Raw genomic sequence first — 209,204 nt, forward strand, 5'->3', positions numbered from 1 at the left:
TTAGTTTTTTGAATGTTTGGTAAAACTCCCCTGTGAAGCCGTCTGGTCCAGAGCTTTAGTTTGCTGGGAGTTTTGTTTTATTACTGCTTCAATTTCATCGGTAGTTATAGGCCTATTCAGGTTTTCTGCTTCTTCCTGATTGAGTTTTGGAAGATTGTATTTTTCTAGGAGCATGTCCATTTCGTCTAGGTTGTCCAGTTTGTTGGAATAGAGTTGTTCGTAGTATTTTTTTTACAATCCTTTGTATGTCTATGGAGTCGGTTGTTACTTCTCCTCTTTCATTTCTGATTTTGTTTATTTGAGTCCTCTCTGTTTCTTGATGAGCCTGGCTAGAGGTTCATCAATCTTGTTTATCCTTTCAAAGAACCAGCTCTTGGTTCTATTGATCTTTTGTATTGTTTTGTTTTTGTTTTTGGTCTCTATGTCATTTATTTCCGCTCTGATCCTTATTACTTCCATCCTTCTTCTTACTCTGGGCTTTTCTTGTTGCTCTCTTTCTAGTTCTTTAAGTTGTAAGGTTAGATATCTTATTACCAGTTTTTGTTGTTTTTGGAGGTAGGCCTGTAGTGCTATAAACTTCCCTCTCAGGACTGCTTTCATTGTGTCCCATAGATTTTGGATTGTTGTTTTTCATTTTTTTTTTTATTCCAAAATGTTTTTTCATTTCTTCTTTGATCTCTTTGGTAAGCCATTCATTGTTTAATAGCATGCTATTTAGTCTCCATGTGTTTGATTGTTTTTTATTGTTTTTATTATAATTGATTTCTAAATTTATGCCATTGTGATCTGAGAAGATGCTTGATATGATTTAAATCTCCTTGAATTTGTAGAGACTTAACCTGTGTCCTAATATGTGGTCTATCTTTGAAAATGTCCCATGTGCACTTGAGAAGAATGCATATTCCATAGCTTTGGGGTGGAATGTTCTGAAGATGTCAATTAATTCCATCTGAACTAGTGAGTCATTTAGGATTGCTGTTTCTTTGCTGATTTTTTGTCTAGAGGATTTATCCAGTGGTGTTAATTGAGTATTAAAGTCCCCTACTATGATTATATTGCTGTCAATCTCCCCCTTGATATCTCCCATAAGTTTTTTTATGTATTTGGGTGCTCCTGTATTGGATGCATATATGTTTACAAGAGTTATAACTCTTGTTGAATTGATCCCTTTAATATTATGAAGTGGCCTTTCTTACCTCTAATTATGGCCTTCACTTTGAGGTTGATTTTGTCAGACATAAGTATTGCTACTCCAGCTTGTTTTCATTTCCATTTGCCTGAATTTTTTTTTCCATTCCTTTACTTTCAGTCTGTGTGAGTCCTTTGTTCTAAGGTGGGTCTCTTGTAGACAGCATATAAATGGGTCATGTTTTCTTTTCCATTCAGCTACCCTATGTCTTTTGATTGGAGCATTTAATCCACTTACGTTTGAGGTTATTATTGATAGGTACTTGTTTGTTGCCAGTTTTATTCTTTTTTTTTTTTAAATATATTTTATTGATTTTTTACAGAGAGGAAGGGAGAGAGATAGAGAGAGTTAGAAACATCGATGAGAGAGAAACATCGATCAGCTGCCTCCTGCACATCTCCTATTGGGGATGTGCCCGCAACCCAGGTACATGCCCTTGACCGGAATCGAACCTGGGACCTTTCAGTCCGCAGGCCGACGCTCTATCCACTGAGCCAAACCGGTTTCGGCAACCCAGTTTTATTCTTTATGCCTATGTTCCTTCCTCCCTTTCTATTTCTTCTTTTTACAACAGTCCCTTTAACATTTCTTGCATTACTGGCTTGGTGGTAATGAACTCCCTTGGCCTTTTTTGTCTGCAAAGCTCCTGATTTCCCCTTCAATTTTGAATGACAGCCTTGCTGGATAGAGTATTCTTGGATTCAGTCCCTTTCTTTGCATCACTTTGTATATTTCATTCCATTCCCTTCTGGCCTGATGTGTTTCTGTTGAGAAATCAGTTGAGAGTCTAATGTGCCGGGAGCCGGTCCATCCTTGCTGTTTCAAGGGACCTGGCATATATGCCATACTGTTCTTAATATGTTTGCTCACCTTCTTGGCACTATGTGTTTTAACCAAGGTCACCTCTCTGAGAAAGGTTGTTTCCCCAGGTAGGGATTTTCCCCTGAAGTGAGGGAGGGAATAAAACCCCTTAACTAAGTGCCAGGCGGGTAATTAATCACTTTAACTACGAACAATCATGCTTAAGCTACATAATCTTTACTCCCTGGAATGGAGATAAGAAACGCCCTAACCTTTGGAATAGAGATTGATAGGATTGGAATCAACTGGTATAAATACAGATGTAACAAGACAACAGGACACAGAACCTAGACACAGAACCTACACAGAACCTAGAGACAGAACCTAGCTAGAGAACATGGCAAAAGATCCTGGACAGAAACTGACCACAGAAGCTAGAGACAGAACCTAGCGAGAGAACATGGCAAAAGATCCTGGACAGAAACTGGCCACAAAACCTAGAGACAGAACCTGGCTACAGAACCTGGATAGAACATGGCAAGAGAACCTGACTAGAACCTGGTGACAGAACCTGGCTGGAGAACCTAGCAAGAGAACATGGACACAGAACCTGGCTGGAGATCCTGACCAGAACTTGGCTAGAGATCCTGGCTAGGCTGCTGATCAACTGAATGCTGTCTCTGTGTCATTCCTTCTTCGCCGACTCCGTCCACATCTTTGGGGACCCCTGGACCTGCTGGGGTTGGACCCCAGCACTAATGGGAGATCCCTTGTAGGCAACTTCCTTTTTCTCTCTGGCAGCCTTTAAGATTCTTACTTTGTCATTGATGTTTGCCAGTTTAATTATGATGTGTCTTAGTGTAGGTCTTTTTGGGTTCATCTTATTTTGGACTCTGTGTGCTTCTTGGACTTCTGTGACTTTTTTCTTCCCAAAGTCAGAGAAGTTTTCTGTCATTATTTCTTCAAATAGGTTTTCCATTCCTTGCTCAGCTTCCTCTCCTTCTGGCACCCCTATTATGCAGATGTTGTTTCATTTTGTGTTTTCCCAAAGTTCCCTTAGACTCTCCTCTTGCTTTTTAAGTTTGTTTTCCAGTTGCTGCTCTGCTTGAGTGTCTTTTTCTACCTTGTCTTCTAACTCACTGATTCAGTCCTCAGCTTCTTCTAGTCTAGTGTTGAAACCTTCCATTGTGTTCTTTATTGCAACTTTGTCATTCTTCATTTCCTCATATGGTGAATTTCTCATCCAGCCTTTTGAGCATCCATATTACCATTACTCTGAATTTTTTCTCTAATTGCTTGCCTCCATTTCATTTATTTCCTTTTCTGGTTATTCCTCCTTTTCTTTCATGTGGGGGTTGTCTCCCTATTTTTGCTATTCCTTTGTGATTATTCCTATGTATTAGATCAAACTGCCATGCCACCGAGATTTTTTGGATTTGTCTTATGTAGTAGATGTTTTGTGGAACCCAGTGGTATAGTCTCTCAGGTCTTCTGGGTTGGGTATTCTAGGGATGCACCCTACTTGAGATATTTGGGTTCTCTTGATGTAGTTGGGTCTTGAATGTTATTGTCTCATTCATAGATGCAGTCTCCTCCTAGGGTGTCTGGTTATGCAGAGAATTTGGAAAGAGAAAAGAGAGCAAAAATGATAGAGAGAAAATATAACAAGAAAATAAAATAAAAAATATGGGAAGAAAACACAACAAAACAAACAATTAAACCAAAAAGTGCAAACAAAAGACCCCAAAAAAAAGGGGCGGGAGAGAATCTGTAGAGCTTAAATACAGAAAATAAGGTTAAGAAATTGAATGAATAAGGGAAGGACCACAGTTTAGTATAGAGGAGGGAGAAAAAGAATGAATGGATAAGAAGAAAAATTAAGACAACAAGATGGCAGCATAGGTAAACACCTGTACTCATCACCTCTCACAACCACATCAAAATTACAACTAAAATACAGAACAACCATCATCCAGAACCACTGGAAAGCTGGCTGAATGGAAGTCCTACTAGAGAAGTAAAGAACTCACATTGAGACTGGTAGGAGGTGCAGAGGCACAGAATGGGATGGTCTGGCACCCACATGTACTGCTTTTTTCATAGGGATGGAGATCATCTCTGCAGAGGCTGCCAGGAGGAGCAAGGGGTCCCAGCCCAGGGTCCCAGAGCAGGGAAAAGAAGTCCCTATGGGCAGTAAGAACTACTGTTTGTGAAAACCAGTGTGGACTGGGGCTCAGTGACAGAGAGGCTGATGGAGACCCAGCTTTTCCCCTGAAAAGGCCAGCACCAAAAACTGAACTTACAAGGTCCCGCTTCCTCTGAGCTCCAGCACCAGAGCAAGGCTTTGGGGAACACAGACACGTACGAGGAGGAACTGGATTTTCTAGCATTGGGGCAGGAACTCAGGGGCGGCTTTCTCCCAGATGGAGGTGCCCGCAGGGAGAGCACTGTTCCTATACTGGGACCTCCCCAGTTGCAGGGCTGACTGGCAGCCATTTCTGTTTGCTCTGCCCTGGTGATTCCCTAAGACCCCCACCTCATCCAATTTACAACCCCACCCAAGCTGTGTGCAGCAGCTTTTGCATATGAATGGCCTGTCCTTGCTCAGGCTGAAACCTCTCAAGTTGTAGCTGGGTCAGGGAGCCCCAAACCTATCAATAAAAGGCCCAAGACCTGACACCAGCACCAACCTGCCTTGCTTCATAGCTGGGCCTCATCTCGGCACTTCTAAACACAAAACAAAGAGGAGGAATCTGAAGATCTCTCTGTAGCTCCTGCTGGGTGGCCCCAGGCAATGGCTGGCTTTGCACCTCCTTAGATACCCAAGAGCCAGTATACCTAGTGGTCAGTGTCAGACCATACCAGATTACAATTCTACACATCCATAAGCGACACACTCAAGGGGCAGACTCAGTGAGCACCAAAGCCCCACTGAACCAAGTCCTGCTCCATACGGGTGTCTCCTGCACAGCAGCTCTCCCACTGTAGTCGCACCTGGTCCTCATAGCCAATTGGCTGGAGGTGAATTCCTCCCTATGACACCAACAGCAATCAAAACTCAACTACAACAAGACTGCTCACAGCCCACAAAGGGATGCACCTGGAGCTCCCAGCTCAGGTGACTGTGGAGGCTGAGCCACTGGGCCCTGTAGAATACCTACTACACAAAGCCACTCAACCAACTCTAGAAAACAACAGCTCTACCCAATACATAGAAACAAACACAGGGAAGCAGCCAAAATATGGAGACAAAGAAACATGTCACAAATTAAAGAAATAAAAGAAAGCAAACTACTGATAGAGTTCAAAACCATGATAATAAGATTACTCAAGAAACTTCTAGAAACCTCCCAAAAATGGAAAAGAACCAGTCAGAAATTAAGCACACACTGACTGAAATAAAGAATAATATACAGGGATTCAAAGTAGAGTAGAGGATTCTGAGAATCAAATCAACAATTTGAATATGAGGAAGCAAAAAACACCCAAATAGAAGAGAAAAAAGAAAAAAGAATCCAAAATATGAAGATAGTGTAAGGAGCCTCTGGGACAACTTCAAGTGTACCAACATATGCATTATGGGGGTTCCAAAAGAAGAGAGAGAGCAAGATCTTGAAAACCTATTTGAAGAAATAATGACAAAAATTCCCCTACCTGGTGAAAGAAATAGACTTATAAGTCTAGGAAGCACAGAGAGTTCCAAACAAGAGGAACCCAAAGCAGAACACACCAAGACACATAATTAAAATGCCAAGGGCTAAAGACAAAGAGAGAATCTTAAAAGCAGCAAGAAAAAAGCAGTTAGTTACCTACAAGGGAGTACCCATACTTTGTCAGCTGATTTCTCAACAGAAACTATGCAAGCCAGAAGGAAGTGGCAAGAAATATTCAAAGTAATGAATAGCAAGGACCAACAACCAAGGTCACTCTACCCAGCAAGCTCTCATTCAGAATTGAAGGTCAGATAAAGAGCTTCACAGACAAGAAAAAGCTAAAGGAGTTCACCACCACCAAGCCAGTATTATATGAAATGTTGAAGGGTATCCTTAAAAAGAGGAAGAATAAGAAAAAGAAAAAGATTTTAAAAAATATGAACAACAAGCCCTAGCCAGTTTTGCTCAGTGGATAGAGCGTTGGCCTGCAGACTGAAGGGTCCCGGGTTAAATTCCAGTCAAGGCACATGCCCAGGTTTCGGGCTCAATCCTCAGTAGGGAGCTTGCAGGAGGCAGCCAATCGATGATTCTCTCTCATCATTGATGTTTCTCTCTCGCTCTTCCTCTCCCTTCCTCTCTGAAATCAATAAAAATATGTTAAAAAATATATGAACAACAAAATGTCAACAAACACATACATATCAACAATTGAATCTAAAAATCTAAATAAATGAATAAGAAATCTAATGACCAGAATAAACTGGTGAATAAAATAGAATCAGAGGCATGGAAATGGAACAGACTGATGATTCTCAGAGGGAAGGGAGTGGGAGCGGGAAGAGATAAAACAAAGATCTTATATGCAAATATGCATTACCTATGGACACAGACAATAGGGTGGTGAAGGCTTGGGACAGGGAAGGAACCAGATGGATGAGGGAAATGGGGGAAAAAAGAGGGACATCTGTAATAATCTCAACAATACTAGGTGTACTGGTTAATAATGCAGATTTTGTAATCAAAGAAAACACAATAATTTCAAGAGAAACATCAAAACTGCTTTATTCAAAGTAATGTCCATTGCTAGCTACACATTTCTCCTGTCTTTCAGGTAATTTGTGGATACTGTCCCAATAGAACTTTTTTTGTTTTGAGGCAAACCATTCAGAGACCCAATTTTCCACTTCTTCGTACGTTTTGAAGTGCTGCTCAGAACGTGCATGTGCCATCGGTCGGGACAAGTGGTAATCTGAAGGAACAATGTCTGGTGAATACAGCGGGTGGGTTAATACTTCCCAGGCAAGATCTTTTAACATGTCTTTAACTGGTTTTGAAGTGTATGATGGTGCATTATCATGAAGCAAAATTACTTTGCTGTGTCTTCTGGCACATTCTGGTCATTTCACGATTAAAGCATCGCTCAAATTGATTATTTGTTGTTGGTAGCGATCAGTATTAATGGTTTCACCTGATTTTAGAAGCTCATAATACACCACACCTTCCTGATCCCACCAAACGCAGAGCATTGTCTTCTTTCCGAAGCGATTTGGCCTTGCAGTCAATGTTGATGGTTGACCTGGATCAACCCATGGTTTTGTGCGTTTGGGATTCTCAACATAAATCCACTTTTCATCGCCAGTCACAATTTGATGCAAAAAAGACTTTCTTTCATGCCGTGAAGCAACATTTTACTGATAACTTTTTGGTTTTCCATTTGTCTTCTCATTCAGTTGATGTGGCACCCACTTTCCTTCCTTTAAAATCTTTCCCATAAGTGATCAGAAATTGTTTGCTGAGCAACGTTTAATCTTTCTGCAAGTTGGTTTTGAGTTTGACACGCATCTTCATCCAATGATGCTTATAATTGTTGGTCTTCAAACTTTTTCAGTTGACCTAGACGTTCTTTGTCTTTCACATCGAAATCATCACTTTTAAAGCATTTAAACCAGTGTTCACAAGTATCTTGAGATGGAGCATGTTCACCATAAGCTTCCTGAAGTATATGATAACTTTTTCTTCAAAATAAAGTAATGAATTAAAACTTCCCACAAATGCTCTTTTTTTGGCACGAAATTTGACATTTTTAAGTGCAAAAATATCTATGATGTTAACACCTTCAGCAAATTTGACATATGAAGTTTTGAAGCTTGCTGTCAATACAACAAAATAGCATATATATATCAAATCGCATCTATATCATCACATGTGTAACTCCATCTATTGAAAAAATCCACATTATTAACTGGTACACCTAATAAAGATTTTTTAAAAGAAAAAAAATCAAAATAAAGAATTTATTTATTTATTTATTTATTTATTGAAAAGGAGAATAGAGGAGAGAGCAGATAGGCCTGAATTTAGGAAGTGAAACTAATTAAAAAATTAGAAAAAAAGAGCAAGAGAACCGATACCAGTTTGGCTCAGTGGATAGAGCGTTGGCTTGCGGACTGAAGGGTCCCGGGTTCGGTTCCGATCAGGGGCGTGTACCTGGGTTGCGGGCACATCCCCAGTGGGAGATGTGCAGGAGGCAGCTGATCGATGTTTCTAACTCTCTATCTCTCTCCCTTCCTCTCTGTAAAAAAACAATAAAATATATTTTTTTAAAAAAGAGCAAGAGAGGTGAGGGGGAAAAATTGAGTAGCAAAGAAAAAGAGAAGGGGAAATGGAGTAGGAGCAGGGAGGAGGAAATTTTATATATGAATAAGCCAACAGAGATTACAGTATTAATAACACATCAATAAAGCAAATAAAGATTAATTTTTAACAAGAGGTAAAAAAGAAAGGAAAGAGATAAGCTAATCAGGGAAAGGAGAAGAAACCAGGATGAAAAAAGGTGGAAAAAGAAAAAAGAAAAGAAAAGAATAATAAAAAAGTCAAAAATGTTTTAAATAAAAAAATAATAATAAAAACTTTTTTTTAAATAAAAAAATAAAAGTGAAGTGTTGTTTGCTTCAGCTGCGTTTTCATGCCCCATGGGGACTGGTTTAGGACCCCGCTCTTCTGTTCTGCTGCCAGTTCTGGGCTTCCTGTTGGGCAGTTAGGTGCTGACCACTGGCGCACCGTCTTTGGCATCCAGCACCTTTGGCATCCAGCACGGTGTTCAAGCTCCGAGCGATCCGCCCTCCTCTGCTTGTGTCTGTCCCCACCCGCCTTGGCTGCAAGCAGGCAGGACCCATCTGCCCGCTTTGTCTGTCTGCCAGCTGTCAGTCATAATTACTCAAGTGTCCGTTTCTGACAGCGCTTGAGGTGAGGGTGGTGCTGTTTCGCTTTCCAGGAATCAGATTGATGCTTTTTCCCTGACCGAGAGCTACTCCTCCGTGAGTGGCCCAAGATATTACTCTGGCCTTGGCTGGTCAGAGACCCTTGTGTGGAGACCAGTGGGCTTGGCTGGCCACCTGGAGTTTTATCAGTCCGTTCCCGGACTAGTGGGCGGGCCAGCCCTTCTTCCAACCCGTCCCTGGGGGCTCTTCGGGCTCTTCAGAGCCTGCTTCTTGGTAAAGCTCAGCATGCAGGCAGGAGGGGCAGGCTGTACTATCTTCCTTGAGGCTACTGGGAGGGGCTGGCTCTTCAGGAGAGAAATGGCCGCTGCAGCTGGGAGGGTTATGAATGTCCCAATGCTGACTCCTCCTCACGTCTTCCGCCCTGCTTCTCTCCACAGCCTCTCTTCAGGCTCCACAAGTCTGTGCCTCTCCCTGCTCCGCAGCCTTGGGTGAGTTCTTGCAACCGAGAAGTCCTATGCTCTGGGTTTAGCGAATAAAAGCAAAGACAAAACAAAAGCAAAACAACCCGCAGAAACTGCAGGCTTCTGTCCCGCGGATCGCGCGCTTGGCCGCTGTTCAGGAGGCCTGTTGGGCTCAGCCTCCCGAGGCTGTGGTTTGGTTCCCTGGGCGCCAGCAGCCCTGTGGCGTTTCCTTTTCTCAGTTGCGTGTTACACCTTGGTGCCAAGGGACCGGCTTTGGTGCGGTGCAGCTTCCACCTCACCCTCTCCCGCCCAGATCCCTGTTCCTACCATTCTCCAGGCACCCTCTACCTTTCCTTGTTGATAATTGTCTCCTCAGCTGTGTCTAATTTATTAATTCTGGGCGGATGTTCTCTGATTTAGTTGCTTTTCCAGTCTGGCCCCAGGACGATGTTGTAGTAAAATATAGAAATGTTTAAAAATGCCTAAAAAATGTTAAAAAGGTTTGAGTTAACTGTCCTGAAACCTAAAGTGTGATATTAAGGACACATTCCCCACTGCCCTGAAGTGTGTGTACCCCACAGATAAGGATTTGAACTTCAATTACTGACTCAGAGTGACTTGCTAAGATAACCATATTTGTGAGTGATGTACTCTCCCTGGATACCCACATGTAGCCCCTTGCCCTGTTTAAGATTAACATGTGTGCATTGACATAATTCATTAATAGACCTGAACTGCTGCGGGTACGAACAGGCTTTAAAAATGGGTCCTGACCAGCCAGCAGTGCTCGCCTGTCGGACAAAGCCACAGTGGCAGGGGCCAAGGCAGAGGCGGTTAGGGGTGATCAGGCCAGCAGGGGAGGGCGGTTAGGGGCTATCAGGCAGGCAGGCAGAGGGGTTAGCAGGGGTGGGCAAACTTTTTGACTTGAGGACCACAATGGGTTCTTAAGCTGGACCGGAAGGCCGGAACAAAAGCATGGATGGAGTGTTTGTGTGAACTAATATAAATTCAAAGTAAACATCATTGCATAAAAGGGTACGGTCTTTTTTTTTTTAGTTTTATTCATTTCAAACGGGCCAGATCCGGCCCGCGGGCCGTAGTTTGCCCATGGCTGGGTTAGGGGCAATCAGGCAGGCAGGCAGGTGAGCAGTTAGGAGCCAGCAGTCCCGGATTGCAAGGGATCAGGCCTAAACCGGCAGTCGGACATCCCCCGAGGGGTCCCGGATTGGAGAGAGTGCAGGCCGGTCTGAGGGACCCCCCCGCCCCCCCCCACACACCCATGCACGAATTTTGTGCAACGGGCCCCTAGTTATACTATATTACTAAAAAGACATAATCACAGAAAGTAAAAGGACAAACCTTCCCATTTATACAAAAAAAAAAAGGTTCAGAGTTTTGTGTGTGTTATTTTAGCCCCCTGCCCACCCCCCCAGTGGAAAGGAGACAGGAGCTGCGGGGGCTCCTCACAGTAGAAGTCTGTCCTCTCTCCTCATGCAGAGGCGGTCCCTGCAGATGTGTGTTTCTCTGTGCTCCTCACTGATTTCACCTCTACTTCTTGGAATCACAACAGATCCAGGAAAGCTCTCACCCATAATCTGGGTTCCTTGTTCCTTTGCAAGAGTTTTTTATTCTAAACCTCAGAGCATGCTTTTTGTCTTACAGCCATTTGCTCTACCAGCTCCATGGTCCCTGCACGCTTATCTCCACTTCTTCTTTGTAGTGGATCCCCATGTCCTCTGCCGCCTCCCTACCTCATTCTGCCGTTCAGACTTTAAGCTGCTCCTTAGTCTATCAGGGGTGGGGAACCTTTTTCCTACCAAGAGCCATTTGGATATTTATAACGTCATTCAGGGGCCATACAAAATTACCAACTAAAAATGAGCTGGTCTATTTGGTCAAACACGTAATTAACTCACCCCTCATGCCCCGGAGGGCCAGGCTGACGACCCTGGACGACCGTCAGCGTTTCTGTTTCCGGTTCACTTGTTGCTCTGAGGAGGTTTCAGAGGTGGGGCAGCGGCCTTAGTCCTCATCTGAAGCCCGAGGACTTCTCACACGTTGCCAGCCCCCCCCACCCCCCCCACCCCCGTCCCCCACCCCCACATGGGTCTGTGGGTCCAAGGCACCTGCCAAGGCCAGGAGCTCTGGCGAGGGTTTATGTTTGTTTCTTCCAGAGGCTGCAGAAACGTCACCAGAATGGCCGGAATTTATGCTAATTTTGTGGATGTTTTGAAAACCAAATTTTAATCCCAAACCTTCTCAAATCTTAAACTGTCTTATGCTAAGCAAAACAAGCCAGTCGGAGAAAGATAAATATCACATGATCTCACTCATATGTGGGATATAATGATCAACATAATTTGATGAACAAGAATAGACCCAGAGACAAATGGCAGGAGCGTTGGGGGGTTAGAGAGCAACCAAAGGACTTGCATGCACAGACATTAGCATAACCAATGGACACAGACACTGGGGTGGTGGGGGCTTCCCCGGGGTGGGAATGGCTGGGGGGGGTGTCAATTGGGGAAAAATGAGAGAGATGTAAAACTGTAGACAAAAAAAAAAAAAAAAGAAGCTGTCATAGTCCATCTGGGTTGCTACGAAAGAGAAATGCCGTGGCCTGGTGTCATATCAATAAGAGAAGTGTGTTCCTCGCAGCCTGGGGGCTGGGAGTCTGGGATTAGGAGGCCTACACATCCAGGGACTGGAGGGCCGCTTTCTGGCTCATAGCCGGCATCTGTCACCGTCCTCAGAGGTTTGGGGGGCAGGGGTCCTCTCATAGGGGCACTAATCCCACTCGGGAGACGTTTGCCCTCCGGCCCTAATTACCTCCCAAAGGCCCCACCTCCTAATACCATCACCTTGGGGGTTAAGTTTCAACATGAGTTGGGGGAGGGGAACATAAATATTTAGTCCATAGCAGAGGCCTGGGGACTTTTTCACCCGGGGGAGCCTTTTTCTCCCTCACTCAGAGCCGGCGGTGAAGCTCCCTCGGGAGGAGAGTGTTGTCTGGTGAGCCTTCTACTAGGGGCACAGTCCACCAGGGCCCGGCTCAGTGTGCCTGTCCCTATTCCCCGCCTCACTTCTGTCACAAGTCAGTGAAACTCCGCAACCTCGCTCCATGGACCGATGGTAGGACCCGCCCTGGTGGCTAAAGCACTAGATCTGGAGCCCCCTGGCCCCCCCACCCCCCGCCCCGGTCCCTTCACTCAGGGCCTTTGCATTTATCTCTTCCGACCGTGGCCAGGCTGCCACAGGTCTGTGCATGCAGCGCAGGTGCTGGGCCTGCCGCCTAGCCTGGGCCCGGAGCTGCCACATCGCCGGCAGCCGATGAAACGGACATGAGCAGAGCAGGAGAGCCGACTGCCTGGTGCCTGTGTACTTATCCAACAGATACTTTTGAACTTCTGTCCTGTGCAGACATGGTGCCAAGTTCCCCTGGAGCGGTCAGGCATCCTCTACGCCGGAACTGGCTTGATCCTCCCCTTCGCAGTGATCCTGTTTCCCTCTGCACCTGCCGCACTTGCTCACCTTTCACCCTTTTCTCTGTGGGCCTGGGGTCTCATGAGTTTAACTTACGTGGATTCAATCTCAGTTCTTCCTAATAAACATCTGTGTCTGTCAGCTATAGCTGTGCATCAAAGTGCACCAACACTTAGTGCTTTAAAGCAACACTCACTTTGTCACCGTGATTCTGTGGGCCGGGAATTTGAGCAGGGCCAGGCCCTGCCGCATGGTGTCACCTGGGGCAGCTCACTAGGGTGAGCTACTGAGCAGGGTTAGGAATGACTGTTTCTCTTTAAGCTCTTGTAATGTGAAGGAAAACCCCTATTCTGTAAAACTACTGTTTGGAATTCTCTGCTATTCTTTGGACGGCCTCTTATTCTGAAAAAGCAACTTTGCTTTCTAGCCTGCTTGAATAGTGGGGGAGATAAACTTAGCTCTCTGACCTTGGAGGCCAGAGACTAGATACATCCAATGCCATGCCAGGTGCATTTTTTAATTGGATGGAACTGTATAGTTTTCAAGGCCGCCGCCAGCAAGCACACAAAGGGCTGGCTCTTCTATAAAAAGGGAAGTTCTGCTTGTAGCTGTGCTTAGATTTGGATGCATTTTCCTGAGCCCGCCGCGGTGAATAAAGTGTAACTCCAAACTCTCAGCACGCTGTTTGGTTCTGGTCCGGTTTTTCTGTAACAGTAACACTGTCGAATGGCTGCCACAATCCCTAAAATAAACACAAACATGCTAACCCTGGCTGGGCTCTGTACCTGCACCAGCTGTCCTCTGTGTTTGGGGAAAAAAAACATGCTTAAGGAAATGCAAAGATATTGTCCATTCTACGATGAGGAGACTAAGGCTGGTCCAAAACATTTCCTTTCTTTAAGAAAAGAAAACGGTATTTTAGGTAGCCTCTAGATTGGAACACTAAGCTAGTCCCTTCTCTTGACCCTGTCCCCACCACACCCAGCTGCTGCCTGGAGTTCTCATTCAGGCTGGGTCTTTGTAAAACCAAAGCATCAGCACAGATGTAAGTGCCACAACACAGAAACCAGTGTCAAGGGCTGCACAGCCCTCCCGGCTGGCTCAGCCCTGGCCCAGCAGGTTGTTTCAGGAGACGCCTGGAGCTCAGACAGGAGGTTCCTGTGTCGCTGGGGCTGCGAGCCGCAGCTCCGAGTTAGCCCTCCTCTGCTGGCTGTAGCCTGGCCTGCTCGCGGCCACAGGCCGGGTGTTGGTGGGATGATGCATGAGACAGTGCACAAAGCCCCTGGCGCATCGCTGCACCTGGTAGGTGTTGGGGGCAGGCCCGCCTGCAGACAGCTGGCGTGTCCACTCACTGTATCCACCAGCGCGGAGCAGGGAACGAGGCCCAGGAGGCTGTCCCCACCCGGCACTGCCCCCTGCGAGGGCTGCTCCTCCTCCTGCCCGGGAGGCTGTGCAGCCAGGGGTCGGCCCTGTATGTACATCCCGGCCAAGTCCTCCCACAGGTGGGGGTTCGGCTGCAATGCGTTGTCCCATGTGATGTGTAGAAGCGACCCACGTGCCACACGGTGTGCCGTTCACTGCGGGGAGGCTCGAGGTAAACCTGTTTTACTTCTTTTTCACTTCGCGCTGCCTTGAACGAGCCAGGAGCCAGCTGTTCACGCGAACGAGTCCTCTGGCCCAGACCCGGCCCCAGAGCCGAGCATCGGCTCCCGGGGAACCCAGCCCCGCGCCGCGGGCATGTGGCGCGCCGAGGGTGGTGCGGGGCTGGAGCTCCCCGCAGGCGTCCGCGGGCGGGAGGCGCCGGAGGAAGCTGCTGCCGACCGCCGTGCCGCTTCCCGGTGCCATTTCGCTACGTCGCTGGCTCCGAAAGCCTCAGAACGGATGCGTCAGGACCCGCGACGGCTGAGCCTGAGCCCCGGCGACCCGAGGCTGCAGCGCGGGCTCTGTCTTCTGCAGTTTAGTCGCCAGCGTGACTGGCCGCTCCTCCCCGCGCGGCCTGGTCGGGGTGCTGGTCGGGGAGCTGATTGGGGTGCTGGTCGGGGTGCTGGTCGGGGAGCTGATTGGGGTGCTGGTCGGGGTGCTGGTTGGGGTGCTGGTCGGGGTGTTGGTCGGGGCGCTAGTCGGGGTGCTGGTCGGGGGGCTGGTCGGGGCGCTAGTCGGGGCGCTGGTCGGGGGGGGGCTGATCAGGGTGCTGGTCGGGATGCTGATCGTGGTGCTGGTCGGGGGGCTGGTCAGGGTGCTGGTCGGGGTGCTGGTCGGGGTGCTGGTCGGGGTGCTGGTCGGGGTGCGTGCAAGGGCAGCCAGTCCCTGCGTTGCTGTCTCTCTCCCACGCTCCCTCAGAACCTATAGGAAATGCCCTCCCGTGAGGATAAAGAGTCAAAAGCTTTACAGTGAAGCGGTTTAGTGAACAATAATGGTCGCCTCGGCCTCCCCGCTGCCCTCGGGCCGGCCCCAGAGGCGCCCGCCAGCGCCCCGCCGCTCCTGGTTTTCCGGGAGCCTGTCTCCGGCTGCTCGGACCCGGTGCCGTCCCTGCCGCGCGGACCCGGTGCCCGCGAGGTGCCGATCCGCCCCGCGCGTCCCTGCTGGCGCCCTGCTCCCAACCGCGCTCTTCCTTAGAACTTCAAACAGCTTCTTCCTCGCTATACGAAGTCAGTATTTTAGAAACTGGTTTAGATAAAAATAAGTTATTTTAAACCACTTCCATCAAACCTGAGCGAGGCCGCCTCCTGCCCTCAGCCCAGCCTGGGCGGAGCGGGCGGCGGGAGGACGTGCGGACGCTCCCGGCTGCCGGCGACCCTCCCCGGCGGCCGGCGGGCTCTGCTGCCCCGGAGTCAGACAGACGCGGCTCTCCCGGGTTCCTTGCGGGGCGGGGCGGGGCGCCGGGGCCTGGAGCTGGGGGCGGGGCGGGGCGTGGAGCGGGGGGCGGGGCGGGTCGTGGAGCTGGGGGGCGGGGCGGGGCGTGGAGCGGGGGGCGGGGCGGGGGCGCGGCGGGACGGGGCGCATTGCTCCGGGAGAAGCAGGCATCCCTCCCTCCCTGACACCGAGGCAGGGGAGCGGCGGGCGGACGATCTCGGCGGTGCCCTCCAGCCTCCGTGCAGTCACCCACCGCTTTCCAAATAGCACCCGAGGGCACCGACCTCAGCCTTGTGCCAACATGAGTTTCATGCTGCAATCATCCTCCCAAAAAGCATGATGCATTTTTTGGAACTGTTACAGTTTTGTGACAAGGGGAGTAAAAAGCGATTTTTCTGGAAAGTCGTAACTTCATTCAGCTCATGCCCATTTCAGAGCTCGTTTCCCATGTCTGAATTCTTTGCAGGGGTTGTGGGAGACACCCCCCCCGCCCCCCAGTGAAAATTCGGATACTTCAGTTCTCAGAAAAGTACACACTTCCAACTGCCATCACAGTATCACTGAAGAGCCAAAGGGGCAGTTTTAAAAGCTCCGGCCTGGCCCCGCCCCCGCCGGCCTGGCTCCGCCCCCTCCGACCTGGCCCCGCCCTCGCCGACTTGGCCCCGCCCCCGCTGGCCTGGCCCCGCCCCTGTTGGCTAACTCCGCCCTCGATAGCCTGGCTCCGCCTTCGCTGCCTCGGTCAGAGACTGGGCTCCTGCTTCCCGCAAATGGTGGCGAAGTTCTCATCGCAGCTTTGCTCAGAGTTACTTTGAGTTATAACCTGTTCCTTAAACTTTGGAAATTGACCCTATTCTCAATAGTACTGACTCTTTCCCAGGGTAGTTTGAGGATCAAGATATACAGTAAAAATTCTAAGAACCACTTCCAGCTTTGCATTGGTCTATTCCTATGATGCTTGGTGAAATGCACATACCTGTTAACCCCTCCAGAACTCTGCTTTTTCCTCACCTGAGGGTATGTTTATTGATTGATTGATTGATTGATTGATTGATTGATTGATGGAGAGAGAGAGAGAGAGAGAGAGAGAGAGAGAGAGAGAGAGAAATCTAAGTATGTACCCTGACTGGAAATCAACCCGCAGCTTTTGTTGTTGTTGTTAATCCTCACCTGAGGATATTTTTCCATTGATTTTTAGAGAGAGTGGTACAGAGGGGGAGAGACAGAGAGAGAGAGAGACATTGAGTGAGAAAGACACATTGATTGGTTGCCTCCTGCATGCGCCCTGATTGGGGCGGGGTGGGAGCCTGCAACGGAGGCATTGAACCCGGGACCCTTCACTCGGAGGGCCCACGCCCTGTCCACTGAGGGAAGCTGGGCAGGGAGGACACTCCACCTAACAGCCACCCTGCAGGGCGAGACTCATATTACAGGTGACATGTTAATTACATTCACGCCTGCCTCTGTCAATAACTAATGACAATCTGCTCCCAGAGAGGCCAGTGAGAGGTTGTCACAGCTCAGTGGGGTTTGCTGCCACACCGCTGGCTGTACCCGGGTGAGCATCAGGCACAGCCACCCTGTGCAGGCAGCTGCTACGTAGAAATGCTAATAGCACCAACTTTTGTCTATTCATTTGATTTTCTGACCTTTTAAATTTTTTAATACATATGAACGGAATAAATGTATTCTCACTTAAGTGAAATCCAAATCAATACAGACTGAACAAAGTTCACCTTAACATCTCCCTTTGTCTTTCCCCACTAATAGGGAATCTTCAAGAGCTTTCCCGTCTGTGCACTCACAAGTACATGTATGTAATATAAATATGCACTCTAGCTGATTATGACACACTGTGCAAGTTACTACACATCTTAATCGCCCTCCACGCACAGCTCTGCAGAATATTCATACTCACACTTGTACAGTGCACGTGTTTTCCCACAAGTTGATGTCTAGGCATAAAATTTCTGGGTCAAGAGACACCATTAAGTTGATGTCTAATAAGGCTGTAACAATTTACACTCACACCCACAGTGTGCCCTGGCCCCACATCCTTACACATTGCTATCAACCTTTTAAGCTTTCGTGCTGTATGAAAAATTACTGTGGGTCATTAATTGTAATAATACTGATCGGTGCCTACTGTGTGTCAGGTGATGTTCCGTTACTACTGAAACTTACTGTAATGAAAGAGAGGGTCCTGCCTTCATGGGGTGTCATGCTAGTCAGGGAAAGATGATACACAGATAAATAATCCTATATAATAAAGAGCTAATATGCTAATTAGACTTGACAGCAGGACAACCTTCTGGAACGACCAGTGGGTGGGGGGTGATCGATGGGGGGCGGGGTCCACCTGCAGAGGGTGGCAGCCGCCGGGGCCCCTGGGGCCGAGCCCCTGGCACGGATTTCATGCATTGGGCCTCTAGTGAACATATAATGTCTGGTAAGGAGGTGGTGAGAAGGAATTGGATGGGGATGATGGATGAACTCAATGCAAAGAGCATGGGAGGGTCACAATCATTCCAAGTTTGGAGCTCAGTGAAAGCCAATGAGCTACGAGAGCCTGATGGGTAAGTCCAGGCTGTGGGTGGCAGGGACCCAGGGCTCCCTGTGGACATGTCGAGTTGGAGAGGCCTGTTAGACATGGGGGGTGGGGTGGGGGACAGGGACAGGCACCTGGATTGCACACAGATGACACCCAAAGCCATGCGTTTGGAAGACCACTTTGGAGTGAGGGAGCCTGAGGCGGCCACGCCTGAGACGAGGCCTCGGGGAGCTTTGCGCACGGGCCGGAGTGGTTTTTGTCCCAGTGTGTGTCTCACTTGGTTGTGAGGTATTCACATTTTTATATATTGCTAGAGTCAACTCGCTATTTTATTTACTATTTCACATCTAAATCACAAAAGATTGGATTATAATTTTCTTTTTTATAATGTCCTTACCAGGTTTCAATATGATATACAAACTGATCCCACAAAATGGTTTGGCTGGGAAGTGGTTCCCTTTTTCTGTCCCCTTAAAGAGTTTGCGTAGGACTGTTTTTATTGTTCTTAAAATGGAAAAGTCACCAGTAAAGGTAAATGGGCCTAGTATTTTCTTTATAGGAAGGTTTATTATTATTATTATTATTATTATTATTATTATTATTGTTTTAAACATATTTTTATTGATTTCAGAGAGTAAAGGAGAGGGAGATAGAAACATCAATGATGAGAGAGAATCATTGATCAGCTGCCTCCTGCACGCCCCCTACTTGGGATCAAGCCTGCAACCCGGGCTTGAGCCCTTGACCAGAATCGAACCTGGGGCCCTTCATTCTGCAGGCTAACACTCTATCCACTGAGCCAAACTGGCAAGGGCAGGGGCGGTTTATTATTTTTAACAGATTTATGGAGGTATAATTGATATGCAATAAATTACATATATTTAAATGTTCAGTTTTATGTTTTGACATGGGTATAACAAATGAAACATCACCACAAGCGAGTATATTTTACCCCCAAAAGTTTTCTCATGACCCTTTGAATCCCTCCTTCCTGCAGTTCCCACCCACTACAAATCCACATAACCATTATGTGTATTGCATTTGTTTTGGTGAAGTGTCTGTTGAAATCTTTTGCCCATTTGTTATAGAGTTGTTTATTTTCTTATTATTGAGCTTTGAGAGTTCTTTATATATTCTGGATACAAGTACTTTTCCTGATAGACTTGCACATACTTCCTCCTAGTCTGTGGTTTGTGTGTTCATTCTTTGAGCAGTGTCTTTCTAAGAACAGAAGTTCTTAATTTTGATATAGTCCTGTTTATCAATATATTTATCATTAGAATTCTGGAAATTATATTGCTTTAAATATTTGAGGTCATATTATTAGATGAAAACAATGTTTTAATATTTTTATCTTCCTGGTGAATTGACCATTTTATCATTAGGAAATGAAAGCGTAATGTTTATGCCCGGCCGGTGTGGCTCAGTGGTTGAGCATTGACCGATGAACCAGGAGATCACAGTTCGATTCCTGGTCAGGGCACATGCCCGGGTTGTGGGCTTGATGCAGGAGGCAGCTGGTCAATGATTCTCTCTCATAATTGATGTTTCTATCTCTCACCCTCTCCTTCTCTCTCTGAATCAATAAAAAAAATTTTTTTAAAAAGAAAGTAAAATGTTTATGATTCATAATACTTTTTGCCTGTAAGTTTCTCTGTTATTTTTTTCAGGACAGAAGTGGTTGTGTGAGAGGCAGGCTCTTCCTTTTCACCTCAGGCCAAATAATGCCTCATCCTGAGAGTTCTTTTTTTTTCCAATGCTTTTTTAAGTTTTTTTCAGCATTTTAATTATTTTCAGCAGGATAGTAGGTCTGCCTTTTTTTGCTGGTTCTTTGCTTTTTGATTTTTGTTAACCTGTCTTTTGATTTGTAACAAATTCTCTATGGTTTTGTTTGGATTTTCTTTGTAGACAGTTTCAGGCGTTCCTTAGTCCTTCCCAGCTTTTATGTCTGTAATTGTCTTGTTTCATCATGCTACTAGAGCCTGATGTTAACTAGAAGGACTAATATTGGGAAATCTTGTTTTGTCCCCAACTTTAACTCAAACGCTTCTAGGAATTTTACTATTAAGAATAATTTCTGGCCCTAACCGGTTTGGCTCAGTGGGTAGAGCGTCGGCCTGCGGACTGAAGGGTCCCAGGTTCGATTCTGGTCAAGGGCACGTACCTTGGTTGTGGGCGCATCCCCGGGGGGGGGGGGGTGTGTGTGCAGGAGGCAGCTGATCGATGCTTCTCTCTCATCAATGTTTCTAACTCTTTATCCCTCTCCCTTCCTCTTTGTAAAAAATAAAAAATCAATAAACTATATTAAAAAAAAAAAAAGAATTTCTGGCCCAGCTGATGTGCTCAGTGGTTGAGCATTGACCTATGAACCAAGAGGTTTACTGGTTGATTCCAGGTCAGGGCACATGCCCTGGCTGCAGGCTCAATCCCCAGTAGGGGGCATGTAGGAGGCAACTGGTCGGTTCTCTCATCATTGATGTTTCTATCTCTCACTCCCTCTCCCTTCCTCTCTCTCTAAAATAAAAATTTTTTTAAAAAAAGTAATTTCTGTAGATTTTTACTAGATACCTTTAGCTGTTTCAAGGAAGTTCCTATCCATTTCTACCTTGCTGAAAGGCGTTTTTCTTTAATATTGTTGAATTTGTTTTACTATTATTAATGTCAAATATTCAAATAAAAGATCTCAGCTAATATTTTTAATATTTCAATATTATTTGAATTGAATGCTTTTTGTGCATCCATTGAGGAGATACCATGTTTTCCTCCTAGAATAAAGGAATAATTAATAGAATAAATTAATGTGTGGTGGGTTACTAGTAGTTACTGATTTTTAAAAATGTTTTTATTGATATTAAAGAGGAAGAGAGAGACATTGATGTGAGAGAGTAACATTGATACGTTGCCTCCCATACTCACTGAGACCCAGGATGGAACCCAAAAGCTGGGCACATGCCTGACCAGGAATCAACTGGTGGTGACCTTTTGGTGCACAGGTCAGTGCTCAACCACCAGCCACACCAGCCAGGGCTAGTTACTGATTTTTCTCATGTTAATTTACCATTGCATTCCCATGATACATCCAATTTGGACATCTTGTATTCTCTTTTTATAAATTGCTGCACCCAATTTGCTGACATTTTAAAGGAATTTAGTGTCTATGTGTGAGTGGAATAACCCTGCAATTTTCTTTTTCTTGTTATCCTTGTCTTAGTTTGTAGCCATTGTATACAGACTTCAGACATGAGACACACGTCTCCCTCTTTTTCAATGCTCTAGAAGAGTTTATATGATTGGAATTATTTCTTGAAAATTTAGTGGAAGTAACTTTCAAAACCATTAACTTTGTGTTATGTTAGAGAAATTTTTTCAATACGGATTGTTTTCCATTTCATTTTGTTTCAGTCTTTAATCCACTTTATTTTTCCAGTAAATTCATTTATCAAATTCATTAGCATGTATTTATTCAGGTATTCAGCTAATGTCTTTTGAGCTGTCGCCGTACTCACATATTCTTAATTTTAAAAATTGTACTTTATTCCCTCCTTCTTAGTCAGTGCCCCCAAAGTTAGATTATCTTGACCAAAGAATCAATTTTTTGCCAAATTATTTTGTTTAGCTTTTTTCTACTTATCAAAGGTTTATTCTGTAATCTACCTTTAAAATGGAGTTTGTATTTTAGAATTTTGTCACTTTGGTATTCAAATATAAACATTTAAGGTTAAACATTTCTCCTTAGGTATTTTGCTATATCCCATGATTTTTGACACATTTTACTTTTATCATTTAGTTGTAATTCTTAAAAAAATTCCATTATAATTTATATATATATATATATATATATATATATATATATATATATATATATATATATATAATGTATTGATTTCAGAGAGGGAGAGAGCTAGATAGAAACATCAATGATGAGAGAGAACCATCGATTGGCTGCCTCCTGTATGTTCCCTACTAGGGGGGAGGGGGGAATTGAGCCCGCAACCTGGGCATGTACCCTTGGCCAGAATCGAACCTGGGACTCTTTAGTCCGCAGGCCGATGCTCTATCCACTGAACAAAACTGGCTAGGGCCCATTATAATTTCTTTAACCCATGAATTACCGAGAGATGTGTTTTAAAATTTCTAAACATAATGGAATTTTTCATCTAACTTTTGTTATTGTCTTTTAATTGTTGTGCTGGTTTTTCTCAGTGGATAGAGCATCAGCCCACAATATGCAGGATCCCAGGCTTGATTCCAAGGGCATGTACCTCATTTGCAGGCTCAATCCCGGCCCTGGCTGGGGCTCGAACAAGAGACAGCCAATCATCGACGTGTCTCATGTCCATTTCTCTCTCTCACTCCTACTCCTCTCCCTTCCAGTCTCTAAAAATCAATGGGAGAAAAATATATCTCACTCTTCTTGTGAGAATAAAAACAAAATGCATAAATTGTAACCATTTTCACCTTTGACTAGTTTTGCCTGTTCTACAGTTTTTATCAGCTGATTCATGTTGTGAGTTTTTACTTGGCTTCTTCCACTCAGCATTGAGATCTGTCCACACTGCTGTCTGAGAGCCCATTCCAGTTACTGCAAAGTAGTCGTCTACTGCATAAATGTGTCACAATTTGTTTAGCCATTGCCTGTTGGTGGATACTTGGGTTGTTTCCAGTGTCTGGCTGCTGTTAATGGCTATAAACAATTTTTCACAAGTTTTTCTGTTGAATGTTTTAGTTTCTCCTAGGTAAAATGGAAATGTAAACTAAACTCAACGAACTCAGCAATATGAAAGGCATTCTTCCAAGGGTCCAAAATAGCCAAGGTAGTCTGTTGTTTAGAACATTTAAAATACCCAAGGGAGTGAAAACAGAACTGTTTGCTAAAAGCTACCATTTGCCATTTACCATTCTAAGTCGGGAACCCCATGCTAATGCCTCACAGGCAGTTTTACTTGACCTTCACAACCCAAGGTCACACCACATACTATTTCCATTGTCTAGTGAGTAAACAGGGTAACAATTCAGGAATTGGCTCAGTCAATAGGATAAACAGTACTAATACTTGAAGTGTATGTATGTGAGTTAGGTCTTTCTATACTCATAGCTTGCACCCTTAAACATGGCTCTACACTGTTAACATAAGAGGAGAGCAGACAGCAACTCCCAGGAGAGGCCCTCCAACCCAGGTTTGAGGTTAAAGAGGCGAGCAGAGGTTGAGGACTCCACTTGTAAAAATGCAGGAAACTAAGGGCTGACAACTAAGAGACTGAAAAAAAACTAAAAAGCAGTTATAAAAACTCAAAAAGAAAAGTGATAGATCCTCCCTTCCCCCAACTGGTGGGCGGAGTATGACGTAACCTGCAGCCCGGAAATACCTGAGTGACTAACCAGGTACCTTGTATGGACTAGACATTGGACCACCGATCCACACCTGCCAAATACCCTAAGCCTTGTCCTATATGGACCATGCAGTGAGCCACCAATCAGCGTGCGCCGAGTACACTCAGCCCCGACCCCTTCCCATTCCGCCCCTCAGAAGGCGTGCCCACCCCTGCACGTGCTGCTGTCCTCCCCTTGCCAGACAGCCCGGCAGGTCCTTCTCCTCTAATAAAGCCTGTAGTCCTGGTTTTCGGCCTCTGTCTGATTTTTCAAAAAGTATTGGGTCATATTCAGAGGCAAAAAGACTAAAGCAACTTAATAAGCACACTTACCCAACTACACAATCAGAAAACGACTGTACCAAATGCAGCCGAGTTGCTCGGAGTTAGCGTTATAGCCAGGTGAGTACTGTGAAAAGCAGGGAGGGGAACGTAACGCTTAGCAAACACTGGCGGTACAATTTTTGTGTGTAAGTTGAAAATGTGGAACTCAAGTGAGACATTAGGCAGCAACATCAAGTCCGTGAGACTTCTTCCTCCAAAACAGTTCAATAGATTTATGTTAAAGACAACGTGTGTATTGAAAGTAGCAATTTTATTTGAGTTAAAATTATTTACAAAAAACCCAAAGACATACTTCATGAAACTGGTACAAACTATTTTTTTCCTGCCGTTGGCTTTTGCTCCAAAGATCACAGCTGAGAAATACTGTATAAAATAAGATTGGATTCAGAAAAGTACTCTACTGTTCTAATTTCCAACTGGTAGTATTTACAGAGATATTTACAATGGAAAAAAAGGTTACTTTAAAACTTTAATTTGTAAGTCAGCCTCAAGTACCCTAAAATGCAGAGTTCTCTGAGGGTTAAACACACAAATGCGCTGCAGCTGGTGAGGTGATGTCTCCCTCACCCCCCACCAAAATCTGCATCTATCAGTGCTTGACAATTAGCTATTATTTAAATAACAAAACAAAAAACTGTTAAACACCGAGGTAAATCAATTCTCAAATGATTACCAGTGTAACAGAAAAATGTAGTTCGCCCTGATTGTTCTCATCCCAATGTTTTGTATTTCTTACCACCTGCCAGTCAGCTTTTACCAAAAATCTGTTCCTTTTCCTAAATCAATGATTAATAAATATCAATGTATTTTAAAATAATTAAACAAAATATATCTAATTCCATTTTCTGGGTATCATTTCCTGATATGCCTTTAAAATAGTTTGCTAAGCTAGCTTCTGTACTCAGGGCAAGTACAACCTGTCTTTCCCAAGTTACACTGGCGTACTACGCTCTCCAAAGGTGATGGGCGGGGTCGGGGGAGGTAGGAGGGAGAAAACAATTTGCCCGGAACCAGTTACTTCCTTATAGATTTCCCAACAATCTGCATTATCAAAAATAGGAAGACATTAGAAGGCAGCCACTGCATTAAAAACATTACAGCTGGCACTGATACAAGAGCCCCGATTTGTCACTTTATACAAGGAAATAACAAAGTCTAAATGAGTAAATATTAGACTTTTCGCTATTTTCCCCAGTACACACCAAACTAATATTTTTATGGCTTCAAGTTTTACAAATCCAATGAAGAAACATATGACTACCTGAAAGGTATTTAAAAATATGAATGAAATAGATCTCTAAAAGCCTGTATTCAGGCCTGATCAATTAAAGAAAAAATGTATAACCGGTGGTCTGAACAATAATACAAGAAAAATTTGCAGTGTTGTGAAATTAAATGTGTGTTTTGTGTGTTCCATGACTGCTTTCCAAACAACACACTGCTCTGTGAAGTAAGAATCTAAATGGAAAAAAGGGTCTTTTCTACACCAGCAATTTAAGGCTTTGCGTTTATGCATTTGATCCTGTCACTCTATAGAAGAATATACACGTTATCTGGAAACATGAATTCCACATTGGTGTTTTAGCTTCTTATATTTACTGTACTGAGCATTAGAAAATATATCTAGAGAGTCCTCCCTCAAAACTTAATGTTTCAGGAGCCTCCCCAAACATGAAGCGTAAACTGCCCTGGGTTGTCAATTTTGCTTCAGCCTTTAACAGGGCGCATCATCTTAGATAACAGTCCCTTCAACTGTTAACTTGTTTTCTTGCGTCTATAGTTATGACTCACTATAGTATCATAATGAACATGGTCACGGTCTGAAAAGTGAAAAATAGTTTGACAACCTAAATCAAATCAAGAATAAAAAGTATGCTATTCATCCCTTGTGTCTTTGGATTCCATCTAATTTTAAATATAGACAGTAGTTCAGGGAACAACAAGAAAAATTTCACAAAATTATTAAAAGCTTTATTTACGATTGGAATCATTCAACAAAAAAAGCAAAAGCAAATGAGCCTGAAAAGGAACTACGCTGTTGTCTAGAATGTCCTCAGAACATTCGATGCCTCAGTAGCTAAGCTGCCTCTGCACCTGGCTGGCATGACAACAGTGGCTCAACATACACAGCAGTTGCACTAACAGCAGCACAAATTTCCCCCTAAATCTTGCCCAGAGTGAAGCAAGAGAATGAGGGGAGAGTATAAACTCTGCCAAAGTAAGTGTACTTAAATACTGCATGGAATTAACAGCCTGAACCTTTTCCCTCATTTTTGATAGTTGCAGATTGATGTAGTAACTGTCATTTAGCAAATGCAGAATGCATGACGAAGAAATCAGGAGGCCTTAGAAATCCAAACGTGAATGATACTGATGAATGTTCTTGGTATTCTTCAAGGACGTCTTTCATGACTTCTCTAAGACCAGCTCCAGCATGGCCGAGCACCCGCAGCAGAGGTAAGCAGCTAGCAATGTTCCAAGTACTCAATCACTCTAGAGATAGACTTCTGGCCTGTGGTTCCAACAGCACACTGAAGGGGGGGAGGTGGGATGGGGAGAGAGGAAGCAATAGTTAATAGTTCACAAATTTGAGAAGTATTAGATTAAAGCATAAATTCTTTAGCTTTACTAACCTGAACACTGTGAATCAAAACACACTGAGACTACATTATGGCTTTGATAATACAGCTATCAATATATTTGGCCATTATAACAATTATCTTCAATAAAGCACACTTATTAAAAGAAGATTCCTTTTGCCCTGGTTGGGTTGCCCAGTTGGTTGGAGCATTGTCCCATATACCAAAAGGTTTGATTCCAGTCAGGGCACACACCCAGGATTCGGGCCTGACCCTAGTCGGGGGCCTGCAGGAGGCAGACCCTCCATCTTTCTCATCTCATCGATGTTTCTCTCTCCCTACCCCTCTCCTTTCCTCCCTCTCTTAAATCAATAAAAACAGCAAAAAAATAATAAAGAAGATCCAGTTTTCTTTCCATTCACTTTGGCTATAGAATTTTTAGTTCTACTGTCATTAATGTATCATATACATATATTTAAAACCACAAAAGCTGCACTGGAAGCTACTTACAGTAAGATTCATAAAGTTCAGGAATTTTTTGAGCATCTCTGTCATTATTGAAAAGTCCCCTTCAGGCAGATACTCCCGCACAGTGGTCACATTGATCTGAGGAAACATCAGAGAAATACTGGTCAGCCCTGGTCAGTGTGGCTCAATTGGTTGAGCATCATCCCATGCACTGTAACACTGCCAGTTCGATCCCAGTCAAGGTGCGTATGGAGGCAACTGATTAGTTTCTCTCTCCCCCACCCCCACTCTCTGACATCAGTAAAAACATATTAAAACATATATATACTAATATATATGTATGTGTGTGTGTGTGTATGTATGTCAGGTGGTAGAAAACACGAGCTTGCACCTTGCACTGTGTTGATGGTTATGGGGCACACTGTGTTCCAAACCTTTACAGTTCAAGGGTCCTTGAACTCCTTGGTTAATATGCCATTTCCTCTCTTTCCTCGCTCAACAGTGCTTGCATGTGTGTGTTCCCATTCCCTATCCCATCCTAGCCACAGAAAGAAAGGAAAAAGGCAAAGCTGGCAAAGGCTACAAAAGAACTTTATGTGCGCATATTTACTTTCGTAACTGCACAGAAAAATGCTTAAAACAACTAAACGTGCTGTTGATAGTGCTTGCTTGTGTGTGTGTGTTGAGGGGGCGGGGAGAGTGCTAGGAGAGGAGGAAGGAGTGCAGATTTAAAATGTTCTACTTCATGAACACCAACAATAAATAGGGTGGTGAAGGCTTGGGGCGGGAGACAGGGGCAGCCTAGAAGAGATCAATGGGGAGGAAGAGGGAACTTATGTAATACTTTTAACAATAAAGATTAAAAAACAATGTTACACTTCAAAATGTACTCAGAGCTGCTTATGGAATAAAAAAAAAAGATCAAAGAAAATTCCTCGCTCTAGCTGGTTTGGCTCAGTGGATAGAGGATCAGCCTGTGGATTGAAGGGTCCCAGGTTTGATTCTGGTCAAGGGCACATGCCAGAGTTGTGGGATCGATCCCCAGTGTGGGGCATGCAGGAAGCAGCCAATCAGTGATTTTCTCTCATCATTTATGTTTCTATCTATCTCCCCCCCTCCCTTCCGCTCTGAAATCAATAATAATAATATATTAAAAAGAAAAAAAAATTCCTCATGTTCCACAGCTGAATTCAACGAATTATGTAGGCTAAGAATTAAGTAGATCTTCCAAAAAGGCACCTAGCATAATCTATGCAAAGGAGCATGTCAGAAGCCAGGGAAGATTAAGGCATCTCCTTCCTCCCTTTATTGTTAGCAAGAGGGAGTCCAACTACTTAGAAACCAATCTGTTAGGGAACATGTACGACCTGCTTTACAAACTGCTGTCTTTCATCTTTGGCTCTCTGGGCAGCACCATGGAGGCTGCATGAACAAGCGTCTCATGAAAGGCAGCAAAAAAAGGAGCCGAGAAGGAAGTGCCCAATCTACTCCCTAAGACGGGCCAGTGTGACCGGAAAGCACCAGCTCTGTTCAATGTAAGAGATACTGGGAAACACTAGTCACGAGAACTCAAGGAACCAAAAACCGCATCTGATGTCTCAAGGGCCGTGGTTTTGAAGGGAGCCCAGCTGATCTGTAGGAGAACGAAGTTGCATTTAGAAAATGCGAGCGAATTACTGAAGATGTTCTGGGCAAAAACTGCCTAACTTCCATGGCGTGCATCTGACCCAAGACAAAGTGGGCTCCATGGCCAAAAAGACACGGCAGACCACGACTGAAGCTCATGTTGAAGTCAACATGCCGATGGTGGTTTGCTTGTCTGTTCTGTGGTTTTACTAAACAGTGCAACCACCAGATTCAGAAGACCTCTTAGGCTCAGCATCAGCAGGTCCGCCAAACCCAGAAGGTGATGGAAATCATGACCCGAGAGATGCAGACAAATGACTTGAAAGAAGTGGTCAATAAACTGATTCCAGAACCCATTGGAAAACGCACGGGAAAGGCTTGCCAAGCTATTCACCCGCTCCACGATGTCTTCGTTAGAAAAGTCAAATGCTGAAGAAGCCCACCTTTGAACTGGGACAACTCATGGAGATTCATGGTGAAGGTCTCAGTTCTAGAAAAGCTACAGGTGCTAAAGGTGAACAAGCTGATGGATTTGAGTCCCCAGTCCAAGAACCCGTTTAAAATTCAGACTTTTAAGGACTACAAATAAAACATTTTATTTGTGGGGAAAAAACTGTTCTATTTCAATATGTCTTTGAAATGCTTTAAATGTTCGTAAAGAACAAAAGAAAACGCTCTTCTTAAATGGTTCACCTGTAACAAACACACACAAAAGACACGCTGTCCTGAGGACGGGGATGGGGGGGGGGGGGGCAGTGCAGGGCAGGAGCGCTTCTGGTTTGAGTTTTGTGATGGGACAAGGAAGGAGAACTACAGTTACTTTCTTTTAGGAAATGTGTCACCAGTCCCCTCTCCCTTTTTAAAAATTCTTCTGTCCAGGTACTTTTGAAATTATTAAGCAGCAAAATAATGGCACTAAAACAGTTTCAGAAAAGATCTAAAATAACGTTGTTAAAACAGCTGTATGCTAAGATATGCATATCAACTGCCATATTCTCTGTGAACCTCCCACCAAAAGCCACCATAGGTCCCCAGCACTAAGCTAAAGCACTTAAGAGATTTTACAAAACATTTATAAAATATACTGAAGTTGAAAGCATAAGGGTTGGGGTTACAATAAAGCTGGATTTAAAAATGTCTCCAACCCATTTCTAGGGCAGAGGCATGGCAGTACAGCAGTGGGAAGAGCCAGGCAGCAGTTACATAAAGGAAAGGTGTGCGCAGCAAGGCCTCTCTGGGAAACTTACAAAGTACCCAAGGGTATGACATCTGGGGTCTTGTCGCAGTAAAGAGAGTCATAATTCCTTACATGATGTGAGCCAAGGAAGATTGGTAAGAGGAGTTATGTGATCAAATATGCTCTTAAGGAAGTTAGCTATGGTGGCAGTGTGCAAGATTTCAGAAACGGAGAGAGTCCAGAGAGCAAGGAGACTGACCACTGCGTGCGCTGGATATCTGGTGGGCAATGGACAGTGACACCAAGTCTCCTGGGCTTCCTCTGCATGAGGCCCTTCATAAACCAGCATCTCCCATTTGCAACTACCTGCCTTCTTGTCTCTCTCCCACCTACACATGGGGCAGCCAACCAATTTCCTTCACATTTGAGCTAGCTTTTTTGGTTAATCATAAAGATCCCCTAGGCAACATCTGTCTCTATGAATTCATAAAATTCCCCACAATGCAGACACTCTTTAGAGATGAGAGAGAAAACAAATAGGAAAGATGTTTCAAGATAAACCACACAGGGTAATAAGTTAATTTCAAGAACCATTATTTAAGAAAGAACATGACTAAAACTAGGGTGTTTAACAGAACACCCTAAAATTTACATAGTATGTTCCCCTGCTTTTTTGAGATCCGCCTCCCCTTTGTTGGAAGGGCTGAGCTGAAGAGTCACAGAAAGGGAATAAAGATCTGGCAGGGTCTCCAGAGCCATGATGAGCCATTTGCTCTTGATCCTAAAAGCAGATGTGCCAGGAAGGGCCACGAATGACGGCATGGGCTAGCGTGCTTTAGATCAGGGCTGGACTGCAACATAAACATGGAGAGACAGACAGAAAGATTCAGAAAAATACACAGGACTTAAGACACATGGCCATGGTGGGGGTGGGGGATGGAAGGCAATACAGAAAGCTCGATAGTAAAGATGACAAAGTGTCTGTGGGTGGACAGACCCACAGCACGAATGCCTCTCCTAATTAAGCCCTTCACACGATCACTGACAGTCTAACCTTCCCGTCTCAGAAAAGAGACGCTAACCTTCCCACTACACCACAGACCTCCACTCTTTCTTGGCTCCTGATCACCCTTTCATTTGAAAACTGGGCTCTTCTGCTGGTCCCTATCCTTAAAAAACAAACAAACTGCCGGGCTGGTGTGGCTCGGTGACTGGTCACGGCATATGCCCAGGTTGTGGCATCCCCAGTAGGAGGCGTGCAGGAGGCAGCTGATCAAAGATTCGCTCTCATCATTGATGTTTCTCTCTCTCTCCCTTTCCCTTCCTCTCTGAAATCAATAAAAATATATTTAAAAAACAACAACCTCCATGTGTCCCCCATCTAAAAGCAGACTGTCCCAAAGGCCAGAACCACCCACTTCTGTGCTCTCTCAGCACAGAACTGTCTGGACATTCATACTTCTTATAGCTAGATTATAATGATCTAAATCTCACATAGTAGCCCCATTTACCTGGCCAATGAGTAGTTCAAACAAAAGCATGTGGGCCAATACTGGCCAAGATGAGGGGAAGTCTACTTGGTGCAGTGGGTGTGAAGGGGTTCTAGAGGGGAAAAAAGCATTGCTCTTAAAAGAAGAAATATACAGGAAGAGGCCACCTTTACCTGCTCGGTACAGCTAGAGTTGGCACAGGGCCATGAGGGGAGCTGGCAAAAGAACGACAACATACAGAGGACAGTAGAGTCTAAAGACAGAAATTAGCCAAGTCCTTGGTATCACTGAGGCCAGGCTCTTCCACCTTGAGCCAGCTAAACACGGGTTTTATATTACGCTCTCTTTTACTTCAACCAGTTATGTGAATCGATTCACCATCCATTAGTCAAGAATGTTCTCATTAATCAATGTACTATTACTTGGAATCTACCTTTAAAAATTAATCAAATATTCAAAATAGTCACAGGAATGTAAAGTTCAGAATAGGGCCCTAGCCAGTTTGGCTCAGTGGATAAAGCCTCATCGGCCTGTGACTGAAGCGTCCCAGGTCCAATTCGGTCAAGGGCACGTATCCCCGACCCCAGTCAGGTTGCATGTAGGAGGCAACCAATCAATGTATCTCTCTCACATAGATGTTTCTCCTTCTCTGTCTCTCCCCCTCCCTTCTACAATCTCTCTTTCTCTCAAAAAAAAAAAAAAAAAAAAAGAAAAAAAGAAAAGGAAAAATATCCTCGCATGAGGATTAACTAAAAATAAAAAATAAAGTATAGAAGAGGGAATGCGGTTAATAATATTGAATAACTCTGTACAGTAGCAGCTGGCCACTGGAAATATTGGAACACTGTGTCAAGTATATGATCATCTAACCATGCTGTGCACCTGAACCAATCTATATATATAAAAGCCTAAGCAACTGAACGACCAGTAGACCAGTCACTATGACGTGCACTGACCACCAGGGGACAGACGCTCAATGCACAGGATCGGGCTCCCTCCTGTTTGGATCGGGCCTGCGGGAATCAGGTTGAAACTGGCTATCCGACATCCCCTGAGGGGGTCCTGGATTGTGAGACCCCATCGGTGCACAAATCTGTGCATTGGGCCCCTGGGACAATATAATTGCAAAATAACATTTTTAAAAAGTTCACCACATATTTGAAAGTTTTAACATGAGGGGGGAAAACAGAGTAACATATAAGTTAATTAAATAATGGTATGAAGCTGCCACAATGGAATCTTTTCAATACACATAAAACAGTGAACTCTTACTTACAGGACTCTCCTGGCAGAGACAACCAAGAAGCAGTGCTGTGTACGAGGCCACAATGCAATCCTCCATGTGTTTGCCAGCATGCTGAAGGGCTACGAATAAACAAAACACTGTAACAGTGTATCAAAAAATAAAACCCCACGAATCCAACAACTCTGTTAGTTATCTTTTCTTCAAAACTATTAAACACTGATAAATGATGCTAGAAAAATGGGATATCCACAATTAACAAAAAATAGTAACTCAAATGGAAGATAATATAAGAGCTAAAGCCATAAAACTCTTAAAAGAAAACAGACTAGTCCTGACCAATATGGGTCAGTGGTTGCAGTGTCGTCCAATACACTGAAAGGTCACAGGTTCGATTCCTGGTTAGGGCACATACCCAGTTTGAGGATTCCATCCTCGGACAGGGTGCATACAGGAGGCAACCAATAGCTGTCTCTCTCTCTCCCTAAAAATCAATTAAAAACATATCTTCAGGTAAGGATTAAACTCAAACAAACAAAAACCACAGACTAAATCTTTGTGACATTAGGTTAGGAAACGGTTTCTTCAACACTAAAACCACAAATGATAAAATAAAAAAATAGGTACTTTTGTATTTCAAGTTACCATATACCATCAAGAAAGTGAAAAGACAACCCTCAGAATATATCTGCAAATCATATACCTGTGATCAGGGTCAGGTATCCAGAATAAATAAAGAATGTGTGCAGCAAAAAGACAAACTGATTTAAAACATGGGCATTTGACCCTAGCCGGTTTGGCTCAGTGGATAGAGCATCAGCCTGCGGAATGAAAAGTCCCAGGTTTTCCGGTCAAGGGCACATGTCTGAGTTGCAGGCTCAATCCCCAGTGGCGGGGGGGGGGGGGGCCCAACAACAACGCATGCAGGAGGCAGCCAATTAATGATTCTCTCTCATCATTGATGTTTCTCTCTCCTTCCCTCTCCCTTCCTCTCTGAAATCAATAAAAATGTATTTAAAAACAAAACAAAAAAACAAAAGAACACAGGCATTTGGATAGATATTTCCCCAAAGATATGTAAATAACCATTAAGCATGTGAAAAGATGCTCAATACCATTTCTTAACTAGGGAAGTGCAAATCAAGTGACATACACCTTCACTCCCACTCGAATTGCTAAAATAAGAGACACATAACTCTAAGAAAATGAAACCCTTACATGCTGCTGGTAGGAAATTAAAATGGTGCAGCCACTTTGGAAAACCATTTGGCAGTTCCTTAAAATGTTAAACATAGAATTAACAAATAATCTAGCAATTCCACACTTGGGTACATACCCCCAAAAATTGAAAATATATATGTTCACACAAAAACTTGTACATGAATATTAGTAGCAGCATTATTTGTAACAACCAAAGATAGACACAAACCCAACTGTCCATCAGCTGACAACTAGATAGACAGAACCTGGCTGGAGAACCTGGAGAAAACCTCGCTATGCTGATCAACTGAATGCTCTCTCCATGTCATTCCTTCTTCGCCGACTCCGACCACACCTTTGGGAACCCCTGGACCTGCTGGGGTTGGACCCCATCAAATGGCACCCGAAAGGTACCCCTTAGGTAAGCCCCCCCCCCCCCCCGGGATGGATAGGACTCCACCATAGGAAGAGGGTGGGTAGTCTTCACCGACTCCGTCCACACCTTTGGGAACCCCTGGAACAGGATTCCCCTAGGTAAGCCCCCCCCCCCATTGAGAACCCCCACACTCGGGATGGATAGGACTCCACCAGGGTGCTGCAAACCCCCCTATAGAGGATAAGTAGGGTAAGAAGGTGGATAGTACAGAACTTAGATTGAGAAGATGTGCCATACTGAGTCCAAAGAAAGAAGACTCCATATTGATCTTTTAACACATATGCTTGCTAGCAGAGGAGTTAAGGTTACTCCCAGTCAGACGGAACGTTTTATACAAGAAGTATGTCCATGCTTTTCTGAGGAAGGAAAGGTCAATGTAAAGGCATGGGAGAAGGCAGGCCCAAGGAACCTTATCCTTAACCCCACTGCAGCCTTTCCACCCTGGGAAAGTACAGGACTGGCAAGCTCTCCCTAGGGTGATAGTTCAGGACTCAGGTAATAGCGGAAAGTGCCAATCCCACTCTTAAAATGGATACAAGAGAGCATTTGGGGTTTTTCTTTTTAATGCCTGTTTGGGATTGAGTAAATGCATTTTACTTAGTTTTAACACATCAAAGTTAGCTCTTGACACAAAAAGAAAAACTGACAATTGCATCAATATAAACCTTTTCTATAAAAACAAAAAAGGAAGAGAAGAATGTTGTATGTTAAATATTTTTAAAAAATACAATGCAGAGGGTTGTACAGCAGCCAAAAGGCATCGGGCCTCCTGTACAATAGCCTCTGCCGACTCAGTCTGGTAGGAGGGTGCACAAACCAGACAGGCATTTTACCAGATCTGGTGATGATGTGGGGAAGAGGTTGTGTTTTGTATCTTTCCAGAAGGAGCAGCCTCTGCCTCCCTCCTAGGGACCGTCACCCCTGGGAGGCCGAGTTCGCACACCTGACCAGTGCCCATCTGCAGCAGAAGTGCAGCCCTGAGCTGGAACCACCTGTCCATTGGGAGGATCACATGTGCCTCCTTTTTGTCTGTCCATATGTCCCAGCTTTGCCCCACATCTCCTTTCCTTTTTCTTTTTCTTTTCTTTTTTTAAATCTGACTACTTGTTTGCTGGTTCTTTGGCTTTTCTCCTTCTCTCCTGAACACAGCCTTTTCTAGAATCTCCCTACCCTACTGTTCCAGGAAGGGCACCTACCTTTTTTGCCGTGACTGGGGGCGTCTGGTATATGCCCCATACGTGGAGTTGTCTTGTGCCAAGAGCCTGACATCCTGGGCTGAGAAAGCCCTGTCCCGGGACTACATGCTGACAGGCCGTTCCTCCCTTGTCCTGTACTGGCCCCTCCTGCCCTTGTGTCAAGAGGGACCCTCTTCTTACAGTCCATTCGCAGGCGAGGGGAGCCCAAGGCAGGTGCTGGGCGTGGAGGCCATGGGGGCATAGGCTACCAAGGAGACAGAACTGAACCTCTTGCAGGGGGGCGCTGCCCCTCCCTCATTCGCACACCTCACATCACCCTGTTTGGCCCCAGAGGATGGCTGGTTAGCCAGAGACAGGTAAGATTCCTCAGGGAAGGAACAACCTAAGACAGGCACAGTCTCAGAGGGGCCATCAGGAGACAACTTGGGGGTCAACAGAGGTGGGGCACAGACCCTCACCCCCCCAACTTTGCAGAGGCCGGAACCCTCACCCCTTCTGAGGGAGGTCTCCTGCCCCCATGGCTGCTTCGCTTCCCACGCCCAGCTCAGATCGGGACCCAGGTAAAGACAGAGACCGGCTGACAGCAGCTGCCCTCTCACTACAACAGGACTTGTTTCCCATTTCTACCTTGGACAACAAGGGAAGGGGCAGCTGAAGGAAAGGGTTGTGTCAGGATGTTGCCTTCTTACCGTTATTCTCCCTCTTTTTTCTAAACACTTCCATGCCTTGTAGTTCTTTTGCTTTCTCTTCTTTTTCTCTCTACTACCCTCCATCTCTGCCTCCTCCTCCTCCCCAGTATCTTCCATATTGGCCGACCCAGAGGGCACAGCTGACTCCTCCCCGGACGCCCACACCACCATCAAGCGCAGCCCTGATGGACCCTTTGATCCAGCCGTTCAACGCGCTGACACTTCGGGAAGCCCATCACCAATGACGCCGCCTGCTAGCCAGATCAACAAGTACAACCAAACCCCTGACTTAAGGACAGCTGAAATCCCTTGACTGAAGAAGCCAGCAACCTTCTACAGGAACAAGGCTCCTTGTGCACTCCGTCCACTATGTTTATAGCTATGCTCGCTATCATTGCTTGTCAGTCTTCTTCCGAGTCTTAACCCAATCCGAGATGTGGCCGCTGATTTACACGCGCTATCATTTAAAAAATAAAAAAGGGGGAATTTGCTGGAAGCCAGTCCATCCTTGCTGCTTGACACAGTCGCTGCAGGGAAGAAACATCTGCACAGCATATGTTTCAAGGGACCTGGCGTATATGGCATACTGTTCTTAATATGTTTGCTCCCCTTCTTGGCGCTATGTGTTTTAATCAAGGTCACCTCTCCGAGAAAGGTTGTTTCCTCAAGTAGGGATTTTTCCCTGAAGTTAGGGAGGGAATAAAACCCCTTAACTAAGTGCCAGGTGGGTAGTTAATCACTTTAACTAGAACAATCACACTTAAGCTACATAATCTTTATGCCCTGGAATGGAGATAAGAAACGCCCTAACCTTTGGAATAGAAATTGATAGGATTAAAATCAACTGGTATAAATACAGATGTAACAAGTCAATAACACACAGAACCTGGCTAGAGATCCTGGATAGAACTTGGCTGGAGAACCTGGAGAGAACCTCGCTATGCTGATCAACTGAACATTCTCTCAGTGTCATTCCTTCTTCGCCAACTCCGTCCACACCTTTGGGAACCCCTGGACCTGCTGGGGCTGGACCCCAGCAATAAATGTGTATAAATATTCTAATAAAATGCAATTCTCTATTTATTTTTACAAAAAGTTAATAAAACTAAAGAATATTCAGAGAAAAAAAAACCTGACAACTAGATAAACAAAATGTGGTATATACATACAATGAAATATTATTTGTCTATAAAAATGAATTAGGGCCCTAGCAGGTTTGGCTCAGTGAATGCAGTGTCAGCCTGGGGACTGAAAGGTCCCAGGTTCGATTCCGGTCAAGGGCACATATCTAGGTTGCAGGCTCAATTGCTGGCCCTGGTCAAGGTGCATGTGGGAGAGGCAACCAATCGCTCTGTCTCTCACATCAATTTTCTCTCTCTCTGTCCTTCCCATCCCTTCCACTCTCTCTAAAAATCAATGGAAAAATATGCTCAGGTGCAGGATGAATGAATGAATACAAAAATAAAAATGAATTAAGTACTGGCACATGCTATGACATGGATGACCACTAAAACATGCTAAGTGGAAGAAACCAGTAACAAAGGGCCATTTTGTATGATTCCATTCATATGAAATGTCCAGAATAGGCAAATCCAGAGACAAAAATAGATTAATAATTTCCAGTGGCTATGGAGTGGAGAGTAAGGGGTAACTGCTGTTTGTAGGTATGGGATTTCTTGGCGGGGGTGGGGAGGTGATGAAAATGTTCTGAAGTTAGACCATGATGATGCCTACACAACCTTGTGAATATATTGAAAGCTAATCAATTGTTTACTTTAAAAGGTTGAATTTACCTTGTTATGGGGCTAACTTATATCCCCCTCCCAATTTATATGTTGACCTCGGGATACGACTGCACTTGGAAACAGGGTGTTTAGTTTAAACGTAGCTAATTTAAATGAGGTCATTAGGGTGGGCCCATCTAATATGACTACTGTCCACATAAGGAGAAATAAGAAAAAAGCATACACAGAGGGAAGATCAGAAAGACACAGGGAGACATTGATCATCTAAAAACCAGAAAAGAGGCCTCAGAAGGCACCCTGATCTTGGGCTTCAGCCTTCAGAACTGTGAGGAAATAAATCCTGTTGTTTAAGCCACCGAGTTTATGTTACTTTGTTATGGCAGCCCTCACAAGCAAGTATTTATCCCAAATAAAGCAATTATTTAAAAAGACTGCTAAGTGCCTATCTGGTTTGGCTCAGTGGATAGTGTCGGTCTGCGGACTGAAGGGTCCCGGGTTCGATTCCGGTCAAGGGCACATGCCGGGGCTATGGGCTCGATCCCCAATCAATGATTCTCTTTCATCTCTGATGTTTCTATCTCCCTCTCCCTTCCTCTCTGAAATCAATAAAAATATATTTAAAAAAATAATAAATAAATAAAAAGACTGCTAAGCAATAAAAAATGTTATGCCAAAGGAAACATCAAAATTAGTAAATGAGAAAATAAAACAGATTTCTTACAATATCAGAACTAACAACATTAGATTTGGAGAGCATGGCAAAAGAGAGAGAGTAGACTCAGAACCAAACACTGCTGGTGCTTGCTTCCTAGCTGGGTGAAGATGAACATATTACTTAAATTTTGTAACTTGAGTGACATGAAATAACAAGTGGCTATTTTGCAGAATTTGCATGAATCAAGTATCACAGTTCCTGACAACATTAGATAATGTTTGATTAGTGAAGCCATTACCTTCAGTATATTCCTTACTGTGTTTGCCACCAACTACGTATACCATTTGAGAATGATAACTGTAATTTATGACAACAGACCTCAGTACATAAAGGGAGAATGATAAAAGAATCTCAAAGTTTCAAAACTAAAAACTGTTAGGGGCCACATTGTTCAGCTGCTTCTCTTTACAGAGAAGTAAGGCTGGCCCCGGAAGGAAAGGCAACTTTCCTCACTGCCAGCGTGCCAACAAACTCCTGTGAGCACTGAGACAGCAAAGCTGTGTGCACTGAACTAGAGAGGCCACGAAGTAGATTAAATAAAAGATCATGACAACACATGAATTAAAAGTATGTTCTGGAGAAAAAATAAGCCATCATTGAATTTTCCATGTGAATACACTCAAAATAAATGTACCTTTATTGAGGTCAAGTTCTTCCTCTTCCTCCTCCTTCTTATGTCTCTCTTCTGCACCATCGGTCTTTTCTGTTGATACCCACTGTATTTCTCCACTTGTTTCTTGCCACTCTCCACTCTTATCATGCTGAGTGGTGGGAGTATCTTTGATCAATTCATCTGTTTTACTTTCTGCCAACTGGGCTGCTCGCTCTCTCTCAAGGAATAGCTGACAAAAATTATTTTTTAAGAGATTAAAAAAGAGACCACCAACCGACATGTATGTAGCCAAATATAAAGTTCTATTTGTTTTTAAACATCACTAATCCTGAGAAGCAAGTTGTATGATAAAAAGGTTAAGTATCAATAAAAGCCTTTGTTTGGTTATCCTTGCTCTACATCTTATGAAGGCCAAACTGAAAGTATAAATGATGTTGGTATTCAAAAAGTGTATACTAATGATGCAGGCAGGCATTCTGTTTCTAAGAATGAAAATCTCAGTACTTCCTTTAATTTGGATAATACTGACAAAAAAATTAAAGTAAAAAAGCTATAACTTGAATAATTAAAACCAAACAGTCCCAGCCGGTTTGGCTCAGTGGACAGAGAGTCAGCCTATGAACTGGAAGGGTCCCAGGTTCAATTCTGGTCAAGGGCACATGCCCAGATGGTGGGCTCCATCCCCAGTAGGGGGCATGCAGGAGGCAGCTGATCAATGATTCTCTCTCATCATTGATGTTTCTCTCTCTCCCTCCCTCCGTCCCTCTTCCTTCCTCTCTGAACTCAATAAAAATGTTTAAAAAACAATATAAAACAAAACCCCAAGCAGAATGGATGAATTAACTGAGAAGAAGAACACTGAATAAAACTACATAATACTAGGTAAAACACCATGGCTTCTTTAAAAGAATACAAAAAGCAGTAAAAAGTAAAACGTTTCAGAGAAAAGCTCAGAGCTGGAACTCAACTAATCATTAAAAATGAAATGCAACTGTCAATGGGAGTACACAGTGAAAACTCTAAGTCAAAAAGAGAATAATACCCTGAACCTCCTTGCCCTCACTTACTTGATCTTCCCTGTGTGGGTACAGTGCTGAACATGCAGAGAGCATTGAACATACTGGCATGATTTGGGAAAAACCCAAAGTTACTAAAGACAACTACCTGATAATCAAATGCCAAGTAGACCTCAGAGATTTGCTTAGTGTACAAAGAGTGGCCTATAAAATTTAATGCCTTAAAAAATAAAATTCAGGTTTTATATAAAGCAGCATTTCTTAAAACTGGTTCAAGGATCCCCAAGGCCCTTTCAGGGAGTCCATGAGGTCAATGACATTAAGAGGTCAAGTGACTTCTCTCATTCTCTCTGAATATACAGTAGAGTTTTACAGAATGCACAGGTCCTGTACTTATATTGCTGCTCTAGTGCCTAATGGGATGGGTGCCCATGTTTCACAATTTTCTTAGTTTTGATTTCTAAATCAGTAAGTTTGGAAAGATAGAGCACATATAAACAAAATATCTTTAATTTTTAAGAGTATAAAGATCAAAATGTTTGAGATGAGAATGATGGGCTCCTAACTGCAATTCAGGAAAAGATCAAGTTGTTGTGGATTACTTTTGAGGACACAGTTCAAACATTATTAGTTTCAGATAGGCCAAAAGAATTAACAGGTTAGCAAAGCCTTCAGAAACAATGAAAAGGATGGTTTATTATCACTTCTGCATATATGTAAACTATCATTTAAGGAAATGACAAAGGCAGCTAGGAATTTATGAGACTGGAAAAAAATTAAAATTGTAATGTCCACCGTGGTCAAGAAACGAGAACTCATACAGATTTTTTGGGGGGAGATATAAATGGAAGGGAGAGAGAGTGTGTGTTTTGAGTGGGGTGAGTTGGAGATATCAATTTTAAATATTCATATTTTAACACAATTCCTACACCAGGAAATCACTCCACAGACATACTCTGATGAGCATGACCCGATATTTAGGTACATACAGTCCTGGGCGCAGATCAGACCAGGAAGTACTGGAGGACTGACACTGGATGAGGTGGGGCTGAAGGCTGATTCCTAATTTGTGATTAATATTCTATTTTTGACTCATAAACAAATATGCCTTGCTTATGCTTTTTACTGACAATCCTTAAGGAGTGCTTACAACTGCTGTGAAGACAGTCAGCAGAGTAAGAGTCAGTGAGGGTATTCATTCTGACACAGTGGACCTCTCACTGAACTGGTGAGAATGAGAGAAAAGTGGAAGGGTGGGGAGGAAAAGGAAAGGAGGGGAGGGGAGACAAGACAGAGAGAAGTGCAACTGATAAGGAAATTGGACAGATGCAACCGACTGAAGGTGTTTAAGTTGTTGCTTACCTGCACTAAAGCCTGAACGGCATGAACTTGTCCAGCTATCCTTAAACTATCATCTCCTTCTCCACTGCAGAAGGAAGAATCGAAAGAACATGACGTTTCCATGTTGACAAGACAGTGCCGATTCCGAGCACTATATTCTACTAAATTTATCAGTAGACCTAGGCCCTACAAAAATCAAAACATGCATATTACCACAGGTGAGAATTAAAAGCAAATGAACACAATATACGTAACTTTTCCTGGTAACTAGAAACCTAATCCATGTCCTACCATCTACAAAATAGTTAAAAACTAATCCTATCTAATAAAAGAGAAAAATGGTAATTGGCGTACGACCGATACCTTTTTCATTGGCTAATCAGCGAGATATGCAAATTAACTGCTAACTAAGATGGCAGTTAACCGCCAAAAAAGATGGCGGCTAATTTGCATATTGCAGGCAGGATGGTACAGCGCCATCAGAGAGCGGGTTGGGGGTGTGAGTGCCAGCAGTCGCCCCAGACCCAATTCCGCCGGCAGACCCGGACGCGGCCGGCGGGGCGGCTGCGGTGTCCGCCCACACTCACGCCCTCAACCCGCGTTGGGGGCGTGCGTGCAGGCGGTCCCCCAGGACCCGATCCCGCCAGCTGACCTGGACACGGGCTGGCGGGGCAACTCGCCCCCAACCTGCTCTCCCGCCCAGCAGGGGACCCTCATTTCCCCCCATCACTGGTTCTGCCCCCAGCCCAGGCCGATCCTGCGATTGGAGGGTGATGGGGGTCAACGCCTGAGGGCTCCCAGTATGTGAGAGGGGGCAGGCTGGGCTGAAGGACACTCCCCCCCCCCCCACACCCAGTGCACGAATTTCGTGCACCGGGCCCCTAGTATGTAAGATAATGGTCTTCCCCAAAAATGGTTTCACCACTTTAAAAAAACAAAAATCCTCACCTGAGGATGTTTTTCCATTTACTTTAAAGTTGAAGGGAGGGAGGGAGAAACATGGATATGAGAGACACACGGACTGTTTGCCTCACACACACGCCCCGACTGGGGCTGAAGATTAAACCCGCAACCCAGGTAAGTGCACTTGACCGGGAATCGAACCCCCGAGCCTTTGGTGTGGGGGCAGACACTCTAACCACTGACCCACATCGGCCAGGGCTGATTTCACTTTTTAAAAATCTCCACTTTTAATTCTTATATTTATTATTTGTACATAGGGCCCTTCACAGCTCTTTTGTACAATAAGATCATGTTTATAAGGAATCTATTGAAACCCGCAATATCTATATACATATAAAAGCCTAAGCAACTGGTCACTATGATGCACACTGACCACCAGGAGGCAGACGCTCAACGCAGGAGCTGCGCCCTGTGGTCAGCGTGCTCTCGCCTCTGTGGCAGTGCTACTGAGTGGCAGCAGCAGGCCCAGTGGTGCTGGGATGAACAGGAGCGGTGCCCAGGCTTGGGCTCCTCCCCAGCTGCCTGCCACTTCCTGCACTGCTACATCCCCTGAGGGGTCCCGGATTGCGAGGGTGCAGGCCAGGCTGAGGGATCCCACTGGTGCACGAATCCGTGCACTGAGCCTCTAGTATCAAATAATTGGTTCTAACTACAAAACTAAGATGAAGTTTTCATTATCAACCAAGCACATAATCAACCAACTACTCATTTCTGAAACAGTTGCTTCGACTCACCAGCACTCTAATATCAAATCTCTGCTCCTGAGGTAGGTACTTTGGAACCTGAAGCACACAGTTCATCGCTGTGCTGATCAAGCCGTCTTGTTCTCCTGTTTTGGTGCTGCCCCACTCTAAAACAGAAAACAGAGTGTGAAAGTGTTACTGGTTCTTCTTTATGATACCAACAACCAATATACATTAACAAGGATATTAAGTTAGAAATGTATAGCTATTTCTTTTTTGAAACACACTAACTGTAATATTCCCAAGCCAAGATTCCAGGCTGGTTCTAAAATTATCAACTCCTAAAAGCAGTTAAATTTACTAGTATATATGAATAAGTGAATTACATGATGGCAATTTTAAAAAAATCACTATATCAAGAAAAGAAGAAACAAGGGAGTAACTTATTTTTATATGTAAATAAACAACCTTTCAGTGAGAATCTATGTAACACACATTACTCACCATTGTCGTTAGTTAAATTGAGCAGCACCCCAATAATGGCCCGCATGCAGTCTTCCACTGCTTTGCCCACATGGTTAGTGACATTCTGCTGAGGCAGAGGCTTGAGATCAGGCAAGCATATACTGTTCTCAGCACGGTTATACTGCTGAATCAATTCTTCACAATGTTGCAATGCTCTTGAGAGAAAACAAAATGTAGACTATTATTCTAAACAAAAATAGTTAAATTAAAAACTTCTTACCTGGGCCTTAATGTTTCAAAATCTGTCATACATGCTGCCATATTAACTTACTTTTCTATTCCCTAAGTTAACTATTCAATTATGTACCAAGTATGTCTGGTGTCACAATAGCTGCTACATTTGATTTATTTTGGGAAAATCTGATAATTTAAATTTTTCTAGGCCAAGTTAAATCATAAACTATACATAAGTTTGTATCTCTATTACTTAACAGTTGTCCCCCATTTTACCATTCTAACACAAATGACTATAACCCTTCTCTAAACAAGCTAAAGTTTTAAGAGTTAACACTAGACACTTCTGAATTTCACTCAGATGTTTTTTTAATGCATACTCTTAGGTAGAGAATATTATTTATATTAATACTGCACAATAAAATGACCTTATATAGATGGGTATTAACTAATAAATATTAGTGCAAATGACAGGTCATTAAATTGATGTGTCTCCTGGCAGAATCAAGGTATCAGCTGTAGCCAAGGATTCTCAAGATGCTACCCAAAACAACAAGTGCATGTAATGCTTACGAAGGTATAATATTTATGAGTGCTCTCTTTAAATCACCAAGTCCATTAAAAAAAAAGTCTATGATGAGAGATGATGTAAGCTGCCAGCTGATATTCCATGCATCATATATCACACAAAACCCTTGAAGAAAACTACTGTATCTGTTCCCCCACAGATGCCCTTTGGGTAGGAAGGTGTTCCTCACGCCTCGTCTAAAATAATGTCTTATGTGGATGTTTAGGGATGTTCGCCAGAACTGCTATCCAGTGGTTCTCAACCTCTGGCCCTTTAAATACAGTTCCTCATGTTGTGACCCAACCATAAAATTATTTTCGTTGCTACTTCATAACTGTAATGTTGCTACTGTTATGAATCATAATGTAAATATCTGATATGCAGGATGGTGTTAGGCGACCCCTGTGAAAGGGTCATTTGACCACCAAAGGGGTCGCGACCCACAGGTTGAGAACCACTGTGCTATGCTGTTACTGTTTACTCAACTGCCTTAAGTAGTACTGAGCTAAATCACAGTTTAAACTGAGAGTTGGGTGGAGCAAAGTAAGGTAAATTATTTAATCTTTCAATATGTTATCCCTACATTTATCAGGGTTTTACAGAAGAGTTTAAAAAGCCAGATGAGTGATCTTTCACAAATACCCAACTCTGACCTCTACCTCTACTTCTAAGACATTTGACACAAAGTTCCTAATTACAACAAAAGAGCTAAAACCTGTCCTTGTCAGGAGTCATGAAACATACAAGAGACATTTTAAAAATAACAGATTTAACTTGCAAAAAGACTCCCCCCTTGTAAGGAGGGTATAACAGAGTAAAAAAAACTAGAATACATGCCTTAATGGTATGAAGTGTGATACAAAATTTACAAAATACAAGAGAGATGAAGAAGAAATTTACAGATTAAGAAAATCGATTAGAAACTAGACACTACGAGAAATTTGAGAATACTGGAAATTAAGTATTGACTGGACATATAATACTAAGCAGTTAATAATTTATGGGGTCTGAAAATAATAATGTGGCTATATTTTAAAGAGTCCTTTTGTATATATTTAAAGTATTTATGAATGAAATGATAAATTTGTGCTTTGCTTCAAGATAATCTAGAAGGGGGAATGAGAGGGTTACACATGGAAACAAGACTGGCCAGGATTGATGATGACTCAATCTGAATGATATGTACATCAAGGTTTATTATATTATTTTGTCTCCTTTTGTCAAGTATGAAATTCTCCCGAATAAGAGGTTAAAAACAGATAAACTTGAGTCAGGTAGTAAATGGGCCTTTGATACTATACTAAGGACTTTGAATACACATGCAAAACCAGTAAGGAACCACAGAGATTTGCAGTTTGGGATTATTTTTACAAAGCAGATTATATATATTTAAATATATTTTTATTGATTTCAGAGAGGATGGGAGAGGGAGAGGGAGATAGAAACATCAATGATGAGAGAGAATCATTGATCAGCAGCCTCCTGCACACCCCCTACTGGGGATCAACCCACAACCCAGGAAGGTGCCCTTGACTGGAATCGAACCCCAGGACCCTTCAATCTGCAGGCCAATGCTCTGTCCACTGAACTAAACCAGCCAGGGCCAAAGCAGAGATCTGAGGATGTTAACCCCCTGTGGTGTTGTATTAGACAGGCTAGGATATCAAGAGTTAGGACAGAGAGCAGGAAGAGGCTGCTGCACTGGGGTGACAGTATTAGCCTAATGCAGTGACAGCAAACCTTTTGAGCTCGGCGTGTCAGCATTTTGAAAAACCCTAACTTAACTCTGGTGCCGTGTCACATATAGAAATTTTTTTATATTTGCAACCATAGTAAAACAAAGACTTATATTTTTGATATTTATTTTATATATTTAAATGCCATTTAACAAAGAAAAATCAACCAAAAAAATGAGTTCGTGTGTCAGAAGTGTCATAGGTTCGCCATCACTGGCCTAATGTCATGAATTCGGGCTGAGAGTGTGTGGAATGGGGGAAGGAGCTACATACAGATCTGGGGGGAAGGTAAAAACAAAAGGGAAGAGGAGGGATAGTGATGTTTATTCATAATAAAAATAAGGCTAAGCCGTAACCGGTTTGGCTCAGTGGATAGAGTGTTGGCCTGCAGACTGAAAGGTCCCAGGTTCGATTCCGGTCAGGGGCATGTGCCTTGGTTGTGGGCACATATATAACTTTTTAAAAATTAATATTATTGTTGAAAGTATTACAGATACCCCCTTTTTTCCTCTATTGACTCCCCTTCTTCCTCTCCTCTATATTAACTCCTTTAATATATATTGTTCATAATATATATAAAATACAAGAGACATTTAAAAATCATTTTTAAAATTTAGAAATATATTTTATACATATTAATATACATTTTAAATGTTATAATTTAACATACATCGTGTATGTTATTTTTTTATTATAACAACAACCTTGAGTAAGTAGATACAATTATTAGCCCCCCTCTGAAGAACTTGTAGCAAGTAAAAAGCTGGGATCCACACTCCAGTCACTCTGGCTCCAGAATCTGCACTCCTAACTTTTACTATACTGTACTGCTTCTGGTACACAGAATTTGACAGACAGTGTTTTATGGACGAAGATGATACAACAGTATTTTCTTTAAGTCAACCTAATGCTTTAAATAAAAAGTATGATATTTCAGAAAAACTTACTTAGCTGATGAAACAATGAGTTGTGAATCTTTATATGCTATCAAGTAGCTTTGATTCTCTGGATTATGCACTGTTACCTAAAAGGAAAAAATCTGAAATGATTGTGGCAATCCATAACTTCAGTCATTCACACACAACACACTTATAACTAGTGCTCTAACAGACAAAGATGAGAAAATCCAGCCCTTGTCATGTAAGGGAATAACAACTCACATGTTCCTGCTTTAAATAATAAAGCTATCACTTTATTACAAAATTAAAACATTACTGTTACACTGCTTGCTCATAATTAATGTATTCTGTGTTATACATTCACTGTAATGAATTACCAAGCACGTTGAATGTCAGAAAAGAGCAGTCTCTAACTTATACACAAACTAATCAAGTTCTTAAATGGATTCATTTAGAATAAAAAAAAAATATACAGGAGTGGACAAAAGTAGGATTACAGTTGTGAGTACACAAAATAGTTTATTCTTATATTATTATTTATTAGTTGTATTCTTTCCATACAAACAACTGTAAACCTAGTTTTGCCCATCTCTGTATATATCTGTTTATCAAATGTACTTGAAGTACTCTAGAACAGAGAAAGAACAATTTCAACTATGCCAAAATTTTTTTTAAAGATTTTATTTATTGACTAGAGGCCCAGTGCACAGATTTATGCACCAGTGGGGTCCCTCGGCCTGGCCTGTGGGGATCAGTGGACCTCCGTGCCGCCGCAGCCCAGCCTTACCCGCCAGCTCATTGGGCTCCAGCCCACTGTCCACCTCGATCCCGCACAGCACAAAGTAGTGCGTGAAGCGGCAGGTGGCCAGGGAGGAGCCCGAGCCCAGGCTGGGCACTGTGCCACCCCTGCTCATCCCGTACCCGCTGCATGCCTCTACTGCCACAGCTCGGGCGTGCAGGGGGAGTGTCTGTGGGAGAGGCTCGCACCGCTGCAACTGCGCTCGCCAGCAGTGAGCACAGGAGTTTGGTGCCCATCAGTCAGCGGAGCGGCGCTCCCACTGTGGGAGTACACTGATCACCAGGGGGCAACTCCTGCATTGAGCGTCTGCCCCCCTGGTGGTCAGTGCATGTCATAGCAACCGTTGTTTAGGCTTTTATATATATGGATGGAGGGGGGGGGGGGAGGAAGAGAAACACTGATTTGTTATTCCACTTATTTATGCACTCATTGGTCATTCTTGCATGTGCCTTGACTTGACCAGAGATCAAACCTAAAACCTTGGTGTATCAGGATGGTGCTCCAACAACTGAACTATCTGGTCAGGGTCAAAAAGTTTTAACTACACTAGATTATTTCCCGGCATATGGTTCAAAAAGAACCTGGCTACTCCAATCTGATTAATACACAATCTATGCATCCTAAACTTCACTGGCAGCATAATATCTCTGAACTGGGTTAAGTTATTCATTAAAGGCAAAGAACAAATATACTTATTATGGCACACAGTTCAATAGTACCATTTTTCAACACCAAATATTAAGAAAATCCTTATTAATTAAAAACAAACAAACACCTGACTGCTTTTTACTATCATTTTCCCTAAACAAGTTAACATAAAGGGTGTCCCAAAACAATGTGTACACACTAATAGCTGATAGTTCAACTTTGAAAATGAAATGTATTTTAACAAACACGGCCTTTATAATTATTCAAAGTGTGTGAATACAGTTTTTTGGACACCCTATATGTAAGTAGAATTCCACATTAAGGAAAGAACAATAACATTTGGCAATATAAAGAAAACTGACATGCAAGGTTTTGTATGGAGCAGCAATATACATATTCTTAAAAGACTAAACTGCTCATTTAACTTGTTCATTAACATTGGTTGCTCAAAGAATGCATCACAATTACAATTTGGACTTTTTAAAAAGTGAAACTCTAGAGACACACAATATATATTACTTGGCAGTCTCATACAGTCACAATTAAGATTAAATAATTTTATCCAAACAGTTGTCTATACTTACACTTTCTAGAACTCGTAAACATCTCTCTGCTCCCCATAATGAGGCTACTAGTTTCTCTTCATCCTCATCTCTACTGAGATGATCCACACATTCTTTCACTAGGAAAAAAGACATGGATGTGTACCAATTAGCACATCTCAGCACCTCAGTACCTGCCCCCTTGACGAACATTAAAAGCCAACTGTGCACATGCTGTAGATATGCTGGAACCTCTCTGACATCAATTATTCTAAGTTTTATACTATGAGATGTTGAAATGTATGAGACTCTAATTTACTGTAATTATTTCCTTTCCATTACTTCCCAATTACTTTCCATTACTTTGAAAGCATTAATGGCATTTCCTATGAGATTTACAAAATCTACTAAAAGAACAGATCTTTTCAAGTGATAAAATTTTCGAAATATGTAAATAAAATATTTTTTCATGCTTTTAAATATATAAAAATGCTACGTGTGTATGTATCATACCTTTATCTACAATATGATCCAGACCACCCAAAAGCCGGAGTTCTTCTTTAAACCAGTCTCCTGCTCGTTTAGAAGTAAGGGATAGTAACGTCTCCATAGCTAAATGCCCAGTCTAAAAATCAGAAGTACCATTAATGAATCTTTACTCTTAACAATGATTCTGAGGCAACACTTCCAGAGGTTTTCTTTAGAAAAGTTCACTGCATGCCACCAGCCCATAAAGTTCACTGTATTATTATTCTTTTTTAAAAATTTTTTATTGATGAGAGAGAGAGAAAGGGAGGATAGAAAGAAACATCTATCCTTGATCTCCCAAATGCAACAGACCAGGGACCAAACCACAACTTGGCCGTGTGCCCTGACAGGGAACGGAACCAGGGTCCTTTCAATGTATGGACAATGCTCGACCACTGAGTCAGATTGGCCAGGGCCATAGTATTATTTATAATGTAGTAAGTGCTTTTATAAGTAAAACTGAAGTGATTTTAATTTTTATCTAAATAGTCTATCAGTTGAAGAAATGGTTATAATCATTGGTTTCCTTTCATGGAAGTATAGTCTCATTTATCAGTTTAATGAAATAGATACTGGGGTTATTTCCAAGGTATAGATGCTCAACAGTGGGATAGTTGAATTAAAGGGTGCCTGTACTTTAACTGCCAATCAATATATGTCAGGTTAATTTACCACAAAGGCTAAAACAAGTAACACTCTAGGACAGTGATGGCGAACCTATGATGCGTGTCAGAGGTGACACGCGAACTCATTTTTTTGGTTGATTTTTCTTTGTTAAATGGCATTTAAATATATAAAATAAATATCAAAAATATAAGTGTTTGTTTTACTATGGTTACAAATACCGAAAAATTTCTATATGTGACACGGCACCAGAGTTAAGTTAGGGTTTTTCAAAATGCTGACACGCCGGGCTCAAAAGGTTCGCAGTCACTGATCTAGGAGCAAAGTGTGGGCGTGTCAGTTGTTCTGAATCCTCAAAAGCTTATCACTTTAAATTTTTTTCCTGAGGGTAAAAAATTGTATCTTATTGCTTTGGTTTATATTGTTCTAATTACAGTAAACTTCAGCATCTTTTCTCCTGTCAATTCTTCTTTCCTTATTTACCTGCTAGGTTGCTTATCTTTTGCTTATTGCTATATATATTTTCTTATTTATTAGTGTTTCAGATTTACCAGACTTAAACTTTATACTGCAGGGTTAGCAGCTTGGATACATATTGTGTGGCTACCATGACAAAACTATATATGGGACCACCACTAAAGGAAGCACAGAACAGTAAGTCATATTTACAACAAGACAAGTTTTTCTTTATCTTTATTTGCCTTTAATTATTATTTTTCTTTTCTATCATATTTCATTCTAAAAGCATATAGTTATCCCCCCACCAAAAAGCAGTCTGATTCTTGTTGCAATAGGAACTTCAGCATAACAAAAGAAATGGTTTAATTAGCAAAGCTAGAAAGACCTGGTTTTCTTCCCAAACCTTCTTTCCTTTGTAATTTGCAAGTTTACAGTAAATCCTCCTGACCAATTTGGAACTGAATATAAATTGGGTATTTAAAAATGCAAAAAACACATCTTACCATCAAATCTCAGTATTACAGATTTAGAAGAGATCTAGAACATTTTAGTCTAATTTCTAACAAAGCTAATGTCAAGGTGAAAATATTGAACTGAATTCAATGCTACAAAAACAGACCCCCCCCACCCCCCACCCCCCAGTCTAAGTCCTTGAAAGAATAATTTAATGAGGTTGGTTCTGGTATATTAGGCTCATGAGTCACATAGTGAATCTGGAGCCTAATGAGACTTTCTTTCTTAGGAAGAAAGGGGACAGTAATTTGATGTTAATATGGCAAAAGCTGGTAAGTTTTTATGCTAAAAAGGGACTTTATCATTTACTTCTATTGGCATAAAAAGGATTGTGGATATTTTAAGCTATTTTCAATATATTATATGCTAGCATTTTAACACAGCCTACACAATCCAAACATTTACTTGAAAACTGAAATAGTCCCCATAAGTTAAAGCGCAGCCAAATCATTAACCAGAATATTATATTCAGCTACTGTTAGCTCTGTTATTTAAATTATACCTGAAAACACTATAATATTAATATTTTAAATTATCTTTCCAGGGCACATCAGGAGTGGCAGTATATTTTGAGGAAGAAATTAAGCAATTAATAAAACAAAACTTATGCATAGGGGGACAGTCAATGTACAAACAATGTCTACTTAAGATTTAAAACGAACAGATATTAAGAGAGAAACAAAGACATTCTAAAATTAGCAACTCTGTTCAGATTTTAATCATGTGAGTAAACTACTTAACACAATATAAAAAAATTATTATGCTGGTATTTACCACCCTAATAAATTCAACAAACCATGGAGGAAATTCAATAAACAAGTTTATCATGTTATTTAATACCAAATACCTGGAAAGAATTTAATATTGAACAATATGGGAGCTATAACAAACACATAAAGGTATGCAGCAAATAAAAATTATAAGCTCAAATTTATTCTTTATATAATTAAAAGTTTGTATATATTATAAAATATGAAAAAATAAATAAAAATTACGAATACATTTTACAAGTTGTATAAAAATAGTTTGGCAAGGTAGAGGGATTGTTTATCCACTACTGAGCATAAAACAATTTTTTGTCTAACTTTAATACATGAAAGTACTATTTAGTAGTACATGTCAATTTTGTATCCTGCCTTTTAATGTTAATTTGCTTTCCCTTCTCAACCCCACTTTATTCAAATTCCATACTCTACCCTTCACCAAATAGAGCAATATCCCTAAGTCACAGCTGGCTAGCTCAACAATTTTTGAGGCCATTGCTGCAGTCTTCAGTTTAGTAAACAGTTGGAAAAAAACACTGTCTATGTAGATTTGATGTTGGAAATGCCTGAAAGCCAAGTTACATATAAACAAATAACTTTATTTTTTCAAAATGACAAGGCGAATCATTTTCTATTGACCTGGTAATCTGGAGGAGTATTATTGATTATACAAGTGAAAAAGACAGATTAAAAAAAAACTGGAATTAACCAAAAACAACAGTCATTTTAAACTTGGAGAATCGTGTTGAGCATAAGGGTAGCAGTTAATGGGACACCCTGACACACTCTACAACGAGTGAATGCTCACTGAAAATGACCTTGCAGCCCTAGCCCGTTTGGCTCGGCGTCCGCCTGGGGACCAAAGGGTCCCGGGTTTGATTCCAGTCAAGGGCACGTACCTTGGCTGCAAGCTCCGGGACTCCCCGGCACGGGCCCTGGTGAGGGTTTGTGCAGGAGGCAACCAAGCGATGTGTTTCTCTTACATTGATGTTTCTCTTTCGTCATTCCCTCTCTCTTCCACTCTCCCTAAAAATCAATGAAAAAATATCCTCGGGTGAGAATTAACAACAAAAAATAATAATAAAAAAAATAAAGGAAAACATTAAAAAAAAGAAAAAGAAAAAAGAAAGTGACCTTGCAAAAGTCTCTTAATTCTTATTGCCAAAACCCACAGAGAATAAGAATTCAAATCCCTAATAGCTTAAAAGTAACTTCTTTATTTTTATTTATTTTTTTAAATTAAATCTTTATTGTTCAGAGAAGTAACTTCTACATTAAAAAAAATAAAATCAAGAGAAAAGAATGAATGTGCTGGGGGGCAGGAGTGGGTGGGGAGAGGTCAATGGGGAAAAAAGGAGACAACATATGTAATTTTAACAATAAAGAATTTTTTAAAAGAGAGAGAAAAGAATTAGGCAAAATGCAATAAAAATTTTACCGGCCAAAAAAACTAAATATAGATGGGATAGCTTAGGAATTTCAGGCAGGGAACAGAATTATGCTCAGAACTAAACCTTCGGAAACTCTGCTGTCTTATAAACCAGGAGGCTAAATGATTTGTCCAAAGTCACACACTTGTTGCGACTAAAAACTTTCTGGAAGTAATTTTCATTTTATAATGAAAAGAAGGAAGGAACCCACCGTTATATTTTCTAGATCAAGATGCTTGTTGTGTACAGTTTCACAGAGCCTTCGAATTTTTTCCTTGATTTTGTTCATGTCTTTTTCATTCAGTAGCTTAGCTGAAGAAGCATCTTGTTCCAGTTCTAGAAGTCGAATCATTAGGTCTAGACTAGCTCTATCAAGATCCATGTTCAAACGATCTCTACTCAATATGTACATGAGGGCAGCTGTACAAAGGGACAGATTCTTCAATGGACAAAAAAATAAAAAAATAAAAAATAAATTATGTAATCAATTAGTGGCAATTTCAAGGAAATAAGACTATTTTGACATTTATTCACATGGTGGAAATCTTGAAAGTGTTTTACTCATTGAAAACCCCACCCCTTAAAATATTCTACAGAAATGAGAATTAAATAAAGTACTATTGCATGAAGTTGTGCTTTCTGAAGACCTCCCTATATGAATGCTCCAAAACAAGAATATAAGTGAAAATACATATTTCTTTGGCTATTCCATGTTTAATAAGAAGTTTACAGTACATTTTTTTCAGCTCTATGTAATACTATTTTACAGTACACTTCACTATCATTCTTTAAGATTAAGTAGATAAAGTCAAATTTCAAGAAACAAATTTCAATAAATAAAATCAATAATCTGTGCCCAGTGGCTCAGTGGTTGAGCATAAACCCATGAACCAAAGAGGTCACCAGTTCAATTCCCGGTCAGGGCACATGCCCGGGGTTTTGAGCTCAATCCTTAGTTGGGGCCCTGTAGGAGGAAGTCATCGATGTTTCTCTCTCATCAATGTTTCTATTTACTTCTTGCCCTTCCCCTCTCTCTAAAAGTCAATAAAAACATTTTTTAAAGTCAATGTGTATTTTAAAATCTGTACCAGAAACTTAGCTATGTTTTTCTGTAAAATAAACACAACCGCATTTGTGTCAATATATAAAACTAAAATGCCCAAATAAACACATTTAGACTCATTTCTTTAAAATAAACCAATTAGGTCTGGCTGAACCAAGTATTTAAAAATAAAATTATGTGTTCTCAAAATCATTCAAATCAGGTAGCTGGCACACTTCGCTTATAATAGGTACTAAAACCTATAAGTAATGAAAGGGATATAGTTTAGGTCAGCATTATTTCAACATATAAGATATATTGTATTACACTTATTTCAATGCATAGAAGCACAATTAACTATGTAAACATTTAAACTTTAAATCCCCCAAAATAAAGAGATTTCAGACTAAGTGACTAATTAAATGCTTACACAGAAAATTAATTTTGGAAATTAGGATGACACAGTATAGGCTTTGGGAGTCCAATGCCCCCAAGAACACATATTAATGGCTTGGTCCTCTTATCTATATCTATATCTATCTATCTATCTATCTCTATATATCTATATATCTATATATATATATATATATACACACATATATATATATATATATAAAAAACCCTAATATGCAAATAGATCAAATGGCAGAACCGGCTGCTATGACATGCACTGACCACGAGGCAGCGCGCGCGGAGCATGGCGGGCATTGGCCGCGGCAGGATGGTGGAGCAGGTGAGCAGGGGCGCCAGACCAAAGCAGGGCGCCGGTCACTGTCATCAGGGTGAGCCTTTGGTGGTTACTGAAAATTCTTTGCTCCTGTGCGTCAGGGTCCCACCTGGCGCTTGCACCTGCTGCTGGCGCTGGCCCCGCTTGCACCAGCGGTGGCCCCACTTGCTCCAGCTGCCGGCACCACTGGCGCTGGCGTCAGCAGGTGCAAGCGGTGGCTGTCGGCCCTGATCGCCCCTGAGGACTTCTCCATCTCCCCCTACTCCTGAGGGGGGATTGGGGCAGCAGTCACTGCTTGCACCCGCTGCTGGCGCCAGCCCCAATAGCTCTGCACTGTCAGTGGGTGTGAGCGGGGTTGGTGCTGTCAGTGTGTGGGAGCAGTGGTGGCAGGAGCCGGGCTGCTGGCAGACAGGGGACCAGGGACTACGGCGGGAGGAGCCAGGCGGGGGTGCAGAGAATGGGCCGAGACCCGCCCCAGTGCCCACTGCAACCTAGAGGCCCACAGTTCCTTTCAAGGTGAACAAATTCGTGCACAGGGCCCCTAGTAACTGCATAACAAAACAAATTAACAGTCTCTTCTCTTCTCCCTCATTCTATATCTGCTACAACTTGGTAATGAAGTTTTCCTCACAGAGGGATAAGTACAATGCTTTCAGTTTCGGAAGACTCAGAGTGTCACCCCTATTCTGCATTTAAAACATAATTTCCCTGAACAAAAAATATAATAAAGTCATCTCAAAATACCACTATAATAATTAGCAATGACTATTTTTTAACTTCAAAAATGTTAAACCTGACTTTTATCACATATTTTTAAGAGGAAACGTCAAAGTCAAAATGAAAATGAGAAATTCTTTTTCATAATAAGCTATGTTCTAATTCAACATCCAGACAAAATGCTCTTTAAAAAAGTTCATATCCTTTTTTGTCATGCTACTGATATCAAAGATTAATAAAAGATTTTTTTTCTAGTACTTTCTGGTTAGAGGAAATCAATGCTTATAGAACTAAATACAGTGGAACCTTGGTTTTCAAACTTAATTCGTTCCAGAAGGCTGTTTGAAAAGAGATTTGTTTGAAAACCAAATCATTTTTTTATTAGAAATAATGTAAATTGAATTAATCCATTCCAGACCCCCAAATGATTCCCTGCTTTAACCTTTCTTATATACAGTGCATGTCTAATGTACTGTTTAATTTATAAACACATCTTTTTTTTTAATCCTCAGACCTGAGGATAATTTTCCCATTGATTTTTAGAGAGAGTGGAAGAGAGAGGGAAAGACAGAAAGAAATATCGGTGTGAGAGAAGCACATCAATTGGTTTCCTCCTGTACAAGCCCCAGCAGTACTTGCTCTTGACCGGAATCGAACCTGGGACCCTTCAGTCTGCACTGAGCAAAACTGGCTAGGGCAACACTTCTTTTCTTAAATTTATCGAACCACCTTAAATGAATCACTTTTAGCATTTGGTCCAGGGATGTCTTTCAGGTTTGCATGAATCTTTGCTTGTTTATATATCACTGCCAAAATGGTTACTACTGGCTAACTGCTTTACATTTATCTAAATCAACAAGTTTTTTTACTTCAATTGTCTGTGATCATTGTTTCTTTTGCACCGTTAGTAATATCAGGAATCTTGATGGTCTCTTTATGTTTTAAAATTGTGCTGATCACTGGTTTGATTTTGCCAGCAACAAAAGTGTCTCTTTGTTGCCTGAGAGACGTTTTTTGTCATGCTGCAGTAGCAGCCTGAAAGGATTGTCAGGTGGAAAACCAAAGTTTGGTTGACAACTGAGACATTTTTTCTGTAAACAACTTGGCGGAGAACTGAATTGTTTGACATGGGGGTATCCAGTATGTTATAACTGAATAATGTGATGTTTTTGTTAATCCTTACGTGAGGATATTTTACCCCCATTAATTCTTAGAGAGAGTGGAAGGGGGGTGGGGGGGGGGGGAGAGAAACATCAATGTGAGAGAGACATCCATTGGTAGCCTCCCACATGCATCTGGGGCTCAGGATGCAACCAAGGTACATGCCCTTGACCAGAATCGAGTCTGCGACCTTCCAGTGTTGGTGGGCCAACACTCTACCCACTGAGAAAAGCAGGCGAGGGCCTGAATAATGTGTAAACAATATAAAATGAGCAGAGGAAAAAATGTCCTGAGAAAATAATCTTAAATGATTAAGCAGAAACTTCTAGCATGAAGCTCTATATTTAGCAAATAAAACTCAATCCACATATAGGAAATACTTATCTCTGAATATACATAAAGATATTTGTCAATAACCAACAGACTAGAATTTTTAAATAGTGCTTCTCAAACCCAGAAACTTAAAAATACCTGATGGTGCTGGGAATCATCCAAGGTTTTAAAGACCATTGCTACCATTCCGTGTGCTCTCAGGTGCATTCGAAAACTGGGCATGGCGCATTTAGTAGCCAAGCTAATAACACTAGAAGAAAATAGACTAGTTAGGAAGACTAAAAATAGCTAGTGCATTAGTATTTTGTTCATACAGTACCAAAACAAGGGCATGGGGTAGGATGTCAAAGCTTTGCCTGTACAGATCACAATATAAAAAGCATGAGCAAACCAGATTATTAAAAATTTACTAATATATATGTGATTAGGTATGTTACATTAAACGATATAAATAACAAATGATCATCTTTAGTTTATTTCTTATAGTACTTACTACCATGAAAAGCAAAAAGTCTCAGTTCCTCTTCATAATGCCTCTAATACATGTATTTTATATTTGATTGAATATATTCTGATTGACTGAATAATTCAATCAAATCAAGATATTCAATCCTATATAATAAAAGTGTAGTATGCAAATTGTCCCCTCGACCAGGAGTTGTCCAAGAGTTTGACCAGGGGGCGGGGCTGGCCAGGGGAAGGGAGGGAGGCCCCAGTGGTGGCAGGCGGCTGGGGGAAGGAAGGGAGTATCTGGCTGGTGGCTGGCAGCCAACAGCGGCTAGGGACCCTACCAGTGCACAAATTTTGTGCACTGGGCCTCTAGTCTATACTAATAAAAGGGTAGTATGCTAATTAGACTAGATAGACCAGATGTCTCCTGGACATCCTTCCTGACAAAGCCGGGATCTGGGTGAAGCCACTCAGGGTCCCGGGCACCTGGCCCGGACGAAGCCACCCGGAGGTCCCAGCGCTGCAGCCCCTTCCGCAGAGGCAGCCACAGAGGCAGCAGCAATGACCTGGTCCCACGCCTCTGCAGAGGTGAGGGGTACAGGGAGCAGCACGATCCCAGAGCCTCCACAGAGGCTGGATGGGGTGTGACCATGGTGCCTCAACCTCCCACACCCCCTCCCCCAGACGGCCTGGCCCCAGATTGCCCTCCCCAACCAGTGGGCAGGACCAGCGCTAAGAAGCAGCGAGCCCGGTTTCTGGTTGAGCCACACTCTCCCCCATCCCTGCCCGTGCTCAGCCAGAAGCCAGGCTCACAGCTGGTGAGCACAGTGGAGGTGGCATGAGCCTCTCCTGCCTCCGCAGCAGGTGGGCAGTAAGGAGCAAGGGGTCCTGGACTGCGAGAGCCCCAGACTGCGAGAGGGATGTCTGAGTTCCAACTGACGCCCGATCCCTGGGGGGTCCTGGACTGTGAGGGCACAGGCCGGGCTAAGCACCCCCCACCCTGCACGAATTCCATGCACCAGGCCTCTAGTCTGTCTATATAAAAGCCTAAGTGACCACTGCAACCCAATGGACAACCAAACAGGCTGCATGGGGCGACCAGGCTGGCAGGGGGGTTAGTGAGAGGTGACCAAACGACTGAGCAGCAGGCTGCGTGGGGCAACCAGGCCAGCGGGGGGGGGGGGGGGGGGGGGTGTGAGGGAGGAGGGGAAGTGAGTGGCGATCAGGCCAGCAGGCAGAGGCAGTTAGGGGTGATCAGGCTGGCAAGGGGGGCAGTTAGGGGCGATCAGGCAGGCAGGCAGGTGAGCGGTTAGGAGCCATTGGTCCAGGACTGTGAGAGGGATGTCCGATTGCCGGTTTAGGCCCGATCCCTGGGATCGGGCCTAAACTGACAGTTGGACATCCCCCGAGGGGTCCCGGATTGGAGAGGGTGCAGGCTGGGCTGAGCCCCCCCCCCCCAACCATGCATGAATTTCGTGCACCGGGCGTCTAGTATATATAAAAAAGCTGAAGTGACTGCTCCGGTCGCTATGACACGCACTGACCACCAGGGGCAGACACAACGCAGGAGCTGTCCCCTGGTGGTCAGTGTGCTCACACAGCGGAAGCGCCACTCAGCTGACAGGCGCCAGACACTGGGCTCATGGTTGGCAAGTGCAGCTGCGGTGGCGCGTGCCTCTCCCGCCTCCACGGCAGTGCTACCAAGAGGTGGCAGGCGCAGCAGGAGCGGTGTGGCGCTTGGCCCAGGTTCAGGGCTCCGCCCTGGCTGCCTGCCACTTCTCGTAATACTACATCCCCCGAGGGGTCCTGGGTTGTGAGAGGGCACAGACCAGGTTGAGGGACCCCCACAGGTGCATGAATCCATACGCTGGGCCTCTAGTATAATATGTAGAAGATTATCCAAATTAAAACATGCTTAATTTATCAAATTTACTACTTGAATGTTTAAAATATTGGGCTGTAGAAGAACTCAGGGATTCTTTAGCATAACACTTCAAGAATCTGGAAACTGAAGCCTAGATTATGCTAAAAGGATATAAACATCCAACTTCCCTTCCTCCGTAGAATAAAATCCCTTATAAGAAATCAATCACATTTTAACATATTATAACTGACTATAAACTATATCCATGGTAACAAAATCACAAATGTTTAGCTCTATCCATCTGAAAAACTTTAATGAGCTATATAGCATGCATATAATTATCAAATGTGAAAATAAGAGCTTACCTAAGGCAACGTGTGTTTAGAGGCTGAGTGCTCTTTAAGCCACTTAACAAATACTCAATGTCATCAGTGAACTCTTGATTTTCACCAAATTCCACCACATCATTGAAGTGCTTCACGTGCTGAACAACAGTATATAACTGCCAAGAAAATAAGTCCATCTCTTTTACAACTATGAACTGGTATATACAGTTAAATCTATAGGCTTGCTGTACTGTACTGTACTTCAAAGTGTATAAAATAATTTATTACATGGCCACTGAAAGTTGCTTTTAAAACACTGGTAGCACTAGGACTAGATAAGTTTGTGACTCAAAGCTGTGGCTATCAGTGCACTGTATTTGTTCAAGACACTGAAATGCTCAATGTTAAACACAACAACTATCCATGCATAGAAAAACTATAAGACTGCTTACTTCTTTGTCTTCTTTTCTGCATTTTAGTGCGGTAACTATATCTTGGTAGGGCTGAGTAGGTATTGTCACAGTTTTTATCACTTTGGGTGGTGGTGCAGGAGCCTTAAAAACTCCATCATCTTTTTGATTTGGTTCCTTTGAAGACAGCCTCACCTATTAAAAAGGGTATTAAGTTAGTTATTCTAAAAAAATATATACATACAAACAGTAACATGTCCTCTACCTAGCAAATTTAGTTTAAGAAAAAAAAAGATGGGTGATAAGGGACATGAAAGGTCATAAGGTACATTTAAAAATCCCATTTACGCCCTGACCCGTTTGGCTCAGTGGATAGAGCGTTGGCCTGCGGACTCAGGGGTCCTGGGTTCGATTCCAGTCAAGGGCATGTACCTTGGTTGCAGGCACATACCCAGTGGGGAGTGTGCAGGAGGCAGCTCATTGATGTTTCTCTCTCATCGATGTTTCTAACTCTCTATCTCTCTCCCTTCCTCTCTGTAAAAAACCAATAAAATATATTAAAAAAAAAATTCCATTTACTACTAGGTAAAATTAATATGTTTTACTTACAAAAGAACCACTCAGGAATTCCTGCTGTTCTTCCTTAAACTTACATTTCACACAATCTGCTATCTGTCTCTAGGACTATTAGAAGGAATAAAGAACCAAAATTCCATATATAAATAGCATTGATAAGAAGCTAGGGATGGAATAGAAAAACTACAACAGATAGATAAAAGAATTTTTAAAGTACAGAAAGCTGTACTTTAGGGTAGAATAGCCAAAATAAGAGCACAGCATATAATTACTAATATGTACAATGATGATTTTATACTAGTAAAAGAAGTTTAATGTATTCAACTTAAGAAGAGAGGGAGCTAATTATGTATATAATAAAAGCCTAAGCGGCCGTTAAGGCAGAATGACCGGTCGCTATGATGTGCACTGACCACCAGGGGGCAGACGCTCAGTGCAGGAGCTGCCCCCTGGTGGTCAGTGTGCTCCCACAGGGAGAGCGTCGTTCAGCCAGAAGCCGGGCTCATGGCTGGTGAGTGCAGCTGCCATGGCAGGAGCCTCTCCCGACTCCTTGGCAGCAGGAGCAGCGGGCTGGAGATGAGTGTGAGCAGTGTGGTGCCCAGCTCCGATTTGGGCTCCTCCCTGGCCGCCTGCCACTGGCACACTACTACGTCCCCTGAGGGGTCCAGGACTGCAAGAGGGCTCAAGGCCAGGCTGAGGAACCGCGCCCCCACCGCCCCACCAGTGCACAAATTTCGTGCACTGGGCCTCTAGTACATTATATTTTAGAAAGATCTCTATGGCTAACTTTTGTTGTTACAAAGAACTCATTCCTTAAAAACAAAAAAGAACTCACCAATTCAGTGGTTCTCAACCTTCTGGCCCTTTAATACAGTTCCTCATGTTGTGACCCAACCATAAAATTATTTTTGTTGCTACTTCATAACTGTACTGTTGCTACTGTTATGAATTGTAATGTAAATATCTGATATGCAGGATGGTCTTAGGCGACCCCTGTGAAAGGGTCGTTCGACCGCCAAAGGGGTTGTGACCCACAGGTTGAGAACCACTGCACTAATTGATAGCTCCAGATGACTGAGGAGTTACCGTTATCTAGAACAGCCATGCCCCACCTGAGCATCTCTAAAATCCTGATGCCCTCCCTGTGACATATAATTCTTATTATTCAAAAAGTGAACTCCTATTCTCATGGAGGAAGCCTAAAAGGCCATTAACTTGGTAAAAACAAGCTTCCAAAGAACATAGCATCCACGAAAGAGAAAAATAAAGAAAAGAACGAAAGGATAGTTGAAGTACTGAGGAAGATATCACAAAGAAATTGTTAAATAATAATATGAAGTGATATGAAAAAAATAGCAAGTTTCAAAACATATAATAGAGAACTGAAATACATAAATATGTCACAATATATATTTATATACTGTATATGAGGCCCCTAGAACCATAAGAAATGCGAAAAATTCACTGTTAATAACTCATTCTCGAATTGCCCCCCTTAAAAATCAAATTGCCCCTCTGTTGGGAACCACTGATCCAGAAATATTGTTTTTCAAATGCGTTCTGAATTGAATTACTGGAATGCAGGAAAAAGTTCGCTAAAAAGTGAATTAACCACTCAAAGCCACTTTATCATCTATGTAGGATGTAATTTATAACACAAGTCTAAATACAAATTTCAAATACAGACTAATTTGCCCTTTAAAACTGAACACTATCCTATCCTATCCAATAAAAGCCTAATATGCAAATTGTCCCCTCGACCGAAAGTTCGACCAGGAGTTCGACCGCTCCCTATGATGTGTGCTGACCACCAGGGGGCGGCACAAAACATGGCAGGCATCAGCAACGTGGCAGTGGCAGTGGGTAGCAGTGGAGGCACTGCCAGCCCTGATGGGACTCAATGAGAGCAGGACTGTGGCAGGATGGTGGAGCAGGTAAGTGGGCGGAGCCAGGCCAACGAGGGTGCAAGCAGGGCCCAATTGCCCTACCGATCACCCCGCAGACAGTGACCAGTGGCAACAGGGCCGCCACCCAGCTCCCAGGCGCTGAGGGAGCAGGGCAGTGGCCCAATGACTCAGGCGGAGGGGGGTGCGCAGGGGCCGGGGGGCCCAGGTGCTGCCCAGTGCCCAGAGGTCAGCTGGGACCTGCCCTTCCACACCCGACGCTCGCGCTTTGATCACCGGCCAGGCCTAGGGACCATACCTGTGCACGAATTTCGTGCACTGGGCCTCTAGTAATTCCATAAAATGTGGGTCAGGAGTAAAAGAAAATTTTAAGGCTTTTTATTTAAAACCTAGTACAGTGATGGCGAACCTATGACACGTGTGTCAGAGGTGACACGTGAACTCATTTTTTGGGTTGATTTTTCTTTATTAAATGGCATTTAAATATATAAAATAAGTATCTAAAATATAAGTCTTTGTTTTACTATGGTTGCAAATATCAAAAAATTTCTATATGTGACATGGCACCAGAGTTAAGTTAGGGATTTTCAAAATGCTGACACGCCGAGCTCAAAAGGTTTGCCATCACTGACCTAGTAGGACCAGAATTTCTGTAATCCCATCAACGATCCTCACTTTTCCAATGAATTAAACTAAGTTTTTATTAGGAAGCCACTAAATTTTAGTTAAGAAGTCCAAAATAAACTGGTAAAGAGGAAAGTCAGAGACATCCAAATTATGAAATAAAGATAGCAAAACAAACATGAAACTAAAAAGTACAGTTCACTTACTGTAACACTCTGAGGTTTTACTACTGGTGGCCCAGGTAGTTCTTCTGAGTCTGGATGGTTCCAATGTCTGGCATTATACACAGCTTTTGTAGGAGACTACAGAAATGAGAAAAAGATCAACTGTTTCCATATTTTGCATCCTTATGAAATTGTCTCATTTCATAAAATAAAAATCATAATAAATAATTTAAATGCATAAACATATACCCTAGACCAGTGGTCAGCAAACTCATTAGTCAACAGAGCCAAATATCAACAGTCAAACGATTGAAATTTCTTTTGAGAGCCAAATTTTTTAAACTTAAACTATATAGGTAGGTACATTGTTATTAATTTAATTAGGGTGCACCTAAGCTGGCCTTTGCTAAAAACGTCCTCAATCTGATTGAGGTACATTTGCTGAGGTTGACCCCTTCCAACTCTCCCATCCACACTCGTCTTGTATACTTGTTTCGTCTATCTCCTTTCGTTCATCCTCTCTATATGTCCAAACCATCTCAACATACCTTTCTCAATCCTCAATACTACATCTTCTTTCACTCCACAATGTTCCCTATATGTGTGCGCCCACACGTGGTATTTTGTGGAAGAGCCACACTCAAGGGGCCAAAGAGCCGCATGTGGCTTGTGAGCCACGGTTTGCTGACCACTGCCCTAGACCAGTGATTGCCAACCTTTTGGACCTCACGGACCACCAGTGGTCTGCGGACCATTGGTTGGCGACCACTGCCCTAGACAGAGCAGATAAACAGTATCTAGCTCATATTCCCACCATGTAGCCATGTCCATGGCAGACACAGAGTCACTGGGACATTCTCTATGAAATTGATAATCAGTGCTCTAGTCTAGAGGACAACTATTAACAACCAGGAGAAGAAAGTAAACCTCTTGCCAGGCCTGTACTAACTTACTAATCAATATAATTAATTCAATATGTTCTTTATTCCTCATGCTACTGATCCATGCCCCACATTCTTCCAACCATGGAAATCGGGCAGCACAAGTGATAAAGGCCCATATTCATTTAAGTGAAACTGTCAGGGTCAGATCAGTACCATCATTCAAAAGTTTTCAAATGTTATAAAGGTAAATATTGTACATATGCCTCATGTTACAAAACATAGTGGGGTCTAAAGCAATAGTATGTAATAACATCCATGATTTCTGCAGCAAAATGTATACATATTTACATTAAGTAGGATACTGCCCCAACTCAATTTAGGGTAGTTTACTGGCAAATCAATTTACTGTAAAAAATGAAAAAAAAAACTTTCAGTTTAACACTCGTTATTTCAGAATTGAGAATAAAGGATTGTGAACCTGTATAATCAAATCCATAGGATAAAACCTGTATAAAATGAACGTAGCAATTCTTCTAAAGGAGACTGATTACACAAAGACCAATGTTTTATCTGTCCTTTACAAATGACGTTAAATTTTGTTCTTTAACCTTCAAAAAATGGCTTTAATCTCATTAGAGATTCTAAGTGTGATAATTTACATATTTTCAGTACTAATACAAAAAAAAATAAGAGTACAAGAGGAGAAACATACTTCAAGATTGGCCAAAAATCTACATAAAAAAATTACCCATTTTCCCTTACAAACTGCAATGAACTAACATAATTGGAATTAAGCATCATACAAAGTTATCTTTTTATACAAATACTAGTGGCCTGGTGCACAAAATTTGTGCACGGGGGAGGGTGTGTTCCTCAGCCTGGCCTGCACCCTCTCCAATTTGGGAACCCTCGAAGGATGTCCTACTGCCAGTTTACAGGGATCAGGCCTAAACCAGCAGTCGGACATCCCTCTTGCAATCCGGGACTGCTGGCTCCTAATGCTCACCTGCCTGCCTGCCTGCCTGATTGCCTCTAACCACTCTACCTGCCGGCCTGCTCACCCCCAGCTGTCCCCCCCGCCCCCCGCTGCCAGCCTGCTTGCCTCCAAATGCCCCCCCGCCAGCCTGATCACCCCAAACTGCCCCCCTTGCTGGCCTGCTAGCCCCTACCTTCCCTCCCCACTGGCCTGCTCATCCCCAACTGTCCTGATCACCTCTAACTGACCCCCACTGATGGCCTGCTTGCTCCCAACAGGCCCCCCTGCTGGTCTGCTTACCCCCAACGGCCCCACCCCCCACCAGCCTAATCACCCACAACTGCCCTCCCATCTTGGCCTCTAACCACTTCTACCTCGGCCCCACCACCATGGCTTTGTCCAGAACAACTGGAAGGTCTCCTGGAAGGTCTCCCAGTCTAATTAGCACATTACTCTTTTATTAGTATAGATATATTTGTCTGTAAATATGATTATGATTGCAGATATGAGTAGGGCCAGTTAAAATTTTATAGAATGGGCCTTTTATTACCGATGGTTTGCCATGTATGCATTTTTTTCTAAAGAAGTAAAAATAACTTTAAAAAAATGTTTCAGGAAGACTTTGGAGAAATTTACAGTATCTGCTTTTTTTTCCAAGAAAGTTGTCACTTTTATGCCAGAGTAGAATTATTTGTATGCTTTGTACGTCAGCGTTGGGCCACTGTGACTGGGGGGCACTTAGCTTGACTTGAGAGTAATTATCTTGCTCACTGGCTGGGAGGGAGGGTGTGTGGCAGAGGAGATAAATACTCGGTTCTGGATTTTTCATAGATTGCTGACTTTCTGGATTGATTACTCCTTTTATTGATGTCCATCTTTTATTGACGGACATCTACCCTGGGAGAGAAATGAGATGAAACTCTCTTTCTTTTCATTTTTCATAAAAAGCATTTGAATTCCTAAGGTGTGATAAGGCCACCCAGCTATCCACAGTCAAGGTACACATTTTCATGGAGGATGTTCCCACTCTTCAATAAATTTTTTTTCTTTTAATTTAAACTTTCTTCTATAACTGTTTTCTTGTTACTTAAAAGCTAGTTTTTTTGAAACTACTTCCAAAGCTTTTTAAGCTGTATATGTCCTTGGAATGAATCCTATCTAATAATAGAGAAACATGGTAATTAACCATAACTTCACTACCCTTCCCATTGGCTAATCAGTGAGATATGCAAATTAACTGCCAACCAAGATGGCGGCTGACAGCCAGGCAGCTGAAGCAAACAGGAGGCTTGCTTGCTCCAGTGATGGAGGAAGCCAACGTTCCCCGCCTGCCTCTGCCAGTCTCTGAACTTGCACTCTAAGAAACAATGTTGCAATTATAGAAGCTAAACAAACCCCAGAAACCTGCTTTCAGCCGTCAGAGCTGGAGCGAGCAGGACTGCAACAGTGTTACAATTATAGAACCCAAACAAACCCAGATACCTGCTTTCAGCAGCCGAGGTCTCAGAGCTGGAGCCGAGCCTCAGAGCTAAAGCCAGCTCTCGGCTCCAGTGACAGCCATAGAAGGTAAATAAATCCCAGAATAAAAAAAATTAAAAAAAAAAGGAGAGGTTGGGAGCTTGTCACCCACCAGCCTGAAAACGGCCCTCAGCCCCTCACCCAGACTGGCCAGGCACCCCAGTGGGGACCCCCACCCTGAAGGGGGTGTGACCTGCTGCAAACAGCCATCATCCCCTCACCCAGGCTGGCCAGGCACCCAAGCAGGACCCCCACCCTGATCCGGGACACCCTTCAGGGTAAACCAGCCAGCCCCCACCTGTGCACCAGGCCTCTATCCTATATAGTAAAAGGGTAATATGCAAACTGACCCTAACAGCAGAAAGACTGGGAATGACTGGTCACTATGACACACACTGACCACCAGGGGGCAGACTCTCAATGCAGGAGCTGCCCTCTGGTGGTCAGGTCGCTCTCACATGGGAGGAGCTCTGCTCAGCCACAAGCCAGGCTGATGGCTGCCAGTACAGCAGTGGTGGTGGAAGCCTCTCCTGCCTCCTCAGCAGCGCTAAGGATGTCTGACTGCAGTTTAGGCCTGCTCCACGCTGGCAAGTGGACATCCACCGAGGGCTGCCGGGCTGCCAGAGGGATGTCTGCCATCTTAGGCCCAATCCCCCGGGGAGCGGGCCTAAGCCAGCAGGTGGTCATCCCCTGAGGGGCCCAGACTGCGAGAGGGCACAGGCTGGGCTGAGGGACCTCCTCCTTCCCCTCCCCCCAGTGCACAAATTTTTGTGCACCGGGCCTCTAGTTTATAAATAAGAATTGAGCCCGGCCGGTGTGACTCAGTGGTTTAGCATCGACCTATGAACCAGGAAGTCACAGTTTGATTCCAGGTCAGGCCATATGCCCGGGTTGTGGGCTTGATCCCCAGTACGGGGTGTGTAGGAGGCAGCCGATCAATGATTCTCTCTCATCATTGATGTTTCTATCTCTCTCCCTCTCCCTTCCTCTCTGAATCAGTAAGAATATATTTTAAAGAGAGAGAGAGAGAGAGAGAGAGAGAGAGAAAGAGAGAGAGAGAGAGAGAGAGAGAGAGAGAGGAGAATATATGTTTGTAAATAAGAAAACATGTATTTGATGCTCTTAAAAAGTCTTATTTTCTTTCATTAAAACTTGTGCAGTATAGGGAACTCCATAGATTCTCTTAATTTGAAGGAAGTTAGAGGGAAAGATATTAATTCAGAGTTCCTTGGGAAAATGTCACTTATATATTTTTTTATGTTTATTTTTTTTTTAAATCAAAAACTGAAATATTTTCTATTTAGAAAATATATTTGGATCTAAATATCTTCTATAATTTTAACCCTAAAATATCAATTTAAATATTTTAAAAATGGTTGGGATGTTTTTGTGTTTTTTTTTTAAAATAAGTTAGGTTACTGGAGTTCTACATGTTACTGGATCACCTGGGGTTATTTTCTGATTGGAAAATTAAGAATCATAGTCAGAGGGGAGGACATGAGAATTTTTAAAGAACATATTCAATTTACTTTAGAAGCCGAACCTCTCTTATCATGTGACTTGTTTTGTATGTTTGTTAAACTATATTATCACATAAGCGTTGCTGCTATTGGGACAAACAGTGACAGTTGATTCGGGTCATTTGAATGTCCACTGTCTGTTTTAATTTGTATGTTCGTTTTGACACTGTCATATGCTCAAACTTCAGTGGAAGTCATGAGAACCTATTTTTTTTTGCCTGCTCCCTCCTTTACGTTGGAAATACTCTTTTTTACTCAGAGGGACCTTAACTTTGATGTAAGGGATTGTTTCCATTACCAACTTTTTTCTTCCTTGCCAAGTAAGGGAGTTGTTGTGAACTCTTCAGTGATGCCTTCCCCAGAATATTTGCAGATGTGGTTGGGAAGTCATTTCATCCCCGACCTTTGCATGTCAGGTGCTGGGGCCGGGGTGCTGCCTTGCCTGTGCCTGGCTCTCCAATCCCAATGCGGCTCTATCTCCCTCCGATCGCCATGCGATCACGGGGCTGCAAGCAAGGCAGCACCTTCATGGCTCTTGCCTGCTGCCTGGGTTTCCGATCACTGTTCTTCCGCCCTTCCCCTTTGGCCTCCCATCATTGTGCCTACATATGCAAATTAACCGCCATCTTTGTTGGCAGTTAATCGCCATCTTTGTTGGCAGTTAATTTGCATATCGCCCTAATTAGCCAATGGGAAGCGTAGAGGAGGTACGGTTAATTACCCTTTTTGTCTTTTATTAGGATCTTCAAAATAATCATGTTATAACATCAAGATTGCAGTGTAAATTACACAAGAACTGTTTGCTTTTAAGTGATTTTTTTTTGAGAGAGAGAGAGAAAGAGGAAAGGAGAGGATCATCTGCTGCCTCCTACATGTCCCTTATGGAGAACTGAGCCTGCAATCTGGATGCGTACCATGACTGGGAAGCAAGTCGGCAACCTTTCAGTGCACAGGACAATGCCCAACCAACTGAGCCACACCAGCCAGGGCAAGAACTGGTTTTAAAAGATAAAGTTTAAATTGATTCATATATTAAATGTATTAGAAAATCTTAATGCTAAAAGAAATTCTACTGTGAAACTTACATGAAGTAGAAAGCCTCTCATTTATAAACAGACCTGTTATTCTTACATAACACGTTTGTATAAAGTGATGATGCATTAGTAACCTAAAGTCATTATGTACTCACACAATGACTTAACACATTGTTTGCGGTTAGTTTTTATTGCGCGCTAACAGGTGGCGCGGGCCATTTTTGCTAATTTTTTGTGCAAATGGCAAAGTTCAGTAAAATTACGATAACTTTAGTTTACGTATTTATACGTTACCCGCATTCTACCGCTAGTCTATAAAAAACGTATTAATACGTGTCCCGCGTTCTACTACACTGGTAGAATGTATAAATACGTAAAACGTGTAAACACGTTTCCCGCATACAATGTGTTAATTAGGCCTCTTGAGGCACAACAACATAGGCACTCAAGCATCCACCATATAATCTATATGCTACTAGTTGATAGATCCCTCATTTAAACAACCTCTAATACACAAAACACTGACCTGTGGAAAGAATAGGTACCTCAAAGCTCAAGAACTTTATTTCTTTTTAAAACTCATTGATTTCATCCGGGCCAGGTGGCTCGTTAGTATGAGTGCTGTCCTGAGCACCAAAAAGGTTGCAGGCTCAATCACTGGTTGGGGCACATATGGAAGGCAACTGATCGATGTTTCCCTCACATTGATGTTTCTCTTTCTCTCTCCCTTCCGCTCTCTCTAAAAATCAATAAAAATATATTTTTTAAATGAATGAATGAAATGAATGAATGAGTGAAAGGTTATCTGGTTTCAGAGGTAACAAAATAGCAGGTCAGGTCAAAATTCTAAATTAAATTGACACCCTCCTAGTTAAGTGTAAGTGGCAACACACTGAACAGTTAACAAAGTAGACTTAGGAACCATATGGTCTGGATTAAAAGCCAGATAAATAGTAAGCTCTACTACTACTTATCACTCAACATTTTTCTCATCTCTAAAATGTGGTTAATAATAGTACCTACTGCAATGAGTTGTTGTGAAGATTAAATAAATATATGTAAGATACTCAGAAGAGTGCCTGAAACAATGTGTTATATAAGTATTAATTATTATTGATAATAATAATGATAGTTATTATGTAATCATGAGCAATTCCATCTGAGTCCAGCATTTTCATAAGAATATTAGGATATAATGGTCTACCCACCTAATAGACTGCAATAAACAAATGTAGTAACTGACATGAAAACACTTTGTTAACATTTATAAAAAAGCAGACTGGGATACATTGATCTAACTCAGCCATGGGCAAACTACGGCCCGCGGGCCAGATTCGGCCCATTTGAAATGAATAAAACTAAAAAAAAAAAAAAAAAAAAGACCGTACCCTTTTATGTAATGATGTTTACTTGAATTTATATTAGTTCACACAAACACTCCATCCATGCTTTTGTTCCGGCCCTCCGGTCCAGTTTAAGAACCCATTGTGGCCCTCGAGTCAAAAAGTTTGCCCACCCCTGATCTAACTCATCTCAAAAGTCCTTGAATAATATCCCTGAAGGATATAAATGCAAAATCCTCAACTAGAGAAACAAATTCAAGAATACATTAAAAGGTTCATACTGCTTTTTATTCAAAACAGTACTGTACATACTAGCAAAAGCAATTCGATAAGAAAAAGAAATAAAAGGCATCCAAAATAGAAAGAAATAAAAGGTTCTCTATTCACAGATGACATGATTTTATATGTAGAAAACTCTAAAGATTACACATATAAAAAAATAACTTTTAGAACTAATAAATATATTCAGTAAAGTTGTATAATACAAAGTCAAGATACAAAAATCAGGTGCATTTCTAATACAACTAACAAAAAACAATCAAAAAGATAAAATGAAATAAATCCCACTATAGTAGCATCAAAAATAAAAAATATGTAGGAATAAACTTAACCAAACAAGGCCAAAGATCAGTATACTGACACCTACAAAATACTGTTGAAAAGAAACTAAAGACACAAATAAAAGGAAAGATATCCCAGATTGGAAGACAATATTGTTCAAATGTCCATACTACCCAAAGTAATCTACAGATTCTATGTATTCTTACCAATGGTATTTTTTTTACAGTAATAAGAAAAACAAATTTAAAATTCATATGGAACCACAAGCAACCTTAAATAGCCAAAACAGTCTTGAAAAAACAAAAAACTTAGAGGACTCACATTTCCTGATTTCAAAATGTATCACAAAGCTACAATAATCAAAATAGTAGGGTACTGAGAGAAAGATAGATATAAAGACTAATGAAACAGGATTGAGAGCCCAGAATCTACAGGTATATGGTCAAAAGATCTTCATCAAGGGAGCCAAAACAACACACTGGGGACAGTCCCTTCAACAAATGGTGCTGGGAAACTGGATTATATAAAAATCAACTCAAAATGGATTAAAGATTTACACATAAGATCTAAAACTGTAAAACTCCTAGAGAAAACGCAAGAAAAGATACAGAATAACTTCCTAGACATGACACCAAAAGCCCAAGCAACATAAGCAAACATAGAAAAGTAGGACTACATCAAACTAAAAGGCTTCTTCTGCACAGCAAAGAAAACAATTAAAAGTGTGAAGAGGCATCCCAGCCAGTGTGGCTCAATGGTTGAGCATCAACCCAGGAACCAAGATTCCTGGTCAGAGTACACACCGGGTTTGCGGGCTTGATCCCCAGTGGGGGGCATGCAGGAGGCAGCTAATTGATGATGCTTCTCTCATCAATGTTTCTATCCCTTTCCCTTCCTCTCACTCTAACAATCAATAAAACATTTTTTTAAGAGGCAACCTACAGAATAGGAGAAAATACTTGCAGGTGATAATATCTGCTAAGTGTTTACTATTGAAAATAGTTGACCCTAAGGGGACATCTATAATACTCGCAACAATAAAGATAAAATTTTTAAAAACATGTTTTTATTGATTTCAGAGAGAAAGGGAGAGGGAGTGAGGTAGAAACTTCAATGATGAGAGAGAATCATCAACTGGCTGCCTCCAGCATGCCCTCCAATGGAGCTTGAGCCCGCAACCTGGGCATGTGCCCTGACTGGGAATCGAACTGTGGCCTCCTGATTATAGGTCAATGCTCAATCACTGAGCTACACCAGCTGGGCATACAGATAAATTTTTTAAGCCCTAGCCAGTGTGGCTTAGCGAACAGAGCCTCAGACTGCAGGCTGAAGAGTCCTGGATTCAATTCTGGTCAAGGGCACATGCCCAGGTTGTGGGCTCAGTCCCCAGTAGGGGGGCAGGCAGGAGGTAGCGAATCAATGATTCTCTCTCATCACTGATGTTTCTCTCTCTCTCTCCCTTCCTCTATGAAATCAATGAAAATATATTTAAAGATAAACTTTTAAAAAAGAAAACATAGTTGACCCTTAAACCATGTGGGTTTGAACTGCACAGATGTTAATACATGATGTTTTCCAATAAACACAGTTTGCCCTTCATATCTGAGGGTATTGCATTTGCAGATCCAGCCAATAGCAGATTCAACCTATGGTGGATAAAAAAAACCCAGTATTTTTGGATTCCCACCTGCAGATCAAAATATTGTCTTCAATTTGCAGTTAGCTGAATCCACAGATGCAAAGTACTGACTGTAGTTTTTTTGGAATTAAAAGTTACACACGGATTTCTGACTGGGGGATAAAGGGGTGCAGTCAGCACTCCGAACTCCCACACTGATCAAGGGTCAACTATAAAAGGAACTCTTACAATTCAACAGCAAAACAAACAAACAAGAAATGGGCAACGAACTTAAATTTCTCCAAAGAAGACATACAAAGGGCCAGTAAGGAATATGAAAAGATGCTCAACATCATTAGTCATTAAGAAAAATGCAAATCTGAATCACAATGAGTTATCACATCACACCCATTAAGATAGCCACTGTCAAAAGAACAGGAAAAAAAGTGGTGGCAGACAAATTGGAACCGTTTCCTTAAACAGTGTTAGTGGGAATTTATTTTTTATTTTTTATTTATGGATGAATGACATTCTATTATCCACTTGGACTTTGGATTATCAGAGCTGTTCCTGGCTCCAATCTTGAACCCACACTTTTTAAAAATATATATATATATATTTTTATTGATTTCAAGAGAGAAAGGGAGAGGAAGAGAGAGATAGAAACATCAATGATGAGAGAGAATCATTGATCGGCTGTCTCCTGCATGCCCCCCTCCCCCCCCCCCGCCACGGGGAATTGAACCCGCAACCCGGGCATGTGCCCTTCACCGGAATCAAAGCTGGGATCCCTCAGTCCGCAGACAGACACTCTATCTACTGAACCAAACAGGGTAGGGCTGTTAGTGGGAATATAAGGTGTAGCATTTTGGAACACAGTATAGAGACACCAAAAAATTTAAAAACAGAACTACCACATGATCCTGAAATCCCACTTTGGGGTATTTAGACAAAAGAATTGAAATCAGGATCTTCAAGAAATACATGCACTCCCATGTTCAATGCAGCATTTAATCACGACAGCCAAGAAGCGGAAACAACCTAACTGGCCATCAAAAGATGAATGAATAAAGAAAATGTTAGATACATCCATACACCAGAATATTTTTTATATATATATATTTTATTGATTTTTCACAGAGAGGAAGGGAGAGAGATAGAGTCAGAAACATCGATGAGAGAGAATCATTGATCAGCTGCCTTCTGCACATCTCCTACTGGGGATGTGCCCGCAACCCAGGTACATGCCCTTGACCGGGATCGAGCCTGGGACCTTTCAGTCCGCAGGCCGACGCTCTTATCCACTGAGCCAAACCGGTTTCAGCCATACGCCAGAATATTATTCAACCATAAAATAGAAGGAAATACTATCACATGCAACAATATGTATGAGCCCTGTGAACCCGGGGGAGGGAAGGGTGTGTGGGAAAACACCTACGGCTAACTGGGCTCAAATAAAAAATCAGAAGCCGCCCTAGCCAGTTTGGCTCAGCAGATAGTGTCAGCCTGTGGACCAAAGGGTCCCGAGTTCTGGTCAAAGGTTGCAGGCTCCTCCCTGGGCCGGGCCCTGGTCCAGGCGCTTGCAGGAAGCAACCAATCAATGTGTTTCTCTCTCATCGATGTTTCCCCTCTCTCTTACACTCTCCCTAAAAGACAACGGAAAAAATATCCTCGGGTGAGGATTAAAAAATAAATAAATAAATACATTAGGAGGCTAAACAGCCCATTTCTGCACAAGGGCCTCGCATGCAAATTGCACTTTGTGGGGAAGCCTCTGTGCTAACCTGCCTGCCCCTACACTGAACTGCCTGCAGTTTCTGTCATCTGAGCCAGTCCTTAAATGGTTTTCTGCAATCCTATTTCAACCAATAGGATTGGGGCTTTCCTCATTCAATCAGCTGCATAGCTCTGACAAATCAGCGTGGCTCTATTGGACCAATCAAACTGTAACCTTATTTGCTGAGGGTGGACCAGCCAGGAACCAGGGGTGGGAACTTCGGTCCATATAAGCCAACTCTCTTCCGGCTGGGGAAGCACATTCTCCACTGAAGACTGAAGGCTATAAGACACTAAAAATGAAAACCTCTCCCACTGGAGCATGGTCACAGAGCAGAGCAGCCTAGCTGAAAAAGGGCCTGGCACCAGGACTGCCTGGCCAGGGAGCAACCTCATAGCCATGCTGTTTTCACAGCAGCTCTGCATCACAACTGAGCTGTTCCACAGCAGTGCTATATCACTGTTTGCACTGAATACAGCTTCCTTCACCTCACCCCAAATTGGGGATTCCTGCTGGCACTGAATTGGTGCCAACTACCATCATTTAACACCCTTAGGATGTTGTGCTAATTAAGCCAGTCTCAGAGGGACTAATACTGCATTTCCATTTATGTAAACTATCTAAAGTTGTCGAATTCATTAAAACAGAAAGAATGGTGGTTGGCAAGGGCTGGTGGGAGGAAGAAATGGGGTGTTGCTGTTCAATGGGTATAGAGTTTGTTATGCAAGATGAAAAAGTTCTAGAGGTCTGTTGTACAACATTGTGCTCACAGCTAATAATACTTGTATGGTATATTATAAGTTTCTTAAGAGGGCAGATCCATGTTACGGTTTTAACCACAATGAAAAATTTTTCAAAAAGTCCTTGAAAACTAGCTATGTAAAGAATAACAGAAAGTTATATTAAAAGGACACATTTACCCCCTGGTGTGGCACAGTTGTTGAGCGTTGACCTATGAACCAGGAGGTCACATGCCCAGGTTTCAGGTTCAATTCTTAATATGGGGCGTACAGAAGGCATCAGATTGATGATTCTCAATCATCACTGATGTCTCTCTCTCTCCCTTCCTCTCTAAAATCAATAAAAAGATATATATATATATATTTTTAAAGGGCTTATTATAGGGTTTACTATAGGAAGGGGGAGGAGATGGATACATCCTACTTTCTAAAAATTAGTGAGATAAACAACATCTGAATGTGGTTATTACGCACTGGGGGAGAGGAACCAAAGTGCATGACAATGACTGAGTTTGAGCTCTTCACATGATTCCAAAATGATATAATTCACATGCACTGAAATGATTTGTATCTGAAAATTACACACTGTATCACATGCAAATGTCACTCAGTAAAAGTGACTGTGTACAGTATCTGGAAAAAAAAATAGCAACCAACTTTTCATGGAAAATGAAAGTCATCCTTACCATACCATTTAGCAACCTAGCTAAGTTTTATCTGGATCATTCTGATTGCACCACCAGGCTCATCTTTAATCTTGTTAATTTTATTCTGGCTTGTGAAGCAGACATGTCATATTAACCAGATTCCTTAACTTTTCTCTGTTAAAATATTTGTGAACTGTTTATTCTGCAATCTATATGAGAAGACTATTTAGAATAAATTAAGTAGAAAGCTCTTTAGAAATACTCTAAGATTGAAATCATTTTAATGCAGTTCAGTTCTAGTTATCGTAAACATACTATTCTTTACTATTCAATCATCCAGGGCATGACAAACTAAGAACCTCAAATGTAACACACTATTACAGTGAAAGCAAAAATATGCCAAAGACAGACCTATGAAAGAATCATATATTCATGAGTGAGAATCCAGTTTCTATCAAGGTAATGGATAAACATCTGTTCTTACAATTATAATGCCAAGGTTATGGTTAAACAGAATGGTGTGTTGAATCACAATTTTAAAGCAGAGGAAAGAAAAATTCCTTCATGAAAAGCTAAGAAGAAATGACAATATTATGCTATCCTTCATTAAACTGGTTCCCAAAAGGGGAAAAATTAGAATAACTGCTTTTAAGTTATATGAACTTTTTAAATAGTACCAAATAGATTTCTGAGTTTTCAAAGAATACTATGTATTAAATGAGGTAAAATACAGTAAGCTGATCAGAATTTATCCAGCCTGCTCTGGCTGGATGGTTCAGCTGGTTGGAACATTGTCTGCACACCAAAAAGTTGCAGGTTTAATGGGAGGCAGCCGATAAATGTTTCTCTCTCATACTGATATTTCTCTCTCTCCTTTCCCACCTCCCCTCCCTCTCTCTCAAATCAGTAAACATATGCTCCAGTGAAGATTAAAAGAAAAATTCATCCAGCTGTTCCCACTCAAGAATATCAGAACAGAACCACACCCTCACCAGTAATCTAATCAGTACGCTCTAAACCAGCCGTGGGCAAACTACGCCCGCGGGCTTGATCCGGCCCGTTTGAAATGAATAAAACTAAAAAGAAAAAAGACCGTACCCTTTTATGTAATGATGTTTACTTTGAATTTATATTAGTTCACACAAACACTCCATCCATGGTTTTGTTCCGGCCCTCCAGTCCAGTTTAAGAACCCATTGTGGCCCACGAGTCAAAAAGTTTGCCCATCCCTGCCTAAACTAAGTAAGTTCTGCCAAAACCAAGAGATGCAATGCACAAGTGTGTATAGTGTGTGAGTGTGTGGATGTGTGGGGCAGAGGGGTACTCTGACGGCAATTCAAACAGGAAAATCTGGATTTGGCCTTTTAAGAAATTGTTAAGTATATATATTTTTAAAGATGAGTATTAGAAGCTGAGGAAATTTGAGGGAGAAAGGTTTATAAAGATTAGGTAGGATACCTTTTAGCTCTTTAGAACTTTTAAGCATAACATATAATCTCAAATTGTTCTAAACTATGATAAACTTAAAATAAAATTTCATAATTTGTTCAGTATTCAGAGGATTAAATTGTTTGAGGGAAAACTGCAGATATTTCTAAAGTAAAACCAAGAATGACTGCACTGCTTTACAATTAGACATTAGGGTTATGTTAATACAGAGCATTATTGAACAGAATATAATACACAGGTACAAAGGAGTAGAGCTGAAAAATGTCTTTCCTGCCTGATTCACTTAAGTTCCACAGATAAACTGTTTAAAGGTACAGCTGCTGTTTTTATGAGAAAACTGTCAACTCATACCTGCCTGAAGAACAACACATATTACTACTCAGTTGTGAGTACAACTTCAAAAATGTAATTGGTAGTGAAAGTTTTATAAAAGCAAGCCATTATCACATCAGAGTATCACTCTGAAATAGAATCATATCTAATAAAAGACAAAAAGGGTAATTAACATATTGTATGTGGGAAACGTATTTATACGTTTTACATTGACTGGTAGTAGAGCGCGGGACACGTATTTTATAGACGCAGGATACGTTTTTTATAGACCAGCGGTAGAATGCGGTTAACGTATAAATACGTAAACTAAAGTTATCGTAATTTTACTGAACGTTGCCATTTGCGCAAAAAATTAGCAAAAATGGTCCACGCCACCTGTTAGTGCGCGATAAAAACTACCCGCAAACAATGTGTTAACCGTACCTCCGCTACGCTTCCCATTGGTTAATCAGCGAGATATGCAAATTAACTGCCAACAAAGATGGCGGCCGGCAGCCACGCAGCTGAAGCGAGCAGGAGGTTTGCTTGCTCCAGTGGTGGAGGAAGCCAAGGTTCCCCGCCTGCGGTGGCCCAGCTCTGAGCTCCAAAAGCAACAGCTCCAAAAGCAACAAAGTTTCAATTATAGAAGCTAAACAAACCCCAGATACCTGCTTTCAGCCAGCCGAGGCCTCAGAGCTGGGAGCGCCAGTGACGACAACAGAGTTTCAATTATAGAAGGTAAATAAATCCCAGAATAAAAAAAAAAAAGAAAGAAAAAAAGGAGAGGCTGGGAGCTTCAGTCGCAGGCCAGCCTGAAAACAGCCCTCAGCCCTTCATCCAGACTGGCCTGGCACCCCAGTGGGGACCCCCACCCTGAAGGGGGTGTGACCAGCTGCAAACAGCCATTATCCCCTCACCCAGGCTGGCCAGGCACCCAAGCAGGACCCCCACCCTGATCCGGGACACCCTTCAGGGTAAACCAGCCAGCCCCCACCCGTGCACCAGGCCTCTATCCTATATAGTAAAAGGGTAATATGCAAACTGACCCTAACAGCAGAAAGACTGGGAATGGCTGGTCACTATGACACACACTGACCACCAGGGGGCAGATGCTCAATGCAGGAGCTGCCCTCTGGTGGTCAGGTCGCTCTCACATGGGAGGAGCTCTGCTCAGCCACAAGCCAAGCTTATGGCTGCCAGTACAGGGGTGGTGGTGGGAGCCTCTCCTGCCTCCTCAGCAGCACTAAGGATGTCCAACTGCAGCTAAGGTCTGCTCCCTGCTGGCAAGTGGACATCCCCCGAGGGCTGCCGGGCTGCCAGATTGCCATCTTAGGCCCAATCCCCTGGGGAGCAGGCCTAAGCCAGCAGGGGGCCATCCCCCAAGGGGTCCCAGACTGCGAGGGGGCACAGGCCGGGCTGAGGGGGACCACCGCCCCCAGTGCACAAATTTTTGTGCACCGGGCCTCAAGTATAAACATAAACACTTAACTTCCAGGTAACAAAAAAATTTACTTTGTGAAATACAACTTAGCTTTTAATTCAACTAGAGGCCCAGTGCATGGATTCATGCACCAGTAGGGTCCCTCGGCTATGCCTGCAGGGATTGGGCCAAAACCTGTAGTCCGACATCCCATGAGGGGTCCCAGATCGCAAGAGGGCGCAGGCCAGGCCTAGGGGCCCCACCAGTGCACAAATCTGTGCGTCGGGACTCTAGTATGCATAGAAGATCTTTGGTTAATCTCTTCCAGCCGCCCCCCCCCCCCCCCGTTCCTTCTGAGATTCATCAGTCTGCTCCATGTTTCCATGCTGTGCGTTAAGCGTCTGCCCTCTGGTGGTCAGTGTGCGTCATAGCTACTGGTAGAATGGTCGCTTAGGCTTTTATATATATAGATTATAAAAGATATTAGAATAAGCCATGATGAAAATTATCAGCTGAAAAGGGTGTCAGCATTTTACAATTAAAAATACCACTAAATACTAGCATATAATAAACCAGTTATATTGGGAAGATGACTAACATACTTAGAAATATGAAAAGAGAAACTGTAAACACATTGAGACACCTGTGGTTAACACTAGATTGCCCAAGGAAGTCATTTTGACTGCTTTTTAATTTCAATTAGAAAAACAATTATGTATATAAGGACACAATGTCTTAGAATTTTGTGACTTTTTGTACAACATATAAATGCGTTAATTAACAATTGTAGTTACCTCCCCCCTCCTTCATTTCCGGTATATATATATATATATGTGTGTTATACCTATATTGCCCAAAAGCAGTCATTTTGACTGCTTGGGGGAAATTTTAAATAATCAAATGACTCTTATTATTGAATTGAGTAAATTTCTTATATGACCAGTTCGGCTCTGTATTGAAATAACAGTTTTCATTTTTTTTCTGATTACCGTCACACGATAACATACAAGTACATGATAAATTGTCGATACGTGATAAGTTTCAGTTACTCAATAAGCTAAACTAGTACTTGTTATTCAAATCTTTATGCAGTGATACTTGTTCTAATAAGTTGTTTATTTTATTTCTTTTGCACCCTAAATTCATGAAAGAAATGTTGAATAGAAGTGAGTTATTGGAAAAGCTAAGGAACATAAGTGAAGAGTGCTCTGATATTATTCTTTCACAATGCAGTTATTTTGACTGCTTTTGGGCAATATAGGTATATACTAAGTTCCAGTCTTTCTAGTGTTAAAGAATATTCATTTTCCTTTAAGAATATTTAACTGGACACATGCTTGTCCCAATTTTCCAACATCTCTTGCTGTTTGGGTACATGTCTAAGTTATAGTCAATGATGTATGAACAGAAGTGAGGTAACCTTCTGGCTCCTGGCCTTCTAGATTGCCTCCCCCTTTTCATTCCTTTTATGTTTATAAATACTCTGGAAATGGTAGACCACCACACAGAGGAAGCTGGTTCCCAACAATACATAACTTGCAAATAGTCCAGAGATAAACACCTAAAAACTGGTTAAGCCAGAGAAAAACGACCTATTTAAAAACTAATTTGAAATTTCTTTTACAGCAACTGAACCAAATCTTAACCATCTTAGAACAATTTCCCATTGAAATTAGGACCAAATAATAGGGATGTGCTGATTATACAAAATTCTGCCAACACTGAATTTGTATACAGCAGATCCTCTATTAACATCATCATTATAACATTGATAATATGTCTATATCAATTAACCTATGGTAAAATTGGTTGTTATACGTCTTTTCACTTAAAGTGGAAGAATCTATTAATGATGTTAAGTGAAGACTTAGGGTACATAACCTATACACATATAATCTTAAGGAGAAACAATTTAAAGGATATAACAACATGCAAGAGAATGGAGAAACTAAGGGAAAAAATACAGTCTAAGCCAGTGATGGCGGACCTTTTGAGCTCGGCGCGTCAGCATTTTGAAAAACCCTAACTTAACTCTGGTGCTGTGTCACATAGAGAAATTTTTTGATATTTGCAACCATAGTAAAACAAAGACTTATATTTTTGATATTTATTTTATATATTTAAATGCCATTTAACAAAGAAAAATCAAACAAGAAAAATGAGTTCACGTGTCACCTCTGACACGCGTGTCATAGGTTTGCCAACACTGGTCTAAGCCAACTTTTTAAAAAACTGTAAATATACATACTCTAATAAAACCAAAGAGAGTGATTTCCAAGAGTTATTACTTAAGAGTGCAGAAGAGCATGAGGGAAAATGAGAACATTCATACTAATTTTTATAAAAAGAAACAAAGAGGATAAAGCAGAAAACAATGAAGTTGATTTAGGGGTGGATGATGAACTGGAATATATCTTAGTGAAATGACCCTTCACTGAATGTACCTTTTTGTATAGTTTTGACTTTTGGAAGCATATTAATGTTGTACATATTAAAAAAAATAAATCAATTAAGAATGGAAGGGGGGGAACTAAAGCTGAAAGCAACCAGAACAAATAAACCTACTCATAATTCAAATGAGTAATAAACACAATGAAGGGAAGACAAAAAAAGACAAACCAAGAGGCAGGCAGATAACTAATCTAAGTAACTATGAACACAGTATGTGACTTTGGAGCCTCAGTCAGGGGCATGGTTGAAATGTGGCATGTGTAGGATTGCAAAAAAATCTTGAATACATTAAATGTATTTATTGTAGAGAAACAGACCAAGAAGTTCTGTAACTATTTTAAATGTATGATAGGTTTGAGTAAATGTGTTCATGTTGCTAGGAGTCAGGGTTAAGAGAGAAGGCAAGAAAGAACCCTGTGGTGATGGATTAATATTGGAGATGGTGTGAATTCATGATTTCTGGAACAAAGATGTACATAAGCAGGAATCTATATGCATACGTGACTATATGTGAATGCACATGTTTCCGACCGCCATCTGCTAAATGGGCCAAGGAGCAATGAGTACATCTAAAGCCCAGAACTTGATCTCTACTACCATATCCCACTAAATGGAACCAAGACTTCTCAGAGAATAGGCCTGATTCCAAGGTTGGAGCATAACAGGTATAAGATGAACCTGGAACATTGTATTATGCCCAAAAAAGTAATTAAATGGTCATATAATAATGAAGGCATATCACAGGGATGAAGCAACCAGTTTGAACAGGCCCCACTAGCAAAACAAAGAAAAATTTAACTCCAAAATAACTAATGAATTATGAACCTTAAAAAACATAACAAAACAGGGACTCATGAGTTCATATTAATAGAAAAAATAATAAATAAATGGGTGAAGGGTAGTGGGCTCGTGAGTATAGCAGTGCTGAGAACTGATGAATATAGAAGGAAAGTGAGAGATGGAAAATAATTATTTTGCATGCAGGATAGTGAACAATAAAACAGGAAATATATACTAAATCCACAGCCCCAATACAGAAGGGTTGTGGATTCAATTCCCCAGTCATATAACTAGGTTGCAGGTTCAATTCCTGCCCCAGTCAGGGCACTTTTGGGAGGCAACCAATTAATGTGTCTCTCTCACATTGATGTTTTTCTGTGTCTCTCTCTTTCTCCCTCCCACCTACTCTCTCTAAAAATCAATGGGAAAAATATCCTCAGGTGAGGATTAACAAGAGAGAGAGACAGGTTAACAGCTAAATGGAACACCTCACTTTAGACTGAATCCTGTATCAGAGAAAAGAAATGCTAAAGGACATGTTAAGTTTACTGAAGTTAATTACTGTGATGGGAACATGTAATTGGACTAGAAAATACACAGTGTATTTAGGGTTAAAAAATTATGATATTTATAACTTACCAGTAAATATTCAGAAAAAAATACAAAGCACATAAACACAGAGAAAAATAACATGAAAAAGCAAATGTTAAGATAATCAGGGTAAGAGACAACAAATAACAAGCGCTGGCAGGAACCCTCATATAGTTAGTGGGATTATAACCCAGCGCTGCCATTATGAAGATTCCTCAAAATAGTATGAAGATTCCTCAAACATTAAATAGAAAACTACTGGCCCTGGCTGGTGTGGCTCAATTGGTTGAGTGTCTTCCCATGCACCAAGAGGTCACCAGTTCCATTCCTGGTCGGGTACATGCCTGGGTTGCCGGCTTGATCTCTGGTAAGGAGTATGTAAGAGGCAGTTGATCAATGTTTCTCTCACATTAATGTTTTTATTCTTTTTGCTCCTTCTCCCTTCCTCTCTAAAAATCAATAAAAACATATTTTTAAAAATAAAGAAAACACAGTGCTGAGGCTGATGGCAAATGTCTGTTAAATAAAAACCGAACAGCCGTACAATCCAGAAATTTCACTTCTGGGTATAATTTAAACTATAACTTATAAAGATATATGCCCTCTGCCCTGGCTGGTTTGGCTCAGCAGATGGAGCACTGGCCTGCGGACTGAAGGGTCCCGGGTTTGATTCCCGTCAAGGGCACATGTCCAGGTTGCAGGCTCGATCCCCAGCGGGGTGTGTGCAGGAGGCGCTGATCAATGATTCTCTCATCATTGATATTTCTCTTTCTCCCTCTCTGAAATCAATAAAAATACATATATTTTTAAAAATATGTGCTATATATATGTAAAATGTGTGTGTGTGTGTGTATATAATAGAATATTATTCAACAATAAAAAAGAATGAAATCTTGCCGTTTGTGATAACATGGATGGAGCTAGAGAGTATTACATTAAGTGAAATAAGTGAGACAAGAGGAAGAGAACGACCATATGACTTTATTTATATGTGAAATCTAAAATACAAAACAAATGAACAAAATGAAACAGAAATAAGCTCGTAGATACAGAGAACAAACTGATGGTTAGGGGAGAAGATGGGCAGAAGAGGGAAAGATGATTAAGTACAAACTTCCAGTTATAAGTCACAGGGATGTAATCTACTGCATAAGGAATAGTTATTAACTTCAAAATAACTACATATGGTGGCAAATGGTTACTAGACTTACTGCGGTGATCACAAGGTATGTAAATGTTTAATCACTATGTTGTAGACCTGAAACTAACATAATATTGTATGTCAACTGTAATTCAAAATAAAATTAAAAAAAATAATCAGTGTAAGAAGTGTTCTTTGTACTATTTTATTTTTGGAACTCTTCTATAATTTTGATATATTTCCAAAATAACTTTTTTAACATTTTAAATCATTTCCAAATAAAAAATCTTTTTAAAAATTTAAGTTCTCTCAAAAAGACTTGTAAAAGAGAATAAGTCATTTATTATTCCATCAGTTAATATAGTTTTAATTTCCATGAAGCAAGTAGATCAAATGCAGACAAGAGTAAAAGAAATTAAGAAATCAAAAAGTAATAAAAGATGAATATAACCTTTATACAGGCAAATTTACAAAGTGGGAAGGGATAAAGATATCCTTTCATTTATATTCTGACATTAAATATTGTTAATTAAATAACCCATCACTAACAAATTAATTTTTAATAGCAATACTTCCTTTTTTGAGGTACAGAAAAACATTGAAATATAACCCATACTTAGCCCAAGGATAGTAACAAGTTTTGTGTGTTTTTTTTGTTAATCCTCATGGGAGGATTTTTTTCCCATTGATTTTGAGGAGTGGAAGGGAAGGGGGGAGAGAGAGAAATATCGATGTGAAAGAGAAGCATTGATTGGTTGCCTCCCGTACATGTCCAACTGGGGCCTGTGGATCGAGAATGCAGCCCAGGTACATGCCCTTGACCAGGAATCAAACCCAAGACCCTTCAGTGCACAAGCCAACACTCTAACCATTGAATTCACTGGCCAGGGCAAGAGTTTTCTATTTTTAACTAGTGACCTGACCCGGTGCACGAATTCATGCACATTGAAAGTAAGTTAATTAGAAGAATTATTTTAATATCACTATTCGCCCTTTCTCTATAAGAGAAGTGTCAATCAAATTCACGATCGACAATGACAGATAGAAACACACGTGTGCGATTGGCGCCAGCAAGAGCTTTATATGTACCATGAATGCATGGGTCAACTTAGACTTTTACAGAATATATAGAATAAACTTGCTTAATTAGACCTGCTTTCTGATTTAGCTAAACTTCTTCCAGCCCAGTGAAGCACCCCAACTTCTCTTTCAGGTAATTGTTAGCAACACAGCAGTATATATCAACATGAAGCAGATAATTATTGTAGATCACGCATGGAAAATAAAGGGTAAAATATTTAACTGCAGGAGTGTTTGACTATATTCTGCACAGTGAGAAAACCTGAAGTCATTTTCAAGGTCCACCATTTCTTACTTCTTTTCAGTCGGGTCAAGTTTCTAAGCTTTCTAAAGCTCAATTTTCCGGCTAATTAAAAGAAAATAGGATTCCACCGAGTCTCCTATCTACCTACTCCAGGACTCCTATGAGGATCACATGAGATGAGGCATGGGAAAATGCTTCACAGACATTTGGCTAAAGTGTAAAATGTTTCCACCTGGCAATAAAGCAAGTGGTGTTCCTGGGCTGAAGAAACTCCAAAGAGGCTAGTGGCTAGGGAGAGGAAGCTGGGTGTTGCTATGTGACGTCATTACCTGGCGCCCACAGCCACTGTTTCTAGGCTGGGCTGTGGGCTACATTTTGCGCCATGGAGTCTTGGCAGGATTGGCTGTGATTTGGTGGGGCTTATGTCCAAGGTGGTGGCGGGGCTTAAGTCCCACTTGGGGGAAGCCAAATGTTGCTTTGTAGGCTCCAGGTCCGCAGTGCCATTGTTCTGTAAATGGCCAGTGCTCATCATGGCAGCTCCTGCGTTGAGCACCTGCCCCCTGGTGGTCAGTGTGTGTCATAGCGACCAGTCAGACACTTAGCATATTAGCCTTTTGTATATATAGACTAGAGGCCTGGTGCACAAAAATTTGTGCACTCGGGGGGGTGGGGGGGGGTCCCTCAGCCCGGCCTGTGCCCTCTCGCAGTCTGGGACCCCTCGGGAGATAACAACCTGCTGGCTTAGGCCTGCTCCTGGGTGGCAGAGGGCAGGCCCAATCCCTAGGTGCAGCCCCTGGTCGGGCTCAGAGCAGGGCCGCTTGGGGAGTTGGGGCGCCACCCCCTGTCATGCACAAAGCAGGGCGGATCGGGAGGTTGCGATGCCACCCTCAGTCACGCTCAGGGTAGGTCTGATTGGGGGGTTGGGGCACCGGCCCCTGTCACACTCAAGGCAGGGTTGATGGGGAGGTTGCGGCGCCACCCCCAGTCACGCACAGAGCAGGGCCCATCAGGGGGTTGGGGCGCTGCCCTCTGTCATGCACAGAGCAGGGCCGATCAGGGGGGTTGGGGCTCCATACCCTGTCACGCACAGAGCAGGTTCAATCAGGGGGTTGGGGCGCTGCCCCCTGTCACGCACAAAGCAGGGCCGATCAGGGGGTTGAGGAGCTCCCACCTGTCACAGAGTAGGGCCAATAGGGGAGTTGGGGCACCGCCCCCTGTCATACACAGAGCAGGGCGGATCAGGGGTTGGGGCACCGCCACTGTCACACTCAGGGCAGGGCCGATGGGGAGGTTATGGCTCTACCCCGTCACACACAGAGCAGGGCCCGTGGGGTGGGGGGATTGGGGCGCCACACCCTGTCATGAACAGAGCAGGGCAGTTAGGGAGGTTGTAGCCCCGCCCCCTGTCACACACAGAGTCGCAGGGTGATCAGGGGCTTTGGGCGCTGCCCCCTGCCACGCTGATCCCGGTGCCGGAAGGCCTCGCGGCTCTGCTGATCCCGGTGCTGGGAGGCATATTACCCTTTTACCATATAGGATAGAGGCCTGGTGCATGGGTGGGGCTGGCTGGTTTGCCCTAAAGGGTGGGGGCTGGCTGGTTTGCCCTGAAGGGTGTCCTGAACCAGGGTGGGGGTCCCCACTGGGGTGCCTGGCCAGCCTGGGTGAGGGGATGATGGCTGTTTGCAGCTGGTCACACACCCTTCAGGGTGGGGGTCCCCACTGGGGTGCCTGGTCAGTCTGGGTGAGGGGCTGAGGGCTGTTTTCAGGCTGGGACTGAAAGCTCCCAACTGCTCCTTTTTTTCTTTTTTTTTCTTTTTTATTCAGGGCCAGCTTTAGCTCTGAGGCTCCAGCTCTAAGGCATCCGCTGCTGAAAGTAGGTATCTGGTTTGTTTAGGTTCTATAATAGAAACTCTGTATCAATTCCAGCTCTGAGATCCCGGCTCACTGAAAGCAGGTTTCTGGGGTTTTGTTTAGCTTCTATATTTGTTACAATGTTTCTTAAACTGCAGGCTCAGAGGCCGGCAAGGCAGGCGGGGAACATTGGTTTCCTCTGTCACTGAAGCAAGCAAGCCTCACGTTAGTTTCAAGCTGCCTGGCTGCCGGCCGCCATCTTGGCTGGCAGTTAATTTGCATATCTCGCTGATTAGCCAATGGGAAGGGTAGCGGTTGTACACCAATTACCATGTTTCTCTTTTATTAGATAGGATTCTTCTTTGACTACTACTACTGCTTGCTTACTCACAGTGCAACTGTTTACTAAAACCATAAGCTGTCAGAAACTTTGCTGTTACAAATCACATCTGTAAGATTAATATACTCACTCTAGAATCTAATGCACTTTTGATGGATGCAGAGCTTCAAATAAAGGGTTTCTGGACACAACATCCCACAATTACTTTAACATTATAGTTCCCAAGTAAACAGGACACCTGGGCCCACTTTGCAGCCCTGACCTGATTGGAGTCCTTCACAGTTAGCACCGCTTTGCTCTGAGTCTCTCAAACAATTTCACTTCAATTTCATCTAAAACCCTAGTTACCCCCAAATCCTACAAAAGCTTTTTTTCTTTGATAAGATTCCCTGAGGTTCCTCTGGTATGTAGAATCCTTTATTGCAATAAGTAGCCTGATTTAATCAGACTACAGATTTTGCCTGTTAATCATGAGCTGACGGAGAGGTAGGACAAGTGCAAACTGGAATTTCCAAAGGGAGACAGAGACAAAAAAATATTTGAAGAATATTGCCTGAAATCTTTCAAAATTTGATAGGCTTACCAATTTTCAAATCTATCTACAACAATAAAAGAGAAACATGCAAATTGACCATCACTCCACGATGCCCACCAGCCAATCAGAGTGATATGCAAATTAACCAAACAAAGATGGTGGTTCATTTGTATACACAGGCATGGAGCGAAGACTGAAGACAGTGTAGAAGGAAGCCAAGCGCTACAGAAGGGAGCAAAGCAGTGGAGAAGGGAACAGAGCCGAGGTCGCGGAGACAGGAGACAGCTAAGTGGCGGAGAAGAGAGGGAGCGAGGCAGCAGAGACAGGAGGAAGTGAGGCAGTGGAGAAGTGAGGGAGCTGAGGTAGCAGAGAATTGAGGGAGCAACGCGGCGGACAAGGGAGGAAACTGAGGCAGCGGACATGGGAGGGAGTGAGGCAGCGGAGAAGGGAGGGAACCGAGGCAGCGGAGACAGGAGGGAGCGAAGCGGTGGACATGGGAGGGAGCCAAGGCAGTGGACACGGGACGAAGTGAGGCAGCGGAGAAGGGAGGGAGCCGAGTTCGCGGAGAAGGGAAGGAGTGAAGCAGCGGAAATGAGAGGGAGCAAACAGCAGACACAGGAGGAAGCGAGGCAGCGGACACAGGAGGGAGCGAAGTGGCGGAGATGGGAGGGAGCAAGGCAGCGGAGAAGGAAGTGAAGCCCGCCTCGGCAGGCTTTGTTCCCTTCTCTGCTTCGCTCTGGCCTCAGGAAGCCCTATTCTTGCAGGAATCTTCCTGCAACGGGCTTCTAGTGTGTGTGTGTGTGTGTGTGTATGTGTGTATTATGCAAATTAGCCGAGATGCTGTAACAGTCATGACCAGCTCAGGAGGAAGGGCTGGGGCGGCCCGGAGAAGAGACACAACATTCAGGGGGGCCTGTCCCCAGTGCCAGAGGCTGCAGCGCACCAGCAGTCCCACCTCTGAGCGGGAGCTACAGAGGAAACACCTTTTCTGACTGCTCATTGGCTAAGCTCCCTGTATGCCACTCACAGTGTTCTTGGTAACTTGGGTAATAAGAATCCAAGAAGGTGAACTAGGGTTTTTCCACCTCACTCCTGCAGGAAAAAACAAAGGTCTGCTACTGGAGGGGCTAAGAAATGTCATATCCTGCCCTAGCCAGTTTAGCTCAGTAGACAGAGCCTCGGCCTGCAGGCCACAGGGTCTGGGTTCGATTCTGATCAAGGGCATGTACCTAGGTTGCAGGCTCCTCCCTGGCTGGGACCCAGGTCAGGGCTCATGCAGGAGACAACCAATCGAAGTGTGCCTCTCACAATGGTGTTTCTCTGTCTTTCCCTCTCTCTTCCACGCTCTCTAAAAGTCAGTGGAAAAATATCCTCAGGTGAGGATAAAAAAAAAAAAAAAAGACAAAAAAGAAATGTCATATCCTATAAAAGAGACATCTTGAAAATGCCTAAAGAAAGTTGTCATTTTTTCATGGTGAAGGGATTTGGAGTTCGTGTTGATAAAAACACCTTGGCGGCTGCGGCGGCCGGCAGTGGCAGCAGCAGTGGGGTGATGGGGGTGGCGCCTTCCCCTGATCTGCTGGTTGGCCCCTGCAGAAGGCCTAAGGGGGAGTGGGCCTAAGCCATCAGTAGGACATCCCCTGAGGGCTCCTGGACTGTGAGAGGGGCAGGCTGGGCTGGGGACACACACCCCCCCCCCCCGCCAGTGCACGAATTTTGTGCACCGGGCCTCTAGTATACATATAAAATAATATTTAGTACTAAATGACAACTATTAGCTGAAAGATACTTCCAAAAATCTCAGAAATGAACATTTATGAACTCCTTGTATATCTGACACTGAGAATTTAAAGGTAGAAAAATACAGTCACCATCCTCAAAACTGCCAGTATTATACATCATATGTTAATTTGTGGTCATCATTAGCAAGAAGTCATCAGAGTACCAGTAACAGTTGAGCAACGAGTTTTCAGAATGTTTGAATCCCGATGAACCATAAATATTACTAACTGGAAAAACAAATTTCAAACTATAAACACTCTAATACACACATGTACATACACACTCTTTGGCTAAGTGTCAAATGTATGTCAAAGTTCTCAGGCTCTTGATTAACATAGGGCTAGATTTTCTCATTTCAAACTTCATTTTCTGAAAAATAAATTATAGTGGAATATTTTGAACTTTCAAACTTTAAAAGGACTTGAACTAAAGGAAATAAAAACATTACTAGTACTTTTACTCCACATTAAAATCCTTCCAGAATAAAATATTACAGGAAAAAACCCCCACAAGATTTAGACTATATAGAATGAATAATATACATTTTCCTAAGTCTCTATGCAATACAGATCAATGATTTAAGTACCTGGCTTAATACTTAAGTTAAATGCTATGTATATAGATGTTTCTGCTTTGGAACAAACACACTGAGGAAATACTAAGACTACTCAAACATTTTCATAGAGGAAAAACATTCTACCTCACCAAACACCCTTTTTAAGACAATTATCTATTCCTTTTTGTATCCCCAGCATCTGGTACAGTGAAAGGCATGTAGCATATGTTAAATAAAAACAATGACAAAAAACAACCAACTAAAATGAACCCTCTTGCCCTAGCTGGTTTGGCTCAGTGGATAGAGCATCAGCCTGTGGGCTGAAGGGTCCCAGGTTCGATTCCGGCCAAGGGCACATGCCTGGGTTGAGAGCTCAATCCCCAGTAGGGGGCATGCAGGAGGCAACTGATCAATAATTCTCATCATTGATGTTTCTATCTCTCTATCCCTCTACCTTCATCTCTAAAATCAATACAAATGTATTTGAAAAGTAAATAAATAAATAAAATAAAATGAACCCTCTTTCTACCCCAACTCTGCCAGAACATGCTCAGTTCCAACAACTCTTTGGATCACCCAACTAGGAGCTATAAATGGGGAGCTGTGGTTTTTTCCTTTCACACTTTGGCCAGTATTCTCATCAGCAAACCAATGGCTAGAGTCTCTTTTCCTCAGACTTCACGTCCATGTCTTAGGTTTCTATCTAGTATGAGAATACAGTGAATCTCACACTGCCGTCTTGATGACTAGATCCCAGATGGTCAATAAATCCCCAGATACAGAACAAAGATAACTATAAGTAGAACCATTTTTTCTTTTTTATTGATTTCAGAGAGGATGGGAGAGGGGAGAGAGAGAAAAACATTAATGCTGAGAGATAATCATTGATCGGCTGCCTCCTGCACACCCACACTGGGGATCAAGCCCACAACCTGGGCATGTGCCCTTAACTGGAATCGAACCCCGGACCTCTCAGTCCACAGGCCAACACTCTATCCACTGAGCCAAGCCAGCTAGGGCAGTAGAACAATTTGACAGAAAAATTAGGTGCTTCATGAGTGTGAATCCTAACTGCTAGAGAAGGATACTAAGAGGGAACACCTGTTCTTGGTTGAGAAGTGGGACTACTTACCCTTTAAAATCTCTTCAACTGTAAGATTCTGTTTTTAAGTTGACAATCTCTATAAACTCATTTTATAAAACAAAAAAATGAGTTTATAAACTATAAAGCTACACTTAAAGCTGCAGCTTTGTGCAATATTTTAATACTACTAAATCTGTAATTGTTATATTAATAATCAAATTTTAATTATCCAGGAACACACTACACTATCCAGTGTCATATTGAATGACAGAAGGTTAGAAAAAAAATAAAGTCCAGAATGTTCCTTTGAAGAGTCAAACAAAAGATAGTGCCAGACAGGCCCAGCATTAAACCACAGGGAAATGATAAAAGCAAAGATACAATATATTTGAGAATTGAAACTAAGATTGACATTATGGTTAGTTTCATCAATGACCCAGCAGCAGTCTTAACTGGCAAAATAAGATGGCCAAAGTCCCATGTAAAATATAACCCTCCTTCAAACAGTAAAGATTAGTTGGGATGATTATACAAGTAATGCCTTATAAAGAGGGCAGATACAGCAGCTGAACGAAAAGCTAGAAATTAAACAAAAAACAGGGCAGGGAGAAGAAATGATCTAAGTCAGTGATGGCGAACCTATGACACGAGTGTCAGAGGTGACACGCAAACTCATTTTTTTGGTTGATTTTTCTTTGTTAAATGGCATTTAAATATATAAAATAAATATCAAAAATATAAATCTTAGTTTTACTATGGTTGCAAATATAAAAAAATTTCTATATGAAACACGGCACCAGAGTTAAGTTAGGGTTTTTCAAAATGCTGACACTCTGAGCTCAAAAGTTTCGCCATCACTGATCTAAGTAGATCAGCACGTATATGACAACTGCAAATAACAGAACGCAGGGAAATAGTAGCCAGTGATCAGAGATAACGGTATTTTTTAAAGCATTAAAAATGCCAAATTATCAATACAACTGTATATAGAAACATGTAATTATATCCAGGTATGGCCCAACCTAATCTCTCAAACTCTATCTTTACTTTTCTCCTTGGCAAGTGACAACTTTTCTGAGTAATCATTTCAATTGCGTTCTTATCAGAAGTTTTCTTCACCCTCATCTTTCTGCCTCATGTGTTCCTAGCCAGCCCTCAATACTGTAATGAACAACCCTCCCTGGTGAAGTGTTGGAGAAAATCCTCACACCGAGCATGCTCAGAAAGTTAGTGTTTTCTAACATGAGGAGGTGGGAGGGGAAGAGGGAACTCTTGGCTAGTGGCACTAAAGCTGAGGAGATGGCCCATGTGGTCAGGAAATTGGTTATATATGTGAGGATTGAGCAAATACGTAAATATGGTGAGCATAATGGGAACCAGATTTCTCACTGTTGGCAAAGCAAAGTAAAATGTGGAACGTGGGAAGGTTAGAATAAAATATGTGCGGTTGAACTAGAAATGGATTGAACTCATGGTTCTAAACATACATAGAAACAAAGTAAGTGTGTGTGTGAGAGAGACAGAGAATATGCACGTAATTTTCCTACCTCTATCAACTCAAAAATAGGCTCAGAAGCAATGACACCCCATAAAAAATGACCACACCTAGTGACCAGATCTTCTAAATAACATTCTCCCACTAAAAGAAGATAGGGGTCCTTGGAGAAATGGCTGAATACGGGGCATGTATATAACAAGTTTTGAACATCTCAGTATGTCAATAAGAAAATGCAAAATAGTGGAGCATATTCAAAGTCAGTTTAAAGAAACATCCACAAGCCAAATCATAAAAAATATCTTAATATCAAAATATTGTTAGTACTATCAGTTAAATTACAGTAACAAATGATTGAATAAAACAGAAATCTATGTTCACGCTGACATAAAGGCATAGATATATGAATATATAATGTTTACATATCGTGTAACAAATACATAAATACAGGCATTCTTACAGACATGGAGGGAAGGGAAACACCTACCTCAGAGCAGAATGCTAATATTAATAACTGTAGAAAGAATGAAAACAACCTTCATAATAAAAACTGATTCAGACAAAAATCAATGTTAAAACTAGTGGTGAAAGTCTGATGAGGAAAGCTGAGGAACCAGACAGATACCAACAAGGGATCACATCAATAGTAATGGTACAGCCGAAACCGGGTTGGAGCGTCGGCCTGCGGACTGAAGGGTCCCGGGTTCGATTCCGGTCAAGGGCACGTACCTTGGTTGCGGGCACATCCCCAGTAGGAGATGTGCAGGAGGCGGCTAATCAATGTTTCTCTCTCATTGATATTTCTAACTCTCTCTCTCCCTTCCTCTCTGTAAAAAATCAATAAAATATATTTTTAAAAAATAGTAATGGTACAAATTGACTTTGTGCCACCTGATGTGATGCTGTGAGAACACAGCATCTCTTCTGTGGTATTCCTGACAAATACACATAACCTAAATCTAATCATGGGGAACCATTAGAAGAACACAAACTGAGGGATACTCCACAACTAACTGATCTAACTCTTCAAAGATGTCAAAGACATGAAAAGAGCAGGGAAGATACAGTTGTTCCAGATTGAAGGAGAGTAGGGACTTGTGACAACTAAATACACGATTCTGGACTGGATTCTGGCTCTTTAGGATATTATTTTGCTATAAAGGTCATTATTGAGAGAGTTGGTGAAATTTGACACATGTGGATTAGACTGTATTACCGTATCAATGTCATTAACTTCCTGATTTTGATGGGTATACTGAGATACTGTGTTTACAAAGTACAAACTACCGTACAGTATTTAGGAGAAATGGGCATCAAGTCTGCAACTTACTCTCAAATCATTCCTAACCCCCAGATGGGAGGGGCTTCCATTTTGACCCCTGGAAGACATTTTTTGTTGAAACAAAAAAGCGGGAGAGGGGTGTTGCTACTAGCACTTAGTGGGTAAAGGCCAGGGCCACACTCCACAACATCTCGTGTTGAGGGTACGCCTGTAGGTAGGGAAGGAAACTTCTGCCACTATAAGAATGGGCTACCTCTTTACCACTAAAAAATGAAGTCACTGGTGTCCTGAAGACCCAGATATTCATTCCCACTGACCTATCAGCTACCTGATGGTGTTTCTACTGTAACAGAGAACTGAACTGCTGAGAATATTTTCTACACCCACTTACCTAGCACCCCCCACCACCAACTTTCTTTTTCTCTAGAGATTTGGGAGATAGCCTACATAAAAATTCCTTGGGAAATTGAGCTTAGTTTTGCACAGAAAACATGAATCCTAATTTCTTATATATAAAACAAATCTATCGTTTCCACTATGTTAATTTATGCCATCTAACTTAATGTTTAAGACTTAGATCCCATTTATTTCCTCTATTCCTTTACACTCATCAAAAGTCAAAAGGGCCCAGCCCTGGAACTCAGTGGTTGAGCACAGACCCAGGAATCACACAGTTGATTCCGTCAGGGCACATGCTGGGGTTGTGGGCGTGATCCCCAGAGTAGGGGGCATGCAAGAGGCAGCCAATTGATGATGTTCCTCTCTCATGGATGTTTCTATCTCTCTATCCCTCTCTCTAAAAATCAATTTAAAAATTTTTTTTAAGTCAGAAGGTACAATTTCCCCTTATTTCTGTTTCTCAATGTTCTCTTCTTTTTAACACCTTTAAAGTAGTCTTTTAATGTCTTGAAGGCAAATGGAGGACCTATTTCTTACAAGCATTAGGGATTTTACACTGCACTGTTCCTGAAGTAGGCTTCTACATTCCTTAACTACATATTTCCATAAAGATACATAACTTCCTGGGGTCTAAAATATTTTTAATTCCTTCTTATTAAAGAACTACAACACTAAGGATCAAAGTTTCATTTTTAAAGCTTACTGGTCCATCTAAAATTTAAAATTTGGATATAATTCCACTTAAAAGGGTCTTCAAAAAACATTTCAGTTGGAGGTTTAAAAGGAAATTAAAACATTTACTAAAGCAAGCCTCTTCAGAGAATAAAATGTTGTTTGCACTATTGTTTTAAGACAGGGCTTTACCCACATTACATCTTTCAATGAGTTAAATCCCATAGCTCTTTTGGTTTTATAAATAAGCACTATTTCTTCTGACATTATCTATCAACAATAAATCGGTCTTCTGCTTACTAGGTTACATGACCTGATTTACTTGAGGTCAGAGAGAGTCCTTCAAAATCAGGTCAAGTGCATGTATACTGCTGCCTTCCATGCCATTTAGTAGCAAAAAAAAATAAATAAAAATAGACTCCAATATAAACTTAAAACAAAGTTAAAAAACTGAAGATAAATAAGTACAAATGAACTCAACTGATTATTGAATTAACTTAAGTATACACAATAAAATTAGTTCAAATCTTTTTAACAAACACATCACTATTACTTCATCCTTAAGTGAAATAATAGAAAAACAAAAAGAACTGGAAAGAAATTTTTATTCTTCAAAGTAATATTGGTATTATAATAATCTTAGCTTATTTTTCAACATATTCCATAGTTCTGTTCAATAAAAGAGCCTATAAGCAATGAATACACCCAGCACTCAGATGCGGTGTCTAAGTACTAATCCACATAAAAAACACAAGGGCCCTAACCGGTTTGGCTTGGTGGATAGAGCATTGGCCTGTGGACTGAAAGGTCCCAGGTTTGATTCCGGTCAAGGGCATGTACCTTGGTTGCGGGTACATCCCCAGTGGGGGGTGTGCAGGAGGCAGCTGATCGATGTTTCTCTCTCATCGATGTTTCTAATCCTCTATCCTTCTCCCTTCCTCTCTGTAAAAAATCAATAAAATATATATTTAAAAAACAAAAACAAAACACAAGGATCTTTGATTAAATGGATGATTCCATGATTGAAACAGGTAAAGTACAAGATGAATCTGGGTAATCTTATGTGCAGAAAGCAAGGGATGATGGGGTTATATCAAAAGGACACAAGAGATAGCTGGAAATGGTTTATACAACCTATATCTATTGTAAACATGTTTATTAAGTAAAAATAATTGAGTCTACAGTGATTGAGAGGGTGGGGGGAAGGGAGAGAATTCTTCTTTATAGAATTTGAGCTATTGAATGTGGAATAAATAGCAATTAGAAAACTCCATTCTGCAACTGTCAGTGTAATAAATGATGCAGGCAAAAATCAACAATGGCTGCTAAAATGAAGGGGTAAAACAACAGTGGGAGGATATTCACATGGTAGCAGAGCAGCACCCAGAAGCTTACTGACAAATTAAATTGTAAAAGGAAAAATGTACCTGTATTTTGGAGAAAGCTGGTGGATCACACCCTTCACTAGGTGGTCAAGGCAATAATAAGAGTAGCTTCTGATGTGAAGCAACATATACAATAACACTTTGAAGTATTCTTGTCAAAATATGTTTAGCCTGAACCTGATCAAGCTTATCAGACTTAGCTTCTAGTGTTCTCTGACATGTACTACTTTAATATAGTGGTGTAACAGCTTACAATGACATCATCAGGAAACCAGAGGCCCATGAAATTCGTGCACTGTGGGGGGTGGGGGGGGGTGTCCCTCAGCCCGGCCTGCGCCCTCTCGCAGTTCCAGACCTCTTGCTTATTACCTCCCGCTTGCTAGCTGCTCCTTACTACTGCCACGGAGGTGGGAGAGGCTCCTGCCACCACCGCTGCACTCACCAACCATGAGCCCGGGTTCTGGGAGCGCACTGACCACCAGGGGGCAGCTCCTGCGTTGAACGTCTGCCCCCTAGTGGTCAGTGCGCATCATAGCGACCAGTCATTCCATTTTTTGGTCAATTTGCATATTAGGCTTTTATTATATAAGATAATCACATCAATTCTGAATATGGAACATTCTACAAAACAAATATCCTGGGCTCTTAAAAAAAATCAGTTCCATGGGAAATAAGTACTATAATCATGTCACCAGTTACGTATGAGACTGCCCTTTTTCTTAAGAAATGTATACTATCATACACATACACACACACACTCACACACACACACACACACACACACACACACACACACGGAGAGAGAGGAGTCTTATGTGTGCAATTATGTAAAAATGTTAACTGAAAATCAATCTAGACAGAGAGGTATGAGTATTCATTGTACTGATCTTTCACACTTTCTATATATTTTAACTCATTCATAATAAAAGGTTGACAGTGAGGAAAATAAAGTAAAATGTTATTAATCAGCAGGATCCACAAAACTTTCAGAGTGTCTACAAAACCAAAAACATTTCACAATAATAGTATTATTTGCCTTTTTCACAATGTTGACATTTGTACAGACAGTAAAAGCAATGGTGGGCAAAGCTGGTGCCTTACCACACACCAGGGTAGGGACTCCAAAGGTATTAAGTAGTCATATTCTTCACTGCCACATACTTCACAGTTAAAAAATGAGTTTCACATTAGAAAAAGCCCTTGATGAAAGATTAAAAATTATTAATTTTATCATATCACAACCCTTGAAGGCTCTAATATGCTGTGTGACAACATAAGTATGATTAAACACTTCTACTGTGTACGAAGTATCTGTTTTGTTAAAGAGAAAACATTACTGCTCAAGTTGCCAGATAAACTAGCCACTTTTTTTTCTGGAACACTACTCCTTACTTGAAAGACTGACAAACTATGCTTACAAAGACTTGAGTATTAGGCAGACCACTTTTTCAAAAATGAACAAAGTGGGCCACTCACTGTTAGTCATTTTCCTTGAAGTAATTTCTACCAACGAAAATTTTCAACTTTTAAGCAAAAACTAAAATCCTGGAGAATTTTATCTACCACTGTGAACTTGACAGCTTCCCAATACCAAAAGGCTTTTCTGATGAGTTTGGCAGTGATATTATTGTGATATTTTGATACTATATAATGAGGTGTGAGCCCATTTGCATGAATCAGTATAACTAGAATTTTCCAAATGACAAATGTATGATGTTACAAAGCAGGTGTGTGTAATAAGGTCCATTCAAAGTGTAAGACAAACTAATAGATTTTAATGTAACAGCATGGAAAGTTCATTAGAATGGTGTTAGATTTCAAGCTGCAACTAATCCTATCTAATAAAAGAGAAAAATGGTAATTGGCGTACGACAATACCCTTTTCATTGGCTAATCAGGGCTATATGCAAATTAACTGCCAACTAAGATTGGCAGTTAACTGCCAACAAGATGGCGGTTAATTTGCATATGTAGGCACAGTGCAGGGAGGCGAAAGGGAAAGCAGGAAGAAGCCCCCTGCCACTGACAGTGAGATCGGAAACCCAGGGGGGAGCTAAGAGCTGGGGGGCAGGGCAAAGGTGGCCCTGGGGCCGCCTTAGCCCTGCCCCCCAGCCATGATCGGAGAATCAGGCGCCTTTGCCACCCTGGACAGTGATAGCAGGAAGTAGGGGTGGAGCCAGCGATGGGAGCTGGGCACGGTCGAAGCTGGCAGTCCCGGGAGCTAGGGGTCCCTTGCCTGGGCCTAAAGCGGAGCCCACAATCGCAGGGCCGCTGCAGCTGCGGGTCCCCGCTGCCCAGGCCGGACGCCTAGGCCAGAGGCGTTAGGCCTGGGCAGGGGCGGAGCCTGCAACCACGGGGAGCTGGGGGTCCCCTGCCCAGGCCTGACACCTCTGCCGGAGGCCTCAGGCCTGGTCAAGGGGCCGATCCGGTGATTGGTGATCGGAGGGTGATGAGGGTCAACTCCTCTGGCCGAGGCGTCAGGCCTGGGCGGGGGGCGGAGCTGGGGATTGGGGGGATATGATGGTCCCCTTGCCCAGGCCCGAAGCCTGGGTCAGAGGTGTCAGGCTTGGGCGGGGGGTGGAGCAAGCGATCAGAGGGAGATGGGGGTCCCCTGCCCAGGCATGATTCCTGAGCCAGAGGCCTCAGGCCTGGGCAGGGGCCAGAACCAGTGATCAGGGGGAGATGGGGGTCCCCTGTCCAAGCCTGACACCTCTGGCGGAGGCGTCAGGCCTGGGCAAGGGGCCGATCAAGCGATCGGAGGGTGATGGGGGTCTACGCCTCTGGCCGAGGCATCAGGCCTGGGCTGGGGGCAGAACCAGTGATGGGGGGAAATGAGGGTCCCCTGCCCAGGCCTGACGCCTCTGTCAGAGGCATCAGACCTGGGCAAGGGGCCGATCCTGCAATTGGAGGGTGATGGGCGTCAACGCCTGAGGGCTCCCAGTATGTGAGAGGGGGCAGGCTGGGCTGAGGGACACTCCCCCCCCCCACACACACACACCCAGTGCACGAATTTCGTGCACCGGGCCCCTAGTCTATACATATAAAAGCCTAAGTGACCATATATATAAAAGCCTAAGCGGAACGACGGGAACAACCGGTCGCTATGATGTGCACTGACCACCAGGGGGCAGACGTTCAGTGCAGAAGTTGCCCCCTGGTGGTCAGTGTGCTCCCACAGAGGGAATGGCTTCAGCCAGAAGCCGGGCTCACAGCTGGTGAGCGCAGCTGCCACGGTGGGAGCCTCTCCCGACTCTATGGCAGCACTACCAAGTGGCAACAGCAGGCGTAATGGGCCAGGATGAGCGTGAGCAGCACGGTGCCCAGCCCCAATTCGGGCTCCTCCCTGGCCACCTGCCTCACTGTTACATCCCCCAAGGGGTCCCAGATTGTGAGAGGGATGTCGACTGCCGGCTTAGGCCTGATCCCGGTGCCATTCTCTGTAAAAGGCAGTCAGTCTGAACAACTCAGTGACTCAGGGAAGCGCAGGGAACTCAGGGTGAGCCTGCCTTCGTGCTTGACTCACCCACTCAATGGTGTTTACAGGAAAGATTGTGGTGGCTCAGCCCATGCACGTGCAGCAGCTGCTGAAGTTCAAGCAGCAGGCTGTATAGCAGCAGAAGGCCACCCAGCCACAAGCCAGCATTCAGACATCCCCTGAGGGGTCCTGGACTGCAAGAGGGTGCAGGCCAGGCTGAGGAACCCCCTCTCCCAGTGCACGACTTTCGTGCACTGGGCCTCTGGTCTTTAAAAAACTCCCATTTGTTGAGTTTAGTGTAGTATCAAAGAAAGTTTACAATTATGTGAAAAATCTATTGAAAATACCACATAGCTGTATAAGACTGAATTTCTTCATATATTTCAACCAAAACAACATAATGAAATATACTGAATTCAGGGGATATGAGAATGCAGCTATCTTTTATTAAGCCAAACTATTAATTATTTTTCTTTCTTATTTTTTGTTTTTACAGAAAGGAAGGGAGAGGGAGGGAACATCAATTTGTTGTTCCACTTATTTATGAATTCTTTGGTTGATTCTTGTATGTGCCCTGACCGGAATCAACCCTGAAAACTTGGCATATCAGGACGATACTCTAACTAAGCTACCCGCCTAGGGCCTATTAAGCCAAACTTTAAAGAAAGTAGCAAAAAATGGAAAACAATGTTATTCTACTCACTATTTTTTAAAGAACATTTATTTCATAAAAATATTGTTAACATGTAATAGGTTATTGTTATTTTTAATTTTAGAAAGGGTGGGAAAGGGAGAGGGGTGCAGGGTGGAGGAGGGGGAGGAGGGAGAAGGCAGAGGGAGAGGGAGAAGGAGAGGGAGAGAAACACTGCTGTGGGCAACAAACATAGATTGGTTGCCTCCCACATGAACCCCGATTGGGGACCGTATCCGTAACCTGGGCACATGCCTTGACTGGGAATTGAACCAGAGACCTTTCTGTGCATGGGACAATGCTCAACCAATTGAGCCACACCAGCTAGGGCAGGTTTTTGTTAAAGTGAAATACTAGTAAGTATTTTTGAAATGTTTCACTTCTCTAATTTGATAAATATCGATATACATATAATCAAAAGCTCTTTGGAATTCTCAATAATTTTTTTAAGATTGTAAAGTAGTCCTAAAACCAAAAAAAATGATTTAACTGTTGCTCTGGAAATCAATACATGCCATACACATTTTTCAATAATCCAAAAACTTCACCTAAGCATTAATGACTATAGTCTTTACACTACACTACCCTGGCTCCTGGCAAGATAGCTCTGTTGAAATTAACTTTAAGCACCTTTTTATTTCTTGTGGGGGTTGGGCACCTGGAGTATAGCACAATTACTTTGACAAGATTCCCAATTGGCTCTTTACAGAGGTAAAAGAACAAAAATAAAATGAAACCCACCCAAGGAGACGCCTCTGGCTCTGACTTACACAAAAATAAAATGAAACCATAAAAAAACAGACACATTCATTCTTAGTTGCTTAAAATTGGCTCAATCTACAAAAAGATTAGACAATTACAAACTTATTTTCAATAACAAATATATTTACCACTCTAACAAGCTATTTAAGTAAAGAAACCTATATATATAAAAGCCTAAGCGATCATTACAATCGGTCAACTGATCGCTATGACGCGTGCTCCCTTCAGCCAACCTCCCGTGGCCAACCAACCTTCCGTGGTCCCTCCCTGCCAGCTGGCCGGGTGGCCAGTGCACTCCCACAGCCAACCTCCCTCAGTCCCTCCCCCGGATGGCAGGCCAGCCCTGATCAGCCCCAATTGCCAGCCAGGCCGAGGGACCCCACCCATGCACGAATTCATGCACTGAGCCTCTAGTTTTTAATAAAAAGGCAAAGCCAAGCAAATTATTCTCAAAATTTATGCTGAACTATATTAAAATGACTTACATAATGCATTAAGAATGAAATTGGACCCTTAACTTACACTGTATACACAAATTAACTCAAAATGAATCAAAGATTTAAATGTAAAATTTAAAACTATAAAACTCTTAGAACAGTTGAAAAGCTACATGACATTCAATTTGGCAATGATTTCTTGGATATGACACTAAAAGCACAGATAAAAAAATAAACTGGAGTTTGCTGAAATAAAAACTTTTGTACATTTAAGTACACTATTAAGTGAGTAAAGAGACAATTCACAGGATGGGGGAATTTATGTGAAAATTATATATCTAATAAGGGGTTAATACCGAGAATATATAAAGAACACCTATACCTCAACAACGAAAACAAACAAACTCAATTCAAAAATGATCAAAGTACCTGAATAGACATTTCTCCAAACCAGATAAACAAATGGCCAGTAAGTACATGAAAAGAGGCTCCACATCACTAGTTAGCAAAACAAACCACAAGCAGATACCATTTCACAGCCATTAGAATAGTTATTATAAAAACAAAAACCTGAGGCCCGGCTGGTGTTGACAGTGGCTGAGCATCAATCCATGCACCAAAATGTCATCCAGTTTTGACTCCTGGTCAGGGCACATGTCCGGTTTTCAGACTGGATTGCCAGTAGGGGGCATGCAGGAGCCAACCAATTGCTGTTTCTCTCACTGATGTTTCTCTCTCCTCCCCTCTCTCTCAAATCAATAAAAATGTATTTTAAAAAAATTCAGAAAATGTGTGCTGGTGATGATGTGAAGAAATTAGAACCCTTGTGCATTGATGTTAGGAGTGTAAATGGTACAGCCAAGTTGGAAAACAGTTGGACAGTTCAACAAAGATCTACCATATGTCCCCAAAATTCTACTCCTAGGGACAAATCCAAAAGAATCGAAAACAGGGACTCAAATAGCCAAAAGGTAAAAACAACCCAAGTGTTCACCAACAGATGAATGGCTAAACAATGGGATGTTATTCAGCCATAAAAAGAAATGGAATTTTGATATAGGCTACAACATGGATGGACCTTGACAAGATTATACATAATGAAATAACCCACTTACAAGAGGTACCTACAACAGGCAAGTTCATAGAAAGTAAAACAGCGGTTACTAGGACTGGAAGGAGTAAAGGGGGAGTCATGAATTATTGTTTAATGGGTACAGAGTTTTTGTTGGAGATGATTAAAATGTTTTGGGTATAGATAATGGTGATGGTTACACAACATTGTGAATGTATTTAATGTCACTAAATTGTATATTTGTATATAATAAATATATTTTACCACATTTTGAAAAAATGGTTACTTTTTTTTAAAAAATGACTTACATTTATTCTTTGCAAGAAAATTTAATTGCCTTAATGTTTGTCAGTATTTTTCAAATAAAAATATTAAGAGTTGAGCCCTCCAATAAAAATAATACGAGTCACTGATAATGCTTTACTTACCCGTTTGGGGCCACTAAAAATCTTTCTGGTATTTTCCTTTGATTTATCTCCTTGTTTACTTGGGGGCTTCTTCACACTTTCAGGAACACCAGGCAAGTCCTCTGTAAAATCCAAGTTTTCTGAAATGGTAATCAAAACTATCTAGCTTTCTAAGATTTCAAATTATCTACCAAACAATCTATGGACATTTGGTGGGGAGGGAAGAGGGTAAAAAACAAAAAAGGAATAAAAGCACCACACAGTTGATAAAATACTGCCAAAAGTATTATCTCATTCTCCCATTCTCACCCTCCTTGTCCCACCCCCACCATCAAGAAAAAAAATCAGAAACCTAGTTGCTCTAGTTTTATTTTGTATAAATGGTAAAATCAATTCTTTTACACAATAACTGCTGGATATCTATGAACACTGACATTGGTATGATCTATTTAAAGACACACACAATACCAAGTGGTATCTATCTTTAACATTTTCCTAGAATTTAAGGACACAATCAGGTTGGGCTTCAAAGAAGGCCCACTTACATCTATAAAGACTATATTTAAAAATAAAATTTTTAAAGGATTACTATCTTTGGCAAAAGACACAAAATGACCAAATACAATGTAGTTAAATGATTTAGGGGATATTCACACAAAACTAACCAAAAGATCAGATTAATTCCTAGATAGCTATAAATGTTTATTTTCAAGCTTAAAAAAGAACACAAAAATAGAAACTTTCTCCAGGCCAAAATTTTAAAGTGTTTGCTATTCCTATTTGAAGACTCAAATTTCACTCAAATGGTCTCTAATTTAAAATTGTCTCTAATTTAATTTTTGATATCAACCTGAAGTTTTTGAAAGGGAGACTGATTTCACATTTTAAAGTTTAAAAAATTACATATCCCAAGATGTAAACTTCAGCCACAGATGTTCAATTGCAGATTAAGATAATTTGCTATCAAGGTTAGCATACATTACTTATCACCTTCATCCCACCCTCCCAGAGAACAACTTTAAAGCTTATTGCTCAGTCACAGCTCAGAAACTAGCAAGGTTCCTGCAATCATCAGTTCTCCAGAAGAGATTCAAGACAACATTAATAATTCTGACAATACCTTTATTCTATTTTATTTTATTTTAATTTTATTTTTTTATTTTTTATTTTATTGCAGTGGGGGAGTCAGAAGTGAGCCCTTAGCGACTACTCCTGTATAATTCTAGGTTTAAAGATAAGAGTGATTCAAATCTAGCAAAACTATTTTTAGGCCAAATAAAGCAAAAAGATGGGTAGTGTCAAGTATGACTATGAGAAAACCATGTGGGAGAATACAATTAGAATTCTGATTTACCATGATACTTTCTCTATGACCCTAACAGGACAAAAGCTTCATTTAACAAGTGAACAGATACAGAAAAACTGTATTTGGTCAAATACAAATAAATATAGCTCCTGTAACCCAGAGAGGCTTTCACATATTTCCTCACTCAGCAGTCAATCCACTTCACAAAACCCTTGTCAGGTAATGACTTAATTATAGCAAAGCTAACCTATTTCTTTTGTTTGTCTCTCACAGTGGAGGCTATCAACTCCTTAAGGACCTCTAGTCATTACTGGTCCTGCTATCTTAAAAGACAAATTAAATTTTCACCATTAAGAATGAATAAATACTTAACTATCACTTCTTAATTTTATTAAATCAATTTAAGAGGTAATTTTTTACAAAAATTTTATAAAGTTTTTTTTTAATGTTTTTATTACTGATTTTAGAGAGCAAGGAAGGAAGAGGAAAAGAGAAACATCAATGTGACAGGGTAATAACATCGATTGGTTGCCTCTAAACGCCCTCTATTGGGGATCCAGCTCACAATCCAGGCATGTGCCCTGACAGGGAGTCAAACCTGTAGCATTTTGGTGCCCGGGACAAACTCAACCAACTGAGCCACACCAGCCAGGGCTAAGAGGATAATTGTTAAGATTAAGATTTAATCTTAATTTTAAATTTAATATTTCTTTAGATTGTTTGAAACATTTATTAGTTGATTAGTTTTGAGCCAAATGCAAAGGCTTTTTATCAATTGTAATTTTCTAATATTTCCATTACAACCATCCACTACAAGCATGTCAAACTCAAAGGCTAACATGGGCCAAATAAACAAGGTTTAAGTTTATGTGGGCCGCAAAAAAACAAAAGCTTCAATTTTTATAGAAATGTAGGTTTATTTCAACAGAGACATGCTGAATACAAAGGGCTGAAATAAACAAGTAATCATTAACATAAAATAATATAACATTTTAATAAAAATTTTTTCTTGAATATTAACTTACCAGACACTGAATAACTGGACAAATTAATAAGCGTAACACAAATAAACCTATTTTTCTTGTTCTCCAAAAGTGAAATATTTCCTGTAGCACATACCCAACAAGTCAGCCCACACTAATGACATGGCAATCAGCTGCTAAAATATTCGCTGCTAGTATTAGTGGAGAGATATGGTGCGCCTGCGCGTAAGGCGCGTAAGGGAAATGAATGCAACATGATTATAGTGATATCATTAGCAAACATTGTAGTTCGTTATCAATAATTATGTATAACAGGATATTGTAAAAATAAAGTTACGAAATTTTTATTAAAACGTTTCTTACATACCTTCATTTGCTGGGCCACAAAAATATTTGTTGTGGGCCACATGGGACCCATCGGCCGCGAGTTTGACATGCTTGATCTACTATCAGTGTAATTCTAAATGTCCAAAATCTATCCTTATGTCTCAATTGGATTTGAATTTTTGAAACTGAAACATCAAGATGTATGCTAATCCCGAACACACACACACACACACACACACACACACACACTCTCTCTCTCTCTCTCTCTCTCTCTCTCTCTAAAATTCTCAAGTGCTAATAATAGTATTAAAAAACAAATATGGCGCTGGCCAGTGTGGCTCAGTTGGTTGGGCATCCTCCCATGCAACAAAAAGGGTGCAGGTTCAATTCCCGGTCAGGTCATAAGCCCAGGTTGCAACTCAATCCCCAATATGGGGTGTGCAAGAGGCAGCTGATTGATGTTCCAGATGTTTCACTCTCACATAGATGTTTCTCTCTCCCACTCAAAATCAATCAATAAAATAAATAATAATGAAAAGATTCCACAATCTACATACAAATTGGCTCCTTACAATGTGGAACTTGATTATTAACATTTAAAATGTTATACCTTGAATAAGCTAATCTATAGTTCTAAATAGTACTATTAAAATTCAACATAAGTTAAAATTGAGTATCTAGGAGGAAACTAAGTAGCTGCTGATTTAAGACTGAAAAGCACTTTACCACGAAAAAAAATTTTTTAAAGTCTTACCTGTGTTATTAGTATTAGACTGACTGTCCTGGGAATTATCATTGCTTTCTGGAGCAGGATGCAAGGAAGATGGAGCTGTTTTAGTTCTTTTTTTGCTTGTCTTTCTTTCCACTTGACAGTCATCATCTTCATCATCTTCACTTTCACTGAGATCATCAAAGCCAAAATACTTAATTTTGTAATTAGAACTCCCTGAACCTCCTTCATCACCTCCTGTCTCATCATGAGCTTCAAAACCAAAAAATTCAAGTTTAACATCTTTTTTGGATTTAGTATTACTAGGTCGAAATCTAGTAGTGGTCTTAGAAGTTGCAATATCTGCCTTTTTTCTTAGGCGGCCAGCTTCTCCCAAATCGGCAGGAGTTGATGCAGTGAACTCATCCATGCTGCGTTCCATAGTATCCTGTATGGTAACATTACAAACTGACAAGCAAGATGGATGTAAAACAGTGTAATCTCTAGTCCGTCCAACTGTCCCTCTAAAACTGGTCCCACAACTTACACTGCCTTTCTTTGCCTGATTCAGGCCATCTTTACTTGACTCACTGTTTGCTTTGGCTAAGGCCTGACTGGTGCCGTCTAATAGCTTATCAAAATTGGATGTTCCTTGTGAAGACTTTGCTTTATTGACCCTACAGTACGTCCTACAATTGCTTGGCCTAAGAACACTTTGCATGATGTCTTCTTCTTCAATGGCTTCGTTTAGATTTTCCAACCGATTTTTTAAATCCTCATCCTTCATCTCCAAAAGAGGATCACTATCCAAATTTAAGATACAATCTTCTGATCTGACATCTTCGAAATCATTATCCCACTCATACAAACCAGTTCTTACAGATCCCTTAATCAGAGATACTTCTGATGGAGACTCTGACCTTTTTCCAAGTTGGGAGTTCCATGTATCATTTGTTTCCTTGATTTCATCAGCTTTGTATCCAGAAGCCACTATGATTTCTGCATTGGGTTTCTTAGTACTGTCTTCAGCATTTTTGTAAATATGGTGACTATCCCTTTCATATTCGTCACTAAAATTCTCCACTTTATCTATAAAAATTAAAAATAAATCAAGGATTAAAAGTGAGTGACATCAAAGTAAAAGTTAACAAGTAACAGTATATGTGGCTAATTAATAGCACAGAATCAATTAATCTCGAAATGATTGCAATTTTAAATTGAGACATTAATGTTTACATAGTTGTTGACACTTCTCCTTACACCTTTTATATATATCATGTCTTCTAGTGACTTCTTCCTAGGAAACTAAGTCCCTTAAAATTATTACCCTAAATTCATGAGATTTCAGTTGCTAAGCAACTGGATCAATTCAAAATGACACTTAAATGACTCAGCCAAACCTCAGAGGTATAAAGGGTTTTTCAAATAAAAAAAAATATGCTTAAATTAAAATGTATTTAGAATAAAAATAGAATAGCACAATAAATGAAGACATTCCAGTGTGTCTGTATTTCTCTGGGATAAGATTACCCATAGACTGACCAGCTCTGTCTAGAAACTTGTCCCAGGATCAGGTTTCTTTAACTATTTTTGCTTTCCATTCTTCAAATCTTAAAAGCCCTATGACTTCAACAGTTTTTTTGGTTTTTTAAACAGTGGTTCTGAGGCCCAAATTAAGTGACTACAGTGGTTATTTATGTATATCAGTCAGGAGTAAATCTTAAACTGCCTATTCATTTTGTACTTGAGGAATTCATTATTGTTGCCTTTAGTTTTTATCATCAGGGACATTTTTGTTAACCTTTCTAAATGAGACAGAAGTATGATTCAAACTGGTAATATGATTAATTCTCCCAGGACTCATTGGTAGAAAAACCCTGGCAAATATCTATGCCAAAAAATAAAACTCGTCCTGGCTTGTGGGTTAGATTCCTGGTCAAGGACATGTACCTAGGTTGCAGGTTAGATCCTCAGCCCCCATCAGGATGTGTGTGGTAAGCAACCAATCAATGTGTCTCTTTTATACTGACGTTTCTCTCTCTCACCCCCTTCCGTTCCTTCCTTCCGTACTCTCTCTAAAAATCAACGGAAAAAATATCCTCAGGTGAGGATTAGCAACAAAAACATGTACCTACAATTGTTAATGCTATCCAATGGGTTTAAACATAATTTAAGATTTGTATTTACTTACCTTTAGAAGGCATCTAATTTATAGGTATATCTGTTTTATTCTTAGATATTTCCCAGCTGAAGGCAAGGAACTACAGTTTTCATAATTTCAGAAGTACCAATCACTTAAGTATAAAATACTAAAAACCAAAAATTAAAAGCTGACTATAATATCTCTTACTTTTAAAAGGCATGAAAGCAAAACTAAGTCTAAAAATCAAACCTAAAAAAATAACTGCTTTTATAACAAGTGGAAAGAGCACTGATAGCTGAGTCTGGAAACTAGTATTGCCCTGGTTAAACTAGTTCTTTAGAGTTCAGGCAATACCCTTAACTTTCGGAGTTTTCCTAACGGCTCCAATTTTCTCACCTGTTCAAAAAGGAAGCCACTGACCCAAACTACCTTAAACTGTTACTGAATTATTTATAAACAAATGCCTATGGGAATGCTTAGTATTTAGCTTTACAAGGCCTATGATATGTCACTGAATTCCATACTACATCATATTTGTAACTACATAGCATCTCATTGTATAAATGTCACAAATTTATTTAGGCTGCTTATGATTATTTTATGTAGTAAACACCTTCTGACTTAAAATAAAGAATTTAAGTGGATAATAAACTTTATCCATGTTTTTAAAAATTACTACTCCAAGCTGTACTTACTACTCCCATTTCCCTTAAAATCAGAAAGAAGAATCCATATTATATTTTAACAGTAACTACTCTCATAACCAGGCTACCCTACATACAAGTATTGTGAGCCTATCTTATACATTTGTTTTAAAGGCAAAGAATAATAAAGAGCCCTATAAAAAGATATATAATTAAATTGTATTAGTAAGTATAATTCAATTATATAGCATAAACAGTTCTACAAATGAAATACTGAAGTACATTACAAATTTAAACTTCTGAAATACATAGATAAAAGCCAATTTAATCAACAAAAGTTCTGCATAAGAAAAGCTGTCCAAGTTCTCCACAAGAGTATTCCAACATAAAAATAAATGCTTTCTACAGTCCTTGATCCTTTAGCTCTCCAGTATTGGTAATTATACCTTCAGAAGATAAGGCAAGGCTATCTTACCCTAAAATGCAGACCAACAATTACTTTCAACTGCCCTCCTCCCATAAGCATGCCAGCTTCTCGGTCAGATAAACCCATTTAACATCTCAAAACATCAAGTATTTTAAAAAGAGGTAAATAAAGATGATTTTTTAAAAGGGAGGCTAAGTATTACTCTTTTTAAATCTAAACTATATATATGTGTATATATATAAATACAATACATAGATATGTTTATAAACAAAATGCACTTCTAGCTGCAATAACATTTTAGAAATTAAGTGGATGAGTGTCAGCTCTACCATTTACTGGCAAAAACGAGGTCTTAAGTTCAAACAGTTCCTTCACCTAAAAAAAACAACTAATAAAATCCATCTCAGGGCAGGTTGAACAGATAAAAGAATGTAACAACCCTGGCCAGTGTTCCCAGTGGTTAGAGCATGAATCTGGAGGTCACGGTTCAACTCCTGGTTCTATTCCAGTTCAGGGCACATGCCCAGGTTTCAGGCTCCGTCCCCAGTAGGGTGCGTGTGGGAGGCAGCCAAACAATGATTCGCTCTCATCATTGATGTTTTTTCTCTCTCCCTTCCTCTCTGAACTCAATATATATAAAAAGAGGTTTTTCTTTAAAAAAATTAAAAAACAAAAAAGAATGTAATACTAGAGCATTACACAAATGCACATTATCATAGCTATTACAACTTTGCCAGAATACAGAATATATTTTTAATAATCTATTAATAAGACTTAGTGGAATTTAACCTGTAAGTTCATCAATATTCCCTTATGTCCTATATCTATCAGTTTCATGCAAGGAATCCAAAACCACACTCTAAGGCCTCATGTTTTCCCTCAAGCTAGAGGATGAAGACTGGATGTATAGAAAGCTCAGTACAAAACTTAGCCAAGCACCATCTGCAATCAGATACTTAATGCCTTTTAACATCACTACATTTTAGCATCACTAGATAGTTACTCAATCTATATATATATATATAAAAGCCTAAGCGACCAGATGACCACCAGGAGACAGACACCCAACACAGGAGCTGGCCCCTGGTGGTCAGTGTGCTCCCACACAGCCCAGCTGACAGATGGACATGAGACGCAGTGCTCACGGCTGATGAGCGCAGCCGGTGGCATGAACTTCACCCACGGACACTCCCCCTGCACATCTCAAGTGGCAGCTGCAGCAGGCACAGTGGGGCCGGGATGAGCGGGAGTGGCACCCAGCTTGGGCTTGCCCCCCCCCCCCCCTTCACGCACTACTTCGTGCTGTGCGGGACTGACGCAGACAGAGGGCAGGAGCCCAACGAGCCGGCTGGTAAGGGCGGGCTACAGCTGCATGGAGGTCCACTGATCCCCGCAGGCCAGGTCAGGGAACCCCACTGGTGCACAGATCCATGCACCAGGCCTCTAGTATTTAATATATTAGGTAACACATAGGGAGGGAATTGATCTTAATGAAGACAACATGTAATCTGGAAGTTCTGAGTAGCATGGGGTTGAACCACACAGCTAAGTCAATAACTAGATGTGTAAATATTTGACAAGTCATATTGCTTCACTAGACCCCATCTTTCTTACATAAAAAAGTGAGCAACTTCTAAAATATTAATTAAATGCCCATTATTTTCTTAAGGATTCTTAAGTTTGAAAGAAAACAGATGATTCCCTTAAAATAAAAACACAAATATATCAGTACTTGCAATAATAGGAGTGTATACATAGTTTTATAAAGGAAATTAAACAGTGAGATGATTTCAGGCTTCCATGAGTGAAGTGAATTCTCTGAAGTATTTTAGAAAGTGGGAAGGGAAGGGAGGCTAAAATTTCAGCATGGCAAAAAAATGTTGTCAAAAGAAATACAATGTGAAAAATAATTGCAACACATTATTTTTAAAAGGTCAATTTCCTTAATTTAAAAACAGCTCCTGAAAATTCAGAACTAAATATGAAGGAGAAAAGATAAAGCTTTTAAAATACAGGAGCATACCTTTATAACCCAGGCAGGAAAGGATTTCTTAAACAAGATACCGAAAGCATTAACCATCACATAAAGGAAAAGACATTTGTTTCATCAAAAGCAAATCAGTCCATAAAAAACACTACTTAAGAGAACTAACTACCCACTACCCGACTGAGCGTCGCTTCATATTGCTTCACTAGACCCCATCCTTCTTACATAAAAAAGTGAGCAACTTCTAAAATATTAATTAAATGCCCATTATTTTCCTATGAACCAGGAGGTCATGGTTCAACTCCCCTTCAGATCACATGCATGGTTATGGTCTCGAAACCTTGTGGGGAGCGTGCAGGAGGCAGCTGATTGATGATTTTCTATCTCTCTCTCTCCCTCTCTAAAATCAATGAAAAAAAATATTGTCTTTTAAAAGAGAACTACCAGACAAACCAGAGTAGAGGCAGAGGGGGATTGAGACTATGAAAGGAATGCCTACAACTCAGTAGTAAAAAGATACCAAGGGACTTGACCAATCACTTGATAAAGGCTGTCCAATAAACATATAAAATATAAATATATTAAAAGGTGTTCATATTCATTAGTTATTTGAAAGATGCAAATTAAAACAATGAGATACTACACAACCACCAAAAAAGCTAAACATAACACATTCTTTGACCCAGAAACTCCAAAGTACTTACCAAAGACAAACATATATGTACCAAGACATACTAATCTGAACCATATAAAACTTCCATTTTAAAAATAAAATATTAGCAATTTCACATGGTTAGAAAAGTATGCTTACAACAACATCATAACAAAACCTAAATATTCATTAAGAATATAATCTATACAGTAGTCTCTTCGAAGAAATACTGGATAGCAATAAAAATAACTACATTTCTGTCGGAGGATATCTTAGTACAACCTCTACAGAGAGCAATATGATAAGGAGAGCAAAACTGCTTTAAGCAAGCAGTTTTATTTACAAGTATTTACAAATAACTTTCCATGAGTATAAAATAACATTAACAAGGAAACTCACTACAAAACTATTTCCTAACTTTTGCTTTCATAAACAGTACAAATACCTATCAATAAAAAATTATCATACAGCCACATATATAAATACTATCCTATATAATAAAGGGGTAATATGCAAACTGACCATCACAAGATGGTGGCACCCACAGTGGGGGGCGGGAGGCCCAGCGGCCGTGAAGAGGCCAAGCCAAGATGCCCGAGGACCCAGGCGAAGAAGCCGCTCCGCTGACCAGCCTGCGCTATGGACCTGTTCAGGCACGCAGCGCAATCTGGGGCCTCTAGCCTGCCACCCTCCGGCTTGGGTCTGAATCACTTTTACCTTGAGCAACGTTTTTCCACACGTGCATGTGCAACTTCAGGGTTTTGTTTTTACCCGAGATTGAAGGAATCGCCAGCGTTATCGTTCGTGTTTTTGAATCACCCTCTGTGCTTCTCTGATTTTTCAGTTGATAGTAGTTTCCCGGGTCACAGGAAGTTTCTTGGGTCACAGGAAGTCTCCCCCTCCTCAGAGTTAGGAGTACTAGCCCAGGTCCACCCATCGGCCCAGTCCTGACTGCGGGGGTGAGTTCCTGCAGACTGGGGTTTGATCCCCCACGCATTAGCAGTAGGAGACCAGTGCCTTTGTTACTGCTGTGTGTCCAGGTTTTAATTGGACAAATGCCCGGCGGTCCCAGTCGCCAGCTTAGCAAAATCTTGCAGGAAGAGAATTCTGTCTGGGTTTCCCCAAATTCCCTCAGCCCCTACTCACCCCTCTGTAAAGGCACAAAACAAATGAGGCCCCTTCAATAAAAATCAGGGGTCTCCAGCAACGGTAGGCCTCTCTCATCACAGTCATTTGGACTGGATGGCATTTGAGTATTTATCTAGGCACCATGACAGAGAAACAAGCTCAAGTCATGATCTCTGCCCTTAAATAATTCACAATCTTATTAGAGTGAGTGGATGATAAAAGCGCAATAATGACATCAGAATGTAAGACAACAATACAGAGAGGAACAGAGGCAATTGCTAGGGTGATTTTCCAACAATAAGTACTAAGAGTATGTCCTGTGAATTAAATAAATAAATGTGTGTGAAGTAGCTGCTTCTTGAGTATGGCATCCCCTCCTATTTTAAAGGAAGCTGAGTTCCATGTGAACTGTATACTATGCTATGACATTTGAGGCACAGAACAAGGGAGGTCCTAAGGATACTACTATGCTTTGACATTTGAGACATTCTTTATTGTTCAATGTGATTTATTTCTGAATGCCTCAGTTTTGTAATAGTTAAATTACTAGAATACATCTTGCTATAAAATATTACTAGAAGATCAAATGATCAGGTCACATTTATTGTTATTTTCTATAAATGAACACAATCTCTAGTATGCTAAAGTGATAGGTATTATAAAAATACCCAGATAGGGAGATCTACAGGCTTGATTACAGTGAGATTTACTATCACAACCCAAATTTATTGCTTAAAAAAAAAGCAGGGAGCCAAGTAGAAACTGAACCAAATATAAGCCCTTGAAGGGCAAATGTAAATTGGATAAGCTTCACCATTACAAGAACAAGAAAAAATTCAGATGCAAGAATGAGAAGCACATTGCATCCACTCTAAGTTGTGGCTAAAGAAAAAGAATGGTATACTATGAAAATACTTAATACACATTGTAAAGAGATTTGTTCATAGAGGATTTCCTAGAGTACGTGGTATTTCAGTTTATTTTTTTAAATGTGAAAAGGTTAGCTAGATAAGAACAAGGTGTAGGGGTCCTGGACTGCAGAGGGTGCAGGCCGGGCTGAGGGGCCCCTCCCCCTCCCCGCCCCCTGCACAGGCGCACGAATTTCATGTACCAGGCCTCTAGTGTAGCTATAAAAAAGAATGAGGCAGGTAAATATTATGCATAGTTATGGCTGCCCTAAGGGAGGAGGACAAGGGAAAAGATATCTGTACCTCTTGAATTGTATACTATCTATAAATAATCTGTTCAAAAGCCTAAAATATAAAAACTGGCAAAGGTACCGTAGTAAGTACTTTAAACTAGTTCTGTAGTTATCTTTTTTGAAGTCCTTATCTGTTAAGAATTATATCTACCTATATATAAAAAAGGGTAATAATGCTAAGTGTCCCTCCACCCGTCCGACCAGTTGCTATGACGTGCACTGACCACCAGGAGACAGATGCTCAATGCAGGAGCTGCCAAGCTGCAGTGACTTAGCAACTGCGGTTCTCGGGTGACACAGCCCGAAACCAAAAAGGAGAGAGCCCAATTCCTCTCGGGGCCCCACAATTCCATTTTTGACCGTGGGTTATGTTGTTGCTGGGGCACTGTTGGCCCGAATCTGGTTTACTGCACACTTGTACATTTGTGTTCCACACCCTGTACAACAGCAACTCCAGGACCCCTCGGGGGATGTCAGAGAGCCAGTTTCAGCCCAATCCCCCCAGGCCAGGCTGACGGACCCCACCTGCCGGAGAGACCTCACTCACTCTGCAGATGCTGGGGAAGGACCACGGGAGGTTGGCTCCAGGGCGTGTCTGGCCCCTCTCACCCAGTCCCGCCCCACCGGCCAATTCAGTGGTTCTCAACCTGTGGGTCACGACCCCTTTGGGGGTCAAACAACCCTTTCACAGGGGTCGCCTAAGACCATCAGAAAACACATATAATTAGATATTGTTTTTGTGATTAATCACTATGCTTTAATTATGTTCAATTTGTAACAATGAAATTGGGGGTCACCACAACATGAGGAACTGTATTAAAGGGCCGTGGCATTAGGAAGGTTGAGAACCACTGTTCTAATTAATTTCCTTTCAACATGCACGAATCCGTGCACTGGATCACTAGTTTATGTATAAAATACAATGTCCAGAATTTGTTTCAAAATAACCCATTGTAAAAAGAAAATAAATGGGGATCAAATAAAATAAGATTGACTGTGAATTGAAGCTGGACTCGTGCTCCCATGCACACACACACAGATGCATACAGCTTTATAAATGTATATGCTGGTCTGCATACATTAACAACAGATGTATTTCCTTCACCCTTCTTTTAAGAAAGTGAAGATATTTCCATTTACTTTTCACCAAACCCATCATTACACTGCTGAGGAAAAAGAGGTCCTGAGAGGCTAACAGCAAAGGTTACCAATTAAACCAATGGCCAAAAACTTCATAAAAAGACCCATACTGAGTTCTATTATATTACACTAGTGACGACTGCTAAAAAATTGAAAAACTACAGATCAACCATAATTTTTTATTGCTGACCTTCATTTTTACTTAAAGTAATTTTTTTTAATCCTCACCCAAAGGTATTTTTTCCATTGATTTCCAGAGAGAATGGAAGGGAGGGAGGGTGAGAAAGAACACCTACGTAAAAGACAGATCAATTGGTTGCCTCCTGCACATGCCCCTACCAGGGCTGGGGAACTAGCAACAGAGGAAGAAGAAAAAGGTAAAGATACAAATTTTGAACAACAAATACACATCTATCAACAAGTGAATCTGAAAATTAAGTGAATAATCTGATGAACAGAATGAACTGGTGATTATAATAGAATCAGGGGCATAGAAAGGGAGTGGACTGACTATTCTTGGGGGGGAAAGGGGTGTGGGGGATGCAGGAAGAGACTGGACAAAAATCGTGCACCGATGGATGAGGACAGTGGGTGGGGAGTGAGGGAGGAGGGTGGGGTGGGAACTGGGTGGAGGGGAGCTATGGGGGAAATAAGAGGAACAAATGTAATAATCTGAACAATAAAGATTTAATAATAAAAAAAAGATACTCTTTCATTCACAACTAAAAATCAAAGTACACAATGTTATATATCAACTAGAGGCCCAGTGCACCAATTTGTGCATGGGTGGGGTTCCTTGGCTTGTATGGTTATTGGGGCCCATCAGGGCTGGCCAGGGGAGGTTGGCTGTGGGAGTGCACTGACCACCAGACAACAGCTCCTATGTTGAACATCTGCATCCTGGTGGTCAGGGCATCATTATAGCGACCGGTCAACGAGCAGTTCGGTCGACGGGTGGTAATGATCGCTTAGGCTTTTATATACATAGAGACCCAGTGCATGAAAATTTGTGCACTCGGGGGAGTCCCTCAGCCCAGCCTGTGCCCTCTCACAGTCCAGGACCCCTAAGCCACAGTCAGACATCCTTAGCACTGCCGCGGATGTGGGAAAGACTCCTGCCACCACCGCTGCGCTCGCAGCCATCAGCCCGGCTTGTGCATGAGTAGAGCTACCCCTGTGGGAGTGCACTGACCACCAGGGGGCAGTTCCTATGTTGAACGTCTGCCCCCTGGTGGTCAGTGCATCGTCATAGCGAACAGTCGATGACCTGTTCTGTTGACAGGTCATAATGGTTGCTTAGACTTTTATATATATACTAGAGGCCCGATGCACAAAAACTTGTGCACTCAGGGGCCAGGGGGGTCCCTCAGCCCGGCCTGTGCCCTCTCGCAGTCTGGGACCCCTTAGGGGATGACCATCTGCTGGCTTAGGCCAGCTCCCCGGGCTATTGGGCCTAAGCTAGCAATCAGACATCCTTCTGGCAGCCCGGCAGCCCTCGGGGGATGTCCACTTGCCAGCGGGGAGCAGGCCTAAGCTGCAGTTGGACATCTTTAGCGCTGCTCAGGAGGCAGGAGAGGCTCCCACCGCCACCGCTGTACTGGCAGCCGTCAGCCTGGCTTGTGGCTGAGCAGAGCCCCCCCGTGGGAGCACACTGACCACCAGGGGGCAGCTCCTGCATTGAGCGTCTGCCCCGTGGTGGTCAGTGTGTGTCATCGTGACCAGTCATTCTGCTGTTAGGGTCAGTTTGCATATTACCCTTTTATTATATAGTATAGAGGCCTGGTGCATGGGTGGGGGCCAGCTGGTTTGCCCTGAAGGATGTCCCAGATCAGGGTGGGAGTCCCGCTGGGGTGCCTGGCCAGCCTGGGTGAGGGGCTGATAGGTGTTTGCAGGCTGGTCACACCCCCTTCAGGGTGGGGGTCCCCACTGGGGTGCCTGGACAGCCTGGGTGAGGGGCTGAGGGCCGTTTTCAGGCTGGCCAAGCCCCCTGGCGACAGAAGCTCCCAGCCTCTCCTTTTATTCTTTTTCTTTTTTAATTCTGAGATTTATTTAACTTCTATAATTGAAACTTTGTAGCCTTGAGTGGAGCTCAGAGCCAGCCAGGGCGGGCGGGAAGCTTGGCTTCCTCCATCACCAGGGATAACCCAAGCCTGCTCGCTCCAGCTCTGTGGCCACGGCCGGCTGAAAGCAGGTATCTGGGGTTTATTTATCTTCTATAATTGAAACTTTGTTGCCTTAAGTGGAGCTCAGAGCTGGCCGCAGCAGGCGGGAAGCTTGACTTCATCACTGGAGCAACCAAGCTTCTTGCTTGCTCCAGCTCCATGGCTGCCAGCTGCCATCTTGTTTGGGTTAATTTGCATATAGTCACTCTGATTGGCTGGTGGGTGTGGCTTAAGGTGTAGCAAAGGTACGGTCAACTTGCATGTTTGTCTTTTACTAGCTTAGACATATATACTAGAGGCCCAGTGCACAAAAATTTGTGCACTCGGGGGAGTCCCTCAGCCCCACCTGTGCCCTCTCACAGTCCAGGACCCCTAAGCCACAGTCGGACATCCTTAGCACTGCCACAGATGTGGGAAAGACTCCTGCCACCACCGCTGCGCTCGCAGCCATCATTACCGGCTTGTGGCCGGGTGGAGCTCCCTCTGTGGGAGTGCACTGACCACCAGGGGACAGCTCCTGCATTAAGCGTCTGCCCCTGGTGGTCAGTGCACATCATAGCGACTGGTCATTACTGGTCATTCTGCCATTAGGGTCAATTTGCATATTACCCTTTTATTATATAGGATAGATTATATCTCAACTAGAGGCCTGGTGCATGAAATTGGTGCACAGGGGATGGGGGTACCCCTCAGCCCAGCCTGTACCCTCTCCAATCCGGGACCCCTTGGGGGATGTCAGACTGCCAGTTTAGGCCCGATCCTGGGCAGTCGGACATCCCTCTCACAATCCTAGACTGCTGGCTCCTAATCGCTCACCTGCCTGCCTGCCTGGTTGCCCCTAACTGCCGCCCCCCCCCCCCCCCCGCGCCGGCCTGATCACCCCTAACTGACCACCTGCTGGCTTGGTCGACCCTAACTGCCCCAACACTGCCGGCCTGGTCACCCCCAACTGCCCCCCCTGCCAGCCTGGTCAGCCCTCACAGTCCCCCCACCACCCTGGTTGCCCCACACAGCCTGCTTGTTCAGTCATTTGGTTGTCCCTCACTAACTGCCAGCCTGGTCGCCCCACGCAGCCTGCCTGCTCAGTCGTTTGGTCATCCCTCACTAACCTCCCTACCAGCCTGGTTGTAGGCAGCCATCTTGTGAGGGCGTGAGGGTTAATTTGCATATGAACACTTTATTATATAGGAGAATAAAGCTGCTGGAAAAAAACAAAGTAAAACAAAGTTGGACTATATTTATATTTACTAAATCCCCAGCATGTGCAACTGTTCTAAATACTTTCCATCTATTAATTCATTTGATCTCAGCACCACCTGAGAAAGGTACTATTACAAAATGCATAAGCTTTTATCCAACATCCAAAAAGTTCTGAAAACTAAGTTTTCTCATAAACATTCTAAAGCAAAACCTGACCTTACCTAAGTGAGGCTATTGATAGTATTTATTCTAAAATTTTAGAGAGAAAGGAAGAGAGAAACATCGATTGATTGCCTCCCATACGTGTTCTGACCTGGGATTGAACCCAAAACCTAGGTATGTGCCCAGACCAAGAATCGAACCTGTAACCTTTTGGTGTTTGGGATGACACTCGAACCATCTGATCCACCAAGCCAGACAGGGTGGTATTTTTTTTTTTTATGAAGAAACACTGTCTTGGAGAACCAAGATGGCGGCATAGGTTAACGCCGGAGTTTGCTGCTTTGAACAACTACTTCAAAAGTGAAACCAAAAAACGGAAGGGACATCACCCAGAACCACAGGAACGCTGGCTGAGTGGAAGTCCAACAACTAGGAGGAAAGAGAAACGCACATGGACACTCAGAGGAGGCGCAGTGCTGAAGTCAAATTCTGAGGTGCGGAGTGCGCGGAGCGGGCTGGCGGCGGAGGGCGCGGTTGTTGTTTTCAATCGGGAGGGAGTCGCAGACTCTGAGCTCCAGATCCGGGCGAGTCTTTAGGGACCCAGACTCAAACGGGAGAAGCGGGACTGTCTGGCTTCCGTCAGAGCGAGTGCAGCTTTCTCTCCCAGCTTTGCAGCGGGTGCTGGGACTCAGAGAGGCAGAGCCCCTGGGGACAGGACTGAGAGCCGCCATAACTGCTCTCTCCGGCCCACCCTGTTGATCCTGTGTGACCCGCCCCACCCAAGCCCTGCACAGAGGCATTTGCCGGATAGCCTCAGGCAAAGGCTAGATTAGCACCTCCCTAGAGGACAGAAGTTCTCTCACTGCTGACACAGCTGATTCTCATAGCCACTTGGCCTAGAGGTCAAACCCTCCCTGGAATTAGCTACAACAATCAAGATTTAACTATAAGACTGCAAACAAAGACCACTAGGGGGTGCACCAAGGAAGCATAACAAAATGCGGAGACAAAGAAACAGGACAAAATTGTCAATGGAAGATATAGAGTTCAGAACCACACTTTTAAGGTCTCTCAAGAACTGTTTAGAAGCTGCCGATAAACTTAATGAGATCTACACGAAAACTAATAAGACCCTCGATCTTATATTGGGGAACCAACTAGAAATTAAGCATACACGGACTGAAATAACGAATATTATACAGACGCCCGACAGCAGACCACAGGATCGCAAGAATCAAGTCAATGATTTGAAATGCGAGGAAGCAAAAAACATCCAACCGGAAAAGCAAAATGAAAAAAGAATCCAAAAATGCGAGGATAGTGTAAGGAGCCTCTGGGACAGCTTCAAGCGTACCAACATCCGAATTATAGGGGTGCCAGAAGATGAGAGAGAGCAAGATATTGAAAACCTATTTGAAGAAATAATGACAGAAAACTTCCCCCACCTGGTGAAAGAAATGGACTTACAGGTCCAAGAAGCGCGGAGAACCCCAAACAAAAGGAATCCAAAGAGGACCACACCAAGACACATCATCATTAAAATGCCAAGAGCAAAAGATAAAGAGAGAATCTTAAAAACAGCAAGAGAAAGAAACTCAGTTACCTACAAGGGAATACCCATACGACTGTCAGCTGATTTCTCAACAGAAACTTTGCAGGCCAGAAGGGAGTGGCAAGAAATATTCAAAGTGATGAATACCAAGAACCTACAACCAAGATTACTTTATCCAGCAAAGCTATCATTCAGAACTGAAGGTCAGATAAAGAGCTTCACAGATAAGGAAAAGCTAAAGGAGTTCATCACCACCAAACCAGGATTATATGAAATGCTGAAAGGTATCCTTTAAGAAGAGGAAGAGGAAGAGGAAGAAAAAGGTAAAGATACAAATTATGAACAACAAATATGCATCTATCAACAAGTGAATCTAAGAATCAAGTGAATAAATAATCTGATGAACAGAATGAACTGGTGATTATAATAGAATCAGGGACATAGAAAGGGAATGGACTGACTATTCTTGGGGGGGAAAGGGGTGTGGGAGATGTGGGAAGAGACTGGACAAAAATCGTGCACCTATGGATGAGGACAGTGGGTGGGGAGTGAGGGCGGAGGGTGGGGTGGGAACTGGGAGGAGGGGAGTTATGGGGGGGAAAAAAAGAGGAACAAATGTAATAATCTGAACAATAAAGATTTAATTAAAAAAAAAAAAGAAACACTGTCTTTGAGTGCCAACTGAAGACCCTGATTGTAAATATAAAATATATACACTGTCTATATTCCAAAATAATCCTAAATTCCAAGACAAGTCTGGCCCCAAAGGTTTGAGATAAGGAAATGTGAAACTGTCCCATTCTGCAGATGAGGAACAATAGACCTAAGTTACTCGTTGACAGTCAAAAGTGGTGTTTTTCTGGAAAAAATAAATCAACTTTAAAATAAAACATTAGAAGCAACTCAAAAGTCTGACATCAACAAGGACCTGGTTAAGGAATTTATGGCACATACAGAAACTGACATATCATGCTGCAGTATTTTAAGTAAAAAAGGAGGAAAGGTCAGAAAAAAACTTTAGAATTATCCCTTAAGATACAGTAAGTGAAAGAGCAAGATGTAAAACAGTATGTTATCATTTTGTGAATTTAAACACACACACACAAGTGTAATTGCTTGTATGTGCACAGCATATATCAGAAAAGCTAAAACAAATAACAAACGGTCACTCTAGGGGTGACTGGGACAAAGGGCTGGGAAGCTACAAACAAAAATTTTAAGTTAAACAAAAATAAATATCTATATATCCTAAAATTTTTAAAAAATTAAGCCCCCCCAAAAAACATTTTTCTACCTTGCAGTTGGCAAAGTCCAGTCTGATAGGAGGAGAATGCAAAAAAAAAACAAAAAGTTGCACTGGTATTGGGAAATTTGGCAATATCAATTGAAAATTTAAATGAATGCCCTTTCAATTCCACTTCTAGAAATATCTCTTACACTGAGACATGATGCTCAAAAACATAAGTAGAAAGATGATCAATGTAGCATTTATATGTAATAGGAAAGGACGAAAAGCAGCCAAAATATCCCTAGGAGACTAAAGTAATGTATATCCATAAAATGAAAAACCACGAAGCTGCTAAAAAAAAAAAGAACAAGATAAATCTAAAAATATAGGTGAGTGCACATCTTAAATATCTTTCCTTAAGTGTTTGTAAAGGCACAATACTATATATACATATATATACACAAAATATGTATCACACACACAATCATGCTCCCATTTCTGTGATGTGTGTAAGTTTTTAAGACAAAGATGTGCCTGGCCAGCGTGACTAAGTGGTTAAGCATCAACCTATGAACCAGGAGGTCATGGTTCGATTCCCAGTCAGGACACATGCCTAGGTTGCGGGCTCCATCCCCCAGTGTGAGTGTGCAGGAGGCAATCAATGATTCTCTCCCATCATTGATGTTTATGTCTCACTCTCACTCTCAATAAAAATGTATTTTTAAAAAAGACAAAACAAAACAAAAACACATATTTTTTTAAAGTTTCCTTACTCTGCCCTGGCTGGGTGGCTCAGCTGGTTGGAGTGTCATCCCATATAAGGGTGCGTACAGGAGGGCAACCCATTAATGTTTCTCTCACATCAATGTCTCTCTCTCTCTCTCTCTCTCTCTCTCTCTCTCTCTCTCTCTCTCTCTCAAATCAATTTAAAAAACAAACAAAACACACACACACACACACACACACACACAAATATCTTCGGGTGAGGATTACTAAAAAGAAAAAAAAAATTTTCTGATGCTTTCCCTCCTGGGAGCACATCTGTGCCTTTCCCTTTCCCTTCCCCCTCTCTACCCAACAAGCACATTGCCATTAGCTTCCACACTCCCAAGCTCCAAGGGCCCTTCCCTTACCTCTGTATCTTGTTTCCTAGGCCCATTTCTTTTAGAAATTACTTTTCCTACCTCTGTAATTTACCCAATAAATGTTCTCTTACAAAAAGAAAAGAAAGAAAAAGTTTCCTTCCTCTCAGGCTTCCACTGGGTTCAATCCATGAGGAGCCCAGCAGGATAAGGGAAGGAGTCTCCGGTGCCTTCCTTATGAAGCCCTTCAACAGAAGGTAGCTTCCCCTATATGGCTCAGATAATCCTTTTGTCCCTGTGAAAATGGGTAATAGCTTCACTGTAGCTAACCTGGCCAGGGCATCATCCCTTCAGCTTTCCCTAACATTCTTCCCACATCTTTGTAAATAACCCGTATATAAATAAACCTTACTAATATTAGATTAATTGGGGCATAACTTCTGTTTCCTGTGGGACCGTGACTGACAAATCAAAATGAAAACTTTAAAAATTTATTGGGAAAGGGGGAGAAATGTTTGAAGTGGGATCAGTTTTCAAAAACTGTTCAGATGATTTATGAGCCAAGGTTTGAAAACTGCTCTAGGAAAATTTGGTTCTAGAACCACCATGCCTCTCTCATCATTTCTCTGGGTCATAATCCAAAATGTAAACACATTTTGTCATCTACCTACTCTTATACTCTAATACTCAAAATGTATCTGTACTTTTCAATCTCATAATCCAACCCACCACCACCACCACCACCACCACCACCACCACCACCACCACCCACCCCAGAAGTCCAGAGTATCCAGCCCTGAGTCATCAGCATACTCACATATACATGGGAGTTCATTCCCACTCCCATTTCCTGTCCTAGCTGAAAACTTAAGAATGCTCCCCCCAGTTCCCCCCCCCACACACACACACACACACACACGAAGCCCTAGCCGGTTTTGCTCAGTGGATAGAGCATCGGCCTATGGACTGAAGGGTCTCTGGTTCGATTTCGGTCAAGGGCACATACCTTGGCTGCAAGCTGCAGGCTGGATCCCTTTCCCTAGTCAGGGCGCGTGTGGGAAGCAATTAATAGATATGTTCTCTCACATCGATGTTTCTCTCTCTGTCTCTCCCCCTCCCTTCCACTCTCTCTAAAAATGAATGGAAAAATATCCTTGGGTAAGGATTAACAACAGTAACAAATAAAAATCTCTACTGAGTATCTCAGAGTAGGATGGTTTTGGGGTCACTGATATGCTGCCTCTCCAGAGCCTCTTTATAAAACTATTACTCCACTATCCTTATAAAAGCCAATTCTTTCGAGTCTTGTGCCACCTAGCTAGTTACCCTCCAATCTTCCCCATACCTGTCATCTAACAACCTTTAATTCATTTGAGAATTTTATACAAGATTTATAATCTACCTCTTCATGCCAGTTTTGCTATCATCCTGAATTCCACCAAATCCAAACTCCCCTAACCTCCCAGTTCTTTAACTTCCTATCAACAGTCTTCTATATTCCATCTCAGCCACCAGTTCTCACAATTTCATCAGGACCTTCTGTCCTAAAAGGCTTCACTTCTTAAGTATTAAATCAAAGAACCCACTTTTAAATTCAACCTACCTACTACCCAACTTGACTGTTCCAGTAATCCCATTCTTGTTTTTATTTAATAAGACTCTCAGTATACTGACCCCTCTTCTCTCCTTCCTCTTATCCACCAGGCTTGTTCAGTTACTCAACATTTTAAATCCCACGGTCCATCACTTCAGTCACTTTCTGGGCAATATCCTAAATTCTCGTTCTTCTGTATCTGTTCATTCCACATCTTGTCAGATAAAAATGCCAATTTGGGATGATTCTAATTATCCTACCCAATATTCTATATTCTGTGTAGGTTCTAAGTAATAGGACCTACTAAGGGGGTGGGAGGGAGAGGGGAACACATTCACTCATACAATAGGTAGATTAGTGACCATGAATTTTTAGTTGGCAAACTTCAACTAAGACCCCAGTAATGTCCACAGGTCCTCTCTGTGGGCAGCTTCTTCTCCCACTTTCTGCAATGTTTGAACTCTTTGCCTTTCCCCTCCAGCTCCCACATTACCCCTGCCCTACCTTCTCCCTTTCCGAAATAACTTCTTCTGTCCTTGTATGGGAGAAAAAGAAAATGCTTCTGTCCATATACCACCTTTTCTTCCATCCTCTAAGCTCACATTTTCACCCGTCTTTCCTCCTGTCCAGGAAATGCAGCATCCCTTCTCCCAACACCACTTTCCACCATGTGCTTCAAGGGTCTTTCATACAATCAAATCTTCCAGAAGCCCTCATACATCTCTAGCTGCCCTTTTGTTGTTGTTAATCCTCACCAGAGGATATTTTCCTTTTTTTCTTTTTTTAGAGAGAGTGGGAGGGAGGGATAGAGAGAAAGAGAGAGGGGAGAAACATCGATTGGTTGCCTCCTGCACTTGCCTGTTGGGCAGGGGAATCAAACCTGCAACCCAGGCACATGACCTTGAGCAGGAATCAAACCCTCGACTATTCAGTCCAGTCCATGGGCCGATGCTCCAACCATTGAGCCATGCTCACCAGGACTTCAGCTGCCCTTTTAATTCTCCCCTCTAAGCATCTTTAACAACTGCATATACTTGTTACCCCCATTTCCTCACTGTGCTCTCACTACACAGACAACTTCAATCAGGATCCACACTCCCATGCCTACTTTGCAGTCTCTGTATTCACTGACTTTGCAGCAGCATTCCAATTCAGCTGATCCTCCATGAAACAACTGTCTGTTGGCCTCTATAAAATATCACTTGCTTGATTTTCCTTCAAGTGCTCTAGCTGCTCCTATTCAATTTCTTGCTAGTTATTCTTCCTCTTCTCTCCATCCATTAACTATTACAAGTTCTTCACAGCTCAGTTGTTTTTCCTCTCACATTCTCCTTAATGACTAGATCTAATCCTATACTTTCAAGTAACATTTATATGCTTAACCTCAAATTTATCATCTCCAACCAAGATTTCTTACGAGTTCCACATCAGCAGATCCTAGTAAGAAAATCTTCTACAAGAAATTAAAGTTCTACTTTAAAACAAAATGAATTTAAATTACAGCACTCCTTCAAAATTTACATGTTGTTGAATTTTTGTTTGTATACAGCACAAAAAATTAGAAAAGATACTTATTACCTGTAAAAATAAGGTCAGTTATATTATAAGTAGTTTGAACATCATTCTTATTTTTAAGAATAACTTAGAGGCAAGACAGATCTATAATTTGTTGTCAAAATAAAGTTATTCCCAACATCAAGATAAAACTGATCATATACTGAAAGTCTGTTAGTTGAAATATAAGGCTTTAAATATTATAAAATTAAGATTATTCACATCAGAATACAGCAGCACTTTGCATGTTTCTCAGATCTTGCACTTAAGAGTCCCAGTTATTTAGCCTCTCTGAACTGTACTTTAATGGGAGTAAAGCCTGTCTTACATAGTTGTGATTAAGGATCAATCCTATATAATAAAAGCCTAATATGCAAATCGACCAAACGGTGGAACAACCGGTTGCTATGACACGCACTGACCACCAGAGGGCAGATGCTCAACGCAGGAGCTTCCCCCAGCCCACAGGCCCAGGCCAGCCAAGGCGGGTGCCAGCGGGGGCCCTCTGATCTCCCTGCTGGTCGCCCTGCAGAGGGAGTTGACCAGTGGCAGTGGCAGGGGGGGTGGGGGAGAGAGGGGTCACGGAGGCAGGGCTGGCAAGAGGGCGGCACCAGGCCAGCCAGGGTGGGTGCCAGCAGGGAGCCCCCAATCGCCCTGCTGGTCGTCCCACAGATCGGCCCTGATTGCTGGCCAGGCCTAGGGACCCTACCCATGCACGAATTTCGTGCATCGGGCCTTTAGTTGATATATAAAGGGCTCAGCACAAAATAGGAACTTAGTAAGTACTAGGAATCTTACCCACTTCTTTTTAAACTTTTTTATTAATAGTTTACATTCCCAATATCATTTTGTATTAGTTTCAGGAATATGGCACAGTGGTCAAACAATCATAAACTTCACAGTGCTCCCCCCAATATTTCCAATACTCACCTGGCACCATATATTGACTATATTCCCTATTTTACATCCCTCTGACTATTTGTAACTACCAACTGGTACTTCTTTTTTTTAAAATATATTTTTTTATTGATTTCAGAGAGGAAGGGAGAGGGAGAGAAACATCAATGATGAGAGAGAATCACTGATTGGCTGCCTCTTGCACGCCTCCTACTGAGGACCGAACCCGCAACTCAGGCGTGTGCCCTTGACCAGAATCGAACCCAGGATCCTTCAGTCCGCAGGCCTATGCTCTATCCACTGAACCAAGCCATCTAGGGTCAACTGGTACTTCTTAATGCCTTCACCTTTCACCCAGCCCCTCAACCTCCCTCCCCTGTGACAACCATTAGTCAGTCTGTATCTATGAGTCTATTTCAATTTTGTTTGTTCATTTATTTTGTTCTATATTCTACAGATAAGTGAAATCATATGGCATTTGTCTTTCTCTAACTGAAGTATTCCATTTAGCATAATACCCTCTAGGTCTATCCATGCTGTTGAAAGGGTAAGACTTCTTTTTTCTTTTTTTATGGCTGAGACTTAGGCACTTCTCTTAAAAGAACTTGATTTTAGTTATGACTTAAGTATAGTTTATTCAACAAATACATTCAAAATCTAAATTTAGGCAAGTAACTCTTGCTGATACTATACTTTCAGAATCCTATATAATAAAAGGCTAATATGCAAATTGACCCCTTGGGAGTTCAACCAACTGGGAGCTCAACCACTCTCTGTGACATTCGCTGACCACCAGTGGGCGGCGCAGAACAAAGAAAGGCCCCGGCTGGCAGCCAGCAGCAGCAGCCAGGGGAAGGAAGGCCCCGATGGGTCCTGATCACCGGCCAGGCTTAGGGACTCTACCTGTGCACGAATTTCGTGCACCAGGCCTCTAGTCCTATCCTATCTAATAAAAGAGAAAAATGGTAATTGGCGTACGACGATACCCTTTTCATTGGCTAATAAGAGCTATATGCAAATTAACTGCCAACTAAAATTGGCAGTTAACTGCCAACAAGATGGCGATTAATTTGCATATGTAGGCACAATGCAGGGAGGCGAAAGGGAAAGCAGGAAGAAGCCCCCTGCCACTGACAGTGATAGGAAACCCAGGGGGGAGCTAAGAGCTGGGGGGCCTTTGCCGCCCTGGCCAGTGATAGCAGGAAGTAGGGGTGGAGCCAGCGATGGGAGCTGGTCACGGTCGAAGCTGGCAGTCCCAGGAGCTAGGGGTCCCTTGCCTGGGTCTAAAGCGAAGCCCAAGATCGCGGGGCCGCTGCAGCTGCGGGTCCCCGCTGCCTGGGCCGGACGCCTAGGCCAGAGGCATTAGGCCTGGGCAGGGGCAGAGCCTGCAACTGCGGGGAGCTGGGGGTCCCCTGCCCAGGCCTGACACCTCTGCCGGAGGCCTCAGGCCTGGTCAAGGGGCCGATCCGGTGATTGGTGATCAGAGGGTGATGAGGGTCAACTCCTCTGGTCGAGGCATCAGGCCTGGGTGGGGGGCTGAGCCGGGGATTGGGGGGATATGATGGTCCCCTTGCCCAGGCCCGAAGCCTGGGTCAGAGGCGTCAGGCTTGGGCGGGGGTGGAGCAAGCGATCAGAGGGAGATGGGGGTCCCCTGCCCAGGCATGATTCCTGGGCCAGAGGCGTCAGGCCTGGGCGGGGGCCAGAGCCAGTGATCGGGGGGAGATGGGGATCCCCTGTCCAAGCCTGACACCTCTGGCGGAGGCGTCAGGACTGGGCAAGGGGCCGATCAGGCGATCGGAGGGTGATGGGGGTCTACGCCTCTGGCCGAGGCATCAGGCCTGGGCTGGGGGCAGAACCAGTGATGGGGGAAATGAGGGTCCCCTGCCGAGGCCTGGGCAAGGGGCCGATCCTGCGATTGGAGGGTGATGGGGGTCAACGCCTGAGGGCTCCCAGTACGTGAGAGGGGGCAGGCTGGGCTGAGGGACACTCCCCCCCGACACACACACCCAGTGCACGAATTTCGTGCACCGGGCCCCTAGTTCTTTCATAATTGTCATTAATCACTTGTACTTTATCCAATGAGCAGATGACATTCTTATCCCAAGTCACAAGTTCCTGGCCTACTTTAAGCTTTCAGAATAGATCACTGCCCTATCTAAAAATCATCCTTAGTTCTAAATCAAAGTTAACTTCCTGACAGTAACATCCCTCTAACTTACACATATTTTCAGTACAGCTTTAAGCAAATGGAAGAAATTTTACTGGCTACAAAACCAGTCATGCAAATTAGAAGCCTATGCAGTAGTTATCTCAATATTTGGCAGGATGTGTAGACTGAATCCCAGCTGGCTGGCAAGTAAAGTGTGCCAAGCAGAAATATAAGTCTTTGCATACTTTATTCTAGACACCAGATTAAAAACCCAGAGCAGAAAGCACAGGTGGAAAATGCAAGTAACCTCATATAAAAGGCAAGAGAAGCTTTCTTTCACCCTTAATGCACACAGCCCTGGATTCTACACTAAAGAATATCCCAAGATCTCTTAAAAGGGCAAACCTTTAAGTCCTGTTATGTCATTTTTAAGTGGCACACTTGTTTGAGAACTCACTGGTTTTAATAGCAACTGCAACTAAGTATTTGCAAATGAAACAGAAAATCCTATATCTGCCTTGAAATAATGCAGGGTAGAGGATAAAAGGTGGAAATAGTAGTTTGTAAAATAGATGAAACAAGATTTGCCATGCACTGGTAAGTTTTTAGTTTAGTTTTTTTAAATCAAGAATTAGGACATTTTACCAACTGAATGGTTTTTTGCAGTTCTCATTCAGTTTGTAATCTTCTTGTTCCCTTACCCATCAAGCATCTATTAGGAAAATGGCAACCATTATGTTTTACCATGACCTCATTCTGAGTTACCTCTTCAAATAAGCCACAATTTTTAATATACTATCCAGTATAAAATATTTAAAATGAATTTTAATAGCACCTAAAAATTAACCACAAACTCCCCTAAAGAGCAAGAGATCACTAATGTCAAGAGAAATGATATAATAAGTTTGAGTTTAGATAAGCCCTTTACACTGATATGATGTACAACAGTCCCCCCACCCTTATATGCAGTTTCGTTTTCCAGTTTTAATATTCCACAGTTCACCAGAATCTGAAATTATTAAATGGAAAACTACACAAATAAACAATTCATTAAGTTTTATATTGTGCACCATTCTGAGTAGTGTGATGAAATATCTCGCCATCCCGCTCCAACCTGCCAGGACATAAATTATCCCTTTGTCCAGCATATCCACACTGTATATGCTACCCATCTATTAGTCACTTAGTAGCCTTTTCGGTTATCAGATGACTGGCATGGTATCACAGTGCTTGTTTCAAGTAAACCTTACTTTACTTAATGACCCCAAAGCAATTCACATAACTTTTATTACAGTATATTGTACTAATTGTCCTATTTTATTATTGTTGTTGTTAATCTCTATGACTAATTTACAAATTAACCTTTACCATAGGTATGCATGTATAGGATAAAAACAATATATAGGGTTCAGTACTATCTATGATTTAAGGCATCCACTGGAGGTCTGAGAGTGTATCCCCTAATTATTTAGTGAAAAATGATCTGAATGAACAGAAACATTTTACTGGAAGGATGCTATGGAACTTAACTTATACACTCTAAATATGCTTGATCATAAAATTTCTCAAAATTTCTTGAATAAAACACCTGAAGCTTATGTCTTTAACATGACCTGCAAAGGATTTCAGAGATTCCTGAGACCTAAGTAGGTGTACAAACACTTTTATTTGAAATCCAAAATTTTATTCTCAAAAGGATCTCTAATTCAAAAAAGTTAGGATCCACTTTAGATTTATGGATTCCTTTTATCAAAACCTTAGGTTTGGCCCTGGCTGGCATGGCTCAGTGGTAGAGCGTGGGTTTACATACTCGAGGGTCTCAGGTCTCGGGTTCGATTCTCGGTCAAGGGCACATACCTGGTTTGCAGATTAGATCCAGTCCCCGTGGGGGTACATGTGGGAGGCAACCAATTGATATGACTTTCTCACATCTATGTTCCCTCCCTTCTCTCTTCCTTCTCACTCTCTCTAAATATCAATGGAAAAAATATCCTCGGATGTGGACTAATAAAAAAGAAAAAAGAAAAAACCTTAGGTTTGAGTTTCTAAACTTCTATAAAATCAGAAGGCTTTCTGAATGAGAATATAGGCAATGACAACCTGACAGGCATAATACAAGAAACGAGTTTAGATACATGGGGAATAAAAAAAAAAATTGATAGATGGGGAATCCAAATTTTACAGGGGAGAGGCAAAGGAAAAAAAGGTCATAACATGTAACAATATTCCAGGAACTATAACCAACTTGTAAACATATGAACTTATAAATCTTTTATATAAGAACAACTTAGGAGACTTAAAAGCACTCCCTCAAAGTTCCCCTCTTATCCTACAGGGGGTTGCCAGTGTTGCTGCAGCTCTGGATAGCCAAAGGAGAGGAGAAAAAAAAAAAAAAAGAAATATTCACAGTATCATACCCTATAAGGGTGCCTTGAAAAGGAAGAAAGAAGATGGACAAGATGTTCTTGAACATCTATTCATGTGTACTTTAGTATACATTTTCTTTTCACAAACCCATTATAAAGGAGTTTGGATTCCCAGTCAGGCCACACAGTGTCAACACCAAAACTACAATTCAGCTACATGAGCCTAGGAAGCTAATATCTCACTTTTACAGAAAACTGTTTCTAGTCCCCACCAAACAACTTCACATGGCAGTTTGGACGTATATATAATATAGATATAACACGAGCATAGCTATATATGCAGTTGCTGCCTTTGAATATTTAACTTTCAGTTCCCATTCTGCCTCTACATAGTGGTGGAGAATCTTTTCTCTGCCAACAACCATTTGAATATTTATAACATCATTTCGTTTAATATAATTCACTTAATATAAATATATGTTGCTATGAAAAAGCTCCTAGATTTATTGAATTTCGAGTCCCACTTGCATTTGCCTTGGCAGGGCCAGACCAATGATTTTGAGGGCCTTATACAGCCCGCCGCAGGCTGGACATTCCCTAGTCCTGCTCCATATAAACATTCATCCTCTTACTACCCCTCTGCCTGCCAGTGATGCGCTATTCTTCAAAAGACAGCACGTGGAGAAAGAAGCCTATGTCTGCCTTCCATGACCAGTTTTACCACTTCCCCAGCCTCATCTTCCTTCCTCCAGCCTATCTGCCCCATGTGGGTCAACTATCAGAGGACAGAAAGATATGACTGTAAAAACACTGTACAACTCAAGTGAAACAGCATTCCCAGAGCCTTAGCACAGTGCAGGACACACAGTAGCTGCTCAACATATTGAAAATGAATAAATTAATCTCATCCCAATTCTGCCACTAGCTGATCCTAGACCTCTTCATCTTGGCTCAATTATAATACACTAGAGGCCTGTTGCACGAAAAGATTCGTGCAATAGGCCTTCCCTTCCCCTGGCTGCCAGTGCCGGTTTTCCTCCGGCACCCAGGACCCAGGCCTTGGCTCTGGCTGGAGCCGCCTTCAAGCCTTCGCAGCTCCAGCCGGAGCCGCCTTCAGTCTTCGCTCCACCACTTCGCACCTACATATGCAAATTAACCACCATCTTTGTTGGCAGTTAATTTACATATCTCGCTGATTAGCCAATGGGAGGCGTATCGAAGGTATGGTCAATTACCATGTTTGTCTATTATTAGATAGGATTTTTAGGAGCTGATCTGGGAAACAGTTTTTATGCTCTGCCTTTTTCTGAAAAGTTATGAACAATGCTTCAGGGAAAATGTGAGCAAAGCATAGACAGCCAAATGAGAATTAACCAGGAGGATCAAGGGAATGACAATAACAGCTGGCTCATCCTCTAATCCAGCGGTCACCAACCTTTCAGACCTCACAGGCCACCGGTTGGCGACCACTGCTCTAATCCAAGGGTGAGAAAAAGAGTGAAAAAGGTTCAGCATTGTTACTAAAACTATTCAAGGCAAAGACTTTTATCATATTGTTTGAGACCCCCCCCCCCAATATTAAAAGCCTCAAAAACAAATTCTTCTCAAGAACTGAATACTAAGAAAATTTTATCTTTAACTTTTCAAAATATGAGATCTACATAACCTTTCATATTACATTACTAAACTTTGCCAATAAGTCAAGAACTAAGGTTGGTTTTCAACTAGTGCCATCCTTGTCCTATTGCTGATAAGGTGCATGCTGTCTCCCCTGCCACCTCCAATCTTAGCTCTTCAGCCTTTTGTTTTTTAATCCTCACCAGAGGACATGCTTAGAGAGGAAGGAAGGAAGGAAGGGAGGGAGGGAGGGAGGGAGGGAGGGAAGAAGGAAGGAAACAAACAAACATCGATGGGGTTATTTCCCTGACCAGGGATCTAACCTGCAACTCGGTATGTGCCCTGACCAGGAATCGAACTAGCAACCTTTCAGTGCACAGGATGACACACTCAACCAACTGAGCTACTCCGACCAAGCAGCTCTTCAATCTTTTAGTTAACTGCACTTTTATCATTTACTTTAAGTCTCAATTCCTTTACAAAAGGAGTAGGGGTACACAACTGATAAAACATACAGTGGGGCCTTGACTTACAAGTGTCCCGATTAACGAGTTTTTCAAGATACGAGCCGTCTCTCAGCCGATTTTTTGCTTTGAGTTGCGAGCTAAAATTCGGGTTATGAGCCAGCTTCAGATACCCCACTGCTAGTTGGCACAGCAAACGTCACAGTGAACGCCACAACATCAGCCCAGCATCACGTGTCTCACTCGTTCACTTTATGATTTGACATACGAGTAATTTGAGTTACGAGCTCCGTCATGGAACGAATTAAACTCGTAAGTCAAGGCCCCACTGTATTGTTTTAGGAATGAACACTAGATGCCAGATTTACAAGTTAACATTTTAAAAACACATCTGATTTTGTGGATTAAAATTTATTAATCGAGCCGAATCCGGTTTGGCTCAGTGGATAGAGCGTCGGCCTGCGGACTGAGAGGTCCCAGGTTCGATTCTGGTCAAGGGCATGTACCTGGGTTGCGGGCACATCCCCAGTAGGAGATGTGCAGGAGGCAGCTGATCGATGTCTCTCTCTCATCGATGTTTCTAACTCTCTGTCTCTCTCCTTTCCTCTCTGTGAAAAATCAATAAAATATATTATAAAAAAAAAATTTATTAATCGAAGTGGCTACCTGTGCCAGACTACAAGCTAGTCTCAATTTGCAATGAAGTTTAATTCTTCAATGTCTGTACTCAGTACCTCCTTAGTCTTTCTACTAGTAAACTAATTTAGAAAGAAAGCCTAACACTCCTAAACCTAATCCTCATTGTTAATGCTCATCTCATTTTCATTATCAGTAACCATCCAAATCCTCCACAGTAATAAAAATTAGATATTGTATAATCCTAACCCAACAAAAAGAGATGTTTCTGCCCAGCTGGTGTGGCTCAGTGGTTGAGCACCGACCTATGAACCAGGACATCATGGTTCAATTCCTGGTCAGGCTACATGCCCAGGTTGCAGGCTCAATCCCCAGTGTGGGGTGTGCAGGAGGCAGCCAATCAATGATTCTCTCTCATTATTGATGTTTCTATCTCTCTCTCCCTCTACTTTCCTCTCTGAAATCAACAAAAAATATATATATGTAAAAGATGACATGAGTATAATCATATAATTTGAAACAAACAAACCAAAAGTGATGTTTCTTATTGGAATTGGAGTTAGGGATTTATGAAAGACTATTCCCAAAATGAGTAAGTCTGGAAACATTATCCAAGTTGTTTAAGTAAAATTTCAACCCCCAATTGGTTTTTTTAAAGTTTTTAAATCTCTTCTACAAAATTATTTTAGTCCCCATTAATCATAAAAATAGAAAGAAAACCCAAGTATAGTTAAAGAATTTAAATCCTTTAACTAAATGGTTTACATAAAGCTCTTTAGCTCATAAAGAAAATCAAAACTTACCTAAAGTCATTAATTTAGCACAACTACTTTTGCTTGCATCATCTTCTAAGATTCGGTTTGTGCTCTTTTCTTTCTCAAGCAAAGAATCCTCCAAATGTAAGCATTTATCAGATACAACACTGTCTTCATCCACCACATGACTAATTTTGCTATTAGCTTCAAGTACAGAAGTGACGTCTTCCAACTGAGCAGCTTCACTAGTTTCTGAATGAGAGGAACCCTTACCCTGGGCTAAATTCTTTGAAGAAACTGGTAGAGATTCATCATCGCTATCAAATCCAAAAGGATCGCCAGTATTTTCTTCTTCCACCTTAGGTTTCTTCGGAATTTCTTGGATATCTGATTTGAAATTGGGCCTCTTCTGCCCTAATTTAGCCATAAACGTGGTCTCTCCCCATTTTGTGCTAAGGGTGGTCCGTTTGTTGGAAAAGACTTCATCGAATTTTGAATTGCCATTTCCGCCTTTCCTACTGTATGTTTTCCCAAATCTGGATGTCATTTTGACACCTGTTTCATATTCTCTGTGAGAAAAAATAAAAAAGAATATATATAATCACCAAATACTTAAGTATTAACATTGAAAATAAAATTAAGAACCCAGGGATTCTCCCCATGTGGCTTTTCAACATTCAAGATACAAATCTTGCCCTAGCCTAGCCGGTTTGGTTCTGTGGATACAGCAGTGGCCTGTGAACTGAAAGGTCCCAGATTTGGTTCTGGTCAAGGGCACATGCCCAGGTTGTGGGCTCAGTCCCCAGTGGAGGGTGCGCAGGAGGCAGCTGATAAATGATTCTCTCATTGTTGATGTTTCTGTGTCTCTCCCTTCCTCTCTGAAATCAATAAAAAACATTAAAAAAAAGATACAAATCTTTACAAATTGTTAAATATGGGGCGGGGGTGTAAAGAGAGAGGCAAATTTTTTACTCTATTTACTTCCATGTCAAAATTTTTTTTAAAAATCTTCACCCAAGGATATTTTTCCATTGATTTTAGAAAGAGTGGGAGAAAGACAGAGAAAAATATCGATGTGAGAGAAACACATTGACTGGTTGCCTTCTGCATGTGCCCTGACCAGGGCCAGGGCTGGGGAGGAGCCTGCAATGGAGGTACATGCCCTAGACCAGAATCGAACCCTTCAGTCCACCGGCCGACGCTCTATCCACTGAGCCAAACTGGCTAGGGCCCATGTCAAATTTTTATATTCATATGCTGCTTACAAAGTAAGATTATCCATCTTATAATACAGCATACACAAAACCAACTTCTAGTGGAACATCAATTTTATTCTGTTTCAGATGAATCTATTAACAACATCCCTTTTACCTTTAAAAGGTAATCTTAAGGGTGATTTTCCCTAATATATCATCTTAAGCACAAAATATTTACATTTTTCACCCAGCTGGCCTAGCTCAGTGGTTGAGTGCCCAGTGGCTCAAGGGGTGAGCACCAACCTATAAATCAGGAGGTCATGGTTCCCAGTCAGGGCTCATGCCCGGTTTGTGGGCTTGATCCCTAGTGTGGGGCATGCAGGAAGCAGCCAATCCATGATTCTCTCTCATCATTGATGTTTCTGTTTCTCTCTCTCTCTCTCTCCCCCTTTCTCTTTCTCTCTCTCTCTCCCTCTCCCTTCCCCTCTGCAATCAATAAAAATATATTAAATATATGTATTTACATTTTTCAGAAACATTAAATAACTGACTAAATTTAGTTCTTTGAAATTTCAGAAGACTTATTAACATGGGGGAAATTGGGAGAAAATCGGGAAAATTGTGCAATTTTCTCATATATTAAAACATGCAGTTTTTAACCCAACCTTAAATTCTAATTCTTGGTCTAATGTAATTTTGAAGTGTGACTTGAAAAATACTCATTAGCCCTGGCCAGTGTAACTCAGTGGTTAGAGTACCATACAGAAGGGTCTCAAGGGTTCAATTCCTAGTCAAGGGCAAGTACCTGGCTTACAGGTTCCATTCCCAGCCCTAGTCAGGGTGAGTGCGGAAGGCAATCAATCGATGTGACATGGATGTTTTTCTCTCTCCCCCCTCCGTCTTCTCTCCCTTCCACTTTCTCTAAAAATCAATGGAAACAATATTATCTGGTGAGGAATAACTATATATATATATATCACACACACACGTATATTTATTATTTAGTTGGTCATCTCCCTAAGCACAAGCAACCATACTTATTCTCTCATCCTTAACCCTATAGGCCTGTGATCATTGCTTAGGTACATTTTTTGGAGCTGGTCAACTCCAGCATATTACAATGCTCCTTGGATTATTAAACGAAGCAACAGAAACATGTAACTTTATTTTCCTATTCGCTTTATAAAAAATAAATGGTTTCATCTGAATTATCTACATTTTAATAACAAATCTAGGAAAAAATTTCAGGACAGTAAATCAGAAGAGTCAAACATTGTTAAAAACAAGTTACCATACAAGTACTCTTTAAACACTACCAACTCTTTTCCGTTTCTTTGACATTCTTAAGTTTAAATATTTAAATATAACTAGCAAAAAATGAACAATTGCCTAGGAGATTGAAAAAAATCTTCATCCTTACAACTGGAATGATATCCGACATATATTTTTGTTTTGATTTTTCTTTTCTGACATATTTTTAAATATACTTGATCTATCCTTTAAATGTTTTCCCTGTATTAACTTAATCACTATAAACTTAGTTTTCTCTATATTCAGTAGAGAATTTCCCCCTCTGGTGTTTGGTTAGAGGCCAATTCTAATTTGACAAAATAATAATTTAATCATCATACACACCTGAATTAAGATTAAGAGTCCATAAATTGTTTGAAAACCTTTTAACATATCACAGAACTTTTTTCCCTTCTACTGGAGATTTACACTAAAGAATCTTATTGTCTTTTTTAAGTACTGCCTAAACAAAATTAAGTATATTTGGCAGTTACAAGAATTACAAACTGAAGTGATTTTGCTTTATTTTCATTCCTCCAAGAATGTAAAGCCTTGATCTACAAACCTACATTTACACACAGATCCCAACAAAGCTGGAATGTTCTGGACACACTTACACAGTAATGACCTAAAAATGTTGACTGAAGGCCAAACCAAAAACCTAGACTTGAGCTCCTTTAGACCCACACCAGAAAAACTCACTGTAAAAATGGTCCTGGAATCAGCTGCAAGCTGAAAGTCTGAAGGTAAATATTTAATGTTAAGGAGTTATTTTAAAGAAAAATCAAGCTTATATCTTTAAAAAGAATTTGTCTTTTACAAAGAAATACTAAAATACTGAAGAAATGATGTCAAGGATTCTCTCACTTCAAGGGGTGTGGAAGGTAAAGTGTGTAAATGAGAAAATTTCAGTGGAGTTAATAACTTAAATCTGAGAGATGAGTACATGAGAGTTCATTATATAATATCCCCTACTTTTCATTTCCTTCAGTTTTCCATGTCTGTTTTTAAAAAGACACTAGACAGCCCTGGCCGGTTTGGCCCCGTGGGTAGAGTGTCTGCCTGCAGACTGGAGTCCCAGGTGCGATTCCAGTCGAGGGCACAGGCCTGGGTTGTGGGCTCGGTCCCCGGTGGGGGGGCTGTGCAGGAGGCAGCCAATCAGTGATTCTCTCTCATCATTAATGTTTCTATCTCCCTCTCCCTTCCTCTTTGAATTCAATAAAAATAATATTTTTTAAAAAGTCATTAGGCAGATTATTGTGAAGGCATTATGTAAGCCTACAGTGTGAAGTGTGTATACATTAAGAAATAAGAATGCGGACATACTTGACACTATGTTCAGTCTATTTCAGGTACACAGGTATGTTGCTCCGGCTGCCACTTCCAAAGAAGGGATGATTCAAAACTAAGTATTTTCGGCCGCTGGGCCTTTTCCTTCCTTAGCCAAAGTCAATTTTCAGGGAAGTACGCTAAGTCCTCACACTTGCCCCCGTCCAAATCCAGAGTCTTTCGGCTCCCCGAGGTTTTAGGGGAGTCCCTTCGGCAATGAAGCCGGAAGGGGCAAAGCTAGCCCCCCAGAAACCTTCACCTGCGGCTGCCAGCGCGCAGGGGGCAGCGCGAGCGGCGGCCCCGCTCCGGCCGGAGCTCACGCAACTTTCCTGCTCCCCGCCCCCACCGCCCAGGAAGGGACGTCGCTCCCGACGCCCCGGAAGCCTGGGCCACCGAATCCCGGGCCGCCCAGGCCTCGGAGGCGCCGGGCGGAGGGCGCGGGCTAGGACTCCGGGCTGAGCCGGCACACTCGGCGCGGCTGGGGCGGGAAGTAGATCAGCAGCCGCCCGGAAAGAACTCAGAAAAGGGACAAATAATAGAGTTCGGGTGTCCCTGCCCAACTTCCTCCGACCCGGGCGGGGAGACAGCCAGCCTCCTGTCCCCCGCCGGCTCGCTCCGGCCCAAGCAGCCGCCCAGACCGCACTCACCCTCGGCGCCTGGCGGGTGCTGTAGCCTCGGGCCGCCTCCGCCTCTCCCGCCCCAACGGCCCACGGGCGGGCGCTGGCGTCCCGCGCGGAAGGACGGGGCCCGCTGGTGCGCGGAGAGCGGCGAGGGCTCCGCCGCCGTCAGACCCCGCGACTCCGCTCGCGGTAAATAGGAAACCGGTGAAGGGGGGAGGAGCGGCGGCACCGCAACTTCCCTCCCGGCCTCGAGCGCCCCAGCCGGGCCTGGGCAGGGCCTCCCGGGCCGCCGAGCCCGCTACGTGCCGCCGCTGGGCCGCCGCCGCCTCCTGCGCCGCCGCTTCCGCCGGTGAATGGTCAGCGCAGGAGTTTGAACAGGGCCCTGAACCATCTCAACGCCATTTGCGCTCCGGCCCCCACCTCCTTCCTCCAACAGCCGCTCGCTCCGTCACTCGCTTCCCACAGGCCCCGCGCGGCGTCCGACCCCGCAGCCAATCGCGCGGCCGCTTACTCAAACCGCCGCGCAGGCGCCGCGCCGCGCCCCGCACGCGCCCGCGCCCGCCATTGGCCCGGCCGCGGGGCCCGACGGGAGTTGTAGTCCGGGTCCGCGAGGTGGCGGGTGCGGAGAGCCCCGCGCGGTTGCGGGAGCGGGATCGGGCGGCGGGTGGAGCAGCTCTCGCGGTCGCGGCCCGCCCGGCTCGGGAGCCAGGTCCAGCCCCGGCCCGCCAGAGGCGCACGTGGTGCGGGAGGGCCGGGCGCGGTGCAGGCAGCTGTGTCAATCGTTTCCCCTCCGGGGACCGCCGGTGTCTGGGGACGGTGGGTTGTGCAGCTGCGCCGGGCCTGCTGCGGCCACGGCTCGGGGCGGGAAGGCGGGGCGGGGGGAGCGCGCGTCTCAGCTGCCTCGCGGCCCGGTGGGCGCTGGCCCCGCGCAGGTAATGACCGCGGGGCGGGGAGGCCGGGTGCTGGGCGCCGCCGGCCCGCTTCTTACTGCGCGGCCCTGGCCTCCGGCAGGCCTCCGCCCGCCCGCGCCGTTAGAGCGAATGAGAATATTGGGCGGTATTAGGAATTCTCGTTAACCTTGTTGGGTGTGATAACGATGATGTGGTTGTGTTTTTTTAAAAAACGTACTAAAGTGTTGACGGATAAGGTGATACGGTGCTGGTGCCCAGAGTGCACTTTACAGTAATTCCTATAAAAACGGGGGAGGCTCGCCGGCGGCTCGGGCAGAGCGCGGACCTGGGAACCAGGGCGTCGCGGTTGGATTCCTGGTCAGGGCACAGCCCCCGGTTGCGGGCTGGGTCCCCGGTGTGGGGCGTGCAGGAAGCAGCCGATCCAGGATTCTCTCTCTCCTTCCTTCCTCTCTGAAATTAACAAAACAACAAAACGGAGGGAGGAAGAATAAACTAAACCTGCGGGATGTTTCTCATTGTGGCTGCTGCGTGATGTGTACACACGAGCTCATTTCGGTCTCTCTACAGGCATATCTGTAACTTTCCATAATAAAAAGGTTAAAGAAACGACCTAGTGGTTGCTGGGAAGACAGGGAGGTGAGGGGAATGAGAGGATAAAGTATTATTTTTCGCTGTTTAATCTTTTGTGCCATGTAAGGTTTTTTCTGGTCAATATATTGCGTATTCAGGAAAGCAGAGAGAGTGTGTGCTGAGGAGAGCTCAGTTTCTCCTGGGGGCATGACTCATCTGCTGCACCCCTGGTCTGGAGGGTCCGGTGGGGTGGTTAATGGAGATCCTCCTGGGAAATTAGAAACCTGCCTATTGCCTTCAGTGAAAAGCCTGCCTCCTCGTCCACAAATAGGTCATTTGCTTTGAGGGCACCCAGGAGATACCAGGTTCCTCCGATATATCCGATACATTCAGAAAACTCTAAAGAAGAAATAGTTCAGAAATCCTGCAGGCCTTCCCACTAGGAGTTCAAGGTGGACCCTCGCGTGGTTGGAATGTTGTACTTTCCCGCCGCTGCTTACCAAGTGATGTTCTGACATCCCCATTTCCCAAAGGCGATGTGGGTACTTCCTTTGGTTCAAAATAAATCAACTCGGGTAGCCCATGTGAATGAATGGCAGTTACAGCAAGTCTGTACATTCCACTCTGGTCGGTGTATACATAACTTTTTTATTTGGGTCAGTTTTGTCTTTTTAAAAAATAAGCATAGAATCTTGTTTTGTCAATTTGTTTGAAGCTGCCCTTTATAATTATTTAAATGACAAGTGGTGGGTGCTAATTAAGGGGTAATTATCAGAAGCAAAGGCTAAGATCAAAAAACCCAGAAGTGGTGGCGACAGTTTGAAGATCTTCCTGTGAACCCTCCGGGCGCAGGCCGGGCCTGGCTGGTGCTGGGAGCGTGGCTGGGTCAGTGACTGCACTAAGCTGAGGTGGAGAGTTAACTTTTGTAAAGAAGTAGCCAATCTGCGGAGCCCTTTTGAGGGCTTTCTGTGGTTATGTTAAGTAATGGAACTAGTGATGTTAAATTCCTGTTACTCAAAGAATGGTCCCAGTCCGCCGCGTGGGCTTGACCTGGGAGCTTGTTGGCAGCACAGCATTCCTGTCCCCGCCAAACTCCACTGAGTCAGAAGCTGCCCTCCCGCGGGCTCCGCAGGGGACTGGTCCACACAGTAAAGGTTGATAAGCACTGGTGTAAAGGGTGCCCATAGCATCTGGCACCAGCCTAGACTTTCCATTTGGATGGGGAAGGGAGAAGGAGAGCATTGATCTACTAGGCATCCGGTATGATGCCCGCTCCTCTTTAAAGCCTCATTCGCATCCCTTCCTGACGTTACCCCTATTTTATCGGCGAGGAAGTGGAGAGCTTGGCATTTGCTCAAGCTATTGCAACTACTGGGAGAATCAAACTTTTCCTTAAACATTTTATTTCCATTATTGTAGACATCCTTGAATCTGGTAGAAAATGGTACATGATTTGAAAAGTAAAAAATTGTGTGTGTTTAAGTATATGGGAGCTTAGTATATGAATTCCAAGCAGAGCTGTGCTAGGTCTCTCCACCATTGGAGACAAGTGGGGAGGCCTGCCCTCTCTAGGGCTCCTCCTGGAGGAAGTCCAGACTCCAGACCTGCAGGCGGAACCACCACCTTTACCATTCACCTCCTTGGTTCCAAAGTAGCAAGCAAATGCCCTGAAGGCCCCACCCCCTTCCCTTGACTTGGCCCTGAGTTCCACACCAGAGTGAGTGAACTGGACTCCAGTGTGGATAACACCTAGGCAAACAGATTTTTTTATTTTTGTTTTCTTAGTTCCCTCAGTTTATAATCCACCACCTAAATTGGTTCTCTTAACCTCTTCAAATCTGCCTCACACACAAAGCAGATAACCAGTAGGTGCTTCCTTCTTTGCTAGAATGGCTCTATGTAAACTCTCAAATATCTGATTTTTCCCCTATTAAATGTCATATTTATGCCATAAGCAAGTTCTGGATCTGAACCAAGCTTGTATGATACAGCAGACTTCCCTTCGGTGTGCTGCATGGAGGAGGGCAGAATCCCCATGACCTTGAGTTCCACTCAGGTGGATTCATACTTTGCTTTAGCTAAAGCAAACTAATAGGAGAATCTGTTCACCATTATTGTGCCTTTGTTCCAGCCCAGACATGGGGATTGTCAGAACTCAAGCTGCTAAATAGAGTTGTGTAGTCTTTTTCTGACAATGTTAGTAAAATATATTACATCTTAAAAACTCAGTTCAGAGAACTAGAAGTCAGAAATTACCACATTTGTTACAGAAATTCTTCTTTGTCATAGACAGTGGAATAAAACTATAAATCGTACACTTGGACGTTGTAGTCCTTATGTTGCAAGACTCTCCAAGAGGTGGGCCAGACACTGCCCTTTCTCTGACATTCCCCCCGCCCCCATCCCTCTGCTCTGCCCACAGTGGGCAGATGTGACTTTTTAATTAATTTCATCCTGACCAGCCTATTTTAAATTGTAACACACACACACACACACACACACACACACTCCCAAATGCTCACTATTCCTACTTTATTTCTCTCCAGGGCATTTATGTTCTCGTGTTACATATCATATATTTTGTGTGTTTGTCTTACATATTTATCTCCCCTGTGAGGGCAGGAGTCTGCCTGTCTTTTCTGCTCTATCCCAGCACCTGGAAGAGTGTGTGGCACATGGTAGGTGCTCAACAAGTATTTGTTGATAAATGCCCCCATTTGTTTTCTTTTTCATGTAAAATTATATCTTACAAGGAAAGTGACTTGAAACAGTAGTTTCTTACATAATCTGTGGCTCCATAAGTTGTTGATGGTTTTCCCCATGGACAGGGGAAGTGCTTTCTGGAGTTACCTTTTGTTCTTGCTTTGGATAGGTTTTCGTTCTGAGAATTGAGAAAAGGAATACTACTAGACTCCCAATTACCTTGTTTTTCAGGATAACTGGAATGTGTTCTCTGGAGATGGTGATTTCCTTTGGGAAATGGTCTAGGTAGTTGAAAGACCAAGCTGGAGAAATTCCCTGGGGACCTGTTGCCTGACAAGGTGCGGTACCCGCAGATCGCTAACGCTCCCAATAGCTGACTCTTACCTTGGAACAGCTCCCACTTCCCCAGGGTTTGCACCCTTCTACCTCCCTGCAAACAAAGCCCTCCATCACCAAGAGGAAAACCCAAAGTCCTTAGCTAGTCTACAAGGCCCTACATGGTCTGGCCCTGACTGCCCCTATCACTCCCCACAGGCCAGGCCTGCCCCTTTCTCCTTCCAGAACCTGCCAAACCAGCTCCGTCAAGGCCGGTGTACTTGCTGTTCCCTCCACTCAGCCTGGAGATAGGCACATGACTCCTCACCTCTCCAGGCCTTCACTCCTGTCTGCACAGCAGGGCCTACCTGGCCGTGCTCCTTACCTTGCATCCCAGGACTTCAGATCTCCTTTACCTGTTGTTTTTCTTCAGAGGAGTCGTGCTTGTTTTGCATGTTAACTTGTTTATTTTTTGTTTTCTTCCACTAGAATATAAACTATGAGAACAGAGGTGGTTGGTTTTTTTCATTGCTATATGCCCAGCAGATCTAGAATAGTGTGCCTTAAGTATTTGTTGACCGAAAACCTCACAAGTTGTGATAACTCTTCTGTATCTGTGCGGGTGTTTTTGTGTGCTTGATCTATCAATAATTGCAAGATAGGTTGAAACCTCCCACTATAAGAATCATTTTGTCAATTTCTCCCTGTAGTTCTATTTTTATATTTTGAGGACAATATAATGGCACATATATTAGTAGTGTAAAATTTTTATAACTTCCTGGTGAAATTGAAAGCTTTTTAAGTAATGAGGGAAATAAATTGCAAAAAATGCCTGAATTTCCCATCCCTTCCTGTATGCACAGCTTTTGCAATGTGACTTTGCAGCTCCTCTGAGGATCTGGGCTGACCTTGTAGCTTGTGTTGGCCAAAAGAATGTGGCAGAAATTATATAGTTCTGAGCCTGAGCCTTAAGAATCCTTGAACGCTTCCACATTCTCTCTTGGATCCCTGCCTCCAGCATGGCTCAGCCTGCTGGAGGGTGAGGAGCCACATGGAAAAGAGCTGAGGTCATCCAACACCAAGTAACAGCCAGCAGACCCCAAACTGCAAGCCTCACTAGGATCAGCATAGCCTCCTATCTGACCTGCAGCCGCCCACAGATGCTTGTGTGAGTCCATCTGGGACCAGAAGAACTGCCCGGCTGACTTACAGACTCGAGCAGTAATAACTAGTCATTATGTTAAGCCTCTGAATTTTGAAATGGTTTGTTCTACAGCATTATTGTGGCAATAGATAATTGATGGTTAATGCCTCCTCATTTGGATTTCAGCCTTGCAAACGCTTTCCCGACTGCCCAGGCAACCTAAATCAGCTTCCCAGTCTCTGTATAATTTGGGTGCATTACTTTCTCAATAATACCCTCTCTGAAATGACTGTACTTCTTTATTATCTGTCTCCCACCCTGGACTGTAAACTGTGAGGGCAGAGAGGATATCCGCTCTGGTCCCTCTCTGTCCCCCGAGCTGCAGTGCCCACTGAGTGCTGGAAATGCGGCCAGTCCAGCTTGAGCTGAGCTAAAAATGCAACATACCAACTGGGCTTCGAAGACTCAGTACAAAAACACACAAAGTACCTCAATCTTTATACTGATTAAGTGTTGAAATATTTTCAATATATTAAGTAGAATATGTTATTAAAATTTCATCTCTTTTTACCTTTTTTATGCAGTTACTAGAAAAAGTAAATCTGTGACTTACATTATATCTCTATGGGAGAGTGCTGTACTGATATAGAAGTTCAGTCAATATTTATTGAAGAAAAATATAAAATAGACTTACTGAAATAAATGAGCTATCAAGCCAGGGGTTCACAGGGAGGGAAGAGGAGTAATGAGTGGGCGAATGCCAAGAATGTTTAGGGTGGTGAAATGATTCTGTGTGACACTGTAACGGTGGGTGCATAATATGTATTTTCAAAACCCAGAGAACTGTACAACACAGAAAGTGAACCCTCATGTAAACTATGGACTTTAGTTAATAATGTATCAATATTGGCTCATTAATTATGACAAATACACCACAGGCATTTGGGAGCCCTCCATACTATGATATGCTCAATTTTTCTGTGAACTTACGACTTTTTAAAAAGTCTGTTTTAAAAAATGAATCCACTTTTGCAAGCCACTAGAATTGTATTTCTAAACATATGTTTAATAAACCACTTCCCTCTTTCAAAAAACTTTGGTGGCTCCCCACTGTCTCCCAGAAATAAGTGCGTATCCATTGGTATTTGCATTGGCATAGCCTTTTGCCACCCTACTACACCCCTGGTTCCCGCCACCTCTCCCCAGCTCTAACAAGACTACTCAGCCCAGGGTCTCAAGCCTCCATGGCTGGACTCCCGCAATCCCCTCTGCCTGGATCGTCCTTGTTCTCCACTTGGACCTTATCATATCATACACGCTCCCGTACAAGTCAGTCATGCTGTCTTTCTTCGTGCCATGGGTTCTAAATTAAAAGTAGATACAGAGCCCTAGCCAGTTGGGCTCAGTGGATAGAGCGTTGGCCTGCGGACTGACGAGTGGTAGGTTTGATTCCGGTCAAGAGCACATGCCTGGATTGCGGGCTCGATCCCCCATGGGGGGTGTGCAGGAGGCAGCTGATCAAGATTCTTTCTCATTGATGTTTCTATCTCCCCTTCTGAAGTCAATAAAAATATATATATATTTTTAAAAAGTAGATACAGGCCAAAACCGGTTTGGCTCAGTGGATAGAGCGTCGGTCTGTGGACTGAAAGGTCCCAGGTTCGATTCTGGTCAAGGGCATGTACCTGGGTTGCAGGCACATCCCCAGTAGGAGATGTGCAGGAGGCAGCTAATCGATGTTTCTCTCTCATCGATGTTTCTAACTCTCTATCTCTCTCCCTTCCTCTCTGTAAAAAATCAATAAAATATATTTAAAAAATAAATAAAGATTGGTTCTTAAAATTTAAAATAAATAAATAAAAAGTAGATACAGAAAACCAGGCATATGACATTTTGAGTCACTTTTTAAGTTTGGAAAATGAATAATAAGAGTTTGTATATTAATCTTGGAAATGTTAGAAAAGATAACCATGGGTGGGCCAGGTGCTAATATTCTTAAGATGGGAACAGTGGAAGCAGAACAAGGTATTGAATGTCAGTGAAGATCTGCTTGGGCTCAGCTCCTGTGCAGGAGGCAGTGGGATCCCTGCTGGAAGCAAGATCCGTCTTAGCAGTGAGGTGGTGTTGGCTGATTGCCTCCTGGCCACGGAGAAAGAGAGGCCTCTGGGTTGTCACCTGCTCTGAAAGCCAATCTGCCTCTGACTGCCGCTCCCCCAAACCAGGATGCCAGGGTGATTCGGTTTCAGGTATTTCACTTCCAGGGCTGATGACGGTGTGCAGTGACATTACCCTCACTCTCTCCCATCTTAACAGTGGAGCTGCAGGAGAGCTTGCAGTCACAGGTGAGCAGGCTGCCAGGTGCTGAGTTTACAGTGCAGATTTCTCTACATCTTTCAGGATGTTGTAATATCCCACCACTTTGCCGATGGGAAACTTAAGAAATACTGAACAAAGATAAATGACTTGCTCAAGGTTACCCGGCCACTTTCCACTGTGGCATGAAGCATGTGCTATCCTTGGCCCTAAATATGCCAGGTACAGGAACCCCATCCTCTGCTGTCCTTTCAAGCAGGCGGTACAGACCTGTCCCGAGGGGTGAGGATCCAGTGGAGACCTCAAGGGTATTTAGAGGAAAATGGTCTCTTTTTCCTCTAAAAGAGGAGTCAGGAATGGCCTGGAGCCTGCGGGGAGGTATAGCAGACCTGGGAGACGATGTAGAGGGGCAGACCAATGTGTACAAAGCTGGGCTGAGTCACCAATCCAGGCCACAGGGCTTGTCTTAACCAGGCCATGTATAGTGTCTTCCTACCGTGCCCACTGGGTTCTCTGACCGCACCCAGATGCCCTCACTAGATGGAGGGGGCGGGCTCCTCCTCTACAAGCTGTTCTTCCTTCCGGATCCCTCAGCTGGCCCACGGCACCCACAGCTGCCCTTGGCCCGGAGAAAAAGGAAGAATTGGATTTCTAAGAAATGCTTATGAATAACTTGGCTAGGGTTGCTTCGGGTGACCAACTCCCGCCTTTGGGTGTAGGAGGCTCTTCAGCGGGCCCCCACCCCTCTGGATGCACCCTGCCTGGCCCATAGTTTGGGTGGTTTTTCAGCTCTGAAGAGTCCCGGGACTGAGGGGCTTCTCCCAGGAGAGCGGGAAAGAATCCGTCACTTGTGTGACTTGCTTCTAATGTATGAGTGGTTTGGGCTCTCAGAGTTGAAAAATGATCATTCCTCTCTCGGACTCTCCTACCTTGAGGCACAAGCTTTTGGAAGGCCAGCCAGCGCCTGCTTGGAGGAGGTAGCGGATTAAAGAACCTTGAAGCTGAGGAGTTGTGGGGGCCTGGCAGCGTCTTGGGACCACGATGGTGCCTGGGAGGGCCTCAACCCTTCCCAGCACACACAAATCTCGGGCCGGGAGCTATTCCTGCACCGCCCTGGAGCTGCAGGGGACCGCCTGGCGGCTGCGAGACTGACCTGGCCACCCATCAGCAACCAGGGGCGCGCGCCCCACTCTGTTCTCGCCCCATGAGAATGGATGAACAGGTGGTGTGCCCTTTCTGGAGAGAATCGAGTCAGTGACTAACGTCTGGTCACAGGTTAATCCACGGGAAGGGCTTCGAAAGTGCCTGGCTATGTGCCTGCGCTCCCAGAGCGGTTGCGGGCCCTGCTGTTACCCAGCCGCCACGCCACTGGAGCGGTGGGCGCCGGCCCGCGGGACCTGGCTAGGGCCTGGGCGTGGCTCCGCCCTCCGCCCTTGACCTGGTTTCCTCCGGGCGAGGCGGGGGCGGGGCCGCGCTGCCGGGGCCTCAGCCTGTGGGTGCAAACGAGGGTGGGTGCGTCCGCTGATGGGGAAAACGCCTCCAGCTCCTGGGCTCGGTGCACAGGGAGGCCGGGGAGAGTGGCCGCGCTGTGTAACCATCTACCGCGTTTGCCTACGTATCACCTGCCTCTCTTTTGAACCAACACGTTTATCCGGTTCCCACCCAGCCCAAACGCGGGTTCGGTTTGTCTCCTAGTCCCAGAGCCGCTTTCAAATAGCGAGACCGGCCACGGGAAAGCCTCCTGCGTGGGCGCCCGAGCGGAGAGGGCTCCCGGCGCCCAGGACTCCCCTGTTAACGGCGCCGCTGGGGGCTGCCTGTGCTGACGACCTTGCGGCCCCTTTCTGGGCGGGTTGGTGGCCCCCAGGCTGCGGGCTGAGCGCGGCCGCCCGGCGCTGAGTGCAAGTGGGTCTTGGGGCTCCCGCCGGCCCCGCCCTGGAGCTGCAGGGGCTCGCCTGGCGGCTGCGAGACTGACCTGGCCACCGCCATCTGGGCTTGGATCTCGCCTTAGGCTTTTTAAGCCACATGCACTGACCAGCCCCGAAGAGGGGGACACCCGCACCTCGGTGCCGCCGCCACCGCATCCCACCGAGGGGCGGCCCGTGCAGCCGGAGGAAGTTCGCGTGGGCGCGGGCCCGCCACGGGGAGTGGGCTCCGGTCCCCCGAGGCTCTCAGCGGCTTGTCTCGGACTGCACTGCCCACCCTGCGCGGCTTTGCTGCGCTCTCCGCTCTCCGGCGCTCGCGTCCGCATCGCTTCCTCCGTCCTGCTGAGGCTGATGGACACGGAACCTAAAAGCCTCCGGCCCGAGGCCTCCTCTCTGCCGCCAAACCCCTCGGCGAGCCCTGGGAGCACCCGACGAGGTTCCGTCCTGCTCTTAGCTAGCTGTGTGCGCCCGGCTTCCCTCCGGACCCGCCGGCCCTGGGGAGTGAGTGTTTTCACACCCGCCTCCGCTGCACTCACTCTCTGGAATCACACAGATACTTCCAAGAGTGCCCTTGGGACCGTGGACAGGGAGCTGGGTGTCGGTTTGGATAAATGAGGACAGTAATACCAGGCCTCTTACCCTCCCCAGGCGTTTCGGAGGCACCAGGGAGGCAAGGCCCTGCTGCTTCAGGCGGCGATCAGCTACCATCGGGCGCAGGCAGCGTGGTTTGATCTCGCTCCGCCCAGGAGCCGCAGCGGCGCCGGCAGTTACCGAGACTCCTGTAGTCTCGGCCATTGAGACTCTGTGCCTTGAAAACGCACGTGGTCTCCCAATTTTGCACCCGGTTTCAGGCTCCAGCCATGAAATCTGCCGAGGCCCAGCTGCAAGGACTCAGTTCCAGGACCTTCGCAGGCAGCACTCCCTGCCCGTCCTCCTTTCTCCTGCCGAGCCGGCCTGGACTCGGCCCGCACCTGGGCTGCGCGGCTGCAGGGTTTTCTTATCAGGGCGCTGCCTGGTGGAATGCCCCCCTTGAAGTGCTCTGCCTCGCACGCCTCTGCAGCCAGGGCTCGTCATTTCTCAAGTGCTACTGAGAAAGGGCTGTAGCCATAAGGACTATCAGAGACAGCAAGGCCAACCCCAACGGATTTATGGCTTAGAATCCACAGAAGAACAGCTCGATCCAATATGGCAACTAATTTCACCTCTTGGTGACCCCAGCCTCATTATACGCTCATTGTAACACATTAGCACACCAGCCACACCCCCTGCCCAGCCACCATGATCCAGAAGGAAAGCCCAAAAACCAGTGGTTCTCAACCTTCCTAATGCCGCGACCCTTTACTACAGTTCCTCATGTTGTGGTGACCCCCAACCATAAAATTATTTTCGTTGCTATTTCATAACTAATTTTGCTACTGTTATGAATCATAATGTAAATATCTGATATGCAGGATGTATTTTCATTGTTACAAATTGAACATAATTAAAGCATAGTGATTAATCACAAAAACAATATGTAATTATATATGTGTTTTCCAATGGTCTTAGGCGACCTCTGTGAAAGGGTTGTTCCACCCTCAAAGGGGTCGCGACCCACAGGTTGAGAACCGCTGCCATAAACGGACACAAAATGGCCAACAGGGCTCTTCTAAGTAGTCCCGATCCTTTCCCGGAAAAATCCTGAGTATTCCTGCCCTTTATAGAATGCCCTTCCCTTTGACTGAATAAACCTCAATACGAGAATTAAACCCCACCAGGGAGGGGCTGCTCTGTCTGTGGAGTAGCCACTCTCTGTCACTTCACTAATCTCTCGTCCACTTTAAACTCTACGCTGGCTTGCATTTGAATTCTTTCCTGCTCGAAGCCAAGAACCCACCATGGACCCGAGGAACCAGACCCCTGGGCCGCCTGCACCGCTGCAGCCTCTGGTTGAATCTTCTGTCGGGGAGCCTGCTGCCTCCTAGCCTGTGTCTTCATTGGATTCCTCTCATCCCTGTTACTGACATGCTTCTGGGACAGAGCTTTTACTTTGCTCTTCTCTGTCCCCTCCCCATGGTTAATCCAGGCATGAAGTGAGCCGCCTAGAAGCTGAGCCCCAGCCCCACCAGCACTGCAGAAGATTTCAGCCCTCAGCCAGAGGCTGCCTAGCTGTCACAGAGCAGCAACAAGCCGTTCCTGTTGTGCCATCTGAATTCCTGACCCACAGAAACCATGAGGCAGTAAAAGATTTTGTTCTAACCCACTAAGTTTGGGGGTAATTTCTTATGCCACAGAGATAACTAACACATGTTGATTACCCCTCTCAGACTGTGACACCTCTCTGAGCAGCTCCTCTGGGTGCTGTCCTTGCCTTCTGGGGCTCTGACACCCCTTCAAGACCCGCCCCTGTGTTAATGCCTCCTCAGCCAGCTCAGGGTCTGCCTCTCCATGCGGGACAGCCCTCCTACACAGATGCTCTTCTTGCCCAATTCAGGTGCAGTACTCCGCTCTGGGCCTCCTTAGCTCCTTCCTTTTCAGGCACAAATGCCTTCCTTGCTTTGTTCTATCTAATGTCTTCAGGATTGAGTTTGTAAGGAAGGCCATGGGAAAGAAGAGAAGGGAAGAGTAAAAGTAAAGGGAAGCAGAAGAACAAGAACGTATGAGCTTGTGTTTCTCGATCTCTTTCCTCAAACTGTCCAGCTGAGTTCAAAGCAATGGAATCACCATAGTCCTTGAATTCCTCATTTCCTACATGATTGTTGGTGGCAGCCACTGGGTCCCCAAGAGCCTTGTCTCAATTTCATTATTGAAAAACCTAAGGAATAGTTAAATCACTAACTTCATCATCACATGCCATTACTTGAAAGTTCCCATCCCTAAATAATTACTGTGTTAGTTATCTATCGGTGCATAACAAATTACTCTACAGTTTAGGGACTTAATACAACACATACTTATTATCTCACAGTGTCTAGGCAGGAATCTAGGCACAGTTTATCTGTTCTCTTCTTGTCAAGGTAGCAATCAAGGTATCAGTAAAGGCATGGCTGGTGAAGGACCCATATTCAAGCTCACTCATGTGGTAGTTGACAGGATTCAGTTCCTTAGAGCTATTGGTCAGAAATCACCCTCCATCCTTGTCATTTTGACCTCTCCAACATGTCAGCTTACTTCATTAAAGTGTGCAAACATAGAAGGCAATAAAGCAAGATGGAAGTCATATCATAGTCTTTTGTAACCTAATCAGGGAAGTGATATCTTTGTTAGAAGCAAGTCACTAGGTCCGGGTTACACAATAGCCTGAATAGCAGGAGGGGAAAACCTTTGTGAGCCATCTTATTTTTTTATTTTTTAAATATATTTTATTGATTTTTTTACAGAGAGGAAGGGAGAGGGATAGAGAGCTAGAAACATCGATGAGAGAGAAACATCGACCAGCCGCCTCCTGCACACTCCCTACTGGGGATGTGCCCGCAACCAAGGTACATGCCCTTGATTGGAATCGAACCTGGGACCCTTCAGTCCGCAGGCTGACGCTCTATCCACTGAGCCAAACCGGTTAGGGCCATCTTATTTTTTTTGTTAATCCTCACATGAGGATATATTTTTTCCATTGATTTTTAGAAAGAGTGGAAGGGAGGGGAAGAGACAGAGAGAGATAAACATTGATGTGAGAGAGACACATGAATTGATTGCCTCCCACATGCACCCCTACTGGGGCCGGGGATTGAGCCTGCAACCAAGGTATGTGTCCTTGACTGGAATTGAACCTTTGACCCTTCGGTCCTAGGGGGGGGCCAATGCTCTAACCAGTGAGCAATCGGCTAGGGCTGGGAGCCATCTTAAAGACTGCCTACCACAATTATCTTCAACTCTATCAAGGGACGATGACCAATCTCAGATTTTCTCCATTCCCATGAGACTATTGCTTACATCTCACACCTCATATGAACTGCTGTTCTATTCAGGGTTCTTCATTGCAAGATTAAATACCAATTTGGGTTACCTAGCCGGTGTGATTCAGTGATTGAGTGTCCACTCACGAACAAAGAAGTCACTGGTTCAATTCCAGATCAGGGTATGTGCCTGGGTTGCAGACTCGATCCTCAATAGGGGATGTGCAGGAGGGAGCCAACCAATGTATCTATCTCATCAATGTTTCGGTCTCTGTATTCCTGTATTCCTCTCCCTCTCTCTCTCTCTAAAATCAATGAAAACTTTTTTTTAAAAAAAAGTTAGGTCTTTGACATATGTTACTTATCCATTAAAAGAAAATTGTCCAGCCCTAACCGGTTTGGCTCAGTGGACAGAGCGTCGGCCTGTGGACTGAAGGGTCCCAGGTTTGATTCTGGTCAAGGGCATGTACCTTGGTTGCAGGCACATCCCCAGTAGGAGGTGTACAGGAGGCAGCTGGTTGATGTTTCTCTCTCATCGATGTTTCTAACTCTCTATCCCTCTCCCTTCCTCTATGTAAACAAATCAATAAAATATTTTTTAAAAAAGAAAGAAAGAAAGAAAATTGTCCAACTGGCATGGCTCAGTGGTTGAGCTTCAACCTATGAACCAGGAGGTCATGATTCAATTCCTGGTCAGGAAAAATGCCCTGGTTACAGGCTCAATCCCCAGTGAGGGAGCTTGCAGGAGACAGCTGATCAATGATTCTCTCATTATTGATGTTTCTATCTCTCCCTCTCCCTTCTTCCCTGAAATAAATAAAAACATTTTTTAAAAACAACACACACACACCAACCAATTTGGGTTAACTTAAGCAAAAATTGTCCCTATAAAATTAGGCTTAGAGTTTCAAAAGTTCTTAATATTCTCAAAAATGACCACTCAACATGTAGGGAACACTTTATGGTGTTTTGGATGAGCAAATGAGAAAACTAATGTATAAATGAATGAATTAGCAATTTCTCTGGTAGTAGGTGGATGCTATCTGTGGCATATTCAGCTTGGGAAACTTTTTTAAATGTTTGTTCTTAGTTGTTACACTTACAAAATCTCACTTTTGACTGGACACAGACTTCGAGCAGATGCTCTAAGAGAGGATGGCTACGCCCCTTGGGCATTTGTCCCTGGCACCTTTCTTCAGCCCCTTCATTTTCTCAGCCCAAAGTTCAGCATATTCTGCGGCCTCTTCCTTATTTTTCTTTTTTTTAAACAAGCAACACTCATTTTTTAAATGTTTTATTGATTTTTAGAGAGAGAGAAAGGGAGAGGGAGAGAGAGAAACATCAATGATGAGGGAGAAACATCATCAATCGCTGCCTCCTGCATACCCCCTACTCAGAATTGAGCCCTTAACCCAGGCATGTGCCCTGACCGGGAATCGAACCATGATCTCCAGGTTCATAGGTCAACGCTCAATCACTGAGCCATGTCAGCTGGGCAATTTTTAAAAACATTTTTAGAGAGAGAGAAAGGGAGGGGGGAGAGAAACATCAATATGAGAGCAATATATTGATCAGCTTCCTCCTGCATGCCCCCTACTGGGAATCCATCCCACAAGCCAGTATGTGCCGGGACCAGTATTGAACCTGTGGCCTTCTGTTGCTCAGGACAATGTCCAGCCGAGCCACCGAGGCCAGGCGTTTTGTTGTTGTTTTAAGCAGGATACCTATATCCACTCACTTGGAAAGCTGTCAACAATATATTACTTAGTGAAAAAAAAAAAGCAAGTTCTAGCATATGGACTTTTTCTGAACAAGAATTCAGGTACATTTAATTCCAAGAAGTTAACTTTTAAAGTATCCAGGAATAAAATCTAGGACAAGATCATGGTGGAGCTAAAAACGGGAGAGTCGGAGTCTTTGAGAATGAGAGAAGGGTCGTCTCCCAGGACATAGCTGACAGCCAAGGAGAACCCATACTGGGGGCTCCCCTACGGCTCAGAGGGAGGTTCTCCACTTTCTGTGGCTGTGTCACACACATTGGCCCGAAGCTGGCACTTAAAATAATGGCGCTCATTTTGTTAGTATTATCGCTCTCTGTTCCTGGAGTTGACGGTTCAGCCAGGCCCTTCTCATGCAGTTGTGGGCAAACCATGGCTGGGGGTCCACGGCTTTCACAGCTCCGGCCTCAGGGGGCTCCGGCCGCAGCTCCCGCGCCCGCCGCGCCCTGCGTGGCTGTTCGGGGGCCCAGGTGTCTCGCCCAGCGGCAGCGGGATTTCAGGAACAAGCATCCGGGAGGAAGAGGCAGCACAGACCGGTCTACCGTGATGGCCTCGCCTCGGAAGTGAGGCCACATCACTTCCAAGGCATTTAATTGCTAGAGACAAATGACGGGGGCAGCCATATTCGAGGGAAGGAGAATTAGATTCCATTCCTGAAGGGAAGAATCTCCAAGGACATTTGGACGTGTTTTGAAAACCATCCCAGGAACCATTGAAAGGAACGCTCTGGGCGCTGCGAGCAAGGCCTGCGGGACAAATGCAATGACAGCGGAGGAGGGGGCACGCCCGCACGGAGAGGCGGAGCAGAAAGGGCCCTGGGTGTGCGGGGGTGGGGGGGGGGGGCGGGCAGTGGGCGCGGCTTGGAGCCGGAGTCCACGCCCAGCGCTGGGCCTCATCTCGGGGGCCTGACTTGCCCCCTCCCAGGCAGGCTCCTTCCTGCGCGTGCAGCAGGACTTGGCAAAGGATGCAAACAGACTGGTTTTCCCAGCCCAGTTACGCCACCTACTAACTCTTAAATTTGGGTGAGTTATTCCTTATCTCTTTAGGGATGATATGGGTCAGGGTCTTGGCAGAAAACCGGTGACACCTCCCCGGGGTCAGGAGGACAAAACCTGGAGACAGAGCGGCCGTGTGAGGGAGATTCTGCGGGGGAACTGGAGCCCGCACCTGAGGCGCTCCCTCCTCCGTGGGCCGTCTCCTGCTGGTGCTCCTCATTGGCCAAACCCAAGGGGAAGCCGGGGGAGAGCTGGCTGATGCTATCTCAGCTGTCTCTGGGGCACACAAGGGGAGGAGAAGGGTGGAAATCGGATATGGAACGGGAAACAGAAGACACCCAGTACAGAGATTAAATAGAAAAATGTATGAAACTGCCTGCCCCAGAGAAGGCCCTCCATAGACCTTATGTCAACGCCCTGCTTAAGATGTGGAAACAGTGGGGTGTCCAGTTCGCCGGCTTTATGTATTATAAAAATGCACACAAGCCCTGGCCAGTGCTTAGAGTGGTAGAGTGTCCGCCGGCACACCAAAGGGTATGGGGCTTGACTCCCCATCAAGGGCATGTGCCTGGGTTGCAGGTTTGATCCCCAGCCGCATGAGGGAGACAGCCAATTGATGTGTCTCACATTCAAGTTTCTCCCCCCCCCCCCCACCACGTCCTTTCACTCTCTCAAAAAACTCAATGGAGAGGGGGAAAAGGAGGGCCACCTGTAATAAGTTCAGCAATAAAGATAAATTTTTAAAAATCAATGGGAGAAATATCCTCCAGTGAGGATTAACCAAAATAAATAAAATAAACAAAATACATACAAGTACCCCCAACACAGACATTTATTTTTTATATATATATTTCTTTATTGATTTCAGAGAGGAAGGGAGAAGGAGAGAAAGATAGAAACATCAATGATGAGAGAGAATCGTTGATTGGCTGCCTCCTGCACACCCGCCACTGGGGATTGAGTCCACAACCCAGGCATGTGCCCTTGGCCGGAATCGAACCTGGGACTCTTCAGTCTGCAGGCTGATGCTCCATCCACTGAGCTAAGCCGGCCAGGGCCTAACACAGACATTTAAATGAATGTTCCCATTTCCCTCCAGGAAGGAGAAAAGGCCCACAGTGCCTGGTGGGTGGCATATCACAGCCTATAGCAGCATCTAGAGGTTGTGTAATACATGGGGAAATTCGTGCACAGGTGGGGGGTATCCCTCAGCCCAGCCTGCACCCTCCCCAATCTGGGACCCATCAGGGGATGTCCGACTGCTGGTTTAGGCCCCCAACTGCCCTCCCCTGCCGGCCTGATCACTCCTAACGCCCTGCCAGCCTGATCTCGCCCCTCACTGCCTCTGTCTCGGCCCCTGCCACCATGGCTTTGTCCAGAAGGAAGTCAGACGTCCGGAAGATGGCCAGTTGACCGGTCTAATTAGCATATTACCCTTTTATTAGTATAGATAGATTATATAGGATAGGATTGCTTAAAAGGGGGTGGGGTGGAGAGGAGTCTTTTTCAGCAGGAGGAGCTGCTTTTGGCAGACAAAAATACATAACCCCTTTATCTGGACAGATAGCCAGCCATATGCACTATACTGCTAAACCGGTTATTGAAAAATTAAACCGCTTTCTTACACCTTACACCAAACAGCTGTTGCCCTTAAAACCCCTCCTTAGCTCTCGCCTTAGGTTCTGCCTTCACAGTTCACCCAGATTTAGTTCTGATTGGTTGGTTTCTATGCCAGTCAGTGTCAAAAGCTCTGCCTCTTAGGCTGCCATTGGCTCTTCTGAGAAATCCAGAATGGCTCCGCTGACAGCTGTATCTCTCTCCGGGCCTATCTCAGGGCCTGATCCACAGCCTCCATGGCAACTGCTGATCAGGCCCTGCCTCTCTCACCCACCGTGCCCGCCTCGCCTCTCCCACCACCCTGCCCGCCCACAGGCTGCCAGCCTTGCTGTGATAGGAGCCTGTGGGCCGCGGGGGAGGGACCAAGAGGTGCTCCATGTACTTCCTGGTAACTGTTCATTTGGTTGTTTTGGTCATTATGGCCATTGGCCTTTTATTATATAGACTACTAGGGGCCCGGTGCACGAAATTCGTGCACTGGGTGTGTGTGTGGGGGAGTGTCCCTCAGCCCAGCCTGCCCCCTCTCACATACTGGGAGCCCTCAGGCGTTGACCCCCATCACCCTCCAATCGCAGGATCGGCCCCTTGCCCAGGCCTGACGCCTCAGACAGAGGCGTCAGGCCTGGGTAGGGGACCCCCAGACCCCTCCGATTGCTGGCTCTGCCCCTTGCCCAGGCCTGATGCCTTGGCCAGAGGCGTAGACCCCCATCACCCTCCGATCGCCTGATCGGCCCCTTGCCCAGGCTTGACGCCTCCACCAGAGGTTTCAGGCTTGGACAGGGGACCCCCATCTCCCCCGCCGATCACTGGCTCTGGCCCCCGCCCAGGCCTGAGGCCTCTGGCCCAGGAATCAGACAGAGGCGTCAGGCCTGGGTAGGGGACCCCCATCTCCCTCTGATCGCTTGCTCCACCCCCCGCCCAAGCCTGACGCCTCGGCCAGAGGAGTTGACCCTCATCACCCTCCGATCACCAATCACTGGATCGGCCCCTTGACCAGGCCTGAGGCCTCCGGCAGAGGTATCAGGCCTGGGCAGGGGACCCCCAGCTCCCCCGCGGTTGCAGGCTCCGCCCCTGCCCAGGCCTAATGCCTCTGGCCTAGGCGTCCAGCCCGGGCAGCGGGGACCCGCAGCTGCAGCGGCCCCGCGATCATGGGCTCCGCTTTAGGCCCAGGCAAGGGACCCCTAGCTCCTGGGACTGCCAGCTTCAACTGTGCCCAGCTCCCATCGCTGGCTCCACCCCTACTTCCTGCTATCACTGGCCAGTGCGGAAAAGGCACCTGATTCTCCGATCATGGCTGGGGGGCAGGGCAAAGGGCCGCCTTTGCCCTGCCCCCCAGCTCTTAGCTCCCCCCTGGGTTTCTGATCACTGTCAGTGGCAGGGGGCTTCTTCCTGCTTTCCCTTTCGCCTCCCTGCATTGTGCCTACATATGCAAATTAGCCGCCATCTTGTTGGCAGTTAACTGCCAATCTTAGTTGGCAGTTAATTTGCATATAGCCCTGATTAGCCAATGAAAAGGGTATCGTCGTACGCCAATTACCATTTTCCTCTTTTATTAATGTTGATTATTAGTTGCTGTTAGTTGTCAACATAAGAAACATTCAAACCTGTGAAGAATTTTTGTGAGCTTATTTGAGCCAAAACTGTTGACAATTGTCAGGAAGCAAAATCTCAATGGATCGAGATGATGCTCCAGAGAGTGGCAGTGTTGCACCTTGTTTTATACATTACAATCAAAGGAGATGTAAGTGGGTTACATGAAATCCATTGGTGATAGGTTAGGGACGCGGGAGAAAGCAAAGCAGGGAAACCTCTGTGATTGGATAAAAAGTAAAATGATAGACACATACTTATTTCACTTAGGTGGGTACAGGATTGTTAACAGTCAACAATTAACTCAATGATGATGAGGGGATTTGTAATCTCTGCAGGGGTGCCTGTGCTTTGAGGGGTCTAGAAAAGGGAAAATTACTTTGACATTTCAATGATATGTTCTCATGGATGCAAAAAGACAAAAGGCTCAGTTAAGGTAAAGATTGACCTTTGTCAGGGAAGATCCCGGCCTACGACATGACTACCCACCATAAACAGCTTTTAGTTTCAGACCATCCTTTGTGGTTACTTTAGGTCTCTGAGTTTGTAAGCAGCCATGCAGGCCTTCCTCAAGCTAATCACGTTAGCATGTGGCCCCTTTCCATCCACATAATCCTCACCCGAGGATATTTTTTCATTGCTTTTTAAAGTTTTTATTTATTTATTTATTTATTTATTATATTTTTATTAATTTCAGAGAGGAAGGAAGAGGGAGAGAGAGATAGAAACATCAACGATGAGAGAGAATCATTGATTGGCTGCCTCCTGCACGCTCCTGGAAGAGTGTGCCCCTTCAGCATCGTGGTCTCTGCCAAATGGTCATTGTCGGGGCCGAGGGTAGTCAGTCATTGCAGCTGATCGCCCACCTGGTTTTGCTGCTGTTCTGGTCCTGGAGCTGAAATACAACTGAGGTCTAGATGTTATCACCAGGAAGGTGACCTTCTGTATGGGCTGTAAATTACTCAGTTTGTTCAGCTATCTATCTCAGTCTCCCCATTCCACTTGCCAAAGAATTTTCCTAGCTTCTTAGCATCCTGCTTCCCTCCCTCTTCCTCTCCCTCCCTCTCCTCCACTCGCTGTCTTTTAAGACTTGATAGGACGTCTGTACCCTCTTCTCTCTTTTCCACCAGAGGTACAGGCCTGGAGACCCCCACTAGGTTGTGGGTTCCCTTATTTGCTCTGATTTCCAGCTAGAGAACCCATGGCGCAGTCCAGACGCCTGGATTGTTTTCTATAGAGTATACCACTTATGACTATACAATCATTTGTTTATCCATTTTCCTGTTGATGGACATTTATATTGTTTCCATATTTTGACTCTTATAAACAAAGCTATTATGAATATTCACCTACAAGTCCTTGTGTAAGTACATAGTCTTTCTATTGGAAGTGTAATTGCTGAATTCTATGGCAGGACTATGTTTAATTTAAATTTTTTTTAAACTGCCAAACTCCCAGCCAGTATGGCTCAGTTGTTTGAGCATCATCCCATGTACCAGGAGGTCACTGGTTTGATTACTAGTCAGAGCACATGCCGATTGATGTTTCTCTCTCTCTCTCTCTCTTTCTCTCTCTCTCTCTCTCTCTCCTCTTCCTTTCTCTAAAATCAATAAAAACATATTTTAAACACACACACACACACACACACACACACACACAATAAAACACTGCCAAACTGTTTTTCTAATTGGTTTTAACAACCAACACTAATACCAGAAATATATGAGTTCTGGTTTACCTCTATAATCATAAACAATTGTCAGTCTTTTTAATTTTAGTTGACCTAGTGGGGTGTGGCAGTATCTGCCATAGTGTTGATTTGCATGTCCCCGATGATAACAGGTGGTCATCTTTTCCTGTGTGCATTGGCCACTCTTGTATCTTCTGTGGTGAGGTTTTTGTTCATATTTCATTGGGCTTTCCCCTTATTCCATTTTTCTTAAATCTGTCAGAGTTGTTTTCTGTTGCTGATAACTAGTAACCGTGAAAGTAGAATTTATTTTTTTTTTAATTTTTTTTCTTTTTTTTCTTTTTTATTAAATCTTTATTGTTCAGATTATTACATTTGTTCCTCTTTTTTCCCCCCCATAACTCCCCTCCTCCCAGTTCCCGCCCCACCCTTCGCCCTCACTCCCCACCCACTGTCCTCATCCATAGGTGCACGATTTTTGTCCAGTCTCTTCCCGAATCTCCCACACCCTTTTCCCCCCCCAAGAATAGTCAGTCCATTCCCTTTCTATGTCCCTGATTCTATTATAATCACCAGTTCATTCTGTTCATCAGATTATTTATTCACTTGAATCTTAGATTCACTTGTTGATAGATGCATATTTGTTGTTCATAATTTGTATCTTTACCTTTTTCTTCCTCTTCCTCTTCTTAAAGGATACCTTTCAGCATTTCATATAATCCTGGTTTGGTGGTGATGAACTCCTTTAGCTTTTCCTTATCTGTGAAGCTCTTTATCTGACCTTCAATTCTGAATGATAGCTTTGCTGGATAAAGTAATCTTGGTTGTAGGTTCTTGGTATTCATCACTTTGAATATTTCTTGCCATTCCCTTCTGGCCTGCAAAGTTTCTGTTGAGAAATCAGCTGACAATCGTATGGGTATTCCCTTGTAGGTAACTGGGTTTCTTTCTCTTGCTGCTTTTAAGATTCTCTCTTTGTCTTTTGCTCTTGGCATTTTAATTATGATGTGTCTTGGTGTGGTCCTCTTTGGATTCCTTTTGTTTGGGGTTCTCCGCGCTTCTTGGACCTGTAAGTCCATTTCTTTCACCAGGTGGGGGAAGTTTTCTGTCATTATTTCTTCAAATAGGCTTTCAATATCTTGGTCTCTCTCATCTTCTGGCACCCCTATAATTCTGATGTTGGTACGCTTGAAGCTGTCCCAGAGGCTCCTTACACTATCCTCGCATTTTTGGATTCTTTTTTCATTTTGCTTTTCCCGTTGGGTGTTTTTTGCTTCCTCGCATTTCAAATCATTGACTTGATTCTTGCGCTCCTCTGGTCTGCTGTCGGGAGTCTGTATAATATTCGTTATTTCAGTCCGTGTATGCTTAATTTCTAGTTGGTTCCCCAATATAAGATCGAGGGTCTTATTAGTTTTCGTGTAGATCTCATTAAGTTTATCGGCAGCTTCTAAACAGTTCTTGAGAGACCTTAAAAGTGTGGTTCTGAACTCTATATCTTCCTTTGACAATTTTGTCCTGTTTCTTTGTCTCCGCATTTTGTTATGCTTCCTTGGTGCACCCCCTAGTGGTCTTTGTTCGCAGTCTTATAGTTAAATCTTGATTGTTGTAGCTAATCCCAGGGAGGGTTTGACCTCCAGGCCAAGTGGCTATGAGAATCAGCTGTGTCAGCAGTGAGAGAACTTCTTTCCTCTAGGGAGGTGCTAATCTAGCCTTTGCCTGAGGCTATCCGGCAAATGCCTCTGTGCAGGGCTTGGGCGGGGCGGGTCACACAGGATCAACAGGGTGGGCCGGAGAGAGCAGTTATGGCGGCTCTCAGTCCTGTCCCCAGGGGCTCTGCCTCTCTGAGTCCCAGCATCCGCTCGCTGCAAAGCTCGGAGAGAAAGCTGCACTCGCTCTGACCGAAGCCAGACAGTCCCGCTTCTCCCGTTTGAGTCTGGGTCCCTAAAGACTCGCCCGGATCTGGAGCTCAGAGTCTGCGACTCCCTCCCGATTGAAAACAACAACCGCACCCTCCGCCGCCAGCCCGCTCCGCGCACTCCGCACCTCAGAATTTGACTTCAGCACTGCGCCTCCTCTGAGTGTCCGTGTGCGTTTCTCTTTCCTCCTAGTTGTAGGACTTCCACTCAGCCAGCGTTCCTGTGGTTCTGGGTGATGTCCCTTCCGTTTTTTGGTTTCACTTTTGAAGTAGTTGTTCAAAGCAGCAAACTCCGGCGTTAACCTATGCCGCCATCTTGGTTCTCTCCGAAAGTAGAATTTAGAATCCAAGAATAAACCCTTACATTTATGGTCAATTGATTTCAGCAACATGCCAAGACAATTCAATGGGAGAGAAAGTGTTTCAACAAATGATGTTGGGACAACTGAGTATCCACATGTAGAAAAATGATGTCAAATCTCCACCTCACACCATATGGAAAAATTAACTCAATATGAATGGCAAACCTAACTGTAAGAGCAAAAACCATAAAACCTTAGAAGAAAACACAGAACAAAACCTTCATGACCTTCACTAGCTATGGCACCAAATGCACATGAAAACAGGGGGAATAAAGAAAACTGGACATCATCAAAATAAAGACTTTGGGGATTCAAAGGACACCATTAAGAAAGTGAAAAGACAATCACAGAATGGCAAAAGGTAACTGCAAATTACATGTCTGATAAAGAACCAATTAGATCCTAAATATATAAAGAATTATTACAAATTAACAGTAAAACAATCTAATTTAAAAATGGGCAGCCCGGGCCGGGTAGCTCAGTTGATTAGAGCATCGTTCTGGTACACCAAAGTTTTGGGTTTGATTCCGGGCAGGGCACAGACAAAAATCAACCAATGAATGCATAAGTAAGTGAACAAATTGAAGTTTCTCTTTCTGTCTCTCTCTCTCCCTCCCTTCTTCTTTCTCTCTCAAATCAATAAAAAATTAAATTTAAAAAGATGGCAGAAGGCTTGAATATACATTTCAGCAAAGGAGAAGATGTTCTTGAAGAAATGTGGGGAGGTCTAGATGTTATCACCAGGAAGGTGACCTTCTGTATGGGCTGAACCAGGCCTGGAAAATAGGCAGCTCTGAGGAAAGCTATGCGGCCAGAGTCACAGCAAAAACCATGCTGTAGCCCTAACCGGTTTGGCTCAGTGGATAGAGCGTCAGCCTGCGGACCGAAGGGTCCCAGGTTCGATTCCAGTCAAGGGCATGTACCTTGGTTGCAGGCACATCCTCAGTAGGGGTGTGTAGAAGGCAGCTGATTGATGTTTCTCTCTCATCGATATTTCTAATTCTCCATCCCTCGCCCTTCCTCTCTGTAAAAAATAAAATATCTTTTTTAAAATCCATGCTGTAAAATGAAACCAGGGGTGCAAAATGAGGCCACTGCTGCATCTACTCAATCTGTCAGCATGGATCTGAGACCTCGCCACTGGAAGCCCTGGACTCTTTGCTAAGGCTGGTCCCAGGCCCCTTTACTCTCCAGGACCGGGACGGACCTGGCTGCCACTGATGACCCAGAAAGGGCTCCTCAGACCAGACTCCCATTTCAGGTTCTGAAGAGGACACAACTGATGGGCCGAGCCTGTGTCGTGTGTGTCCGTACCCTATTCGCAAAGGACGCTGGAAGAGGGGGTATCTGGGCTTCGTGGTTTCCTTAGTGGAAAAGGATGGTCTCGGACTTCCACCAGGAGTCAGAGATAGGTCCTGGTGGTTGGCAGCCTTGAAAGTAAGTCACAGCTCTAGTTTATGCCCTAATTTCTCTCCTACTCACAGAACACATGTTCTGGCTTGTTCAATGTTTAGTAAATTTGAATGGGTGCTGGACAATGACTTATCCTGTTGAGTGCCTACATTTTGTTGTCTTTCTTTACTAGGTGTTGGGCTTTGTTCTCACATTCAATGAGGTTACCTGCAGTTCAATTTGATCCTTTTGAGGCTTTTTAAAAAGTGTTGTTAAAGTTGTGACTATAGAGACAGACGGATAATCTAGGTCTTTCACTGAGGCATGGCCCCTGAGGGCCTCTGCTGGATACCAGTTACAGATCTCCACTCTGGCTGTCAGAACTCCAATGAGTTTCAGTCATTTGTGAATTCGGGAACCATTCAGCTCTTCGCCTCCTGGCTGCTCTCTACCCAGCCTTGTGGAGTGTTATCCTATGTATTCCCACCTTAGTATTCAGCAAAGATTCGTGGAGATTTCTGGAATTATTTTTCTGCATCATTCACTCCTCTAAACTCTGCCCGGCAATTTCCAGCCACCTTAGACACCCTGGCCTCTGTCTGGCTCTCGGTCTCAGCAAGATGGCTGGGCTCTGTTTGCTTCCCCTTCCTTACTCCGTAGTTAGACATATGCCTCCCGGCAGAAAGCTTGATGATCATAGGGCCCAACTCCTGTGTTTCCTTTCTCTCAAATATCATAGTTGCGTGTTGCCGCTAACTCAGTGTCTGAAAGCAACTGTTCCATATACTTTGCCCAGCCTTGTTTTTTGGTGGGATGCTAAACCTGGTGCTTTTTATTCCATCGTGGCCTGAAACGAAGGTCTGCCATTTGTCCTGACAATTGTTTCTCGAGTTTTTGTTTTGTTTTGTTTTGTTTTGTTTTGTTTTGCCATGCAGACATGTCTGAATAGCATATAATCAATCGATGGACTTTTTACTCTGACTTCTCAAGTTCAGAGAACTTTGAAGTTAGAAATAACTTCTCCACTGCAAACTGAGGAAGGCCTCTGGGCCATGTCTCCATGCTGATTCTAACCCTGTTTGCCATGACAGTCCTGTGAGCTTGACTTGACCCTTCAAACCTCTGATCAAGGTTGTCTGCCCATCCCCAAGGCAGTGGAACTTTGATGTCTTATGTGTGAAGTGGAGTTAATTTGGCATTTTGTCTGCATTTTATCATAGAAGGTATCTGCCCTGAGTTCTTTTGTGTTTTATTTTTGTCAATCTACTGTAGCCCTGGACAGTTTGCTCAGTGGTTAGAGAGCTGACCTGCGCACTGAAGGGTTTCAGGATCGATTCCCAGTCAATGGCACACACCTGAGTTGTAGGTTCAATCCCCAGCCCTGGTGGGGCACGTGCAGAAGGCAACCAATCGATGTGTCTCTCTCTCATCAATGTTTCACACACACTCTCTCTCCCCCTTCTTCCCTTCCATTTTCTAAAAAAATCAATAGAAAATCAGGTGAGGATTAACAAACAAACAAAAAAGAGCAGCCCAGCCAGTGTGGCGTGGTGCCTGAGTGTGGACCTAAGAACCAGGCGGTCATGATTTGATTCCGTTGTAGACTCGATCCCCAGTGGGGGCATGCAGGAGGCAGCCAATTGATGATTCTCTCTCATCATTGATGTTTCTATCTCTCCCTTTCCCTTCCTCTCTCAGAAATCAACACAAATTAATTTACTGTATAACTTTCCAGATTTTGGATGTATATATAGATTTATATTTTTACATAGAAGAACTCATAAGGAACATACTATTTTTTTGTTGTTTGTTTTTTATCCTCACCTGAGGATACCCTTTCCACTGCTTTTCAGAGCGTAGAAGAGAGGGAGGGAGGAAGAGAGAGAAACATTGATTGGAGAGAGACACATCGACTGGCTGCCTCCAATATGCACCCAGACCTCCGGGGACAGGGAGCAGACTGCAATCCAGGTACATACCCCTGACCGGGAATCAAACCCAAGATCTTTTGGCGCTCAGGCTGATGCTCTAACCACTTAGCAACACCAGCCAGGGAAGGAACATACTAGTTTTTAATCAGTTTTTTTAAAAATATATTTTATTGGTTTTTTACAGAGAGGAAGGGAGAGAGATAGAGAGTTAGAAACATCGATGAGAGAGAAAAATCGATCAGCTGCTTCCTGCACATCTCCTACTGGGGATATGCCCGCAACCCAGGTACATGCCCTTGACCGGAATCGAACCTGGGACCTTTCAGTCCGCAGGCCGAAGCTCTATCCACTGAGCCAAACCGGTTTCGGCTAATCAGTTTTTTTTTGAGGACATATTGGCATATATCAAGAGGTATGGATCTTTCTTATTTTTAAAAAATAGCTATATGGTGTTCCATTGTATGGTTATACCATAGTTTAACTAACCTGTGCTTTATTTTAATTTGTTGGTTTTAGAGAGACAGAGGAAGGGGGGAAAGAGAGGGGAAGAGAGAGAGGGAGAGAGAGAGAGAGAGAGAGAGAGAGAGAGAGAAAGAGAGAGATCAATTTGTTGTTCCACTTGTTTATGCATTCATTGGTTGAGTTTTGTATGTGCCCGGACCAGGGATCACACCCGCGGCTTTGGTGTATTGGGACAATGCTCTAACCAACTGAGCTACTCGGCCAGAGCCGACCAATCTCCTCTTGATGTACTATATAGTAAGCTAGAGGCCTGGTGCATGAAATTCATGCGCGTGGGGAGGGGGGGGGGAGAAGGTCCTCTCAGCCCAGCCTGCACCTTCTCCAATCCGGGACCCCTAGGAGGATGTCTGACTGCCGGTCAGACATCCCTCTCACAATCCTGGACCGCTGGCTTCTAACCACTCACCTGCCTGCCTGCCTGCTCGCTCCTAACTGCCCCCCTGCAAGCCTGATCACCCCAAAATGCCTCCACCTGCCGGCCTGATTGCCCCTCACTGACCCCCCTGCCGGCTTTGTTGCCCCATGTAGCCTGCTGTTCTGTCATTTGGTCGCCCTTCACTAACCCCCCTGCCGGCCCGGTCGCCCCACGCAGCCTGTTCGGTCCTCGGTTGGGTTGTTTCGGTTGTGACGGTCACTCAGGCTTTTATATAGATAGATAATGCTACAAGGAAAATCCTTGTACATCTGTTTCTGTTTAGTTGGGCAGATGCTTCCACAGGATAAATTTCAAGAAGTGGAATTGCCTGATCAAAGGGTATACATATTCAATATTTTGAAACTATTGCCAGTTGAAAGGATTGTTTAAAACTATATGTGTAGTCATAGCAAGTGAGGGCCAGCTAGGCCTCACTAACCCTCGGCATTTCCTGACATTTTCATGTCTTTTGCCCACTTTTCAATTGGGGTACTCATGTTTTCTTTGATTTACATGAGCTCTTTATGTATTAAAGATAACTCACAACCAAGGTACTGACAACGCCAACAGTAAACTCTGAGGGAAAGACCAGGCACAGCTCGCTGGCCCACGTTCACTTCTCAAATTCAAACAGGGAGCTCCGAGGTGGGAGGCTCTCCGCAGGGCAGGCAGGGTGAGTCCCCAGGTCCCCAGGCTTCTGCTGGGACATCAGCGGCAGACAGAAAGTGTGTGTGTTGGGGGAACCCCACGGCCCCTCCCCCAGGGCAGCCTGAGTGCGAAGGAGGCACCTCCCGCCGGCCCCAGCCCACAGCTCCTTGTAGAGTTGAGAACGAAGTGACGGACAATCGGACTAGTGTGTGGACCTCAAAGCCTGAGCCAAGTGTTTCTTGATTTACTGCTGGGGGCTCCTTCACCCGCACTTTAGGAGCAACTGGCACGGGCAGAGGGGCGCGCAGACCCTCAAGAGTTGGCCGCCTTCCTCCGCGTCCGCCCCGCGGCACCCCCTCCCCTCCTCTCTTGTTCGGTGGGATGTGCAAATACAAGCGCCGGCTAAGGGAAGGCTGTGCGCGCCGTGCCGTGCTGGCTCGGCACCGGTGGGACCATCTCTAAGGGTGGCCTGGGCACCCGGTGCGGGCGGAAGCTGGCTCTGGGGCTGGGCGCGCGGGGGCGGGGCGGAGGGGCCCCTCCCAGCGCGCGTCCCGGACAAAAGCCGGCGTGGGAGTCTCGGCTCGGAATGACGCTCGGCCGGCCGGCACCCCGCGCCCCGGCCCTCAGCTCCCGCGTCGGGTGGGGCATACGCAGCGCCCCTTCCGGACGGTGAGGCCCCGGGAGGCCCGCGCCTTCGCCGCACGTGCAGCCGCCCCTCCCGGTGCTTTGGCCCGGGAAGCGGATTTCAGTTCAAGGGCAGGAGGGGTTTCCACGCCAGGATGGATTACCTCCTGAAAGAACTTCTGCGAAGTCTTTGTTCTGCCTTTAAAATCTCAATTACCGTGTGTCTGTTAGGGGCAGAAACCGTACACTGGGGACGAGCATCGTTGGAATAAACGCTCGTATGGGCTCCGACCCTGTCTGCTTGCCAGGCCCAGGTGGGTAACCTGGCGCCGGTCGGGCGGGCAGCGGCCGCCGGCCCATCTCCCGCTGCGAAGCGCGGCTGCCTGGATGCGCAGGCCCCCGGAGAGGAACGGTTCCCGGAGGGCAGAGGCACGCCGTCCCCTGGGCCTGCCGGCCGGGCCCGCGGAGGCCCCTCCGCCCACCGGAGCCCGGAGCCCCAGGCAGCGCAGGGCGGGCCGCTGCTGTCGGGTCACTCTGCCCGCCCGGCCGCTGCCCCCCTTCTCGCTCTCACCGCATGTGCGCGCAGGAAACCCCCTTCCAGAGGCGGCCACCCAGCCCGAGAGCTGCTGCGTCCGGCCAGGCCGTGCAGCCAGGAGCCAGAGCCTCCACCGCGGGCCGCCTGAGCCCGTGCTTCCTGGAGGCGGAGGCCCGGCCGGCCGCCCGCTCCGGCCCCGGGCGCCCTCACGGGGCTCTGCACGCCTCCTCCGCCCGCCGCGCAGGGCCCGTCGAGGGAGCAGACATCGAGGCTCAAATGCCTCCTCCTCCCCCGCGTCCCTCCGTTGGCGCCAGTTGTTGAAAGAATTCATTACGTCCATTATTGGAGCAATTAATTAGGTACCCGTGTGTCCACTTGACCCGCCGTGGGCGCCCGGAAGGTGGCAACTACTCCTCGTGCCTCTTTCCACGCTTAAGCCCAGCGCGGACGGCTCGCGGGGCGCCCCCACTCCGCGCGGCCCTGAGCGCTGTTCCCTTTGTGCGGAGCCGCAGCGCCGCCCAGCGGCAGGCAGCGGCCCTGAGGCTCTCACCGCGGTCCTCCCGCCCTGCCCCCTGCTGGTGGCGGCCGCTCACTGCAGGAGTAGAAAGCGACCAACTTCACCCTTGGGCCTCAGCGCGCCACAGCCGAGGTCAGAATGGGGTAGAACAGCAGAGCCACGCCCAGTGCCTTTGGGATCCCTGGGCACAGAGACCTGGCTCCCAGGCGCTATATGGGCCTGAGGCTCAGTTCTCCTCCAGCCCTGCTGACCTTCCTCCCTTCCCAATCTGTCGGAACTCCCAAAGGTCAGCGCAGACACCGCCTCCCTCCGTCCTCCCGCCGTCATCCCTCCTGTTTGCACACGCAGATCTCTAGCGGACGCAGCCTGATGCACATCCCAGCTTTGCTGCTACCTGTTGTGAGGTTGCAGGCAAGTTACTTCACTTCAGTGGCCTTAGTTTGTTTATCTATAAAATGGAGAATAATAATCGTACCTGCCTGGCCAGGTTGTGAGGAATAAATGAATCCACACAGGTATGGACGGGGAAAAAAGGCCACATGTTAACCCGATAAGCTCAGGGAAGGCCTGCATGGCGGTCTTGCAAATTTAAAGACCTAAAGTAACCACAAAGATGGTCTGAAATTAAAACTTTAATTAAAAGCAGTGATGGTGGGTAGTCATGTCCTGCCGGGAGCCGGTCCATCCTTGCTGTTTCAAGGGACCTGGCATATATGGCATACGGTTCTTAATATGTTTGCTCACCTTCTTGGCGCTGTGTTTTAACCAAGGTCACCTCTCCGAGAAAGGTTGAATCCCCAGGTAGGGATTTTCCCCTGAAGTTAGGGAGGGAATAAAACCCCTCAACTAAGTGCTAGGCGGGTAATTAATCACTTTAACTACAAACAATCATGCTTAAGCTACATAATCTTTACTCCCTGGAATGGAGATAAGAAACGCCCTAACCTTTGGAATAGAGATTGATAGGATTGAATCAACTGGTATAAATACAGATGTAACAAGACAGAAAAAGACAGAAGTTAGAAGACAGAACTCAGAACACAGAACCTACACTCAGAACCTAGTCACAGAACCTACACAGAACGTTCTCTAGAGACAGAAGAACTTCGCTGGAGAGAACATGGCAAAAGATCCTGGACAGAAACTGGCCTCAGAACCTAGAGACAGAACCTAGGGAGAGAACATGGCAAAAGATCCTGGACTGAACCTGACTATAGAACATGGCAAGAGAACCTGACTGGAACCTGGTGACTGAACCTGACTGGAGAACCTGGACAGAACCTGGCTGGAGATCCTAACCAGAACTTCGCTGGAGATCCTGAACAGAACTTGGCTGGAGATCCTGGCTAGAGATCCTGGCTAGGCTGCTGATCAACTGAACGCTGTCTCCGTGTCATTCCTTCTTTGCCGACTCCGTCCACACCTTTGGGGACCCCTGGACCCGTTGGGGCTGGACCCCAGCAATGTCCTAGACCAGTATCTTCCCTGGCAAGGTCAATTTTTACCTTAACTGAGCCTATTGTCTTTTTGCATCTAAGATAAGATACCTATGAAATGTCAGAGTAACTTGTAACTCCCCCCCAACCCCTCGCAGCACAGCCAAATGCACCTGGACACCAGGACAGAGACCATAAATTCCTTCATTGTTAATACTATCACTAGAGGCCCGATGCACAAAATTCGTGCAAGGGGCTCGGCCCTCACAGCCCCGGCTGCCTCAGATACCTTGGCTGCCTCAGCTGCCCCCCTCCCCCCTCCCTTGTTCCAGAAGGTCATTCTGCTGTCTGGCCTAATTAGCATATTAACTCTTTATTATATGGGATGTTAATAGTTGACTGTTAACTATCCTGCACCCACCTAAGTATGTGTCTATCATTTTACTCTTTATCCAATCCCAGAGGTTCCCCGCCCCCCACTTTGCTTTCTCCCACCTCCCTAATCTACCACCAATGGATTTCATGTGACCAACTTACATCTCTTCCTTTGATGTAAGGTATAAAACAAGATGAAAACCCACCATTCTCCGCAGCATTATTCCAATCCATTGAGACTCTGCTTCCCAGCAATTGTCAACAGTTTGGCTCAAATAAACTCACAAAAATTCTTTACAGCTTTGAATGTTTTTACGTTAACGCAGATAAAATGAGTACAGTGTGGTGCCCGTTCAGTCAGTACTGTTATTCCTCAGCCAGTTACACTGCCTGGGACACCAACAGGGCAGCTCTGTTTTATCCTCAGCCAGGTCCTTTTGGACCTGCAGGCTCTGGTTCTGTCCGCACAGACCCCATCTCTGTGACTTCCTGGAGGGCCACTTCCTGGGTGAGGAGGTGAGACTCATCAAGAGGATGGGGGACCACCTGACTGACCTCTGCAGGCTGCCGGCCCAGGCTGGGCTGGGTGAGTATCTCTTGGGAAGGATCACCCTCAAGCACGGCTAGGAGCCCAGAGGTCTTGGAGGAGCCCTGCTGTGTCCCCCTGGTGTCTGTCTCCTGTCTGAGCCTCTTCCTGCAACCACTAGGCAGCCCACCACCTGGGAGCCCTCCCCCATGCCATGGGCCAAATGGAAACAATAGAGTTGTGTGTTTTTTCCAGAAAAGAGAGAGAAAGGTAATCTAGCATCTAATGGAGTGGAACTGAAAGCTCCTCAGTAACTCATCTGTAATTCAGGTGCACTAGTACATGCCTGGTGGACACCCTGGGGCCACCTGTTCCCCGCGCCCTCTCCTGCCATCTCCCAGGACCCCCAGGAGGCTGGGATTGTTACCCCAGTTACCGAAGAGGACTTGGCCCCAGGGAGTGAATGACTTGCATGGTGGAAGAGGCGCAAACTCTCAGAGCATTGAAAATTTTGACCTGAAATTTGGAGCAACAGAGATGTCTTTTGAAGAGCGTGGGTGCATCTTTCTGTTCCGGGAGAGCAAAAGGCCTCAAGCACGGTGGAAGGGGTCCCTTCGAGGGCCAGCTCCCGAGCTGGGGTCCTGCGCAGTTCAGGTGCCAGCCAGATGGTCCCAGGAGCCTCACCCAACCCAGCGCAAGCGTGGAGACTCCGGCTGACCTTCGCCAGCTCTCTGGCCCTCTTCGGAGAGGCCGTCCCAACCGGCCATTGGGACCACTCCCAGGAGGCTCTGCCACTCCCGCTTCTACCGGAACTCGAGGAGCCCTTCGCTAAGGCTGTGTGTTGTGGCTGCTGCACGGTGGCTGGCACACCCAGGCTGTCAGACCCACCGCACTGCGTGCAGCGCGGGAGAAACTACTGCCAAGAAAGAAACCAGAAGCCGTGTCTCTGTGGGACAAAACAGCCAGTCTCCTCTATGCCTCTGGGTTTACTGACATGTGCAGCTACCAAGACTATGAAAGTACTTTCTGCATATTTTCAAGGACTTTGCATGGCAGTCAGCCTCTGAGATGGCCCCTATGATTCCTGGGCCTGATGTTCACACCCTCATGACATCTCCTTCATCGTGCCAGAGTTAGCACAATATGGCGAAGGAATATGCAGAACTAATGGTATGTCACTTCTGAGAGGAGGTTATAAACCAGTGTGCCTTCCACCTTGGGCTCTTTCTCTTTTGGGCCACGCCATCCGGGTGGAGTTCGCTGCCATATTGTTAGGACACTCATAAAACCTGAGAAGGTGCCCCGCAAGGAGCAGGGTCTCCAGCCAAAAGCCACAGGAAGCGCGGTCTTCCAGCAACCACCTGAATGACCTTGGAAATGGTCCCTTTCCATGTGAACCTTCAGATGACTGGAGCCTGCGCTTATATCTTCGCTAAAATCTCATAAGAGACTCTAAGCCAGGACTCATGTTGAGATTCTTTTCCTTTGTGCCTCTGATCAAGTCAGCACACACCTTCTCCAGGGACTTGAGGTTGCGGCTGGTTAGTGTGATTCGAATGTGGTGAATCGCCACCTCTGGCTCCACGGGTGTCTTCCCAGTACCTTTAACAGCCATGGTCTGTGAGAGAGGGGGTCGACCAGATGGCCGGGTCTCTGGCAGGGGCGGGCGACTTCCTGATGAACAGCGGCAACCACTTGCGCTGCAGCAACCATGTCTTCCTCAAAGAGCTATGCTTAACTTTTTGAATTGCCAAACTGTTTTCTACAATGGTTGTACCATTCTGTATTTCCACCCAGCAATGAAGAAGAAGAAGAAGAAGAAGGAGGAGGAGGAAGAGGAGAAGAAGAAGAAATAAAAAATCTCTATATATAAAAGCCTAAGAGACCAAACGACCAGTCAACTGGTCGCTATGATGCACACTGACCACCAGGGGGCAGATGCTCAATGCAGGAGCTGCCCCTGGTGGTCAGTGTGCTCCAATAGCCAACTTCACCCAGATGGAGTGGCCCAAAAGAGAAAGAGCCCAAGGTGGAAGGCACACTGGTTTATAACCTCCTCTCAGAAGTGACATACCATTAGTTCTGCATATTCCTTCGCCATATTGTGCTAACTCTGGCACGATGAAGGAGATGTCATGAGGGTGTGAACATCAGGCCCAGGAATCATAGGGGCCATCTCAGAGGCTGACTGCCATGCAAAGTTCCAATTCTTCCACATCTTTGCCAACATTTTAAAAAATCTTTATTGTTGAGAGTATTGTAGATGTTTCCCCTTTTACCCCCATTGTCCCCCTCCACCGGGTTCCCAATCCACCCCAGGCCTTTACCCTCCTACTGTCTGTGTTCATAGGTAAGATCTTTGGTTAATCTCTTTCCACCCCTCCCCAGATCCCCTTCCCGCTGAGATTCATCCGTCTGCTCCATGCTTCCATGTCTCTGATTCTATTTTATTCACCTGTTTATTTTGGTGATTAGATTTCTTGTTTGTTTACTTTGACTTTTAGATTCAATTGTTGATATGTATGTAGTTATTGCCATTTTATTGTTCATACTAAAGGCCCAGTGCATGAATGCGTGCATGGGTGGGATTCCTTGGCCTGGCCAGTGATCAGGGCTGATCGGGGCCATCTCACCCAGTCCCGATTGGGGCCATTGGGGCCGGCTGTGGGGAGGGACCACAGGAGGTTGGCCAGTGGTGGGAAGTTGGCTATGGGAGCACACTGACCACCAGGGGCAGCTCCTGCATTGAGCGTCTGTCCCCTGATGGTCAGTGTGCATCATAGCGACCAGTAGACTGGTCTTTCGGTCACTTAGGCTTTTATATATAGAGATTTTTTATTTCTTCTTCTTCTTCTTCTTCTTCTTCTTCTTCTTCTTCTTCTTCTTCTTCTTCTTCAGTAATACTCTTCAACATTTCATGTAATACTGGTTTGGTGGTGATGAAGTCCTTTAGTTTCTTCTTGTCTATGAAATTCTTTATTATTATTATTATTATTATTATTATTATTTTAATCTTTAATTTCTTTATTGGTTAAGGTATTACAAGTGTGTCCTCATCCCCCCTCATTAACCCCCAACCTCCTCCTCCCCACTCATGCTCTTATCCCCCTGTTGTTCATGTCCATTGGTTTGGCTTATATGCACACATACAAGTCCTTTGATTGATCTCTTCCCCTTACCCCCACCCTCCCCTACTTTCCCTCTGGGGATTGATAGCCTGATCACTGTTTCTCTGTCTTTGGGTCTGTCCCTGTTCATCAGTCTATGTTGTTCTTTATATTCCACAAATGAGTGAGATCATGTGGTATTTATCTTTCTCTGACTGGCTTATTTCATGTAGCATCATGCTCTCCAGTTCCATCCACGATGTTGCAAATGGCAAGAGTTCCTTCTTTTTTACCGCAGCATAATATTCCATTGTGTAGATGTACCATAGTTTTTTAATCCACTCATCTGCTGATGGGCACTTAGGCTGTTTCCAAATCTTAGCTATGGTGAATTGTGCTGCTATAAACATAGGGGTGCATATATCCTTTCTGATTGGTGTTTCTGGTTTCTTGGGATATATTCCTAGAAATGGGATCACTGGGTCAAATGGGAGTTCCATTTTTAGGTTTTTTTAAAAAAATATATTTTATTGATTTTTTACAGAGAGGAAGGGAGAGGGACAGAGAGTTAGAAACATCGATGAGAGAGAAACATTGACCAGCTGCCTCCTGCACACCCCCCACTGGGGATGTGCCCGCAACCAAGGTACATGCCCTTGACCGGAATCGAACCTGGGACCCTTGAGTCTGCAGGCCAACGCTCTATCCACTGAGCCAAACCGGTTAGGGCCATTTTTAGTTTTTTGAGGAAATTCCATACTGTTCTCCACAGTGGCTGCACCAGTCTGCATTCCCACCAGCAGTGCAGAAGGGTTCCTTTTTCTCCACATCCTCTCCAACACTTGTTTGTTGATTTATTGATGATAGCCATTCTGACAGGTGTGAGATGATACTGCATTGTCATTTTGATTTGCATTAGTGACTTTGAGCACGTTTTCATATGTCTTTCGGCCTTCTGTATGTCCTCTTTCGTAAAGTGTCTATCTAGGTCCATTGCCCATTTTTTGATTGGATTGTTTATCTTCCTTTTGTTAAGTTGCATGAGTTTCCTGTAAATGTTGGAGATTAAACCCTTATTGGTGATATCATTGGCAAATATGTTCTCCCATGCAGTGGGCCTTCTTGTTGTTTTGTTGATGGTTTCCTTTGTTGTGCAAAAGCTTTTTATTTTGATGTAGTCCCATTTGTTTATTTTCTCTTTAGCTTCCATTGCCCTAAGAGCAGTATCAGAGAAGAAATTCCTTCGGCATATGTTTGCGATTTCGCTGCCTATGGATTCCTCTAGTATTTTTATGGTTTCCCGTCTTACATTTAAGTCTTTTATCCATTTTGAGTTTATTTTTGTGTATGGTGTGAGTTGGTGGTCTAGTTTCATCTTTTTACATGTATCTGTCCAATTTTCCCAACACCATTTATTGAAAAGACTGTCTTGACTCTATTGTATGCTCTTGCCTCCTTTGTCGAATATTAATTGAGCATAGTGATTTGGGTCAATTTCTGGGTTCTCTATTCTATTCCATTGATCTATATGTCTGTTCTTGTGCCAGTACCAAGCTGTTTTAAGAACAGTGGCTTTATAATACAGCTTGATATCTGGTATTGAGATCCCACCTACTTTGTTCTTCTTTCTCAGGATTGCTGCAGCTATTCGAGGTCTTTTTTTAATTCCAGATGAATTATTGGAAGGTTTGTTCTAGATCTGTGAAATATGCCATTGGTAATTTGATGGGGATTGCATTGAATCTATAGATTGCTTTGGGTAGTATGGACATTTTGATGATGTTGATTCTACCAATCCATGAGCACGGTAGGTTCTTCCATCTGTTTATGTCTTCCTCTATCTCTTTTTTCAGTGTCCTGTAGTTTTTCGTATATAAGTCTTTTACCTCCTTAGTTAAGTTTATTCCTAGGTATCTTAATTTTTTTGGTGCAATGGTAAATGGGATTGCTTTTATAGACTCACTTTCTGTAAGTTCACTATTGGTGTAAAGAAATACCATAGATTTCTTGGCATTAGTTTTGTATCCTGCTACATTTATTAAGTCTAATAATTTTTTGATGGAGTCTTTAGCGTTCTCTATGTACAGTATCATGTCATCTGCAAATAAGGACAGTTTTACTTCTTCTTTTCCAATTTGGATGCCTTTTATTTCTTCTTCTTGTCTGATCGCAATGGCTAGTACTTCCAATACTATGTTGAACAGGAGTGGTGAGAGGGGGTATCCCTGTCTTGTTCCTGTTCTTAGGGCAAATGGTGTTAGTGTTTGTCCGTTGAGTATGATGTTGTCTGTGGGTTTGTCATATATGGCTTTTATTATGTTGAGGTATGATCCTTCAATTCCCACATTGCTAAGAGTTTATATCAAAAATGGGTGTTGGATTTTGTCAAATGCTTTTTCTGCATCAGTTGATATGACTATGTGGTTTTTATTTTCAATTTGTTTATGTGATGTATTATGTTTATTGATTTTTGGATATTGTACCATCCTTGCATCCCTGGGATAAAACCTACTTGGTCATGGTGTATGGTCTTTCTGATGTACTTCTGGATCCAATTTGCTAAAATTTTGTTGAGGATTTTGGCATCTATGTTCATGACGGATATTGGCCTGTAATTCTCTTTCATTGTGTTGTCTTTATCTGGTTTTGGTATTAGGGTGATGCTGGCTTCATAGAATGAGCTTGGAAGTGTTCCTTCCTCTTGAATTTTTTGGAATAGTCTGAGGAGGATAGGTTTTAGTTCTTCCTTGAATGTTTGGTAAAACACTCCTGTGAAGCCGTCTGGCCCCAGGCTTTTGTTTGCTGGAAGCTTTTTGATTACTGCTTCAATTTCTTTCATAGTTATTGGCCTATTGAGATTTTTGGATTCTTCCTGATTAAGTTTTGGAAAGTTGTATTTTTCTAGGAATATGTCCATTTCCTCCAGGTTGTCTAGTTTGTTGGAGTAGAGTTGTTCATAGTATTTTTTAGCAATCATTTGTATTTCTGTGGGGTCTGTTGTTGTTTCTCCTCTTTCATTTCTGATTTTGTTTATTTGGGTCCTCTCTCTTTGTTTCTTGGTGAGCCTGGCTAGAGGTTCATCAATCTTGTTTGTCCTTCCAAAGAACCAGCTCTTGGTTTTGTTGATCTTTTGTATTGTGTTTTTGGTCTCTATGTCGTTTATCTCCACTCTGATCTTTATTATTTCCTTCCTTCTACTTACACTGGGCTTTTCTTGTTGCTCTCTTTCTAGCTCTTTGAGTTGTAGGGTTAGGTAGTTTATTATCATTGTTTCTTGTTTTTTGCAGTAGGCTTGTAAAGCTATGAACTTCCCTCTCAAGACTGCATTCACTGTGTCCCATAGGTTTTGGATTGTTGTGTTTTCATTGTCGTTTGTTGCCATGTTATTTTTTATTTCTTCTTTGATCTCTCTGGTAACCCAGTCATTGTTTAATAGCATGCTATTTAGTCTCCATGTGTTTGATTTTTTTGGATTGTTTTTATTTTTTTATATATATTTTATTGATTTTTTACAGAGAGGAAGGGAGAGAGACAGAGAGTTAGAAACATCGATGAGAGAGAAACATCGATCAGCTGCCTCCTGCACATCTCCCACTGGGGATGTGCCCGCAATCCAGGTACATGCCCCTGACCGGAATCAAACCTGGGACCCTTGAGTCTGCAGGCCGACGCTCTATCCACTGAGCCAAACCGGCTTCGGCGGATTGTTTTTATTGTAGTTGATTTCCAGTTTTATGCCATTGTGATCTGAGAAGATGCTTGATATGATTTCTATCTTCTTGAATTTGAAGAGACTTTGTCTGTGACCCAATATATGGTCTATCTTTGAAAATGACCCATGTGCACTTGAGAAGAATGTATATTCTGTGGCTTTGGGGTGAAATGTTCTGAAGATGTCAATTAATTCCATCTGATCTAGTGAGTCATTTAGGATTGATATTTCTTTGCTGATTTTTTGTTTAGAGGATTTGTCCAATGGTGATAGTGGGGTGTTAAAGTCCCCTACTATGATTGTATTGCTGTCAATCTCTCCCTTGATCTCCTCCAGAATTTTTCGTATGTATTTGGGTGCCCCTATATTGGGTGCATATATGTTTACCAGAGTTATTTCTTCTTGTTGGATTGCTCCCTTTAGTATTATGAAGTGGCCTTCCTTATCTCTTTTTATGTCCTTCACTTTGAGATCTAATTTGTCAGATATAAGTATTGCTACCCCAGCTTTTTTTTTGTTTCCATTTGCCTGAAAAACCTTTGTCCATCCCTTCACCATCAGTCTGTGTGCGTCTTTTTTTTTTTTTTTTTTGAGGTAGGTTTCCTGTAGACAGCAGATATATGGGTCATGTTTTCTTATCCACTCAGTTACCCTATGTCTTTTGATTGGGGCATTTAATCCATTTACATTTAAAGTTATTATTGATAGATACTTGTTTGTCGCCATTTTTATTCTTTACCCCTGTGTTCCTTCTTTGTTTCCTATTTTTTCTTTTTACAGCAGACCCTTTAGCATTTCTTGCATTGCTGGTTTGGAGGTAATAAACTCCCGTAGTCCTTTGTTGTCTGTGAAGCTCCTGATTTGACCCTCAATTTTGATTGATAGCCTTGCTGGGTACAGTATTCTTGGATTCAGACCCTTCCTTTGCATGACTTTGTATATTTCATTCCATTCCCTTCTTGCCTGATATGTTTCTGTTGAGAAATCAGTCGCTAGTCTGATGGGGGATCCTTTGTAGGTAACTTTCTGTCTCTCTCTGGCTGCTTTTAAGATTCTTGCTTTGTCGTTGGTGTTTGCCACTTTAATTATTATGTGCCTTGGCATCGGTCTTTTTGGGTTCATTTTGTTTGGGACTCTGAGCTTCTTGGATTTGTGTGAGCTTTTTCTTCCCTATATCGGGGAAGTTTTCTGTCATTATTTTTTCAGACAGGTTTTCTATTTCTTGCTCAGTTTCCTCTCTTTCTGGCACCCCTATTATGAGGATGTTGTTTCGTTTTGTGTTGTCCCAAAGTTCTCTTAGGCTCTCCTCCTGCTTTTTAATTTTTTTTTTCTAGAAGCTGCTCTGCTTGGGTATTTTTTCCTACCTTGTCTTCTAGCTCACTGATGTGGTCCTCTGCCTCTTCTAGTCTACTGTTGATGCTTTCTATTGAGTTCTTTATAGCAGTGATGTCATTTTTCATTTCTTCTTGGTTCTTCTTCATTTCCTCTTGGCTCTTACACATGTTGTTGAATTTGTCTTCCATTCTTTTCATCCACCTTATGACCATTTCTCTGAATTCTTTCTCTGACAGGTTGCTTGTCTCCATAGCCTCCATTTTGTTTACTTCCTTTTCTGGTGATGCCTGTTTTTCTTTCATATGCAGGCTGTTTCTTTGTCTCCCCATGATCTCTCTTCTCCAGGTGTTTGGTTGTGTAGTTCTCTCTCTGCTGCGTTGATTTAAAGGCACAAAATACAACACAACAAGGCACAATGCACAAGGCACTGAACGCAAATGTATTCACAATACTAATAACCCCAAATAAAGGTGACCACCAGAGCAAAGAGAATTAGGGGGTAAGGAAGAAAGAAGAAAAAAAAAAGAGAGAAAAAGAAAAAAAAAAGGAGTGCAAAAATGAAATTGGGAAAAGGAAAAAAAAAGTAAGAGAGAAAAGAAAGGGAAGGAAATAGAAGAGGGGAAGAAACTATTTATATGGGGAGAAAACTCCAATAGAACAGCCATTAATCCCAAAAAATCCTAGCAACAGATCCCTGGAGATGGATGCAATCTACAAACAACAACTAATATCAAGTGAGGTAAGGGAAAACAGAAGCAAAAAAATAACCAGAAAAAAAACCCAACAGACAAATAAAAAGAAAAAGCAAAACAATCTCACAATCAAGCATAAAAAACCCCAATATACTGAACAATCAAGCAAACAACAACAAAAGACAGAGAGAAAAAAAATTTGGATAATGAAAAAAGATAAGAGAGAGGTGTATATGGATTTAGAGCAGGGGATTGGATTAGATATATAAGTAGGGTGAAATTTTAATAGGGGGTAAAAAGAAGGAATAGGGAAAATCTAAAGCAGGAATAGAGTAAGCGAAACAGGACAACAAAAGGGGAAAAGTGAGGGAGAGAGTTTTGGGATAAAGGTAAAGTTGAGGTAGAGAAAAATGATGCTAAAGGAAACATGAAAATAGAATGTAAAACACTAATCCCAAAATAAAATAAAGAGAAAATAAAATGACACTTTTTAAAAAGGTAAAATAGTAGTAGTAATAATACTTGTTAAAAATAAAAATGTAGTAATTAAAAAGGTAAAATCAGGTGATGAAAAAAGAAAAAAAAAGTTTCTTAATTAAAAGGTGAAAAAAAAAAGTGCAGTAGTGAAGGTCCTTCACTTCCTCTACTCTTCTGTCTGGCACACCTTTGTCCTGTCAGGTATTCAGGAGAGTGTTGAAGTTCCCTGCGATACACTGTTCCTCCGTGTTGTAAACCACAGTCCTGATTTTAAAGCAGGCCGTATTTGTTTCCCAGACTGCCTTTATTTGTGTTTACAGAAGAGACAGTTTGTGGTTCAGCCCCTGGGTGGCAGTGTTTCTGGATTGACCTCCAAGGCTATAAGTCCTCTCTAGCCAGTAGACTGATTTGGGAGAGCCAACTGCCCAGAGCTGGTTCTTTGATCATTATTCCCTGCTCTGTTTCCCAGGTTTCACAAAAACAACTTTCCCCTGCAGTCTCTGTGAGTGACCCCAATTGGGTGATCCTATGTATTGGGTTTAATAATCAAACGCAAAGATTTAAGGGGGAGAGGAAAAAAAAAGAGTCTGAGAAGGTGCATGAATTCGCAACCCTCCACCGTCCAGCTCTGTGCGCAGTCTCTTCCGCACGTCCTCTCTCCCCTGGCACTAAGCAGCCAGCACACTGGCAAAGTCTGAGGCTGCCTTTTTACACCCAGTCCAGCTATGGCAGCTGTGGGCAAACTACGGCCCGCGGGCTGGATCCGGCCCGTTCGGCTGTTCTATCCGGCCCATGGAGCCGAAAGAGCAGAGGGTTCTCTTGCTCTCCCCTCCGCTCCTTCACCAGCAGCAGTGTTAACATGGCAACGTCGGGAAACACGGCCGCAGCTCCTTCTTCTGAGTCCAGTTTAAGAACCCATTGTGGCCCTCGAGTCAAAAAGTTTGCCTACCCCTGAGCTATGGGCTTATTTTTAGAGTTCCCTTCTGCCAGCAGCCCTGCGGGACCCCTTCCACACTCGCGGATCACGCTGGCCCCAATGGCCCGCGGACTTTGTGGGGCACAAACTACCCCCGTGCACGTTTCTCATTCCAACCTGAATTGCAAACCGCACCTTTATGTAGGTGAAATCTGACCTTTCCATGAGGAGGAGCAGGGCTCCTCTGAGTCCACGTATTCGCGCTGCTTGAGATCTGGTGTTTCTGGGTTAGTAGCTAGTCCCTGGATGCCGTGGTTGCAGGATTTCTGGATCTATGAAATTCTTTATCTGACCTCTAATTCTAAATGACAGCGTTGCTGTGTAGAGTGATGTTGGTTGTAGGTCCTTGCTATTTATTACTTTGAATATTTCTTGCCACTCCCTTCTGGCCTTTAAAGTTTCTGTTGAGAAATCAGCTGACAGTCGTATGGGTGCTCCCTTATAGATAACTAACTGCTTTTCTCATGCTGCTTTTAATATTCTCTGTCTTTAGCCCTTGGCATTTTAATTATGATGTGTCTTGGTGTGAGCCTCTTTGGATTCCTCTTGTTTGGGACTCTCTGCGTTTCCTGGACATGTAAGTCTATTTCTTTCACCAGGTAGGGAAATTTTTCTGTCATTATTTCTTTTTCTTTTTTAGTTAATCCTCACCCAAGGATATTTTTCCATTGATTTTTAGAAAGAGAAGAGGGAAGGAGAGAGACAGAAAGAGTGAAACATTGATGTGAGAGAGACAAATCAATTGATTGCCTCCTGCACATGCCCCTACCAGGGCCAGGGATTGAGCCTGCAACCAAGGTATATGCCCTTGACTGGAATTGAACCAGGACTCTTCCCTCAGAGGGCCAACACTCTATCCACTGAGCCAAACTGGCTAGGGCTGTCATTATTTCTTCAAATAGGTTTTCAATATCTTGCTCTCTCCCATCCCCTCTGGCACCCCCATGATGTGAATGTTGGTACACTTAAAGTTGTCCCAGAGGCTCCTTACACTATCTTCATATTTTTGGATTCTTTTTCCTTTTTGCTCTTCTATTTGGGTGTTTTTTACTTCCTCATATTCCACATCACTGATTTGATTCTCAGAATAGAATCCTCTACTGTACTGTTGAATCCCTGTGAATTATTCTTTATTTTAGTTAGTGTAAGCTTACTTTCTGACTGGTCCTTTTCTGTGTCTTTGACTTTCTCACTGAGATCCTTGAAAGTCTCATGAAGACCCGTGAGTAGCTTTATAAAAGTGGTTTGGGGCTCCATCCAAAAGTTTGCTCGCTTCCTGTTCTTTCCTATGTGACATGCTCTTTGTCTCCGCATGTGGCTGCTTCCCTGTGTTTGTTTCTGCGTATTAGTTAGAGCTGCTATGTCTCCTGGAATTGGTAGAGCGGCCTGTGTAGTAGGTGTCCTTAGGGCTCAGAGTCGGGCACTCAGGCTGCAACCCAGCAAGCCCTCAGGTTGCTGCGCCTGAGGCCCGGCCTGCTGTGCTGTCACAACCCTGGCCATGAAATGCAGGAGGCCACTGTGTTGTAAATCTTTCCCTCCACGTCCCGCATGGTTCAGGGTTCAGGATCTGGAGGAGGAGCCGCACACAAATGAAAGAGAAGAGACAGGAGATAATTTGGGAATATTGGGGGCCAGGCAGTAAGTCCAACTCAAGAGGAAAGACTTCCACCGGTGCTCAGGCCATACCGACCTTTTATAGTCAGAGGTAAACAAGGTAGTGGTTACCATAGTTACACAGTTCTTGTGAGTTTCACCTGTTTTGACCATAATTACACTTCCTGCCCTTCCCTCAGCCCATTAGCTTCCCAGATAAGATCTGGGGAGTGTTATAAGGTCAAGCCTAATTATGCTAAGAGGACTGAGCCCTCTAAGCTGGACTTGTTTGTGACTTTGCCAGCAGGTCAGTCCGAGGCTCACCCCTATATCAGTTCCCCACACCACTGTTCCTCCTGGAGACTGGTGCCCCTACCCCAGCCCCGGTCAGTGTGAGGTTCTGTGCTCCCGGTGAGTGAAGGAGAGACAAGTTCACCTCCTGCGATGCCCGGGAGCCTTCTGCCTTCCCTCCCTGTACTGTGACCCTCCCATCAGCCAAGCTTGTCTGCAAGCCAACTGATGCAAAGCACAGGGAGCAAGAGCAGGGGAGTCGGTGGGGCGCGGTCCGGAGGGCGAACGGAAGTGACCTCGCACTAATGGTGGCTGAAATAAGCAAATAACTATTGTACACTATTTAATGCATGTTACTTCTAAAGAGTGAGGATCGCATACTAGTACTTTGAACAAGTTGCTTTTTCACTTCTATTTTACAAAATGATTTAATGTGCTCATGGATCTTCAGGATCAGGTTCCAAGAATCTTGAAACTTGAAAGGAACTGAAAGGTAGATGCCCTTGTGGAGGATCCGTTTTGCAGATGTGAACAACAAGCAGAGCGTTTGGAGGAGGTCTCCGCAGTTTGTGGCCCCCTCCTGGCCAGGCCCCTGGTTCTGTCCCTGTGTTCTGACGCTCACACCAGGCCGCCTAGGCCTCCCCGAGCTCTCATCCACAGACGTGTCCGACCCGAAGTGCCCACGGCCCAGCCCCATGGAGGAGCCTAGCAGTGGCCTGTCCCCCACTTCCCTCGAGGCGGGCCTTTGCGGGGTGGCAGGGAAAAGAAATGTATTTTTATTGATTTCAGAGAGGAGACGGTGAGAGAGATCAGTGATGAGAGAGAATCATTGATCGGCTGCCTCCTGCATGCCCCACACCGGATCAAGCCTGCAACCCAGGCATGTGCCCTGACTGGGAATCGAACCGTGATCTCCTGGTTCATAGATCAAAGCTCAACCACTGAGCCACACCGGTTGGGCTCTAAGCAAACTTCATTAAAAAGGAAAGCTGGTAAGGCCGACTAGAAACCAACCACATGGAATAGAGGTGAAATGTCTGAATGTATCATGTGAAAAATCTAAACAAAGGTTTTTTTAAACAGGGTATTTAGACTTAAGTATTACGCAATGATAAAACCAGTCAAAATTTTGTAGAAATCCTTCAATATTACTATAGTATAATACTGTAGTCCACTCTTTTTTTTTTAAAATATATTTTATTGATTTTTTACAGAGAGGAAGGGAGAGAGATAGAGAGCTAGAAACATCGATGAGAGAGAAACATCGATCAGCTGCCTCCTGCACATCTCCTACTGGGGATGTGCCTGCAACCCAGGTACATGCCCTTGACCGGAATCGAACCTGGGACCTTTCAGTCCGCAGGCCGACGCTCTATCCACTGAGCCAAACCAGTTTCAGCATGTAGTCCACTCTTACAGGTTTAACTAAAACTGCTTTCAAAATTTCAAAACACCATAATGCCTGTTCCAAACCCAGCCAGTGAGAATTAGAGAGGGAACCGTTTCCAAGTACCTTATCTTGCAGGGGGTAAAATTAGACACCGACATTCAGAGCATATGGATGATAGTAAACATCTGCACGGCTTCTGTCTGACAGGCACTTTGAACACATCATTGTGTCTGATTGCAGGGACGCCCACGGACACTGGTATGTTTCCGTCCCCACTAAATTCCTGGCGGGGAGGCCTTCACTTGTTCAAGGTCACAAAGCTAAAAAGTAGCAGAACCAGTGCTGGAGTCTGAATCTTCTGATGCTTCCCTTACAAGACAAATCATTCTCTGACAACCAAATGGCCAGAAACACTACACGCCGGGATGCCAAAGAAGGAGCTAAGGGTCAACCAGGTCAAACCTTAAGACGCGAACAGGATGGATTGGAATCTGGCCAAAAAGTGGGGAAGAGATGATCCGGGGCACAGCACCACAGAAAACCGGTGTTCAAGTAGAAAATATTTGTGGTTTTCAATGTAGAGGCTGTAGATTAAAAGAATGATTTTGTTGTTATCCTTCCTATATAATAAAGAGGTAATATTCAAATTAACCCTCACGCCCTCACAAGATGGCTACCTATGACCAGGCCGGCAGAGGGTTTAGTGAGGGACAACCAAACAACTGAACAGCAGGCTGTGTGGGGCCACCAGGCCGGGGGGGGGGGCAGTTAGAGTGACCAGGCAGACAGGCAGGTGAGCGATTAGGAGCCAGCGGTCCAGGATTGTGAGAGGGATGTCCGGAAACTGGCAGTCGGACATCCTCTGAGGGGTCCTGGATTGGAGAGGGTACGGGCTGGGCTGAGGGGATTCCCCGAATTTTGTGCACTGGTCCTCTAGTTTTACTATAAATGTGTTTGAGAATTTTACTTAATAAACAGGCACTCAGAAAACCAATCTCTCTGGGTACCCCCAGTCCAACGTTATTTTCCTATGTCATGATGTTTACTTCACAAAAAGCTGAATTAGAGAATCGTAATTCAGCGCCCATGGCTGTTTAGAGTAAGGGAAGGGAAGACCTCCAACGGGTGGGAGGTGGGATCAGTGGTCAGTGTCTCCTGCCTAGCAGGACACCCTGGGGAGGGCAGGATAAAGGCAGCGCCATCAGGGATGGGCCTGCTCCGCCTCCACAGGTGGTGACTGGGGCCTGGAGCGCACAGCGCAGAGGGCAGATAGACCCAGGACGGGGGACTCAAGAGGGTGGTTACAGTTCATCTAAAAGGTGTGTTAACTTAGACGCACAGAAATGGATAGGGCTTAATTAAGGCAAAGATAAGCCTTTTACTAAAATGTTATAGACCTGGGGTGGGACTGCCCACCAAGACCTGCCACCTGTTTTTGTGTAGCCTGTGAGCTGAGAATGGCTTTAACATTCTTTAATTGTTGAAAAAAACAAAAAGAATAATCTTATGACACATGAAAATTATAGGAAATTTAAGTTTCAGTGTTCATAAAGTTTTATTGGAACACAGACACACCCATTGGTTTACATGTTGTCTGTGACTGCTTTTGTACCAGTGACAGAGTTGAATAGTTGCTCAGGAAACCATAAAGCCTAAAACAGTTTCCAGCTGGCTTCTTACAGAACAAGTGGGCTGTAGTTCACCTGCCTCCTGGTGCAGAGTGACCTAGGCGGGCTGGAGCCGCTGGAGCCAGGCAAGGCCTCTCTCGGGCAGTATGGTGCTCTTGCCACATCCTTGCTTTTAGTGCAGCCGTGTGGGCAGTTCCTTCCAAGTCACCAGAATCCCATGTATATGCTGAGGTTTCTCTCTGCTTTTCTGCCTCAGAGCTTCCAGTCAGTGGAGAGTCCTCTGGTGAGTTGGTTCTACCAGCTCATGACCTCACACTTTGGTATCCTGCAACCAAGGTACATACCCTTGACCCAAATCGAACCTGGAACCCTTTGGTCTGTGGGCCAACACTATCCACTGAGCCAAACCAGCTAGGGCACAGACAACCAATATTGAGAGCTATCATTTTCAAAGACTCTTTCAGAGAAGAGGGAATAATAATATAGTCCTTAACAGTCAATTTTATGAACCAATGCTACCCCAATAAAATTCATTTAAAAAGTTTTAAAAGTCTCATATAATAAGATATTACTGTAAATTATCTGAGTTTAAAAATTAAAGTTTTACAAATATTTTATTTTAAAGAAATGTGACATGACACATTTCTTTTAATCTATCAAATCTTTTTTTCTAACCTAAGTAGCACTTTTAGATTCTTTGTAACCTAATCTGTCTTACTTTATTTATTTATTTTTAAATATGTTTTTATTGATTTGAGAGAGGAAGGGGGAGGGAGAAAGAAAAAGAAACATTGATGTGAGAAACATAGATTGGCTGCCTCCTCCTGCATGACTCCTACTGGAGACTGAGCCCACAATCCAGGCAGGTACTCTGACAAGGAGTTGAACCAGTGACCTCTTTGTGTATGGGAGGGCACTCAACCAACTGAGCCACTCCAGCCAGGGTTGTTTTATTATTTATTTACTAGAGGCCCGATGCACAAAATTCGTGCAAGGGTCTCGGCCCCCACCACCGCAGCCATGGCCACCTCTGCCTCGGACCCCACCACTGTGGCTTCGTCTGGGAGTATGGATGGCCTGTCTAATTAGCATATTACATTTTTGTTATTATAGATTTATTTAAAACCTCTTTTCTTTTTATTTCTTTTCTTTTCTTTTTCATTTTTTTTTGTTTGTTAATCATCACCTGAGAATATTTTTTCCATTGATTTTTAGACAGATTGGAAGAGAGGGGAAGAAACAGAGAGAGAAGTATCCTGGTGAGAGAGAGACATCGATTGGTTGCTTCCCACACTCACCCCCACCAGAGAGCCAGGGATCAAGTCTGCAACCAAGGTACATGCCCTTGACCAGAATTGAACCTGGGACCCTTCAGTCCATGGGCCGATGCTCTAACAGCTAGGGCTGTTTTATTTTTAATATGGAGGAAGTCATACTTAAAAGTAGAAAGAATAATATAATCGTCCCCCAAGTACACATCACTCAGCTTGACCAATGATAACTTTGGCCAGTCTAGTTTCCTCTTTATTCTCCCCTCCAACACACACTCTGTCTCCTCCCCAACCCCTACTGCTGGGTTATTTTAAAGTAAATTCTAAACACTATGTATTTGTTAGAAAAGGACTCTTTTAACATAAACTCCATACCATTATTTTATTTTATTATTTTTTAAAATATATTTTATTGAGTTTTTTTTACAGAGAGGAAGGGAGAGGGCTGGAGAGTTAGAAACATCGATGAGAGAGAAACATCGATCAGCTGCCTCCTGCTCACCCCCTACTGGGGATGTGCCCGCAACCAAGGTACATGCTCTTGACCAGAATCGAACCCGGGACCCCTCAGTCCGCAGGCCAACACTCTATCCACTGAGCCAAACCGGTCAGGGCATTTTATTATTTTTTTAAATTAGCCTCGGATAAACCTCATTGACTACAAAATGACACTCTGCAAAACTACCATGATCTCATTTAAAAAATAAACAATTGTTTCCCCTCCCCCCACGATTTTGAATCTTTATTTTTGCAAGTATTACAAAGTCCCCCCCCCCCCCATTGACTTCCAGCCCACCCCGTCCAATGCCCCAGGCCCTCACCACCCCACTGTCTGTGTCCACGGACCATGCATATATGCATACAAGTTCTTTGGTTGACTACCTCCCACCCACCCACCCTCCCTTGCCTTCCCTGAGATTCCACATTCTGATCCATTCTTCCATGTCTCTGGATCCACTCCGTTCATCAGTTTATTTTGTTCATTAGATTCCATATATGAGTGAGATCATATGATACTTGTCTTTTTCTGACTGACTTATTTCACTTAGCACAGCCGTGGGCAAACTACGGCCCGCGGGCCAGATCCGGCCCATTTGAAATGAATAAAACTAAAAAAAAAAAAAAGACCGTACCCTTTTATGTAATGATGTTTACTTTGAATTTATATTAGTTCACACAAACACTCCATGCTTTTGTTCCGGCCCTCTGGTCCAGTTTAAGAATCCATTGTGGCCCTCGAATCAAAAGTTTGTCCACCCCTGACTTAGCATGATACTCTCCAGGTCCCTCCATGCTGTCTCAAAGGGTAAGAGATTCTTCTTTTTTACTGCTGCATAGTATTCCATGGTACAAATGTACGATACATTTTTAATCCACTCATCTACTTGATGGGCACGTGGGCTGTTTCCAGATCTTAGCTATTGTAAATTGTGCTGCTATGAACATAGGGGTGCATACATTGTTTCTGATTGGTGTTTCGGGTTTCTTAGGATATATTCCTAGAAGTGGGATCACTGGGTCAAATGGCAGTTCCATATTTAATTTTTAAAAACATTTTTATTGATTTCAGAGAGGAAGGGAGAGGGAGAGAGAGAGAAACATCAATGATGAGAGCGAATCATCAAATGGCTGCCTCTTGCACACCCCCCACTGAGGATTGAGCCCTCAACCTGGGCATGTGCCCTTGACTGGAATCGAACCCGAACCCTTCAGACCTCAGGCTGACGTTCTATCCACTGAGCCAAACCGGCCAGGGCCATATTTAATTTTTTGAGGAAATTTCATACTGTTTTCCATAATGGCTGCACCAGTCTGCACTCCCACCAGCAGTGCACTAGGGTTCCCGTTTATCCGCATTTTCACCAGCACTTGTCTTTTGTTGATTTGTTGATGGCAGCCATTCTGACAGATGTGAGCTGGTACCTCATTGTCGTTTTAATTTGCATCTCTCAGATGATCAGGGACTTTGAGCATTTTTCATATGCCTCTTGGCCATTTGTATGTCCACTTTGGAGAAGTGTTTATTTAGGTACTTTGGTCATTTTTAAATTGAATTGTTTGTTTTCCTTTTGTTAAGTTGTATGAGTTCCTTATATATTTTCAATAGTAACCCTTTAACAGATGTATCATTGCTAAATATGTTCTCCCAAACAGTGGGTTCTTTTTTCATTTTGTTGATGGTTTCTTTTGTTGTGCAGAAGCTTTTTTTTTAATGTAATTCCATTTGTTTATGTTCTCCTTAGTTTCCTTTGCCCTAGGAGATGTATCCATAAACACATTACTACAAGAGATGTTTGAGATTTTTGCTGCCTATGGTTTCTTCTAGGCTTTTTATGGTTTCACGACTTACATTTAGGTCCATTTTTGAGTTTATTTTTGTGTATGGTGTCAGTTGGTGGTCTAGTTTCTTTCTTTTTCTTTTTTTTTGCATGTATATGTTCTATTTTCCCAACACCATTTATTGAAGAGACTGTCTTGACTCCATTGTATTCTCTTGCCTCCTTTGTCAAATATTAATAGAGCATAATGGCTTGGGTCATTTTCCGGGATCTCTGTTCTGTTCCATTGATCTATACGTCTGTTCTTTTTTTTTTTAAATAAATCTTTATTGTTCAGATTATTACAGTTGTTCCCTCTCTTCCCCCCATAGCTCCCCTCCACCCAGTTCCCACCCCACCCTCTGCCCTTACCCCCCCACTGTCCTTATCCATAGGTGTACGATTTTTGTTGCTGGGTCAAAGGTCATACACATGGAAATTGTAGCTATTTCCATCCGCGACGTGTCCCTGTGTTCAGAAAGTTCTCTCACTACTTGTTCACGCTCTACTCAGAAAGGGTACGGAGCCACGTAACGGCTTTTTAAAATAATGTGTCCTCTTATGTTTAAAATGAGGATTTCACTACCAAAAGTGAGGCGAAAGCAACACTACAGCTGCTCTCGCCCCTCTTGCCCTTTGGGTGATAGTTGTATATGGGGCTGTGTGCTGGTTTGCGGGCTGTCAATGAAGCCGTCTAGGTGGCTTGCGCGGTTCCGCCGGCTTCCCAGGGGCTGTCGCAGCCTCACAGGGGCTGTCACAGCCTCACAGGTGCCGTCTCAGCCTCACAGGGGCCGTCGCAGTCTCGTAGGGGCCATTGCAGCCTCACAGGGGCCGTCTCAGCCTCCCAGGGGCCGTCTCAGCCTCCCAGGGGCCGTCTCAGCCTCACCGGGACAGTCGCAGCCTCGCAGGGGCCGTCACAGCCTCACAGGTGCCGTCTCAGCCTCACAGGGGCCGTCTCAGCCTCACAGGGGCCGTCTCAGCCTCACAGGGACCGTCTCAGCCTCACAGGGGCCGTCACAGCCTCACAGGTGCCGTCTCAGCCTCACAGGGGCTATCTCAGCCTCACTGGGACAGTCTCAGCCTCACAGGGACCGTCTCAGCCTCACAGGGGCCGTCTCAGCCTCACAGGGGCCGTCTCAGCCTCACAGGTGCCGTCTCAGCCTCACAGGGGCCGTCTCAGCCTCACAGGGACCGTCTCAGCCTCACAGGGGCCGTCACAGCCTCACAGGGGCTATCTCAGCCTCACTGGGACAGTCTCAGCCTCACAGGGACAGTCTCAGCCTCACAGGGACCGTCTCAGCCTCGCAGGGGCCGTCTCAGCCTCGCAGGGGGCGCCGCATCCCCCGTTGGGGGTGAAGGTGCGAGACAGAAGCTCCTCTCGCTGTCTCTCCTGCTGCTCCTTTGCGTATCGCCGATGCTGGAAGTTTCTGAGAGCAGTCTACAGGTGCTGGACATCATACTTTAACTGGTCAACACGAAGTTTGGCATTCTGTCTTTTGTTGGGCAGCTCCTTGCTGGACAAAATCTCCAGGCGTTCTTGCTGGCTGAATATCTGGTATGCTTGCTAGGATTTTGTTTTCTACTAAGTGCACAGACTGCTTGTCTGCCATCTCCCGGCATCCCATGTGAGACTGGGTCTGGTGAACCTGCTTGTGCATTTACTGGTGCAGCGGTTCCATGTCGCCGGCCCAGCCAAGTCCGGCTATGGCTTCCTCCAAACCTGATTCTGCTTCTTGAGTGTGTCCCTTGTGGATGCGAGGAGTTGAAATCTGCAGTTTGTTGGGTTAAGCTGCAAAAGCGCAGGTGGTTCCTTTTGTGCCACTGGCACAGCTTGGGTGGGGATGTAAATTGAGTAGGGTGGGGTCTCAGGGAATCACCAGCGCCGAGCAAACAGCAATGGCATCTCCACAACTCCTCGCCTCTCTGAGACTCCACGTCTCCGTGTCCCCGAGTGCCGGCGAGCAGCTCCATGAGAAAGCCACCCTCACTTTCCGACCCCCTGCAAGGTCATCCTGCCTCTCCCCATAGGGGTCTGGGACCTCAGAATCCTGCCCCAAGCAAGCTCAGTGGATTTGAGAGTTTGTAAAAAAAAACCGCGCATCCAGTTGCAGCCCCCTGGCACGCGACTCCATACCTCTGTTCTTGGTGCCTCTGCACATCCTACTCACTCTCAATGCTCTTCTTTCTTTCCTTCCAGTTGTAGAACTTCCACTGGGCAATCTGTCCCATGGTTCTGAATGATAGCTATTTGTCTTATAGTTGGTAGTTTCTATGTTGTTGTGGGAGGCAGCACACACAGGTCTGTACCTTACGCCGCCATCTTGGTTCTCTATATGTCTGTTCTTGTGCTAGTACCAAGCTGTTTTGATTATGGTGGCTTTGTAGTATAACTTAATATCTGGTATTGTGATTCCTCCAACTTTGTTCTTCTTTCTCAAGATTGCTGCAGCTATTCCATGTCTTTTTTTGTTCCATATAAATTTTGGAGTATTTGTTCTAGATCTATGAAATATGTGTTTGGTATTTTAATAGGGATTGCATTGAATCTGTAGATTACCTTGGATAATATGGACATTTTAATGATGTTAATTCTACCAATACACAAACACGGTATATTCTTCCCCTTGAATATCTTCCTCTGTCTCTTTTATATCTTCCTCTATCTCCTGTAGTTTTCTGAGTACAAGTCTTTTACTTCCTTTGTTAAGTTTATTCCTAAGGATCATAATTTTTTGTTGTTGTAATGGTAAATGGGATTGTTTAATTAGTTTCTCTTTCTGAGAATTCATTATTGGTGTATAAAAAAGCCATCAATTTTGGGATGTTAATTTTGTATTCTGCTGCATTGCCAAATTCATTTATTAAATCTAGTAGTTTTTTGGTGGAGTCTTTAGGATTTTCTACGTACAATATCATGTCATCTGCAAATAGTGAGAGTCTTACTTCCTCCTTTCCAGTTGATGCCTTTTATTTCTTCGTGTCTGGTCGCTCTGGCTAGGACTTCCAGTGCTATGTTGAATAAGAGTGGTGAAAGTGGACATCCCTGTCTTGTTCCTGTTCTTAGGGGAAACGGTTTTAGTTTTTGCCTATGATGTTGGCTGTAGGTTTGTCATATATGACCTTTACCATGTTGAGATATGCTCCCTCTGCTCCCAGTTTGCTGAGAGTTTTTATAAAAAATGGGTGTTGGATTTTATCGAATGCTTTTTCTGCATCAATTAATATGATCATGTGATTTTTGTCTTTCAATTTGTTCATGTAGTGTATCACATTTATTGATTTGTGAATATTGTACCAGCCTTGCATCCCTGGAATAAATCCCACTTGGTCATGCTGTATGATCTTTTCAATGTATTGCTAGGTCTGATTTGCTAGTATTTTGTTGAGGATTTTAGCATCTATGTTCATCAGGGATATTGGCCTCTAATTCTCTTTGTTTGTAGTGTCTTTATCTGGTTTTGAAATGAGGATAATGCTGGCCTCATAAAAAGTTTGGAAGTGTTCCTTCCTTTTGGACTTTTTGGAATAGCTTGAGGAGTTTGGATGTTTGGGAAAACTCCCCTGTGAAGCCATCTGAACCTGGGCTTTTGTTTGCTGGGATTTTTTTTTTTTTTTATTGTTTCTATTTCATCAGTTGTTGTTGGCCTATTCAGGTTTTCTGATTCTTTTTGATTCAGTTTTGGGAGACTGTTTTTTTTCTAGAAATTTGTCCATTTCATTCGCATTGTCCATCTTGTTGGCATATAGTTGTTCATAGTTATTTTCTTACAATCCTTTATATTTCTGTGTTGACAGTGGTTGCTTCTCCACTTTTGTTTTTTATTTTATTTATTTAGGCCCTCTCTCTTTGTTTCTTGATGAGTCTGGTTAATGGTTCATCAATCTTGTTTATCCTTTCAAAATAATCTTTTTTATTTAATCTTTTTTAAAAAACACAAAACACCTAATCTCCAGTCAGGGATCAAATTTCTGTGATTGTCTCCAAATGTTGTTTTGAGTCACACATTGCATTCTGTTGACATTTCTTTTAATTTATCAAATCTTTTTCTTTAACATCAGGAGTGCTTTGAGATTCATTGTCTGTAACCTAATCTGTTGTGACAATGTCACAGGTCAGTCACCGGTCATCTGCTTTTCCCACCCTTTGGTGGAGTGTACTTTGGGTATTCCCTGGGTGTTACACTTGCCTCGCACCTCCAGAGTGGTCAAGTGGGTCCCCATTTCCACCTACGATAAGTGTATCATCTGAAAACTTATTTCCTTGCAACCTTTTTAATGGTAAGCAGGGAACTGAAATTTTCAAGGCTTTAGTTTTTTTGTTCTAAAAAAAATAAGTTTTAAAAAAAACTGTTGGATGACTCAACAGGAAGCTTCAGGGTGATGAAGACACTGGGGTTGTTTCAGAAAATGTGGAATGAAAAAAAGAAACATTGGTAGATTGAAATATGGCTTTACAAAATATGCCATTTAACTAAATAAAGATGATGAGCACAGACATAACTATTTCTTTTGCATATCAAAAGTTTTATATGTTCACAATGAACACAAGTTGGAAAAAATGAGACAGTCTATAAGGCCTTGTCATCTATCGGGTTAAATACAGTGCTTTTCTAGTTGGCGAAGGACAGGCTCATTTCCTGAGAAGACTCCGCCTCCCATTGTCCTTCTAGATTTTTCTTTTAATTAAGTGAGGCTTTTTATTGTTGTTTTTCTTCCTTTTTTTTTTTTTTTTTTTTTTAATTAAGGGTCCCTTATCGGTCCTGCTTCCACCAGTGGCTGAGATCAGGTGGAAAAGGGGAGGGAACCAGGCAGTGTGGGGAGAGGTTATCATCACAATATTCCATTGACTAGTATACACAGAACTGAACAGACAAGCACAGAATCGCTATTACGGTTAGAAGTTGGCAGCATGGGAAAGGGGAGGAACAGGTTGCAAGTAGGGATGTCATTAAAAAAATACAGGCCCTCTCCAAAACTGGGGGCCTGGGGCGGGGGGCACTTGGTCTGTTTCAATCCAAGGGAATCTGAAGATCAGAAGCGATTTCGGAAGGCCAGCCGGTCAGGGCTGGAGGGAGAGGAAGGTTCAGGGGGTGGGTAGCTCTTTGACAACTGGGTGAAGGGAATGCCCCCCTGCTGGGATCCCTCTAGCCCTTGGGCCTGGCAGAAGGGGGGCAGCCTGCAACCCCCCACAGGCAGGTCTGGGGCTGCCAGATGCTCCAGGCAGGGTGCTGGAGGGGGCTCAGAAGGCTTGCCCTGCAGGGAGAGGACAGCACTGCCCCCAGCTTCTCTGTCAGAGGGCAGCACCCTTGACCTCGGAGCAGCTTGCTTGTAATTCATGCTTGAGCCTGTAAGCTTCTTCTTGTGGCGTCCCTGGAGCTGGCATAGCTCATTTCGCTCTTAAGGGGTGCAGACTCAGGGCCCAGAGATAAGCCCAGGTCCCCTTGCGCTCCTCGGCCGCATAGGTTGCGTTAGGCAGTCTGTCCCGCAGCATCTTGGCGAAGGGGGTGGAGGGTGGTCTCCTGTCTGGCCCACAGCACCCACCAGGACCTCCTTGCCCTCTTCCCGGACGATGTTCTTGGCTTCACTCGGGCAGGAGAGCACCGCCTTCCTGCCCTGCTTCACCTCCTCTGGGGTCGAGGACTGACGCACCTTCACGTCATTGAACACTTCGGTGACTCCATCAGCGACAGCCACACAGAGGCCATGATTCTGGAGCCAAAGGAGACAGCACGGAGAGCCTGGAAGGGGGCACTGCCGCTGCTGCCGGGGACCGGCGCCAGCTTTTTTTTTAACTTTGTGAAGTCACTCCTACTTGCCCTTGACACAAACGTCTGTATGTGCTCTGGACTTGGTGCCTGGTAATTGGCCATCCCAGGTACCACCAGCTCTGCCCCCTTCCGTCCGAGTCTCTGCTGGCTTCTCACTGACTCACCTCCTGGCGCTGTCACCCCTTAATGCTAGGTGGGAGCAATTGCTCAAGCGCAGGCACAGGACACAAGGCAGGCAACACTCCCTCAACCTCAGGAGTTAGCTTCCTTTTCATTTCCTCCCTTGGCCAGGAGGGGCGCTCCAGTGGCTTCTACTTGGTGCTTTCTATTGCATTCTTACAGTGACAGACCCTTTAAGTCAGGGCAGTTCCTGGACATTTAGGCCCGCTGCTCCATCCATGCATAGAAGCTGGGAAATGACCCTGATGACGGAGGCTTCGTGGGGCATGCTGTTTACTTTGGTTAAAGCGTCAGTAATCACCTGATGCTCTTTTCCCCCCACCTGATGCTCTTAAGGCCCTGATTGGTGGACCAAGTTGGTGATCTGAGTATTAAGAGATTGGTTTTACCTCAGAGCCAGGGTCAATTGTAACTAACAGTTTGGGAGTTCCCTCTTACCTGGCGCAGTTACTGGGCAAAGTTGCCACAGGTACCTTGGCGGAGACTAGGGGACATGTGCACAGTGTGGGCTGTGCTGGTCATGGGCCTCTTAAGTCTGGAAATGGGCTTACAAGGGGCTGCCACTCTAGTAAAGTTGGGCCTCTATTAACCAGACCTAGAATATATGTGATTATCTGATTATCTAGTTCACATGCAGTTGGATTATGCTCTGGACCAAATATTTCCTGCTACCCACCTGCAGGGCACCTGGTTGTTTCCCCGCCCCCCTGTGGTTGGGTAGACAAGTACATGACTAGTTCTGGCCAATCAGTTTTGATGTGTGTCACTTGAGGGCCAGAACACCTAACTGCCAATATGTCACTCTCCACAACAACACCTTTGCTTCAGTCCGACATGACTGCTCCATCAGCCTGATCCCTGGAGTGAGAAGGTGTGAAGTGCAGGTGCCCCAGCAACTGGCCACAGACATACAGCATAAGCAAGAAATAAACCTTGTCGTTTTATGTCATCAGATTTGGACATAATCTAGCATGCCTTGATTGATGTAGAAATCCACGCTGAGAGTTGGAGTGTGTCTTAACGAAAACCTGAGTTTCGTGACATTGACTTGAGGCTCATGGGGCAAGAACACTGCTTTACGTTGGTACATTTGTACCAACATTATATTGGTACGTTTGTCAAAATTGTTACCTATAATAACTTAGAAGGTAGATCCTAAACCTAGTAAGCTTGTAGCTCCAGCAGAAGAGGCTAGAAAAAAAACGCTAATAGCATGTGTTGATCACAGTTGGCTGCATATGACAAGATACTTCAAGTAACAGAAGTACTCAGGAAGTAATGGACTAATTTATTATAAGCAGGAATGGAAGGGAATAGAAAGTATAGAAATTCAGGAAATCGCAGGGTTGGAAGTGGCAAACGTTTCTCATCCTCAACAGGTAAGCTATAAAACTGAGAACTTGCTAAAAAAAAAAAATGCAGTTAGAACCAAGCCTGTAGGCAAGGAACAATCAAGAGTTTCCTGCCACATCCCTCATGAAAACCCATTCACTTGGATGGAATTGCTCAGAAAGAAGGGAATAAAGGTGTTGTTCTCTGTGGTAGTTTTCTAGGACTACCATGACAGAGTACCACAGACTGGGTGGTTTGAACAACAAAAATTAATTTTCTCACATTCTAGTGGCTACAGCCCAAGATCAAGGTTTTGGTGGTGTTGGTTTCATTCTGAGGCTTCTCCGCTTGGCTTTTGGATGGACTATCTTCTCCTGTGTCTTCACGTGGTCTTTTCTGTTCTTATAAGGACACCAGTCATATTGGATTACAGTCCACCCCAGTGACCTCAGTTAACCTAAATTACCTCTTTAAAGACCCTGTCTCCAGACACAGTCCCATTGAGGTCCTGGGGATTAGAACTCGAACATATGGATTTGGTGGAAGGATGTAATTCCACTCATAACACTCTCCCAGCAAGCTGGAGGGGCACAAGGTACCTAGGATTAAGTAGATAGACAATGGAGATGAGAAGAAAGAACTGGGGCACAGTATTGCAAATAAGGTTAATTGAAATAAAATGGTAAAATGCTAATGAATATCCCTCTTTATCTGATATTTTCTTGCTTTAAAGTGCAATTTGTTGGATAATAGTATAGCCATGTCAGCTTTTATTGTTTTTTGTGTGTGTGATTCCAGGATTCCAGCTGCAGTGCGGCCTCTTTTTAAAATTACACTTTACATTTAACATTGCTTTGTATTAGTTCTAGCTGTATGCCATTATCACTTTTTAAAGTATGGCCTTAACATTTTGTCTTCAACTTATGTGCAAGCAACAGATACTTATTGCTTTATTATCCAACCTGGTGATCTCTACCTTTTAATGTTTTCCTCAGTTTTACTAAGATATAATTGAGATATAACATTGTATTAGATTAAGGTGTACAGCATAATGATTTGATATATGTATATGTTGTGAAATGATTACCACAAGTTTACTTAACATCTATCACCTCACATAGTTATACATTTTTTTGCAATGACAACTTTTAAGATCCACTCTGTTAGCAACTTTCAAATACACAATACAATATTGTTAATTATAGTCATGATTTCCAGAACTTATTAAGCTTATAACTGGAAGTTTGTACCTTTTACAAAAATATTGATTGCAGAGAGGAATGGAAAGGGAGAGATAGAAACATCAATGATGAGAGTCATTGATCAATTGCCTTCTGCACAGCCTATACTGGGGATTGAGCCCAAAACCCAGGCATGTGCCCTGACTGGGAATCAAACCGTGACCTTCTGGTTTATAGGTTGATGCTCAACCACTGAGCCAAGGCAGCTGGGCAAGTTTGTACCTTTTAACCACCTTTACTCATTTTTGCCATCTCCCATTGTGCTGGGCTGCATATCTGGCACTTCGGCCAGACGGGTCATGCTGTGCTGTCTGTTCCTAAAACACATAGATAGGAAGGTGCTGACATCAGGCCAGGCCTTGAGATATGGTCTCATGGCCCCTTCCCAGCACGCAGGCCTTCTTTCTCAGAAGGCCCGGAAGTCTCATTCCAAATTTGGGAGACAAAAGACTGGAAGAAGTATAAATAAAGAGAGTTTACTCCATATTAGGGGGCCCAGAATTTGAAAGACACATTTTTCTCTGGGCCTCCACAAAATTTAATAAAATGTAACTCTTGCAGTCATCGCTGCAGTTCAGCCTCTGCTTCGGCAGAGTGCTGGAACTGTGGTCAGCTGGCCAGCTTAATAAAGGCTCTTAAATTTAAATTATGAGTTGGTGGTCTATCTTGCTGAGTGAACCCATAACATTTGGAGGCCCCCAGCGAGATCCCCGGCAGGGAGGAGAGGGACCCCTTAGTTAGGGCTGGAAGCTCTCCCCCGGCAGGGAGGAGAGGGACCCCCTATTCAAGGCAGGAGGCTCTCCCCCATTTGTCGCAGGGCACTCAGCGAGATACCCCACATCCCTGTGGGGAACGACTACCAAGGAGGAGACTCCACCCAAAACTTTCAATTCGGAAACCGAGCCACCTGGACTCTCGAGAGAGGTAAGGACCGGTCGTTAAACAGGAATTGGGACGTCCCACAGAAGGACCTATACGGAGGGCTGGACGCAGCAGTACTCCTGGTCCTGACCCGTGGCCACGACAGTGGCCGGGGTCTTTGGTTCGTGCAGCTCTAGGCTGCACCGGGTTTGTCTGGTATTTGTTGTCTGGTTTGTTTTGTCTTTGTTCTTTGTTGTCTTTGTCTTTGTCATCAACCCCCTACCAGTCAGGCCCACTCCGAGTGAGTGGAAGGGGAGCTTGATCACCTCCCGGGAAGCCATAGAGCCCCCTTAGGCAATTAGTCAGGAATTGGTTGGATTGCTTAAACTCTGAGCAAACATTTGGTAGAAGTCAAAAACTTGGACTTTCTGGTGTATGAATGTAAGTGTGAGTCTCTGTGAAGTGAAAGCTACTTTGTGCTGTCTGGCTGTACACATGAGAGTATTTGTTATCTCTTTCTGTTGTTTGTTTAAAGATAGGGCAAACCCCGCTTTAGGGGGAAGAAAGTAGAGAACTTTTAATTGCTTTTCCCTGAGGTATAATTTTGCTGTGTTAGGTTAAAATTTTAGGAGTCTAGGGTTAATTTAAAGGTAGTACATTTTCTCTTTACAGTAGGTCTCTGTCAGGGACAGCATCCGCTCTGACCGGGGGAGGAAGAGAGCTGAAACCTGCTCCGGAGCAGGTGTGAGATGGGGTAGTGGTGGTAGGATTCACTAGATAGGGTAGTAGACTCTCAGCCTGCTGAGATAGAGGAGCCCTAAGCTGGAGGACAGGGGGCTAGCCAGAGAGATCAAAAGTGGTAAAGAAGGAGAAGGATTTGAGCCTCTGGGACTTAAAGCAGGGAAAAATCTAGGAGGGAGAGCAGCTAAGGAAATGGTTAATGCAGAAAAAGGCGGGGGCATCAGCGGGGAGAGCAGGGAGAGATCATTTTTGTTGTGTTTTTACTTATCTGAACTATGCTAGAAGCACAGTAAGTTTTTCTCTGCCCCGTTTTGTTCTCTTTAACCCCTCCAATACTTGAAATTGCATAGGGAAGGAAGCACCTGCTCTTAGTAATCTAAGAAATACTGGCTGTGAAGGATTGAGGTTTCTAAGAATAAGGAATTACTGAGTAGAAGGTCTGAGGCATGGTCATGCATTTTTAAAGGACATAGAAAGACGGTTTAAAGGCTAATTTGGAAGTATGCAATTTAGAAAGGTTGTGTATGTGATAAGAAGGAGAAGAGAAATGTTGAAAGGAAATTAATCAAATGGTACAGGCAAGTAAGCCAGAAAGAGTAAATAATTTACATTCTGCCTCCTAAACAGAGGGTAGTTATGCCAAAGTACTTGGGGGGGGGGGGGGACTGATAAAAGAAATCTAACAGTTACTGTTTTGTTATAACTCTGGAAAGTCCATAAAAAGGACTGACAAGGAAAATCAGAAGATCTTTTTTTTGGTGTTTTGTTTTTTAAAAGTTATGAAATATTTATAAGCAGTAACAACACCATTTAGCACCATTAATAAAATAAATACATTAGAGAGAATGAAATTCATTACTATTTTACCATTAGACATTGATGTCAATGACTGAATATTGCTCCAAATTATTTGTAAAATAGACCAATTATTTCAGTGTGATTAATCTTTTCAATTATTTCTTTTATGTAGCTGTAATTTGAAAGTAATTTTCTCGTGGGAGTACAATGGCCTCAGCACACTAGGTCCTTATTTATTTCTATTTAAAAACCTTGGTTCTGCCCCCCATTTCTGGGTGATTTCCAGCGGTCAGGTATTTAAAATAGTTGCCCAAGCAATCATTATTGTTCCTAAGCACTTTTTATTGGCTTTATTAGTGATTATGAATAAGCCCTCCCAAAGTTAGAGACTCTCTGCCACCAGCAGTAACATTAGCAGAAAAAGGAGGGACTAGCAAAACCCTTTCCTTGTTCCACCAGCTATGGCCCTGCTGTGTTAGACCCTGAGCTCAGCCTGAGGAAGGCCGCGTGATAAGCAGGTTGAAGGACTTCTAGGCTCTTCCCTGGCCTCCAACCATCCCCACAGGATTAAACAGTCCTATCCCTTTACATTACATAATGAATTTTGTGTTCCCTGCCACAAAAGAAAAATGACTTTATTAGAGATAAAAGCATAGATCGTAGGGAGTAGGGAAGAGGACTCTGCAGCTGCCTTCAAAATCAGAGCGTGGATCCGGGCTGTTAGACTCTGCTGGGAAGGTGGTAACCTTTCCCTGGCCCATCAGCCGGACAGAGACCAGACAGAAAGTGAGATGTGGGAGTGAGCCTGCAAGCACACCTGGGTAGTTGTGCAGGATTAGTCATCCCTGGTTCCAGAGTGAGGGCATTCAGCTCAGTCAGGGCCACAGGACAGAGAGGGCAACAGTATTGATTGTATCAAGCTCTGTGCCAGGGGTTCTACACACAATATCAGTTTCAATTCCCCAACAAACCTATAATTATGTATTATTAGCCCCATCTACTGATGAAAAAATTGAAACTCATAGACTTTAAAAAACTCTTCTAAGCTCAAGAGGGTGGTCAGTGATGGAGCTGGGATTCCACCCTCATTCTGTCTTATTACAAAGCCTCAATCTCTCTCCTACCCTGTAACAGGAATATCTTCCCTCAGTGCAGACCAGGAGAAAAGAACTGGTAGTTTTTAGTAGTTTGAGTGCAGAGATTAAAAAAGAAGACACAGTCTTTGATTCCAGGAACTCAGCATCTATTGAGTGAGGCACATAAATAACTCTGGTAAGAAGTAAACTGTTCTAAAATAGAAATGCCTTACACATCCACACTGACCCCTTCGCACCCCTTGGTGACCACAAGAGTCCAAGCCAGAGAAGGAGTGCAGAGAACATCTGCTTCCCCATGGAGCCCATCTGTTCTTGGACCTGGAGCCTCTGATGGGAGGTAGCTGGACCATTAGGATCTTCCTAAGTCTCTTGACGAATCCACCTTCCCTAGAGAACCAGAGGCAGACTGCTTTTCTCCCTCTGCTAAGAATGTGTCCTGCCAGAGGAAACACTTTCTGGATCATTAGAGAAAGTGAGAGAGGTCAACTCTCTTGGTTTCATAAGCGTAGAGAAGCAGACAAGAAACAGGTCTTTTAAACTCTACAACAGACTCGCTGCAAATGCAACATAAACTGTAGAGGAACAATTTTGTAGGTGAAAGGGAGTTGTAGGGTAAGGAAGAAAAAAAATGTGCACAACTCGGTGAGATCCTTGATCAAAGGTACAAATAATTTTTTTGCAGGAGTAATTGTGCTGAGCCTGGAGATTTGTAGGCTCTTATTCCCTTCTCGTGATGTTGCTCAAATAAGGTTAGGCCAATTCTGGGAAATGATACCCTCTCCCTGTCACATTCCTGTAAACTAGCTCCCTCTTGGCCTCTTTCGGACGGTACATAGGTCCTTGACATCTGCGAGGATTGATGATGGCCAGAGGCACTCACAAATCCCCAAGTTCGTGAGTGCGGACACGTTGGTGCAAGCTCCTGGCTTACTCCCAAACCGCATGTTTCCTGTACATCGCCTCACATCACAGGTTAACCACCTTTTCAACTTGAACTGAATTTCAATCTATCACATTATGGTGATTTTTCTGTCCCCCACACATAAACCAGTTTTGATTAAAGAAAAAAAAAGTACAGACTTTGTAAGTTCTTGCAAAACTAGCGATGAGTGAAGAGACGGAGCACAAGGCGCTGGGAGGTCAGTTCCCCACCTAAGGGCGTCTCTTTCACACACAAGCTCCCAGAGGCATGAGACTTAACACGGGACCTCTACATGCAACAGATGGCTGTACGTTAAGGGCCTTCGTGGTTGCTCATGAACAGTCTCCGGCGGTTCTCAACCTTCACTGCAGTTCTTCAGGGCCAAGAAGTCCACTGCAGACAAGCTTCGGTTTCCACTTGAGATGTACTCCAGGGCCACTCGGGACGGGTTCTCTGGGCGCCCAGTTCTTCCCTGCAGCACCGTCCAGCTTGATGTGGTCATTCTCCTCTGGACTTATTTAAGCTGATTCCCTGAAAATTTGTTGGCAAAAATATAGCTGGATGATTTCGGAAGCTCCTTTCACCCCCTGGATGCTAGGCTGATGGCAGTGCCTTGCACTGGTTTGGCCAATCAGGACACGCTAGGCCCTTCATCCCTGGGCTCTGGGTTCTGCATATTATCTTCTCAGGCAGGCGCAACACACTATGGCTTTATGTCAACTTGTGATCAGTTGGAATCCCTCTTTCTCCCTACGCTTCTCTAGGTTACCCATAAGCCTTTTCTCACAAACTGCTTCTAAACCAAAATTTTCCAGACCTTATAGGTTGTGGCTCAAAGCAGCTGGTTATTTTGAACCTGAATGTAGGACCATGACATTTTCTGCAGCAAATTTCAACTGGCTTGGTTTCTGGAATTTGGACTCTGTCATCTGTGGTATGATGTCTCCTACCAAGCTTGGAACCATCTGCAGACCAGGCCTCCTATGGAACGAGATCGTGAACAAACCTACAGCTTTTAGCGCGGTGGCTGGAGTGTAGTAGACCTAAACAAATGTTAGGTTCTCTCTGCCACCATCTCAGGCATTAAAAACATGGACGAGCCAAAGTTCATGGCCGAGTCCTTTATCGTTGCCATTGGAGACACCTTAAGATGGACTAAGCTCACTCACTGTCTGCCGGGGTCCAGCCCAGCAGGTCCAGGGGTCCCCAAAGGTGTGGACGGAGTCGGCGAAGAAGGAATGACACGGAGACAGGGTTCAGTTGATCAGCAGCATAGCCAGGATCTCTAGCCAAGTTCTGGTTAGGATCTCCAGCCAGGTTCTTTGTCCATGTTCTCTTGCTAGGTTCTCCAGCCAGGTTCTGTCCAGGTTCTCCAGCCAGGTTCAGTCACCAGGTTCTAGTCAGGTTCTCTTGCCATGTTCTATCCAGGTTCTGTAGCCAGGTTCTGTCTCTAGGTTCTTCAGCCAGGTTCTCTCGCTAGGTTCTGTCTCTAGGTTCTGTGGCCAGTTTCTGTCCAGGATCTTTTGCCATGTTCTCCCTAGGTTTTGTCTCTAGGTTCTGTCTCTAAGTTCTGTCTCTCTAGGTTCTGTGTAGGTTCTGTCGAAAATCAGAAGAGCTTAAGGCAGGTTGGCTGAGGGAACAGGAGGATGCGGGGCTGGGGGCGGCAGGAGGCGGTGGGAGGGCCGCTGGCTTCTGCCTAGTGGCTCGCTGACCCCACAGGCACTGGTACAACGTCCAAGATGTGCACTGTGACCTGGGATTCAGCCCTCCCAGCGCCTGCTGGGCCGGGGGTGCCTGCAGCGGGGAGGCCCAGCGAGGCTGCTCGCACACAGCATGGGGCGGAGGCTCCGTGGCATTCTCCCCCTGCCTCCCCACGCCAGGCCTCCTGGCACCTGCCGCTCACACCGACCCCCTGAGGACATCTCACACGCGCCTCCGGGGCCTCTCTGTCTCTCCGCCTGCCTCACCCCGGCTTCCCTGGGACTTCTTCCCCCCAAAGTGTTAGCATCTAAGCGTTTGGTCAGACGCAGTCTCCCAGGGAACCCAGGCGAAGACAAAGCTCGATCTTCCCACTTTGTGTCACAGCGTCTCCCTGTGACATCAGTTCTGCTCCTTCTCTCCCCAGGCACAGGAGGGACCCGGAGCCCTCAGGCTGGAGGGGGCACTGAGGGAGGACAAATATCCCAGATACAGAAACGGGAAAAGCAAATTCTAGCAGCCTCGGGACTTTATGCCCATTGCTGATGTGGGGCTGAGGGATAAGAAACGCTCCTTCAAGGTTGTCTCAGCTGGTCCGATAATCAAGTAGACACGAGGCAGATTAGTCAGAGAAAGGGGCTCCATTCACCTACATGCACATACGCACTGGCAGCCACATCACCAGGGGCTCAGACAGGAGGTGAAGCTGAGGTGTGTGTGACATTCGGAGCCAGAGGTGCCGTGGGACGAGGCGAGGTGCCTCGAGGTCACGGCAGGAAGAGCACGTGCTGCCCCGCGGGCTTGCCCTGCCATGGAGCTGGGTGAGAAGTCATTCCTGGGGATGAGTCTTGTCATGTGCCAGACCCTTAATTTAAATTCTTCTAGATAGTTGGGGGGAGGGCGGCAGAAATGTATCTTGAGCCCACAGGGTCTCGGTTGCTTTTTGCTCACTGCATGCTGCTGAGGCACATCTTGGGTGGCTCGTTCTGAACCCCAACACTGGTCAGTTCTAAAACCCGTGAGCATGGAGAAGGGAGCAGTGGCTAGACTCTGCTAGAAGTTCTTTGTGGAATTTGACATAGAAGCAATATTCTATGCTCCGTGTAAGGAGCAAAGATTTCCACTAGAAATTCTTCCTGCAGGTCATCTCTTTCCTGAAAGTCTCCGGGAGTGAGTGGGTGGGGGCTGGCGAGGTGAGGCTGGGGTCACAGCAGTCATCGAAGGCTCTCTAGCAGCTGGTGGGTCAGCCAGGACCCTGGGGGCTAGAGAGAGGATGGCTAAGGTGGATGTTAAGCCTTTGCAGAGGAGGGGAGCCTCCTTATCCACAGGGAGAGTGGACAGGAGCTGGGAGTCTGCCCATGAGCACTGCTGACCTTCCTTCCCGTCCTGCAATTCTGTGCCCCACTGGTCTTTGGGAGAATTTTATTCCACCTACTTGCTAAATGCACTGGCATTTTTGGTGCTCTGCCCAGGTCCTGTAGCACCCATTCCTCAGGCCTGTGCACCTGCTTCTTCTCAGGGCTGTACCTGAGAGTTCCTCTTGGCTCTGGTGATGTGCACGTTCCTCCTCCAACATACCCTGTAGCCACAGATCATTGCTCGTGAAGAAAGCTCAGCTCCCTGCTCTGGGTCTGGATGAGCTCCCACGGGTAATTTACACTCCAGAGTTCCCAGCAGAGGCTGGGACTTTGCCTGAACTGTTACTGGACAGAGTGTGGGCCGGAGTGGGTCTGCCTTGGGCCCACCGGCAGTGTGTGGGTTTTTGACCTCGTGCAGGAAAGATCTCACAACATGCGTCCAGGTGATTTTGAGAGAATATTTATGGACAGTGAAACAAGGAAGGGTTTAAGGCAGAAGCAGCAGCAGGAGAAAGTCAGAGAAAAGGGGCCTTGGAGACAGGTTCAGGGGGTGAGCCTGGGTCGAGCTGCCACTGCCCGCTGCTCCCCTGGTTGTGAGTCTCATGGAGTCCCTCAGAGTTTAGGACAGGGTCCTCAACCTTCCTAATGCCGTGACCCTTTAATACAGTTCCTCATGTTGTGGTGACCCCCAGCCATAAAATTATTTTTATTGCTACTTTATAACTTTAATTTTGCTACTGTTATGAATTGTAATGTAAATATCTGATATGCAGGATGTATTTTCATTGTTACAAATTGAACATAATTAAAGCATAGTGATTAATCACAAAAACAATATGTAATTATATATGTGTTTTCCGATGGTCTTAGGCGACCCCTGTGAAAGGGTCGTTTGACCCCCAAAGGGGTCGCGACCCACAGGTTGAGAACCGCTGGTTTAGGAGGAAAACAGCAAAGATGCAAGGTGTGAGTGTGCTCTTGCGAGGATGTGCTGAGCCTTTGTCCTTTCTCTCTCTTTGGATGGAGGAATCTTAGGGGAGGACTTAGGGGAGGGTCTTAACAGAATATTTATTAGCTTTTCAGGTGTGTCCTTCAATATGTTGATTCATCAAAATGTGCTTATAGAGGGGTCAGGGGTTATTTTCTGAGCAGTTTCATTTTTAAAGAACATCATCAAGAAAGTCAGTGACGAGGCACCGGGACCACCTGGAATGTGTAAACCACTTGCTCCTAAGTGTCCTGGGTTAGGGACGATCAAACATGTAATTCACTAGCTCAGCGGTCGGCAAACTGCGGCTTGCGAGCCACATGCGGCTTGGTGGCCCTTGAGTGTGGCTCTTCCACAAAATACCAGGTGCGGGCGCGCATGTACA

At 43.9% G+C, this 209,204-nt stretch overlaps 1 protein-coding gene and 1 pseudogene across 4 annotated transcripts; both read right to left on the reverse strand.

Moving 5' to 3' along the window:
* Nucleotides 1-24,154: 24,154 nt before the first annotated feature.
* On the reverse strand, nucleotides 24,155-140,915 carry WAPL (WAPL cohesin release factor). 4 transcript variants are annotated; one of them, XM_059662033.1, is made up of 19 exons: nucleotides 140,842-140,915; nucleotides 136,035-136,555; nucleotides 107,292-108,335; nucleotides 103,943-104,061; nucleotides 63,653-63,748; nucleotides 60,385-60,537; nucleotides 59,972-60,108; nucleotides 57,431-57,542; nucleotides 53,524-53,751; nucleotides 49,508-49,619; nucleotides 49,037-49,134; nucleotides 47,054-47,130; nucleotides 43,608-43,783; nucleotides 43,155-43,270; nucleotides 41,479-41,643; nucleotides 39,122-39,329; nucleotides 32,540-32,628; nucleotides 27,013-27,108; nucleotides 24,155-26,454 (listed from the first exon to the last, which is right to left on the reverse strand). In XM_059662033.1, exons 2-19 carry the CDS (start codon nucleotides 136,531-136,533, stop codon nucleotides 26,389-26,391), a joined length of 3,591 nt encoding a protein of 1,196 aa, XP_059518016.1. In that variant the 5' UTR covers nucleotides 136,534-136,555; nucleotides 140,842-140,915; the 3' UTR covers nucleotides 24,155-26,388. The 4 variants fall into 4 exon arrangements, with proteins under 4 accessions (XP_059518016.1, XP_059518017.1, XP_059518015.1 ...); XM_059662034.1 differs by lacking the exon at nucleotides 140,842-140,915 and adding an exon at nucleotides 140,449-140,583 and having other exon boundaries at nucleotides 103,943-104,043; XM_059662032.1 differs by lacking the exon at nucleotides 140,842-140,915 and adding an exon at nucleotides 140,449-140,583.
* Nucleotides 140,916-196,866: 55,951 nt separating this feature from the next.
* Nucleotides 196,867-208,069, reverse strand: LOC132214622 (cofilin-1-like; annotated as a pseudogene).
* Nucleotides 208,070-209,204: the final 1,135 nt, after the last annotated feature.

The sequence above is a fragment of the Myotis daubentonii genome, chromosome 13 (assembly GCF_963259705.1).
Source record: "Myotis daubentonii chromosome 13, mMyoDau2.1, whole genome shotgun sequence".
Classification (NCBI taxonomy): domain Eukaryota; kingdom Metazoa; phylum Chordata; class Mammalia; order Chiroptera; family Vespertilionidae; genus Myotis; species Myotis daubentonii.

Bases quoted from the DNA above. Each gene is read 5' to 3' on its own strand.
- WAPL (XM_059662033.1), bottom strand. From the start codon at position 136,533: ATGACATCCAGATTTGGGAAAACATACAGTAGGAAAGGCGGAAATGGC. The intron at 104,062-107,291 runs GTAAGACTTTAA...TTACCATTTCAG, and splicing joins GTCTAATACTAATAACACAG to AAAACTTGGATTTTACAGAG. The intron at 49,135-49,507 runs GTATGATACATA...CTTTTTTCCTAG, and splicing joins GGATCATATTGTAGATAAAG to TGAAAGAATGTGTGGATCAT.